At 44.3% G+C, this 242,500-nt stretch overlaps 4 protein-coding genes across 7 annotated transcripts in view; 2 read left to right on the top strand and 2 right to left on the bottom strand.

Moving 5' to 3' along the window:
* The first annotated feature begins 7,479 nt into the window (after positions 1 to 7,479).
* Positions 7,480 to 182,529, top strand: LOC139339950 (titin-like). The gene is given in 235 exon segments (XM_070975414.1): positions 7,480 to 7,570; positions 8,533 to 8,736; positions 9,478 to 9,765; positions 10,210 to 10,295; positions 10,684 to 10,904; positions 11,116 to 11,371; positions 13,569 to 13,838; positions 14,454 to 14,567; positions 15,452 to 15,706; positions 16,388 to 16,450; positions 16,538 to 16,796; positions 17,002 to 17,115; positions 17,256 to 17,463; positions 17,805 to 17,947; positions 18,707 to 18,852; positions 19,162 to 19,389; positions 19,531 to 19,772; positions 19,860 to 20,092; positions 20,184 to 20,348; positions 20,444 to 20,612; positions 21,250 to 22,946; positions 23,037 to 23,315; positions 23,932 to 24,198; positions 24,544 to 24,816; positions 24,908 to 25,171; positions 25,755 to 26,015; positions 26,136 to 26,396; positions 26,889 to 27,152; positions 27,283 to 27,543; positions 27,879 to 28,139; positions 28,893 to 29,153; positions 29,961 to 30,102; positions 30,217 to 30,385; positions 30,817 to 31,048; positions 31,596 to 31,880; positions 32,349 to 32,468; positions 32,602 to 32,766; positions 34,688 to 34,756; positions 34,877 to 34,888; positions 37,097 to 40,795; positions 41,405 to 41,683; positions 42,009 to 42,575; positions 42,804 to 43,085; positions 43,172 to 43,450; positions 43,553 to 43,834; positions 43,934 to 44,212; positions 44,294 to 44,581; positions 44,708 to 44,986; positions 45,081 to 45,362; positions 45,707 to 45,985; positions 46,382 to 46,660; positions 46,792 to 47,070; positions 47,170 to 47,457; positions 47,568 to 47,846; positions 47,934 to 48,215; positions 48,334 to 48,609; positions 48,708 to 48,986; positions 49,079 to 49,357; positions 49,453 to 49,740; positions 49,827 to 50,105; positions 50,376 to 50,657; positions 51,260 to 51,538; positions 51,626 to 51,907; positions 51,995 to 52,273; positions 52,393 to 52,680; positions 52,814 to 53,092; positions 53,179 to 53,460; positions 53,625 to 53,903; positions 54,908 to 55,198; positions 56,504 to 56,796; positions 57,154 to 57,268; positions 57,657 to 57,939; positions 58,099 to 58,279; positions 58,722 to 58,802; positions 59,527 to 59,837; positions 59,839 to 59,956; positions 60,071 to 60,386; positions 61,348 to 61,425; positions 61,514 to 61,540; positions 61,810 to 61,863; positions 64,929 to 65,168; positions 68,343 to 68,474; positions 68,912 to 69,004; positions 69,490 to 69,567; positions 72,050 to 72,895; positions 73,378 to 73,428; positions 74,338 to 74,736; positions 74,918 to 75,196; positions 75,863 to 76,132; positions 76,246 to 76,385; positions 76,669 to 76,795; positions 76,965 to 77,231; positions 77,357 to 77,623; positions 78,041 to 78,304; positions 78,611 to 78,750; positions 78,885 to 79,011; positions 79,559 to 79,825; positions 80,258 to 80,524; positions 80,702 to 80,968; positions 82,079 to 82,218; positions 82,732 to 82,858; positions 83,649 to 83,791; positions 85,271 to 85,394; positions 85,505 to 85,771; positions 86,129 to 86,226; positions 86,365 to 86,533; positions 86,741 to 87,010; positions 87,409 to 87,675; positions 87,777 to 88,055; positions 88,335 to 88,743; positions 89,325 to 89,449; positions 89,539 to 89,805; positions 90,238 to 90,507; positions 90,630 to 90,929; positions 91,011 to 91,313; positions 91,400 to 91,587; positions 91,753 to 91,867; positions 92,222 to 92,509; positions 92,794 to 92,945; positions 93,254 to 93,401; positions 93,601 to 93,778; positions 93,949 to 94,070; positions 94,391 to 94,678; positions 94,872 to 95,168; positions 95,286 to 95,472; positions 95,614 to 95,729; positions 96,483 to 96,782; positions 97,322 to 97,621; positions 99,164 to 99,269; positions 99,464 to 99,660; positions 99,804 to 100,112; positions 100,197 to 100,475; positions 100,708 to 101,007; positions 101,185 to 101,487; positions 101,580 to 101,770; positions 101,871 to 102,054; positions 102,263 to 102,565; positions 103,190 to 103,489; positions 104,423 to 104,541; positions 104,689 to 104,866; positions 105,159 to 105,443; positions 105,710 to 106,003; positions 106,148 to 106,447; positions 106,575 to 106,756; positions 107,350 to 107,479; positions 107,576 to 107,766; positions 108,267 to 108,696; positions 109,490 to 109,795; positions 110,161 to 110,342; positions 110,588 to 110,717; positions 110,880 to 111,031; positions 111,134 to 111,281; positions 112,014 to 112,179; positions 112,567 to 112,718; positions 112,999 to 113,295; positions 113,945 to 114,244; positions 115,220 to 115,534; positions 115,622 to 115,770; positions 115,869 to 116,019; positions 116,129 to 116,410; positions 116,506 to 116,808; positions 117,304 to 117,606; positions 118,160 to 118,441; positions 118,732 to 118,919; positions 119,073 to 119,184; positions 119,827 to 120,129; positions 120,492 to 120,800; positions 121,294 to 121,575; positions 121,765 to 122,064; positions 122,396 to 122,689; positions 122,799 to 125,768; positions 125,883 to 126,203; positions 126,347 to 126,631; positions 126,780 to 127,085; positions 127,199 to 127,326; positions 127,681 to 127,858; positions 128,140 to 128,415; positions 128,520 to 128,819; positions 128,928 to 129,230; positions 129,324 to 129,623; positions 129,740 to 130,027; positions 130,206 to 130,508; positions 130,756 to 131,058; positions 131,182 to 131,487; positions 132,891 to 133,178; positions 133,324 to 133,614; positions 133,702 to 133,989; positions 134,097 to 134,379; positions 134,475 to 134,782; positions 134,873 to 134,977; positions 135,163 to 135,360; positions 135,459 to 135,755; positions 135,874 to 136,461; positions 136,746 to 137,048; positions 137,163 to 143,809; positions 143,876 to 150,362; positions 150,420 to 153,643; positions 153,728 to 154,487; positions 154,611 to 154,907; positions 155,153 to 155,740; positions 155,858 to 156,160; positions 156,256 to 156,552; positions 156,648 to 156,935; positions 157,102 to 157,407; positions 157,664 to 157,966; positions 158,050 to 158,355; positions 158,489 to 160,252; positions 160,415 to 160,708; positions 160,932 to 161,216; positions 161,328 to 161,627; positions 161,744 to 163,810; positions 163,982 to 164,284; positions 164,389 to 164,694; positions 164,924 to 165,214; positions 165,332 to 165,631; positions 165,870 to 166,175; positions 166,369 to 166,671; positions 166,860 to 167,141; positions 167,411 to 168,004; positions 168,245 to 168,532; positions 168,720 to 169,019; positions 169,125 to 169,427; positions 169,583 to 169,885; positions 169,973 to 170,557; positions 170,653 to 170,955; positions 171,189 to 171,492; positions 171,627 to 172,195; positions 172,301 to 172,606; positions 172,727 to 173,332; positions 173,463 to 178,558; positions 178,679 to 178,835; positions 178,940 to 179,430; positions 179,559 to 179,712; positions 179,979 to 180,296; positions 181,182 to 182,529. Coding segments are annotated over 235 exon segments (91,137 nt in total). The 3' UTR covers positions 181,475 to 182,529.
* A 1,069-nt stretch (positions 182,530 to 183,598) lies between these two features.
* carf (calcium responsive transcription factor) lies at positions 183,599 to 192,302 on the bottom strand. 2 transcript variants are annotated; one of them, XM_070976369.1, is made up of 16 exons: positions 192,231 to 192,302; positions 191,344 to 191,430; positions 190,159 to 190,449; positions 189,981 to 190,080; positions 189,797 to 189,866; positions 189,468 to 189,546; positions 189,195 to 189,384; positions 187,898 to 188,012; positions 187,614 to 187,757; positions 187,392 to 187,536; positions 186,234 to 186,337; positions 185,980 to 186,121; positions 185,663 to 185,729; positions 185,228 to 185,316; positions 184,946 to 185,144; positions 183,599 to 184,402 (listed from the first exon to the last, which is right to left on the bottom strand). In XM_070976369.1, exons 2-16 carry the CDS (start codon positions 191,389 to 191,391, stop codon positions 184,320 to 184,322), a joined length of 1,866 nt encoding a protein of 621 aa, XP_070832470.1. In that variant the 5' UTR covers positions 191,392 to 191,430; positions 192,231 to 192,302; the 3' UTR covers positions 183,599 to 184,319. The 2 variants fall into 2 exon arrangements, with proteins under 2 accessions (XP_070832470.1, XP_070832471.1); XM_070976370.1 differs by having other exon boundaries at positions 189,468 to 189,543; positions 191,344 to 192,282.
* Positions 192,303 to 194,634: 2,332 nt separating this feature from the next.
* Positions 194,635 to 224,218, bottom strand: LOC139340512 (bone morphogenetic protein receptor type-2-like). 2 transcript variants are annotated; one of them, XM_070976368.1, is made up of 20 exons: positions 223,961 to 224,198; positions 220,611 to 220,773; positions 216,169 to 216,357; positions 215,876 to 216,085; positions 215,210 to 215,317; positions 214,941 to 215,035; positions 214,323 to 214,556; positions 213,240 to 213,354; positions 211,213 to 211,373; positions 210,964 to 211,111; positions 209,138 to 209,274; positions 208,580 to 208,688; positions 208,226 to 208,253; positions 207,890 to 208,088; positions 207,702 to 207,801; positions 207,170 to 207,249; positions 206,971 to 207,075; positions 201,956 to 202,162; positions 200,375 to 201,515; positions 194,635 to 199,280 (listed from the first exon to the last, which is right to left on the bottom strand). In XM_070976368.1, the coding sequence occupies exons 2-20, from the start codon at positions 220,681 to 220,683 to the stop codon at positions 198,958 to 198,960; spliced, it is 3,762 nt and encodes a 1,253-aa protein (XP_070832469.1). In that variant the 5' UTR covers positions 220,684 to 220,773; positions 223,961 to 224,198; the 3' UTR covers positions 194,635 to 198,957. The 2 variants fall into 2 exon arrangements, with proteins under 2 accessions (XP_070832469.1, XP_070832468.1); XM_070976367.1 differs by lacking the exon at positions 208,226 to 208,253 and having other exon boundaries at positions 208,552 to 208,688; positions 223,961 to 224,218.
* Positions 224,219 to 227,259: 3,041 nt separating this feature from the next.
* The window catches only part of mylka (myosin, light chain kinase a), a 47,822-nt gene continuing 32,581 nt past the window's right edge, over positions 227,260 to 242,500 (top strand). The window contains exons 1-9 of one of the 2 annotated variants that reach the window (XM_070976361.1): positions 227,260 to 227,347; positions 235,124 to 235,274; positions 237,097 to 237,304; positions 239,124 to 239,169; positions 239,761 to 239,926; positions 240,567 to 240,732; positions 240,845 to 240,866; positions 241,364 to 241,562; positions 242,343 to 242,419. In XM_070976361.1, the coding sequence (XP_070832462.1) occupies positions 235,128 to 235,274; positions 237,097 to 237,304; positions 239,124 to 239,169; positions 239,761 to 239,926; positions 240,567 to 240,732; positions 240,845 to 240,866; positions 241,364 to 241,562; positions 242,343 to 242,419 (1,031 nt within the window). In that variant the 5' untranslated portion in view covers positions 227,260 to 227,347; positions 235,124 to 235,127. The remainder of the gene's footprint in view (positions 227,348 to 235,123; positions 235,275 to 237,096; positions 237,305 to 239,123; positions 239,170 to 239,760; positions 239,927 to 240,566; positions 240,733 to 240,844; positions 240,867 to 241,363; positions 241,563 to 242,342; positions 242,420 to 242,500) is intronic. The other variant, XM_070976362.1, reaches the window with a different exon arrangement.

Genomic DNA, 242,500 nt, shown 5'->3' with positions numbered 1-242,500 from the left:
TTGATCTGTTTCTTCTCTGTGTTGATGATGTTGCGTTCAGCTCTTAAAGGGACAGGTCCGTCGTGTCTGTAGTGTGACATCATCGTTGAGACCTCTGTGTCTTGTTCACTTGCTGTAATGACGTTGAGCCGAGCGGAGACGGGCCTCACATCGCTCGAACCACTGCTGGCAGAAGGCATTCTGGGTAAATGCATCAGAAAGCTCTTCACTCATGTTGTTTGTTCAGCAGAAGGCATAAAATGCTTTTGTGGGTGTTTTTGAGAGGATTCGGAGCAGAGCTGAGACTCAAACGATCAATGTGTTCTCAAGTTTATGATCGCAGTTAAGACAATAAGACACATTCAATACAATTCAAAACGTGACTGATCCAAATGTACGTGTGAAAAGAAAAAGTGCCAGTCAGAGAAAATACTGAGAAACTAAAGCTGCATATCAATATTTTATTCATAGAAAATGCTTTAATTAGCATCTGATGCTACAACTGAGCACAATCACAACAAGTAAGAACAGAAAAGATTCAAAATGTTTTCTTCTGAACAAAAAGCAAACATGTCGTCACACACATTCATCTAAAAGTGTCTGATCAGGTTATGGAGAGCGAGGATCATATGAACTGATTGATTAATAATCTCAATCTGAAAACTGGCGGCCAAAACAATGAGATTCAGGCTGGCTGCCTCATCATCCTCGTCTTCTTCATCACAAATATTACTCAGCTATGACTGTGGAAGTATTGTCAGCAAAATGTACTCAAAGCTGAAACGCACAGTAGAAGTATGCATCCAGCAGTCAATGGCCAATGACTCTGGAAGCAGAAGTCTCAGAATCAGTTTGTTCTGGATTCCAGACTGTAGATCTGGACGGAGCATAAACCTGCGTCCTCTCTGGTGACCAGCAGGTCCCATTTAGAGCAGGACCTCCTGCGAGGACACGTCAGTAAATACACTGAAGTAAGATTAGGGAAGCACCTGAGGACAAACCATGTGTAGAGACTCACAGCTTAACTAAATGAACTTAACTAAATGAAATGTCCCAGAAAGGACATTTGGAGCAGCAAAGAAGAAGAGGACACAAAGGACACGATCCAGGAGGGTCTATCAGCAGAACCTGGACCATAATCATTTCAAAGGTCTTAAATGAAAATGTCTGTGAGGTCGTGTGTCTGTCTTCCACACAGCAGAGTTTCTGAGGAGGCGTCAGCCGCTTTCTTCTTCTGGTTTCAGATGCAGGTTTGCTTCACTGCATCTACTTTGACATCAAAACGTCATTTTTCAAGAACTCTTCATTATTCAGAGCTGACAGAGCTGTGTCCACTATCTGTCCACAGAGACATCTTCAAGCACTGCGGGTCAGTCTGGATGGTGGTGGAGGTCCGTCTGAAGAGGACGTCCAGAGTTTGGATGGACACATCAGGCCTGCTCGATGCTGAAAGTCCTCACACGTACCAATGAGTTGTACTGAAGGTTGCTGCAGCACCACAATCATGAAGATGAAGAAGAAGAAGAGAAGGAAGACGAAGGAGAAGGCACAACCACAGACGGGTTCTTGGTCTTCAGGGCCTGAAGCTTGATGTTGTGTTCAATCACTGAGGAGGGGTCAATCACTGGCCGTGTGACGTTTTCGTGCCGTTTGATTCGATTAAATGTCTCTGAGCTGAAGTCATCTGTCACAGATGAAGGAGTGGAGCTCCTCTCCCTCACCTCCTCTTCCTCCTCACTTTCCTCCTGTGGAGCAGATTCCTGCTGGATGGAAGGATGATGGATGATTGACAGCTGAGTGACTGTTACCAAACCCTGACGGAGCTGCCGGCGGCTTCCTGTGCAGAGCCGCAAACACGCCGATGGGCCGCCTGAAGAGTCCGAGTGCGACCAATCAGCCAGACGGTCCTTCAGTCGCTCGAGTGGAGGAGGAGGAAGAAGAAGAAGAGGAAGAAGAGGAAGAAGAAGAAGAAGAAGAGTGTAAACACAGTTTGTTCCTGTGTTGTAACACCGGCTGGGTGGGGGTGGGGTGGAGATTGACTGACAGGGACAGCCTCTGCCTCCTTTTGGTCAGCAGTTATTTAATGACTCCGTGGCCGTTGTCCCTGTCCCTGTCCCTGTCCAAAGTCTCCGCTCTTTATCTCATTTAACCAATCAGACGCTCAGATGTGAGTTTTTAACAATCCGCCGTCAGACGATCGCAGATTGAAGCAAATCTAAGCTGGATCGGCCGAGAATGAGTGACAGGGTGCAGGTTTCATAAATGGCTGCCATGTCCCATCATGCCCCCCCTGAGCCTCCCGCCGGCCAATAGGGAGCGTCGGTGGGGTGATGATGCAGGTTGTCCCCCCGGTATAAAGACCTAAACCACCATCTGGGCCCTCCTGAGCAGTTGGAGCATTCCCAGCCTCGCCTCGGGTGGAGGGATTGCGAGGAGGGAAAGCAAAACTACACGGCCTCTCACTGTGTAGTTTTGTTTTTGGGGGGGCTTTCAAGGCTCGACCGTTCTCATCTTGGATTTTTGTGGAAAACCTTTCTGGATAAGGAGACTCGTTTGAGTCCGCCGGGCTCCGTCCCATCAGTCTGAGGCACTCTTGTGGAAACAAGTGAGTAACGTCCACCTTGTGTCCCCTCATGTGCTGCATGGGCCGAATGTGCTGACTCATGTGGTTTATGGAGACCTGGATCAGGCCGGCGGGTCGGGAATCGGGTTTTGGGTGAACTCGCGTTGCCTTTTGGTGTTTTTGTGTTTGTTTGATATATTTCTGGGCTCAGCTGGAAGCAAACTGTGCAGTGATCTGAGGAAAGCCAAGAATAGCCGCTGATAGCATGAGAGCGGACCGTCAGCTGGGCGCCGATGGCTTTTTAAGGGAATCGGCAGCAGGGCTATCACTCGCACCTCCAGCTATGTGCCACATGGTGGCTGTCAATCAAAGTGCACAGGGTCAGGGCGGCATGGTCGGGGGGGTCGGTGTATTTTTGGCCACTGCCTTATGTGTCGCTCAGAGTCTCAGATCCTGATCAGCTGAGTTTATTCGGTTTGTTCCAACATGTTTGTGAGTTGGGGGTCAAAGTTGTTTGTGCTGATCGGTGATTGATCGATCAGAGTTGATCGGCTCAGTGCTGAAAGCTACAGAGACAAACTGACAAACTCAACAAATCAGCTGACGGCACTAAAAAAAACAGCAGCTGTCCTGAGGCGTTCAAAGACCACAGACAGTCAAAGGAATCAAGCAGAAATGCACTTCTTCTCACTGATCATCCGCTGCCTTTTATTTAAACAATGATTCAAGAAATAATTAAGTTCACACTTTTCTAAACTTTCCTTTTCCTCTTTAAGTTTCTGTCCTCAAACGCCTCACTCATGTTTTATCACGACGACACAAAGAAAAAAACCTTCTGTTTATGTTTTTCTTCGCATCAAACTTCTTTTCACATTTTATTTTTATTTTTGTGTGTCATTAATTCATGATTTCATGACTTCATCCATCCATTTGTCTCATTTTCATTTTTGCATTTTTTCTGTGTTTATTTTCTGTGTAAAATTTATCATGATGTCATATCAGGCTCTTCATCCAATCACAGGGCAGTCACACTGATGACATCATCAGCTCGTGTATTTTTTAAAAACAAATGAAAACCGTAAAAATCTGAAACAATGACAATTAGAGTTAATAATTAAGCTTCAGAAGAACTCGGCTGCAGTACTTAAAGGTACTAATACCACAGTGGAAAAACCTCTTATGTACTGCAGTTTACTGTTGTTCCTGTCAGGAGGAAACCTCGTATGTCCAGTCTCGTGTTTCCCTGTTCTCAGATCAGTGACGCAGTGATTTAACAAACACTCTTTTAAACTCTTGGATGATCGTTGGATGATTTAGCGTTTTTTGTTTGTTTGTTTGTTTGTTTGTTTTGGTGCCTGATTTAAAATTATTGAATAAATAGAGATAAAAAAAAAAAGTTTTTACAAATCTAGAAAATGAAGAAGAAAAAAAAAATCAAAGTTCAGGAGTAAACCTGCAGTACCAGCAGTACTGCAGTACTCATGCAGTAACACAGTCGATCAGTTTAGAAAATAATCAATCATTCACCTCAAACAAAAAGTGTCTGCAGAGATGCTCAGAGACATTAATTTAATTTTTTAATTAATGAATTGAATGAATTTTGAAATGAGTGTTCGAGTGAAAAATACACGAGTGTTAAATGAAAGCTGCTGCTGATGAGTTTTATTTATTCATGTCAAAGTCGGTTTCCATTCGTCACCTTTTTGACTTCCTGTCCTGGTCCGCTGAGAGCAGATGGATGACGGCTCTGTTAAAGAAACGTTCAGAGAGTTGATCAAACGTCGTCATGACAGCAGCATCGCGTGTCTGCCGTCGGCTCTTTTAAAGCTCTCATTGGTTGAACGCTGACGTCTCTAAATGTTTTGTCTTCAGCTGCTGAAATGGACTGATGCATAAGTACACGCACATATATCTGTGTTCAATATTCTGAAAATGAGAAGATGAAATGAATAAAACGTTCATGTGATTTGGATCCAAATTTTCCTAATGAAGTAAAAAAAAACAATCCAATAAAATCAGGAAATAACAGTGAAGATCTGAACATGAATCATGTGAATTTCAACATTTTCCACTGTTTTGTAACAATATTTTGGTTTAAAATACATTTTTGACTGTTGAATTTATGTTTTTTTATCTTTCTTTTATTCCATTTTCTGAAGCAGTAAATTAGTAATGAATTAATAAATGTGATGACTACAGACGACTTAAAGCAGCTTGACGTGTTCAGTTTAGAGTCAAACTGAAACAAACAGGATGGGAGGCCCCCAACCCCAACCCACCCCCCAGCACCATGTTTGACTGTAGAGGACACCTGAACACAAAGTGAATTAAAGCCTGATATCTCCTGAAAGATTCAGATTCATTGATCAGATTTATTGATCCCCTCAGAGAACATATATTGATATATATACAACAGACTGAACACGAGGCGTAAACGTCAGAGAAGTCAAGCAGCTTCGTGCTGACTGAAGTCGTCTGTGTTCATCATCTGTAAAGAATTTAAAGTGAATCACGTGAATTTCAACATTTTCCACATTTTCCATTTATTAATTCATTATTAATTTATCACCTCAAAAATGGAATAAAAGAAAGATAAAAAAAACATAAATTCAACAGTTCAACAGCTATCTATCTATCTATCTATCTATCTATCTATCTATCTATCTATCTATCTATCTATCTATCTATCTATCTATCTATCTATCTATCTATCTAAATGTTTTCATTGATGGAACACAAACAGACTTTTTGAATCTGGAGAATCTCTGAATTAATTATGACAATCAGAACAAAAACACTTTATTTATCAGACATTTCACAGAAAAACAAAACAACGAAACTCAAAGAAAAAGACTAAAGATACAAAAACACTTTTGTTTGATATTGATCGTTAAAATCAGTCAAGGCTGATTTAAACACGACAAACTTGACGTCAGATCAGACCTGATCAGGTCAGGCGGGATCGATGGAATCGACCGTGTGGATCTGTGGTTGGTCGCTCAGCAGCTGTCAGTAACGAGCTGATGCGGCGACGCCAGCTGAGGCTAAATGTGGCGCCTGAGACTGAAACCAGAATGCTGGGGGGGTCGCAGGAAGAGCCGAGTCCACGTTTGTACTGAGGTCACAGCAAGGTCACGTCAGGTGTTAGTTATTGATTATCTGAAGGTTCATTTCCATTCGCACTTTTTCTCTTCTTCTCTGCTCTGTTTTTCTTCTTCTCTGATCATTTTTTCCTCTTTGGAAATGATTTTCTGTTCGTCTGATGATTTTTCATCCAGAGTCGATTGTTCAGTTTCATCCTGCCGGTCGTTTGTGTTTCTTGTTTTTTTTTGGATCATATTTTATTTTATTTCTGTTAAACTCCTTCAGGCTTCACCTGCTGCAGAGGTGCTGGCCTCTTCTTCTTCTTTTTCTCCCCTCCTCCCCCTACTCCTCCTCCTTCTTCTTCTTTTTCTCCCCTCCTCCTCCTCCTCCTCCTCCTCCTCCCTCTTCTTCTTCTTTTTCTCCCCTCCTCCTCCTCCTCCTCCTCCCTCTTCTTCTTCTTTTTCTCCCCTCCTCCTCCTCCTCCTCCTCCCTCTTCTTCTTCTTTTTCTCCCCTCCTCCTCCTCATCCTCCTTCTTCTTCTTCTTTTTCTCCCCTCCTCCTCCTCCTCCTCCTCCTCATCCTCCTTCTTCTTCTTCTTTTTCTCCCCTCCTCCTCCTCCTCATCCTCCTTCTTCTTCTTCTTTTTCTCCTCCTCATCCTCCTTCTTCTTCTTCTTTTTCTCCTGCTCCTCCTTCTTCTTCTTCTTTTTCTCCTCCTCCTCCTCCTCCTCCTCCTCCTCCTCCTCCTTCTCCTCCTCCTTCTTCTTCTTCTTTTCCTCCTGCTCCTCCTTCTTCTTCTGCTGCTGATGATAATGACTCTAACATGCGGCTGACCTCCAGCTGCTGCTGTCCGTCAGCGTCCAACAAGCCCCGCCTCCTGACATTTATAGCTGTGTGCTTCTGAAACTCAAACCTCTGTGAAGCTGCTGGAGACACTCAGCACATTTTCCAGCTGCTTCCACATTTATACATCAATAAAAACATGAACCAAAAAAAACATTTGCATATTAGCGATTAGCTTGTTAGCTGAGGTGGTAAAGAAAAGATGGCCGACAGGAAGCCGGACACAATCATTCCTGCAAAGAGCAGAAACCTGAAGCTGCAGACAGAAAGCAGTGACTCAGGACACCAGCTGCACACGATGTCGACGTCGGTCAGGCCTGATTGGTCAGATCTGCTGCTCAGTGATCACATGACTGAATGAGCTTTAGCGGATGTTTGTTTGCTTGTTTAGATGCTTTCAGTCACGTGAAGAGTTTTTACATTGAAGCAGATGAGAAGCAGAAGTGATCTGAACCTCTCTGAGACTCGGAGCTGGTGGACCAGTGTGTCCGTCCCTGCAGGGTTTGGTCTACTTCCTGGGTAGCTTCAGTGAATATCATTGGATATCTGTGCTGTGCAGGAACTTCTGAACACCTCCTCGATTTAACCGAACACAAATAAAATTCTGAGTGCAGGTAAGAAACTAAACAGGCTGAAGGCTGAAGGCCGATCTTTGCCTCCTCTCTGTCCTCCAGACTAAACACGTCTCCAGTCATGTGACTGGTCCTGATCCATCGCCTCCATAGCTGAGCTTCAGTCATGTTCAGGCAGGTAAAACTACCTGGTTAGAGTTGAAGAAAGGGTCAAACAATCTAGCGCTGACTGCTGGTCGCCTCGATGACCCTTCACCCATCCATTGAATCTTTAACTGATGCCGTTGTTTGACACCTGAAAGGCAAAGTGCCAACAAAACTCGCTCCTCAGGTGCAGCTTACTCTCAGGTGGAGCTGAAGTCAGACCAGGACTGAGGAGCCGGTCCTGGTTTCAGACATCTGACGGCTCTGTTTCTGTTTCTCTGCAGGGTGCCGGCGCCATGTCAACACAAGCACCAACGTTCACGCAGCCGCTGCAGAGCGTCGTGGCACTGGAGGGTAGTGCCGCCACGTTCGAGGCTCAAGTTAGTGGTAAGAGAGTTTCACTGCTCACACTCGATCAGGGTAACGAGTACATTTACTCGAGTACCTTTTCAAGGTACTTGTACTTCTCGATTATTTCCCAGTCCTTCCACTACATCTCAGGGAAATACTGCAGTTTTTACTCCATACATTGATCTGATAACTTTGGTTAGTTTGCAGATTATTAAAGAAACACCGTCTCAGCCGGTGTGAGTGTCATTTACCTGTAGACAGGTGACGGCTGTTCAGCCAATGAGATGCAGTCACTGGGTCACGTTCAAAAGCTGCAGCTCATTTCTATGAAAATAAAATTCACCACAGTCGACGTTCAGTCATCTCTCTGTCGCGATGTGTTTAAGTGTTTTAAAATCTGCTGCAGGTGCATTCAGGGACCTCCTGACGTCCGAGATTTCAAAGTCAAGATCATTTTTACTGAAATAAAGACTGAAGTTATGTTTTTTAACACTCAACTGAGATTTTTTTTTTAGCCTAAAATTTGAAACTGAGATTTCTTCATTTTCTTTGAAATGTTTGACTTTTCTCACTTTTTTATTCTGTTTACAGTTAAAATACAGAGTTTTGACCTTTTTAAAAAAACAAATCTGGGGTTTAAATTCTGTTCTGAGATCTGTTTTATTTTCAACTAGTTTTTACTTTTTAGAGTAATCTGACATTTTTAATTCAAAGATTAAAACTTTATGTGAAATGTCTGATATTTTTCACATTTTCTGATGATGACTTCCCCCTTTCTTTTCCTAAATTCTTCATTTAAATATCACATTGTTGATGGCAAGTTTCAAACTTTTTCTTTAATCTCACCTTTCTGAGAATAATTAACAAACAAACAAAAAAACATTATATTTTGAACCAGTTTGAGCAGAAACCAGCTGATAGAAACCAGCTGTCCACCGTCACCTGTGTGCTCCTCTGGTGTCTCTGACAGCCGGCCGGTCTGGTTCTTTCCCCTCCAGGTTCTCCAGTTCCTGAGGTGAGCTGGTTCCGTGATGGCCAGGTTCTTTCCGCCGCCGCTCTACCCGGCGTTCAGATCTCGTTCAGCGATGGCCGCGCTGTTCTGAGGATCCCTGCTGTGACCGCCGCACACAGCGGAAGATTTTCCGTCAGAGCCACCAATGGCGCTGGACAAGCCACGAGCACCGCTGAACTCCTCGTTACAGGTGAGAGCAGCTTTGTGAAGCTTTGATGTCTGACTTCCGTCAATTTTAAATGGAAATTAAATTACCCTGAAGATGATTTATTTCAGGTATTTTGTGCAGTTTTAGGGGAATTGATCTGCATAGAAAAGAAGTTTTTATTGTCTGAAGACAGTGAAATGGTTTCATGAGTAACTTACAGTTTGACGGTTGGATTCAGTGCCATCTAGTGTTGGGCCACAGGTAACACCCCTCACCTGGTGGACTCTGTGAGGAGGAGCTACTCCCTCGTTCTGAGGTTCTGATTTTCAGGCCATTGTACACTAAAGAAAACAGAACCGTGAACATTAGAAAACATGTCTGCCCTCAGTCCTCCTCACGGACCTCTGGACGCTCCTTTGTGAAGCTCTCAGTGTAGAAGTTGAGCAGAGCTGCATCCTGAAGCTCGCTGTTAGCGATGAGAGCTAGCATGCTGATGTTAGCGCTGAGCTCAAAGCACTTTGTAATGATTCCACATGTGCATTTATTCACATTCATTCATTCATTGATCATTCATTCATTTTTAAGTACAAAACACGTGAATTTCATTTTCAACTGCAGTCAAACTGAAAATGTGGACAGGAGCAATCTGCTAAAACTGCAGTTTTAATCAGTTTGATGTTTTTTCTTTCACAATATGCATTCATAAGAGGTAGTACTGCAGTATGTACTGGCTGTTATGTGAGTCAATATAACAAGCGTGGCTTCTTGTTTCTCGGCCTTCAGCGGAAACGGCGCCTCCCGGCTTCCTTCAGAGACTGCAGAGCTCCACGGTGAGACAGGGCAGCCAGGTGAGGCTGGACGTCCGAGTCTCAGGTATCCCAACACCTGTGGTGAAGTTCTACAGAGAGGGAGCCGAGATCCAGAGCTCAGCCGACTTCAGGATCCTCCAGGAGGGAGACCTGCACAGTCTGCTGATCGCCGAGGCCTTCCCAGAGGATTCTGGGACATATTCTGTGACCGCTACCAACAGCAGCGGACGTGCCACCTCCACCGCTGAGCTGCTGGTTCAGGGTGAGGCCCTTTAAACACCACCACCTTTTTTTTTAGCGTGTTTGTGAAAAAGTGCTCAGAGTCAGATGATTCCAGTATCTTCTCACAGCGTCCAGTACAGACACTGTGTTAGCTTAGCTTACCATAAGAGGCAGGGGGAACTGCTAGCTCAGCTCTATCAAAAGAGAAATCCCCCCCAGAAAGGAAAACTACAGCTACAACAATGACGAAGCTAAAAGCCACCATGGTCCAGTGTTGTTCTCCCTGTTTGGAGATGTTTTAATGAATTCCCAAAAAACCAAACCACAGATTTTAGGTACTAATTTGCTCTCATTTGTTTGGTGGAGATCTTACGTCACGTACTGGAGTAGTGGCAGTAGTAGTAGTAGTAGTAGCAGTAGAAATACCTTGTGTCGTAACGTCATGCTAACGTCATGCTAACGTCATGCTAATGTCTGTGTTCAGGTGAAGAAGCTGTTCCAGCAAAGAAAACCAAGACAGTGATTTCAACCTCTGAGATTTCACAGACCCGACAGACCAGAGTGGAAAAGGTGGGAAAGACCCCAGAAACACTTCAGCGTCCCATTAATCTCATCGCATGTCATAATTTATCTTCACTTGTGATTTACTGTGATTCCGTCTCACCTCAGCGACTCTCCATTCATCTCAGTTTAGTAATTTCTTCTCGAACACAAACGTTTTAATCTCCTTCATGTCTCATCACTTTGTCTCATTCTGTCTCATCTGATCGAATCGTCTCTTTTCTCATTTAATCACATAATTTCATCTCATCCAACCTGATGTCATATAAATTAAATTAATCTCATTTTATTTTGTTTCATCTTGTCTCATTAACTGTCTCATATTTAAGTTCTCTCGTATTCTTCTTCATCCTCTCCTCTTCCTCTCCTCTCTTCCCTCCCTGTGCTCGGCCCTCAGAGGATGGAGGCCAGTTTCCAGGCCACCGCCATGATGGAGATGCAGGTGGAGGGCGCTGAGCTGACTCAGCAGCTGGCTCACAAGACTCCGCCCAGAGTTCCTCCCAAACCCACGTCCAAGTCCCCGACTCAGGCCTCGCTGGTCGCCAAGGTGACCGGAGGACGCCAGCAGTCGCCGTCGCCTGTCAGACACGTGAAGGCGCCCACGCCCACACCTGTCAGGTGGGTGGAGCCTGTAGTTGTTTGTGCTGGCTTTTAACTGAGAGTAGCAGCTGTCAGAGTTACAGTAGAGGTTTTCGTGGATGTGTTCGAGGTGGTAGACGGTTGCAGTAAGAATTCAGAGTGCGACCTTACGTCAGTGAGCGGGGTGATGGTGTTACTGGAGGTTGGCCATCCACAGGCCTGTAATGTGACCTCCCTCCCCCGTCTCCAGGCCTGTCTCTCCCACTTCAAGACTCTCAGTGTCCCCCATCAGGCCGGTCAAGTCCCCCATCACCGCACGCAAACAGGTGGCTGCCGGTGCCGACGTCCTGCCGCCCTGGAAGCAGGGAGACTACATGGCAGAGGCCAGTTACACCAGCATGACCAGTATGACCAGTACGACCAGCAGCACCGTCACCCAGCTGGGCCAGGAGCAGCGCTGGGAGCAGCAGGTTATCGGGGTCAAAGAGGTGAGAGAGGGGGCCAATGTGGGTGGGGGGTCCATACCACCACGTAGTTGTCAGCTAGTCCAGGGAGCAATCTGAGAAACCTGGAGGATGGATGGCGTCAGATCCACTTTTTAAAAGTGTTTTCTCACATTCACCCAAAGATCCCAAATGTTCTCTGTTCCAGAAGAAAAGCCGAACGTTAAAAAGGTTCAGCTGCAGTTTCCATCCATCCATCATGTCTTCTGTCTTTATGTGTCTTGTTTCCACGATAACTCGTCCTGTCTGTTTGTCAATCCTCCTCACTGAAACCAAACTGTTTCAAATGAGCCTGACCGACATTCAGAGGCAGCATGATGATGATGATGATGATGATGAAAACAGTATTGCAGTAAAATGACAAACGCCCAGAACAGAATCCTGCTGTCATCTCGACCAGCTTTATGTCTGGATTCACTCCTGAACGGCACGTTTTCACGTTTCCCACTCAGATCCTGTTTCTCATCATTCAGTTTATTTATTGTTGGCAGTGAAATCCTCACAGTAGCATCCTGAGCAGCAGGCCGACCTCAGACCCACCAGAAACCATTAAGACCAAGACGTCCACCTGTGGCATCCCACCTCTTGCTCACTGGCTGTAATACGCTGCGTGAAATGACAATTTAGAATTTGTGTTTCACAAATGACGTGTTTGAAACAAGCTTTGGTTTCAAAGGTTCAGTGAAGACCCAGAAAAGCTTCCTGTGATCGTCCAGATCGTCTTTTCCATTTCCTCCGTCTGAAATCAACGTGAAAGTTTTGTGTCAGTCGCTTTTACATTCTTGGTTTGTGGCCATAATGTCGGTCATTCAAATACAGGCAGCGATGAGGTCAACACAAGCCAGACGAGTATTTGGGAAAACAAGGTGGACAAGACGTGTTTTAATCCGTCAACATCTGTAAAGATCTGGCTTCTGTCTTTTATCACGAAGACTCAGCTGTTTTTGGATGGAGAACGCCTCCACCTCCATTCAGCTGAGGGCAGCTTCAGATTCCTTCAGCTGTTGTTGAGGACGAGTGGTGTCCCCATGATCTTAACAGAGGTGTCTGCCCAGCCTTCATCTGTCTCCAGTGGACACTGTTTTCCCAACATCTTTTTTGAGTTTTGGTGGTGGTTGACTTTTCTTTTACTTCTGCTCCAGTTGCTCTTTGTCGACTTTCTGCTGATTTCAGCGTTCTTGCATGTCAAACGATGAGCGTTTGTCGTCTTCATTGGATGATGTTTACTTGAATACGTTTACACGCACACTATTTCCTGTCCATCACGTTTCCACTGGCAAATTGAATTTACATATTAATTTAACATTTGTTTTACTGACTCACTTCATATAACGGACGATGAACCAAAATGTGGATCAGGGTTTCCATTTTCTAAACCCAGGATGATGTTCTGATCCACGGTCGAGCGTGAAATCCAGATGGTCTAGAAACTCGACAGTGATGATGGTGTGCGTGTGCACAAAGTCACTGAGTGGTGATTTGTGAAATGTTTGGTGTCTTTAACAGAGACAGGAAGATGTCAAGGGCTAAAATGTTTCAATCGATGATTAATTCATCACTTAGCTTAATTACACATTTTTGTGCTCAGTTCATTCTGTTCCCTCATTTTAATAATCGACACCTATGAATGACTTTAAATTGTGCCTTTAGAAACAGGCAGTCAGGACCTGGTTAATCTAGCTTAGCATAAAGACTGGAAGCAGCCTTGTACAAAGTTCATAACTACACCTGTCTGCATCTCTGAAGCTGAATGAACACCTTGGTAGGACATTAGCTAACGGAACATTGTGAGCTGGTTGAAAATCTGCGGCTACACCATTAATGTTCCAGGTGACATGATTGAGGACTAAATCTCTATGTGCTCTTGATAGCTTGAGGCTTGAGGCTAAAGTTAACGGGTCCCAGGGGCAAAGTCATGACCCCCACCAGCTGGTTATCCATGAAGAAGACACAGAAATAAAACAGATCAGTTATACCATTTCCATTTCATTTCATGGCGAACTGCTCCTTTAAATGCAGTCCTTCATAAGAGGGGCGATGACAAATGGAAAGAATTTGAAATGTGTATTAATTTGAGGGAACAAATAGCCAAAAGGACACATGGATATTTGTAGACATCCATCAGAGCACCTGCCTGTCTCTGTACGTCTGTCCTGCCATGGATGTCCTGAGATCTATGTGCTGCCGGTTGTGTCTCCAGGCTGAGGGAGGGAAAAGAGCTGGGGCGGTGGCCACAGTGGTGGCCGCCGTTGACCTGGCTCGGGTCCGTCAGCCTGTGCATGTCGAGGGCGGTCGAGCTGAAGAGGAGGAGGCTGTAGAGGCAGAGTTGAGGCAGCAGGCCGCCGCTGCCGCCGCCATGGCTGCCACTCAACAATATCAAGCGGGCTGGACAACGACAAGAGCGCAGGCCGGCCAAATGCTTACCACTGCTCAGGAGTTCACACCTGCACCGACCCTGCCGCTGCCTCAGGTTAGCTAGGCCTCCCGAGAAAAGGATTTGACCCAGTTAGCAGTTTCAAGGCTTTTTGTTTTATATATCCATGAATCTTTGAATCTGCACTGGCAAACAGTTTTTCATGTTTCCCAAAAATTCAAACAGTAATGAAATTCCTGTAATAACAATCCCAACAGTTAAATTATTGATCGTTCTTATAGGTTCAAATCTTTATTGTTGCTCTTACTGTCCCTTCTTGATAAATAGTCAGGTGGAAAAAGAACATGCATAGGTTTCATGATGATCATTTGGGATGAAAAAAAAAATACTTCAAACACTTCAGAGACAATGGTAGTTACTTATAGATGAAAAGGGACAATCACAAAAATGTCTTTCAGATGTCCTTGACGATAACATACATTACTATTGTAAAATTTCTTGAAAATTAGCAATATTATTTGCCAGTGCTTAAACATAGTTACTCTAAAAAGGTGAATATCTTGATAATGATGTCTTTTGTAATACATATAGGATAAAGTATTATTCAAAACATTTATATACGTGTATATATGTTTTGAATCATATGTGTATGTATACTGTCCAGCTCTTCCTGAGATTGTAACGCTCCTGTGACTCTGTTGGTTACTCCAGATTCAGAGAGCGACAGAAATCTCCTCCCATGTGGACACTGGTCTCACCTCGTCTCCAGTTCCACATTTCACAGTTTCTAAAGTTTCTGTCCCAAAACACGAGTCTAGCTCTGAGGTAAGAGAGCAACATCAGGCAAGCAGTAGACAATAACCTGCGTAGAAAGAGTCGAACAAAACACACAGAGAAAACGCAGACTGAGGAGAACCATACTTTAGTCAGTCATCCAACTTGTAATTAACCTTCACGAAGCTACACCCCCCTCAGTCACTTGAAAAACAAGCTGAGTTTTGCAGCCTTATGGCAAAGCTGGACAGAGCAGCTAACGTTATCTTAAACTTTGATAGCACCCAGGACCGAGTCCCACACAGTGGATGTTTCAGTCCGAACAGGACTTTTTCTACTGTAACTTGTAACCTCATTGATGATTAAGTTATCAGATAATGATATGCTAACTCCTGGTCTTGGATGTAATGCTAGTTTAGTACTAGGTTAGTAGGCAGTAAGCTAGTTAGCAGGGCAAGCTAACATTAGCAGCTTATGTTGTTTCTCCATTTCTACAGCTCCATGTACATGCTTTGACATGTGAAGACATTTAAACAGTGACACACCTGCTCTGACTCATTCCTGTTCTTAAAATGTGATTGAACAGGTGTGGTTTGGGGGAGGGGCTTAGCGAATGGTCATCTGGTTATTACTGCTTGCCTGAAATGCAAACTTGTTGTGAACTATAGTGTAGAAGTGGTAAAATCATGATAAAGTAACAAAATTAATCCACGTTTAACCCTGTTTTTCTTTATCCTGTTAATCAATAGACCTGCCCCAGAAACCACAGATTAATTTAGTTTTATCTACAATTCCCTCAATTTAACCCTGTTGTAGTTTTAATAAAACTAACATGCCATAGATGCCTCCCTGTTCTGCGGTAAACCGCAAACTGTTAAGTCAAATCAACATAATTTGTTGATGGTGTGGGTGTTCCTCCTCTTTGGGTCGGTCAGGTTTCCATCGCTGGCTCAGCAATCGCCACTCTGCAGAAAGAGTTGTCATCATCCTCCGCCACCACAAGAAAGATCATCAAGCCTGTCAAGTCTCCCAGTCCATCTGGTAGAATGGCAGGGACCAGAGAGACACCGGAGCCCATTCCTCCACCGTTCAAAGACCGCATTGAGAAATATCATTTTGGCACTGAGTTACAGACAGGGGTGGTATACTCGGGGGGCACGGAGAGAATATATAAGGACTGGCAAGCCCAGGTGTGTAATCTAATTTGGTGGGCTGGATCTGAACAGGACAAGAAAACCTGATGAGTAAATGAAGGTCAGATAGTTTCTATTCCAAACCAGCTATAATGAATTTATTTTTTGTCTGTCCAAGACAACTGGTCAAATTATCTTATCCACACAAGAAATATCAACTCTAAAGAGCATAATTTTCATATTTTCTGGAGTTTGAACCCTTTTGAAGTTAATGACCCTTTCAATCACAACACCAAAAATATTTTTAGCCTCACTGCTCATGAGGATGAATAATAGCTAAATAACAGACACCTTGTGTTTTCATATTGTGGGACAAAATGGATCTTGCAATCATTCAGAGCTGCTCTTTGACCTTCAGTCTTTTTTTTTTTTTTTTTTTTTTTTGGAGTCCGGTTTTCTTGATTTCTGTGAGAAACCAGGATTTAATATCTCTTTCAAAAAAGCTTTAACATGTCCGTTGATGCTACTGACAACCTCATTCTTGCCTCTTTAGTCCATCCAGCCTCCCCTCCATCTTTCCTTGCTGTGTCATCTTTTCTTTGTTGGATGTAAACATCAAGTTCAAAGTCGTGTCCTGTGTGTGTTTGCTATTTTGTGTCCATGTCATGGTTTTCCGAAATAGATGCATTTTTTTGTGTTACATTTTTGTGCTCTAACAAATCTCTGACTGCATGACAGGTGGTGGAGGCAGCAGCCGTACCTTCTGCAGGCGGCGGCGTGGTCCCGCCCACACTGGTGTCTGTAAGTGGTTTAGTTCTCCTCAAAACCCTCCAAGAAATCCATGCCTCTTTTTCAAGGTGCCATTTTCTAAAAGTGTTTTGTCTGCAGGGCTTGAAGAACACAAATGTGACGGAGGGTGAGTCAGTGACCTTGGAGTGCCAGATCAGCGGTCACCCCACACCTGTCATCATGTGGTTCAGAGAGGACTACAGGATTGAGAGCTCCATTGATTTCCAGATTAGCTATGAGAACGGAATCGCCCAGTTGGTGATCCGAGAGGCCTTCGCTGAAGACAGCGGACGCTTCACCTGTACCGCCACAAACGAAGCAGGAACCGTCAGCACCTCCTGCTACCTGCTCGTCCAGGGTCAGTTCTCTTGGTTTGCATCTCCGTCAAATGGGACGTTTTCAGTGTCCTCCTGAATATGCAGTTCTTGAGGTTCTCAGGGTCCCATTGTGGGGCCTCTTCTGTTTTTGGTTTATATTTTACCCTTCGCTAAACCCTTTCCCCCATTGTTAGTGTCATGAAATCTGTTACGCTGCTTGAGAGTAATCCCGTCTTCCTCCTCCAGTGTCTGAGGACATCGAGAGCAGAGAGGAGGTTGCTGTCGTTACTGAACATGTTGAAACTGCTGAGAAAATGTGAGTCGATCAAGCCTACAACATAGTGCACACTGACACACTTTGTCTATCTGGTCAACACTGATCAAAATCTAATTCAAGAGAAATTCTCTATGCTCTTTATTTTTGAATTGTTGAGATTTAAAGAAAGCCAGCAGTAGAGCTCCATCCTGCTAATCCTAAAATGAGATTTGTGTTTCTAGAGTAACCGAAGAAACTAAAGAGGAGACCATGTCTCAGGTGAGCGTGGCCGAGTCAGATACTGCTGCCACAGCTCCCTTCTTCATCAAAACCCCAACCATCCAGAAGCTGGTGGAAGGAGGAAGCATTGTGTTTGAATGCCAGGTCGGAGGAAGCCCCAAACCACACATCATCTGGAAGAAGAGTGGTGTACCACTCACGACTGGATACAGGTATGTAATAATTTAAAAACTACTGGTCAGGTTTTTACGGTCTGCAGAGGATGATGATTTGATTTATTAATGGATCTACAAATACATGAGCCTCTTAATGAGGACCCGGTGTACCTACTGTCCCTAACTGCAGCTTTAATGAGCACACTACCTTTATCTTGTGCCACCCTCAGGTCAAACTCGATATATGGTAATTCCATTTTTCTGGCAAGACTATGAGGAAAGATGAATCATCATAATGTCGTAATGATGTTTGTTCAGATTTTGCCTGTGATGTACAGCTTCTAAGCGGCACTAATCATTATTGATCATCACTAATCATCCCTTCCACTGTCCATTAGATACAAAGTTGCCTACAAGAAGGACACTGGAGAATGCAAGTTGGAGATCTCTATGACCTTTGCTGATGACGCTGGAGAATACTCTGTCTTTGCCAAGAATCAGCTTGGAGAGGTCTCAGCCTCCGCCAGTCTGCTGGAGGAAGGTACGTGAGCATCTGCATCAATAAAATCCAAACGTGCACAAAGATGTTTAAAGTAAGGGGGGTAGCCAACTCAATATACGGGTGTGATGACATGTATTTTTAGTGTTACAGTAACGATGACAACTACAACTGCTAGACTAGCAGCCATGTGCCACACACACACAAACACTACTTTCACATTTATACTCATATCAAAAACTGTTAGAAAGCTAAGATTCTTGTAAATCGATTAATACAAAACATTTCAAAATACAATCACAACATGAGGCTCAATAAACACCAACAGCAAACAGACAACCATTACTGATGCAAGATTGAGACGAACGATTACATCTCTCAGCAATCCACAGAATCATAACACTCCAACAAAAAATGGTCTGGTAACGTCAACGAAAATTACAGATATATTAACAGATATGACACGCAGTTTACTGCTTGTACTCAAAATGGATAAAGAACAGCTATTAATTAACTCTGGGTATGCCTTGGATGGGCATTTTAGTAAAACTTTTAGTGGACTGGTGTGGGGTTAAAATTATTATTGTTTCACCTAAGATTCTATGCAGCCACCACGAGGGGGTACTGCAGCCCCATCAGCAGCCCCCCCTCTAAGGAGGAATAAAAGGACATCAGACTGGAAGAAAAATTAAATATGTCTGCCAATAACTTAAGAACAAGAACTGCAAAGAGCTGGCCGTTCAGTCAATGAAACAAGATGCCTGAGCTCACGTAAGATCAAATGCTTTGTTTCATAAACAGAGGAATACGAAACCTACATGAAGAAACAGGAAGCAACCTTTAAGACTGAAGTGACAGCCGTGGTGCAGGAGCCCAAAGTGGGCGACGTTCCCCCTGTCGTCATTACAACAATGGAGCAGATGACCACCACCATTATCTCTGGACAGGTACAAGCATCATTAGACACGGTTGGAGTAGTTTTGGACAATGATAGTATGTCAGGGGAACATGGAACTTTACACGTCTATATGGCCAGATTAACCCACTAGGAGATCTTGAAGCAAACTTGACAGCCCCTACCACCAACAGAGGAAAGGACTGCTTTGCCACTCCTGGCACTCCTTTCAGATATTTGCTATCATCACTTTCTCATCATATCGTGCAATCAGGGGTGATTTGTTAGTTCAAACATTGGAAACCCTAAGTAAGCCAAGTTCAGACTTCTGACTGTTCATCTCATTTGATCTCATTTGTAGGAATTTCATCTTTCTGCCATTGAGCAGAGGATCATTCAAGAGATTGAACTCCGTATTATGACAATTACCTACAAAGAGATTGTAACAGAGGATGGAGAGTTGATGGTGACTGCCACCCCCACTGAAGCTGTGCAGCCCACCTTTGACACTCCTGTCAAAAACTACAGGATTATGGAAGGAATGGGCGTCACTTTCCACTGTAAGATGGCTGGAATGCCTCTCCCCAAGGTACTGATTTTTTTTTTTTTTTTTTTTAAGGAACAGGTTTCTGTTCAATAAATTGTCTTTGTTGAACTAAAATGAAAAACTCATATGAAAATTCATTGGAATTTGTATCCACAGTTCAAATCACATTTTGTTTGTTACTAGATTGCCTGGTTCAAAGATGGCCAGAGAATCAGGCCTGGCAACCGTTACCAGATGGAAGTTCTTCAGGATGGACGAGCCAGTCTGCGTGTGCCTGTGATTCTGCCAGAGGATGAGGGCGTGTACACTGCCCTTGCTACCAACATGAAAGGAAATGCTGTAAGTTCTGGGAAGCTCTATGTGGAGCCATCCGAAGTTGGAACACCTCAGAGATACACACCACAGCCAGCAATGCAGAGGATCAGGTACAGTCTAACTCAAAGGACTAAGATACACTTCTAAGGTGTAGAACTGTGGACGCGTGGGTAATGACGATTCTGCTTCTTTCTCAGGTCCACATCTCCTCGTTCACTGAGTCGCTCTCCAGGTCGTTCTCCGAGCCGTTCACCCGGACGCTCTCCTGCTCGCCGGCTTGATGAGACAGACGAGGCTCAGCTAGAGAGACTCTACAAGCCTGTGTTTGTCATGAAGCCTTCTTCATGTAAATGCTCTGAGGGGCAAACTGCCAGGTTTGACCTGAAAGTTGTTGGTAGACCGATGCCTGACACATACTGGTTCCACAACGGTTAGTGAAAATAGATCAATCTTGATTAAGTAGTTCTTCAGTAGCATTTGTTGACCTCACACTAATCAAAATCTGTATGTCACCTCCTCAGGACAACAAGTGATTAGCGACTACACCCACAAGATAGTGGTTAAAGAGGATGGTACACAGTCCCTGATCATTGTCCCAGCCATGCCACAGGACTCCGGAGAGTGGACAGTCGTCGCTCAGAATAGAGCTGGACGGTCGTCCATCTCCATCACTCTCACTGTTGATGGTAAGACTGCAGCTCACAGCAGCTTTTTGCACGAGCATGCTTATGAACATTTAATGACTTTAAGGTTTCTTGATGATCTCTTTTGTCTTCTTCAGCTAAAGAAACATTGGTGCGTCCCCAGTTCACAGAGAAACTGAAAAACATCAGTGTAAAGCAGGGCACTCTGGTTGAACTGGCTGTCAAAGCCATCGGAAATCCCCTGCCGGATATTGTCTGGCTGAAAAACAGTGACATTATCACACCACACAAGCACCCAAACATCAGGTATGTTTCATATTAGCTGTGTTATTAGCATTTATCAGTAGTCTCTTTGGCACTTGGAGTTCACAATAAACACATAGCACTGCTGGACTTATTTTGTATTTATATTCAGGTACAATGATGTTCAGATCTTTATAAGAATGACCAAATAAGCAAGCTAGCATTCATGACAGAATCACACAATACCAGCCTGTAGGAGAAGAACACTGTTTATACTCATTTTTTCCCCCATCCCTACCTGAAAATGTAACAATTCATCCAATATTTTGAAATTTGACTTTGATGAGTTTCTGTTATTTATATGTCTGTATGCATTATATGAAATACAAACAAGTGCAAATAAAACACAAAACAGACCTTTGGACCACCAAACTAGAAAGAACGTTTAAGTCTCTTTGGCTTGCATCTCTTTACAAGTCACAATACTTTGACTCTTTGTCCAGTTGGCACTGGGAAGGTAAGATTGGATCCGCTTGTGTGACCTTGTAAGGTGGAATCAGCTGTCTGCATCGTTATATGAACTACCATTGTTTGAAATTGTCAGACCAGTTCCAAAAAATTAGTCAACAACTATAATTTTTCATTGTAGTAAAAACAAAAATGCTAAAGATGCTCTAATATGACAAATCCTATATACCAGGGTTGAAGGAACCAGAGGAGAGGCCAAGTTCCAGATTCCCTCAGCAGCTGGCTCAGACAGCGCCTGGTACACAGCTACCGCCATCAACAAAGCTGGCAGAGACACCACTCGTTGCAGAGTCAATGTTGAGGTGGACTATGCTGAACCTGAACCAGAGAGGAAGATCATTATTCCCAAAGGAACCTACAAAGCCAAGGAGATCGCCCCTCCAGAGGTGGAGCCCCTTCATCTGCGATATGGTCAGGAGCAGTGGGAAGAGGGTGACCTTTATGACAAAGAGAAACAACAGAAACCACAGTTCAAGAAGAAGTTGACCTCTGTTCGCATGAAGCGTTTTGGTCCCGCTCATTTTGAGTGCAGACTGACTCCTATTGGTGACCCCACTATGGTAGTGGAGTGGCTGCATGACGGCAAACCTCTGGAAGCTGCTAACAGGTTGCGCATGGTCAATGAATTTGGTTACTGCAGCCTTGACTATGAAGTTGCTTATGCAAGAGACAGTGGTGTCATCACTTGCAGAGCTACTAACAAGTATGGAGTTGACCAGACCTCAGCTACCCTGGTTGTCAAGGATGAGAAGGGCCTCGTTGAGGAAACGCAGCTTCCTGAAGGCAGAAAGGGGGCACATCGAATTGATGAAATTGAACGCCTGGCTCATGAGGGAGGACCCTATGGAGTCACTGCTGAAGATGAAACTGAGAAAATGAAACCTGAAATTGTCCTTCTTCCTGAACCAGCCAGGGTTAGGGAAGGTGACACAGCACGATTCCGCTGTCGAGTGACTGGTTATCCAGCACCAAAAGTTAACTGGTACCTCAACGGACAACTTATCCGCAAAAGCAAAAGATACAGACTTCGGTATGATGGTATTTACTATCTGGAAATCACTGAAATCAAATCCTATGACTCAGGAGAGGTCAAAGTGGTGGCTGACAACAATCTGGGCTCAGCCGAGCACACTGTGAAGCTGGAGATTGAGCAGAAAGAGGACTTCAGAACTCACCTGCGTCGTGCTCCAGAGGCAAAGGCAGCTGAGGCTGCACCTGAACCTGGAAAAGTTCCATTTGAGGTGGTGAAGGCTGAGAAACCAGCGGAGGACTCTCAGCTAAAAGAAGTGGTCAAGCTCAAAAAGGCCCAGAGAATTGTCCATGAGAAAGCCACAGAGGAATCAGAGGAGCTGAGGGGCAAATTCAAGCGCAGGACAGAAGAAGGCTATTACGAGTCCATCACTGCAGTGGAGCTCAAGTCACGTAAGAGGGATGACTCCTATGAGGACCTGCTGAGGAAAACGAAGGAGGAGCTGCTCCACCGTGCCAAGGAGAAGGAGGAGGCTGAGAAAAAGAAGGAGGAGGAATCCCGCAAGGTTACAGCTAAAGCTTTAAAACCAGAAAGGGTCAAGCTCTCAGCCAGCATGGAAGCTCCTAAGATCCTGGAGCGTATTACCAGCCAGACAGTTGCACAGGGTGATGAAGTCAAGTTCAGAGTCAGAGTCACTGGCAGACCAGAACCTGTGTGCCAGTGGTTCAAGAATGGTGTTCAACTGGAGAAATCTGACCGTATTTACTGGTACTGGCCTGAGGATCATCTGTGTGAACTGGTGATCAGAAATGTCACAGCAGAGGATTCTGCTAGTGTCATGGTTAAAGCTTCAAACACTGCTGGAGAGACTTCAAGCCATGCTTTCCTGTTGGTGCAAGGTAATATGACACTGGATTTTCAACAGTTTACATGTTATTGTCCATTTGAATTGTGTAGTTTGTAACAAAGCTTTGTTATCATTTTTGCAGCAAAGCAAGTCATCACCTTCACACAGAAGCTGGAGGACATCAACGCAAAGGAGAAGGACACTATGGCTACCTTTGAGTGCGAAACCAATGAGCCTTTTGTCAAGGTCAAATGGCTTAAGAATAATGTGGAGATCTTCTCTGGAGACAAATACAGGATGCACTCTGACAGAAAGGTTCACTTCCTGTCTGTGCTGATGATTGACATGAGGGATGACGCAGAATTCACCTGCACGGTTATAGACGAGGACATCAGGACAAGTGCCAAACTCAATGTTGAAGGTGGGTTGGCCTCTGGCTACAGTCAAAGAGGACAGTCCCTAAACTTTATTTTTTCTTCAGAGATTTTTTTTTTCTTCTTTACTATATATCTGAGGACTGGTCCCTAGCTTTGAATTGGTCTTTTACACTCTGATGTTCAGTTACATAAAAGTTTAAAAACAATCTCAGCCACAGTTGAAAAATTTCCAGCTGTCCCTCTCATCATGCAGGAAGTATAAAATGTGTTGTTGTGTCGGAACAACTTTTCTATGTAGATGCCATTTTAGATATCTTATCTAAATAGCATCCAAAAATCTTGCAAATTAGCTGTGCTTAAATCTACAAAAGACAGATGCAGTAAGTGCACATATTATGAAAGAGATGCAGCATTGATATATAATTGCCAGATACAGCACTGACACATAATTGTCAGGTGCAGGGAAACGGTCTTTCTGAAGTAAAACTTGATCTGCTCCCCAATGCCTTTGCTAAGGTGTGCACAAGAAGTTTCTGGTATCAAGAAGTAAATACAATATGAGTTAACATGGGTTTCTTTCACCACTGTGTCCAAGTGTATGATTGACTTTTCACTGTAACTGGAGTCACTGATGTGCCATCTGTAATTTGTAATGAACAGGAGCTCCGCTGGAGATCCTGAAGCAGCTGGAGAGCACAGAGGTGCCTGAGACATACTCTGGAGAGTTTGAGTGTGTCGTGTCACGTGAGGACGCTGAGGGTAGCTGGTTCTTTGGAGAAAAGCTGCTTTCGCCCAGCAGTAAATATGTCATGTCCTCCCGCCGTGGAAGACACACTCTGTCCGTCAAAGACGTCAAGAAGGAGGATCAGGGAAAATATAGCTTCAAAGTGGGCGAGTTCAAGACAAGTGCCTCACTGAAGATGAAATGTGAGTTATGGAAGTAACAATAAGTTTTGTACATTTGTACTAAATATGGAAATTTTCTATGCAAAATTAGAAGAAAAATAAAAGATATGTAACGGGCCGATCGCCATGAATTTTAATATTCCTGCTCTTGCACAGATGAACCCTTTTCGGCATTTCATGTACTTTCTCGTAGCACACAAAGATACCTCATAATTGAAAAATCTAAAAATGGCTAAAGCTTTATTATGTTGTTCCATGCACCAATTTCATATATTGGGCTGTAAAGAATACTGCAGCCCCTAGAGAGCACTACTTTGACTTTTACTCTTTCTGTATCTAGTATCTAACATGTTTGTCTTGTTTCAGTGCGTCCAGTGACACTGATGCAGCCTCTGACCGACCTGACCGTCTGCGAGGGCGACATTGCTCAGATGGAGGTCAAGTTCTCCCAGGAGAACGTCGAAGGAAACTGGATGAAGAACGGACAGCCAGTCACAGCCTCAAACCGTGTCCACATTGTGATCGACAGACAGATCCACAAACTTCTGATTGAAGACACCAACAAGGATGACTTTGGAATGTACTCATTTGTGGTTCCCGCTCAGGCAATCTCAACCTCTGCAAAGCTGGTCATTCAGAGTAAGACACTTTAGATGCATGTTGTTTTTCTAACGGGTTTAGAACTCCAAAGTAAAATGCTACAAACAACAGATTTTATCTTGTTTTGCAGCAATTGGCGTCTTGGTCCCATTGAAGGACACTAGTGCTGTTGAGGGAACCAAGGCTGTCTTGGAGAGCAAGATCTCTGCTCAGGACGTCAGCTCAGTCAAATGGTACCATGGTGATAAGCTGCTAACGCCCAGCGACCGAATCCAGATGGTGGCAAAGGGAGCCAAGCAGCGTCTGGTCTTCAACAGGACCTACGCTTCCGATGAAGGACACTACAAACTGGTGGTTGGCCGAGCTGACACCAGCTGCAGATTTTCTGTTCAGAGTAAGTTGTATAAGGAAACATTGAATGAGGATTAAGCATGTGGTGACTTATGAAGACTGTTGGTCATAAACAAGACTGTTACTGAAATACTTTTGTTTTGTATGATTTGTACACACAGATGATATTTTTGTTTTGAGTTAGATGAGTAAACAAACAGAATGACATATCCCTTATTTCAATTAATTTTAGGTATAACTATCAAATATTCTTTAATGTCAAGGGAAATTATGGCACAACAATAAGTAGCAAAGTAAAACACAAACTCATCTTTGACCCGACTTGAAACTTCAGAAACAGACTTTCTGCCACATTCAAAACACATCAACCAAAATAGCTTTTTTTAAGTTGACCAATCAAAGACTCAGACCCATTCATGTAAAACATGACCAAGATCCATGCAGAACTACACTGACACCACTTCAGCTCCATCTGCTGGACACTTTAGTAATTACATTTTCTCTGACAGAGAGGGTCAATGTTGTCCAGTGACCAAAACAAAAGCAATTATTAGCATCTTTTGCTACGAATATGAAAGTTGACAAGCTGATCACTCGTTAAATGGTCCAACTCTTCATCTCAACAGCTGTCCAGATCGTGAAACCAATGAAGGACAAGGAGTGCTCCGAGTCTGAGAATGTCACATTTGAAGTCGAGGTTTCTCACCCAGGCATTGATGCCTTCTGGACCTTCAAGAGGCAGCCACTCAAGGCCAGTGCCAAGTACAAGATGGAATCAAAGAACAAGCTCCACACCCTGACTGTCATGAATGCAATGAAGGATGAAGAGGGCGAGTACATGTTTGCTGCTGGTGAGAAGATGTGCAGTGCTTCACTTACTGTAACAGGTAAGACTGTCAACATGTTTTGATTATTCAGCAGTCTCAGAGGTGGTGTCTATGGCAGGTTGACATTGTAGTGCTGACTGGACTAAGCATTGACTGACTGGAACTGTCTTCTGACCCCAGGTGGTGCTATCAAGAAGCCCCTACGCGATTTGGTAGTGGCCGACTCCCAGACGGCCGTGCTAGAGTGTGAAGTAGCCAACCCCTCTGCTGAGGGCAAGTGGCTGAAAGATGGCCAGCCTGTCGATTTCAATGAGAACACACTGAGTGAAGTGAATGGTGCCGTCAGACGCCTCGTCATTGTCATCACCAAAGCCACAGACATTGGAGAGTACACCTATCAGGTCGCCACCTCCATGACCTCAGCTACCCTGAAAGTCGAGGGTAGGTCAAGCTTTTATGAACGAAACAGACACATACAGAACACATGCTGTTTGAATTCTTTATAAAGGAGCCATTGAAGGACAAATATTCAATATATTGAAATTGAATTTCAAACTTATCAAATGACACTATGTCCAAGAAGTGAACCAAAGGAGCACAAATTCATTTCATCAGATCAATGTGACTGAAAACAAAACCCAGCTTTCTTTTGGATCTTCTGTTGACTAGCATGCTTACCAGCGAGATACATCATGCAAATGCAAATGCAAGGTGCATTTTTTTCTCTTTTGTGGTGGGCTAGCTGTTCGTCACAGCTCAGCTCATCACAAGCAAGGCCAGAAATTAATCTTGTCTTAAATGCACAAAGGTGGTAGGATTTGGTTTGCTGACAAATATCTGTCCATGGCAATGGCTACTTGCAAACCCCAGGTTGAGAGCAAATGATCTAAAACACACTAACAAATCCTGGATTAATAACATTTGTCTCCACAGCTGTGAAGATCAAGAAGACCCTGAAAAACCTGAACGTGGTCCAGACTCAGGACGCTGTGTTCAGCTTGGAGCTGACCCACAAGGACGTGAGAGGAGCACAGTGGATTAAGAACGGCGTCGAGATTCAGCCCAGCGATAAATGCGAGATCACGATTGAAGACACAGTTCACACCCTAAAGATCAAGAACTGCACCACACAGGATGAGTCTGTTTACTCTTTCAAACTCGGAAAACTGTCTGCAAATGCCAGGCTTAACGTTGAAAGTAAGCAACCAACAATTACATAAAAACAAGATCTCATATTTTTCCTTTGCTGAACATAAAAACCAAGGAATACCGTTCAAAAGAAAACAATTACAGAACAAATTCTAAAACTCTAAAACATTCCCCACAGCCATCAAGATCCTGAAGAAGCCAAAGGACGTGACGTCACTGTTGGGTGCAACAGCCGTATTTGAGGTGGGCATCTCCGAGGACGACATCCCTGTGAAGTGGACGCACAACAATGTGGAGCTAAAGCCGAACGAGCACTACACGATACTTTCGGAGAAGAAGACCCACAAACTGATCATCCACGATGTGGACAGCAGCAGAGAGGGAGAGTACACCGCTGTGGTGGGCCACCTCCAGTGCAGCGCTCGCCTCGTTGTTGAGTGTAAGTGTTAGCATAGCATGATACATTAGTAGTCTTTGAAAAAGTGTATGAAAATATCCAACAAGGATTAAATTAAACTGTGTTTAGGAAGGTTATGTTTACAAGAATCAGCAGCCAGTAAGTTTAGGGTTCAGTTTCAGGGGATGCTGACACAACTACCATGTTACTATGTATTACAAGGTGTGACATGCACAGGACTTTATATAGCGTTAAAGCAACAGTTTGTCAGCTAGCAGAGGCCAAAGCTAAAGACCAGTTTAATGTTATTTCTGTAAGGAGGGTTATCTCTTTGAGACAATACTGCAAACTATGTTGAGACTGACATTTCCCCTCAGCCCTGCGTGTCACTCGGCCCTTGAAGAGCGTGGCGGTCCCAGAGACCCAGGTGGCCACATTCGAGTGTGAGGTTTCTCACTTCAATGTGCCATCCACCTGGCTGAAAGACGGCGTGGAGATCGAGATGAGCGAGAAGTTCAGGATTGTGGTTCAGGGAAAACTCCACCAGCTGAAGATCATGAACACCAGCAAGGACGACTCTGCAGAGTACACCTTTGTCTGCGGGAATGACCGAGTGTCTGCAACGTTAACCGTTAACCGTAAGTTCATCCCCAAAGCTACTGTCACTGACAGCATCATGGCTGATTAACATATATGATTTTTTCATTAAAATAATCCATAAACACATTTAAAGCTGATCTAAGAACCTTCAGCTGATGATCGATTCTGTTGGTTATTCACAATGAAATAACAAACCCATAAAATGTCCTTAATTTACCTCGATCTAAATCAAGGTGTTTGATGTTAATTTGTCCATTCATTTGGAAAAACTAAACCCTTTAATAACACTTTAGTTTCAAAAGCCGTTTATTAATAAATTACATCAGTGTGTTACATCAACGGGTGTAAACTTTTTTTTTCTTACCTTCGAAATTAAAATGAAATTTAAAAACTGGCAATATGTGAAAATCCACTGATACACTCATTCATTCAGTCATTCAAATATCATTACTTTATCATTACACATGAGAATATTTCTTACATAAACCAAAACAACAATCTCAATAGCACTGTAAACTGATCATAAGTAGATTTTATAAAATGTTTCAAATTATTGTGCACACTAAAATCTTAAATTGTACTTATTTTGCATTTTCAAGGCAAATGAGGCGAGGACTGAAGGTTTGGATTTGGAATAAGGTGTTTTCTGTCTTCTCAGAGGCCAATTAAGGACTGTTTAAGGGGATTAAGGTCATTGTGTTTCATTGCATCAGCACTGCTCATCTGTACTTGTGTCTGGAAGGTGTATGAAAGTTTCAGTTAACTCACCATCAGTTTTGTTGTTTTTTCAGCCATCCTCATCACAACAATGCTGCAGAACTTGAACGCTCAGGAGAAAGACACTGTTACATTTGAGGTGGACGTCAACTATGAGGAAATCACGTACAAATGGCTGAAGAATGGCGTGGAGATACGGTCCACGGACAGATGCCAGGCTCGCTGCAAACAGCTCACTCACACTCTGAGCATCAGAAATGTTCACTTCGGTGACAGCGCCGAGTACACCTTCATGGCCGGCTCTGCAGTCACTACAGCAAAGCTTGATGTTGAGGGTAAGATTTACCTGTTTATTATTTTCCTTTTAGCTCCATTTTGGTCTCCACCACCTCCCAATAAAAATATCTGACTCTGTAGCTGCTAGAATTTCCACTATGTTCACCAGCTAGTCTCTGTCTGCTGTTTGCTGCTGAGGAGCTAGCGTAAAGTAGCTTTATCAGAGAAAACAAACCCGATATCAAGGAGCAATATGGCCACCCAAAATACTACAAAAACCACATAAAGGACCCCAAGAACTCTTCTAATGAGTACGAGTGCCCCCCCAAGAGGACCACTCAAATATCCTCATAGTTTCCTCAGTGACCTGTAGAACTTATCCAATAGATACTAGAGCAACAGAAAAGACCTATAGTATCTCCTTGATGACCACAACAGTCTACAGTCGACCAGAACCTTCCCAGTGATCAGTAGAAACTCCTAAAGGACCACGACAACCTTCCCAATGACCATGAGAACTTCCTTAATGACCTGCCCTATATGGAAGCAGTCATTATGTTTTAACAGTCATTCGTTCATTCGTGCTTTTCCCGGGGCACTGGGTTGATAAAAGCATAGTTGATTGTTGACCTTGAAGAAGGCTTGAGGGCCAAAACGCCATCCAAATAAAAGAGAAATGCTTATGGAGCCGGACTTTTGCCCTCCTCTCAAGCATTGAGATTGAACCATCCAGTCAGAAGACCCATGAAACTTGATTCTTTGTGAATTTGGAACCATGAGAAAACCGTCTTGACATTTGATGAGTCATTTGATTCAACATTAAGCTCAAACAATTCATTTATTTTTCTTTTTTTCTTCCACGGCAGCTCGTGTGGTTGAATTCACCAAACACCTGAAGGACCTGAAGATCACAGAGAAAAAGAGAGCAACGTTTGAGTGTGAAGTTTCTGAACCCAACATCCAGGTGATGTGGATGAAGGACGGTCAGGAGCTGGAGATGTCTGACAGGTACGGTTGCTCACACTCCTACCTCCTCTACCGATTGCACCAACATCATGAAAACAAATAAATGATGAAAATGTCTCAATCAACTTTCTGTGGTACTGTCTGTGGCTCCTGCAGATATAAAATGACCTCAGACAAGTTCGTGCACCGTCTGGTTTTGCCGTCAGTCCGCCTGTCTGATGCCGGGGAATACACCGCTGTGGCTGGATCAAGCATGTCCAAGGGCCACCTGGGAGTTGAGGGACGGGACGTCAAAATCTCAGAACCTGCTAGCAGGGACATCACTGTGAGTTCATATTGTTATCGATGTACGAATGCACTTTGAATTGTTTGAAGACACAGTTGAGTATTTCACTTTAAAATGAAAAAAACTGAATTAAAATGTCATTATTTTCTTACCATAAATCAATATTGTTTTAAGCATCTCTGAAGACTCTCATTCATCCAGATCATGGTACTTCTATGTTTTAAAAAGGCAAATGGGCTTGCTTGAGGTTCTAGAAGACGTTTTGTTAGTTTTATATTTGTTGATTTGTGTCATATTAGAACAACAGTTTGGTTTAAAATTTCACCATCATTGAGGAGCAAAAAAGTGCACTGCCAAAGGCTTGATCTGCTGAACACGTAGTGTCCTGACAGATTCATGCAGGCATTTAAACGACTGCAGACATCAGTGAATTCCTGGGAAATACTGGAATTCTTCGTCTGTTTTTGCAGGTTGTTGAGAAACAAAGAGCAACCTTTGAGTTTGAGGTGAATGAAGATGACGTGGAGGGTCACTGGATGAGGAACGGAGTGGAGATCCAGTTCTCAGTGGAGGAGAGGTTCAATTACGCCACCATAAGGAAGCTCCACCGCCTCACCATCTCTGAGACCTACAGGAGTGATGCAGGGGAGTACACCTTCTTAGCCGGCAAGAACAGGAGCACCATGAACCTCCACGTCAGACGTAAGAGACACCGTCAGCTTTGGCTTCTGTAGAACAAACAAAACACCATCAGTGCAGCTCTGCTTGTTTTCCTCAACACGAATATCACAAACAAACAAAATGAGTCCAATTTTTAGAATCTGTCATTACTTTCAAAGTAATGGTTATAAAGTCGGCAGTAAAAAGCGTTTCATACATTTACTTAAATTTCTTTATTATTAATGCAGTGACCCTTCTTAAACTTTCAGTTTCATTAATTCTTTGATGAAGTATTTAATTTTCTACTGGCAAGACAACACATGTTCAATTCTAGTCTTTCTCTTCTGTTTGTAGCAAAAAAGTGAAAAATCAAAGATCATTTAACCTTTGCTGTGGTTTGCTGCTGACAGCATGTGATTCTGAAACACTAGAACTGAGAATCAATTAATCAGAAAGCACAACACCTTTAATTTACTGCTTCATGGTAACTTAGCTTGAGCTTAGCTGACAAACGGAACATGGAGACATTTCTTCCCACTGCCACGTTTTCTGGTGTCCTGAAAAACTTGACTTACCTTTCTGTCCGCAGTGCCGGAGCCTCCTCAGATCGTCCGCCACATGCAGCCTCAGACCGCGACGTCGGGGAGATCAGTCCGCTTCTCAGTGCAGGTGAGCGGCATCCCTCAGCCTCAGGTGTCGTGGTACAAAGACTCCCAGGCTCTATCCACCAGCTACAAGTGCAAGTTCCTCCACGATGGAGACGAACACACGCTGCTGCTGCTGGAAGTCTTCCCCGAGGATGCCAGCGTCTACAGCTGCACCGCCAAGAACGACTACGGAGAGGAGACGAGCTCCGCCGCTCTGACCGTGGAAGGTACAGTGATCACAAGCTGGCCAGATGTTGGAACCGGTTTAGTTTTAGGACTGCTCTGGAGACCTCCTTTCCAGAGTTCAGCTGCTGCACTGTGCTTTGGTTGGTTGATCCGTTTTTTTCTGTTGTCACAGAGTTGAGACATTTTTGCATAATGATTTTCATTTAGAAACATAGACATCAAAAATCCTGATTCTGGTCAGTTTTAAACAAAAACTGAAGCGCGGAAAAAACAAATCATAGTTTGGCAGAGCCCAAAGTCGTCTTCATACATCACATCTTTGTGTCTTCATATTATTTATGTTGTCGAAAAAGATTCAGAGACAGATTCAGAGATGTGAAAAGAAGAAAAGCAGCAAACCTTCACACTGGAGGAACTGAAAGCAAATCATCCTCGTATGTAAACGTGATGAATAACCATTACCAATGCTGCCATTGATTATGCTTTTTGTCATGTCATCTGCCTTCCAGTTCCTGAAGTGGTGGAAGCTGTGGCTCGGGTCTCTGCTCCGGTCCTCACTGCTCCCATGCGGGACATCCTGGTCACAGAGGGACACCCTGCCCAGTTCCAGTGCAGCATCTCTGGGGAAGGTAGTGGCCACTCTCGCCTTCTCAGCACTTCAGATACTTGTCGACCATAAATCTGTAATAGGTGTCATCAGAAGTATTATGGTAAAAGACATTTGGCTCTGCTGATCCTGACTGTTGAATGCTTTGTCTCCAGATCTGCAGATTTCTTGGTTCTGTAATGACAGAGAGATCAGACAGTCAGATGTCTTCAAGATGTCTCATTATGGTGAAACCTGCCAGTTGGAGATTTCCAGAGTTCTCCCCAACCACGAAGGAGAGTACTCATGTGTTGCCACAAATTCGGCAGGAATGGTCACATGTGCTGCGACTTTGAATATCGACGGTGAGCAATTCAGACGTAAATGTGCCAATGACATGCACATAGATCTATTACTGTTAGACCAGAGTGTGCTGCATGTGTTTCAACAGTCAAACATATCTGCGAGCATGTCTTGAACTGGCGACGCTCTCATTTCAGCTCAAAATCTGAATCTTACATGTCGGTTTCCACTGAAACAATAAGAAAAATCCTCTTAAAGTGTGTTTGTAGAAACAAAATCTGACATTCTGTAAACCGGTTAACTACCAGATTCTGTTATTGAACCAAACAAGGTATGAATCTACTCACCGATTTGATCACGATTATTAATGTTTGCTTGATCAATCAGAACATTTCTGCTCATGAGTGCATCAGATGCTGTCCAGACAGAGGACGTCTCCTCCTTCACTCCAGTGCTTCAAACTCACTCACTTGTCAAATATAAAATGAAGCATCTATTGGCCGACGAAAGCTCCAACTTTTATTGAGCCAATAGAAGGCTGCACGCAAGTGGCAAGGTTTCAGGCATGTGTGCTCGGTACACTCGAGCCAGAGATCAACTGCTGCTGGTCGCACAAAGATTTTAGATGCCGGCATTTTGTAAAAACAGTCCATGCCAGAGTCAGATGAGAAAATGGACATCAGTTTAATCTGTGCCTCCAATCGTTCAGAACCAGCTGAGCACAAAGGCCTGAAGCACAATTGAAGAAAATCCACCACAGATTTATACATTTTCAGACAAAATATTCCCAAGAAAACATCACATGAGATGGCTGAAAGGCTGCCAAGCATAATTCTGGCTATTGATAATGATTTAACTCCTAAATCCCAAACGACAAACCAAAGTTACTAATGAACATTTTGTTTTGTTTTTTTAGCTTCGTTTACAAGACGGCTAATGTGAGCTGGCTGAAAATCATCGGTGAGATGGCTATCAGTTTAGTTTCAGTGTGTCCTCTACAAATTTGCTTATTTTCAGCCACAGTAATCACCAAAACCTTTCAAAGGTTCACCTGGTGGAAAGCCCATAGTCATTATGAATAATTGGGCCATGCTAAGCTAACATTAGCTAGCGAGGTAATATTGAGCATCATTTTAACAAACTATTTTAAGTACTTCTCTTCGCTAACAAGGTGACAGAGCTAACTTTATCTGATTGATACTGTTTAGCATAGCTAAACGATAAACATGTGGACTCCTCCATCACTGATGGACACTGATCTTCTCCGGTGACTCTGGCCTGGTACTGAAGCTCACTCAACAACATTGTTGCTATGCTACAATTCACAATCCATGTTTCACTTGATACCTAATTTTGTCAAACCGAGAGCCATAGCAAGAAGACTGGCTGACTCTTTCAGCTTTAATTAGTTTGTCTTAATTTTTCTTCAGATTAAGTATCTCTGTAGACGTGTCAGCAGGATCTTTGTGCAGGCAGCCCCAGTTTGGTAACAGTTTGCCAGCTCAGCCTTCAGAAAGTCTGCATTGTTTCTGTTTTCTGATATCCTCACAGGTGATAATCTTACACGTGTCTCACACGTGATGCATGACTGTCTTCTCTTCCTACGTCTTAACAGTAGGGATGTCTTATTCTGAGACATGAGTCTTTGTTTCAGCAGAATGCAGCATGATCAAAACCGATCTGCACTTTGGAAATCCAGCTTTCCGGGTTCCTCATGCTCAAGCACGGACATAATCCATAGCTGTTTTTTTATTTGAAATTTTTGCTCCGGTCAAGCTTGCATGATTGACAGCGGAAACCAGCCACTGTCCACTCCCTCACTGATCATGACTGATCCTCAACGCTCCACTCCAACTGCACTCTTGGCAAACAAGCTATGACACAAGTAGCCTGAAGAAGTCACCAGAATGATGTGTTGACCTAATTCTTCTACTCTTTCTTATTACCCAGATAAAAAAGCCTTAGCTAGTCTGTCGAGCACTGGGGATGAGACGAAGCTAAGTCAGAGTCTGGAGGCTCAGACAGAGAGTTTCACCTCTCTGTCGGTGGGACAAACAGCCCACAGTGTTGAGTTTACTGAGCTGGTCTCTGAGAGTACCTCCTTGTCTTGGAGGACGGTTGAGAGTCATATGGAGAGTGTAAGCTCAGTGGAGATGAGCAGCATTGACATCAAACTTTCAGCCAGCCCCAAACTGCTGATGGAAATGAACGACGTCTGGGTGAAAAGTGGTGAGATGGCCGAGTTCAGCTGCTCGTTCGATGGCCAGCCCTTCGCCAGGGTGATATGGGATCATAACGGCCAGAGTGTGGTGGACACGGAGCGCGTCAGGAGCTCTCAGATTGGGGGCCTGTTGTCCCTCGTCATCCAGGGTGTTGGTGTGGCGGATCAGGGTGTGTACCGCTGCACCGCCACTAACCCACACGGCCAGAACAGCTCCTCCGCCCAGCTCACTGTTGAAGGTGGTTAATCTTTATTTTTTTAATTAGTCTGTTTCTCCATCTGGTCCATCCAATCTCTCCACCTGCTCCTCCTGCTTCACCCTTCCTCTCATTATTTAATATTTCCTCTCAGTCTGTAACCTGTTAGAATGTAATAGAATAACAAGCGTTGTAGTCTAGTTTATTCTCTTCCTGCAGTTGCCAGCTTTGCTTCACTAACCTCATCCATACATCCATCTTACTAATCCCTTTAGTGTTTAGAGTCATGGCCTTATAAAGTCTGACCCCTAATTACTCTTCCTAACTTTATTCTCACCCAGCTAAAGAAGCAAATCTCAAAGCAGAAACCCCCATCCCTACCGATTCTGTGCGTAAAGTGTCTCAGACAGACAGGGAGACCCATAGAGATCCTCCTTACCAAGACAAGCAGGAGGCGGTGGAGAAGCCGGGACCATCGCCTCCATCTTCCCAGAGACCTTACAGCCTCATCAGCCACCTGTATTTCCCTGATGTTTTGCCTCATGACAAGCGAGGCCAACGCCTCTCCAGCTGCCCTGACTTCCTGATCAAACTCCCCCCTGAGCTGCTGATCACAAACAGAAACAGCGACTCCTTGTATTGCGTTATGAAGGGGGTTCCCACTCCGTTTGTCATGTGGCTTTACAACCGGTTGAATGTTGAAGATTCTGTGTCTTTCTCTCTGAAACACGACGGCCCCCTGTGCTGTCTAAATGTTAACAATGTGGGACCCGGACAAGGGGGCTCTTACACTTGCACAAATGTCAACTCAGCCGGGGATGCTGAGTGCAGCACAGTGATGAAAGGTTGGCATCTGCATGCTTTTGGTCCTTCTGCTCGCTTGGGCTTTGTTTGGCCCACCACTCATTCACACTGCTTTCCACCCACACAGCCAGCAGAGGCACACTTCTTCACATGGTGACGCACTTCTTCAACAAGGTTTTAACCACTGTGCTTAGGAGAGGTCTCTGACCTCTGTGTCCTGCTTTACTGACAACAACATCAAAAGAAATACAGAGAGACACTCATATCACTCAGCATTTTCCAAAAAGCCAGAGATGCTGCACACTAAAGCCCAAAAGGAAGCATGCAAGAAGTTCAGTTGAAAGAAAAAATGAATACAAACAGATAATATGGATGCACGACCTGTCACTGATTCTAACAGTCTTGCACCATATGAGACTTTATGCACAGTTTTGGGAATGTTTGTAATTTGTAAACGTTTGTGTCTTTTCAGTAACTGCAGTGGAGAAGGAACCAATGGTTCAGGCCCAGGAGGAACAGAAAGGTAAATACTGTTTGATGTCAACAGGGATACCTTTGGCCATGATGTAGACTTTTTTTTCCTTATGTCTTTACAAAGGTGTTATTTTGTTAGTATTCACTCTTCAGGAAAATCATGTTCAGTTTTTAGAAGTTGAATTTTATGTTTTAGAATGTTGTACTGATATTTTGGGATGTTTTCCAAAATTGATTCAATTTGCATTTCCTATTCTTTATGCTTTATCAAATCCGTAACTCAAGGTCCACTGATCAGTTTATAGAGCTGCTGCAGCTCTGTAACTCGTTAACTTCAGTCACGTGTTTATAGCATGAAGTGGTAAATGTCAGTGAAATCATAAAGCCTTTCTGTTTAATAGTGTTTGATGTCAGATATGAGTATGTTGTTGTTTTTTTCAATCCTGAAAGTGAACTGAAAACAAATGGTGTGTTTTGGAAATGGACAGAAGTGATGTAAAGAATCATCATTTGTAGTAATTTGGCTACAACAGTATGGTTGTTTGATTTACATTTCAGTCAACTATAACTCAACTGTAGATGCATATGTCACTGTGTTTTCAGTGTATTGTGATTGTATTGTGGTTGTACTATGTGCCTCACTTTACTTTAAACTGTCATTATTCAACTCAGCCTTCTCTAGCTCAACCATCGCAGAGGAAGCAGAAACCCAAGAGTCATACTACACTGGCCTAATGTTGCCAGATAAAACCAGAACACTTGAACTTTGGCCAGATTCTGAACACTACTACTCCAGCACTTTGGAGAAGAAAAAAGAAAAACCAGTTTTCCTTAGTGAACTTTCTCCAGCAGCTGTGACTGTCGGAGAAACTGCCACGTTTACTGTCGAAGTGTCCGGTTTCCCTAAACCCACCATTCAGTGGTTCCACAACAGCCATATCATAATGAGTTCGTCTGTGTATACATTCATTCATGACCGAGACAAGTATAGCTTGGTCATTAACAAAGTTCAACAGGAGCTTGAAGGAGAGTACTCCTGTACTGCCAGCAACAGACTTGGTCAGTCAACTTGCAATTCTTATTTGCATGTTGGGATGAAGGAGCCAGAAAGGGGGGAAAAAGTTGATGGGAGAATGTTTGCACCAACTGGCAAACCTCCAGAATTCATTAAAACTACAGAGTCTCTTCAGTTGTCTGAGGGCAGTCAGGCTTTCTTCAGGTATATTGTCACTGGAGATCCTCTCCCTGAGATCCAGTGGCTCAAAGGCAGCTTTCAGATTCAGCCAAGTGGGTTCTGTATCATTGTGAACAACCCAGATGGATCTGGCTTTATTAATGTTAAGAGTGTCAAACAAGAGCACAGTGGTGTCTACACCTGTAAGGCTTCCAACCAATATGGGGAAGCATCTTGTTCCGCAGAGCTGCTGGTTGTCAGGGAGAAAGTTCAGGAAGAGTACATGTTAATTAGGAAAACAAAAGGTTTGAAAATATCTTTGACTGAAGAAACTACAGAATCCAGATTATACCAGGAAAGAAATCTATCAGATCAGTTGATTTACACCATTAGCACTGAGGATCGGCAGATTATTCCAAGTGAGGAGGTGGGAACTCTCAAAGAGCTTGATATCTCTGCTGCAACCCTTCAGCGAGAGCAGCTTACCCACCAGGCAGCAGTGCTGCAGTCTCATGAAATACAGGAGAGCGTTTCTTTGGCTCCCACTCATCCACCCCAGGTCTCAGCTGTTCCTATGAAGCAGCTGCATATGGCAACTTTCTTATCTTCAGTCCAGGAGAGACAAAAGATGACAGAGCAGCACTCTGAACGGATTCTCAGCCCAGAGATTGTAGAACTCCAGTTAGCCAAAGAGCAGCCATTGAAAATCATTTCAGCCACATCTGAGGAGGTGTTGCCATTCACCACAATAAGTGCTGGGGCCTTGACAGACTGGGTCCCAGAGCATGAGAAGACCTTGACCGAACCCAGGCAGCTCATTAGTAGTCATCAAGTAGAGTCCATTCTGCCCATCCACGATGAAACATCATGCGTCACTCACAGGCCAGAGGAAGAGAGGAGTTTCAGAGTCACAGAGGGGCTTAAGATTTTATACTCCGCTCAGTCTACAGTGCGACTGCCAGTCACAGAGCGACACTCTGAGCCTCTGCCAGCCTTAGATGCAGCCACTGAACTCTTGTTTGAGAAAGAACAAGCTAAGCCAGTGTCAGCATCAGTGAGTGAAAGAGGAGTGACTTTATTCAAGGAGCAGAGATTTGAAATACATAGACCGGAGCAGAAGAGCATCTCCCCATGCAAAGACATGAACTATAAGTCGGCTGTAACTGCTGAAGAGAAATATGAACTCCAATGTGAACAGGCGGGACAGGTGGCAGGTATAGCATCTTTTGTGTGTCTGCAGCCTCAGCGAGAGGGAGAAAGACTCCTGAATCTGCAGGTTATCAGTGATCAGGATGTTTTACAGTCTGAGGGACGGTTCAGCAGCAAAAAGCCCTCTACAGAGCAGGCGGAAACAAGGAAGAGTCCAACTTTGTTGTATTCTGTGACCCAAGAAGAGCAAAGAACTGCAGTTTGCGAGGCAACTTCAGAGTTCTCAGCAAAGACTGATGTCATGTCTGTTCAACCAAAGAAAGAGTTACCACAAACAAAATACCTTCAGTCCATTCATTCTTTATCAGTTCTACCAAAAGAAGGCATACTTACCATTACCAAGCCTGATCAGCATGTGGCAGCACAGAAACAGGAAAAGGCTAGAAGGCATGCTGCTACATCAGAAGAGAGAATGGAGATCACAGCAGATTCTCATAAAGATATTGAGGTGTCCACGATCGGGGTTCAATCACAATTTCGAACTGAGCCCAGGCCTTCGAGTATCCTCACAGTCTCCTCCCAGCCCATGCAGCTGCCCAAGGAGATCCCTTTCATTACTGATTTGAAGCAGCAGCGAGCATTAGTCCAGAAAGAGGATCACTGGAATATCATGCATTCTTTGAACATCACAGACACTCAGACTCTGGAGGAGGGTCATACTGTTAGCCTCAAAACTGATGAGAAATTTAAGCCTAGGATGATAACTGAGCCTAAGATCTCCAAAAAAACTGTTTTTATAGAGGAGAAAGCAGCAGCCACTGAAAGCTGTACAATTTTAGAAGCTGCTCAACAAGACTTTGCAGTCCAGATCCAGGAGGGCCAGTCAGTCCGACAGTCTGTGTTGCTAGAAGAAAAGCAGGTCATTAAGGGAGAGCAGTCATGTGAAATACATAAATCTGAGGGCTCAGCTGTCAGCATCATGACACAACCTGAAGCAGTTCTGTCTGTTCATGAGTCTCAGGACACTCAGACTCTACCTAAAGAACTACATTTTTTCATTCAGATTCCCAAACCGTCAAGCTTGAATATACGACGTCAACTCAGAGATGCTCTTCAGTCTGCTGTGGCCAGTGACCAACCAGTGTTACTAGCCAACGTTGTAGGAAGGTTAGATGCAGTAGAAGTACAGGAGGTGAAGGTTCAGAAAGAGCCCAGACAGGCCACATACACATACCTGATCACAACACCATGTGCCCCCATGGAGATCACATTGTCTTTTGAAGGTACATACCCTCAGACAGCTGACTTCAGATCTGAACTCCAGGTAGCTCTGCATGCTATGGTTTTCCATGAGCCACAAAGTCTTTCATCAGAGCAACCAGGTACCATGCAGATTGACAAGCCTCAGAAAGCACTGCTCTGCTCAGAGCCCTCCAAAGAGATGTTGTTGTCTGTGGTGGACACTTTGATGGTTGCAGAGAGTGCAGTTGGGGTTCCTCCTGCTGCATCTCATTCTGCAGCCATCAGAACTGAAGCCATGGCTTCCTTCCAAAGCGCAGCTGTTCAGAGTCTGTCTGAAATCCATGAGGTGAGCAGGAAGACAGTCAGGTCAGAGAGGGATGGCACCACTGCTGAAGTTGCCATGACAGTGCCTGTTGATCAGGTTTCTGCTGAACGAGGAGTGGATATTTTTGCCCACAGTGAAACCAAAGAGGAGTTTCTTTCAGAGGCAGTCATGATCAGTGAGTCCTCCGATAGTCTGGTTGATTATCCTGTTGTCACAGATTGCCTGGAAGATGTTTGCATTGAGGAAAATGGCAAGGCCATTTTTACTGCCATCATAAAGTATGTCACCAAAGTCAACTGGTTTTTCAATGGCCAGTTGGTGAAATCTGGCAAAGAGTTCAAGTGTTCTAAAGACCATGACACATACATCCTAGTTATCGACCCAGTTTTCAAGGAGAAGCATCAAGGAGAGTATGTCTGTGAGGCTGAGAATGAAGCTGGAAAGACCACAACATCTTCAAGACTCACTGTGGTCTCAAGAGGTTTGATGATGGCAGTTCTTTGATATCATCATCAACTAACTTCACACATTGAATTTCCAATCAACCATAAGTCGAACTGCATGTGAACTTGGGACTATATTTATGAGTAGAAGTCCATGAAATCCTTTAAAAGTCTAAACTTAAAACATAAGGTCTATCATGGTTGATTTGGGTATTTTCCACACAAAACTAAATTTGGGGGTTTGAGGTTTTCACCAGACACCGGTGACACCCCCCTTTTCCTTCAAGCTTTCATTCCTTTTTCATTTATTTCTCCACAAGCTTATCATCACCATATCCATTCTCCTGTCCTCCCAAGGAATCACCTTTGAGTCCGTATCTGTACGCATTCATCAGTCCTCATTCCCGGTCCATTCCTCTTTGCATGCTTTCACTCCCTTTCTTATCACAGAATCCCTTTCATGACATCTTCAACCTACATCTAATACCATTTTCTTCCTCCACAGTCACAACAGAATAACTTTGTGTGTGTCACTTTTCCATCCCAGGATCACCACCTCCAGTACAAACATTCCTTTTTACTTCCGTTTCAAATGGTCTTGTTTATTTACTTTGTCTTGTTGTCTTTCTTTCTCTCCAAAACCACAGTGAAACCTGTGTTCAGGCACAGAATTGTCCCTATGGAGATCAACATCGGCAACGCTGCCAAGTTTGAATGTGAAACTGAGGATGCTCCGAATGTGAGCTTCAAGTGGTTCAAAGATGGCCACCAAATCAAAGAGGGTGATAAATACAGGATTATCAGTCGATTCAGCACTTCCTCTCTTGAACTTCTGAGTGCAACCAAGGACGATAGTGGTGAATACACCTGCAAGGCATCCAATCAGCATGGCAGTGATGAATGCTCCGCCTCTCTAAGTGTGACAGGTAAGAGTAATGCATGTTTCCTTCCTCTTCGCTGGTTGAGTTTGGCGCTGTTATTGGTGTTGAATGAAAGGTGAATCTTGTTCTAGTAGAGCTCTCTTTTCTACAAGGTGTTATTTCTCATGCTCTTCTTTGCTGGTCCTCCTTTGATAATCATTGGTGCCTGAAACTTTGTGTTTCATTCGCTTAATTTTGTAAAGTTTTTCTTGCTCTGCTGGTTTGGTTTTGTCAGATTGGCAGGTAAATTATTTGTTTGTTAATTTGTTAAGGTAAATTAACAGGGTATAACATTGCCACTAATGTGTTTCTCTTTTCTTAACTCTTATAGAGCTATTCCCTCCTGCCTTTATAACTAAACCTGACCCTCAGACTGTGTTTGTCGGAAAGAGGGTAATGATACAGTGTGTAATAACAGGATCTGCTCCACTGAATGTTGTCTGGCTCAAAGACAACCAGGCATTAACCAGAGTGCCTACAAACTACCAAACCTCTTGTGAAAACAATAAACACACTCTTTGCATAAACCAGCTTGACCCAGCTGACATGGGCCTTTATATGTGCAAGGTGTCAAATAACGTTGGGACAGCTGAGTGCAGCATGGAGCTGCTTGTTATCGATAAGCCCAACTTTGTAAAGCTCCTGGGTCCAACTGCCGCTGTGGTCGGAGCTCCTCTGCACCTTGAGTGTCAGGTGGATGAGGACACTGGAGTAACAGTCACCTGGACCAGAGATGGTAGAAAAGTCCACCAGTCTCCAGATTGTAAACTGTCTTTTGAGGATAAGACAGTTACTCTTGATATCCTAAAGACCACACTGAAAGATTGTGGAAATTATGTGTGCACAGTGACGAATGAAGCTGGGAGTGCAGTTTGCTCCACTTCAGTGAAGGTACAAGGTAAGAGCTATCTAGTTAACCTTCATGGCTACTGCAGCATTTGAAGCTGTTGCAAATCTGCAGTACTGAAAATTAAAAAACATAATTTGAATTACTTTAGATGGTAAGTGTAGCTCCATCTGATTTTTCCCCAAGTCTTAAATCTCTTCTCTTTCAGTGCTTGGTTGTTATTTTCAAATTACTTCTTTGACCTCATAATGGCTCTTTTTAACCACACACCTCTTCCAGAGCCACCAGTCTTTGTAAAGAGGCTGGAAGCCACCACAGTTTGGAAGCAAGGCAGCACTGCACGACTGCAGTGCGGTGTCAAAGGATCCCCCGAACTTCACACCAGCTGGTTCTTTAATAACAGTGAGCTGTCTGTTGGTGGCAGATATCATGTCAGTCTGAAGGATGGTGTCACTACTCTTGAGGTACAGGACGTCATGTTGAGTGACAGTGGAAACTACACCTGTGAGGTTCTCAATGAGTCTGGCTGTGAAAGCTGCAGCGCTAAAGTAACAGTAAAAGGTGTGTAAATGTTGGCAATTTTATTACAGAACCAGAATTAGTTAGTCAGATTAAGAACTTGTCTAACTTAAGTTGTTCCCCTTTAGAACCGCCATCTTTCAGAAAAGAATTACTCTCTGTAGAGGCAGTCAGAGGATCTGTAGCTGTATTGGAGTGTGAAATTGCAGGATCTGCGCCATTCGAGGTGACTTGGAAAAAGAATAAGAAACGCCTGTCCCCAGACAAGAAATACAGAATATTATCACAGGGATCCCTGACCTCTCTGGCGATCCACTCATTTGAGAGCGCTGACGCTGGTGAATATGAATGTGTCGTGTCAAATGAGGTTGGATCAGTAGCCTCAAAGTCAGTGGCGAAGCAGAGAGGTTAGTGATGTAAAAAAAAAAAAAAATACGGGACTTTAATTATAACTATAGTTGTACTTCTTTTAGCTGTTTATATAATTCTTACGAATACTGTTATTTCAGAACCACCTATGTTCTCAAAGAGGATTGACAGTGCTACAGCAGTGTTGGGGAATACAGTGAAGCTACAAGGAACCCTAAAAGGCTCAGCTCCCATCACTGTCAAATGGATGAAAGACTCTGAGCTGCTAAGAGATGATGATCCAAATGTCAGAATGACATTTGAGAACAACATCATTAGCATTTCCTTTTCATCTGTTGAGATCAAGCATGGTGGCAAGTATACTTGTCTCGCTGAAAATGAGGCTGGACAGCAGAAATGTGAAGCTGTTTTATCAGTTCAAGGTTAGAACCATAAATTCCTGTTTATTAGAAATATTTCCAATTTTCAGATTTAGATATATGCAGATGTTTTTAAATTCTAAAACCCATGTTGTATTACAGAACCTGCTAGGATCTTAGAGAAAGCAGCGTCCATCAGTGTGACTGCAGGAGATTCGGCAACATTGGGATGCACCATTTCCGGAAGCCCAGATCTCAAAGTGAAATGGTTTAAAGACAGCAAAGAAATGATCAGTGGCCGTAAATATAAAATGACGGTGAAGGAGAACACTGCCATCTTAAAGATTCTCACAGCAGATAAAGGCGACACTTCAGAGTACAAGATGGAGGTGTCCAATAAAGTTGGAAAAGATCAGTGCACCTGCTCAGTCACTGTTATAGGTTAGTTTTAGCCAAGAATACACTGTTAAGAACAACTTAAAGAATTTGCCCTTGATGACAGTTATATGTTACATTTCACAGATCGTGCAGTTCCACCATCCTTCACCAAAACTCTAAAGAAAGTGGATGGGAGTATTGGTAGTAATGTTACTTTGGAATGCAGAGTCTCCGGATCTCAGCCACTGGTTATTTCTTGGTACAAAGACAATAACGAAATCCACAGTGGTAACAAATATAAGCTTGATTACAGTGAGAGTACAGCCACTGTGACAATAACTGGCCTGGAGCAAAGAGATGGTGGAGTTTATACATGCCGGGCGTCTAATGATGCTGGAGAAAAAGAGACGAGTGGTACTTTGGCCGTCAGAGGTCAGAGAAGTTGAATTACTTTACCTTAAACCTGACATTCAACTGACATTTAGCAGACATTGTGAATGATACAAAGTTATAAGTAGGATTTCAATATGTATTCTTTGTCTTCTCAAATAAATCCAGAACCTCCAGTCTTCACAGTGAAACCTGAATCCCAGGATGCTTCACCGGGATCAAATGTTGTCATAAAATCAGCCTTTACAGGATCAGCTCCTCTGGTTGTTAAATGGTTCAGAGAGGAGAAAGAGATTTTCACTGGAGGAAAATGTTTCATAAAGAAAGAGGCCTCTTCAAGCTCCTTGGAGCTTCATTCCGTGAAACCAAGTGACTCCGCTAAATACACATGCCAAGTATCCAATGAGGCTGGGAAGGTGGATTGCACTGCAGTCCTGTTTGTTAAAGGTGCTGTTTCATTCTGTCTTTTAAAAGGGAGATTCACTGAGCTGTTGTTTTCTTTTCTTAATCTTTTCCTTTTACTGTTACTGTTAATTTACAGAAGCCCCAGCATTTACAATGAAGTTTGAACCTTCACAGCTGCTGAAAACTGGACAAACCCTGAAGTTGTCTTGCAAAGTGCAGGGCACCCCTGTTATTAGCATCACATGGTTTAAGAATGGCTCCGAAATCACTTCAGACGACAGACATACAATGTCCTTTGACAGCTCAATAGCAACTCTGGAGGTAGAGAACTGTTCTGTGGAGGACAGTGGAGATTATGTTTGCATGTGTTCCAGCGAGGCCGGCAGAGACCAGTGCAGCAGCTCAGTAACAGTGAAAGGTTGGTGTTTCCCATATGAACTTTAGACTGTTGGCATGAGGTCTGGTCCACATTGTTCTTCAGCATGTTCAGACCTGGGATTTGATTCCTCCTCTTAAAGAACTCATGTATTTTAGTTGCTGTTCAAGAGTTTTTTCCTGACATACTGCAGAGAATCAACGCACCTTCATTGGTCCTTTGAATTTTTAGATAACCAATGAGAGTGGAGAGTTTGTAATGTGAAGACTGAACAGTTAAATGAATTCTGTGGACCAAACTGGCCTCATGAGACTACACATACACATACTCATCAGCTCTTTATCGTCTTTATATATAACATTTCTTTTCTTATTTTTTTTTTGTAGAGCCTCCAGTTTTTGTGAGGCCTTTCAATTCTGCTGAGCTTGTAAAGGGATCTGACATTCTCTTGGAGGGAACCATTTCCGGTTCCCCTCCATTTGAAATGAGTTGCTTGCTCAATGATAAGCTGATCAGAATGGACAAAGGTCATAAGATCAGTGTTGAAAACGACAGAGTCACTCTTCAGATCTTGAACTGCGACACCAGAGATGCTGGGACATACCTCTGTACTGTTGCAAACGATGTTGGGGAGACATCTTGTTCTTGCCAAATTTCACTGAAAGGTTAGTCAAAGGACAGTGTCAAATACTGCCAACAAAGTTTATCTGTGCATGCTGCCAAATTGCCAATCAACGTTTATGCAAATTTCAGCAATTACATTTTGGGCATGTTGGAAAAATTCTGGCAGGGAAAAATGTGCAGATTCTTTTGTGATGACAAAAGTGTAATTAATTAGGGCACCATGACATTTTCTCCAAAGAGTATTTTGCCTGTCCTAAATATTTTTTGGTAAATTGGTACATTTTGGTTAGAAAGGTTGCTGCACTTGTTTTTCTTAATTTAGGCAGCCAGCTGAATGTTCGACCAGGAAGATATAAATTTGCAATGTGGGTCATCTGTGTTTGTGTAAATCTCTCTGCATACAGCCTGCAGTCTGACTTGTGGTCTTCTTTCACTAGAACCACCATCATTTGTTCAGAGAGTAGAGGATATGTCCTGTGTGGTGGGCTCTGAGATCTCTATGAAGTGCATGTTGTCTGGATCACTTCCCATGACTTTCTCTTGGATCAAGGATGGTCATGAGCTCACAGAAGATGAGCATGTTAAGATGTCCTCAGAAGTCAAAAGTGCCGTGTTGAATTTGAAAAATGCTCAGATATCACACGGTGGGAAATATGTCTGTGAGGCACAGAACAAAGCTGGAACTGAGAGATGTGCTGCTGTGCTCATAGTGACAGGTTTGTAGGATGTTTGTGACTTTTACCGTCTTAACTGTCGTTGCTTTTATGTCAAGCTTGACGTCTCATCTGTTGTATTAACACCTGTTAACTAGTAGCAGCTAACTCAGTTTTGGATCATGTTGTCTCAGAGCCAGCACATATTTTAGAACATACACAGTCCATCGACGTAACCCAGGGCGATCCGGCCAGGCTTGAATGCAGATTCTCAGGCACCAAACCGCTGACATTGAGATGGATGAAGACGAGAAAGGAGCTGACCTCAGGCCAGAGATACAGAATACAAAGCACAGACATCAGCTCTGTGCTCAAGATTTTTAAAACAGAAAAAAGCGATAGCGGTGAATACACCTTTGAGGTTTCAAACAGTGCTGCATGCAGTTCTTGTGAGGCAGCTGTTACTGTCTTAGGTCAGTTAATTGTAAAATTTAATATCTTTTATGAGATTTTCTTGTCTATTTTAAGGGTACAACATACTTGGCATTCTTTTTGCGCTTTGTCTGTAACAGATGAGATTATTAAGCCATCTTTCACGCGAGAACTGAAGGAGACAGAAGCTATCAAAGGATCATTTGCTCATCTGGAGTGCCTGTTGTCCGGCTCCCTGCCGATGACGATACAGTGGTACAAAGATGAGAAAGAGATCCAGACTGATGAGAAACACAAATGCACATTTTTCGAAAATGTTGCTTTCCTGGAAATTAGTCGTCTTGACATTAAAGACAGCAGCAGCTATACCTGCTTGGCTAGAAACGAGGCAGGATCTGCCCAGTGCTCTGCAGCTTTGTTTGTTAAAGGTTTGAACTCATCTTACATCCACAGTACTTTCTTGCATTTTAAGGCATAATCACATTGTATGTGTTGTGACTATGTTGTAATTTAAGTGTTGGGTTTTGTCCACCAACAGAACCACCAAGCATTCTTGAAAAGCCCAAATCCATGAATGTTTTGCCTGGGTCAAAAGTTAGGTTTAATGTTCATGTTTCTGGCACTCCACCGATGACCATCAAATGGTTTACAAACAGGAAAGAGATTTTATCCAGTGACTACTGCTCTGTGTTTAAAGACAACACCTCGAGCTCACTGGAGCTCTTCTTTGCCAAATCTTGTGATTCTGGTGACTATGTCTGCGAGGTACAGAATGACGTGGGCTCCAGGTCATGCCAAGCAACACTATTTGTAAAAGGTTAATATAAGTCTTTCATCTTGATCAGTTTTCTTTAACTTGGAGTGATCACCACACTTAATTAACTTTTGCATGAATTCTTTTCAGATCCTCCTTTTTTCATTGAAAAACCTGAAGGTGTATCAGTTGTAAGAGTAGGAGGCAGTAAGGTATTCAGGTGCGAGGTTGGTGGTACTCCCGAGATCTCTGTGCATTGGTTCAGAGATGGAACTCAGATTCACCAAAGTGTCAAATACAAGATGTCATTTTTCAACTCTGTGGCCACCTTAGAGATTTGTGAAGTTAGTGAAAATGACAGTGGGAATTACTTCTGCGAAGCCTGCAATGAAGCAGGCACAGAGAGTTGCACTGTCGAGCTGAAAGTCAAAGGTTGGTTTTCCTTTACATGTTTGCATCTTGTCAGTGTTTCAGTTTAAGTCAAGATGAAGTTAATTATTTTATCAAAAATACAAATCAAAGGTTAGTTTGATTTGCTTTGTTATTTCAGAGCCTCCTTTGTTTGTTGAAGAGTTGACATCTGTTGAAGTTGTGAAAGGTTCCACAGCAGTGTTTGCTTGCAAAGTGGCAGGAAATGCCCCATTCAATGTCACATGGACCAAAGATCAAAAGGAAATCAAATCCAGCCAAAAGTATATTATTGACGATAGTGAAAATGTGAGCATGAAAATCCAGGACTGTAAAGTGGAAGATGTTGGTACTTATCAGTGTGTGGTAGCCAATGAGGTTGGAAGTTGTTCTGGCTTCGCAACTTTGTCTCTGAAAGGTTGGTTTTACTGATGGTTGTGAATCACACTGACATAAATTAGGCATGCAGTACTAAATACTTTCTGATTTTGCAATGAAATGTTGTCTTTGTATTAGTTCCTCCAACATTTGTTAAGAAGATAGAAAATGTCTCCATTATTCTGGGAGATGTTGCAGTCTTTTGCTGCACCATGGAAGGTTCTCCGCCTCTCTCTGTACAATGGCAAAAGGATGAGAACTGGATCCCAGAGGATCCAAAGATTGAGAGAATGTTTGATAACAACATGGCCACTCTCAGGATTCCTGTATGTGAGGTGACTCACAGTGGGAAATACACCTGCCATGTCATAAACGAGTCTGGGCAGGACAAATGCGTCGCCACCCTTGTAGTGCGAGGTACCTCTGCTTCATGCTTGATTCTTCCTAATATTATAGCTCACTCTAACGGTATTAACAAGTGTACTCACCTCTTTTTCTTGGTGTTATAGCACCACCTACGATCCAAGAGAAGCCAGAGGTAGTCAGAGTGACTTGTGGGGATCCAGTCAGTCTTGAGTGCAGGGTAGCTGGGACTCCTCATATCAGTGTAAGATGGACCAAAGATGGAAAAGAGCTCCAGTCAAGCAGAAAACATTATCTCTTCCATGAGAACAACCTCAGTAGTCTGAACATACAGTCGACTCAGCTGGAAGACAGTGGAGAGTACCTGTTTGAAGCTACAAACTCTGTTGGGACCTGCAGTTCTAAAGTCATGCTGGTTGTTTTAGGTTTGTAAGATACTCATCAACTCTACAAATATTGTAAGTTGTAGAATTGCATTGTTTCTTTGATTATAATTATCTTTTAATATGATTTTAAACAGAAGAGGTGATGCCTCCGATGTTCATCAAGAAATTAAAAAATATTCAAGCAATTATGGGTTCAGTGGTTAACATGGAGTGCAAAGTGGCCAGTTCTCTTCCACTGTCAGTTGAATGGAGCAAAGGGAAGCAAAAGATCAGCAAGAGCTCCAGATATAAACTTCTGCACATTGAAAATACTGTCTCACTGGAATTAAAACTGACTGAGAGTGCTGATACAGGAGAATACTCCTGTAAAGTTACCAACAGAGCAGGCAGCTGTGTCTGCAGTGGAGTTCTTACAGCTAAAGGTTAGCATTCAAACTCAACCTTGTCGAATTTTTAACTCAAAGGCTTTTAGTCATGTATCATAATCATTTCTCTGTATGGATTTTAGTGCCACCAAGATTCGTAGCTGAGCCTCAGTCTCAGGCTGTTGTTCCAAAGTCTACTGTACTCTTCAGAAGTGTCTTTGAAGGAACACCTCCATTTATGGTGAAATGGTTCAAGGATGACATTGAACTCATCACTGGGCCATCATGTATGATTAGAGTGGAGAAATATTCCTCCTCTGTAGAGATCTACTCAGTTGAGACTCTGCAATCTGGGATTTATTCTTGCCTAGTTAGCAATGAAGCCGGCCTGGTGAAAAGTGCAGCAGAATTGTTGGTGAAAGGTTGGACTATTCTTTCTTTCGTCCATCACTACTCAATTAACTACATCTTTTTTTCTCCATTTTCACAGCTGATCTTTTTTCATTTTCATTATCTTTGCCTGGCCACTTTGCCATTTCTTTTCTTACCAGGAATATCTATGTTGTCTTCAGAGTCACCTGCCATCTGTTACAGCATCCAGTCACCTGTCCGCACCCTCCATACATCACACTGATGTTCAAGTGCTACTTTATGCTGACGATAGTAACTTGATATTCTTTTTGACTTTGCAGAACCCCCTCACTTTGTCCTGAAACTTCCTCCCACTACCTTTGTGAAGCAGTGTGAGGGACACCGTTTCGAGTGTAAAGTCACCAGCGCACACTCCCAGAATATGTGCTGGTACAAAAATGACCAAAAGATAACTGACGGGAACAACTATAAAATAATGTTTGTTGACTCGACTGCGTACCTCCAGCTGCACACCACAAGGTTTGAGGATAATGGAATCTACACCTGTGAGGCTCGTAACGATGCTGGCAGTGCAAGCTGCAGCACCGTTCTCACAGTCCAAGGTCAGCTATTGAATATCTGTTCAATCTTCAGTCTTGGCTAGACAATGTTATTTTGTGGATTTTTTTCCTTCTGAACTTGTGTAGCATGAAAAAGAAGGAATGAAATTCCCTTTTGATGACTTTGAGATTTCGTTGGACCTTTTATGAGTGCTTTTGTACCTTTGTGTGAAAACCTCAGCACGAAATCCAACGGCCCCACCTTCTGTGTTGGTCAAAAATCAGATTTTTGTCACCCAGTGTGTTGGATACTATGAGTCTGAGTATTTCCTCTTTTTTCAGAGATATATTTTCCCCTATTTTTGATGGAACGACCAACATTATACCCATAACTTACCTTTTCCATGTTAATGTCTCTGATCTCAATCTGATATGACCTTCCTTCCAGTCATAGCATGAACATATGTGGGTGTTTCCATTTTCTTAGTAAGGATTTTTGTTTTTCTGTCATCAACTGGATGGATTCCTCTGGCATGGACTGAACTGACGCATGACCCTCAAGAAGAATTTCTGTTTCATGAAACTGCAAGACTGAAGTGCTTGAAGTGAAGACTTGGTCATCCACAAGTGTTACTTCTGCTAACATATGTCGATGTGTTTTCCAGAGTCCCCATCCTTTATTAAAACTCCAAGCCCAGTAGAGGGCAGTAAAGGGAAAGATGCCAGCCTACAATGTGAGGTGCATGGCACTCCACCGTTCCAGATTAACTGGTACAAAGACAAAAGACCACTAAAGGAGAGCAGGAAATACAAGATGGTCAGTGAGGCCAGCTCTGCCACCCTTCACATCATTAAACTGGAACACGATGACGCTGGTCTTTACAAGTGCACGGTGTCAAACAGTGTAGGAACTGAATCCTGCCACACTACCATTAGCCTAAAAGGTTAGTACAGAGTCAGTGGTGTTTCCTCAAATCTTAGTCTTAGTGGGATTACCTCTCCTCACCTTTAATCTGTCCATCACTATCTAGAACCACCAGCTTTTATCAAGAAACTGGTCGACCAGTCGGTGAAAGTCCAACAGCAGCTGATACTTTCAGCTACAGTGACAGGCTCTGAGCCTTTGACTGTGTCCTGGGTTCAGGACAAGGATCATATTCTCAGAGATGGTGACAACAGGAAGATCACCTTTGAGAATAGTGTGGTCAACCTTGTAGTGCCCAAGGTTGACCCAAGCACAGCTGGTAAATACACCTGCCAGCTGAGGAATGACTCTGGAGTTGTGGAGTCTGTGTCCCAAGTGACTGTTCTAGGTTTGTAGAGCTCCAGACTTCTTTACATTACAGTCATTGAAAGCATGGGGATTTGTTTAGCTTAATATTTTCTTCCCTAATTTCTAGAACCAGCTTCTATTGTGGATAGCCCAGAGTCCTTGAACATCAAGTCAGGAGAAAATGCAGCTCTTGAAGTCACAGTATCTGGCTCACCAGAACTGAAAATTAAGTGGTTCAAGGATAACAAAGAGCTCTCTGCTGGATCCAAGTATCAGATGTCCTTCACAAAGAAGGTTGCTGCCCTGAAGATTCGGTCTGCTGATAAAGCAGATGCTGGAGAATACAAGCTAGAGGTTACAAACCATGTTGGTACAGCTTCATGCAAAACTAAGCTCTCTGTCTCAGGTTGGTGGCAATTATATACATGCCTTTTCACACTGCCCTATCATCTCATGAAATGTGTTATCTTTTTAATTAGCAGTTAATTCAGAAATGCTTAAAAACTTGTTGTTTTTTGACAATAGATAAACTTATTCCACCGAGTTTCATAAGGAAGCTGAGAGACACCCACCTTGTTGTGGGTAAGCCTGGTGAAATGGAGTGTAGGGTCACTGGCTCTGCTCCTTTAACAACTTCCTGGTTCCACAACGGCCAGGAGATCAAGAGTGGGCTAAACTATGACATTAGCTGCACTGACAATAACTGTAAACTGAGAGTTCCAACAATCAAGATGTCAGATTCTGGCAAATACACATGTAAAGCTGTAAATGCTGCAGGAGCCAGTGAGACGAGTGCTTCAATGAATGTGACAGGTCAGTAAATGTGAATAAGGCCGGCAACAGAACAAGCACAAGTACAAGTACAAGCTCAGGATCAAGGATCATGATCAGGATCTTTATGCAAAGATGATGACTATTTATAACACATCTATTTTTTATAACCCAGAACCTCCATCTTTTGTGGAAGCTCCTGAAGTGAAGGAAACATTACCCGGAAAAAACGTGTATTTCTTGGCTAAAGTGAAAGGGAGTACCCCCTTGAAAGTCAAATGGTTCAGGGGAGCTAAGGAAATGCAGCATGGAAGGGGCTGTGAGATCACCCTGAAGGACAATGTCACCACTTTGTTGCTTCACAGAGTCGAAAAGTCCCATGCAGGAGAGTACACCTGCCAGATCATTAATGATGCTGGGAAGGAAAGCTACCCAGTTTACCTTGTTGTTAAAGGTTTGTTAAAACAACATCCCTTTAAACCATCTGTGCACTTGTAAGAGTGAATTTAACGTAACTGATAATGGAATTACCTCTCTCAGAACCAGTCCACTTCATGAAGAAGCTGAGAGACATTTCCTCTGAAAAGGGCAAGCCTCTGAGGCTTGAGGTAACATTCGCTGGAACCCCCAGGGTAAATGTGACCTGGAAGAAGGATGGTGAACATATCTGGGCCTCACATCAGTACAATGTGATCACCACAGACACCTCCTGCATTCTGGAGGTTCTTAACTCTGACAGGATTGAGGCAGCCGGTAGATACTGTTGTGAAGTAGACAATGGAGTCGGAAGTGACAGATGTGATGCACAAGTCTCAATTCTAGGTAAAATTATCAGTGGGCATGTTTTTGTGCATTGTCTTCAGTTGTAATAATTAATGATCATTCTTTCATTTATTCAGATTTTCTTAAATCCATTCTTTAATTTATTCATCAAAAACTCAACATCTGGAGTTATGCTAAACCATCATAATCGTCTTTCACTTCAGAACGACCGTATTTTGTTGAAAAAATGGAGCCAGTGGAGGTAACTGTGGGTGATGCAGTTACCCTTGAATGCCGTATTGTGGGAACACCTGACATCTCCATCACTTGGTTTAAAGGTGATGGAAAGCTGCGAAAGTCCAGCACTTGCTCAATGGATTTCACAAATGGTGTGGCAACTTTGAAACTGATCAAAACATCTAAGTTTGATGATGGCGAATACATCTGCAAGGCAGAGAACCGAGTCGGTTCAGCCTCTGCCAGCTGTAACATGATGGTGAAAGGTGATGCTCTTTTCCATTCTTCTTTTGTCTTTTCTCATGAATCCTGCTGTGCATTGCATCAAATCGTCATTGTGTTCAACTGACTTGTTCAGTGACAAAACTTCTTTTCTGTTAATGGATCCTCTCCTTAGAATTGTCCCACATTGAAACAGTGACTGTGATACTCGGTTCCTTTTGTTTAAAGATTACCTTTGGTGAAATATGCAACTCTTGTCAAAAACACAATTGTAGCTTTCTCTTAATAGTGTTTTTGATACATTAATATTTCATGCATAGTAGAATTGACTTTGACATAGAGGCATGGCAACTTTACAATGGCACATTTCTAGCGTCCACATGGCTTTTCTCAGAACCACCACCAATGACATCTGCATCTTGGAAGTCCTCAACAGTGACAAAGGCCGTTGGAAGATACACATGTGAAATTTCTAATGTTGACGGAACTGATATCTGCCATGCTAATGTGAAACTAGGTAAACAACCTTAGCGACTCACCTCATCAGAGCAATTAAGAAACCATATAAAACATAGAAAGGAAAATGTACTTACGAAATTTCCAATGCCGGAGGAACTGAAGTCACTTCCCACATGTGGTTACCATTTCCTGTGGTCCTGTGCTTGTTGGTAACAGGAAGGAAATAGCATCTCAAAGGTCCTGGGTTACGTTATCGTTGTGTTTAGGGTTGGCTGGTCCAGTGATTGTTGGGTTCGGAAGGAAATTATTTTTTGTTCCTTGATAACATGTTTTCCATGTTGTGATGATTGGGTCAGATAAATATGTGTTTGCTTGAAAAAGTATTCATAGACAGGTAGAAGCTTATGTAGGATGAATATTCTGTATTTGTTTGCTTTTGTGTTGCAGGTGTTTTTATGTTATGTCTTACGTGCTGTGTCGCTCTGTCTTCTCTGCGACGCTGAAGGCCCAGTGGCCTGATGAATGATACTTGAATTTAAATTTCAAACCATTTTCACCTGATTTGCTTCACTTTCTCCCCCATTAACAGAGCGTAAAGTCCCTCCAAATTTCACCAAGAAGCCCTCAGAGTCCATGGTGGATTCTGTGGGTAAGACTGTGAAGATGGAGGGTCGGGTGTCTGGTTCCCAGCCACTGACCATCATCTGGTACAAGGATGACAATGAAATCTACGGCTCTGACAAATACGATGTCAGCTTCAAAAACAACATGGCTGTGCTGTGTATCAGAGACTGTTCCATCTCTGACAGCAGTGTGTACACCTGTGTGGCCTCCAATGAAGCTGGGAAATCTTCATGCCTGGTTTCTCTCACCATCACAGGTATGTGTGTCATTTTATCTCTATTTGACATTTTCAATCATGTATGTAAAACTGATGGTGATGAACATGATTATGCTTTATGTTTTGTAATGTGTTCCTTTAAAAGTGAAGAGATCATCATGTAAGATCTTTCCCCTGGGTGCAGTTATTCCACCTTAAACAGATCTGTGTCTCCAAAATTTGAATCAAAAACAGCAGGAACTCAGATCAGCCTGATAACATGGGCAATACATGCTATGCAAATAGAATGAATATGTGTTTATTATGTAAAATTCAGCTAAGTGCCCTCATGAAACAGGTGGTACTGGAAGCTTTGTGATGTAGTCACTACTTGGGGGGCCAGTTGATGATTACAGTTATATGATTGACAACATGCTAGCTAGCTGGTAACATGTTGTCAATAGCCAGTCAAAATAGCTCACCAAGCTTGCTGTCTTGTTTCCAATTAGCCAACTCGAACTGAGGAAGTTACCTAGCTTGCTGTTTGGAAAATGAGTTAAAATGTTGAATTTAAGGGACAATTACACCATCAACTCCTATCTGTCATCTGACTGCAGACCACGCTGACCATCTGTGGAGCAGTGTTCTGTACAAATTGATGGTGCCACAAAGCTTATATGATCTCCCAGTACAGAAGCAGCCAGATCTTGTGCAAGATTTCTACCAGTCTTTTGCTGAATATTTTAGCACGTTTCCTGAGGCTCAGGTCACTCAGATAATGGAATGTGGAGAAGTTAATAATGACACAGCTGCTGCATTTTTTCCTTTTTCTCCTACATTTCACCATTAGAAATGCTCTTGTGACCCCTTAGAGACAGTTAGAATTGATTTTTAGAGTTACATTTTTGTCCAGAGGGAGGCCATCTTGTCCACTGAGTTTTCCCCAGGAATCCTGGGAAGGCTGGATTAGATTGTTTAAGTGTTGGCTGTTGGTTTTTAGAAGTGTTCCCAGCTATCTCAGAGTTAGAGAGGTAAGCCAAGAGTTTTAAATGTCGAACTTCAGACGAACTAGAGGCAAAACAGAAACAACACATGATGCATAGTTTGTTTTGTGTTGTTGTTGTTTTAGTTTTGGGGTTTCCTTTTAGTCTGTTAAGGGAAAATTCTACAATTATTACAATAATTATTACAATTATTCTACAAGATAATGATGAGTTCTCGCAGGATTGAACACAAAGACTTCTTAGACTGATTTTCCTACAAAGGTCTCTGTGAAAATCTGCAGAAGAGGCTCCAATTTCCTGCCCATCAGGGTAATGTTTGAAAGCATTTCTAACTATCTGCCTCTTTCTCATCACTCCTCAGAAGCTAGCCAGGCCCCAAAATTTGACATCCCCCTGGAACCGGTGACGGTGAGCGAGGGGGAGAAGTTGAGCCTCAATTGCCACATTAGTGGCACTCCTCCACTGACCATCCAGTGGATGAAGGACAGGAGAGAGCTGAAATCCAGCGGAAACACCAGAATCACATTTGCTGGTGGGATGGCCTGTCTGGAGGTCAGCCCAGTCTCAAAGACTGATGCAGGGGATTACCTCTGCAAGGCCAGCAATGCTACCGGCAGTGACTTCTGCAAGTCCAGAGTCACTGTGAAAGGTAACATCACTGATCAGCCTGTGTGATAACTGTTGACTTCCTGTACTTTTTACACAAAAAAGAACATGAAATACTTTACAGATTGGGTGGTTTTCTACCCACCTGGGATACTTTCTGTATGATTGAGGTAGTGTTACCCTATGAAAAGTTTTCAGTCAGCTCAGCTGATAAAGGCCTTGTAAAAGTTTTCATCTGTTCAGACAAGTGAAGTCTTTTAGTTAGTGTAACATTATCTAAAAGACTTGGAAGAAACTGTAAAACTGGACTGCTTTTATAACAGTTAAACAGATTTTAGACTCTGGGCTACTTGGAGTGAGTCAAATGTGGCAACACCACACTCACCTCATGATTTCTTTCCTGACAAAGGAGCCAAGGCTGCCCCCACTGAGGCTGCCGCCCCAGCTGCAGCTGCTGTGGTCAAAAGACTTGACAACCTTTTCTTCATCGAGGAACCGAAAAACATTTCTGTCACAGAAAGTAAGTATACCGTTCATAGACGTCTGGACCCCAAGATGTTTGTCCTGAGGGCTTAGATTAACGCCACGAGAAAATGTATTTCCAGGTCAAAAAGGCTTGTCAGAACATTTCCAGGGAAACGACAGAAATGTAATGATTGATAGCCACTGGTTATGTACTGCTTGTAGATAATACAAGCGTGAAGAACAATTTTTTCTTCAATTCCATAACAGAAACAACAGAGGAAACAATTCAGGATCTGAACTATAGGGTCACGGAAGAAATATGTTTAGAAAAACTCAACGGCAGATTAGAATTTAAGGAGAATTTATGACACAACACAGCAGGTGAAAATTACATCAACTGAGAACTTCTACATGGAGTTTCGTGTTATTATTTGTCTTCACAGAGGGCACCGCAACCTTCATCGCCAAGATCGGAGGTGACCCAATCCCCAGCGTGAAATGGATGAAGGGCAAATGGAGGCAGATCACCCCCGGTGGTCGTATCTCCATTGAACACAAGGGCCAGGATGCCAAAATGGAGATCAGAGAGGTGACCAAGTCTGACTCCGGTGTCTACAGGTGTGTCGCCACCAACAAACATGGAGAGATTGAGTGCAGCGCTGAGATGGAGGTCACCAAAAAGGAGGAAATGGAAGAAATGGGAGACATTAGAACAAGGCTGAAGAAGTAAGATATGCAGAGTGTGCTGGACCTTTTCTTCATGCGTGGTTGATTGATTTATCAGAAAAGTGGACGTCCAGGACAGATTGATCGGATGTTTGTCACAGAGTCTGGTCTTGTTGACAAGGAGACGCTCTCTCTGATTGTATACTTGATATTTGTCAGGACTCCATCGAAGCAGAGTCCCAAGAAAGATGAAGAGATCGATATCGTGGAGTTGCTGAGAGGTCACGACCCCAAAGACTACGAGAGGATCCTGCGGGAGCACGGCATCCACGACTACCGGGCCATCCTCCAGGCCATTGAGTTCCTGAAGAGGGAGAAAGAGATGGAGACTGGAAGAGCGGTGAGGGAGATGATGGCAGCACTTTAGTCATGGTTTGGGTAGAATTCAAACATTCATGCCAGGAGTGAAGTCGTGCTTTGAAGCTACAGCTACTTGAAATATTTCCTAATATAATACTTATAATAATATAAGCTCTGTTGCAGCATTACAGACAGATTCATAGGTAAGAAAATAAAGAGGATGGATTTTGTTACCTTTAGACAGTGCTTCCAGTTTTATGCTAGCAGATTTCAGGCTGTGGCTTCATATTTACCATACTGACACGAGAGTGGCATCAATTTGAACATGTAACTCTCACCAGAAAGCAAATAAATGTTTAAGTATTTCTTTAAGCTATGAGTCATTCATTTCCCTCAGTGGAAAAGGGCTAAGAAAGAGCATCACTGATGGTGCTGTAGAGAGATTTACTAATTTGTCTTTGCTGTTGCCTTTCTCATCCCAGGAGGTGGAGCATGGTGGCCGGGTTGAGGAGGAGGACATGGCCCGACTTATCCAGCAACTGGAGGGACGCGTTGGCACAGAGGTACCAAAAAACACCCAACACACATCACTTTTACACTCCTCTGCAGCTTGCCGTAGGAAGGAGGCAGTCAGTCTGAATACCACACCACATGGCCAAAATGTGGACATGTGGACACAACCACATTCTTTGAGGGAAGGTTTTCAACAAGCTTTACAGTGGATACAAATCCATCAAAGCATCTCTGGGTCAGATGCAATCCCAGTTCTGCACATCAGAGCATCAGTAGTTAATACTGAAGTCAGGGACGAAAGAAGCCCAAATATATCCTCAGTCAAATTCTCTGCAGCTAAGTGTCAATCAAAGGGAAGGGAGGGCAGCTTTCTGTACCAAACGTGTCAGGTCTCTATTAAGGAAACCAAATGTGAGTTTAGGTAGTGTTGCTGCTTAATAATACAGAAATTTAAATGGTATTTCAGTGTATTTCTACAATGACTATGAAAAGAATAACGACCTATTCATGAAATATTTCAATTATATTTATATGAATGTATATAAATATCAAACATGTAAAACAAGCACATAAAACTACGTAAATATTCTACATGTGTATATTTGTAGACACATTGCTCTATAAATTCAGCCTGGTGTTTTTATTTGTGAAAACTTTGGGATCTCTGGAATTTAAAATGAAGTTTTGAACAAACTTTAAGCAAACAGTAAACATCTGTAAAGGTCAGCACATCGGACATTGACGACATAATTAAAAGAGCCTTTGAACCTTCAGCCCGTCTCTGTGATGGAGGACATCAGTGACCAAACGACCACTGAGAACCAGAGCGCCAGCTTTGAGTGCCAGATCCAAATCAACTACCCAGAGATCACTCTCACGTGGTACAAAGGCACCCAGAAACTGGACAACAGCGACAAGTACGACATCAGCAGCATAGGTGACCGCCATTGTCTGAAGATCAAGAACTGCCAGGCCAAAGATCAGGGCAACTACCGTGTGGTGTGTGGTCCTCACATCTCCAACGCCAAGCTCACCGTCACAGGTAAGATGTTACAGAGCATGTGAGCTTCCTCCCAGTCTGACGGACACCTGTCTGTACATCTGTGACGTGTCCTCGTCCTTTATTTCAATATCAGGAACAAAGACAGGTGAGCATTACGACTGCACACTAACAAAACTCAAACTGACCTCTTTGAACCTGCTGGTTGGTTTATGTGTTTATTTCTGTGGTTTGTGAGTTTCTGTTCTATGTTGTTGTTGTGTATTTCTCTCATATTTAACTAAGTTTAGTCAAACTGACTTAATCTCAATATAAAAGTCTTATATAAAAATAATAACATCAAATCTATAAAATAATAAAAGGTATAAACTAACATGAATCTAATATTGTGAAATCAGAATTAACTCTGATTGTCTGGTTTTAGCCGATCAAATTCAGTTCACTAAATGCATCAGAAGCATCGAGGTCAATGAACACCACTCTGCCACCTTTGAGTGCGAGTTGTCCTTCGACAACGCCACCGTCACATGGTACAAAGACTCATGGGAGCTTAAAGAGAGCCCAAAATATAACTTCAAGACTGAGGGCCGGCGACACTTTATGACCATCCACAACGTAACCCCAAAGGACGAAGGTGTGTTCAAAATGAATTTGAACTGTATGAGATATTTCCCGCTGATCCAGAAACACAAGTTTTTCTTTCAAGAAAATCATTTTCTATTCGTTTAACCTCTGAATATAAGATGAGAAAGCACAGAACGATTTTAGGGCTGCACAATACTGACAAACAAATACAATTTTTAATTATCATCGACTCGGCTAACTTGTGTTGTTTTATCTCCAAAAAGACTAAAAATACATTTTATAATGTGCAAATATGCAGTAATACAATGCCATCTGTGCAGTTTTCAATGATGACAAATGAAATGGGACTAAAAGGCCGGTCACACCAGCATTGAAAATGGTGACGTTTTGTGGTGAAATCAGTTTATTTCAGTGGAATCGATGTGATGAGCAGACTCAGTCACAGACATGAAGAAAACTGGTTGAAATCTTCTGTATCGTGTTCAACTTTGGTGAATTTGATATGTAAATTCACCCTTTTGACCAATGACAAAGCATCCTGACAGAGCTGAGCTTTGATCAGACGGAGAGCCAGAGAGCCCAGAACAGAGAAAGCTACTGTAGCTTAGCTTATTAGCTGTGTGTTGCTATCCAGTTTCATTGAAGCTGGTTGACACTCAGTGAGAACATCATGCTAACACAGCTGTTAATACACTGAGTCATCTTACCATCCTATTAGTGTCTGAGCTGGCAAAGTCTGTGCCTCTTCAGTAAAACTCTGTCCTCAATGAAATGAACGATCCAGTGCAGAGAAGCTCTGTGATGTGAACAATGTGTGTTACCATGTTCATGTTAGCAGTTAGCTTGCTAACTGTAGTTCACCAACTAAAGACCCGCTGATAACTTTTGTTGTTCCACTTTCTGGTGTGACCAGCACTTTTTAATGATTTATAAAGTGTCATCAAAAATTAACTTTACCTAAACAACATGACGTACTGTGATCAGCATTAATAATGTCTCCACTCCGTCAGGCGTTTACTCAGTGATCGCTCGTCTGGAGCCAATGGGAGAAGCTCGAAGCACAGCTGAGCTTTACCTGGCAGGCAAAGGTGTGTACGTCTTATCACGTAGCTAAAGATGCTAAAGTTGAATGGAGTCAGAAGTTACTATAACATTTTGTACCTTGTCCTTTCACAGAAGTTGAGTTAGGAAAGGTTCCTCTGGGTGAGTATTTTAAAACGCCAACATACCGCAAAGTGATGACAGTAACACTGAATGTGTCCTCAAATCAAAACCAATAAACCAAACCAAGGAACCACATTTTAGTTTCATTACAAGTGAAACTCAAAAGTTCCATATTTTATCATCAGATTCATGAAATTACAGTTTCATTATGAAATGGAAGAAATGTGAAGTTTTACTGTCACAACAGACTTTTTTATTCCCATTAATTCCAACATTAATTGAAGCTGTATTTATGGCTGAATCTTTAGATGTCCCAGACACGTCAGTTCATGTCCCAGAGGCAGCTTCAATGGTTGTCACAGGTGAGTCTGGGACAGCTTCTACCAAACAAACTGAACTTTGACTCTGTAACTCTGACTTCACTCAGCTTCTCTCATCCATAAATGTCTCTTTCTGCCAAAAGATTCCTCCACATTTTATCACTACGAAGAAAGAACAGAAGTAAAAGGTACAACGAGTAGTAAATCATGACTAACTATCATCACTTCCAACACTATTAATTCTTATTTTGCGTGAAGAAATGTGATTCACCAAGTTTGTGCATTAAACATTAAACCACCTAAAATTTTACCTTCATCATCATCATCATCATCATCATCATCTTTAACTCTCAACTTGAATAACTGTGTGATCATTTAGAACTTCATCATCATCACATGAAGCAGTCTGTCATAACACCTTAATTAATTCACTTGTCACTGGATGGAAACAAATGTACAGAAGAGGATTACGGCTGTGTGGATCAGTTAAGGTCTGAGATTAAACTCCAAAACCAACAGTGCAAAATTCAATGACAATAAGATTAGAATTCAAAATAAGAATTAGTCAGAGATTCAAGTCCAGACTAAAATCAAATTCAAAGATTTTGCTACAATTTTTTTTTTTTTTTTTTTAAATCAGAATTCTGAGAATAAAATGAATCTTAGATTATTAGTCTGATTCATGTTGGAGGGTTCTGACCTCAGTGTCATTATTCGCATGACAAGTTCTAAAATTAAGGTCTGAAATGTCACGAGTCTGACACTGAAGACTAGACTTTAGTTAAATTGAGTTTCAGAGCAGGTGAGCTTAATCCCAGAATCCTCTTCTGCACAAACCTAAACTCTGTCGCGACCAAACATCTGAGTGCAGATCTTAACTGCTGATTATCCTTCAATGATCTACTGTAGCTTTTGAACGTCTGACGGTTGAAGAGGAGGTGGTTTCTGCTCACTTCTCCTCCGTCACAGGTATCAGCTTTTTTCTGTGTTATTGAATAACTCCATCATTGTCAGACAAACCTTCATCTCCGTCTGTCTTTAAGCATCTTCTATGTTTCCACTGTGTCTGTTGTGTTTGTGCTGATGTCCTTTTGTCTCGGTTGTTTCTTCATTAATATTTATTTGCAGTTTATCCACTTTTTTCATCCTGAATCAGTTCAGATCATTAAAGAGTCAAGTTGATTTTTTTCTAAGTTCACTTTTTTTCTTCATCAGAAGAGAAAAGACCTGTTGAAGAAGTTGTTGAGAGGACTCAGGTGGAGATAAGAGAAGAAATCCCTCAAGGTATAGCTGCTTAGTTAAAAAGGCAAACCGGCTCTGGGCTGTTCCTTAAAGCTTGTGGCTGTAACGTAGCAACGTTGCTCAGAGCCGCCACTCTGCTGGCCGCCATGTTGGTTTGTCCACTTGGTTTAAACGTTAAATGCTTCAAACGCCAACAGCTGCTGCTTATAGGAGCTTTTCTGTCTCCAAAGCTGTAACTCTTGACCTGTGTTTGTCATAGATTACGGTTCGGTCTTGTCTGTCTTTTACTTTATCTTTTATTCCTCTCATTAATGTGTGTGGTTCGTGTTTTTTCCTCTCGTCCACTCGACTTACCTCTCTTTGCTCGTATTAAGCCTCATCAGAGTTTCTGTGCAGTAGATTAGAGAGCAGAGCTCGTGTAGTTTTAATGTCAACTTTCTCGATCTTTCAAGTTCCTGAGGCTTACAGGAGACCAGAGGAGAAACCCTCTGAGCCTGCAGCTCCACCTCCAGCTCCAGTCAAAGGTATCTGCAAGTACCTCTCCTTCTTCTTCTTCTTCTTCTTCTACCACTTCCTGTCTGTACCGCCATCATTTTCTCTTATTTATGTACATTTTGTCTTGGTTTTAGACCTTTCATGTTCAGTCTTCATTGATTTCTGTTTCTCTTAAAGACCATGTAATAAAAGAGTCTTGATGTTAGCATTTATCCTGATCAGAAAACTGAAATCCATGATATATTTTAAAGTACCTGAAACAAAGAAGCCACAGCCCGAGGTAACCATCGCTGCTCTGCCTCGGCGAGAGGAACGTCCAGCCCCAGAAGGTAACGTTTATTATGTTGTTGCTCATCATTTTTGTCTTTGATTGTGATCTTAGAGAGTCTTGATGGGCTCACATTCTTAATACTTAATGCAAAGTATTCGAAAAGGAGACTGAAATCTTCAAACTGCAGCAAAACATCTGTGAAACCACACAAAACATCTGCATGTAAATGTTAATCTCTTGAAATCTTTCCATTTATTTAAATGTCCTCTTCATTACAACATTTACAAGATTTGTAAATTGATGGGGGTTTTTTCTTGTTTTTTTTTTTCAGGTCTTGATTTTTTTTTATCTAAATATTTACAGACTTTTTCTTACAGTATTTTCAGATTTCTTTATCATCTTAAAATCTTAATTCTTGAGACATTATGTAAAACAAATGCAACACAAAAGACCAAGTTTTTTGTACATAGATCAGATAAACTAAAATAATTTCAGGATAATCAGGATATTTTTATTTTTTTCACATGAACATTTCTTATTTATAACATCAGTATTTATATATGCTATGTGTATATTTTCTATAAGACATTACTTTGAAAATCTACACCTCATTTACACAATTTTAGCATGAAATTCAGAAAGAGTCTGATGTTATACTTGGGTTGATCATAAAATCAGATGATCTCATTCAGTAATTAGATGTAATTCATTACATATAGGTTTGATATTTCTAACATCAGTATTGATATATGTAGTATACTTTTGTTTATATACAGTAATTCTTTTTAGAAATTAAAATCCAACTATCCTAACTTTAATATACTTCACCTGAAGATTTTCTCTTGAGTGCTGTGTAACCTCATGATGTCTGAAGTTATTCTGGAGTACTCAGAGTACTTTCAGCGCATAAAGAGCTTTGTATTCTTGGCTGTCCATCTGTCAGCTGATCAGTTATTTGTCAGTCTGTCTCATATACATATGTCTATGTATGTTTTGTGTGCTATGTGTGTGTGTGCTTTCCTTCTTTTACCCCTTAAACTCTTTAAGCTTTGTGTGCTCTGTGTTGACTCTGAGTTCTATTTCTCTGTTAACCTTGAAGAACCTTCAGTATACATCAAACCAGAACCTGAACAAGATAAAGAACTTGTTCCTGGAAAGGTCATTTCTGAACCTTATCGACCTGAACCTATAGCTGAGCCAAAAACGGTTCCTCCTGAGCCTAAACTGGCACCTCAGAAACCAACAGCACCTGAGCCAAAAGTGCCCAAAATTAAGCCTGAACCCAAAGCACTGAAAGTTGAACCTGAGAAGAAGACACCTGAAGCTCCTAAACAGAGAGGTAAAGTAACAAACAATCTGCATTCCTACTGATCAACTGAAAGACTTTGGTCATACAGTATATCTTTCTTGTTTCGTGTTTCTGTCATCTGCGACTTTAACTCTTTAACGTGTTTGAACATTGAATGCTCTAAGATGTTCTTCACTGCAAACCTCTTGAGCTTGATCTTTTAAAATTAACATGTTCTAATGTGCTAAGAGGATGTTTGGAGATATCTTTCCATATAATCCCTCTACAAACTAACTCTAGACATTAATGTCATAGCTGTGGTGTATCAGTATTAAAGCTCACACCTCTAGAATCTAGAATCACCTTATGATGAATAAAAATGGGAAACTTTTTGATGTTCTCCAAAGTTCCACCTGTACCCAAACCAGAGGAAGCTGTAGTTCAGCCAATTGCTGCCAAGATTATGCCACCAGCAACCAAAGGTATTAGAAAGACAGTGTCTTTTCCAATCTTTGAACTCTTTAATGTGTTTCATTACATATGATATACAGTATGTTATGTGAATGTGTTGTCTGTTTTATGTTCTCAAATTACGTCTCTGTATAGTTATCTTTGTGCTAAACACTTGTTAGAGTGGACTGTAATGTTGAAGTTTTGGTGGTTACCAGTTGATTACTGAACATATATATACATAATGTTCTTTCAAGCACCAGAACTACCAAAGCCTGAAGAACCTGTAGTTCACCCACCTGCAGCCAAGGTTACTCCCTCAACACTGGAAGCTCTTCCAGCTGAAGGTATTGGTCATTGGCTCTTAAAATCTTCAGTTGCTCTGCTTATTTTGCCCTGATATCCTCTTTTAGGCTTGGAATTCACTCGTTAAGAGTGTAATCTTTGTTAGGCTTAGTCATTACCTGCATGTTAAACAATACATAATGTTCTCTCAAGTGCAAGAAGTACCCAGACCAGAAGAACCCTCTGCAACCAAAGTCACTCCTCCCAAAGCTGAAGCTGTTCCAACTAAAGGTACTGCAAAGATGCTCTCAGGTCTTTTCTGTTGTGTTGTTTCTCATGTCTTAACTTTTTAAGACAAGTTTTATGAGTTTCTATTTTGAGCTGCTTTTAAGTATGACAGTGGAAGTGATCTTTCCAAAATATCTATGAATATCTTTGAGCATGGTGAGCACTCGTTAGAGTGTGACTTTTTCAAAATGTAGGTCACAAGATAATAATCTTATAATTAAATTTTCTTCAAAATTGTCTCAGAACCAAAGACATCTGAGGCTCCAACAAAACCACATCTGCTGGCAGATAAACCTGAGCCAGAAGAACCGAGGTTCATCTCTGATACAAAACCAGATGAACTGAAGATGGTTCCAGAAAAACCTAAGAAGGTTCTGGAAGAAACACAGAGGGTTCCTGAAGCACCAAAGAGTCTTCCAGAAACACCAAAGAAGGTTGTGGAAAAAACAAAGAGGGTTGTTGATGCCCCAAAGAAGGTTCCAGAAACACCAAAGATAGTTCCAGACACACCAAAGGAGGCTCCAGTAGCACACAAAATGGTTATAGAACCACCGGCAGAGCCAGAGAGAAGCCCAGAGGCTCCAAAATCAGCAACAGAGGAACCAAGGCTGCAGCGTCAAGCACCAACACCACCACAAGATTTGGAAACACTGAAACAAATTCCTCAGGCTAAAAAGCCTCAGCAACAAGGTAGATATGTCTGTAAATATACTTACTTACTCATCTTGATCTTTTAACTATTTGTTCCTTTATTCTGAGATACCATGAGCAAAGTTCTCAAAATTTTGTCCTGATGTCTTTTCTGTCATGTGTGTTGACTATTTACTACATCATACCAATGATCAAACAGTAAAACAGAGGGAGATACCACAGGAAACAACAGCACTAGCTAAACCACAGCTCAAGACGGGTACACCAGTCAAAGGTACGCTTAAATTTACAAATGTTGCTCAGGTAATTTTAGAAAATCAGCACAAACGTTCAGTAGTTTCCGATGTAGTAGTCTGATGAGTCGTATTTATTTGTTTCTGAAACCAGATGAGATTATTTCTTCAGGAATAGTATCACTTCAGCCTATGTCTCAAGAAACTCCACAGCAGAGAGGTAGTGATTCGTAACACCTATAGTTTATTTGTAAAATATATATCCATATATGCCACACTGATAAGTGTTTTGTGTCTTGATGGTTTTGTTCTTTTGCTGTTTTTCTTTTGGCCACCACTCTGTGGTGCAAATCTTCAGTCTTGGGTGATATCTTAAAAACTGCCCCAGTTCCCTTGAAGACTGAGCTGAAGAAAACAACAATAGTGCTTGAAGACAGCAGGGAGTCTTTTCTTCAAAGGGATCGTAGACAGGGGATGGTAGAAGAATTTGGACACAGAACATATGAAGGGGTAGTGGAGCTCAGGAAGTCAGTTGTGACTGAAGAAAGCCTTTTGATAAGGGAGATAAGACAACAAAAAGATGTCCATGAGGTTTCCAGATGGTACAGTGAAGATCAGCAGGTTAAGCCATTAGAGGAATCCGAGGCTGAAAAACTGGAGGACACTAAATCTCAGGATGAAGAACACTTTGAAGAAGACTCCACTAAAACCTCTGCTACATCTAAAGGACTCACTGTTATGCAGCAAGCTGATACTGATCAAGTGGAAGAAGTTACATCTGAGAGTTTCATACCTCAAAGAGAAACTGTTTCACCTCCAGAACAAGACTTACTCCAAATTATTCCCCAAGCTATTCTTACTTGTCCTATGACAGCTGTCCCTCCAGACCAAGAAGTGATAACACCAAAAAAGACGGGGTCTCCAAGGGAAGAAATCATGAAAACACCCAAAGCTGCTGGAAAAATGTATCTTGAGGACATTGTACCTCTGGAGAAACCAACTCCTGTGTCAGAAGAAGTGTCTTTTGAAAAACAAAGGGGCCCAGCTCCAGCTCAAATTCCTTCACTTGAGGAAGTAGTCTGTCTTGAGGAAGAAATTTCACCACCAAAAGAAACTGTTCTACCAACAAAGAAGACCTCAGCTGCAATTACCAGAGCAGTTGTTGCTCCAAAAGAAGACGTCCCCCCTGAAGACAGGAGTCTACCCACGAAACCTATTACTAAAGGCAAGGTTCCTCCAACTAAAAAATCTGAAGTTCCACCACAGAAGAAACCTCTTCCTCCTCCTCTTCAATCCAAGAAATCTGTTTCTCTGGCAGAAATAATACCCCCCATTGTGGACTCTTCTGAAGAAACCAGAACTAACACAGCCGAACCTCCACCAACAAGACAAGATGACAAGAAGGAAGAGAAGGGAACTCAGGAGATTGAGCAACAACCTCTTCAGAAAGGTACCCTTTCTTATTTGAGCTGCACAGGCTCATGATCGCTCTAAGATCAGTCCCTCTTTAAAGAGATTTAACATCTCATATTTGCTGTATTCACACACCTCTTCCAATATGGTCTTGAACAACAAGGAAGGATGGTATACTAATCTTCACATCATCAGAGTAAAGTCTGTTTGTCCATTATCTTTGTTACATATGTGTTTATGTCACTACTCTAGAAGCTACACCATGTCCAAGTAAGGGACCTTTCTTGGTGTCTCTATATCTTTCATGTTTTTCTTGCATGAGTTGACATTCTTTCATATCTCCAATCTTGTCACTCCTTCTTGTTGTCTGTGCTATTTGGAATAATTCATGTCAAAATCATCTTTTGTCATTGATTGTCTTGGTTGACTATGTTCTTTTCATGGTCGTGATCTTAACATCTTGTATTCCCAAAGTGTCTCCTCAAGAGGAGAAGAAACCATCTGAGCCAGTACCAAAGCCTTCACCTCCCCCTCCTGCTCCTGCACCCAAAGTTGCTCCTCGGGCAGGTAGCCTATTCAGTTTGTACTTTCCTCATCTTTGCTGGCTCATGAAGATTCAGCCATGTTGTTTTCTTTTTGTTTTTTTTACTTTTCTTGTTATGTTTTGATCAAACTTATTCTTTTCTTGGTCATGATCTTGGCATCTTATATTCCCAAAGTATCTCCTCCAGCGGAGAAGAAACCATCTGCACCAGCACCAAAGCCTTCACCTCCTCCACCTCCTTCTCCTGCAGAAAAAGTTGCTCCTCGGGCAGGTAGTTCCTCTTCACTTGGTTTTGTATGTTGTGAACTATATGTCTGTCTGTTTACTGTTTTACTTTCTTTGCTGGCTGATCAAAAGTTATCCTCATTGTTTTCTTTATCCCCAACCGCCCTTTATGCACAACTTGCCATCTACTGTGTGCCCAGTCTTATCTTGCATTGTTTCAGTGCAAGTGTCTGTCTTGACCATGTTATATTCTTGGTCGTGATCTTTAAAGTGTCTCCTCCAGAGGAGAAGAAACCATCTGAACCAGTACCAAAGCCTTCACCTCCTGCTGCTCCTGCAGCCAAAGTTGCTCCTACTCCAGGTAGTCCTTTCACTTTGTGTTTTGTGGTACTTACAAACACTGTCCTTTGTTTGTGTTGCCATGTTTTTGAAATTAGAAAACCTCCAAGTTGTCTGGTTGTATTTTTGTAACAGATGACTTATGTTTCTATTTTATGTATGTGCATTTGTCTTTGTTCTTGATATCTTTAATCTGTCCTCTGTTTGAATGCCTTGTCACTTTCACATTTTCTGTTTTCTTGGTCATGACCTTTGGTATTTTGTTCTTCTAAGTGTCTCCTCCAGAGGAAAAGAAACCATCTCCATCAACACCAAAGCCTCCTGCAGAAAAAATCGTTTCTCCTGCAGGTAGCTTCTTCTGTTTGTCATCCATGTTGTTCAACTCCCTGTTTGTCTTGCCTTAAAGAACCCTGTTGGTCTAAATTCTTTAATTTTTGTTTAAGCATATGCTAGTTGTTGCTTGTTAAACACATCTTTGCCAGTGATTTAATCAAGGTGGCATTCTTGTAGCTCAAGTTGCACCGGTGGAGAAGAAACCCTCTCCAACAGCCATAAAGGCTGAACCTTCTCCTGTATCACAGGAAATCTCCCCTGAAGGTAACATCTCTTCATCTTCCCTTTATGTTGTTCTCTTCCGTTTGTCTCCCACTTTGACAGATTTCTTGTGTCTTCATACTAAGCAGTCTGAGTTTTGATTGAAGAAATGCATTCACTGTCAAATTTTGTCTAATTCTGTTTGTCTGATGTTTGTGTAAGCTTTAATCAAATGTCCATTTCCAATCCAATCTGAGTCTTTCATATTAACAGCATCTCTTGAATGAGACCAAATAACCTCATTAGTGCTTTTTGTTGAGAATTCCTGGGCACCTAGATTTATTGTATTGTAGCTTGCACTTGCAATGATGGGAAATCACGCTGAACACCTGATAAAGTCATTGCATTCTTAGATTTTAGTGCAAATTATTCTGGAAGCACAAAATAAAGAAAACAAATGCATGCCACGCATTCTGAACATTAGCTTCTTTGACTTAGTATTTTATTCTAAAGCTATATTGTTCATACTTACACTGATCTTATTCACATTCTTGCAGACAAGGAACCAGTTTCAGCACCTGGACCAACGAAAGGTATACCACATACTATCATTATTACTCTTTATTTTAAAAGGACAGTAAATTAGTAATTGTCTCTTCAACTACAAAGATGTTTTTCATTTATATGTGTAAGTGGTGTCAGTCCTTCATGTTAGAAAAGTCAGATGACATGTTGAGTGTCATGTCTGTCTGTGAATGATGCAAAGGGTGTATTTACTGCCTCAACTACAGTGCCACCTCTTAAGAAAAAGTCTAAGATTCCTGTTCAGGAGGCAAAGACACCAGAATCCCCTAAGAAGAAGAGTAAATTCACCCAAATACCCAAAGAGAAGGAACCAGAACCAGAGGTCATTAAGCTGAGGAAGGTTCCAGTGAAACCTCCAGAGCCTGAGAAGCACGTCATAACTCACAAAGCTGAGGTGACGAGGCATCACGATGTAGAACTAATGGTTCATGGACTTCACAACAGGGAAGATCGAGAGATAGCAACACTCAAAAGAACTGAACAAGTCTTCACTGCAGAGGAGGAGATGATTCAGTTTGGCCATTTTGAGGAGGCTGAAAAGCTTGTAGTTATACAGAAAACAGAGAAAGAAGGATGGACTAGAACCCCAAAACCACAGGAAGAGGATGAATCTGAAGTGCCAAATGTAAATAAGAGGAAAATAACTAAACAGCCAAAGGCAGATGAGCAGAAAGAATCACTCAAACTAAAACCATTCGAAAAATCAGGGCATCCAGAAGGAGAATCGCAAAAGATCAAGCTTAAAAAGGTGCTAACTAAGCCCAGAGATCCTGAGGAGGAAGTCATAACTCAAAAAGTTGAGGTAATGAGGCATTATGACACAGAACTGACAGTTCAAAAGCTTTGGGACAGAGAAGATCGAGAGGCAACATTAGTTGCAACAAGTGAACAAGTCTTCATTGTAGCTGAAGGGGCAGTGGGTCATATGAAGGAACCTGAAACATTTGAAGCAGAAGATGAGAAATCAAGATGGATAAGAACCCCTAAAGCACCAAAAGATGAAGAACCTGAACCAGACTCAACTAAAAAGAAAATAAAGAAATTGCCAAAGAAAGAGGAGGATCAAGAAGTAGTTACACTGAAACCATTTGAAAAACCTCAGAAGCATGATACAGCAGAACCTCCAAAAACTAAGAAAGAAGGTGAAGCAAAGACAGACACTGAACACACTCCATTTAAGAGAGGTGAGACACCACAGAGAGATCAACCCACCACTGCTATAAAACACAGAAAAGATGAAGATGCTGCCCTGACTAGTCCAAAAGTAAGTCCTGATGACCAGAAGCAGATCCTGCAGAGGACAAAGATTGATCAAGTATCAAAAGATGAGGAACCTACAGCTACCACTAAGCCTTGCAGAAAACCTAGAATTATTTCCACACCAGACAAAGAGAAAGAGGACGTCTTGTTGAAGCCTTTCCCAAAAGTTAGAAAGCCTGAAGAAAAGCCAGATAAAGCATCTGAGGAAGAGAAGAATAAGTCTGTGGACACAGATGTACCCAGTCGAACTCCAAGAGATGAAACTTCTAAAGAGCTGAAGGAACAGCATGTAAGGAAAGTGCAAATTACTGAAACATCTAAAAAAGAGGATGGGGAACCTACGGAGAAAGAGGAGCGAGCTGTTCCACCTAAGAAACCCAGTCCATCAGGAAAGACAGAAGTGAACAAAGAGGTCCCACAAAAACAACCAGATACCTTAAAGAAAGGTGTTGAACTGAAAAAGACTCCTTTACCAAGAGTGGGTAAAGACAAGGTAGAAGAAGAAAAGTCACTCAAATCCATTGAGCAACTGAAGAAGGTTGAGATGAAAAAGACGCCATCACCAAAAATTGATAAGCCAGAACCCAAGGAACTGGGGCACATTCCCACTGAGAGGAAACCAAGTGCTGAAAAAGTCAAACAGATTCCCCAAGCTGTATCACCAAAAGACTCTACTGAAGCTGTAACACTCAAAAAGGTCCCAAAGAGGCTGTCACCAAAAGAGGCTTCAGAACCCGAGAAGCCAGGTAAAGGACGGGTCCCTCTTGTGAAGGAGGTTTCTCCTGGAGCTGTGCAGATGAAGAAGGTCCCAACTCAGCCAGAGGAGGAGGTGTTTGAAGAGGAGGCAGAAGAAATGGAAGGTGATGAAATAGAGGAAGCGTGGGGCTGGGAGCTGGTTCCTCCAGAGGACTGGGAAGGTGAAGGGGTGGATGGGGCGTTGGAGACTCCAGGCATCCCTGGCGCTAAACGAGGTGAGATGAAGGCAGATGTCCTCCTCATCTGATGACTCTGGAGCCCTCTCATCCATCTCAGATGGCTCATATAATCCTCATCACATTCTTTATTGATCACTTGATCCATTTGTCTTCATCCTGTCATTCATCTTGAGCTCATGTACTCATTTATCTGTCCATTCACCTTCCAACCACTGTGATGTTTTCATGTTGACCATCATATAATGTCTTCAAAGGTGTCATCCACATCAGTCATAAAGTGTTGATTGTTTGTCTTCATCAATGTGTTCTGCATTGTCTTCTGTCCATGTATGTCCCTCTGATCATCTTGTCATCCACTTCACTCCCTCTTTATCCTTCTCTCATGTGATGTGGACAAGAACGTATGTCTGATATAGTGTGTTTGCCGTTAGCATTGCACAAATCTTTATCTTGTTTCCTGCTGGAACAACAAGCCCTAACAAAGAGACTTAAAACTCATCTTCTTGTTTCTTGTCTAGATGGAAAACCAGCAGAGGAGCCACCAAAAGGCAGAGGCAGAGGATTTGGTGGTATGAATTCAACGAAATCAGTGCTTATGTGTACATTTGTGCTCTTTGTGCTGGATAATACCTGAAGCAATTTCACTCGCTCCTTTCACAATTTCTGTTAAATCTAAGTTGTTTTCTTGTCTTGTCCTGTCCAACGAAATCAAATGTTTGGTGTTAAGTCTTTAAACTGAACCCGAAAGGTTTGTGGTGATCAACAATAGTGCTGGGTATCGAACCACTACCTAATTGTCAAAATATGTCAAGTACCGAAAGATTTGAAATCTTCAAGTAGATATTAACAGATTTTCATCCAAATCTTTATTTTATCTTCATATCAAGTATTTTATTCTGGGAATTTCTTATAGCTGCTTGAGTTTGCATGTCATTAGAGAACTTTTAAAAAACAAGGTCTCACAAAACATACTGCTACCAAAACTCAGGTAGTAGTATCAAACAAATTTGAATGATACCCAGCCATAATCAACAACAGCCAATAGGAGCACTGCTTTTGGCTGACATCAACATATGGGTGTTAGTAGTAGGTTAAGACGTTGAATTTGTTGTGGCTTTAGCTTCCCAACTGCTGGAGATTGCAATATCTTTCTGTCTTTGAGTGTTGTATTTCTGGTTTGTTGTCTGTGGTCTTGTATTTTTGAGTTTTGGGGTTCTTCAAAGAATCCCGTTGGAAGCTCATTAAGAGTGACTGCATGATTCATTGTCTTAACAGAATCTTTTATTCTCTGCACCTTTAACACCAACTTGAAAAGAACTTGACTTAAAACAGAACTGTGTTAAATGTGAGATCATGTCGACTGAATCACATCTAATTCCTGGTTGGACAAAATCTTAAAGCATCCCATTTTCCAAAGTTGGGTTTTTCACTCACCATTATGTCTGAAACTTGATCAGTTTTTGTATCTGACGTTACAGCAAGACAAACCCCATCACCTGGGGATGGTGGCAGAGGTCGGGGCCTGAGGCCTGGTGGTAAAGGCCCATCACCACCAGAGGAGCCCTTTGGAGGATTCAAGCTGAAAGCCGTCCCCCTGAAGTTCATCAAAAAGCTTCAGGACATTGTGCTGCAGGAGGCCGAGTCTATTGGCTCGTCTGCTGTGTTTGAGTGTGAAGTCTCTCCCTCCACTGCCATCACTTCTTGGATGAAAGATGGCAGCAACCTCCGTGAGGGCCCCAAGCACAAATTCACCTCTGATGGCAAAGATCGCAAGTTGAACATTATCGATGTCCAACTGTCAGACACTGGTGAATACACCTGTGTGGCCAAGAATGCTGGCAAGGAAATAACGTGCACAGCCAAGCTCATTGTTGAAGGTAAATGAATGAGGGTCTTTTATGTAAACAAGACTGTAATAATATCAATTTTGACCTGCTTTGTTAGTTGAAAATAAGCTTTTTGTAAGCATCAAAAAGTACTCAAACTAAGAAGAATTTCAAATAAAAGGCAGCCTGCACTGAAAATACTGTTTTTTAATAACTTTATCTCTTTATGCAGAGCTGCCTGTAAAATGGCTGAAAGAACTGGAGCCAGAGACAACATGTATGAAAGGTCAGCCTATGTACCTGACCTGCGAGTTGAACAAAGAGAGAGATGTGGTCTGGAAGCGTAATGGCGCCATCCTGAAGAAACAGGCTGGAAAAGTAGCCATCAATGTCATTGGTATGCAGCACGCCGTGACCATCCAGAACGCTACAGATGACGATGCCGGTGAATACACATGTGAGGTAGACGGACAGGAGGACGTCAAGACTGCGACCAGCGTCAAAGTCATTGGTAAGCAGTCAGCAGCAGGTAGTAGAGATGAACTAAGATGGAAACATAATAATTTAAGAAGAAAAAAAAAAAAAAAAAAAGAATCATAAAAAATAAAAAGTCATCATCAGATGCTTCCAGGTCATTTAGAAGCAAGCATGTCCAGTGAGACCAGTTCCCGAAGATTCAGGTAACTTTGCAACCGATTCCAAGCTGAGGGAAAGATGTACTACACATGAAGGCCCTTTTCCCCAGTTTAGCTTCTACAGTGTCAATCATCATGTCCAGTTTCATAAACTTTCCATTAACCTGAAAATAAATTTAAAATGTTAAACTGTTGACCACATTGATGTTTGGCTTGTTCCGGTCATGTGTGAAAATATCACCAGCTTTACAACCGTACACAATCGCCATGATCAGCTCTGTTGTTCCATTTCATTTCATTGTTTTAGGTTAAAAATTGAATGGCTCACCTTTAAATTGGCCTGACTCAGTTAAAACTGGTTTACAGCAGGTTTCTGTTCTGCAGGACATGGAAGACATAATCACATTACAAACAAAACAAAACACTGTTTTTCAGACTTTAAGTCTCTTTTTAAATTGACTCTTTCACCTCAGAGATGTTTAACCAGGCTGTCTTTAAAACCTCAAGATGACTGTTTCAAATAACTGAAACTCTGTCCTCAGAAATCATTAAGGACTGGCTGGTGAAGCCTCTGAGAGACCAGCATGTGAAACCGAAGGCCAAGGCTTCATTCAAATGTGAGCTGTTCAAAGACACTCCCAACTGGAAGTGGTTTAAAGGAGACAACGAGCTCACTCCTTCTGACAAGGTGGAAATCATCAAAGATGGACAGGACATGACACTCACAATCAACAACTGCCAGCCTGACGACGTCTCAGATTACACCATTGAAGTTGAGGATCGCAGATACACGGCCAAACTCACACTTGGAGGTTGGTGTAACAAATCCTCCTTTGAAAATCTTGAGGATTGTGTCCAAAAAGATGAAGTATGTGTTTTAGTGTGTGCAGCTTTTCCTGTTAACTGTGTCTGCGTGTTGTTTCAGAGCGTGAGGCTGAGATCCTGAAGCCCCTCTCCAGCATGGAGGTGGTCGAGAAGGAGGAGGCCAACTTCGACACTGAAATATCGGAGGAGGACGTGGCCGGTGAATGGAAGCTGAGGGGCCAGGTGTTGGTGAGAACTCCGGTAAGATTATTAAAAACACCTGATATTACTCGCTATAAGAAATGTGGACTTAGCTACTGCACAACTACATGAATGAAATGGACAGTTACCAGGTTGGACCTCAAAGATGTTTGACAGGAACATGAAATTTTTCTGGAAAATTCAGCTGCAGAATGAAACTCTAATGCAATTAAGAGCTTATTTTGTCAAACAGAAATAAAGGGTTTCCTACGCAAACATGTTGGTCATGTAGTTTTGGTGTTGACTCTAAAACTCAAGTATATGCCTGTTCTTTGGTTTTCAGACATGCGACATTAAAACTGAAGGCAGGAAACGTTTCCTCACATTGAAAAACGTCCAGCTGGATCAGGCTGGTGAAGTGTCGTACCAGGCTCTGAACGCCATCACCAGCGCCATGCTGACCGTCAAAGGTACAAACCTCTCAAAAAACAAATATGCTTTGTTCTTTGTTGTCTGTTGCAAGCTGCTGCATTTGTCAGTCTCTGAAAACGGAGGGATTTCAAACGTGGAACTTGGTAAGAAAGTGACGGCTGTGTTTTTGCTTTTGTGAATAACTGCCGGATTATTCGCACCTCGCAGAAATCGAGATGGGCTTTGTTGACCCGCTGAAGGACGTTTCTGTGCCTGAAAAGAAACAGGCCAAGTTTGAATGCACCATCACCAAAGAGGTGTCAAAGGTCATGTGGTTCAAGGGGATGGAGATCGTCACCCCGAGCCCTAAATATGAAATAATCGATGACGGAAAGAAACACATGCTGATCATAAACAGCTGTGAGTTTGACGATGAGGCCCAGTACACAATCGAAGTACTGGGCCAGAAATCGAGCGCTCAGCTAATAGTGGAAGGTAAGTGGCAGGCAGACGGCCATCGCTTCCTGTTTCCTGTGTGCTGTCATTCGATGTTTGTGGCTTGAAAGTGTCCGATGGCAACAAACCCCCCTGTTTGTGTGCACTGACCTGATGTATTGCAGGCATGAGACTCAGATTTGTGAAGCAGCTTCAGGACCAAACAGTGAAAGAAGGTAAAACAGTTCACTTTGAGCTCGAGCTGACGCACGAGAACGTGCCGGTGGTTTGGTACCGAAACGATGTCAAACTCCACGTGAGCCGAACGGTGCTTGCGCATGTGGAAGGAAAGAAACACGCTCTAGAAATGAGGACGGTGTCTCTAGATGATACCTGCCAGGTTAAGGCAGAGGCCAAAGGGATTTTCTCCACGGCAAAACTGACAGTCATAGGTAACAACACTCTTTCCTCACTGTGTCCTATTCTCACCATGTGTTGGACAGCAGATATCAGGCAGAAATACGTTGTATTGATCTCATTACAGCTGCTTCATTTTCATGTGTTTATGCAGTTACAAGCATTCTTGATTTAAATTAATGAGCAAATTTCTGACTTTTGACCAATACTTTTTCTGATTGGCTTCCTTTTCTCCTCTCGCTTGTCTGATCGTCTCTTTTTTTTTTTACCAAACTTATTTCTTGTCATAGAAATGGACAAAACTTTGAAAATAAAACCCAAGTTGTGATAAACTAGAATCATCCTTTATTTGCAGTAGAATGAAAGATGTTGATATCTGCTGTTGGAGGAACTGCTCAGTGTTGGTTACACAGGTAAACACATGACTAAACAATTATTGTTCTCTGTTCCAGAGGGCGACGCCATCTTCGTGACAAAGCTGCAGGACTACACGGCCACAGAGAAAGACGAGGTGACTCTGGACTGTGAACTGAGCAAAGACGTCCCTGTCATTTGGTATCACAGCGAGAAGGAGATTGTCGCCTCCAAGATGGTGGTCATGAGGTCGGAGGGCACTCACAGGTCTTTGGTCCTGAAGAAAGTGGAGCAGAGCGATCAAGGCAAATACGTATGTGACTGTGGAACAGACAAGACGTCAGCCAACCTCAGCGTTGAAGGTAAACGTGGTGAAGCATTCAGTGTCATAAATGTTGTAAAGAAATATCTTCCCTTCTCCTGAACACACGTAAAACATGAAAGGCAAAACATCCACAACTTTCTCATTTTAGTCACAAACTGTTTTTATGAGTTGTTTTTTTTTTAACATTAAACAATGTTAGATAAATATGACATATTCACAGGTCAGCAAGAAACAAATTCTGATTTTCTGAAATATTTTCATTACAGCTGATGTTGGTTTGTGCCTCATTATGTAAATGTTTTAATTGTTTTTTTCTTCTTTCCTTGAATTTTCAACCCACCAGCTCGTGACATCAAGGTGGTTCGGCCGATTTATGGCGTGGAGCTCTTTGATGGAGAGACAGCTCGTTTCGAGGTGGAGATCTCTGAGGATGACGTCCACGGCCAGTGGAAGCTGAACGGAGAAGTCCTCAGTCCGTCCTCTGTGAGCGCCTCAACTGTTTTACTGGACATTTCCTCTTGTTTTGTCTTCATGTCACTGTGTAACAAGAACTCCACATCTAAACCAGTACAGGCTCTTCTCAGTGATTGATTGCTGTTTGTGACATGATTTGACAGGATGTTGACATCATCGAGGAGGGAGGCAAACACACGCTGATCCTTTACAACTGTAAAGTGGCCATGACGGGCGAGGTGGCGTACACTGCCGCAAACGCCAAGTGTTCCGCCAACCTGAAGGTCAAAGGTAAACCAACAGTAAAGTTACTTCACCTTCCATCCTCACGTTCTCTTTGAAAGAACTCAAAACAGTTCACCATTATTTGGGAACGCATTAAATTTGGGTCAGGAATCAAAAAATAAATCCTGAATAATTTAAAATGCAAGTAAATTTGAGAAAATGCACTTTTCTCTCATAAAATGAGCTAGTTCAACCGCTCGGGTCGAATGTAATGACACCTCAGCCTCAGCAGCCACTTTACAAATACATGACAGGCAAAGCACAGGGTAAAACACCTATGGTAAATATCTGCTCAGCTCTCTTAAAACATCAGCATTTTTCCCAGATGACTGACAAATTGTTGTCATCAAACGAGAGAAGTACTTTACAGAGTGTCTATTCCAAGTTTTCTTTTTTTAAAAGCTTTATTTGATGTTTTTGCCTGTCCAAGGCGCCGTAGAACAGAACCCCACATCCTGGTCGTCGTTGCACTGACAACAAATCCTCTGAACAGTGTAGAACTTTGGTTTGAACTTTGGTGCCAGTAAAAACCTGTCTTCGTGTTTTTCTTCAGAACTTCCACTGAACTTCCTCACATCGCTGACTGACGTTCAGGTGTACGAGAAGGACGAGGCGAGGTTCGAGGTCGAGTTGTCGAGACCCCCGAAGACTTTCCGCTGGCTGAAAGGCTCTCAGGAGCTCCAGAGCGACGAGAAGTACGAGCTGATCCAGGAGGCAAACATGTACGTTCTGTTGATCCGATCGGCCGCCTACGAAGACGAGGCAAAGTACATGTTTGAGGCAGAGGACAAGAGGACGACCAGCAAACTTGTTATTCAAGGTAACAAGGTTTTTATTCAAAGACTTTTGGGCTACATTCATTCATTTCATTTCATTCATTAAATGTAAGAATCTTCAGTGATTTATCAAGTCAAAACGCAGCTTTTATAACAACATGCAACATTTTCTATTTGCTCAAAGTGTCTTTTTAAGTTTGTATTAAACTTTTGCAGCTTTTACCCAAAATGGTTTATATCTGAATTGTATTGTTTTTACACAAATATACAGCTTTGTCCTTTAATTATTGCATCTAGTTTTGAGGCTTTTAGCAGAAATCTGGAGAATTTAATCAAACTTTCTGTTTCTTTCTTTATACTTTCTGTCATTCAGTTGTTTTACACGTTTTACAAATAGAAACCATGAAATCGAATCTAACTTTGGAATATGTTGTTATTTTAGAATACATTCTCAAACAGGTGTTTTTCTGCGGCAGGTATTCGCTTGGAGTTTGTCAAACCAATAAAAGATGTGACGGTAAAGGAGCGTGAAACAGCCGAGTTCAGCGTCGAACTCTCCCATGACAAGATCTCTGTGGCCTGGTACAAAAACGATGTCCGTCTGCATCCGAGCAAGGTGGTCCACATGTCGGATCAGGGAAAGATCCATACACTGGCCTTCAAGGAGGTCACCATCGACGACACGTCCATGATCAAAGTGGAGGCCATGGACAAGACCGTGACTGCCATGCTCACAGTCATTGGTCAGTGTCACTTCTCAGTAGCTGCAAACCTGTTTAGCTTGTGTCATATGTTTAAATGTCATTCATACCGTATGAATTAAAAGGTTCAGACATTTTCTAGATGTAATTTGGTTGGTAAGAATGTTCAAGATAATTAGTGGAAGAACAGAACAGAACAAAGGTCTGGTTTGTCTGCAGAGGGCGACCTGTATTTCACCACCAAGCTGCAGAACTATACAGCCGTGGAGAAGGATGAGGTGAAGCTGGTATGTGAACTCAGCAAGGCTGTCGCCGACGTCAAATGGTTCAAAAATGGGAACGAGATCACTCCCTCCAAAAACATTGCCATCAGCACCGATGGCAAGAAGCGCATTCTGACAGTCAGGAAGGCGGAGAAGGCCAACATTGGAGAGTACACCTGCGACTGTGGCTCCGATAAAACTACAGCCAACCTCAACATTGAAGGTAATACGATACAGACAAATAGGAGATGATGGCATCAAGGGAACATTTAATGAGGAGAATGATGGAGAGCAGCTTGCTTGGATTTTACCCTGGTAGTAGTTGAGCCAAAGAGAGTAAAAATATTCATATTGCCAAAAAACACAACTTTGCCTCAATGGGTTTCAGTTTAGAACACATTCAGCAAGATCAATCCGTACAAAATAAAAACTTAGCATTAGCGGCATTCTGAATTGTCTGTCCAACAGGAACATATTTAACCAAATATTAGCTGAAACCTTCACAATGATCAGAACACATAATAAGGTCATGCATTTGCCAAGAGTTGCTGTTATTCAAGCAGGAAGTTAAGTGACATCCAGTTTTTTGATGTGATCGTCTGCCATTTGAAGCAGTGTATCATCAGCGTAGAGGTGGAAATTAATTGTACTGAAGCACTGTGAACGTACGTTTAGTTGTTTGTGCGTAAAGAATACTCTTTACTCCTCTTCCTGTCTGGGATAATGCAGTAATCTGGTCTGAATGAAACAAAGCTGGATCAGCGTCTCAGCATCAGACAAAGACTTTCAAACTTTCAGACATCACGCAGTTGCCGATGGTTACTGATACATGATCAAACTGATGAATGTGTTGCACTGATCAGCATCACAGCGTTTCAGATATAGAAATATGGAGTTTGATGACATCCAGTTTTTGGTGAGATCATTTCTTGTAAAGCAGATTTCATTAGAATGTACTTCATTCTGCCTGTAATTTGGCCCAGATGTGAAATTGTACTGAGGCACAATCAAAACTCTTTTAGCTGTTTCCAGTTTTGAGTTTCGTTCATATCAAATTGAAGTGCACACACACTGAAGAGCAGAGGATTCAGAGCAAAGCCCTGAACTACGCAGAGTTTTACAGCAGAAGTGTAGATGTAGTGTTACCAAAGAAAACATTCTGTGTTATTTCAGTAAAACTTAAGCACGACTCCTCCAGGACCCTCAGGCCACTTAGCACCTTCAGTTCCAAGGCTGATTGGTTTCTTCATAATTCTGCTGTAATGGACAGCCCCCCTCTAGGGGGCATGAGCAGCACTCGCTGAGTCTTTCTCCTGGTCTTCCTCCACTGCAGAGCGAGACATCAAGGTGGTCCGTCCACTGTACAGCGTTGAGGTCACAGAGACAGAAACAGCCAAGTTTGAGACAGAGATTTCGGAGGAGGATGTTCATGGAAACTGGAAGCTGAAGGGAGAAGCTCTCCATCAGTGTCCTGTGAGTCTGCTTTCATGTAACTACGTGACAAAGAGGGTATACAGTAACATGACCTTCAGACATGGAGGGTAACTGAAGGTATTTTCAGGTACTTCTACTTTGAATGTTTCTATCTCAGGTGTTATTATTCTATGACATGTATTTGACGGCTGTAGCTACTCTTCAGATTAAGATAGTACAGGTGAAGGAAATGAAATGCATGATGTGAAAGCTTGCTTTCCCATTAGCACATCAGTAATAATATTCACATTTTCTGATGCTGTTTTTAATTTTTACACTCAAAGTACATTATGTGGCTAATACCGTTGAATTCTTTACTTCCCATTGGATAGTTAGGCCACCAGGGTACTCCACTCACATACTCTTACTTCAGTCTAATTCTGAAAGCAGGAGCTTGTCATGGAGTACTTCAGAGGTGGAGTATTGTTTGTTTGACTGAAGGAATTCTCTCAGTACTTCTTCCACCACTGAGGAGTTTCGAGCTTTGAAGGAAATGTGCTCGCTGTCTTTCAGGATGTTGAGATCAAGGAGGAAGGAACCAAACACATGCTGATCCTCTATAATGTCCGTATGGACATGGCGGGAGCCGTCGACTTCTCAGCGGCCAATGCCAAATCCAACGCTCAGCTCCGAGTGAAAGGTGAGCGTACGCCATTGTGTGATTCGATGTCCAAGCTGGTTCCAGCTCGGTCAGATCTTTGATCTAGAAGAAGAAGAACATACTTTTTATTAGACTTTTTATCAGACTCAAACAAACATTTAGACAAAAATGGCCAAACACATTTTCATAAATATTAGAAGTTTCTGTTTGATTTTTTTTTTTTACACTGTTTAATAAATCTTTAGACACACTAGTTTTATTTTTTGATTAATTAATTTTGCTGTTTGTTTTTTACACTCTTAAGATTTTTTAAAAAATGCTGCAGATTAATAAATAAAATATTGATAATTTTAAAGTTCTAAAGCTGTTATTAAATTGTGACAAAAGGCTTTCTGTGTTGTATTTACCAGGTAAAAACTCGAGATGATCAAAGTGTTTTTTCCATTTTTTGCTCCACATTGAACTCCTCATTACGTCGGAGCAGATCTCTGATCTGCACCTTTAAACTGAATGAATTATAGATAGAATCATATTTTAATATCTCAGTTGATTTAAATGAAGTAAATCAGAAGCAGCAACAAAAGCAGAAATAAGACAAACCACTTTCTGTTGTCCAGTGTCTCTGTCAGTCTTCAGCCAATCAGATCCTGAGTTTTTTTTAGATGCTTTAGACTTTATCTTCAGTGAGAGGCCACTCTCTGATTGGAGGACCAGTAACACGACTCTCTGCTGTTTCACGAACTCAGATCAGCTCAGGACGTCCACCAGTCATACAGATGCATGCTGGTCCATTTCACCATGTCTTCTTTTTCTTCTTCCTCGTCCTCAGCTCGGTCCATCGGGCTGCTGCGGCCTCTGAAGGACGCCTCGGTGACAGCCGGAGAGACGGCGACCTTTGAGTGCGAGCTGTCGTACGAGGGCATTGCGGTGGAGTGGTTCCTGGGAGGACAGAAGCTGGAGGCCAGTGACCGGGTGAGCCGAATCACAACAAAACCTTTAGAGGAAAAAGTCCTTGTTTCTGAGACAAGTTCGGTTTACTGTCTTACTTACTACTTTACTAACTTATTAGATTTCAGCCCTAAATGATATTCAGTGACATTTGATCCTGTTTCCAGATTTCAACCAGCAGGAAGAGAAAAGAATCATTCAGTGAACTCACTGAAAATCAGCATCCGAGTGATTCACTGTTGATTCTTGGTATTTTTCAATATTTCCTTCAACAAAAACTGATCACACACTGTACAAAAATCTCTTTTTTTCTCTCTTGAATCAAGTGAAAATAATCAACCTTTTTCCAGAATCAGTGAGCAGCACTGTCTCATGGAGAACACTGAATGTGGAGATCAAAGCCAGTTTGTTTTACTCGTGCACACCCTTTTAAAGGAACTAAAATTGACTTTTCAGTTCACAGAGACTGAAAATCTGCTTCATCTTTCTTTTACACTTCACACACTGTAAAAAACGAATCAGTTGAATCATTTGGTCTGTTACATTTTGATTCTCATTCTTGTTGTTAAAATAACAGTAAGAACGGTTTCTATAAAAACAACAAAAACCATTTGTTTTCTGGTTTCTAAGAAAAGCAGCTCTGGAAAGCTCAACACGAATTCCACGTGAACATGCTGTTTTTTACAGTGTTGAAGCTCCACACTCTTGGCTGCGGTTAAAAATAATCCGAGATACCAGCTGCTGTTATCTTTAACACAGAGACTGTGCCACCACCTTATATGTAGAAGATCCAGGGTTAGCATTAGCATGTTAGCATTAGGCTGCAAACATTTGAGTGATGAGCGCCTGAGAACTGAGTCTCAATACGTTTTCCAAACTTTGACTTTGTGGCTAATTCAGTCATGGCAGTTTTGGGATTAATAAAGTTTTTATTTTATTTAAAACATCTTAAATACTGAAGATTTGAACTTGAACTGACAGTTTTCTGGGACTGTAAGGAAAAAGTTGAATAACTGAAAATAATTAAAATAGTAAGTGTCAACTAAAATTTCTAATGAAAGTCAACTTGTGTTTATAGAAATAAGTGTCAATATGTTGTTATGTTGAAAACTGGGGAAGAAAATTCAAGAACAGTTTTATTAACTGTTTAACAGTTTTATTATTACTGTCGACATTAAACCAAACAGGCTGGAGCGTAAACTGAAAACAGTCAAACATTGACTACAACGACGCTTCTCACCAACTCATTTTGCTCTAAAATAAAACCCAGAGAATGTTGTTGAAAATCATTTTCAATAAATTAATTGATTATCAGAATTTTAGCTATAAATGATAAATGATAGCTGATAAATAGTCTATTGATTAGCACAGAAAAGCTGCTTCCAAAAGAAATGGGCTCGTCTCAAGTGTTTAAGAGAAACAATACATTTTTACATCATTAAATTATTGTTGATTAAATTAAATCATTAAGCTGAAGGTTGTTCTTTCTTTCTGTCTCTGAAGGTGAAAACTCGGGTGGCGGGAAGAGTTCACACTCTGACTGTCAGAGACGTGAAGCTGCTGGAGGCCGGCGAGGTCAAACTGACGGCCAAAGAATTCCAGACTCAGGCTCAGCTCATCGTCGGAGGTCAGATACTCAAACGCACCACAGGCAGCGAATGCATCGCTCCAGCGTCAGACTGGAGATTGGTGTTTTTCTGGTTAATACCTGACAAAATGTCTGTGATTTGTGTTTAGAGCCGCCAGTAGAGTTCACAAAGCCTCTGGAGGACCAGACGGTGGAGGAGGAAGCTACCGCCACGCTGGAGTGTGAAGTGTCCAGAGAGAATGCAGAGGTACGCTGGTTCAGAGAGGCACAGGAAATCAGAAAGACCAAGAAGTACGACATGATCGTCGACGGGCGCAAGAGAGCACTGGTCATCCACGGCTGCTCTCCAGACGACACAAAGATGTACACGTGTGATGCCAAACAGTTCAAGACTTCCTGTTTCCTGGAGGTTACACGTAAGGACAAACTTTAACCAGTCCTCTCTTTTATTTTACAGTTATTATCACATTATTAGAATAAAGAAGCATAATCTGTGATTCATTCAGCTGGGATCAATTTAAAATGTATGGATGTATGTAAATATAATAATAGGATATTAATTTTTTACTGACTAAATCATAGTTAACGAATTTCTCCCAGATTTCAGTCTCGATAATTTTCACACTGATGTTGTGTTCCTCCATGAATGGTCTTCCATACATCTGGAATCAAACGGCATCAAACTGGCCAGAATCGACCATTTTAAAATGATTTTAAATGTGTTGGACTGAACATTGAAGTGTGTCGTAACAGCGCCGTCTGTGTGTCCACAGCGCCTCACGTGGAGATCACAAAGCCTCTGCAGGACGTGGAGGTCAGAGAGAAAGAATCTGCTAAGTTTGAATGTGAAGTGTCCCGCGAGTCTGCAAAGGTGAGACCTGATGACCGTCCTCGCAAACACACAAATAAAGTTCTTTTTAAAATTTCCAGGCGTCGGTTTACGAAATGATCAACCTGATGATCGATGACAGAACATCGTCACAGTAAACTGACTGATGCTTTCCTTCAGGTTCGCTGGTTCAAGGATGGCAGCGAGATCAGGAAAGGAAAGAAGTATGAGATCATTGCTAAGGGAGTCCAGAGGATCCTCATCGTCCACAAGTCCGTGTTCGATGATGAGGCTGAATACGAATGTGACGCCAGGACCTCCAAGACATCCGGCATGCTCACTGTCATTGGTGAGGAACAAATATTGAAAGAATTGTAGAAATGAGCCCAATCGCAAAATTACAAACTTTCTGGTATCAAGCTGCCAACTGTGAAAGAACTATGGAATGAGTCCTGAGCAGGCAGCAGAGACTGCGTGACATTGATTCATTACTCAGGCCACATTTAACCCCATCTGGTCCACATTAACCCTTCTGCTGTTGTGTGTTTGGTCACAGAGGAGGCAGCCAGGTTCACCAAGAACCTGTCCAACGTAGAGGGAACGGAGACAGACAGCGTGAAGATGATCTGCGAGGTGTCGAAGGCCAGCTCCGAGGTCACATGGTACCGAGGAGACGAGGAGCTGCCGGAGGGCGGGCGCTACGAGCAGGTCATGGATGGACGCAAGAGGATCCTGATCATCCAGGACCTGAGAATGGAGGATGCCGGAGAGTACAACTGCAGGCTGAGTCCCGCTGTCAAGACGTCTGCCATGCTCAAAATCAACGGTGAGGGAAGAGGAAAAATGATAAGTTGATGTTACTTCATGATGTGATGACATGTTTCCTGTTGAAGGAGGATGTTTGGCTGCAATATGTTACAGTGAGGAATCAACTCCGAATGTAAACAAATGAGCCATCAGAGAGCAGCAAGTACAGATACAGTGAGACGTTTGTCCTCTGTCATGTTGACTTAGCTCCTCAGCAAACAAAGATAATAATAGATATTATTAGCTTAAAGATTCGAAACAGGTCTTGTTAAGGTAAGATAGGAATTTATTGATCCCACGTTATATGATTGAGGGCATCATGAGCTCACCACAGTTTCTGGGAATGTCATGAAACATGAACACTTACCTTAATCTTCTTCTTCTTCTTCTTCTTCTTCTTCTTCTTCTTCTTCGCAGAACTTGCAGCTGAGTTCATCGCCCGTCCTCAGAACCAGGAGGCGGTGGAAGGCGAGAAGGCTGAGTTCACCTGCTCCGTCTCCAAAGACACCTATGAGGTGAAATGGTTCAGAGGTGACAAGGAGATCGAAGCCGGGGACAAATACACCATCATCAGCGAAGGAAAGAGACGAGCTCTTATTGTGAAAAACTGTGAGCTGAAGGATGAGGGAGGCTACGTTGCCCACATCGGCAGCGTAAAAGCCTCGGCCGATCTGTATGTGATTGGTAAGACTTTTATTTGGTATATATGGTATTTACTTTTTCCACATCTTGATTTAATTATTTCAGAGAAAGTTCAGTTTGAACAAGTTTGTCTCTTATTTCAGAAAAACTGAGGATCATCACGCCAATCAAAGACACAGAGGTGAAGGAGGGAAGTGAGATCGTGTTCAACTGCGAGACAAACACAGAAGGAGCAAAGGCCAAGTGGCTGAAGAACGAGGAGACCATATTCGAGAGCAGCAAGTACATGATGGCTCAGAGGGACAACGTCTTCTCTCTGAGGATCAGAGATGCCCAGAAGGCTGATGAGGCCAGCTACACCATCAGCCTGACCAATCAGAGAGCAGAGCAAGCCAAGTGCACTGCCAGCGCTAAAGTTGCAGGTACATAACAGGACAGTTAATGTTTTTTTATTGTGTTCCAGTTCAGAAGATAAAAACAGATTTCAGATTTCTCTTAATGACTTTTAAATGTTGCTAAATGGATGCAAAATGGTCACAGGTGACATGGCTTTCTGTGGCATGAATGGTGAATTATTGCTAACTATAAGGGGTACCTGTTCATGTTTCTGTGCCCAACGTCAGATTGTTTCATGAGCAAATGTACATTTAAAAAAAGAAAATCAACATTATTCTCTGTGTTTTCACTCTGTGTCTCCACAGAGGAGAAGCTGAAATTCCTGGATCCCATCGAGGACATCGAGACTCAGGAGAAGAAGACCATCAGCTTCATTTGTAAGGTGAACCGGCCCGAGGTGACCGTGAGGTGGATGAAGGCCGGCCAGGAGGTGACGCTCAGCAAACGCATCGTCTACAGAGCCGACAGCCTCAAACACACCCTGACCATCAAGGAATGCGTGATGGAAGACGAGGGCGAGTACACGGCCGTGGTTGGAGACGACAAATGCGCGGCTGAACTGATCATCAGCGAGGCGCCGACGGACTTCACGGCACAGCTAAAAGACCAGACCATCACTGAGTTTGAGGACGCCGAGTTCACCTGCAAGCTGAGCAAGGAGAAGGCTGTGGTGAAGTGGTACAGGAATGGACGAGAGATCAGAGAAGGACCCAGGTATCACAGATCAACTTCATAGAAACTTTGGTCTATAATGGAATTCACACAGGCCATATATATATATATATATATATATACACACACACACACACACACACACACACATATATATGCTGTATATACATTCATCTCAACACACCTAAATACAACAAAAACACAGGCCAGGATACAGAACATGAATTACAAACACTATTTCTTGTCTCGTTTTACATTTATGGATTATTCAGGAGTCAAAGATCAGCAATTATTTTATTTGATCTTTAATAAAACAATATTACCCCAACGTTAATACCAACAAAAAGAAATGAAAAGAGAATGACATGCTGGTCAGAGTTAACAGAAGGACGGAAAGCCACCAGGGCCAAACAAAATGCAGACCTGTCAGAACTGAAGGTGTCTCCAACACAAAGCAAAATTCTAAACTAAATCAAACAGAATCAAAGAAAACAGGGCCTCTAGATCCACCACTTCAAAAAAAAACTGTGAATAACACATTATAGTCAGATGCACATTATGACCAGCAGGGGGAGGATATTCTCTTATGTTTCGTGAACATTGTTATTGTATGTGTCTCACAGATATCACATGGAAAAAGAAGGCAAGATGTGCAGACTGATCATCAAGGAGTGCAGACCTGATGATGAATGTGAATACGCCTGTGGTGTGGATGAGAGGAGGACCAGAGCCAGGCTCTTTGTTGAAGGTAAACTCTTAAAATCTCTTCATCTTGACTGAGGTGAACATTTCTCTTTGGAATCGTTACCTATGACATGTTTGGTTTTTTTCCTACAGAGACCCCAGTGGAAATCATCAGACCTCCTCAGGACATGTTCGAACCTCCAGGCTCAGACATCGTGTTTGAGGTGGAGCTCAACAAGGACAGAGTGGAGGTGAAGTGGATGAGGAACAACATGATCATCGTCCAGGGAGACAAATACCAGATGATCAGTGAGGGTAAAATCCACAGACTGCAGGTCTGTGAGATCAGACCTCGAGACCAGGGAGAGTACAGGATTGTGGCCAAAGACAAGGATGCCAGAGCCAAGCTGGAGCTGGCAGGTGAGTAAGCACTGAGATACTCATCATACGAACTGACCCTGTGATGGACTCGTGAATGAAGACGGAACTAAGTGACATGAAGAACACAAAAAAGCTTGGAATCAGAAGCCCGGTTGAAATGTATTTCAAGTGAAAAATGGCAAAACCTTCCTCACAATATCTCAAAATCATATGATATCATTGATAAGTACGATTCATTTCGCCAATAACAACTAAAATGCACACAGAAGTTTGAGATGTGTGGAAGCAGCAGTTGCTCCCATTCTGGAATAAAAATACTTAGAAGAATAGAGAAATTATAAGAAAAATAGAAAATAAAGAAAATAAGTACATAAAAATATGTGCATCATATTACAGTGTATAACAACAGTGTAAATAGTAATGCCGACTGATGAAAAAGCTCTTCTAATGAATCCTCTCATCTCTCTTCAGCTGCTCCAAAGATTAAAACTACTGACCAGAATCTGGTGACGGATGCCGGTAAGCCCTTCCTCATGAGCGTGCCCTACGATGCCTACCCTCGCGCCGATGCTGAATGGTTCTTCGAGGGCACCAGCCTGCCTGTCCAGAATATTGACACCTCCATCGACAAGACTGAGTACCGCCTTAAGGGCCCTACAAAGGAGGACCAGGGTCGGTACAAGGTGGCAATCAAGAACAAGCATGGCACGGGAGAGGCATTCATTAACCTGGATGTGATTGGTGAGTCTATGAATTAAATCTTTTACGGGTGATTGGATAGCTGCTAGCTCCTGCATCAGAAATATGGCTGTGGATGTCAGAGGAGTTTGTAAATGTCATATTGTTTTTTGTTTTTTTTTCAGATGTCCCTGGACCCGTCAAGAATCTGAGAGTGGTCGACACCGCTGATGGTGAGGTCAGTTTGGCCTGGGAGGAACCTGAGAGTGATGGCGGAAGCAAGATTGTTGCATATGTGGTGGAGAGGCGCGATGTGAAGCGTAAGACCTGGACACTGGCTACAGACCGGGCTGATACTCCAGAGTACTGCGTCAGTGGCCTCCAGAAGGATTCCATGTACCTGTTCAGAGTCTGTGCCCGAAACCGCGTCGGCAGCGGACCCATCGTTGCCACTGAGGATGCTGTCCAGGCCAAGAACAAATTTGGTAAGAAACAACTTATCATACATTCACACACAATCTACAGGCTTCAGTCCAATCAATCCTTCATGGTTTTTCTACCATCAGATGTTCCCGATGCACCGGAGAATGTTGCAGTTGGCACAGTGAACAAGTTCGGTGCTACTGTCATCTGGGAGCCCCCCAAGTTTGATGGCGGCTCAGAGATCACCGCCTATGTGATCGAGCTCCGCGACAGAACTTCCGTGAAGTGGGAGGCGGCCATGGTCTGTGGTGCCAACGATCGCTCAGCTGCGCTGAATGATGTGGTTGAGAACAAGGAGTACATCTTCAGAGTCCGAGCCGAGAACAAAGCTGGCATTGGCAGGCCCAGTGCTGCCACCAACCCCGTCAAAATAATGGATCCCATCGGTGAGTTCAAACCAGCCAATCACATGTTTATTTGATCTCTTGCTTGTAAAAAACATCAATCAAATTTCTTTGTGTTGTGACTGCAGAGAGACCAAGCCCGCCTCTGAACCCTAACTTCAGTGACCAAATCAAGACGGCCGTCACATTAACCTGGGAGACGCCCAGCAGCAACGGCGGCAGCATGATCACCGGCTACATCATCGAGAAATGTGATGACGGCGCTGACAAGTGGTTCCGCTGCAACGCCAGACTGTGTCCTGACCTTTCCTACCGGGTATGCAGCCTTTTCCTGACAGATTTTATTGTCTTGTTCTTCTATTTTCACTTTTATTTACTCAGTTTATTTGGTGTGTGTGTTTTATGAAGCTCTATCTTTCAGCTGTGAATATTTACTGGTTCACCAGAGCTGAGTTTGTTTTTATTGTCTTGTTCTCTTTAGGTGACTGGTCTGAAACCCGGTCAGAAGTACCTCTACAGAATTTGTGCTGAGAACGCAGCAGGTGTCTCCGATCCAGCTGAAAACATTGGACCATTGCTCGCAGATGACCCTCATGGTACGAGATAAATAGAATCAACACCAGAACAAAAGTAAAATTAATGTACTGGGATTTAAACACTGTTCATCTGTGAATAATTCAACTAAATCCTAAGTGAAAGAATTTTTGTCTAATTTTTCTATAGTTAAAATCACAAAGTCCTTCCCCGGAAACTTTCTAGGAAATTATTAAAAAATATGGACCCATGCATTAACCTTTTTGTTCAAAACTGACAATAAACTAGAATTTAGGAAGTTTCTGTGATTCCTGACTGAAGCACTGAAGTCATCCAGTAGATGGCAGTATAACTCCTCTCTGGCACTATTAAAACTTCTCTCTAAATGACGAGGAAACTTTTTTCTCTCCTGGCAGTTGGTCCAACCTTTGACCTGAGTGCTTTCAGGAATGGCCTGGAAGTCATTGTCCCTCAGCCTCTCACCATCAGAGTCCCCATCACCGGATACCCAACTCCCGTCGCCAAGTGGACATTTGGAGAGAAGGAGCTGACCACCACAGACGAGCGCAACGCCATGGTGACGAAGCCCACGTACACGGAGCTGACAGTAACGCCAAGCGTCCGTCCGGATAAGGGCACCTACATCCTGCAGCTGGAGAATGACGTTTCATCTGTCTCTGGAGAGATCGAAGTCAATGTCATCGGTAACAACGATTTCTCTGAAGTTCAAAACATAAATTTCACAAAAATATGAACATCCATTATGTTAATGCTTATACTGCGTTTATTTTAATGATAAGTAGACTGGTTTTGGAACGGAAACATTTGTCTATCAAAGACCCTGGAAACTAAATTCCTCTCGTATAGTAAATTAGCAACCTTGGGGGTGTATCCCACCAATCATCCTATGCATGCTGGGCAATACCATTTACAAGTTTTTTTGTTGTTTTTTTCATGCATTTATTGTTCGGTGCCTTTATTTTCTCAGCATGCCCCAGTGCTCCTAAGGACTTCAAGGTGGCTGAGGTAACCCGACACCATGTCCACCTGATGTGGGAAGCTCCAGAGCATGATGGAGGAAGTCCAGTCACCTACTACCAGATCGAAAAGAGGGAAGTGTCCCGCAAGACCTGGGCCAAGGTACATCTGAGTGTTTACAGCAGCAGAATCTTTTCAATGCAGGCCTTTAAAAGCTTAAACAGTGTTCAGAAAGAACAAAAAGTGAACTCTGGTTTGAATTCACTTTTGGTAGTACACAGTTTTCTTGAAAGGAAAGTAATAACACTGTGGGAGATCATGTTAAGATCTGTAAACATTTACCATTGATTTTATTTGATCAACGCAGGCACAAAACAATAATCACGATTGCTCTTTTGGTTAAAGTTGACATAATTTGTCACTAAGGTGTGATGCATCCATTCCTCATTCTTTAAATGATGCTTTTCCAGGTGGCTACCGGCGTCCTGGACCTGGAGCATACAGTAACAGATGTGATAGAAGGAAAGGAGTATCTGTTCAGCGTCACTGCCTGCAACAAATGTGGACCCGGAGAGCCAGCATATATTGATGAACCCGTCAACATCTCCTCTCCTGCCAGTAAGTATTTATTCTGACAAACTGAAATTGATTAGTTCACAGTGTAGCTAGCTTTATCTGATTAGAGCTAAAAACAAAGGAGTGCGTTTCTTTTGTTTCTGAGAAAATTTGATTTTGTAGATTTGAGGTTTTCACCAGACACAAAGAATTTTACAGATATCCAGACTCTCATCTACATTATGTTTTTTTTTCCCCACAGCTGTACCTGATCCTCCTGAAAACCTAAAGTGGCGTGATAAGAGTGCCAAGGGCATCTTCCTCTCCTGGGAGCCTCCAAAGTACGACGGCGGTGCCCCAATCAAAGGCTACATTGTCGACAAGTGTCAGCGTGGCACTGATAAGTGGGAACCCTGCAGTGACTCCATTCCTGAAATGAAGTAAGACTTCACAGTTTGTCAGTGAAAATGGTGTTTATGAAACTTTGTGGTGATTGCTACAAAAGCTGAGTGTATCCATGCGTAGCGGTTTTCTTGGGGCCATTTTAGATGTGTGCTGTTCTATATTTGGGACAATTATTTATAATACTGCATATGTTTTGTGCTTACAGGTTCCAGGTGACTGGCTTGATTGAGGGCCAGTGGTACGCCTACAGAGTCAGAGCTGTGAACAAACTGGGAGCCAGCCGACCATGCCGAGCCACAGATGAGATCCAGGCCATCGATGCCAGAGGTAGACCTGCTCGTGCTCCTTCTAATCCCTCCAGACTGTATCTTCATCCTATCCTGTGTCAGTGGGACCAGGACAGGATGGGCAAAAGCATCACGTAGAAAGATCTCTCTCAATTGTGGAGAAGTGAAATCGGAATGGATCAGAAGTAGCAGTAATTGGATTGGGAGTACAAGTAATGGCATTGGGAGCAGGAGTTATTTAGAGAAAGAGTGATGGGAATTATTTACTTACAGTACTTTTCTGCCCAGGATGTGGAGTCTATGCAAATCCTTTCCTCATGTTTTTTTCTCTCTGGACTATTCTTTAATAAATTCCAACAGAGCCTCCAGAGATCCAACTAGATGTGAAGCTGCTGGCTGGTCTGACTGCCAGGGCTGGTACAAAGATCGAGCTTCCGGCTGATGTCAAAGGAAAGCCAGATCCCCGGGTGAAATGGACGAAGGCTGACTTGGTCTTACGAGCAGATGACCACATTTCCATTGACACCCAGCCAGGACACTCCAAGCTGTCCATTGCCAACACTACTCGAGGAGACACCGCCACCTACATCATCGAGGCAGTCAACGCCTGTGGACGCGCCACCGCCACCATTGATGTCAACATTCTTGGTACAGATGTTGTCATGTAATAGAGCAGAAGACACATGTATAAAATAATACAAATATAAAATAAAACTGACCAGAAAGAAAGTTATCAATAACAAATTCATTTTGTCAAACTTGAATTTCTTGAAATGTCTCTAAATGGTCTGCTCCTGAAACCAAGAACCATCATTTTCATTTTTTATCTCCTCCTCTTTAGATAAACCCGGTCCTCCAGCTGCCTTCGACATCTCCGAGATCACCAATGAGTCATGCTGCCTGGCATGGAACCCTCCCAGGGATGACGGCGGCTCGCCAATCACCAACTACATTGTGGAGAGTCGGCAGACCGACAAAGAGGAGTGGGTGAAGCTGTCAGCCACAGTGAAACACACCACTTTCAAGGCTTGCAAGCTCATGGCTATGAAGGAGTACATCTTCAGGGTCAGCGCTGAGAACCAGTATGGCATTGGCGAGCCTGCAGAGCACACACCAATCATTGCAAAGTATTCCTTTGGTATGTGTTTTTTTACACTTGTTAACTATCATTAATGGTGCCTTTTGAAGACTTGATGTGCCAGTGGTAACATATAAATATCCAATAACTGATCACAAAATTTTCATTCTGTTTCAGATCCTCCTGGTCCTCCAACCAGAGTCACTCCTTCTGATGTTGCCAAGGACGCTGTGACTCTGACCTGGTTCGAGCCAGATGAGGATGGTGGCAGTCCCATCACTGGATACTGGGTTGAGAAGTTTGATCCAGAGAGCGACAAGTGGATCAGATGCAACAAACTGCCCATTAAGGACACAACTTTCAGGTAAATAATTACAGGTGTCAAGTAACAGGAATTAGAATGAAAATTCACCAGCCAACATGGTGCAAGATATTTATGTGTAAATTATGTATGTAAAAAATAATGGATGATATATTTTCTAAACTTGGTTCCATGTGGGTGCAGAGTGAAGGGACTCCCCACCAAGAAGAAGTACAGCTTCCGTGTTCTAGCTGAGAATCTGGCTGGACCTGGAAAACCGAGTGCAGAGACCGATCCCATCCTCATCAAAGATCCCATCGGTATGTCACATGTCAATCAGTGCTCTTACTCTACTGAGGTTCAGTCAAAAACTGATGTAACAATGTGTTTTATAGTTTTTTGTATTGTCTTATCAAGATTACAGTTTCATTGCTTTTATACCATAACAGCTGCATCAAATTGTGAAAAACTTGGATTGTTCTTTCAGTAGCAAATTAAGCTCAATTATTTCATCAGCAAGATACTGGAAAAGATCGTTTCAGTCCATATTAATGCCTTAACACTCTGGAGGAATTTCAGTCAGGCTTTAAGAAACCACATCAGAACTCAAAGGGATGCAGCCTTGTCCATTACACCCCAAAGCTCTGGGACAAACTACCTACAAATATCAGGGAAGCAGCTGGCTGCATAATTTTAAAAGAAAGCCAAAAACTTCTCTTTTCACTTTAGCCTTTAACTAGCAATGACTTCCTGATGCAGGCCTGAAACTTTATTGTGCTGCTACTGTTCAGTGGGTTGTATTCTTCATCCTATTTTACATTCATTTTCTATTGCTTTTTTAGATTAATTCTGTCTTTCTATGTGACGTGCTTGCTGCGTGTGTTTTCTTTGTTGTAAAGCGCTTTGAGTTGTGTTTGTTGTGTGAAAGGTGTTAGACGATAATTTATTGGTTAATCTTATTGTTGTTGTTGTTGTTGTTGTTGTTGTCGTCGTCATTAAGAGTAATTGGATCAGGAATAAGAGTAATGCAGAGAGTCACTGGATGATTATTAAATAACCACACTCTTCTTCAGATCCTCCATGGGCACCTGGTAAACCTGTCATCAGGGACATTGCCAAGACCTCAGCTCTGCTGGCATGGACCAGACCAGAGCACGATGGCGGGGCAAAGATTGAAGGCTACATCATTGAGTTCCAGAAGACTGGAAGCGAGGAGTGGATCCGCATTGCAGAGGACATTCCTCAGACTGAGCACCAGCTGCAGGGCTTGATGGAGAAGCAGGAGTACTCATTCCGGGTCAAGGCCGTCAACAAAGCTGGCGAGAGTGAACCCAGCGAGCCCAGCGAACCTGTGGTCTGCAAGGAGAGACTTTGTAAGTCCAACTTTGGGGCAGTCGGAGGGTGGGCAGCGCAGCAGGTTGTGTCTGAAAGGACTGTAGTCTTTGAAAAACTCCTGTTTTTCTTATGATAACTATGTGTCCTTGAGTTTATCCAGTGGGCCAACTTGCAAACATTCTGATAAATTATTAGCTAATTAACTTAAGTTAGCTTGAGTTAAAGTTGTTAAAATGTAAAGTTGAAGGCTTTATTTTGCCCTGACAGCATTTTTTTTAAAGTTTATCCAAAGAGCTTTTCAATAATTTTTTTAATTAAAAATACCTCTTCTTCTAGTTCCTCTGAAACTTATACTGTATCTCAACAAGCAACACTGAAAAAGCAGAAGAAAAAATTACCATTCTTGCAACGAGACCAGTGCATAAACCTCTCTGAAACAAAGGGAAAGGCACCCACTCCCCTTCATCCACTTTGTGGTGTTTGGATTTCAAGAATTCATTTTCTACGCTGAAATACTACACAATTAGATAAACGCTACCTGCCTTTCATTCACTTTTTTCTGTTTTCCATTCAACAGACCCTCCATCTGCACCTCAGTGGCTAGAGGTGACAAACATCACCAAGATCAATGCCGATCTGAAGTGGCAGGCTCCCAGCAGTGACGGAGGCTCGCCCATCACCAACTACATAGTAGAGAAGAGGGACGTGAGGCGGAAGACCTGGCAGGCTGTGGACACCACTGTCAAAGAGCTGAAGTACACAGTCTCTCCTCTTAACGAAGGATCACTCTATGTATTCCGTGTTGCTGCCGAGAATGCCGTGGGAATGGGAGAATTCTGCGAGCTGGAGGACGCTGTACTTGCAAAAGACACATTCAGTACGTTCTTAACAGTTATCACCACCATCATCATCATTATCTGTCTTTTAAAATATAGGCAGTGTGGATTTTCATTTAGTCCTAAGTTAAAACTTGAGTTCAGTCAGTTTAGCTTGAACAGAAATGTTGCAACATATTTGTAAACAAATACTGATGAACTTTGATTTGATGTGCATAGTCCTGCACCCACATAATGATTCCAGGTGATTTTGGTGAGCTGCTGAGAGCTCTAATGACACCATGTGGACTAAATTTCCCTTGGACAACATTTCAATCTGTGAAAATATATGTCAAAAACTAATGTCTGGATTTCAAGGAAATCTGCTCTCCACAGGATGAGCGGCCTTCATATTTTAACAACCCCATAACTTTCCTCTTGCACCACCCTCTGGAATATCTTTAGCTTCATTTGTGAAATATATATCATCTAGTGCTGTCAATCAATTCTAATATTTAATCGCGATTAATCTCATGAATGTCATAGTTATCTATCTATCTTTTATCTATTCTAAATGTCCCTTGAATTATCATTTTAATGCTGTTATCAACATGGAAAAGTGGATAGGCTTGCTTTGTGTTTTATTTCACACTAACATTCTCACTTTGAACACAATTTAACACTTGATTTACTTCACTTAAACACTTTAACAGATGACAAAAAAATAAATACTTGGTTACAAAAAAGCCCCTTCAACAGCCCTTTCTAAGGGATCAAAACAGGGAGATACAAGATAAAGTTAAGTGCACATCAATGTAAACTAGGACTGAAACTGAGCTGAAACTTTCCTTTCTTAAGTTTCCTTTGAACATAACAGCATCCACATGTCTCTGTGGAAAGCCATCCATTGTTGACTGGTTGTGACGAGGAGGTGGCGGAGGATTTGCATTTGCCGTGTGTTTGGCCATCAAGTGGTGTTTCAGACTGGATGTGCTGCGGTGAAAATTCAGTTCACACTGACAATACACACAGTCGACCCATCTGGCAACTTTTTGAAACTAAACTTTCCATTCAGAATCTTGTTCGCATCCAATTCGGCGTTTAGCGCTTGACATCCACACAAACTGGTAGCCTACTCCTTTACAGCTAGCGAGCAGGCAAGACCAAACGCATGCGTAGGGCATGCCTATTGTATTGTTTCCAGTTTACAATCAGATCCTGTAGTTTTTCTTACGTTACGAGCAGTGGCCACAGCTTATAAAAAACTACAAGTTCACTAGGTCACAAAGAGCATTAATCTCGCGATAAAAACATGACGCCGTTAAAATTGAATTGCATTAACGCATTAATAACGCAATATTTTTGACAGCACTAATATCATCACAATAATGTTTGTTCTGTGGTAGTCAGTGGTTAGCAGCCCATTTCAAACAGAGATCAATTTTTAAGTCCTGATGTCAGAAAGGCCTAGTGGATAGTATCGGGACTTTAGATGATCAGTGTTATATGTTCTTCATTTCAAGACTGTTAATAGGGCTGCAAAGGAAAGAAGCTACAGACAACCAATCTAGTATAAGCATTAAAGTTTGTCATGTTCTTTGCAGCAACTCCTGGACCTCCTTATGCCCTGACAGTGGTCGAGGTCACCAAGAGACACGTGGAGCTGAAATGGGAAGCTCCCAAGAGCAATGGTGGACGACCCATAACCAAGTAAGGCTACAAACTGCTGTAAAATTAGTATAGATTGCTATAAGACAAGATATATTATAAATGAGATGAGACCCACCCTAACAGAAAAGAGAGGGTGGTGAACAACCCTAGAAACATAGCTCAGGTCGGCCTCTATGCTGTTCTTTATGCCAAATACAGTTGGACTATTAAACAAGACAACTTTTGCTTCTCAGGTATGTGATTGAGAAGAAAGAGAAGCTGGGAACTCGCTGGCTGAAGTGCTGTAAGACTCCAGACAAACAGACCCAGTTCAAGGTGATAGACGTGGATGAAGGGTCTGAGGTGCAGTTCCAGGTCAGAGCCGAGAATGAGGCTGGAGTTGGAGACCCAAGCGAACCCACTGAGATCCTCACCATCGAAGATCCAACCAGTAAGAGACATCATTATAGCAAACACAGATCTATGGATTTGTTCTTGTGGTATTTTGCTAATGAATGTAGATCATTTTTAAATCTGTACAATACAGTCAGGAAGAAACCATTTCAGATGGTTGACACATCTTTCTCTCCCCAGGCACTCCATCTCCTCCTCTAGAAGTGACCATCCCTGACGCCAGCAGGGAGCACATCAACGTCACCTGGAAGCCTCCAGCCAAAGACGGTGGCTGTCCGATCACAGGCTATCATGTGGAGGTGGCTGAGGCCCGCCCTGAGTTGAAGTGGCTGAGGGTCAACAACAGACCCATCAAGGAGCTGACATTTAAGATCGATGACGGAATTAAACCAGAGAAAAAGTACGTCATCAGGGTCCGTGCCATCAACTCTGTTGGCGTGAGCGATCCATCCGAGATCTCCGACAAAGTCTTCACCAAGGATCCCGACTGTAAGCACTGACAGAATTTAAGCGATGTGCAACCAAAACACTGATAATCTACCCTAAATAATAATCTTTTCCTCTGGTCCCAAGGTGCTCCAACCATTGATTTGGAGGCACAGGACGTAGTTGTGATCGAGGGTGAGAAGCTGCACCTGAACATCCCCTACAGGGCTATTCCGACACCGAAGATGGTTTGGCAGAAGGACACAGTGGAGTGTAAGGCTGATGACCGGCTCTCCATGACTGTGGAGATGAACAGCGCTCACTTGGAGCTGCTCAAGTGCACACGTGCTGACGCTGGTGCCTATGTCATCACCCTGGAGAACAGTCTGGGAGCTGCCACTGGGACTGTCAATGTCAAAGTCATTGGTAGGATGCCCTTCATATAGCTGTGCTTGAGAAATAAAACACTGTTCTTAATTCATATGTCACTGACCTTGTGCAATTCAGTAAAACTGTCTTTTTATAAACCAGTCCAAAAGTTGGTTTCCCAACACAGAATTTCAATTAAATTGTCATATTTTATTTTAGTCTTTCACTGGAAACAGACAAGCAACAGTCATCCTCTGACACATTTTTGCTTTCCACCTGAACCCTGCAGGACTCCCCGGTCAGTGTAAAGACATCACCTCCAGTGACGCCACCAAGAACTCCTGCAAGATCAGCTGGGAGGCTCCGGAGGACGATGGTGGCACCCCAATCATTAGCTACACCCTGGAGCGGCGTGAGGCCTCCAAGAAGACCTACATGCCTGTGATGACAGGAGAGAATATCATGACCTGCACTGTCAAAGACCTTTATGTCAACTGTGAATACTACTTCAGAGTGAAGGCTGTCAACAAGGTTGGAGCCGGGGAATATCTGGAGCTACGCAACCCTGTCATCACAGAGGAAGTCAAACGTAAGTCATGTTTTTTACCCAATAAACAAAAGCAAAATGAGTGTACCTCCTTAACCTGTCAATAAAAAGATAAAACATGGTACATATACTCTAGGGTTATGTTAAACCTAGTGGTCTTGGCTATGAATACCGTTCAGACATTTACTGTCTGTTATTAACATAACAATAACTCCACAGAGAAACCAGACCCACCAATCCAGGTCGAGGCTCACGATCCAACATCCAAGTCCATCACCGTCACTTGGAAGGCTCCGGACAACGATGGTGGCTGTCCCATCCAGGGTTACATCTTGGAGAAGATCGAAAAGGATGGTGACCGCTATGAGAGGGTCACCCCGAGCCTTGTCCCTGGTTTCTCCTATGTGGTAACAGGCCTGAAGGAAAACATGGAGTACCAGTTCAGGGTTCGAGCCGAGAATGCTGCCGGAGTCAGTGAGCCATCCCGCAGCACACAGCCCATCAAGGCTGCCGACCCCATGGGTATGAAACACTATGAACACTTTCAGATAATTTATTTACCAGGGGAAAGCATCAGACCTGCCTAAATTCCATAACTCATCTTCCATTTTCAGAAAAACCAACGGTCAACCTGCATGCACGTGTGCAGTCTGGTGTGTGCATTAAGAAGGGCGAGGAGATCAGAATTGAGGCCTTCATCTCTGGCTCCCCGTATCCTAAGGTAACCTGGCTGAGGAACAATGAGGATGTCACCAAAGAGCCAACCAAAAAGGTTGTCCCTGTGGTCAAGAAGAAAAAGACCAAGGCCAAGGTTTGTGTCCTTAGAGAGATCAAAGAGTTCTGACCATTTCAATGTATTTCCATAAATTCTTTGAGGAATCAATTGCTAATTTGTTACCTTCAAGGTTCCGGAACCAGAGGAGGAGTTTGTGACTCCCCTGCGTGAGCGTCTGGGTCTGGATCAGACGAAGAAGGGTCAGTCCATGGTGATGATCCGTGATGCTGTCAGAGCCGACCATGGAAACTTCACCATCCAGGTGGAGAATACTCATGGTGTTGCCACTGCCTCCTGTGTTGTCAATGTCCTTGGTAAGACAGAAGTTTATTTTTTATGAGTTTCTATCCTGATAACTGAACCATAGTCCTCAGTATGTTTTAATCAGTTGAATTATGGTTGAAATCGGTCATCAGTTAAACAGAAATCGGTCATCAGTTAAACAGAAATATTTTTAGAAAATGTAACCTAAACTTTAATCCTCCTGAGATTCAACTTTGATCTGACTCTGCTCGGCCACAGATAAACCCGGCGCACCAATCAACTTCACTTTTGACGAGATCAGGAACACCTCGGTCATCTGTAACTGGGAGCCTCCCGAGGATGATGGCGGCAGTGAGATCCTGAGCTACATCCTGGAGAAGAAGGACAACAAGAACGATGAGATCGGCTGGATCACCATCACATCAACCCTGAAGGGCACCAGCTTCCCTGTCACCAAACTCATCGAAGGGAAGGAGTACATCTTCAGAGTCACTGCTGAGAACAAGTTCGGCTGTGGGCCGCCTTGTATTTCTGACCCACTGGTTGCCAAAAACCAGTTTGGTGAGTAAAGAACAGAAAATATACTTTAGAATGAATGAAAACTGAACGCGCATATTTTGTAGATTTTAACAATAATCCTATGAAAAGAAATAAATTATGCACACATTTCTTATTTTTTTTATGCACAAATTTCTTACCACAAATCGCCAATTTTCAATTTTACTTGAATACTTTTTAATTAATTAAGAATGTGTAAACTTGTTAATGTAACTTATATCATTCATCTCCTATCATTTGAAGAAATTCTTCCGATAGATTATTCTAATTAAACTTGTACATTATAATAATTTATTTCAATTACTAATGGTTCATTCAATAATAAAATCTCCCAAAATAATTTATGAAAAATAATTATAAAAATCTGTCTTTTTTTGTCACCAGATGTCTCATGAATGAAGAGATAATTAAATATTACGTATTAAATATTTTGTAAATTTTGTTAATGAAAATGTTTCTTTTTTTATATTCTCTTATATTTTTTATAAACTTTTTTTCTGATTGTTAATAATTGTTTTATGTAATAAAATTCCCAAATTAATTATTGACTTGACACCTGGTGGTTATATCAAGAATGGCGCATTGAGACCCATATCTTCTTCCCGTTTCCTCACCCCCCAACCCCAGATCCTCCAGACGCTCCCAATACCCCTAGAGTCCACGAGGTGACGGCGAGTAGCGCCCACATCTCCTGGCATGAGCCGAAGGATAACGGCAGCCCGATCTTGGGCTACTGGATCGAGAGAAAGGAGGTGAACAGCAAACACTGGACCCGAGTCAACCGCGCCCTCCTCAACTCTCTGGAGGTGAAGGTCTCTGGCCTGATGGAGGGACTCACCTACATCTTCAGAGTGTGTGCAGAGAACCTGGCCGGGCCCGGGCCCTTCAGTGAGCCTACTGATCGCATTGTTGCCATGGATGCCATCCGTAAGTTTACTCTCTGTGATCATAAAAATGTCATTTATTCTTGTTTGATTGCCTTCTCTGCAGGAACCCATTGGTTTGGGTTTCAGTGGATTCATCATTGCTTCTGACTGAAAATAGAGAGGATGGATTTCATTGTCTTTGATCAGTCATTTTAAGGCTCCCCTAACATCAGATCAATAAGATTATCCAAAATGCTGGAATGCAGGTGTCAAATGCGTTATTACCAAAATATTTATGAAATGGTGCGTTAAATTGAATAATTAATAATTTACAATACAGATTATTAATTAAAAAATATTAAATAGAATAATAAACTGCCACAATGTAATCACAACTTCAAAGTTTGATTTCAGTCCTTCCTGGCAGCTGTTGCTTTCATTTATTTCTAGTTCACTCAGTTAGCTGAAGTCAGTTGTATAGCGTACTTAAATAACTAAAAAGCTGCCTCGAGGGAAGCTGAACACCAAAGTATTCAGTGGCATTGCAAGGGTCTCTTGGGGCTCCAAGCAAGAAATCCCTGGGGCCCCCACCTCACCCATGCATGCTGCAAAAGTTTGGTTTTTGCACACCTAAATGCACAATTTCCGGGACATTTGAGATGAATACTGAAAAATAGATTAGTGGTCGTCAAAGTGAGGTCCAGGGACATCTGTTGGTCCCTGGACCTCACTTTGACGACCACTAATCTACTTTTTTTTTTTTTTAGAAAGCGCAGGCCTATCAATAATCATTGTTGTAAATGAGTGGCCAGCGCCCCCCTAGTGGTCAGGGGCTCCAAGCAACTGCCTGGCTTGCCTGTCCGCAAGCCCCGCCCCTGGATGTATTCATAGAGGAAGTATAGTACATGAAGAAGTCAATCAAATATTGTCCTGTTGATCTATGTCTAATAATTTCCACAGAAAAATTAACTGTCATTGTCACCCCCCTACTTAGTGCCTCCTGGCCCCCCCACCCCCTGGATTGTCGACACTGGTAAGGACTTTGTCATCGTGGCCTGGAAGCCCCCTCTATTCAATGGCGGAGGAGACATCCTGGGATACCATCTCGAGAAGGTATGGAAAATTAATACAGTATCCTGACCAAATTCAAGGACTCAAATTTACTTAACTGATGTATATGCATTTAAAATGTCTTTTCTTTCCAAGTCTTTGACCTGAATCTGTGACATTAATGTCCAATGTCCAAATGTCTGATCACAGGTTCTGGCTGGAGAGAAGGATTGGACTCGCAGCACAGAGTACAGGTGTAAAGAGCTGACGTACACTGTGACCGGTCTGACTGAGGGAGCAGATTATTACATCCGTGTCATCGCCATCAATGACGCCGGTCCTGGAGCTCCCGGTGTGACCGAACCCGTCACCGTCAAAGAGCCTGAAGGTACGGATAGTTTTATTATTGGACAGGGAACAACAACATGCCAATTTACCTTTTGGCGTTAAGAAAAGATGAATGTTCAGTTGTTTTATAATTGCGTCAAAAAACGAGTTAAAAATTAAATTTCCACTTTGTGTGCTGCTGCTTCACAGTAAAATCTGTCCACTCAGGAGAATCATTTGAGGCTTTTACTGTGAAGTAGCTGCAGGAAGTGTTATGACCATAAGAAACATGTTCTCAATTTAATACATTTCATCCACTGAGGCTGACTCGTCTCACTATCCGTGTCCTTCAGAAACTCCCACTGTGGACTTTGATGCCTCTGTGAAGAATGGTGTGATCATCAAGGCCGGCGAGCCACTGAAGCTTCCTGCTGTAGTGACTGGCCGACCCCAGCCCGAAGTCAAATGGACCAAAGACGAAGCCGATATTGACAAGGAGCGGATGATTGTGGAGACGGAGGGCAAGAACAGCACTCTGTTTATCAAGAAGGCAGTGAGGGCAGATCACGGGAAGTACCAGATCTCTGGTACCAACAGCAGCGGCACGAAGACTGCTGAGACCAGAGTGGACGTTATGGGTCAGTGATGAATGAATACACAACAGCATCAACGCTTCACAGTAAAAGTCTAGTGGATCCCAAACATATAACCTCTCAAGCATTTGGGGTTCACTCCGTTTTCTGAAAAATGTTCCATTCATACATGTAGCTTGTACTGAAAAAAATACTTTTTAGAGTATTGAATTTATACAAACTTTTACATTCTAAGATTATCCAAGGTACCACTAATAGGAAAATGTCTGAGACCCCATATCTGACATCTTTACTTGCCTGTGTTTCCATAGACGTCCCCGGACCAGTGGTAGACCTTAAGACAGTCATGGTGACCAAGAAGAACATCACCCTCACCTGGTCTGACCCCGTGGACAACGGAGGCAGCGACATCATTGGCTACGAGGTGCTGAGGAAGGACGCCAAGATGAAACTCTTCCGCCAGCCCATTGAGACAGCGTCCTGCAAGTGCGACATTCAGGGCCTGCTGGCTGGTGAGGAGTACGACTTCAGGGTCATTGCCAGGAACAAGTACGGTGACGGAGCTCCAGCTGACCTGGGACCTATCCTGGCCGAGGATCCCAAAGGTAAATCGACCAAAATTTGACTGACTTTGTACGTCAGATGACATTTTTCTGACAAAATATAGCAAAGAAATAGCTTTGAAGATTTATGACTCCAAGTGGCCTTTTGAAACATTTGTCAATTGTCACTCCTCCATAATGTTCCAGGTACTCCATCTGCTCCCGAAAAGCTGCACTACACTGACAGAAGCAAGACCACCATCACCCTGGCTTGGCAACCACCTCGCACTGACGGTGGCAGCCCCATCAGAGGCTACTATGTTGAGAAGATGAGGTCCGACAGCAATGAGTTTGATGTGGCAAACCGGAAGATCTTCACGGAGTGTTGCGGGACCATTGAGAACCTGTCAGAGAACCAAGAGTACCAGTTCCGCGTCAAAGCCGTGAACGAGGTTGGGGACGGAGATCCATCCAAGCCTATCAACGCCAAGATCCAGGACGATGAAAGTACAAAACTCACTTTTGAAATCTTAATGATAAAGAGAAACTTGATTTTGGGAAATACTCAGTATTAAAAGTTTAGATTGAAACACGCCAAACAAAAAAAAATTGACAAATGTTTGTTTGTCCACAGTTGCTCCAGTTATTACCATCCTGAAGTTCTTTAAGAGAAACGCCATCATTGTGAAGAAAGGCTCCGCCATTGACATCCCAGCGGAGGTGAAGGGACTTCCTCTGCCAACACTCCAATGGATGAAGAACGACGTGGTGATCGAGAAGCCTGATGAAGAAAAGATGACAATGGAGACTGAGGAGGTGAGTGTTCCTGGATTTCATTCACTCTGCATGGATTATGTTTGAGAATGAGCTCTTTGCCATTAAAACCTTTATTCCAACAAAGTCTGGTAAAACAAATAAAGTAAAACAAATAAAACCAGTATCAGTCATTCACAATCCAACTGTGTTTACTGAAAACAGTTTTCTGAAGTGTTCCTAAATCCATGTATTAAGCTCCTTTATACAATCATGTGTTCACAAAGTGGTAAACATCGCTCCACCCTAGCTCATGACTGAATGACTGAGTCTTTCCAGGATGCCCCTTTCATACCCATGTTGGAAACATGTTGCTGCATCAAATTCAGAATAAGCAGATATTTACAAAAATCAGTGAAGCCGATAAGCTGAAACATGTCTTATGTCAGAGAGCATGAGCAAGTTATGACATTCTCTTTTATTGATGTTTCACACAGCGTACCTGCTTCTTTGGAATCGGGGATGTATATTAATTTGATCTTTTAAAGTGTGTTTCGATTTCCGTGTTTCGAAGTTGCAATGATTGTGAAGAACATTGAAGCTACTGCCTTGTGTCTGATATTGTGCTTTATAAATAAATCAATTTGCGTCGTCAGGTGGACCGGACAACTATGAAGACTAAAATTGCCATCCCAGAAACCGTCAGGCAGGACAAGGGCAACTACAAGCTGGTGGCTGAAAACTGCTACGGCAAAGCAAAGCATGTCATTGGAGTCGAGATCCTTGGTAGGAAAATCTCCATAAAACAAGATCTTACATGTTTAGAAGTTCTTATCATCTCTGCATATTTAGCACGACAGTAACCTGACCCTGCGTTTTCAGACCGCCCCCTTCCTCCGAGGAACATCGTTGTCTCAGACATCAAGGCAGACTCATGCTACCTCACCTGGGATGCTCCGGAGGACAACGGAGGCAGCGAGATCACCAACTATATTGTGGAGCGAAGGGACGCCAGCAAGAAGAAGTCTGACTTTGAGGTTCTCACCATCAACCTCATAGACAGGAGATACGGGGTGAGTCATGACTGCAGAGCATGAAAATTAATCTGCTGCGATCCACTGATGCTAATTTAAAAAGAAGCAAATACTTGATCATCATGTAAGAGGTGATCTTCAATCTGACTCAGCCTTCAGTTGGTTCAAATGAAGAAATTACAATTAATTGTTGAGCTTGGAAGCTTTAATTATTTAGTCAGGTTACTGCAGAATGTACAAAGATGTGCAATTTTTTTTACAGAGAAGCAGCAAACAATTCAAAGTATGTGAAAAACAAACTTCCAGTTAGAAATTAATATCTAATATTTTACAAGTAATTAGTATTAAAACTTTTTCCAGAAAATTTCCTAGAAATTATTTGAAAATGATTATGAATTTACAGACCCAGAAAACCGAGCATTACAAAAACTGTATCAATCAAAGGATCATATCTTTCTAATGTTGTGCTCTCATCTCATATTTGATGCTTTAAAACCTTAACAAAAAATAAGATGAGTGTTCCTGTTCTGCTCCTTCAGGTCTACAAGCTGAACTTGAACGGTATCTACCAGTTCAGGATCAAAGCTGAGAACAAGTATGGCACCAGTGATGGCTGCGATTCAGAGAAAGTTCAGCTCAGGGATCCATTTGGCCTCCCCGGACCTCCACGCAACCCCAAAATAATTGCCAATACGGCAACCACCATGACCCTGACCTGGGATCCGCCTCTGGACAATGGTGGCTCAACTATCCAGGGATACTGGCTGGAGAAGCGGGAGCGCGGCGCTGTGTACTGGGGTCGCGTCAACCGAGCTCCAGTCACCAAGCCGGCAGTGAAGGGTCTGCAGTACACTGTGCTGAAGCTCATCGAAGGAACTGAGTACCAGTTCAGAATTGCAGCCAGCAACGCTGCAGGAGTTGGGCCGCCCTGCGAGGCCTCTGAGTGTCGCTTTGCTGTGGATCCATGTAGTGAGTGTTAACTTCCAGAAAACCTGTTACAGGTTTCATCAATCAGTTGAAAGTTTGCACTTTACACCTTTGATAATTAACAGAATCAGATACACTGTCAATCACACTGACTCACTTTACTGACCAGGTTTCAGTCCTCAGACCTTCATCAGGTGAAATTTCTTCATGAATTAGATCAGTGTTCAGAGTTCTGATCTGGAACACCTGAAGAATTTTGTAGTCAACTCGCACTGACAACTTTCTTTGTGTGACACCAGATTTTACACTTCTCGGCAGATTGTTGAAGTTTGCCCCTTAAGTAAGCCCCTTAAAGAAAAGTTGGATTTGTGATTCTGGTAAATGAAACTGACTTCCCTTGTTATGCTATAAGACACAAGACAACATTTCTTCCTACTTTGCTTCATGTTTGTGGTGTTTTGGTAAGACAGGGTCTGATGTAAATATCAGCAGCCAGGTGATGCCATCCATTTCGTACATCTACTTTAACTGAAATGATTTCATGGATGAATGACTTGAACCTTGTCAAAGATTAGCCCAGCCAGCTCCTGAACCAGAACCAAAAGGCACAGAGAGGCAGCCTTTGTTATTTATGCCCCAAAACTCTGGAACAGCCTCCCTGAAGGTCTGAAGGGGTCTAAGTCTGTTGATGCCTTGAAACAAAAGCTTAAAACACAGCTCTTTAACATCATTTTCTCCTGAAGTGTCTTGTCTTTCTTATTGAACTGTGCTATGTAAATAAAGTTTATTATTATTATTAAGATTGACCTTTCACCCCCCTCTGCTCCTCTCTCAGACCCTCCCAGCCTACCTGGAGCCCCTGAGGTTAAAGACAAGACCAAGAGCAGCATCACACTCACCTGGAGCCCGCCAGACAAAGACGGCGGCAGCCCCATCAAGGGTTACATCATTGAGGTCCATGAGGAGGGCTCTCCTGATTGGAGGAGGGTGAACCCTGCTGAAAAACTCCATCCATCCACTGAAATCACCGTCCCTGACCTGAAAGAGGGCAAGAAGTGCAAGTTCAGGATCTATGCCGTGAATGCCGCTGGAAACTCAGAGCCTGCCAAAACGGCCGACATCCTGGTTCAGGACATCCTGAGTAAGAGACACATCTGTTGTCCAGTAATGTTCATCAGGAGCTGCTCATACTGCTCTACTGCTGATTACAGCAGTTGGTGACAGAGGCTGCTGTCTGATTCTCTTTTTTCTTTCTTATTGAACATCACTCAAAAAGTAAAAATTCAGATTGGATCCTGATACTGATCAGTATTGTGACATTGTATATTCTAGTAATGAATTTATGTAACATATGTAGTAATGTTTATATTATACTAATCATTAATTAATTGAATATTTGTTCTGTCATTAGATCTCAGGTCTCTCTTGTGTCTCTCAGCAAAGTGGAACACAGGTGATTTTTAATGAACAAATAGTTTAAAAAGTTGTTTGCTTGTTCGTCTCCAGTCGAGCCGATGGTCACTCTGAATGTGAATGCTCATGACCTGCTGAACTGCAGAGCAGGAACGAGCATCAGGATTCCCGCCACCATCACTGGACGACCCATTCCGAAAGTCACCTGGACCTTTGATGGAACCGCCGAGACTGAGAAGAAGAACGAGCTTCATACGCTGCCTGTCGACTCAGAGGTCAGAACACTCTTTACTGTGTTTACAGATATAAATGTACATATATACTTTACACACATTGATCTGACCTTTGGTTTGAAAAACATCCAAACAGGGGCATCTTTGATTCAAGTTATTCAGTTTTTGTAGTGTGAATTTTGACTTTGTTGACTCATCAGAGCTGTGGTGAAACTTTACAAACTAAAAATAAAAACCAAAATATATCAAATTGTGACTTCTGGCATTATGCTGGTGGTTTCTATCAGATTCACTCCACCGACACGACCTCGATGGTCATGATCCCGGACAGCAAACTGAACCACAGCGGCCGATACATCATCAATGCCGAGAGTCCTGCCGGACACAAGGTGGTCAAAGTCAGAGTCAACGTGCTCGGTACGTAATGATTCAACCTTCAGAGATTTATATGCACAGTGAAAACCTTCACAGTGTGCTGTATTCCCGACGATGTGTGTGATGAAGAACAAAAAGTACAAGAGATTAAAAATCAGGTAGGTGAGTCTTCTCCTCATTAATTTTTGGTTTGTGGACCCACAGACCTGCCTGGACCTCCAAGAGACTTTAAGATCAGCGATGTGACGAGGGGAACTTGCCGACTCACCTGGAAACCTCCAGAGTGCGATGGAGGAGAAAGAGTGAAGAGCTACTTCATTGAGAAGAAGACCGTGGAGGGCAAAGCCTGGACCAAAGTACGAGTCCAGCTGCAGCTTTCACAGCTCATTTCCCCGTATAAGCAGGATAATGCACTGTGAACAGACATGTAAAGTCTGACTCTGATCTTGTTCTTCAAGGTGAACCCGGCCTGTGCTGCTCAGTCTCTCGTGGTTCCAGACCTGATCCATGGTCAGGAGTACCTGTTCCGCATCCGGGCTGAGAACCGCTTTGGGTTCAGCCCGTTTGTCGAGACCATTCAGAGCACCAAAGCCAGAGACCCGATCCGTATGTCTGCGCTCTCTCTTATTACTTAATACTGTTTCATGATGGTTTAGCTGCTGCAGTTCAGAAATGAACAAATATTTATTCAGTTTTTATCATACTGAACACAAATCCCGCACTTTCATTAATCCAGTAGTGTGTCACACAGTGGAATGTAACTAATAACATTTACTCAACTACTAAGGTACAATTTTGAAGTACCTGATTTTTTCCATTTTATGCTGCTTCATACTCTACTTTCATTATTGATACTAATTACCTTCATCTGATAACAATTGTGTACTTTTACTCCGAACATTAACTGAGCAGTATTTCACCACAGAGCTTCTGCTACTTGTACTGATGTAAAGGATCTGAATAGTTCTTTGCCACTGTACAAGAGTGTAAATCACCTTTCTTAACTCAACAAACAGCTGAGCCTCGGCCTTCTGTTTCCTGTTTGCGTTATTGATGATGATAAATGCATCTACAACTGATTTAAAACAAACCCAAGAGGTTTTACAATCTGACTTTAACGCTCCACAAACTGTTGGTCAAGAAATATCAGATACAATGGTCCTTAGTACTAGAACCTCAAATGAAACATTTGGGTTTATGGATCAATACTGAACTCACATATCCACATATTTTAAAGAAAATTCATTTTCGGACTCTTTTGGAAACAATTAAAGATCTGAAGGTTGATTCTGACATAACAAATTAGACAAAATTATAATAAACTCCACAACTCTGCAGATCCTCCCGATCCCCCAACGAGGCTGAAGATCCAGAGCGTGAGGAAGGGCAACGTGACTTTGACCTGGAAGGCTCCAAAGAACGATGGTGGTTCACCTGTTACCCACTACAGCGTCGATCTCCTCTGCTGGGATGCCAGCGGTGCCCAGAAGGAGTCCTGGAGGAGGTAACCCATCACCCCAGAGGTCTACATGGGTCCACTTGGTTCCTATGAACTGAGACCTAACCTGGGAACAGAGCCAGGCCAGGTCCAAATTCTGTTCAGGGTGATTAGGTTAGGCGTCTGTTTGGGTCCCTGTGGATCTACAGAGTTCGGGTCTATTTATCCTCGACTCTGTTTTGGACCAGATCAACTGTCCTCGGGTCCATAAAGCTCCACTTTACCAGCAACTATTTTGCTGACCGTCTACACGTCATGAATTTGATGACTAGTCACTGACTGGTCAAAATGCTGCCTCCATCAGACACATTTCTGTCTACAAACAGAAAATTACATTAAATTTCCATTCACCAGGCCTGCAGCTAAACTGTTTGCCTTTACTGCGACCTTCAGGTGTAATAGGAGAGATGTGGACACTACCAGGTTCAAGGTGGAGGACCTAACCGAGGGAGATGAGTATGAGTTCAGAGTGGTGGCCTACAATGAGGCCGGAGCCAGCCGACCTTCATCTACGGCTGGACCCATCGTCATCCAGGACCAGACATGTAAGACTTTTTTTTTTGTTAAGGCATTAATCTGCAGCATTGTATGCATAACATTATGATGGCTAAACCGCCCATCTTGACCAGGTTTGATCAATAACCTTTGATCAAGTGCTCCTGATCACAGTTCTTGATTTGTTCAACCACAGCATCTGCTCTGTTCAATTAATTTCAGCCTGCGTTCTTCTCTAGAAAGACAGAAGAAGCTTAAATCTTCAAAGAAAAAGAAAAAAATTTAAAGAATATGGCATCATCTTCTTATAAGCCTTATTTTCTGCTGCAGGTGCTCCGTCCATTGAACTGAAGGAGTTCATGGAGGTTGAGCAGGGCTCCGACATCAGCATCGTGGCGAAGATCCGTGGCTGTCCATTCCCCACTCTCACCTGGTACAAGGCTCCACCTCACAAGTCCGACAACAAGGTGGAGGTTCAGTACGACGAGCACATCAACAAGATTGTGTCTGACGACAGCTGCACGTTGCTCATCCAGCAGGGCAAACGTTTCGACACCGGCCTCTACACATTGGTGGCCTCCAACAGTCTCGGCAAGGCCTCCATGGAGATGAGGCTCAACGTGCTCGGTACAAACAAAACCAACACAACTACCACAGCTGAAAACTATTTTCTGGTTTTACTGACTGAAATGCTCTCAGGTGCTCTCTGGAAAAAAGTGAGAAATCACCTCTTTCCTGTTTTTTTTTTTTTTATTTCTGTCACTTTATTTTATTTTTTATTTTCTACCCTGATAATACACCTGTTCCACTTACGCTTATTGATGTTGCACTGCTAGTTCTTATTGCACAATTTATACTCATAGTTATTTATTTTTTATTTGAATATCTCCTCACTCGGATAAAAATTCTTTTTTCAAGACTGTCCTGGATAATACAGGTGACAATAACACACACTTAACAGTGACTAACAATATCAAGCAGGCAACAAACAATACGTCACAATCAGAACTCAACAAGGAAAATACAAAATTCTGAAAACATGAATAAAATTGTGAAAAAGAATCTTAACACCTCTTATGACACCTGCAATTGAATCAGCCAGGATGGAACATTTACAGAAATGTCTGTTGATATGTGTTGTTCCTGTAACTTTCATCTGTATAAATCAGAAGTAAAGATCCCTGTAAAGACAACCTATCTGAACCATCTATCACAGTGACCGACACTGATTCTCAGAAAGATTTCCGTTGTATAAACTTGTTGTTGTTGTTTTCAGGCCGGCCTGGTCCTCCCTCCGCTCCCATTAAGTTCGAGGAAATCGGAGCCCAGAGGATTACGCTATCCTGGCTGCCGCCGAAGGATGACGGTGGCTCCAAAGTCACAAACTACGTCATCTGGAGGCGTGTTGCCAACAGGAAGACCTGGGTGCCTGTCACCAATGAGCCCAAAGACCGGATCTGGACAGTGGAGAACCTGATGGAAGGACATGAGTATGTGTTCCGGATCATGGCCCAGAACAAATACGGAGTTGGAGAGCCACTGGACAGCGAGCCCGAAGTCGCCCGAGACCTCTACAGTGAGTCAAAGTTTAAAAAAGATTCTGATTTTCAGACCAGAACAACAAGAATAAAATTAAATACTTCAGTCTGTCTACTGATCCGGCACAGTGATTATGTTATCATTTCAATGGCAAGCTTAATTTAATCTTTGTTTTTTGTCTTTGAGATCTTTGATAAGAAAGACAAAGTTTAGATGAATTATGATGCGAAAATGTCTTAACACAATTCACAAAAAAACAGAAATGAATATAATAAAAGTGAAATAAATCAGAGAAATTATATTAAAAAGCTAGAAATGTTAAATAAATGTTTACTGTAAGTTACAATATGATTATAGGTATAGAGGTATAAGTACAGGTATACATTAGTATGAATACAATAATAATAATAATAAATACAATATAAGTAATACTATATCAATGTATATTAAAAAAACATACTCTGATACAGCAGTCAATCTACAATAATAAGAATTGTAGCAAATTATATTGTAATTTAAGAAATATAGGGCAATTTAATGTACTGTTATTACTGCTTCTACTCTTAAAGTAATTGTAATAATAGTAATCGAGGACAAAGTGCAGTGCAGGTGGATTGATCAAACAACCAACACATTTACACGTTTGTTTGTTTGTTTTTAGGCTTTTTTCATCAAAAAGTCTAAATAAATACTTTATCTGAAGGTCTGCTGACTAATGAAAAACTGGAAAAATTCAATGTAGCAACATTGGTCATTATGAACAAATATAACCAGAGGTATTAAAGAGACGGATGCTGAGGTGTAAACAGTGTGGAAACTTCTATGACTATGTTGTCTCATGAATATATCATCATATATCGCCTAACACTAACTGATCTACTGACTCACTTCTTTAATACTGTGCTCCAGTGTTCTGGACGCTGCTAACTAGCCCAACAGTAAACTACAGTTGTATTGATTCAACACGAATATTTCAGTCCTCTAACCTTCAATCCTTTCCGTCCTACTGCAGCCGTCCCTGGTCAGTGTGAGAAGCCAACGGTTACCAACGTCACCATGGACTCTATGACCGTTAACTGGGAGGAGCCTGAGGACGACGGAGGCACCCCAATCACCGGCTACTGGCTAGAGCGGAAAGAGACAACGGGTAAACGCTGGGCACGTGTCACCCGCGATCCCATTCGTCCCATGGGCCTGGGCGAATCATTCGTGGTGAGTGGACTTATTGAGGGTTCCCAGTACCTGTTCAGAGTCTCTGCCATCAACGCTGCAGGACCTGGACTTGCCAGTGCTTCCACAGACCCCATCTTCGCCAGAGACCCCATCTGTAAGAGACACACTGAAATCACACAAGTTATGACTGTTATAACTACACAGATCAGGATGGTAACCACCTGTTTGTCTCCTCCTGTAGCCCCACCCTCTCCTCCAACCCCAAAGGTTTCTGATTGGACGAAGTCCACAGTGGACCTTGAATGGATCCCTCCTCTGAAGGATGGAGGCTCCAAGATCCTCGGCTACTGGGTGGAGTATAAGGAGGAGGGCACCGAGGCCTGGGTCAAGGTGAGAGGAAATCAGTCATCATGTCTTTCTGTCATCATGGTTCAAGGCTAGTTTAGATCCCTGCTTAAGACAAAACTGAGAAACTCTGTGTTTTTCAGGCCAAGGAGACCGAAATCCGTGGCACCCGGTTTGTGATCACCGGTCTGAAGACTGGTGGTCAGTACAAATTCAGGGTGATTGCCTTCAACGTTGCTGGTAATGGTGAGCCAGGAGAAGTCCCAGAGGTGCTTGAAGTCAACGACAGAACCAGTGAGTCCATGGTTCTCTCAACAATGTGACCTTACGAATTTAAATCTGTGGGGCATTTATCCAGTTTGGTTGGAACAGCAGACTGTAACATTGAGTATCTTCCCCCCAGTTGCTCCTGAAGTCGACCTGGATGCCTCAGTGAAGGAGAGGATGGTGGTCCATGCCGGCGGTGTGATCCGTATCATCGCCTACGTGTCTGGCCAGCCATCCCCGGAGGTCACCTGGAGCAGAGATGGAGCTGCTCTGCCTCCTGAGGCTAAAGTGGAGACGACAGCCATCAGCTCGTCCCTGGTCATTAAACCCTGCGCAAGGAGGCACCTTGGTGTCTACACGCTGACTGCTAAGAATGCTGGAGGGGAGAAGAAGAAGAACGTCACTGTGGAAGTTCTGGGTAAAATATTGTTTTCATGTCAAAATGAGACAGCATCATAAAACTTCTCAACATTTTAATGTTTTTAATTAAAAACTGGTTGTGTCCTCGCTCAGATGTCCCTGGGCCTGTTGGCATCCCCTTCACCGCCGAGAATCTGAGCAGTGAGTCCTGCAAGCTCAACTGGTTCTTCCCCGAGAACGACGGTGGTTCCCCCATCAGTAACTACATCATCGAGAAACGCGAGGCTGAACGCAAGGCCTGGACCTCACTGTCATTCACTGCCAGCAGACAAAATGCTGTGGCTCGTGGGCTAACCACCGGAAAGTCCTACTTCTTCAGAGTGGCTGCCGAGAATGCTATCGGCATTGGACCCTTTGTGGAGACTGCAGCTGAGTTAATCGTCAAGGAACCAATGAGTGAGTTTAATTAAACATGGAAACCACTGGTCTCTAAATGTTACATAATTACTGTAAAGATGAGAGGATTCTGAGGCCACAAACAAAAAGTTCTGTGATCATCTCAGAAGAAATTGTGAAATTAAATCCAGATTTTTTTTAAGTCAGGACTGAGAATAAGGTCAAAACTATACTCAACAAAAAACTTTGGGATGTGATGAATTTAAATGTCCAATTTTTAAGATTTTTTTAAAAAGATTTTTTAAGATTTTTGAGAAGAGTCATAATTTTAACTAAAGTCAGAGTTCCAAGAGTAAAGTCAGGATTTTGGAATTTTAAATGTGACCCTAATCTTTTTCTGTAATAGTGCTGGTCATGAAAAAATTGACATTATCCAACATTTAATTTTGCAGACAGCAGAATTAAATCTGAACAGGAAATGACAAAAACACAAATCACTGAACGTTTTCCCACCTTCAGATATAAAAACCATCTGTGTATTTGTGCTCCCCTCAGGTGTGCCTGACCGCCCCGAGGAGCTCGAGGTCACCAAGGTCACCAAGGATTTGATCAGCATCACCTGGAAGGCGCCCAAGTTTGATGGAGGTTCAGAGATCACCATGTATATCCTGGAGGCACGTATGATCGGCAAAGACAAGTTCACCAGACTGACAAAAGAGAAGCTAATGGAGAGGAAGTACACCTTTGATGGCCTGAGGGAGGGTGACACATATGAGTTCAGGGTCATCGCTGTCAATGAGGTTGGACCTGGCAAACCTTCATTTTGCACCAAACCAATCACCTGCAAGGATGAACTGGGTGAGGACTTATAATTAACAAGACCATCTGATTTGTAAGTTTTAAGCAGTTTTAGAGTGGCTGACAGCAAGTAGTTTCAGTGTCAATTTTGGATAATTAGCTATGAAAATGTACTTGTACTTGTATTGCTGATCAGTTCGTCAGACAAAGGTACTTAAAGATGCAACAAAATCACAGCTTTAGATGAGGAATATCAGGGAACCTACAGTAGACTCCTGTGAGACACCACAACTATTATGCATCATATCAATTCTTCATTCATTTATATTCACAAATTGCATAAATAATTAGAGGCATTTTAAAATCAATCCATATACAACATAACGTGATAATTTAACAGGCGTTTCAAAACTTGATATTATACCAAAAGCAGATTCATTATCATTCAAAGCATCATGATTTAGTAGAATAGTAGTCATAAAAACTTATTATTATATTATACTACTGTATGTATAAGAACATATATGTATGTTTAAAAAATGATCAGGGAAACAACAGAGATTTGTCAGTGAATCATTTCGTTTCACTTTGTCTTCATTTTGTGTTTTTACAGAGCCACCAACCATCGAGCTGGACTTCCGTGATAAGATAATCATCCGTGTGGGTGAGAGCTGCCTGCTGCAGGGCCGTTACACCGGCAAACCTTCTCCATCCATTGCGTGGTACCGAGATGATGAGGAGCTGAAGGCTGACAAACACATTATGTTCAAGAACACACTGACCACCATGTCGCTCGGCCTGATGAAGGCACAGCGCGAGCACAGTGGCAGATACATGGTGGTGGTGGAAAACAGTACTGGATCCAGGAAGGGAGTCTGCAACCTCACGGTTGTTGGTATGTAGGTGGAACTCATGAAGAAAACTGAGGCTGACACAAGCTATTATCATCAGCAAAAAAGGAATAGAAATATACATGAAGATGCAACAGCTAAATGATTGATTTAAATGAATAATAGAAGGGATCTCAAAATAGACCCCAGTGGGACACCACGAGTGATGTGCAATCCATGTACATTTAAAAATTGGTTGTAGCTTGAAACAGACTGAAGTCTGACCCAAGTCAAAGCTACAAAACTTCAGTCATTTCTGAATAATGCAGAGAGTTTGTTCCTTTCTGTCCTGCAGACCGTCCAACTCCTCCTATTGGCCCAGTGGTCTTTGAGGAGGTGCACAGGGAGTACATGGTAATCTCCTGGAAACCTCCTCTTGACAGTGGTGGCGTTGATGTGTCCAACTACATCATTGAGAAAAGAGACACCAACAGAGACATGTGGACCACAGTGACATCTGCCACCACCAAGACCATATGCAAGGTGGGTCCCAATGGGTTGTCGACCAAAATCCATTCAGCTGTTGTGTTACTTTAATCCTCATCAGGATCATCAGGAGTCCAAAATGTGTAACCCAGAAAGGCCTTGAACTCTGTAAAATACAGAGATGTTCATGTGTTGTTGTTTTTCTTTCAGATCCCCAAGCTAATGGAGGGCAGGGAGTACATCATGAGGATCTCTGCTGAGAACATGTATGGCATCAGTGACCCTCTGGAGTCCGAGGAAATGAGAGCCAAAGATCTCTTCAGTATGTTCTGCTCAAACACAGTTACTTTTTCCACATTTCAGTTCTGCTACATTCTTTTAAGGAAATTAAATTTTCATTAAATACATTTTCATTTTGTTGTATTTTATATATGTTCATTGGGCCAAAATTCCCTTGGACAAAAAGTAGCCAAACCTGAGAGTCATGACTTAAAGTAATACACTAATACACAGTAATAATACTATTACAATAGTACTGTAATATACAGTAATAAACACTTTTTTATTTTTGCACAGTACCTTAAATCTTGGTCCTTTTTTAAAGTCTTTAATCTATGTCTTTTTAAACACTTTCTATTTTTACCATATTTTGATGCGCTATTATGACATTGTAGCACTCAATAAAGGTGGTCAGGATGGTACACAGTTTTAATCAATAATGTTTATTTATTAACCAAAATCTAAACTTTTGCATTAAGTCTCTGAGCTATAGACTTAGATTGAAATGAAATTTTAAAAATTATTTTAAAAATCAAATTAAAATTGCCCAAATAAATATCAAGATTTTTCCTCAAAATGACAAAGCAGTGGAAAGACTACACTTTTATAATTATTCTGTCTGCACTGGATATGGTTCCTAAAAAGGGCTCCAATAACCCAGCTTTACCTCTGCGGCCCCCTGCAGGAGTCCCAGAGGCCCCTGAGATGCCAACAGTCAGAGAGGTGTATGCCACCAATGTTCTGGTGCTGTGGAACCGGCCTCGCGATGGCGGAAAGCCCATCACCAACTACATCCTGGAAAAGAAGGAGCTCACAGCCAAGAGGTGGTCCAGAGTCACTAGAGAGCCGCTGTACCCGGCCACTCAGTACCGAGTCCAGGACCTGGTTGAGGGCTGCGAGTACGAGTTCAGAGTGACAGCTGAGAACGAGTTGGGAACTGGAGATCCCAGCGTACCCTCCAAACCCATCCTTGCAAAAGACCCCATTGGTTAGTGCAACACGAACTGGCAGAAAATATTTTTATCCTTTATTTTTGTATTTATTATTGTAGACTATGGTCACATTTATTTTATTTTACATTCTACTGTATACTGTATTTCCAAATTACCATTTTATATTTCCTTGTGCAAAGCCTTGCTGAGGTTATGAGGTCCATATGTTCAGTTAAGATATTTATACATATATATATATAGAACTACAATAGTATATAAAAATATATAGTGCTAAAGACATTTGATTACTCTCAGAGAGAAGTATTGCCTGTCTTTTCTACCAACGTTGACATGTTGACACATTTAATTTTTTTCTACATAGTTAACAGTCTGATACTCTGATATTTTCTCCTCACAGTGTGTCCTAGCCCTCCAGTCACCCCTGAGGCCTATGATAAGACCAAAGACTCAGTCAGCCTGAAGTGGAAGTTGCCCCGCCATGATGGAAAAGGTCGGATTTTCGGCTACCTTGTTGAGTACCAGAAGCCAGGAGCTGTGGAGTGGATTCCAGCCAATGAGACCCCAGAGCAGTGCCCCAACCTCCACTATGTGGTGACAGGCCTGACCGATGGACAGGAGTATAATTTCAGGATCTTCACCGTTAATGCTGCCGGCAAATCTGACCCTGCCCACGTCAAACAGACCATCAAAGTCCATGACAGACTGGGTAAAGGATTCATTTATAGCTCCTCTTTAGTTTTTATATATTATATATGGAATCAGATTTTTCTGCACAAATATATATTTCAGTTTAGTTCATCATTATCAGATTAGAGAAAAAAAAATCCAAAACATCTTTAACTCTGTTGATACTGTGTTAACTAGATGATATACAAATATGTTAGCCATGTCTGTAAAGCCACAAAAATAAATTTTATGGACTAGCTAGTAGCAGTCTGGTTGCAAACAAAATTTCACCAAATTTGTTTATGATCGGTGTTATTGTAAATTAAATGAATTTCCACAGTATCTATTAAAACCATTTGTTTAATATTGCTTTGTTTTTAATGCGTAGATTTTTTTACCTGGGAAAAAAATTAATTACACTAGCGCGTATACAATAATAGTGTTTGGGTTTGTTAGTTTTGGCCAGTTATGCATTACACTTTCTACACATGCTGTACTAACTTCAGTAAACATATTCCCATTTCCCTCCACAGAGGAGCCAGAGTTGCTGCTGGATGCCAACATGGCACGTGACCACCTGGCCATGCTGGGCACTGACATCACCTTGAGCGCCACCATTAAGGGTGTACCGACACCCACTGTCAGCTGGAAGAAGAATGATGGTGACATTCCTTCTCACATTACTGTTGCTGTCACAGCCACTGGCAGCAAAGTCTTCATTCCAAAGTCGGTCCGCGCAGACTCTGGCAACTACACTATCACAGTGGAGAACGCTGCTGGAAAGAAATCAGCAACCGTTGCCGTACTTGTCCTGAGTAAGTGAAACATCCACCGACAAATTTGGGTTTTGGTTTGTCTTGAACAAAATGATTCCTAAAAATTGATTTACTGCGTGTCCACATTCCTATACAGAGGTATGTCTTTTTTCATTCCATGACATGTCATGTTTGAATTTAGAATATATGTGTGTAAATTTGACTCTAATCCACTCTTGTTTCCACCAGACAAGCCTTCTCCTCCTAAAGACCTGGTGGTCTCCGAGGTGACCAGTGAATCTGCCTATCTGACCTGGAAATGTCCCGAGGACAATGGCGGTGCTGTCATCTCCCACTACGTTGTGGAGAAGAAGGACGTGGCTGCCGAGCAGTGGGTACCTGTCTCTGCAGCCAATAAGAAATTGAGTCTGATGGCCATGTACCTGATGGAAGGAATCCAGTACCTGTTCAGAGTGGCTGCTGAGAACCAGTTCGGCAGGAGCGACTATGTGATGACCAAGACACCTATCAAGGCTATTGATCCTCTCTGTGAGTAAAAGTTATAAATATGTTGTTTAATTTTGCTTTGAAAAATAACCATGATTTTTTTTATCTTTTTGTGTCATCCAAATCCTGAAAGCTTTGCTCTCTTTGTATATCTGCTTTCATAGAACATGGGTGCATTGTTTGCTTTTCACATTGTCATGAAATAAATTTTACACAACAAAAAACCAACCAAAGCTAAAAATTCTGGGAGTGCAAGCCAGATCCTTGTGAGAGTTCCATCTCATCTCCAAAAAATGTTCAGTAAATTTGAAAGTCTAAAATACAAAATCCATGAATGATCAGCAATTAATTGTTCTTCACGGGCACCTTTCAGATCCTCCTGGCCCACCCAAGAACCTACACCACACTGACGCAGACAAAACAGAGGTGTGGTTGGCATGGGAGTGGCCCGATCGCACTGGCGGAAGTGAAATCACCGGCTTCATCGTGGAGCACCAGGAAGAGGGCCAGACTGACTGGGTTACCTTCAAGACAGTCAGCAACAACCACACCCACGTCACTGGTCTGGTGGAGGGCAAGACCTACCGCTTCAGGGTCAAGGCTCAGAATGCCATTGGCGTGAGCCGTCCTGACACCAGTGTCCCTGTCACTTGCCAGGAGAAGACATGTAAGAAACGTGATTCTCACGGAGTTGTGTCTTCTTGCGAATGCTGTTCCTGCTCTCATTTAGAGATCCTAAAACATTCTAAAGTTGTTGCTGTTTTGTTCTCTTTCAGTGCCACCGACTATTGAAGTTGATGTGAAGCTTATCGAGGGTCTTGTTGTCAAATCTGGCAGTACTATTGTCCTTCCAGCCAAGATGACAGGAATCCCCATTCCCACCGCCAAATGGATGACTGATGGCAAGGAGATCACATCTGAGGGCCGCTATCACATTGAGTCTGCTGGATCCTCCACTATCCTCAGTATCCCTGAGTGCCAGAGAGCAGATACCGGAGAGTACGTCCTCACTGTGGCCAATCCTGCAGGTAGCAAGACCGTTGCCTTGCATGTCACTGTGCTGGATATTCCAGGTCCACCCATTGGACCTATAAACATCTTGGAGGTCACCCCTGATTACATGATGATCCAATGGAGGACACCCAAAGATGATGGTGGCACACCCATCACCAACTATGTGGTAGAAAAGAAGGATGTGAAGAAGCCATGGGAGCCCTGGTCTGTCGTTAGCTCCAGTGGCACCAGCACCAAGGCCAAGGTGTCAAGGTTGGAGAAGGGCCGTGAGTACATTGTCCGTGTCCGTGCAGAAAACAAAATTGGCATCAGTACAGGGCTTGAGAGTCCTCCCACTATTGCCAAGCACATGTTCAACCCTCCCGGACCACCAGGGCTACCAGAGTGCTCTGATATCACAGAGAATGCTGTGACAGTGGAATGGACCCTGCCTGACTATGATGGAGGTAGCCCCATTAGTGGCTATGTGGTCGAACGCAGAGAAATGACAGGAAAGTGGATCCGTGTCAATAAAACTCCTGTATTGGACCTCAGATACAGAGTCTCAGGCCTGTTTGAAGGTAACAGCTATGAGTTTAGAGTGTTTGCGGAGAACGTTGCTGGTATCAGCGAGCCATCTCCCACCTCAGACCCTATCAAGGCCACTCGCGCCATCACCAAACCCGGACCCCCTAGCAATCCGAAACTGAAGGACTGGAGTAAGTCCTATGCTGACATCTGCTGGACCAAGCCTACAAGAGATGGAGGTAGTCCCATCCTGGGCTATGTGGTTGAGGCTCAGAAGTCAGGAACTGCTCAGTGGAACAGAATCAACAAGGACCTCATCAAAATGTGTGCCTACAGAGTGCCAGGCCTCCTTGAAGGAATGGAGTACAGGTTTCGCATCAGAGCCACCAACAAGGTTGGAGACAGTGAACCCAGGGAGCTTGCTGAAACTGTCTTAGCAAAAGACATTCTTGTGCCCCCTGAGGTAGTTGTTGATGTGTCCTGCCGTGACTCTCTGACTGTCAGGGCAGGTCAGATCATAAGTTTGATTACCAGGGTAAAGGGCAGACCAGATCCAGAGATCACATGGACGAAGGACGCCAGAGCCGTGTCCCGCGACAAGCGTACTGAGATTAACAACAACTACCCTCTGTGTGAACTGGTCATTAGTGATGCAGTCAGGTCAGACTATGGTAAATATGCCATTGTGGCCAAGAACAGTAGTGGTCAGGCACAGGCCACCATTCTTGTCAATGTCCTGGACACACCAGGAGTTTGTCAGAATCTGAAAGTAGCATATGTGACCAAGAACTCCTGCATGGTGTCTTGGGAGAACCCTGAGGACAACGGAGGCACTGAGATCACTCAGTACATTATTGAGTGCCGTCAACCCAGCCAGAGAGGGTGGACGGTGGTCTCCAGCGACTGCACCAAACGCCTGCTAAAGGCCCCTCTTACTGAGGGCTGCGAGTACTTCTTCCGTGTTAGTGCAGAGAACAAGATTGGCGCTGGTCCACCCACTGAGACCAAGACACCTGTGCTGGCAGTTGATCCCATTGAGAAACCTGGTGAACCCATTGACTTCCACATCTCTGAGATTGGCAAGACCTTCTGTTTCCTCAAGTGGAAGAAGCCAGACTATGATGGTGGTAGCCGTAACCTTGGTTATCATGTTGAAAAAAAGCCAAAGGAGGCTGAGGAGTGGGAGAGGCTTCACAAGGGTGCCATCAAAGAGACTTACTTCATGGCTGACAGGTGCATTGAAAACCAGATCTACCAGTTCAGAGTTCAGACTAAGAATGAAGGAGGTGAGAGCAACTGGGTGACCACAGCTGAAGTCTTGGTTAAGGAACAGCTTGTGGAGCCTGAAATCAAAATTAAACTGGATGGAACACTTGTGGTCAAGGCAGGAGACTCCATTCCTATAGAAGCAACAATTAAGGGCAAACCCCAGCCTGATGTCAAATGGACCAAAGACGAGAGCACAGAGGAGATAAAGAAGAGCCCCAGGCTTCAGATTGAAACTGGTTCTGACTTCTCAAAGCTGCTGCTCACTGGCGCCAGGCGCACGGACAGTGGCAAATATATCATTACTGCCTCCAACAACGCAGGAACCTGCTCTGCTCATGCTAAGGTCAACGTCCTGGACAGACCCGGACCCATCAGGGATCTAAAGGTGTCTGGTATCACCATTGACAGGTGCCATCTGGCCTGGGAAGTCCCGGAAGATGATGGTGGCTGTGATATCTACAACTACATTATTGAGAAATGTGAGACCAAAAGGGGAGTTTGGTCAGTCCATTCCAATGCTGTCATTACCAATAGTGCTAAAGTCACACGCCTTATTGAGGGTAATGAATATATCTTTAGAGTTCGTGCTGAGAATAAGATGGGGCCTGGTCCTGCAGTGCAGAGTGAAGCCATTGTTGCAGGCACCCAGTTCAATGTACCTGACGCTCCTGAGGCACCAGAGGTAACCAAGATCACTAAGGAGGAGATGACCGTGCAGTGGTCAGAGCCAGAGAGAGATGGTGGAAAGCCAATCACAGGTTATCTGTTGGAGAAGAGGGAAGAGCATGCCATTAGGTGGTCTCCTGTCAACAAGGATCCAATCCCTGCAACTCGTTTCACAGTCACTGGACTCCTGCCTCTCCATGACTACCAGTACAGAGTAAAGGCTGTCAATGAAATTGGCATAGGCAACCCAAGCAAGCCTTCACGTGCCATCACTGCCAAGGACACAGTTGGTATGTAACTAGTAATAATGTTTTCATTGTGTTTAACATCTTTAACAGTTAACAAATGTATCTCATGGTGGGATCTATGGTTTCATTGTCACACATGTCAATGTTTCCTTGCAGAGCCTCCTGCATCTCCTACCAACTTGAAGGTCATAGACAGCACCAAATCCTCTGTCACTCTGGCCTGGACCAAGCCTGTATCAGATGGTGGCGCTCCAATCATTGGCTACGTTGTGGAGATGAGGGCACAGGGAAGCGCCAAGAAAGGAGATGATGGTTGGAAGAGGTGCAATGTGGCAGCTCAGCTGGTTGTGTGCGAGTTCACAGTCTCAAGTCTGGATGAGAAGCTTGTGTATGAATTCAGAGTGTCAGCTCAGAACCAGGTGGGCATGAGCTTGCCATGTGACCTGGAGGGTGCTGTGATCCCCAAAGAGATTCTAGGTAGGACTTGATTGAATATTATTTGCTTTTATCATAACTAGGTAGCTTAAGAGTAGTCCCACATGACAACATGAGGGAGGAACCAGAGATTAACATTAAGATATGTAATTGCAAGATGACATCTGCACTGTTCCTTCCAACAGAGGCACCAGAGATTGACTTGGACGCCAACCTGAAACAGGGATTGACAGTGAGAGCTGGCTGTCCCATCAGACTATGTGCCACCATCAGAGGTAGACCACCTCCTAAAGTCACTTGGAGGAGGATGGGCATTGACAATGTCGTCAGGAAGGGAAAAGTCGACATCATTGACACCATGACCTTCCTGGTCATCCCTGATAGCACCCGTGATGACTCTGGCAAATACTGCCTGACTCTACAGAGTCCTGCTGGAGAGAAGGCTGTGTTTGTCAATGTTAAGGTTCTGGGTAAGTCTTTGGTTTTTTATAACGCTACATACAAATGTAACTTTTTAACTAAGTTTCAGCCAACAATCAGTTCTTACTTTCATCAAAATGCCATTTTTCAGTTAAATTGGGAAAAAACACCCTAATATAATGTGTTTTTTTCGGGCAGACACTCCGGGACCTGTGATGAATCTGGAAGCTACCGACATCAAACAGACATCAGCCATGCTGTCCTGGAGTCCTCCAGAGAATGATGGTGGCAGTGAGGTCACTCACTATATCGTTGAGAAGCGTGAAATTGATCGCAAGACTTGGGCAACTGTCAAGGCTGAAGTTGAGAAGGATAAAATTCCCTTCAAAGTCAGCGGTCTGATACCAGGCACTGAGTACTACTTCAGAGTCACAGCTATCAATGAGTATGGTCCTGGAGTTCATAGAGTGTCACCCACTTCCTACCTAGCCTCCGATCCTGTCAGTACGTATTGTTTCTTAGACACTCAGTGTGGTTACAGCTGTGCTCAGTTGTCTCTTTTATTTTCATCAGTCATTTGGAACATTTAAGCAGACCCGTATGTTTTCCTTTTTAAGGCAAGCCTGATCCTTGTGAGAAAATCGAGGTTCTGGAGATAACTAAGAACAGCGCCACAGTCGGTTGGGTGAAGCCTGCAAGGGATGGTGGTGCCAAGATCGATGGTTACATAATTGAATACATTGAGGTCAAACCTCCTCCAGAACCTCCAGCACCTGTGGAGGTTTGTCATGTGATCAAACTGACTCTTCTCTGACTGCTTTAATCAATTGTTGATTTAATTTTTGAAAATCATGCACTTTGCTCCGGTATTGCACTATAAGAATGCTTTAAATAAAATTATGATGTGCTAAAAGAAAACATAGCCTCACTGCCATTTTACACATATATGCTCTTACATATAATTGTAATTCAAGCTTCTTATTGAGTTAATTTGAGATGTATGAGTCATTAATCTACAAACCTTAATTTGCCACAGGTTCCAGAGGGAGAGGAAGCTCCTCCACCACCTCCACCACCTCCAGTGGTACAGGAAGAAGAGGAGGTAGAACCTGAAAAGGAAGTATGGAATACCTACACTACAGTGAAAGGTTTAACAATCAGCATCAGTGGCCTGAAGGAGGGCAAGAGGTACAAGTTCAGAGTGGCTGCCAAGAACATCATGGGCATGAGCTTGTTCACCGAGACCAGGCAGCCAGTCGAGATCAAGGAACAGATGTGTAAGTTATTACACCAGATTAGTAAGGGATGATTAAGAAGTAGTTTTTAGCCATTATCCCATGATAGGACAACAGTTAAATGATCTATTTTTCAGTTATCTCAGGATCAGAATGTAATTTGTTGTATTATTTTGAAATAACAATTACTGGTGAACCAGTAACATGTAGTACAGTAAGATCCAGAGGTAACACTGTATGAAAATGTAATTTGCTGGTCTCAAGGCTGCTCTCAGTTTCCCTAGATAATCTCCTCAATCTAATTCCTTTTTTGTCACCTGCAGTGGAGCCAAAGATTGTCATGCCAGAGACAGTGAGCGCCAGAGCTGGTGCCAAACTCAGAGTGGAAGCACTGGTGTCTGGAAAACCCGCGCCAAGCTGCAAGTGGATGCGTGGTGAGGATGCAGTGGTCCCATCCAGCCGTCTGGCTGTGCACCAGTCCGGCAACCTGTGTGTCCTGATCATCAAAGATGTGTCAAGGACTGACAGCGGAGAATACAGCCTAGTGGCCGAGAACAGCTCTGCAAAGGTGGTGGAGACCCTGAAGATTGTAATCAGAGGTCAGTATTACTCCTAATAAGGTAATTAGAGGACATCAAGATAGTTTTGAAGATTGTGGGATGATAGAGATTTTTCATGTTTAAAATCTGACTGTGTGTTTTAGACATCCCGGGTCCTCCTGAGGGCCCTGTGGAGATCAGCGACATTGACTCCGATGCCTGCTCCCTGTCCTGGAACAAACCGCTGGAGGATGGAGGCAGCAATATCACCAACTACGTGGTGGAAAAATGTGATGTCAGTAGAGGTGACTGGGTGACGGCTGTCTCTTCCAGCCTGAAAACGAGTTGCAGGCTTGGGAAACTCATTCCCGGGAAGGAGTATGTGTTCCGTATCCGTGCTGAGAACCGCTTCGGCGTGTCAGACCCCATTCAGTCTGACAGGATGGTTGCTAAGTTCCCCTTTGGTAAGTTTAACATAAATATTTCCTTGATTAGTTTTAGATGTAAGTGTGGATCTAAAATTATCAGATTTCATAATTACAGGCAGTATCAATTTTGCGTTTTGTCACCAGATGTTCCTAGTGAGCCCCTTAACTGCCGCATCAACAAGACCAACAAGGACTGTATGTTTGTGGCCTGGGATAAGCCTGAGAGTGATGGCGGAAGTCCCATCACAGGTTACTATATAGAGCGTAAGGAAAGGAATAGCTTGCTGTGGGTGAAGGCAAATGACACTGTCGTCCGCACCACTGAGTACCCCTGCGCCGGCCTGATCGAGGGCCTGGAATACACTTTCAGAGTGTCCGCCATCAACCGTGCTGGCCAGGGCAAACCAAGCATGAAGACTGACTTTATCACCGCCCGAACACCTGTTGGTAAGTTTTCAGGCAACACCTATGCAGCAAGCTTTATTTTATTAATCTGATTTTGTTTCCTCACCTTGGCTCATTTGTCTTTTTGTGTCACAGACACTCCAGGTAAACCTGAGGTCCTGGACATGACTAAGAACTCTGTCACCCTGGTTTGGACCCGTCCCAAGAATGATGGTGGTAGCAAGATCATTGGCTATTACGTTGAAGCCATGCGAGTGCCAGGAGACATTTGGATACGCTGCAACACCAGCAGCCAGAACGTACCAAGGGAGGAGTATACAGTGACTGGTCTGGAAAGAGACCTGCAGTACCAGTTCAGAGTCATTGCCAAAACAGCTGTCAACATCAGCAAACCCTCTGAGCCCACAGACCCTATCCTGGTCTGTGCTGAGAATGGTGAGAGGTTTTCATTTAACATTTTAAGATAACAGCTTGTGAGATTGACAAATGAAACAAAATAAGCATCCCTCACTGAGATTCATAACACTACTTTATCTCATCTTTACAAACAGTTCCTCCAAGGCTGGAGCTTAGTGCCAGGATGCAGAAGGGTTTGAAGGTGAAGGCCAGAACCACAATCCTTCTGGAGGCTGAGGTGTTTGGTAAGCCTATGCCCAGAGTGACCTGGAAGAGAGATGATGATAGCCTAAAGTCAGGTGAAGGCCAGGTCATCACCCAGCAGAGGCATCACATCCAGCTGGAGATGACAGCAGTCACTAAGGAACACACAGGAACCTACACCATCTTGGCCGAGAACGCCAGCGGGTCCAAGTCAGCCGAAGTCCAGGTCAATGTCCTGGGTGAGTACTTTCATTAATTCTTTAGGGAGTCAGTCAAAAACTCTAGCAAGATACAAGTTGGGAATTTTTCAGTCCATAAATTATATTCACATTAAATTTTGCATGATGTGCACACAACTTCCCCAATTAACATGGTTTGCTCAATGGACTGATATTCCATTATTTTGGGTCTCCTCAGATGTGCCTGGCCCTCCTGCTAGTGCCAAATACATAGAAGTGTTCGCCACGAATATCAAGATGTCCTGGGAGCCTCCTCTGAAGGATGGTGGCGCCCCTGTCAGCAACTACATTGTGGACAAGCGTGAGACCAGCAGAGCCAACTGGGCCCAGGTCTCTGCCAAGATCAAGGGCGATGTCCTTGAGTTGAACGTGGAGAAATTGATCGAAGGTCATGAGTACCAGTTCAGAATCCGTGCTGAGAACATGTGGGGAGTTGGAGACCCACTCATCACCAACCCTGTCATCGCCAAGAACCCATTCAGTGAGTCATCACCAGCATTTCCTCTGGATTCATACATATACATAACAACATCAATGTTAGTGAAAAACTGTAGCAAAGTGTGCTGGGTCTAAAACTTTGACCAAAGACAACCAGAAGGTATATCAGAGCAGCTTATTTACTTACCTTCTCTCAATATATCTTTTCACAAAGAGTCATCATTTGGTTGCTTATTTGAAATCAATTTTTTATATCTAAACTAAAACCTAAATTCTGGTGTGACTTCCAGCTGTGCCTGGCCCCTGTGAAGCCCCAGTGATTACTAACGTGACCAAGGATCGTATGACTGTGAGCTGGAAGGAGCCTGCAGATGATGGAAAATCCACTATACTGGGATACATGCTGGAAAAGAAAGAGACCAAGGAGATAAACTGGACAAAGGTGAACAGGAAGCCCATGACAGAGAGGACCCTGGACATTACAGGCCTCTCAGAAGGAGCCGAGTATGAGTTCAGAGTCAGTGCCGTCAACGTGGCAGGGCTTGGCAAACCCAGTGAACCCTCTGCTGGTACAACTGCAAAGAATCCTATCAGTGAGTCTCATGACCCCTAAGCTTTGCATAGTACTCTCTTAATGAAACAATACATGTGCCATTATTCACGGAAATCAAAGACTCGGCATATAATCTAACCTGGGCTAATGTGCTTTTCCCCAGCTCCTCCTGGACCTGTTGTGAATCCCAGTGTGACAGACACCACCCACAGCACTATCAGTCTCATCTGGGCCACTCCCGCCAGTGACGGTGGAAGCCCTGTCATTGGATACTTGGTTGAGTGCAAGAGGACAGACACCAGAGACTGGATCCGCTGCAACGTCCCCAGGAACCTGCAGGAGACCAACTACGTCATCCAGAACCTCATTGATAAGACTGAGTACCAGTGCCGCATTACTGCTGTCAACAAAGTTGGCTTCGGCGAGCCAGTTGAAGTACCTGGCAAGCATGTTGCCAAGGACATCATTGGTAAATATGATTTTAATTTGATGACAGTGGGCAGAGGGAAATATCATTGACATAACAAAGTATACAAGTTATAACCTGGGTTTTTCAGTAATTTAAAAGGGACTCAAAGCTGGAAATGTGTAGCTTAGATAGATAGACAACCTGTCAACATTGGGAGCGATGCTCCTCCCTTAGCCATCCCATCGCCATTACCATTGTCCACATACCCTTTACATTTACAAGGGAATGCTAAAATCACCATTACTCTTCCCATTTGGTAAGATACTTGCACAAACTTTTAGCATTTAGCACGTTCATCCATCTTGTTCTTGTACTTCATCTTATTGTTTTATTGGCAGGTGCTGTTCTCATCATGAGATGTTACAGCTAATGTTCTGGACAAACTGCAACCTGCATTAATGGAGGTCATTTTAGCAAACACATCAAACAGGCCCAACAAGCTTCCTGTCAGCATTATAGCAACCTCTTTCTTGTTTAGAAAGGTTACAAATACAAGAGATTTATGGGGAAAATATTTTCATGGGAGGACAGCAGGAGAGAAGGTTGACATGTCAGACCAAATAAGACCTAAACAAGATCCAGAAACACCGCCGCCTTCTCCGGTCCAACTCATTTAAGATGGACTGAGGTGAAGTTGAAAATTGTCCTCTGGTCTGAGTCAAAATTTAATTCTTTTTGGAAATCATGAATGCCACGTCGATGGTGTGGGGGGGGCATTAGTGCACATGGCATGGCTAACCTGCGCATCTGTGAAGGCTCCATTAATGCTGAACCATACATACGCATTTTGAAGTGACAAATGCTGCCAAGTAGATGATATCTTTTATCAGGGAAGGCTTTGCTTACTTCAAAAAGACAGTGCCAAACCAGATTCTGCACATATTTCAACAGTATGGCTCTGTACTAAAACAGTCCGGCTGCTAAACTCGCTGCCTGCAGTCCCGACTGTCACCATTGAAAATGTTTGGAGCATTATAACAGTTGTCTCCTAAGTTCCCAAATGCTTACAGAGTCTTTGTCAAAAGAAGAGGTGATGCAACAGTTTGAAATGTGATGTTGAGGTCAAATTTTAAATGAGGACACAATTTTCAAAAAACAATGAAATTTCTCATTTTCAACATTCGATATGTTGTCTTTGTGGTATTTTCAACTGAAGTGTTTTTGCAAATAATCATGTTCTGTTTCTGTTTACATTTTACAGTGTAATCTGCCAACTGTTTTGGAAATGTTGTACATTCCTTAGTAAAACATTGCTTTTTATCAATGTTTTTTATTTTAAGACGACACTAAATGAGCAGAATTTTGATACATTTTTCTGTACAACATTTGGCCTTTGCAGCTGTAGTAGTACAACAATAAAACTCACTCAAAGCTAAAGCTATCCTCTGCCTGCATTCATACAGTTGCTCCTGAGGCAGAGCTGAGTGCAGAGCTGAAGGAGGGTCTGGAGCTGCAGGCAGGTGCCACCATGAGGCTCCAAGCCATCATCAAGGGCCGTCCCACTCCAAAGATCACTTGGGCAAAGATGAACACGAACATTAAGGACCGCCAGGGCATTGTCATCAAATCCACCAACACTGACACTTTGGTGATGGTGGAGAAAGTCAACAGATATGATGCTGGCAAATACATTCTGAGCCTGGACAGCTTGGCTGGCATGAAGATGTACACCATTATTGTCAAGGTTCTTGGTGAGTGAAGGACTGTTATCTCAGTTTGTTTGCATTGACTGTACACTAGAGGCTGACTGACTGAGACCAGCAGGAGTATGTAAAATTTTGGGTTTATATGCATATTTGAAGAGCCGCTGTTATAAGTGTTGTTGTATCTCACCAGATACCCCCGGACCACCAGTCAACCTGATGGTGAAGGAAACATCCAAAGACAGTGCTTCTATCTACTGGGATGCTCCTCTGATTGATGGTGGCTATGAAGTCACCCACTACATTGTGGAGAAGCGTGACACTGAGAGGAAGGCCTGGTCTATCGTATCCAACAACTGCACCAAGACATCATTCAAGGTGCCAGATCTGGATGCCGGGAGGTCCTACTGCTTCCGTGTATCAGCAGTTAACCAGCTCGGTGCTGGAGAGTGTTGTGAGACAGCTGACTCAGTCAGAGCAACAGGTGGGTTTGATAACAGAATTTGTGCTTTGCCTTCTTTTGTTTTTTGTTGTAATATCATACTCATTACACTCATTTTTATTTTTCCAGAGGAGCCTGGGCCTGTCATGGACTTCAAGACCCTGCTAGTCACCAAAGACTCTTGTACTCTAAGCTGGAAGAAACCCCTCACCGATGGTGGTAGTCGCATCATCTGCTACGTGCTGGAGGTTCTCAATGGTGATGACAAGTACAAGGAGCTAATGAGGTCAAAAAACATGCAGTACAGTGCTAAGGATCTGGTGGAGGGCAGAGAGTACACCTACAGAGTCAAGGCTGTGAATGACTCAGGAGAGAGCTCTGCCAAGGAGCTGACGGTGGTTGCCAAGGACCAGATCAGTAAGTGACTGTCCATACTTCTAAAATTTACCAGCAAAGATATATTTAATAAAGTGTGTGAAGTGTTCAAAGCAGAGTTTTAAAACATTAATTCCTTTCCTCTGCAGTTCATCCTAGCTGTGACTTGAGGGAGCTGCCCAACATGTGCTACATTGCCAAGGAGGGCAGCACTGTGCGCCTGAAGATCCCGATCATTGGCAAACCCACGCCCAAGGTCTCCTGGAAGAAGGGAGAAGATGAAGATCTGACAGACACTGGCAGAGTGTGTGCAGAGTCTTCTTCAGTCAACACCACTCTCTTGATCAGGGACTGCCAGAGGAGTGATGCTTCTAAATACACCATCACCCTCAGGAACAGCGCTGGAAGCAAAGAGTCCACAATTTTCATAAGGTAGGATTCAAACTGTGCCAGGGCATGCAATGTCAGAGAATGTCATACAAAGAGTACCAAAGGTACAAGATTTGAATCCCTGTGTCTCCATTCAGGGTGGTGGGTAAACCTGGCATCCCTGTTGGACCCATTAAGTTCAAAGATGTTACTGCCGATGGTGCTACACTGAAGTGGGGTGCTCCTAAGGATGACGGGGGCTCAGAGATTACAAACTACATCCTGGAAAAGAGGGACTCAATCACCAACATGTGGGTGACTGTGTCCTCCACTGTGGAGACCAACACCATGAGGGTAACTGGCCTCCATGAGGGCACAGAGTACACCTTCAGGGTCTGTGCTGAGAACAAGTATGGTGCTGGAGAGGGACTCAAATCTGAACCCATCATTGCTAAACATCCATTCAGTAAGTGACTGGTATTCATATGTTTTTAAGGCTGAATGTTAAATGTTAAGTGACTTCTTCTCACTATACAATATCACCGTTTTCCAACAGATGTTCCCGATGCTCCTCCTCCACCTCAGATCATGAGCATGCGCCATGACTCTGCTTACCTTGCCTGGTCTGACCCCAGAAAGACTGGAGGATCTCCCATCACAGGTGCAGTGAGCTTGGACACCTGACCTACCTACTGCAAACATCTGTTATTTTGACTTATTTTATTAGACATACATGTTTTCTTTGCCTCTTCTTTCTTCTGCACTTTAGTTGATGTCTATATGATGTGCATGTGGTGTGTGACCTTAATACAGATTTTGTTTTTCACTGTTTGGTACTACATTCAGGCTACCATGTTGAGTTCAAGGAGAGGAACAGTATGTTGTGGAAGAGGGCGAGCCCAACCGCGTTAAAAATGAAGGAACACAAGGTAACTGGACTGACTGAAGGTCTGGAGTACGAGTTCAGAGTAATGGCAATCAACCTGGCTGGCATCGGCAAACCAAGCCCTGCCACCGATCCACATGTGGCCCTGGATCCCATTGGTAAGTGTAAAAAGTGTGAGACTAACAAGTATGAAAAATACAAATTTTGTAAAATATGCAAAAAAGGATTTATATTTGTTTAATATCTGTATTATTAGATGCCCCTGGTAAACCTGATGTGATCAGCATCACCAGAAGCACCGTGACCCTCCAGTGGACAGAGCCACAGTTCGATGGTGGCCACAGACTAACTGGCTATATTGTTGAGAAGCGTGATCTGCCTTCTAAAATCTGGGTGAAGGCCAACAATGTAAACGTTGTGGAGCCTGCATTCACTGTAACCAACCTGCAAGAGGGCTGCAAATATGAATTCAGAATCAGGGCAAAGAATTCCGCTGGTGCTCTCAGTCCGCCCTCCGAGCAGACAGATACCATTATCTGCAGAGATGAATATGGTGAGATATAAAACCACCATTAAAATGTTGTCTCACTCACGTCTTTGTATACATTCAGTGATGGCAGTGATCTTGCATAATGCATGATAAATTAAGTTTTTCCTATTTTATCCAACAGCTGCACCAACCATTACTATCGACACTCAAGTGAAGGAGGGTCTGACCGTCCGAGCTGGGGATACTATTGTCATCACTGCTACAAGCATTTTAGGCAAACCTGCGCCAACCTCATGCTGGTCAAAAGGAGGGAAGTATTTTAAACCCTCTGATCTTGTTGATATTGAGACCACTGCAACTTCATCTACTCTGTCCATCAAGTATGCCAGTAGGAAGGACACTGGAGACTACGTCATCACTGCCAGCAACCCCTTTGGTGTAAAGGAGGAAACTGTCAAGGTCACAGTTCTGGATGCTCCTGGTACTCCTGGACCAATTGAATGCAGTGGGGTCTCCTCTGAAAAGGTCACTCTTATCTGGACAGCTCCCACTGAGGATGGAGGCTCTCCTGTTAAGTATTACACCCTGGAGAAAAGAGAGACCAGCCGTTTGCTCTGGACTGTACTGGAAGAGAAGGTCATCAACTGTCACTATGTGGCCAACAAGCTCATTCAGGGCAATGAGTACTTCTTCAGAGTCTCTGCTGTTAACCAATATGGTGTCAGTGAGCCATCTCACTCAGAGGCAGTCAAGATGGTTGACAGATTCGGTATGTATAATTACTTTATGTTCCTTAATGCATCTTAGATACTACATTTGTGCGTATTTTTTTTAAAGGTATTCTAAGAAAACAGAAAATGCAAGTAAGTATTCAGTAATGTGTTGGAGAGCAATAATGATGACACACACTCAAAAACCAATGTCACAGCATAAGGTACAATTTGGGGCTCTGTATCTTGCCCAAAGAGGTCATGAGCTAACTTGTGATGTGATTTGGCACCATATGAACAAAACTGAATTGTAACTGAAATTTATTTCTGTCTATTCACATAGGTCCTCCTGGTCCACCATCTAAACCAGAGGTTGAGAAAGTTGATGGACATTCAGCCACTGTGACCTGGAGAAGACCAGCTGAGGATGGAGGAAGTGACATCATAGGTTACTGTGTTGAAAAGAAGGAGAAAAAGGGTATGAGATGGGTCAGGGCATCCAAAAAATCAATTTCTGAGCTCAGCTATGAAGTCACTGGTCTCACCGAGGGCATCGAGTATGAGTTCCGTGTTCTTGCTGAGAATAGAGCTGGCTTTGGAGAGCCAAGTGAGCCATCTATGCCTGTCAGAACAATAGTTGTTGCCTGTAAGTAAAAAGGAGCATTCAATTATTCATATGTTAAGACACACATGGAATTTCCTGCTTTTACAATTATATTTAGTTTTAAAAAACACTAACCTCTTATTTTATGTCTGGTAGATGTACCTGGACCTCCAGTCAACCCAAGAGTCACAGACACAACAAAGACCACTGCCACTCTAAACTGGGGAAAACCTCTTGATAATGGTGGACTTGAAGTTACTGGATATGTAATAGAGCACAAGAAAGAAGGAACAGAGGAATGGATTAAGGACACCCCTTCTTCTCCACTTAGGATCACAGAGTTTGTTGTTCCCAAACTAGAAACTGGAGCAAAATACCATTTCAGAATTAGTGCAGTGAACGCTAAGGGAGCAGGTGAACCTGCTGAAACTCAGGAACTGGTTGAAATTGTGGAGCGTGCAGCTGAACCTGATTTGGAGCTGGATGTTGAGCTGAGACGAACCCTTGTCATCAGGGCTGGCTGCTCCATTCGCCTCTTTGTGCCAATCAAGGGACGCCCTACACCTACAGTCACATGGACCAAGGAGGGTGGCCCTGTTTCGCGTGCAGTCATTGACAGCACAGAGTCATTTACAATGCTGATCATCCCTGAGAGTTCAAGGATTGATGCAGGCAAATATGAGCTTACTCTCGAAAACTCTACTGGAAAAAAGAGTGCCTCTATACATGTGAGAGTTCTGGATTCACCTGGGCCTCCACTTAATCTAAAACCAGTCAAGATTGACAAGGAAAGCATTTCTCTTCAGTGGGAGATACCTCTCATTGATGGCGGAGCCAAGATCACAAACTACATCATTGAGAAGAGAGAATCAACTCGGAAAGCTTTTGCTACAGCTATTACGAACTGCCCAACCACTTCAGTCAGGATTGGTGACCTGGGTGAAGGCTGTGAGTACTATTTCAGAGTGTCTGCCGAGAACGAGTATGGTATTGGTGAGGCAGTTGAAACTGCTGACCCAATCCGTGCATCCCAGACACCAACTCCTCCAGAGAGTATTATTCCTACTGATATCACCAAGAATTCTGTGAGCCTGGCTTGGACTAAACCCAAACATGATGGTGGAAGCAGAATTACAGGATATGTCCTTGAGGCCCAGAAAAAGGGAACTGATCAGTGGGCACATGTAACAACAGTCAAGGCCATGGATTTCACAGTGAAAAATCTCAATGAGAATGAGGAGTATGTTTTCCGTGTAATGGCCGTCAACCACTCCGGTAGAAGCGCTCCACGTGAGAGCAAACCCATTGTTGTCAAGGATTCTACTTCCTTGCCTGAATTTGACCTCCGTGGCATATGTCAGAAGACTGTTATTGCCAAGGCAGGAGATGACATCAAGGTTGAAATTCCAGTTATAGGACGTCCTAGACCAACTGTTTCTTGGCAAAAGGATGGCACAGCCCTGAAGCTCACACAGAGAACCAATGTAGAAACTACTGCTGCTACTGTTATCCTCAGCATCAGTGAATGCACCAGAGCTGACAGTGGTGTATATACAATGACAGGAAAGAACATTGCTGGTTCTGTGACAGACAACATCACCGTTAAAGTACATGATGTACCAGGACCACCCAAGGGACCTGTTAAGATTGTGGAGATATCTCGAACCTACTGCATCTTTGCATGGGAAACTCCTGAGAATGACGGAGGTGTTCCAATCAATAATTACGTGGTTGAGATCAGAGACACCACTTCCCAAACATGGACAGAGCTGTCTTCCACTGTCATCCGTACCATGTTCAAAGCCATTCGTTTGACCACTGGATCTGAGTATCAGTTCAGAGTAAAGGCTAAGAACAGATATGGTGTTGGACCACCCATCACATCAGAGTCAGTGGTGGCTGCTTATCCATTCAAAGTACCTGGACCTCCTGGTACTCCAGGTGTTGTTGCATTTACCAAGGACTCAATAACAATTGGCTGGAATGAGCCTGTGTCTGATGGGGGAAATGAAGTCATTGGTTATCACGTTGAGAGGAAAGAAAGAAGCAGCATCATGTGGTATAAGATCAGCAAGGGTCTTGTGAAAGGAAACATCTTTAAATCCACTGGTCTGGAAGATGGCGTAGCCTATGAGTTCCGCGTCATGGCTGAAAACATGGCTGGAGTAGGTAAGTCCAGCAAGGCCTCAGAAGCAATACTAGCCTTGGACCCTGTTGACCCACCAGGTCAGCCTGTGCCAATATTTGTCAACAAGAATGTTATCACTATTCAGTGGACAAAGCCTGAGTACGACGGTGGATTCAAAATCACAGGCTACACAGTGGAGAAGAGAGAACTGCCTACTGGTCGTTGGATCAGAGCCAACTTCACCAACATCATTGAGACGACATTTACTGTCAGTGGACTCACTCAAGATGCCTCATATGAGTTCCGTGTCATAGCCAGAAACTCAGCAGGTGCAGTTAGTGTGCCTTCTGAACCCTCAGACCCAATTACCTGCAGAGATGACATTATTGAGCCACGCATTATGGTTGATGCCATTTTTAAGGACGTTGTTCTACTGAAGGCGGGAGAGTCCTTCAAACTTGATGCTGACATTGCTGGTCAACCTACACCATCTATGGTTTGGACCAAGAATGGAAAAGATGTTGAGAACACAATGAAACTGGATGTAAAATTCACAGAACTGACAACAACTCTGACCAACAAGGACTCTGTCAGATCAGATGGAGGAGAATTTGTTTTGACTGCCACTAATATTGGTGGATTTGCAAAGCACATCTTTAATGTTAAGGTGCTCGACAGACCGGGACCACCAGTTGGACCTCTTAAGGTGTCTAATGTCACGGCTGACAACTGTATGCTCACGTGGGCTCCACCGGCAGATGATGGTGGTGCCAAGATTGAAGGATATGTGATTGAGAAGCGTGAGTCAAGCAGATTGGTTTGGACCAATGTAGTTTCAGACCTTCAAGTTACACAATACAAGGTGACCAAGCTGCTCAAAGGAAATGAATACATCTTCAGAGTTATGGCAGTAAACAAATATGGGCTTGGTGAATCTCTTGATTCTGAACCCACTATTGCAGACAACCCATACGTGGTTCCAGATCCTCCAGAGAATCCTGAGGTGACAGCAATCACTAAGGATTCAATGGTTCTTATGTGGCAAGCACCTAAGAGTGACGGTGGAACTCCCATCACCAACTACAATATTGAAAGGAAAGACAGAATAGGCCTCCGCTGGGTCAAATGCAACAAGAGGAAGGTCAAAGATCTACAATTCAAGGCAACAGGCCTTGTTGTTGGACATGAATATGAATTTAGAATAATTGCTGAAAATGCTGCTGGAGTGAGTGCACCAAGTGTCACTAGTCCATTCTACAAGGCCACTGATGGACTGTACAAGCCAGGGGCTCCATGTAACCCCAGAATTTTGGACACAACCAAATCCTCAATTACTGTTGCCTGGAACAAACCTGCATATGATGGTGGCTCTGAAATCACTGGGTATATCATTGAGACCTGCGTCCCATGTGAAAAGGAGGAAGAGGAGGAATGGACCATTGTGACACCGAAAGAAGGGCTCCTTGCCACCTCCTTCACCATTATTAACTTGAAGGAGAACAATGAGTACAAGATAAACATCTCTGCTGTCAACAGTGAAGGAGTTGGAGAGGCAGCATTGATACCTGGCAATCCCAAGGCAGAGGACAGGCTGCTTCCACCTGAGATGGATTTAGATGCTGAGCTCCGCAAAGTTGTCACTCTTAGAGCTTGCTGCTCACTTAGACTGTTTGTGCCTATCAGAGGCAGACCAGCTCCTCAGGCTAAATGGACCAAAGGAGATGGTGAGCGTATTGAGAGGGCAACCATTGACAGCACAACATCATACACCTCGCTTGTAATTGAAAATGTCAACAGATTTGACAGTGGAAAGTATAATCTTACAATTGACAACAGTTCTGGCTCCAAGACTGTTACAGTCCAAGTCAGGGTGCTTGATACACCAAGTGCCCCACAGAATCTTAAGATCATTGCTGTAACAAAGGAAGCTGTCACTTTGACTTGGGATCCACCACTGAATGATGGAGGAGTTAAGATTAAAAATTATATCGTTGAAAAACGTGAATCCACAAGGAAAGCATATGCCACAGTCAATGCTAACTGCCATCACACCACCTTCACAGTCGACCAGCTCCTGGAAGGATGCAACTACTATTTCAGAGTTTTGGCTGAGAATGAATATGGCATTGGCATGCCCATTGAGACTGGTGAATCAGTTAAAGTGTCTGAGAAACCACAGCCACCTGGCAAAATAACTCTTAAGGATGTTACTAAAACCAGTGTCACCCTCTCTTGGGAGAGGCCAGAGCATGATGGCGGCAGCAGAGTTGGTTGTTATGTTGTTGAGATCCAACCTAAGGGTGTTGATAAGTGGACCCAAGCTGTGATTGTAAAGGAAACAGAAGCTACTATTAGCGGACTTAATGCAGGTGAAGAATACATGTTCCGTGTAGCAGCAAGAAATGAGAAGGGAACAAGTGACCCACGTCAAATTGGTGTGCCTGTGATTGTCAAAGATCTTGTGATTGCACCTGTTGCCAAAATGCTGTTCAACACATTCAGTGTGTTGGCAGGAGAAGACCTGACAGTAGAGGTTCCATATGTTGCACGTCCCAAAGCAGCTGTCTCCTGGGTAAAAGATGGTCAGCCTCTGAAGAGAACTACCAGGGTAAATTTTGGTGCGACAGACACAATGCTGAACCTCAGCATAAAAGAAGCTACTAAAGATGATGTTGGGCAGTACCATATTACTCTCAGCAACACAGCAGGAGAGACAACAGCAGACATTAGTATCGTTGTTCTGGACAAACCTGGTCAGCCCGGTGGTCCAGTTAAGGTGGAAGAGGTCACATCTGACAGTGTAACCATCTCCTGGAACCCACCAGAGTATGATGGTGGGTGCACCATTAAAAACTACATTGTGGAAAAGAGAGACACATCCACAACTAACTGGATGGTTGTATCTCCTAACCTTGCAAGGACCAAAATCAAGGCAGGCAGGTTGAAGACTGGCTCTGAATATCAGTTTAGAATCACAGCAGAAAACAGATATGGAAAAGGCCCAGCTCTTCTATCAGAGTGTATTGTGGCTCAATACCCATACAAGCTCCCAGGACCTCCAGGAACACCTTCCATTGCAGCCTGCACCAAGGACAGCATGGTGATTGCCTGGAATGAACCTGTGAATGATGGTGGAAGCACCATCTTGGGCTACCATCTTGAACGCAAAGAGAGAAACAGCATCCTGTGGGTAAAACTTAACAAGTCTCTTATTACTGACCAAACCTTCAAAACCAGTGGTTTGGAACCAGGAATGGAGTATGAATACAGAGTTTATGCTGAAAACATTGTTGGAATAGGCAAAGTCAGCAAAGTGTCTGAGGGACATGTTGCAAGAGATCCTTGCGATCCCCCTGGCACCCCAGAGGCAACAAAGATCACTAAGGATTCTGTCACCATTGTTTGGACCAAGCCTGAGTATGATGGTGGTGCCAAGGTTACAGGCTACATTGTGGAAAAGAAGGAGCTTCCTGAAGGACGCTGGCTGAAGGCTAACTTCACTAATGTAATTGAGACAGAGTATGTTGCAACTGGACTTGTGCAGGACAATCAGTATGAGTTCCGGGTCATTGCCAGAAATGCTGCTGGTGTTTTCAGTATTCCCTCTTACAGCACTGGTCCTATCACTGCCAGGGATGAGATTGAACCACCACACATCAGCATAGACCCAGAGTACACACAGACTATTGTAGTTAATTCTGGAGACAACTTCAAGATTGATGGAGATGTTCATGGTAAACCATTGCCCTCTATCCACTGGATAAAGGGAGAGCAGGAACTGAGCAACACGATTCATAGAGAGATTAAGAACACACCCACCAAAGCTTGCATATCTGTCAAGGAAGCTAAACTTTCCGATGGAGGCCAGTACACTCTGCTGTTGAAAAATCCAGGCGGAGAAAAGGCTGTACAGGTCAATGTAGTTGTTTTAGATAAACCTGAAGAACCACAGGGACCTCTTATTGTTACAGGAATAACCAAAGACCGATGCTGCCTTGCATGGAAACCACCACTACAAGATGGTGGCAGCAAGATCTCTCATTATATTGTGGAGAGGAGAGAAACAAGCAGACTAGTTTGGACTGTTGTTGATCCAAAAGTGGAAAATATTTGCTTAAAGGTTACTAAGCTCCTGGAAGGAAATGAGTACATCTTCAGAGTCCATGCTGTCAATCACTTTGGAGTGGGTGCACCACTTGAGTCTGCTGCTGTCCTAATCAAAGATCCATATGTGCCCCCTGGAACACCCAAGAGCTTGGAAGTTTCAGACATTAAAAAGTACTCAATGGTGCTTACCTGGGAGGCTCCGTCTGAAGACGGTGGAAGTCCCATCACTGGCTACATAATTGAGAAACATGACAAAGAAGGCATAAGATGGATCAGGTGCAATAGACAAACAGTCACTGACTTGACTTTCAAGGTCACTGGACTCCTAGAAAGCCACAGTTACGAATTCAGAGTTGCAGCTGAGAATGCTGTTGGTGTTGGTGAGCCAAGCCTCCCAACTGTCTTCTACAAAGCCCTTGATCCCATCTTCAGGCCTGGTCCACCACACAATCCAAGAGTTACTGACACAACAAAAACATCAGTATTCTTGTCTTGGGGCAAGCCTGTCTGTGATGGAGGCTGTGAGATTCAGGGATACATTGTAGAGTGCTGCACTACCACAGAACCAGCAGTGCCAGCTGAGGCCCCCACTGAAGACCCAGCTGCAGCAGCTGCCACAGATGCTCCTACAGAGGAATGGATAATGTGCACACCACCAACAGGGGTCAAAAAGACCAAGTTTGAAGTTCCAAACTTGAAGGAAAACCAGGCATACAAGTTTAGAGTATGTGCTGTTAATAAAGTTGGAGTTGGCGAGCATGCTGATGTCTTCGGAGCTGTTGTTGCCCAGGACAAGGCAGAAGAGCCAGACCTTGACATTGACCCTGAACTGAGAAAGATTGTGGCCATTAAAGCTGGAGCATCCCTTAGACTATTTATTCCCATCAAAGGAAGGCCCAGTCCTACTGTAAAGTGGGACAAAGATGAAGCTGCACTTAAAGAAACTGCTCAAGTTGAGGTGACCAGTAGTTACACATCGCTTGTAATTGACAAAATGAGCAGAAATGACAGTGGAAAATACACTGTCACTGTAGGGAACTCCAGTGGAACCAAATCTGCATTTGTTGTTGTCCGTGTTCTTGATACACCTAGTGCTCCTGTTAACCTAAAAGTGAAAGAAATTACAAACCAGTCAGTGACACTAGCATGGGAACCACCTCTGTTGGATGGTGGGTCCAAGATCAAGAACTATATTGTTGAAAAGAGAGAAAGCACGCGCAAAACATATGCTGCTGTTGTGACAAATTGTCATGCTCTTTCATGGAAGATTGAGCCACTCCAGGAAGGTTGCAGTTACTACTTCCGAGTGCTTGCTGAGAATGCACATGGTGTTGGCCTGCCTGCAGCAACTGTTGACCCTCTTAAGGTCTCAGAGGTGCCCCAGTCTCCAAAGAACCTGACTGTTACAGACCAAACTAAAACAAGTATCTCTTTGGCCTGGGAGAAGCCAGAGTATGATGGGGGTAGTAGAGTCATGCAGTACCTACTCGAGGTGCAGCTTAAGGGCCAGGATAAGTGGTCTGGTGTTAACACATTTAAAACAATGGAAGCTACTGTTTCCAATCTGAACCCAGGAGAGGAGTATTTGTTTAGAGTAACAGCAATCAACGATAAGGGAAAGAGTGACCCCAAAGTCCTTGCTGGACCAGTGATGGCAAAGGACTTAGTCTTTGAGCCAGATGTACGACCAGCATTCAGCAACTACAGTGTCAATGTGGGTAAAGACCTGAATGTTGACATTCCCATCTTCGGTCGCCCTAAACCAACAGTCTCATGGACTAAAGATGGAGCTCCTTTGAAGTTCACTACCAGAGTTAACATTCTCAACACACCAACACATACGACACTGAGCATTAAGGAGGCAGCAGGTGATGATGGTGGCATGTACAGTATAAATGTTGCTAATTCAGCTGGAAAGAAGGACACAACCGTTGAAGTAATTGTACTTGACAAGCCTGGCCCTCCATCCGGCCCTGTGAGGTTCGATGAAATCACAACACAGAGTGTCACTATTTCATGGGACCCACCAAAACACAATGGTGGCTGCCAGATTTCAAATTACGTCATACAGAAGAGAGATACTACTACAACAACATGGGAAAATATCAGCATAAACTGTGCCAGAACCACCATCAAAGTGCCTAGACTCAAGACTGGAGCTGAGTACCAGTTCAGGATCATTGCTCAGAACCGCTATGGCAAGAGCCATGGCCTGGATTCATCTGCAGTGGTCGCTCAGTACCCATACAGAGAGCCAGGCCCACCAGGCACTCCTTTCATCTCCTCTCTCTCCAGGGACCACCAGATTGTTGAGTGGCACGAGCCTGTCACAGATGGAGGAAGCTCTGTTCTTGGCTACCATCTTGAAAGGAAAGAGAGAAATAGTATTCTCTGGGTCAAAATCAACAAGACACTTATTCATGAGACTAGTTTCAAGAGTCATCCACTGGATGAGGGTGTTGAATATGAATACAGGGTTTATGCTGAAAATATTGTTGGCATTGGCAGGTGCAGTAAGGTCTCAGAGGGCTGTGTTGCCCGTGACCCATGTGATCCTCCTGGTACACCAGAGGCCATCCATGTGACCAAAGATACAATTATCCTTCAGTGGACTAAACCAGAGTATGATGGTGGTAGTAATATAACTGGCTATACTGTGGAGAAGCGTGATCTGCCAGAGGGCAGGTGGGTAAGGGCAAACTTCACTAATGTGATTGAGACCCAGTTCACTGTCACTGGTCTGACTGAAAATGCACAGTATGACTTTAGAGTCATTGCTAAAAATGCTGTTGGCACCATCAGTAAGCCGTCCTACAACAGTGGACCAATCACTGCCAGTGATAAGGTTGAGGCACCCAAATTCTCCATTGACCCTGCATTCACCAAGGTCATTATCATCAATGCCGGAGAGACGTTCAAGCTAGATGCTGATGTCCGTGGCAAGCCACTGCCTACAATCAAGTGGTTCAAGGATGAAAAACCAATTGAGAATACACTCAGACTAGAGATCAAAAACACAGAACACCACGCAATGATTGTGATTAAGGACTGTGTTAGAATTGATGGTGGAATTTACACACTCCAGCTGACAAATGTGGCCGGCAGTGAAACTGTTCCATTCAATGTTGTGGTCCTGGACAGGCCCAGCCCATGTGAAGGACCCCTCCACATCACTGGAGTAGCAGAAGATAGATGCACACTGGTATGGCGAGCCCCTCTACATGATGGAGGTAGTCCTATTAAACACTACATCATAGAGAGAAGGGAGACCAGCCGTCTAGCTTGGACTGTTGTTTCTAACAGCTGTGACACCACATGCTACAAAGTCACCAACTTATTGGAAGGCAATGAGTACATGTTCCGTGTAATGGCAGTTAACAGTTACGGTGTCAGTGAGCCACTGCAGTCTGGCGGCATGATCATGAAAACTCCATTTGTTCCTCCTGGTCCACCTCACATTGAGGATGTATCCAACATTGCCCATGATGGCATGACGATCACTTGGTCAGCCCCTGAGACTCATGGCGGTAGTGAGATTACCAATTACATCATTGAAAAGAAGGACAGAAATGGAATCAAATGGACCCGATGCAACAGACAGAAGGTCACTGACCTCTCCTTTAGAGTTACAGGCCTAACAACTGGCCATGAATATGAGTTCAGAGTGGCTGCTGAGAATGTAGTTGGAGTGGGGGAGCCAAGCCTTCCAAGTTCATACTATAAGGCCTGTGATCCCAAGTACAAACCTGGTGCCCCAGCATATGTGAATGTGATTGACTCCACAAACAGTTCTATTACAGTGTCATGGGGTAAGCCTCTGTCTGATGGTGGCAGCACCATTCAAGGATACATTGTTGAAGTCTGCAAGGCTGAAGAGGAGGAATGGGCCATGGTTACTCCCCCCACTGGTCTGCGTGTAAACAAATATGAAATTACTAAACTTGCTGAGGGTCTGGAGTACAAGATCCGGGTTTGTGCTCTGAACAAACTAGGAGTTGGTGAACCAGCATCTCTCTCTGGAACAGCTAAGCCAGAGGAAAGGGTCGACCCACCAGAGATCCACCTTGACTCTGAGCTGAGGAAAGGCATCACTGTGAAAGCTGGTGGATCTGTTAGAATCCATATTCCATTCAAGGGTAGGCCAACACCTGAGATTAAGTGGACTAAGGATGAGGGAGACCTGACTGAGAAGGTGGTGGTTGAGAAAGCTCTCAACTTCGCTCAGCTTTCCATTGACTCGTGTGACAGGGGTGACTCAGGAAAATACACCCTAAGCCTGACAAACAGCAGTGGCTCTGTGTCTGAGTTTGTTGCTGTTAAAATCCTGGATACACCTGGGGCCCCACAGAACCTTGTGGTTAAAGATGTCAAAAAGGATTCTATCACTCTTGTATGGGATGCCCCACTGATTGATGGAGGTTCCAAAATCAAGAACTACGTAATTGACAAACGTGAATCAACCAGAAAAGCTTATGCAAATGTGTCCACAAAATGCACCAAGACAACATTCAAAGTTGAGAATCTGATCGAGGGCGCTATGTACTACTTCAGAGTCATGGCTGAGAATGAATATGGAATTGGCCAGGCCATTGAAACAAAGACGGCTTCCAAGGCTTCTGAGGTACCACTGCCTGTTGGAAAAGTCTTACTCACCGATGTTACCAAGACCAGTGCCACTCTGACCTGGGAGAAACCTGAGCATGATGGAGGCAGTAGAATTGGTGGCTACCTAATTGAGATGCAGCCCAAGGGTACAGACAAGTGGGGAGTTGCAGGAAATCCAAAGATATGTGAGGGCACTGTCACAGGCCTCACAGGTGGAACAGAATACCTTTTCCGCATTATTGCTTATAATGAGAAAGGTAAGAGTGAGCCAAAGGCACTTGCTGCCCCAGTTATTGCCAGTGACATGACAGTGGAGCCAAGCATAAACATGCAATTCAACACATACAGTGTATTAGCTGGAAAAGACCTCAAATTGGAGTTCCTTGTGCTTGGCAGGCCCAAACCTAAGGTCACTTGGACCAGGGATGGTCAGCCTTTGAAGGTGACATCCAGGGTCAATGTGGTAAACACTCCAACGACAACTGGAATTCAAATTACTGAGGCATGCAAGGATGATTTTGGCAAGTATTCCATTACAGCAACTAATACTGCCGGCACAGTCACTGAGGATGTGGCTGTCATTATCCTTGACAAGCCTGGACCACCGACAGGGCCAGTCAAGATTGTTGAAGTGAGCAACACATTTGTTCATCTCTCCTGGGAGCCCCCGTCATACACAGGTGGATGCCAGGTAAAGAACTATATAGTGGAGAAGAGAGACACCACCACCACAACATGGCAGTCAGTCACCACACAGCTTGCCAGAACTGCTATCAAGGTCACCAAGCTCAAGACTGGTGCTGAATATCAGTTCAGAATCATAGCTGAAAACAGGTATGGAAAGGGTGTGCCTCTTGACTCTAAGGCCATTGTTGTACAATACCCATACAGACCACCAGGGCCTCCAGGAACTCCATATGTCAAATTTGCAACAAAGGAAATGATGATCATTGAATGGAATGAGCCAGTCAATGATGGTGGAAGTACAGTTATTGGTTACCATCTAGAAAGCAAAGAGAGAAGCAGCATACTGTGGAACAAGTTGAACAAGACTCTCATCACTGATACTCAGTTCAAGATCAGTAATCTTGAGGAGGGTATTGGTTATGAATTCAGAGTCTATGCTGAAAATATTGTTGGTATTGGTAGATGCAGTAAAGTCTCTGAGTCCTTTGTTGCTCGTGATCCATGTGACCCTCCTGGTGCTCCCGAAGCTGTATCTATTTCTAAGAACCTTATTAAGATTCAATGGACCAAGCCTCAGTATGATGGTGGCAGCAAAGTGAATGGATATATTGTGGAAAGGAAGGATCTTTGCTCCCCTGATGGGCGCTGGGTAAGAGCTAACTTCACAAATATAATTGAGACGGAGTATATTGTCACTAGTCTGACAGAGAATGAGCAATATGAATTCAGGGTTATTGCCAGAAATGCAGCCGGAGTCTTCAGTGAGCCATCTGACAGCTCTGGACCTATTACTGCTACTGATGAAATTGAGCCACCAAGGGCCTCAATGGATCCTAAATACAAAGATGTCATTGTTGTCAGTGCTGGAGAACATTTGCTTCTTGATGCAGACATCTATGGAAAACCAATACCGGATGTTGTCTGGCTAAAAGAGGGCAAGGAAATGGACAAAGCCCTGCGCATCGAAGTGAAAACTACACAGAAACGTGCAGCCATAACTATCAAAGATGTAACCAAGCTTGACAGTGGCCACTATGGCCTCGTCCTGAAAAATCTAGGTGGTACAAAAACCTTCCCTATCACTGTCAAAGTCCTTGATAAACCAGGTCCACCTACTGGACCCATGAAGGTGACAGGAATCATGGCTGACAGGTGCATCCTTTCCTGGTCTGAGCCAACTCTGGATGGTGGGGCTAGTATCACTCACTATGTCTTGGAGAAGAGAGAGACAAGCAGATTGTCCTGGACAGTGGCTGCACCAAATGTAAAGGGTCTGTACAATAAACTAAGGAATTTGCTCCCCGGAAATGAATACATTTTCAGAGTCAGGGCAGTCAACAAATATGGTGTTGGTGATTATCTTGAAAGTGAACCTATCATTGCACGTAATCCTTACAAGCCACCTAGTGCTCCTGGAACTCCAGAAGCAAGTCAGATCACAAAAGACTCTATGGTTCTGTCATGGACCGCTCCAGAACAGACTGGTGGTGCTGACATTGATGGTTACCACCTTGAAAAACGTGACAAAGATAGTGCAAGGTGGACAAAATGCAACAGACAAAAGCTGGCTGACACTCACTTCAAGGTCACAGGCCTAATGACAGACCACTTCTATGAGTTCCGTGTTGCTGCTGAGAATCAGGCTGGAATAGGAGACCTCAGTGAACTGTCCCTATTCTACAGAGCATGTGATGCCACAAGACCACCTGGACCTCCACACCATCCAAAGGTGACAGACTACACAAAGTCTTCTGTGTCTCTGTCCTGGGGCAAACCTGACTTTGATGGTGGTGCCTACATCAAGGGATACATTGTCGAAATGAGGGAGTATACACCTGTGCCCGAATTGACGGAGGAGGCAGAAGTAGCACCAACAGTCGAGATACCAGCTGAAAAAGAATGGACTATGTGCACTCCACCCACTGGTATTCAAGCCACTAAACTCACTATCACAGACTTGAAGGAGGGTGGAGAGTACCAGTTCCGTGTCTGTGCTATCAATTCTGAGGGAGTGGGGGAGGCTGCTAATGTCCACAGCACTGTGGTTACTTCTGACAGGATAGAAGCACCAGAGATAGAGTTAGATGCTGAGCTCAGAAAGGTGGTATCTGTTCGTGCTGGTGGAACTCTGCGTCTGTTTGTCACTATCAGGGGAAGGCCCGAGCCTGCTGTGAAATGGGAAAAGGTTGAAGGCACACTAACAGAACGTGCTGCGATTGACACTTCCAGTTCATACACCATGCTTGTAATTGACAATGTTAACCGCTTTGACAGTGGCAAATATTCACTAACACTGGAGAATAGCAGTGGTGCAAAATCTGCTACTGTTGCAGTGAGAATTTTGGATACACCAAGTGCACCACAAAACTTTGCTATAAAGGAGCTCAAGAAGGACTCAGTCACTCTCGCCTGGGACACTCCACTCACTGATGGTGGTTCTAAAATTACAAACTACATTGTAGAGAAGAGAGAGTCTGTCAGGAAGGCCTATACTACTGTCACCAGCAACTGCACGGTCAACTCATTCAAGATTGAAGACCTGCCTGAGGGTGGCATTTTCTTGTTCAGAGTCTATGCTGTTAATGAATATGGCCAAGGACAGATGGTTGAAACCAAAGAAGTCAAAGTGTCTGAGGTACCTCTGCCACCAAGCAAAGTCACCCTTGTAGATTTGACAAAGAACAGTGTGTCACTGGCATGGGACAAACCTGCTCATGATGGAGGCAGCAAGGTAATGTGCTATAATGTAGAGTTCAAGCCTAAAAGTGGAGATAAATGGGGCACAGCATGCACAGTTAAGGTACTTGAAGCGACTATTCCTAATCTGACCCCCAATGAAGCCTATTTATTCAGAGTTGTTGCAATCAATGAAAAAGGAAAGAGTGAACCAAAGGATCTTGGCTTACCTGTGGTTGCAAAGGATGTTGCAATTGAACCATCCACCAACTTACTATTTACCACATACAGTGTGAAGGCTGGAGGTGACCTCACTCTTGAGGTTCCAGTAAGAGGCAGGCCAAAGCCTGTTGTATCCTGGAAGAAGGATAGCCTTCCTTTGAAGCAAACATCATCAGTGACCATCTTAAACACTGCAACCTCATCCAAAGTTATCATCAAAGAGGCTAGCAGAGAACATGTTGGCAAGTATGAGATCACTCTGGCTAACACAGCAGGAACTGTCACAGCAGATATTGGAGTTGTTGTCCTTGATAAACCAGGTCCACCTAAAGGTATCAAGGTAGACGCTGTGACCTCAGACAGCATCACATTGTCTTGGTCTCCACCAGAGTATGATGGTGGCTGCTCCATCAGTAACTATATTGTGGAGAAAAGAGATACAAACACACAGGAATGGCAGATGGTAGCAAGTAATGTTGCCAGAACATCTTTCAAGGCTTGCCGCCTAACACATGGGGCAGAGTACCAATTCCGTATCTATGCAGTCAACCGTTATGGAAAGAGTACATATCTGGATTCACCTGGAATCACTGCTCAGTATAACTTCAAACAACCTGGACCTCCTTCCACACCCATAGTGAAGCTGGCCACTAAGTCTTATATGTTGGTGACTTGGAATGAACCAGTCAATGACGGAGGTAGTCCTGTTGTAGGCTATCATCTGGAGAGGAAAGAGCGTTCTAGCATTCTCTGGACAAAGATGAACAGAGGAATGATCAAAGATACAGAATACAAAGTCAATGGAATTGAAGAGGGGATGATATATGAATACCGTGTCTACGCTGAAAATATTGCTGGTATTGGTAAATGTAGCAAGGCCTGTGAAGGTGTAGCAGCCAGAGATCCATGTGACCCTCCAGGCACACCTGTGGTCACTGCTGTTACCAGAACATCTGTCTCCTTGTCTTGGGATAAACCAGAGTATGATGGTGGAGCCAAGGTTTCTGGCTACATCATTGAGCGCAGAGACCTTCCTGAAGGACGCTGGACAAGATGCAACTTCACCAATGTGCCTGAGACTCACTATGATGTGACAGGCCTTACAGAGAGCAGCCAGTATGACTTCCGTGTCATTGCTAAGAATGCAGCTGGACTGTTCAGTGAACCATCTGACAACACTGGCCCCATTACAGTCAAGGATGATGTGGATCCACCACGCATCATGATGGATGTCAAGTACAGAGAGACAGTTTTTGTGAAAGCAGGAGAAGCTCTGAAGATTAATGCTGATCTTGCTGGACGTCCAGCCCCTGTTATTTCCTGGACCAAGGATGGCAAAGAAATTGAGCTGAGAGCCAGAATCCAGATTGTTTCTACAGATACCAGCACTTTCATCATTGTGAAGGATTGCATCAGAAGAGATTCCGGACAGTATGCCCTGACACTACAGAATATTGTTGGAAAAGTTACCATGCCAATAAATTGTGTGATTCTAGATAAGCCAGGACCCTCAGCAGGACCTCTGCAGATCACAGGTCTCACAGCTGAGGAGTGCACTCTGTCATGGGGCCCTCCCCAGGAGACTGGTGGTGCTGACATTACACATTATGTCATTGAGAAGCGTGAGACCAGCCGCTTGGCATGGACACTGGTGAAGGGAGACATTACAAAAACATACCTCAAAGTCACAGGACTTCTCAAGGGCAATGAATATATCTTCAGGGTTTTGGCTGTCAACAAACATGGACTTGGTGAAGCTCTGGAGAGTGATGCTGTAAAGATTACAGATCCATACACTTTTGCCACTGCTCCAACTAGTGTTGACGTCACTGATATATCTGGAGATTCAATGACCCTTACCTGGTGCAAACCAGTCGGCGATGGAGGCAGTCCCATCACTGGATATGTGATTGAGCGCCGTGAGAAGACAGGTATGCGTTGGGTTCGTGTGAACAGAGATCCAGTTGTTGAATGTACCACAGTAGCAAACAAACTGCGCAAAGGCTGTGAGTATGACTTCAGAGTCTTTGCCGAAAATGCTGCTGGTCCAAGTCCTCCAAGTGAACCCTCTGCAACATTCAGAGCAGTAGATCCTCTGGTTGTTCCTTCACGCCCAACCAAGCCAAAGATTGTCAGTTCATCCAAGGACAGCGTGTCCATTGCCTGGAAACCACCAAAAGATGATGGTGGTACTGCTATCCTTGGATACAGTGTAGAATACAGAGATTACATTCATGTACCAGAGCCAGAGGTTGAGGGAGAAGAGGAAGAATATGAGGAGGAGGAGGAAGAGGAGGTAGAGGAATCCCCTGAAGAACTAGCACGATGGATTGAAGTTATACCTATTACCAAGAGCTTGGAGTTCACAATCACTGGACTAAAGACAGATGCAGAATATGAATTCTGTGTCAAGGCAGTAAACAAAGTTGGTAGCAGTGTGCGTAGCCCATATTCAGATGCAGCTGCAGCACTGGACAGAACTGCACAGCCATCATTTGATGTTGACCTTGAGATGCGTAAAGTACATATTGTTAAGCATGGTACAGCATTTACTCTCAATGTACCATTCAAGGGAAAACCTGTGCCATCAGTGGCATGGGCAAAGGAAGGTGTTGATCTGAAGGTCAGAGGAACCATTGACTCAACAGAATCCAGTACTTCACTGACAATTGACAAGTCTACTAGAAATGACTCTGGAGAGTACTGCGTAACTATTGAATCACCACTGGGAAAAACAACATTGCCCATGGTTGTCAAGGTGCTTGACTCTCCTGGACCCCCTGTCAATGTTATAGTTTCAGCAGTGACCAGGGATTCTGCAACCCTCACCTGGGAAGCTCCAGAGAATGATGGCGGTGACCCAGTGAAGGCCTACCATGTTGAAAAACGTGAGGCCAGCAAGAAGGCCTGGGTGTCTGTGACCAGCAACTGCCACACAATGACTTACAAGGTGGAAGACTTGCAGGAGGGAGCCATCTATTACTTCAGAGTTATTGGAGAAAATGAGCATGGAGTTGGAGTACCTCAAGAAGCCAAGGGTGGAACAAAAATTACAGGTAACATATGAACTGGCAGTTTTTAAATGCAATAGCTGTGAAGTTGATTTTATATAATCATTATCATTTTGATAAAATGCACAATAAACTGTGCACAATAAAATGTCCGACTGTCTATTACAGAGGTACCAAGTCCGCCCATGAAACTTGGAGTTGCAAATGTTACCAAGGACAGCATTACAATTGCCTGGACAAGACCTGAATATGATGGCGGTAGCAGAGTCACTGGTTATGTTATTGATGCCGTGGAGAAGGGACAGACCAAATGGGTGAAGTGTGCCACTGTGAGGACCATGATGCACACCATCAAGAGCCTGAGGGAGGGTGCTGAGTATTTCTTCAGAGTCCGGGCTGAGAACCATGCTGGACTCAGTGAACCAAAGGAGATGATTGTACCTGTTATTGTCAAGGAAATACATGGTATTATCTCTGGGTTTACTTCTGCATTGTGATATTAGTAATGTAATTCGTATTCAGTTTTTATTGTCCCTATGAAAAAGGATTCCATCCATAAATAATATGATTTAATATATTCTGCTGATATCTTTTAATATTATCAGTAATGCAACTTAACATCACGTAATAGATAATGTAAAACAATAATTAAAAACATTCAACATTAAGGTGATATTACTTATCTCATTGCTGTCTTATTTTTTCAACAGAGGCTCCAGAGTTTGACCTGAAGAACTACCCCAAGAATACAGTTTATGTGAGAGCGGGATCCAACCTAACCTTTGAGATTCCTCTTACTGGCAAGCCCATGCCTAAAGTGACTATGTCCAAGAACAATGTTGTTATCAAAGGATCCAAGAGGCTGCTAACAGAAGTAACTCCAGACAGTTTAATCATCACCTTAAATGAGAGTATTTCCAGTGATGCTGGCAAGTATGAAGTCACCGCCTCAAATGTAGGAGGCACCACCAAGATCTTCATTATTTTTGTTGTGCTGGACAGACCTGGACCTCCTGTTGGTCCAGTCGAGATTGGAGAGGTTGGAGAGACCACAGTATGTCTGAAATGGACTCCCCCAGAGTATGATGGTGGCAGTCCTGTTACCAACTACATTGTTCTGAAACGTGAAACTAGTACTCCTACCTGGGCAGAAGTGTCAACTAGCATTGCCAGAAGCTCAATCAAGGTGACTAAGTTGACCAAGGGAGAGGAGTATCAGTTCAGAATCAAGGCTGAGAATCGTTATGGTGTCAGCGACCACATTGACAGCAAGCCAGTCATGATAAAGCTTCCATACAGTAAGTTGATAAACTGATATACTATGTGGAGGAAAATAATCTTTTTGTTCTAACAGTAATTTTGTATCATGCATTATGAATCACTCTGAATACCAATATGAATGCTGTCCATTACAGCCATCCCTGGACCTCCATCCACACCATGGCTTGGCTTTGTATCTAGAGAGAGCCTGACAGTTTGCTGGAATGAACCCGTCAACGATGGTGGAAACCCTGTAATTGGATATCATCTCCAGATGAAAGAGAGGAGCAGCATCCTCTGGCAGAAGGTCAATAAGACAGCAATCTCAGGAAACCAGTGGCGTGTCACGAACATCTGCCCTGGCCTCATCTATGAATTCAAAGTGGCAGCTGAAAATGCTGCCGGTATTGGAAAGATGAGCAAGACTTCTGAAGAGGTGCTTGCCATTGATGCCTGTGGTAAGTATTTCTAATTGTCTCCATTTATAAGGGGATCCACAGCCTCTTTCCTGTTGTTTAATTAAAATAACATTTTTGTCATTTTAATATTACAGAGCCCCCTGCAAATGTCCGTATCACAGAAGTCACCAAGAACTCAGTCAGCCTGGCCTGGCAGAGGCCTCCTTATGATGGTGGCAGCAAGATTACCGGCTACAGTGTGGAGAGGAGGGAAGCTGCCAGTGGCAGATGGGTGAAGGCCAACTTCACAAACATCATTGAACTGGGTTTCATTGTATCTGGACTGAACCAGGATGAGTCTTATGAGTTCAGAGTGTATGCCAAGAATGCTGTTGGGTCTGTCAGTAACCCGTCTCTCATTGCTGGCCCAGTCACTTGTGTCGATGCATGTGGTGAGTTTTTGGATTTATATCTATGGTGACATTTTTTGTTTGCTTTTATTGGATTTTGTACTACTTTACTTATATTACCATATTGTGTCCCACAGGTGCCCCAGCCATTGACCTTCCTCCAGAGTATCTGGATGTGGTTCAGTACAAGGCTGGCACTTCAGTTAAGCTTAGAGTCGGAATCATTGCCAAGCCTCTGCCAAACATCGAGTGGCTCAAGGATGGAAAAGAGCTGGTTGCAACCTCTACCATGTCTGTTGAAAACACAACTGACTCTTCTGCTGTTCTGATCAAGGATGCAGCTCGCATTCACACAGGCTCATATGAGATCAGGATCAAGAACGTTCTCGGCTCAGCATCTGCAACCATCAGGCTCGAAATCTTAGGTATTTAAAAATTCTTGCCCCACCCCTTCATACTTTCATAATTCTAAATTCCAGATCAGTTTGACTGGAGATACTCTTGTTTACTATAATCTTCCACCACTATTTAATGTTCATATGCTCTTCCTTGTTTTCTTTCTTTTTTTCTTTTTTTTTTACCTCTACTTAGACAAATCTGGACCCCCAGCTGGCATCATTAACTTCAACTCCATCACAGCAGACAAGATCATCTTTAGTTGGCAGCCTGTGCCTGAGTCTGACCAGGGAGGTTCCAAGGTGACCCACTACATTGTTGAGAGGCGTGAAACCAGTCGAGTGGTCTGGTCAACAGTTTCAGACAAGCAAGAGCAGACACACATAACCATTGGCAAACTGCTGCGCGGAAATGAGTATGTGTTCCGTGTAATGGGTGTTAATAAGTATGGAATTGGAGAGCCACTGGAGTCTGAGCCTGTCATCACTAAGAATGCCTTTGGTAGGTTTTGGGCTGTAGAGTGTTGTGACTATAATTATTCATGTGAATACATTTTTTTTTCTTGTTTAGGTAATACCAATATAATTACTCTGCAACAATCATCCCTTGTATTTATTATTTATTTATTATATTATATTATTATTATGATTTTAATAAATTCTTTGCTTTCATTAGAAAAAAATTAACATCAAAATCAAAATTGTTTTTCATATTATCATTTGCATTTTCTTAAATTGTTTGTTATAAATTTCTACAGTAACTCCTGGGCAGCCTCGTACTCCTGAGGTAAATACCATAACCAAGTCCACCATGGTGGTAGAATGGGACAAACCAGGTGTAGACGGAGGTAGCGCCGTGACAGGCTACTACCTGGAGAGACGCGACAAGAAGAGCTTGCGCTGGATCAGAGTTTACAAAGACCCTGTCACTGATATCAAACAGACCGTCTATCATCTGACAGAAGGAAATGAATACCAATATCGCATCTGTGCCATTAACAAGGCTGGAGAGGGACCATTCTCTGATGTATCAGACTACTACAAGGCTGCTGACCCAGTTGGTAAGTTCTCTAACATTCACAGATTTCAAACATAAAGAAGATAATCTTACACCCCCATCTAACAAAATACATTTTATGTACAGATCCACCAGATGAGCCTTGCAAGCTGAAGGTGGTGGACTCCACCAAGACGTCCATTACATTGGGCTGGTCCAAGCCAGAATGGGATGGAGGCAGTGAGGTCACGAGCTACATAGTGGAGAAGCTTGTTGAGGGAGAGCAAGAATGGGCTATGATTACCTCAAAGGGAGAGGTCAAGACAACAGAGTATACAGTTCACAACTTAAAACCAGATGTCAATTACTTCTTCAGAGTCTCTGCTGTCAACTGTGCTGGCCATGGAGAGCCTCTGGAGATGACTGAGCCTGTGCAGGCTAAAGACATCCTGGGTAAATTAATTGCTGATATTAAAAATGTGAAGCGTGTTCAATTTAAAACATGTATGTTTTGTTTTATGTTGCTAACATATGGCAGTCCCTGTGTGACCTTGAATATTTATATATTTATTCATGATTTTCACAGAGGAGGCCCAGATTGACTCAGATGTGGCCATGAGAACTCACTACATTGTGAAAGCTGGCAAGGATGTGGAGCTGACTGTTCCTCTGAAGGGCAGACCCGCTCCCACTGCTTCATGGAGCAAGGGAGAAGAATGCATCGATCGTGATCCTAAATATGAGTTCCACCACTCAGATACTACCACAGTCCTTGTTATGCGTGAGGTCACCAGGCTTGAAACTGGAAAGTACACAGTAAAGATAGAGAATGGTGTGGGAGAGCCCAAGACATTGACCCTGTCTGTGAAAGTCCAGGATACTCCAGCTCAGTGCAGGAATCTGGTCCTGAAGGACGTGACTCGTGGAAAGGTTACCCTATGCTGGGAGCCTCCACTCCTTGACGGTGGTGCTGAGATCACAAACTACATTGTGGAGAAGAGAGACTCCTCCAAGAGATCCTATTCTGCCGTAACAAGTAAATGCACAGACACCACATATACCATTGAAGATCTCTCCGAGAAGACATCCTTCTTCTTCCGGGTGTTAGCAGAGAATGAGAACGGTGTTGGTGATTCGTGTGAAACACTTGAGTCTGTGAAGGCTACAGAGACTCCAGGACCAGTCAAAGAGGTTTCTATGAAGGATTCATCCAAGACTTCTGTCACTCTGCAGTGGCTGAAGCCTGATTATGATGGCGGCAGCATCATCTCTGACTACATCATTGAGAAGAAGCTCAAGGACGAGGAATGGTCATTGGGAGGAACCAGCAGACAGTGTGAGTTTGAGGTCAAGAAACTCAAGGAGCACTCAGACGTGTTCTTCAGAGTTGCTGCCAGAAATGAGAAGGGGCAGGGTGACTTTGTTGAGATTGGGCCTATCAAGGTCATTGACTACATTATAACCCCTGAGGCAAACCTTGCAGAGTACCCAGATGGCAGCATAAGTGTTCGCCTGGGTCACAATGTGCACATCGAGCTGCCATACAAGGGTAAACCAAAACCATCTGTTCTGTGGCTGAAGGATAACCTACCTCTAAAGGAGAGTGACCAAGTCCGCTTTAAGAAGACAGAAAACAAAGCCACTTTAATGATTAAGAATGTGAAAAAGGAGAATGAAGGTAAATACACCCTGACCCTTGACAATAAGGTCAACAGAAGATCCTTCCACATCCATGTCATCACACTTGGACCACCATCAAAACCTGTTGGACCCATCCGCCTGGATGAAGTTAGAGCTGAGAGCATCATGATCTCCTGGGATGAACCTAATGACGATGGTGGTGGAAATATCACCTGCTATACTGTGGAGAAGCGTGACACCTCCCAGCCTGACTGGAAGATGGCCTGCTCCAGTGTACAGGATACTCAGTTCAAGGTCCCTAACCTGATCAAGGGTGCCCAGTACCAGTTCAGAGTGTGTGCTGAGAACAGATATGGTGTCAGCGAGCCTCTGGTCTCCCAGATGGTCATTGCAAAGCACCAGTTCAGGCCTCCAGGCCCACCAGGCAAGCCTGTCGTGTACAATGTTACCAACGATGGAATGACCATCCAGTGGGAGCAGCCCATCTATGATGGTGGTACCCCCATCCAGGGTTTCCATGTTGAGAAGAAGGAAAAGAACAGCATCATGTGGCAAAAGGTGAACACTGTGGTGATCAAAGAAACAGACTACAGGATCCTGGAACTCATTGAAGGTCTTGAGTATTCCTTCAGAGTCTACGCCCAGAATGATGCTGGCTTCAGTCGAATGAGTGATGAGAGCAAGCCAACTATGGCTGTTAGTCCTGTTGGTGAGTGCTGATTTGGACAAATACATTGCATATTGGAACTGTAATGAGCTTAACAAAATAATTTCCTGCTCTAAAACTGGAATAACATGCAGTTAGAATGAAACCACTTAAGTGGTTAAGTCAAACGAGAATAAGTTAAAAGATGTATCTCATGTCTTTCAGATCCTCCTGGACAGCCTGACTACACTGATGTGACTAGCGACTCAGTGACACTGAAATGGGAGGCACCCAAACGTGATGGTGGTAGCAAGATTGCTGGCTACAACATTGAGAAACGTCAAGGACATGGCCGCTGGTTCAAGGCCAACTTGACTGATGTACATGAGTGCCAGTACACTGTCACTGGGTTGGCAATGAATGAGCGATATGAGTTCAGAGTGATTGCCAGAAATGCCATTGGTGTTGTCAGTCCCCCTTCCAACTCCTCTGGCTTGATAGCGGTCAGAAGTGAGAACGGTGAGTAATGGCAGGAGGCAAATGACAAGAGGGTTTTAATATTGAACCTCAGGACAAATGGGTAAATAATGTAGCAGATTTGTTGCCCTTTACTAAGTGATCACTGACTAAAAGCAATAGGCAGTGTAAACCATATCTCTCAGATCATCTTTCTGGAAAATCTTTAAAGCTCAGTATAGCAGTAAAGCTTCTCAAAACTAATATCTCTGTTTCTCAAAACCAGCTTCTCCAAATATTGAGTTTGGCCCAGAGTACTTCGAGGGTTTGACAGTCAAGGCAGGAGACAACATCAGGCTGAAGGTGACCATTACTGGACGACCTGTTCCCAAGGTTGTCTGGTACAGAGATGGTGTGGAGATTACCAAAAAGATGATGGACATTATCAACATAGCTGGATCAAGCACCCTATTTGTCAGGGACGCTGATCGTACACACCGTGGCCTCTACACTGTGGAGGCTACCAATGGATCTGGAAGCAAGAAAGAGAACATCCTTGTTCAAGTCCAAGGTACACAGTTTTGGCCTTTTTCTGTTTATATGATAGTGTAGCTGTTTATGCTACTGTATTTATTTATTTATTCATATTCTAACTTAAATCTCACCCACCTGCATGATACAGACACACCTGGGGAGCCAGTAGGACCTATCACTTTCAGCCACATTTCAGAGGGCAAGTGCACTCTGTCTTGGAACCCGCCAGAGAATGATGGCTGCTCTGAGATTACACATTTCATCATTGAGAAGCGTGAGACCTCCAAGATCTCATGGGCCTTGGTGTCTGATGAATGTAAAGAGTGCACTTTCAATGCAACAAAGCTCATCAAGACCAATGAGTACCAGTTCAGAGTCTCTGCTGTTAACAAGTTTGGAGTTGGCAGACCTTTGGAATCTAGCCCTGTCATTGCACAGCTCCAATACAGTAAGTGGACAATTGGAAAAGCTCTTTCTTTTTGCAGAAAAAAATAATATATATACATATATATATATAGTGCCAATGCAGACGTAGCGCTTACCTATCAAAATTGTTCTCCTCAGCTACTCCTGATGCTCCAGGTACTCCTGATGCTACTGAGGTGACAGGAGAGAGCATCACCCTGTCCTGGACTCCTCCAACATCTGACGGTGGAAACCCCATTCAGTATTACATCCTGGAGAAACGAGAAAAGAAGACTGTCCGTTTCTACAAGGTGATTACCAAGAAGCCCATTATTGAATGTGCTCACAAGGTGCTCCACCTGACAGAGGATATGGAATATGAGTTCCGTGTGATGGCTGTGAACGACGCTGGTGTTGGAGCTCCAAGCAACATTTCTATGTCTATCAAAGCTGCTGAGCCAAAGGATATCCCTTGTGCTCCATCTGTGATCTGTGTGTCAGACTCCACCAACACCTCCATCAGCCTGGAATGGACCAAGCCTGTGGATGATGGAGGCATGGACATCCTGGGCTACATTATTGAGATGGTGAAGGGAGAGGAGACAGAATGGAAGAGAGTAAATGACCAACTGGTTGAAGAAACAAATTATGTGGTAATGGGTCTACAGACAGGAGCTGAGTACAAGTTCCGAGTAGCAGCTGTCAATCACGTAGGTAGAGGTGAGGACAGGGAGATGTCAGAGCCTGCTCAGGCTGTAGACAGGCTAACACCACCACAGGTGGATATTGATGCCACGTTCAAGCAGACACACATTGTCAAGGCTGGAGGTTCAGTGTGCCTGGGTATCTACTTCAGAGGAAAGCCAATTCCCACTGCCACCTGGGTGAAGGAAGAAGGACAGCTGGGTGTCATGTCAGAGATCACAACTACAGATGGCTACACTTCTCTGTGTATTGAAAACTGCTCAAGAAATGATACAGGCAAATACACTGTTAACCTGGAGAACGCTAGTGGCAGCAAGGCCATTACATTCACTGTAAAGGTGCTGGACACTCCTGGACCTCCTCAGGCTGTTGTCTTCAAGGAGGTATCCAGAGGCTCTGTGACACTTACCTGGGAGCCTCCTTTAAACGATGGTGGAGCCCGACTCCATCACTATGTTGTTGAGAGACGTGAGGCTAGCCGTCGCACTTGGCAGGAGTCTGGTGGCAAGTGCACGCAGCATATCCTGAAGATCCAGGACCTGCTGGAAGGAGTGCCATACTTCTTCAGGGTCTCAGCCGAGAACCAGCATGGGATGGGTGAGGCGTTTGAGCTGACTGAACCTGTCATTGCTACTGCAGAGCCAGCATCTCCAAAGAGACTGAACATCCTGGACACCACAGATAACTCTGTGTCACTGGGGTGGCTGAAACCAGAGCATGATGGTGGTAGCCGCATCCAATGTTATGTCATTGAAGCTAAGCCAAAGGGTACAGACAAATGGATGGTGGTTGGCCACACCAAGAATCTCACCTATGTGATTGAAAAGCTCAACAAGGGTGATGAGTATGACTTCCGTGTGATGGCTAAGAATGAATCCGGCTACAGCAAGCCAAGGGAAACAATAGCTCCTGTACTTGTCAAAGAGCCTCACATTGAACCTGCTGCTGACCTCAGCGAGATCACCAACCAGCTAGTCACAAGCAGGTCGGGCAGTACCTTCACCATTGACATTCCCATCAGTGGTAGACCTTCTCCTAAGGTCACTTGGAAGCTGGAGGAAATGAGGCTGAAGAACTCAGACAGGGTATGCATCAAAGTAGCTAAAGACAGAACCAGCATCTCAGTTAAGGAGGCCATGAGAGGAGATGGTGGTAAATACTACCTGACTCTGGAAAATGTGGCAGGAACCAGGACCTTCACTATTGAAGTTAATGTCATAGGTAGACCCAGTCCTCCAACCGGACCCATTGAAATCTCATCCATCACCTCTGAGTCCTGTGTACTTGACTGGCAACCACCAGAGGATGATGGTGGCACTGATATCACAAATTACATTGTAGAGAAGCGCGAATCTGGCTCCACTGCCTGGCAGCTGATCAACTCCAGTGTAAAACGCACATCTCTGCACGTCAGTCACCTGACCAAGTACATGCAGTACACATTCAGGGTCTCTGCCGAGAATAGATTTGGTGTCAGCAAGCACACCGAGTCTGAGACTATTGTTGCAGAGCATCCTTTCAGTAAGTACTACTTAGTTTTCAACCTATTCACTAATTTAACTTGAATAACAAAGAACAGAAGTCTTTAAGCGTTTCATAGACTGTTAATGTATGTGAAAATGTCTTCTACTAAATCAAGCTAGAACTCAGTTGAATATACTCAACCACAAAATCTAATTTTTTTTATCACAGCACCTCCTGGCCCACCAACAAAGCCTTCAGTCTTCAATATCTCTGCTAACACAATGACCATTAAATGGGAGGAGCCATATCATGATGGCGGAAGCAAGGTGACTGGCTACTGGATTGAGAAGAAGGAGAGGAATAATATTCTGTGGGTGAGAGAGAACAAGATCCCTTGCTTTGAGTGCTATTACAAGGTGGAGGGTCTGGTTGAAGGCCTGGAATACCAGTTCCGGGTTTATGCCATGAACAGTGCTGGGCTGAGCAAAGCCAGTGAGGCCTCCAAGGGAGCAGTTGCTCAAAACCCAGTTGGTGAGTTTTAACACATTGTAGGATCACCGTATATAGTGACTTTTTAGTTAATACTCTTTAGTTAATACTCAACATGTCTGATGGAATTTTGATGTGTCTTTTAGATCCACCAAGTAAGCCAGAAGTCACAAATGTTACAAGAACCACTGTCTCCCTCAAATGGTCAGCTCCACTGAATGACGGTGGCAGTCCCATTGCAGGCTATATTATTGAGCGTAAGCCATACACTTTGGCCGGTGAGGGCCGCTGGCTCAAGTGCAACTACACTAATGTTACAGACACTTTCTACACTGTTACTGCCTTGGGAGAGGGGGAGCCTTATGAGTTCAGAGTCATTGCCAAGAATGCCAACCAGGTCTTCAGCAAACCATCAGAGTCCACGGGCTCTGTGCAGTGCAAGACCGACTTCGGTAAGATCTGTATCTGTAATTGTGATACAATATCACAGATAAAGCACATTTTCACACTCACATTTTGACTTTAACGATTCTTAAATAAATTTATGACTGTGAGATGAAACTGTCTCCTTTTTACTCTATATTTTAATTTGTTTCGGTGTGTATACAGAATATTACAGTCCCAGCAAAGGAGCCTTATCAATAAATTGTTTGAGAACCATGTTTCTTTTTTCACCAACAGAACCTCCAAAAGCCCAGCTGGATAGTAAACTCCTCTCTGAAACAGTGATGGTCAGAGCTGGTTCAGACCTGGTTCTAGATGCTGCAGTGGGAGGCAGGCCTGACCCCAAGGCTTCCTGGTCCAAGGGCAACAAGGAGCTGGAGTTGTGTGAAAAGTACCACCTGCAGTACACCCCCACCAGGGCCATGGCCATCATCAAGTTCTGTGACAGAGATGACACAGGAAAGTACATCCTCACGGTCAGGAACGTAAGCGGAACCAAGACTGCTGAGGTCAACGTCAAAGTGCTTGGTAAGTGAGAGTGTTTTGTTTTTAAAGCATTTCGAGCAGTTTCATCCATTACAGATTATGTTTGAAGTATTAATTTGTCATGGTTATCCAAAGTGAATTTTTGTTTTGTTTTTCCAGATACCCCCGGAGTATGTGAAGGCAACATTGAGATCAGCAAGATCACAGAGGAGTCATGCACACTGAGCTGGAAGCCTCCTCTCGAGGACGGCGGCGACGAGGTCTCCCACTACATCGTAGAGAGGCGTGACACCAACAGGCTCAACTGGGTCATCATGCACGCGGAGTGCAAGGAGTTGACCTGCAACATCACCAGGTTGTTCAAGAACACAGAGTACCTGTTCAGAGTCCAGGGAGTCAACAAGTATGGAGCTGGAGTCCGCCTCCAGTCAGAGCCCATGGTTGCTAGAAACACTTTCAGTAAGTGCAACAGTCCAATCATTGTAAAATACACTTTTAAAATGTAAAATTCCAAAAACCTCAAAGGCCAGACAAATCCTGCTCTTCTATTGTTAAGCAAGGATCACAGTAACATGAAAGCAAGACAAATCTGCGCAGGAGCCCTGAAACCATACCTGGTTGCAAACTATTAGATTAAAAAATAAAACAAGTTAAATCCTCACAACCTCTAACCCTGAATTACCTTCCTTTTCTCCAGCGGTGCCAACTCCTCCTGGTGCTCCAGAGATCCTTGCGTCAGGAAAGGACTTTGCCACAATTGAGTGGCTAAAACCAGAGAGCGATGGTGGCAGCCCATTAATCCACTACCTGGTGGAGAGGCGGGAGAGAAAGAGTGCCCGCTGGGTGAAGGTGAACAGGGATGGAACTCATCTGGACACCACAATGAAGGTGTCCGGTTTGACTGAAGGCAACATCTACCAGTTCAGAGTGACAGCCATCAACAAAGCTGGAGAGAGTGAAGCCAGTGAGGTTTCTCTGTATGTTGTCTGCAGAGTGCCAACATGTAAGTCTGGTTTGTTCAAGTCTAAATGCTTAACATTAGATGCAACTGAAGATCTGAGTGCAGATCTTAAATGTATAAATCTAATATCTCTGGATCTATCTTTTAACATGATTATTGGATAACCATGTCCCTGAAGACTGTAGAAATCCTTGATAAATCTGTTGATGTTCAATTCTGTACTGTCTCCTCTCAGGCACCCCTGCTCCTCCTTCTATCCCACGTATCACTGACACCCACGCTGACAGCATCAGCCTGGCCTGGTCCCGCCCTGTGGAGGACGGAGGAGCTGATGTGATTGGCTACATCCTAGAGATGCAGGAAGCTGGAGCAGAAGAATGGAAGAAGGCCCATGAAAAGACCCTTCGTGGTACAGAGTATGTAGTGACTGGACTTTCTGCAAGCAAGAAGTACTGCTTCAGAGTGGCTGGCATCAACATCAATGGTACAGGAGACTTCAGTGAACCATGTCCTGAGACTGAGCCAGTGGAGAGAATTGGTACGTCTTCTGGAAAAGCATGAAGTGATTGCAAATATAGAAAGTGTATTAAGTCATTTATTTGACAGAGACAGTAGAGAGATGTCCCTTTTTATTGCTGATTAAAAAGTAACTAGTAATGTAACTATTATGTCTTTCACGATCTGGTAACAAGCCATACATGTATATTATCCCTTTTTCTCACACAGAAACTCCTGACTTTGAGCTCCACGATGACCTGAAGAAGACCATCTGCCTGCGTGCAGGTGGCTCTCTCCGCCTGTTCGTAAAAGTCACTGGTCGTCCTATTCCTGCCCTTACTTGGAGTAAGCCTGGTGTTGAACTCCACAACAGAGGATTCATTGAAGTCACCAACACGTCCACCACACTCATCATCGATAAGGTCCACCGGTATGATGCTGGCAAATACACACTGGTGGCTGAGAACTCAGCTGGGAAACAAGAAGTGAGCATTCTGGTCAAGGTGTATGGTAAGTTGATGAAAATGACAAAAATGAGAATTGAATTGAACTGTGAGATCCTGTGTAGGGCAATACTAATATTTTTTTGGAAAGTGACTTGTACTGGACCATTTATTTTCCATTGATTTTTTTTATTTCTTTGTTTATTTGTTTAAAATAAACAAACAAATAAAAAAAATCAATTTCTCAATTCAATTCAATTATCATTTATTTTCAATTTTTTTTTATGTGATATAGTTGGGACTGTTATTTTGAACAAAATGTATTTGCATTGTTAGATACTCCTGGACCAACTGGACCAATGAAGATCAAAGAGCTGACCAAGGAGTCTGTTACCATTTTTTGGGAAGCCCCAACTGTGGATGGGGGTGCTCCTGTCAACAACTACATTATTGAAAGGCGTGAGGCCTCTATGAGAGCCTACAAAACTGTCACCTCCAAGTGCAGTAAGACATCCTTCAAGATCGATGGCCTGATAGAGGGTATGCTTTACTACTTCCGGGTCCTCCCCGAGAACATCTATGGTATCGGTGAGCCCTGCGAGACTCCCGATGTCATCCTGGTTTGTGAGGTGCCTCTGCCACCACACAAACTAGAGGTGATCGACATCACCAAGAGCACTGTCACCTTGGGCTGGGAGAAACCCGAGCATGATGGTGGCAGCAGACTGACAGGCTACATCATTGAAGCCTGTAGGTTCGGCACTGACAAGTGGATGAAGGTGGCCACACTGAAGACCACAGACTTTGAGCATACCATTGAGAAGCTGAATGAGAGTGAGCAGTACGTGTTCAGAATCAGAGCAATCAACAGCAGAGGAGCCAGTGAGCCCAAAGAACTTGTTACTGCTGTCACTGTACAAGAACAGAGAGGTAAAAAACACAAAAAAATCTGCTTCCTGCAGTCATATGTGTTTTTTAAGCCATTTTAGGCAAAAACATGTAAATGGTTTGAGGGAGTTAAAATTAATAACAGGTTGCTTTTCTGAAATCTTTATAGGTTGGAGATTTTCTGCCCAGCTGTAACATTTAGTCTGACATCACATCTCAGTCCACAAATTTCCCAACTGTTGATGTAATTAGAATTTTTGTATCTTTCGTTTTCATTTCTAGTAATGCCCATGGTGGACTTCTCCAGTATTCCTCATAAGGTTGTCAATGTTCTGGCTGGCAAGACTTTGGAGCTGGACCTGCCCATCATCGGCAGGCCTCCTCCCATCTGCTCATGGTACTTCAATGATAACAAGATGAAAATCACAGACCGTGTCAAGATCAAGAGCACTGGCAAGTTCTCCAAACTGACCATGTCTGACACCACCATCAACGACACTGGTGACTACACCCTGGAGGTGAAGAACGCTGTTGGTGTAATCACCGAGGTCATCAAGGTCATCATCCTCTGTAAGAAACCATTTGTCATTTGATTTAATTATTTATTGCCAATGTGTAGCAGAAGCAGGTTACAATAAAGAAAAGATTAATTTCTAAATTGACAACATTACAGGCAATCAAATCACTTTATTAACTTTTACCTTTTAGCCAATGAAGTTGCGTGCGATGAGTAATTTTGTTAACACCCTTTCGCCAGCTAAACCTGATGAACCAAAGGGACCCATCAGATTTGATGAGATTGATGCCACCACCGTCACCTGTAGCTGGGATCCTCCAGTCAGAGACGGCGGAGCCCCTATCAGTGGCTACGCGGTGGAGCAGCGTGATGCTCACAGACCTGGTTGGGTGCCTGTCAGTGACTCTGTTAGCCGACCAACCTTCAAGTTCGAGAACCTGATTGAGGGAGATGAATATGTCTTCCGTGCAGCTGCCATTAATCGCTACGGCACTGGAGAATTCCTGCAGTCTGAGATTGTCACCTGTAGGAGCATGAACAGTAAGACTTCTGTTTTTTTTATAATATTACACAGTTAGTCAATGTTACTATACAAACAGAATTATGGCAACAGAAGTATAGTAACGTGGTTCCCCTCCACTACAGGTGTACCTGGACCTCCTGGCCGTCCAACTGTCTTCGATGTGTCTCGTGATGGCATGACTGTGGCCTGGAATCCACCAGATGAAGATGGCGGCCTTGAAGTTTCTGGCTACATTATTGAGCGCAAAGAAGTCAGGTCTGACAGATGGGTGCGTGCCAACAAGAACCCCATCACCATGACCAGATACAGGTCGACAGAGTTGATAGAGGGCCTGGAATACGAACACAGAATCACTGCCATCAACGCCAGAGGATTGAGCAAGCCAAGTCTGCCATCCAAACCAGCAGTGGCAACAGATCCCATTGGTAAGAGAACTTTATTATATATATGATTTTTAGATAGATAGAAACTAAGAATTCATGGTTACAGTGGGTGGCATTGAAAGTCTTAAAGGAGCAAGTACAGGCTCATTTTTGAAGCACTGGCTAGAAATACTGACATGCTTCACTTCCCCTCTCAGATCCACCTGGCTGCCCTCAGAACCCAAGGATCACCGATACCACCAAGTCCTCTGTGTCACTGGCTTGGAGTCCTCCCGACGATGAGGGAGACGCAAGGGTGGACGGTTACTTGATTGAGAGGCAGAAGGTGGGCACCATGGCCTGGATCAAGTGCAACACCACACCATCTCTAATCTGCGAGTACACATTGACTAACATGCAACAAGGAGAGGAATTAAAATTCCGTGTGATGGCCTGTAATGCTGGTGGCTCTGGAGAGCCTGCTGAAGTGCCTGGAACTGTCACTGTGACTGAGATGCTTGGTAAGGACACAAAGTTTACATTAATTATATCTTCCCTAAGATAATGTGTATGTTTATAATTATTATGGAATAACCATTGTTCTCTAGAATCCCCTGACTATGAGCTGGAGCTCAAGCACAAAGATGTCTACGTGGTCCGCCAGGGAGGAGTGGTTAGACTCTCTGTACCCATCAAGGGTAAACCTCAACCAGCCTGCAAGTGGTCAAAGGATGGCAGTGCAGTTTCCGCTAAGGCCATGATTGCATCCACAGAGGACGTCAGCGAGCTGGTAATCAAGGGAGCTGAGAGGAGTGACTCTGGTGTGTACAACCTCCTGCTGGAGAATAAGGTCGGCAAGAAAAAAGCCCAAATCAAGGTGAAAGTCATTGGCCGCCCAAGTGCTCCAGAGGGACCAATGGTCTTTGAGGAGATCCAGGCCAACTCTGTCAAGCTGTCCTGGAAGGTGCCCACTGACGATGGTGGCTCAGAGATCCTGGGTTACATTGTAGAAAGACGTGAGGCAGCCAGAAACGCCTGGTACACTGTAGACTCTAGAGTGACTGACACTCAGCTGGTTGTCAAGGGCTTGAAGGAGGGGACAGAGTATCACTTCAAGGTCACGGCTGAAAATTCCTTTGGCATCAGCTCTTCTCTGAAGTCTGAGCAGCCGTTGGTGCCCAAGACTCCTCTCTGTAAGTACTTCTCTTTTTCAGTCTTGTGTCTTTGAATAGCATGGCAACAGACATTCAGTAATGTCTCAGAAAATAATCTGTGTTTTTCAAACCAGGTCCTCCCGAGCCCTCAAGCACCCCACCAGAGATCATGGACATCACGAAGAGCTCTGTGGCATTGGCTTGGTCCAGACCAAAGGATGATGGTGGTTCTGCCATCACTGGCTACTTTGTTGAGTACAAGGTGGTGTCAGCTGAGATGTGGTCCCGCCACCAGACCAAGATCTCCTCCACCATGTTTACTCTGCCCGGACTTACCCCTGATGCAGATTACCAGTTCCGCATTGTTGCTATTAACGACATTGGCGAGAGCGATGCTGGTCCTGTGTCTGACCCAGTCACATGCAAGGATCCATTCGGTGAGTATTCTCTCCTAATGAAATGTAATTACTGATAATTAATAACATTGTAATTATAATTGTTGGTGGAATTTTCAGCTTTGGACAATCAGATGTGAAATCTCACCAATTAATCACAGTTTTACAGACAACTACCAGAATGAATAAAAATTATGATTCTGTGGTTATTGTGTCAGTAAGTCACAAAAAAACTGTTAATTAAGCTAATTAGTTTTTTCTTACTTCCTTTCCAGACAAGCCAAGCCAACCAGGAGAGATTGACACAGTGAACGTGACAAACAACTTCATCACCATTCGCTGGCAAGCTCCAGAGTGTGATGGTGGAAAGGAGGTTCTGGGCTACTGGGTGGAGTACAGGAAGTCCATCGAGAGCTCCTGGAAGAAGTGCAACAAGCAAAGGCTAAAGGAAACAGAGATAACCGTGCCTGGACTGGCTGAGGCCACAGAGTACGAGTTTAGAGTGTTTGCTGAAAATGAGACAGGAATGAGTAGACCTCGTAGGACTGCCACCTGTATTAAGACCAAACTGAGTGGTGAGTACACTGAAATACACTGTAAGAAAATTATTTGTAGGCATTTAGCCAACTTTCTTGCCAAGAGTGACTTCAATGTGAAACATTACTAATACATTTCCTAAATATACCATTGTGTTTTGTATATACAGTTGAAAGTAAACCAAGCCTGAGAAAGGAAATGGATGAGGTAACTGCCAAGCTTGGCCAGCCTGCTGTCATGAAGTGCCAGATTATTGGCAGACCTGTCCCTGACATTAAATGGTATCATGCTGGCAAGGAGATTGTTGAGTCCCGCAAGTACGAGATGAGCTCTGACGGCCGCAACCACTCCCTGTCCATTATGACCGATCAGCAGGAGGATGAGGGAGAGTACATCTGCAAGGCTTTCAATGATGCCGGAGAAATCGAGACCACAGGTATCCTGGTGTTGGAGGCTGCTTCATCCTTCCATCCTGATTACCCTCTGAAGGAAACATACTATGCTGGCCTGGGAACTACTCTGCGCATCCATGCCGTCTACATTGGCCGTCCTCAGCCAAAGATTATGTGGCTACATGGGACAAAGACCCTGGAAAACACAGAGGACATCAGCATTGAGAACACTGAGCACTACACACACCTGATCATCAAGAATGTGCAACGCAGAGTCCACGGAGGCAAATACAGGATCAGACTGCACAACCACTTTGGCAGGGCTGACACAGCATTCAATGTTGAAATTTATGGTATGTTCATGTAAATTTATTACAGTGACTGCAACAAAGAATGCATTTTTAAAAGTGGTATCATTAGATTTATGATTAATATCAAACAAATCTCTCTATTTACAGACAAACCTGACATGCCTCAGGGTCCCATTGTGTTGGATGCTCTCCTGAAGAACTCCGTCATCATCAGCTGGAAGCCTCCTAAGGACGATGGAGGTTGCATGATCACCAACTACATTGTAGAGAAGCGTGAGGACAAGGAGGACACTGAGTGGGAACTTGTGTCATCATCTATTAATGGCATATCTTGCCGTGTGCCAAACCTCATTGATAGTGCTGGATACTTCTTCCGTGTGTACGCCCAGAATCGCTATGGCAACAGTGAACCACTGGAGCTCACTTCACCTATCCTTATCAAGAGCCAGCTGGGTAAATTTAATCCAATATCAATTGATGTTTTCAAATAATCCATAAATTAATATCTATCACTCAGGTACACTGTGCAAAAGAACTGACAATGATCTCTGATAAATATATTCCTGTCTACAGAGAAACCATCACCACCTCTGTTGCCAGTTGTTTCTGGAATCACCAAAGACTCTTGTGTGGTTTCCTGGAAGCCTCCACTAAGTGATGGCGGCTCCAAGATAAAGAGCTATTGCCTTGAGAAGAAACACAAGAAGGACAAGAAGGAATGGAGTGAATGGACTCCAGTGACCACAGACGAGATCAAGCAGACAGTGTTCTCTGTCAAGCGTCTGACCGAGGGCATTGAGTACATCTTCCGTGTGAAGTGTGAGAACCTCGGAGGACAGAGTGACTACAGCGAGGAAACTGCTCCCATTGTTCCAGCCACAGCTGTTGAGATCCGGGCTCCTGCCTTCAAAGAAGAGCTGAGGAACATGAGTGTCAAGCACAAGAGCAATGCTACCCTTGTCTGCAAGATAACAGGACAGCCCAAGCCTGTGATTAAATGGTTTAGACGAGGAAAGGAAATACACTCTGATGGAAAGAAGATCAAGATCCAGGAGTTCAAGGGAGGTTATCACCAGCTGGTCATCACTGAGGCTGATGAGGAAGACTCCACTGTCTACCAAATCAGGGCCACCAACCAGGGAGGCTCCATTTGTGCTACAGTCTCTCTGGATGTTGAAAGTAAGCTAAGAGATTCCCAGTTCCTACAAATATGCCACTTCTGTACTGCACTGAATAAATCATTTAAAAGTAATCCGATTTTTTAATTCAAATAAAAAATGACATCTCACCATATTTCTCTCATTTCTAGTCCCTGCCAAGATCCATCTGCCAAAGAACCTGAAGGACAAGGAAGCCATCCCTGCCCTGCGTGGAGAAGTCGTCAATATTAAGATTCCTTTCGGTGGAAAACCAGATCCTGTCATCACATGGCAGAAGGGACAAGATCTTATTGACAGCAATGGCCACTACCAGGTCATTGTCACCAGATCATTCACTTCTTTGGTCTTCCCCAATGGAGTGGAGAAGAAAGATGCTGGTTTCTACATTGTCTGTGCCAAGAACAGATTTGGCATTGACCAGCAGACAGTTGAGTTGGATGTAGCCGACGTGCCTGATCCTCCACGTGGTGTCAAAGCCAGTGGTGTCTCTAGAGACTCAGTCACACTGAACTGGGTGGCCCCAGCAAATGATGGTGGCAGCAAGGTCATCAGCTACATCATTGAGAAGTGCCCCACCACGGCTGAGAGGTGGCAACGTGTTGCCCAATCCCGTGACACCCATTACACTGTTATCAATCTGTTTGGGGGAACCAGCTATCAGTTCAGAGTTATTGCTGAGAACAAGTTTGGACAGAGTGCTCCATCTGAGACCAGTGGACCTGTCATGACCAAGGAGGACAAATCAAGAGTTCTGCTCTATGATAGGGAGGTTGATGATACTGGACATGTACCCAGGGGCAAGGCTCAACACTCCGATGCAAAGAATCTGCACAACAAATATGCCATTGCAGAGGAACTGGGTAGAGGCCAGTTTGGCATTGTTCACCGCTGTGTTGACATAAGCTCTGAGAAGACCTACATGGCTAAATTTGTCAAAGTAAGAGGTGCTGATCAAGCAATAGTTAAGAAGGAAATCACAACACTGAATCTGGCCAAACACACTAACTACCTCCTACTCCACGAGTCTTTCGACAGTCCTGAGGAGCTGGTGATGATCTATGACTTCATCTCTGGTGTTGACATCTTTGAGCGCCTCAACACAGCTGAGTTTGAGCTTAATGAGCGTGAAGTTGTCAATTACATCAGGCAGATCTGCTCAGCTCTTGACTTCCTGCATGGTCAGAGCTATGGACACTTTGATATCAGACCTGAGAACATTGTCTACACAACTAGAACCAGCTCTAATGTCAAGATTATTGAGTTGGGCCAGTCCAGACACCTGACTCCTGGAGAACAAATCAAGATTCAGTATACCACTGCAGAGTACGCTGCCCCTGAGATCCACCAATGTGACATGGTCAGCAGTGTCACTGATATGTGGTCAGTTGGTGTCCTTGCCTATGTTCTCCTCAGTGGACTTAATCCATTCACAGCAGAAACCAACCAACAAATGATTGACAACATATCCAATGCAGCCTACAGCTATGATGACGAGTCCTTCAAGCAGGTCAGTGTTGAGGCATTAGACTTCACAGACCGCCTAATGACAAAGGAGCGGAAGCACCGAATGACTGCTGCTGAGGCCCTGGCACATCCTTGGCTGACCAAGCCTACAGAGGAGATCAGTGCCAGAGCAATCCCAACTAGCAGGCATAAGAGATACTATCAGACAATGGTGAGGAAAGAGTGGAGCACAGTGGTTTCTGCAGCCCGTGTGGCCAGTGGTGGCTCCATCAGGTCCCAGCGTGGTGTCTTTGTCGCCAAGGTGAAGATTGCTCCATTTGAAAACGGTCCTGTTGGAGGACAGATTGGCCATGCTGTGGTGAATGAGGGAGACGATGTGAAATTCACCTGTAACATTGACAACTATGATAGCACAACTGAAGTGACATGGTACTGTGGAGTCAGGCAACTTGAAGCTGGTGACAAATATGAAATTGAATATGAGGATGGTTTAGCTGTAATCACCATCAACAAAGTAACAAGAGCAGATGATGGCACTTACAGATGCAAGATTGTGAATGAGTATGGTGAGGACAGTGCCTATGCAGAACTGTTTATCAACAGTGTGAGATCTTACCGCGACTTCTTCACCACCCGTGTGATCAAGAAAACAAAGCGCAGAGTTGACACTGCCAGAATGCTTCAAAAGCCTCCTGAGTTCACCCTTCCTCTGGTTAAACGTACAGCCTACATTGGTGAAGATGTGCGCTTTGGCGTCACCATCACTGTTCACCCTGAGCCTCGTGTCATCTGGCACAAATCTGGACAGAAGCTCATCCCTGGGCATGATGACAGGAAATACACCTTCATCAGTGACAAGGGCCTGTACCAGCTGATTATCCACAACCTTGAGGAAACAGATGATGCTGAGTACAGTGTTGTGGCCCGTAACAGGTATGGCGATGACAGCTGCAAGGCTCGTCTTACCGTTGTTCCTCGACCTAAACCAGCAGACCTCACTCTGAGACCCATGTTCAAACGTCTGCTTGCAAATGTTGAGTGTAAGGAAGGCCAGAACGTACGCTTTGAGATTAGAGTGTCAGGCCACCCCACACTGAAGTGGGAGAAGGATGGCATGCCCTTAGCATTTGGACCATCTATTGAGGTTGTCCATGAGGGTTTGGATTATTTCATCCTTCATGTTAGAGACACTCTCCCTGAGGACTCTGGTGTGTACAGAGTTACTGCAACCAACACTGCGGGATCTGCCAGCTGCCAGGCAACACTCAAAGTAGAACGTGTCACTCATGTAAAGAAGGAATATGAGACCAGTGAAAAGAAAAAGGAAAAAGTAGGTGGAAAGGAAGAATTGGACAAAAAGGTGAGACTGTCTCAGATTTTGTCTGACACTGTTGTTGTAGCTCTACCACCTGCAGCAGTACAAGCTGTCAGGGAAGCAGCCACCATGTTCAAACCTGCTGTTACCACTAAGAAGGGTGAGAAGACTGAAGCTGAGATACAGAAAGAAAAAGAGGAGAGGAAAAAGCGGGCAGACGAGAAGAGGCTGCGTATGCCATATGTCGTCCCCACTCCTCGTGTCATTAACCCAGCTGTTCTTGAGGAGGATGTGGAAATAAAACATTTCAGGCCACTCTCTGATATGAAATGGTACAAGAAGCTGCGGGATCAGTATGAGTTCCCTGAGCCCATGGAGAAAATTCAGCAGAAGAGGATGAAGCGCATTCGCCTCTCCAGGTGGGAGCAGTTTTACGAGGTACCTATCAGGATCAAGGACCAGTATAAACCTAAGTGGCGCATTTCATCCATGACTCAGGATGACTTGGAGACTGTGAGGCCTGCAAGGCACCGCACTCCTTCTCCTGAGATGGAGGCCTATCATCGGATCAGAAGGAGATCCCTGGGTGACCTGTCAGATGAGGAGCTGCTGCTGCCTGTGAATGAGTACTTGTCAATGAAGAGAACTGAGGAGGAGAGGCTTCGTCTGGAGCAAGAGCTGGAGCTTGGCTACTCTGCTTCTCCACCTAGCCTTAGCCCAGTTCGCTTTGAGCTGTCTGCCCTGCGTCCCCCCTCTCCTAGAAGAGTCTACAGTGATGATGAAGAGGGAGAAGACGTCCATAGATATGACTCCTACAGAATTCCATCTAAATATGAGGCTGGTCCAAGTTTTGTTGACCTACGCCAGCGTCACGACAAAGTCACATACAAAGCTCCACGACAGAAGCAGAGGGTGTATGAAGAGAGAGAAGATCAGGACCTGCTGCGTCCACACACAACTGCTCAGAGAATCTCCTCTTACAAGAGTGAACTCAAACGTATGGACTTTGAGGAGAAGACTCGGACCTCGAAAAAGGAAACAACTGTCACTGTTGCAACAATCTCTGAGGGCGTTGAATCTGAACACCTGACAAGTTTTACCTCAGAATATATTCCTAGACCAGTCAAGAAGCTCCCAATGCCTGAACCTGAGAGATCTCCCACCCGAGGAAAAGCTGTCAAGACCGAAGTGACCCTTCCAAAAGTTGACTTTGCATCCAGATATGAGGAGAAGAAGCAGGCTCTCAGATCAGAGAGAAGATCAGTGGAGAGGAAGGTTGAGGTGGTGACACAGGTTCCCTTCAGCCTTGACCACGCCCCACGTATCACCATCAGGATGAGATCTCATCGTGTACCCTATGGCTCCAGCACAAGGTTCACACTGAATGTCCAGGCTAAACCAGAGCCTGAGGTCAAGTGGTTCCACAATGGGAAAGAGATTCACCAGAGTAGCAAATTTCACATGACCAACATCAGTGGGGTTCTGACTCTCCAGATCATCAACTGCGTGACTGAAAATTCTGGCACTTACCGTGTGGTCTGCAGGAACGTCAAAGGAGAGACTTCTGACTATGCTACACTGGATGTAGCAGGAGCCGAATACGCTGCCTTCTCTTCACTCCGCAAAGATGAAGAGCCTCCATCCTCCCATCTGCCTGAGATGACCAGAACAGAGGTGTATCATGTCTCCTCCTCTAAAACAACAGTGCAGGAAACTGTGACTGAAACTGTGAAAGAGTCCACCACTGTTGTTGAGAAGCCAAGGGAGAAGCCCAGTGTTCCTGCCAAAATCCTGACCAAGCCACAGTCCCTAACTGTAGAGGAGGGAGATCTTGTCAGGTTTGAGTGTGATGTGGATGGCGAGCCAGCACCTTCTATCACCTGGCTGCATGAAGGAGGAGTTGTTGGTCCCTCTGCCCGTCACCACATTGTCTCTACTCAGTACAACTCCCACTTTGAGATATCTGCTGTTGAGATGTCGGACGAAGGCAGCTACTCTGTTAAGGTGGAAAATGCTGGAGGCGAACAAGAGGCCCATTTCACTCTGACCATCCGCAAGTCTGAGTCCAAGGAGAAGGTAGTAGCCCCTGCCAGAGTCACCTCTCCAGAGGCCAAGTCCCCTCTTGCCAAGTCTCCAGAACCAGTCAGATCTCCTCAGAGAGTCAAATCTCCTGAGCCAATCAAGTCACCTCAGAGAGTCAAGTCTCCAGTCTCGCCAAAATCCCCAACACCAAAATCCCCAACACCAAAGTCACCAACCCCCAAATCTCCAACTCCATCTGAGAAGGAACGAGTGACTTCATCAATTAAGTCAGCAAAGAGAGTGATGTCACCAACTCTTGAAAAGAAGCCGTCCTTCTCTGCCGGGCTGAGGGATGTCACTGCAGACTCTGACTCTATTGTCAGGCTCTCAGTGAAGGTGACAGGAGAGCCCAAACCAGAAATCTCATGGATGAAGGACAGAAAGGTAACTATTCAAAAAAAAAGTATTCAAATACTTTAATTATTCTACTTTTCATATTAATCCTTCACAGACAAAAAAGAATGGAAAACGTGACATTTATTTATTTATGTTCCTGATTGACAGGCTCTGAGTCAGGGTGGAAAATATGAAATATTTGAGGAGCATGGCTCAGCTTATCTCGAGATCTATGAAGTGGGGATTTCTGATAGCGGGATGTACAAGTGTACTGCTACCAACAGTGCTGGAGCAGTGTCCACAACGTGCACAGTCACAGTGCAAGGTAAGGCCCATTAGCAGGTGCTTGAGGTCGTCCTTCATTAACATGCAGCTACAAACATTAAAACTGTTTCCTTCCATAAATTCTTACATTTATTTCTGTTCTAGGCTCCAAAAGCTTGAAAACAAAAGCTGAAATCTCTGAGGAAGTCATGAAAAAGGAAATGCTCCATGAGGAGGTCCTGTCCTCTATGAAAAAGGTCAAGTCCTCCTGCAGCCAGATGTCTGTTACAGAGGGCCAGTCTCTGACTCTGAAGGCCAACATCCCTGGGGCCTCTGGCATCAGGTGGAGTTTTAATGGGGTGGAACTGGCCAACTCAGAGCAGTACAGATATGGAGTGTCTGGAAATGACCAGACCCTGACCATAAGGTCGGTCAGTCAGTGCGAGCAGGGGATCATCACATGTCAAGCTCAAACAGAGCATGGCCTGGTCCGGTGTGAGTTTGATACCGTGGTCACAGCCAAGCACTCAGATGCACCCCACTTCCTGTTGCAGCCCAGGTCCCAGAATGTGAATGAGGGACAAAATGTCAAATTCACATGTGAAATTGCAGGAGAACCTTCCCCTGACGTGGAGTGGTTGAAAGACAATATGATTGTAAGTAGTTCTCTTTAGAAAGTTATTTGACAAAATGTTCGATGCAGTGGCTTTCAAACTATTTTAAAGGTAATTTAACAATAGAAATCTGTGCAGCTGACACAATACTACCCTGTCTCTGTCTGCAGATATCTGTCTCATCAAACATTAGACTGAACCGCTCTAAGAATGTGTTCACTCTGGAGATATGTGAAGCCACCGTTGCAGACAGTGGGAAGTACACAGTAAAAGCCAAAAATCAGTTTGGACAGTGCTCTGCAACATCCTCCCTCAACGTCTTCAGTAAGTTCCCGCTGTGTTTGAACAAAACACAATTAGACGCACTGAGACACAGTGCGTTTAATTGGCTCTGATACTAAAGCTTGTGATGAAAATGAGACTTTGATTGCACCAGAACAAACGTCTTTAAACTAATTCAACTTTCAAACACAGACATGGAAATCTAAGGCATTCGGGCAACCCAGCTTACCATCAGTATATGCATACAGTGTATTGTACTTGTGCACATTTTGATGTGAGCCATGTGCTTGTCATTTGCATCCTCTCAGCTCTTGTTGAAGAACCAGCAAAAATGATTATTATGGAGCAAAGAGTTTCTACTGATGCTGCTGCCAGCATGCAGAAAAGTTTATCTGCTTCGTCAGTTCGTATGGAGGCTTCCATGCAGGCTGGCAGTTACAGCAGCAGCTCCCGCTCTGCTGCGACCGCATATTCATTTGAGAGCACGTCTGCAACTAGCATGTCTGCCATGATGGCTGAGTCAATGGTTTCCATGAGCTCCAGCAGCCACATGAAGGAAATGTCTGCTCACTCGCATGTTGAGTCCTCCTCCTCACTGCGGGCCCTCACTGCAGGGGTTAAAAGAGGTGAGATGCATCTTACACGTTGCCTGAATCTGTAACTTAAACTCAGAATAACAGTAAGTGTGTAATGATTGGTCTGAGCATCTCTGTGAATGAAGACAAATATGGTGTGAGATGAAATCCTGCTTGATAAAAGACAATACACTGTTCCTCACATGTAATCTTCAGGTGCTGCGCCTTCTGTGTGTGAATTCATATGTACGTCGCTTTGGATAAAAGCGTTGCTAAATGACTAATTGTAATTGAAATGAAAGAAGCTATCGTATTAGCACCATCAAATCACTCTAATCCTCTACAGTACCGCTTCACAAAAGGTGCAGCATGGTCTACAGTCTGTCATCAGACAAACGTCTACTGTACAAAGGCTCGACGAGACTCACTTGGAACCGTTGTTTTGCGGTTTTCCGCTGGCAAACGTTATGGATAGCACCTCGTACCTGGTACTTTTTCTGGCTCTGATGTAGGATTTTTCAAACTCGCCTTTCTCTCAGCAGTCTTTTGGCCTTCAGCCTTTTCTGAAACAAAGTTGGCCTCCTTGCTGTGACAAACAGCCACAACACCATCCCTTCAATATCCTCCATTGTTCCCATGTTTGTCATATTGAAGATGATGTCACACAGTGTCACTAAGAGTCGCGCCTACACCATGGCGTTACTGTCAGCAGTGGAAAATTAAAGGAGAAAAGCTCCTTGTACCAAAAGTGAGCCGAGCGAAGTGGAGCTGTACCATGCAGGAGAAACCGGAGGCTTTAGGGACCAGTGCAGCTAATTATTTTCAAATATGAGGCAAAAGGTGTTAGAAAGACAGTAACTGATGTCAAACCTTATTTCTGTGACTATACTCAGATGTCAGACCTTCGTCACCGACCTCCTTCTTCCTCATTAACAGGCGTTCCACCAAAGATTGAAGCTCTTCCGCAGAATGTCAGCGCCGAGCCGGGGAAGCCCCTCACTTTGGCGGGGGTATTCTCTGGAGACCCCATACCCTCCGTCCAGTGGGTTCACTCGGGGCGGACCCTCCCCAATGGGGACGATCGGTACCATGTGGAGAACACCGCCGACCTATCCACCCTCGTGATCTCTGCAGTGAAGGAGGGCGACGCCGGAGCGTACACCCTCCGCCTGTCCAACGAGCTCGGCTCCGACACTGCAACCGTCAACGTCCACATTCGGTCAATGTAAAAAGAAAAAGAAAAAAGAAAAAAAAAAGTTAATTTATATCCCCTGTTCCCCTCATCCAGAACCTTTTTATTTAGTGAATTAGCAACAATATTACTTGATAAAGATCTGGATTTCTGTTCTTGTAAATATGAACTATTTTTGTACCAAACTTGACATTAATTTATGCCAAACTAGACTAAAGTCTAAAGTTGTTATAAAATGTGCCATATTGGACAATTATGACTTAGGATTTTTGAACCACTTTTCTGTGACATGTACATAATGTATATAGCCGAATTTAACGGTTATGGGAAATGTATGCATTGTTATTTATGACAATAATATTAACTGAAACAAAAGAACAAATGTGGTTTAACAGGAGAAAGTTTCACCAGGAACGAATACCCTGTTAAACTGAGAAACTAAACTCTGTGCCTCAACGATTCGTTGAAGTCTTAAGATTGCCTCAGCAGGTAGAGAGGCTCCCTGTTGACGTTATAAACACAAACAGAAAGACTAAGTTATTGTTTTGGACACGCCTCTGTGCGTGACATATTACAGTTTCCTATGAGTTGTACCATGAGTGTAAGACCCTGAGTGCTGTTTGCATCACCCTCATGGAAGCAGCATGAACGGCCTTGTGCTCAGACTGACTGTGTCATACCACCATGATTCGATGACCAGCTCAGAGTGCGAGCGGCCTGCACGCTGAGCCTTAGATCATTTTAATAGAGCGCTGTTTCTGGCACAGGACGGCCGCACTGGCTTCTCAAAGCGTAACATCTCCTGGCCACTAATGAACAGGAAGCCGGAGGCGGCTCTGCTGTGCAGAAGCAGCGCCGCTCTTGGAGGACAGTTAGCTAACGTGTTCGTGTGTTTGAGTGCGAGTGTTTGTAGCTTTTAGTCTTTTCACCTTGTCATAAGTCAGGGCCTCGTTCCTGCACCGCAGGGACTCCATCACCTGTGGAGAGAGAAAAGCAGACGGGGTTTCCTGCACTTTGATTTAATTGATCTGTTGATGTAGAAATATATTCATCCTCCTCGAGTTTGATGCATTACTGATTTAATAAAGCATGATTTCAGCACTGCTCACATGTTCCCTCCTGGTTCTTGTGTCTGTTGTTTCCTGCTCTCACTTGTTACTGTAGTAAGTACTTCACGTCAGAGGGGAATCTTGTACTTTTTACTCAGAACATTGTTCCTATAGAATGCAAATGATGAGCTGATAAATGACAAGCCATTGTTAAAGGTGTCACTTTACCTGTCGATCCATTGTCAGGCATGAAAGCACTCGACCGCACGTACTGTGTTTTCTGCTGTGATTACCGTCATTAGCTTCAGTCGGTCTTCACATACAAGGAACTGGTCTTGATCAATCCCCAGCCAGAGCCGTACGTTAATATGTACATACATGCTGCTGGAGTGTCACGTTTCATCTGTGGTTCATATGAGAGCTGCGACAAACAGCCAATCACGTTCCACATCAAACATCCACCTTGAGATTATCCACCAATAACGTGTTTCACCTGTTCAGGTGTGTGCTGTGTACAGTATTCTGTACTATACTGTACTGTATACTGTACACAGTACTGTAACATCTCAGTGGTACAGTACCGTGTACAGTATACAGTACAGTATTCTGTACTACACTGTACTGTATGTTTCTCAGAACTGTCAAAGTGTCAAAAGCAGTGTTAGCTGTTAGCTAACTGCTGCTTAGCTGAGGCCTGTTTGTGGCTCGTTGGTGTTCAGTTTCTTCTAAGTATTTTCAGGTGTGTGTGTGAGTATTTCCAGTTATCCAGTGTGTTTTGTATTTTGAAAGCACGTGTTTTCCCAGTTGTACCCTGAGATTTCATTCATGAACCGAGTGTCTTATGTATGAAGTAGTGTGTTGCAGAATTGAAGCTAAAGTGAAAGCAGCACTTTGTTTAGTGTTTGGTTACACTGTGTTGAAGCTAAAGTAAGAAAAACTTACAACAAGTTTTGTTACTTTGGTCGAAGCATGTGTCATTAGTGTTCAAGCAACGGGCAAAAACTGTAATACACAGGAAGTGTAAAATCAGTGGTGGAAGAAGTACTCAGATCTTTGACCTCAGTAAAAGTAACAGAACCACAGTGAAGAAATACTCTGCTACAAGTAAAAGTCCAGCATTCAAACTTTTACTTTAGTAAAAGTACAAAAGTGTCAGCATCAAAATGTACCTACAGCACAAAAACTGAAAGTACTCACTATGCAGGAAAACGTGTATTCCATTGCTTTGAATCATCTTATCAACAACATTACATCATAATTTATTGATTGATTTATTGAGGAGTGGAAACACTCAGGTAAAGTACTTCGACACACTGTGCTGTGGGAGTCGCTCTTCGCCCCACAATGACACTCGGACTGATGGACGCCATCACTCTGACAGAACGAACGTAGTGATCGATGCACAATATACGTGAAAACTGACTGAAAACAAACTCAAGCTCAGTCGCTGCTGTCTGTCCGGCCGGCCGCAAAGCAGACTGACAGACGGACAGCTGGAACACAGTAAACAGAGAAAACACATGTAAAACACTGATTTTCTGTGGCATCATTATGAGTTTTATTGAGCTTGAAGGAGAACAAGGCTTCATGCTGTGGTCTCATTTCCAGCTAGTATGTTCAAATACGTTCATCTGCAGGCATCTATGCACAAAACCATATTCAGGTGGACATGAAAGCCTTCGACTTCAGCGAGTTCACACTTGTATTACTCAGTTCCAGGAACATTTCCAGTGAGTCTGACAGTGTTACCTTCCAAAGATCCAGATCAGCTCTCAGTTCACTCTGGGGGAGTGTTTCAGGCTCATTTTACAGGAAACAGCAGAGTAAAATGTGTCAGCATGAACCAGGTGAGTCCTGCAACTCCCTCATCTTCATCTCCTCCTCTTCCTGTTTCACCTCCACCTGAAGCAGAGAAGCTGACAGCGATACAGTTTGTTACTTTATGTGACTGACGGAAAACTAGACTAAAATAATTGACTGTTAGCAAACCACGAGCCTCAAACAGCCTGATCAACACATCTGTCAGCTGGGGTCTTTTCTTCGTCTTTAAAAACAAAAACACAAGTGAAGTCGAGGTTTCAAGGTCCAACGTGGAGGAACTACGACAGAAATGTTCATATTATATTCATACTGTGTTCATCAATGTTTAATCACCTGATAATAAGAACTGTTGAGTTTCTGTTAGCTTAGCATGAGTCCTTATAAATACAGAGGGAGCAGCTCCACCATGCTGCACTGCCATGTTTCTGGTATGGTATCATGACCTGGGACCTGTTAGCGTTAGCCTCAATCTGTTAGCATGAGATCATGACCTGTGACCTGCTAGCGTTAGCCTCAAACTATTAGCATGAGATCATGACCTGTGACCTGCTAGCGTTAGCCTCAATCTGTTAGCATGAGATCATGACCTGTGACCTGCTAGCGTTAGCCTCAAACTGTTAGCATGAGATCACCCTCACTGCTGGCAGCAGAGTCATTGATCTGCAGCTGTATGTTCTCTTCGTTCTGTGGAACCACATGCTGGCCTCCTCCACTGAGCTGCTGCCCCTCATCCAGCACCTCCTCTGGGCCCGATGCCACCACCGAGTCCCCACCAGGAGTCTGGAGGAAGGAAGACGGGGGGAGGGGGGAGAGAGGAGGAGGAGGCTGGAGGATTCCCTGTAAAAACAAACACATTTTATAATGGGAGCAAACGTCTTCCTGTGACCTGATTAGTGGTTATTGATCAGTGTTTTTCTGACCTGCAGCTGAGCAAAGATCTTGGGCTGCAGAGAAGAGAGAGAACTGAAAAGCTGAACAGCTTCAGGAGACAAAGAGTCGCTGCCGTCCACTGCAGACAAAGACATGAGGGTCAGACACAGGACAGCTGTCCACTGCACCATTAATGGTTAGTGTGCTGCATCCATCTGTTCACACTGTCAGGAGTCAAGTCTGCGTTCGTTCACGTCACGATGAGAGCGGATCACAGTGTTTGTGTCAGCAGGTAACGTTCGCGAAGGAAGTCTGACGTGTTTTAAAGTGTGCCTGTGAATGTGTGTTTGAACTCTTAAGTGAGAAATTTATTGTATTATCTTTATTTTAACTAACTGACTTTATCTTGATGATGTTAGTGATGTTTGAGAGGACAGAGTGCAGGTAGATTCAGGTGTGTGTGTTTGCATGTGTGTGCATGTTACCTTCAGCAGCAGGAGTCAGTGTCAGTGTGACCGTCTCAATCAGAGGGTCACTGCTCACTTCTGTCCACTAGAGGGAGACACACTCACTTCAGAGCACAGACACACTTTGACCTTCTTCACACACAACTGATCCCTGACCTGTTTTATTTAGAGGTGCTTCACGTCCTGATCTAAAGAAGTCAAACCGGGTTCAGATGACACAATTTCAGCCTGATAACAGCTGGACCGACAGCCTTTTTACTCCCACAGCTAATCATAGCGGACGATAACAGATGCCTCATCTGAAGGACTCATGAGTGTGTGAGTGTGTGTGAGACCTCAGCAGAGCTGCTGCTCAGCCCCAGGGCCTTCTGGGACTCGTGGATGTGGTTTTTGATGTCGTTGACGGTGGGGAAGTATCTCAGGTTGTGTCTCTCTGGAAGGCCGTCACATTTAAAGAGTTCCTTCTCCACGAAATGCCTGCGACACACACATAACACACACAACACAGAATACACAACACACACGTCCACATGTGTGCCGGTCAGAGGGCGGGGCCAGGTGTTCAGCTCTGCTCAGGTGTGATTCCTACCTGAGCTGTTTGCGGACGCTGTAAACCTGATGATGACCTGCTGCCACCAGCTGCCAGATCCTCTCAGCCACCCGCGGGTGGAGGCGAGACGGGATGACTCCGTCCTGATGGGGAGGGAACTATTAGCATGCAGGTAACAGAGAGCTGCTAACCACAAACTGCCATCATTATCAATGAAAACAATCAATCATCAGATGTTCAGGCAGACAGATGGACAGACTGGACACGTTTCCTTCCACCACGGGTTCGGACTTCTGGATCCTCTTCAATGACCCTGAGGATTCTCTCAAAAACTTCTAAAACCTCCTCAAGGACTCCTGGAACCTGCACAAGGACCTCTAGAATTTTAAAGGATCCCCGTAACGTCCTTCAAAACTATTTAAATTTCCTCATGGACGCAAACGTCTCCTAAGGACCTTAACCTACTCATGTACTGCTGGATCCTCCTCAAGGGCCCCCAAAACTCCTTCAGCAACTCCCTCAAAGACTCCAAAACCTTCTCAAAAACTCTTGGAATCTCCCCAATGAGTGCTGGAGGATTCCTGAAGGATTCCTTGACCCTTCGTAAAGAATCCTGGAACCAGAACCTCCACAGGAACTCCTTGAATGTTCTCTAGGACCTCATACGTTGCTCCAGTGACTAACTACCTCAAGGACTACTAGAACATTCTGTAGGACTCCTTAAACCACCTCAAGGACTCTCCAGTGGATTCTTCAAACACAGATTAACCCTTTAAACCCTAAGACTATGTCTGGATGCCTGAACTGTTTCTTTTGTTTCGGCTGTAGAATTGTATCCTGTATCAGCAGAAAGCTCTCGCTCTCTGCTTTCATGAACGTTTGAATTTTTCCAATAGCATCAACAGTCCAGGAGTTACAGAGGAGGAGGAGGTAAAGAGAAGCACGCATGCAAAACAGGACCCTTTTCAAAGGGTTAACCCCCTCAAGGACCACTGTGTCCTCTACAAGGACCCTGGGACCACCATTCTTATAAGCTCTTCAAGGAACTCTCAATGATTTTTAACCTTCTCAAGGACCCCCTGAACCTCCTCAAAGGTTTAGAAAAGCACGTGACTCCTTAAACTTCCTCAAGAAGTCCTGGACTCTGTTCAGGGACTTTCTAGAAACATCTAAACTCTCAGCACTGCTATCTCCTACCTGCTCTGCTTCCTCCTCCATCTCCTCCTCCTCCTCCTCTGGCTGGGTGGGGGGAGGGGGGAGGTCAGGGGGAGGCAGGGGGAGGGGGGGCGTGTCCACGGTGTGATACAGGTGTGCTCTCTCTGTGGGGAGCTGCAGGTAAAACCTAGCGAGACAGAAGCAGGTTAACATGCTGACGTGTGTCTGGCTGCGGAGTTCAAGCTGCAGGTGTTCATGTTGCACCTGATGACCCCCCCGGTCTCCAGGTTCTGGCTCTTCAGACTCTGAAAGGCCTTCTCCTGCTCCTGTCTCACCGTCTTCCTGTCTGCCGTCGGCTCCGAGGGGACTCTGACCTCTGGGAACTTTCGAACTTTCTTTATGTAGATCCTGAAACAGACAACGGTCACTGTGCAACCTTCACGGTTCAGAGGCCGGGACACCTGAGGAGTATTTGTACAGTGTGTGTGTGTGTGTGTGTGTGTGTGTGTGTGTGTGTGTGTGTGTGTGTGTGTGTGTGTGTGGTTTACCTGGCGGGACAGGTAGCTTTGTATGAGAGCTCAGCCGTTTGTTCAGAGCTCTTGTTGGACTGCAGTCCTTTCCTGCGAGGTCCGAACTGACACTCCATGACGATCGCTCTGCTGCCTGAAACACAGCGAGCTACTTGATTCACACTCACAAGTCTTTTATTTTACACAACATCTAAAGCTTCGTCCTCCCTCACTGACTTCTCTACATCTTTTCATGTGTTCATTGTGTCTTTATGTCTGTCTTCTTCCCTGATTGGTCCTCCCTTTCTGTCCTCTCTTTCTCGCAGTTCTTCTTGTGGTTTACAGCCTGCAGATGGGTTAGTGGTCCTTGTGTTTGTCTCGTTATGCTACAGGAAACATTTATGTTAGTCTTAAACGCGTGCTTTTAAAGTCCTGAACGAACTCTGCATGCTCAAGTACTGTAGTAGTACTGTCTATTGAGGTATTCTTACTTTTAGTACTTGTAGTTCTACTCCACTATATTTATCTGTTAGCTTCAGTTACTCTTCAGAGTCCTTCCTGTCCAGTGAAAAGCTCGTATCTCCAGATGTGTTGATGTTGAGTGTTTGTGCTGAAGTGAAGGATGAAGAGTTCCTTCATGTCTTCTTCAGCTCAGTAAACTCTTTAAAAGCCTCTTGGATCAGCTGAAAAAGCTTCGTCACAAAGCTGAAAACAGCCTGTTTTTTCTTTTTGGAGATACGAGGTTCTCACAGGACGCCGCGCTGCAAACATGTGATGATCTTCTAGAATCTGAAGCATTGATGAAGATTAAAGCAGCAACAGGAGATAAAGGAGTTCAATGAGCTGAAACATCTGCAGCAGGAACATGAACGAACACATGAACGAACACATGAATGAACACATGAACGAACACATGAACGAACACATGAGCGCAGCAGGAACGTGAATCCACAGACAGCAGAGAGAAACACAAACACACACAGCAACACTTCACTTGTACACCACCAGGTTAAGTACTGTAAATACTGTAAGTACATGTTGCTGATAATAATAATAATAATAATAATAATAATAATAATAATAATAATGATAATTCATTTTACTTAAAAGCGCCTTTCTGGACACTCAAGCACACTTTACAAGATAAAACAAGAAGAGTGAAACAACAACAAGAGCTAAACACAGATGAGAGCTGAAAACTGGACGGTGCAATCAGAGAATGCTTTCTGGAACAGGTGGCCTTTGAGTCTGGATTTGAAGTGAGGAAGAGTAATAGTACTTATAGTACTTATATAGTACAAATGAACATCAGAGAAATGACTGGAGCTGTGCTGACCTGTATTGACGAATGGGATGCCGTCATAGGGGACGTACTGGGACTTCCACATTAGTCTGGTTGCCGGTTTGTCCACAGATGGAGACTGACGAGTCCCAAAGACGCAACCAGTCTGCTGTTTATGGAGCAACAGGATGGCCTCCAACTCTGCCTCTGAACAGCAGAAACCTCTGTAGGAATCCCCCAACTTCTACTGACAGCAGAGGAGAAGGTCGGCCATGTTTGATACATTCATAACAAACAAACACGTAGAGACCATCTGTTCAGACTAACCTGAGCGTTACGCAGTCTCAGGGCCCAGCCGGGGGCGCCGGAGGGCAGCGGCTTCATCCGAGTGGAAACATCCAGACTGCTGAAAGCAGCACACACTGTTACCTCACACACTGACACACACTCTCCAATAATGACTAAACTCCTTGTTTCCACTTTCAGGCATCACATGACTTTGCTGCATCCAATCATCTACAGACCACAGGTGAGCAGTTTCACCAGAGAGCCATGAAAATACATCTGCTGAACACACACCAGCACTTCCTGAATGAAATGGATTGTGGGAAACGGAGGCTGGTGAAGGAGGCGGAGTCTGAAAAGAGTCAACCAACCTGGCAGCTGCTGTCTGCTTGCTGCTGCTGGAGTCTGTTACCATGGTTACTGGGATGTTGACAACAGCACCTACAAACAGACAAACACAAATCCATATTTAGCAACTTTAACTGACATCACAAAGGTCTGATGACATCATCATCCTCCCCTCCAATCAGAATGCCTCCAGTACAGCTCCTGTACCTGCTGGGCTACTAGAGATCACAGCCAGCCGGGACCCTGAGAGCTGATTGGATGGGACGACTAACACCTCTCTGCCCTCTGACTGGCCCGTCACGATCAGCTGACAAGAAACACGGAAAAAATCCTTGAATTTTAAAAAATAATGTAAAAAAACTGAGCTAAATCAAAGAACACTCACCACGCGCTCGGCAGACGGCGTCTGACCTCGCTGCTCCATGATGAGCAGCTGACTGTGACACGTCGACGAGGGTGGAGCCAGTACCTGTGATGTCATCCAAGTGTCAGCAGCTGGATCAGAGGGGGTGGAGCCAGCTGCAGGAGGAGGAGGACGGTTTGTTTCTGTGGTCACAATGACTGCCGATGATTGGCAGGGACAGTCAGCTGGAGGGGCGGGGCTTAGAGCAGCATCTGTTTCAGGTGAGACAGGAGAGGAGGCGGGGCCAAGCTGCTTTGATCCACGTTCTGCAGACTGGAGTGAAAAGTCAAAAGCTAGTCTATCCACAAAAAAAAAGTCAGAGACAAGTTTAATTACTGGTTCATATAATTAAGATTAAGTGATGTCACACGAAGCAAATTAACATAAAGTGTTCAGTAAACATGTGACAGCTTTACTTTCATGAGGTGTTTTCACTGAAACCAAAAAAAACCAAAGCTGACACTTTGCAAACGGAAAAGAGAAACAGATGGTCTGTATGTTGTCTTTAGCCTAGCTTAGCACAAAGACTGGAAGCAGAGGGAAACTGTTAGCCTCACTCCATCAAAGCCCAAAATCGACCGCGTGTTTCCCCCAAAACTCCTGCTGGTGCTTTTATTGATCAGTGGAAAGAGACGACTGAGTCAGATTCAGACGGGGAGTTTTGGTGGATTCAGCGTCACGTGAGAAGGCAGATACGCGTTTCATTTATTAAAGGCTTCCACTCTTCATGTGTGGGATTTTAAAGCACTTTGGAAAATGCTGCCTGGTCTGCTGATGACTCCTGACCTGCCCGACATCGTCTTTGGAAATCCAGTTTCATTTTATGGTAAAATGAGCTGAAAACACTGGAAAAAACACATCTACTGTCTAAAAGCTGACGATAAACAGTGTGCGAGTTATATTACGTTCTAGTAAAGGAATGAAACAAGCAAAAACAGAGGTTCCACTTTGTATGTGAAGCTCCAGACCGTGGCCTCAGTATTTTCTCAATCATACTTCAATTTAATTCTTACTTAATTTTCTCCACATGTGAACAGCAAAGTCGAATCACATCACGCATCACTTCATTTCCTGCCAACATGAACCTGGAGCGCCTCCTGAGGCGGTCCAACAATCCACACCTGAACCCAGACTTGACCTTTGAGTACTGGCATCAGTCTGTCTCACCTGTTCAGGGTCGCAACTGCTGACGTCACTGTGGGTTCTTGTCTCCATGGTAACTGCCCCAGACTCACCTGTGAGACATCTCCTTCACTGACAACACAAAGCACATGATTTTCATTCTTGTCCACAAAAATCATTTAGAGTACATACGAGGCTGATTTAAATCCCCAAAAATATCAACTCATAACATCGAATAACTGAGAAACGGCGTGCGAGCCAAGTGTCAGGTCTCCAGGTGAACAATAAAATCCACTTCAATGAAACAGTTTAAAGGTGAGCATGAACATCAGCCGTCTGTCCTCAGATAAAACTGATTTTCATCAGCAGAATTAAGACTGAATACATAAAATGAGCTCTCCACTCCATCTTATCCTCTGACGGCTCCTACAAGCTCACACTGTTAACGAGTGAATGAATTAGTCCAGAAGAAAATATGTATTTAACAATTGTTTGGGGGCAGACAACGATTTGACCCACTAAGTTAACCCTGTAAAGTCACAGCAGACTGAAAGTAGAGAATCACTCTCAAACTCATTATTTCATGAAAATGTTCAATACATTTATGCTTTTTGTCAATTATTGTATCAGAGAAAGTGATGCTTTAATCTCCGCCATTAAAAACCGCTTTAAATCTGAGAGAGTGATCTTAAAATCGACCACTGAACGTTTCAAATGTTTGACAGAAACTAGTTTGATCTTTATTCCACCATGACTGCTGATGAGTTAGCATGAAGCTAACAGTGACCCGGATGCCGCCGTCCGTGTAAGAGTGAGCGGTTAGCTTCACGTTGGCAGCGGTGAGCTTCTCTCCGCGCTGCCGCAGAACAGACGACACTGAGCGGACTGAAAGCTTTATACGAGCGAGGAAAATGAAAACGAGTCTACTCGACCTCGTCTTCAGTCTGTCGCCTCCCTCCGCTTCCGCTCACCACCACACGATCGCTTTTTTCCCAACAGGACTTGAACGTCTGCTGTTTCGACCCTAACAGGACACCGTCGTTTGGGAATAGTTGTTTTAAATGGTCAGATCCACTGGGGGGCGCTGTGGTCGCTTAAACTAAACACAACCCGGACACCTCAAACTCAATTTACAAATCCATCTGTTTAAACCTTTTCCTGCCTCCGAATGTGCACGCTATGAATGATGATGACAAAATAACCTAAAATGAATTGAAAACATCCACTCTTCAATTCTCTTACTTTAAAAGTTCAGACACAGTAATGTGCAAAGAATGTCAGACCTAACTCCATGAAAACAATCTCAAATGGACAGAGTTGAAAGATTAAAATCTAAAACATGTTATAAACAGGACTGCTCACAGTACTTTATACCGAGTACTGTTTAAAGATGTTTAGGTCACATCATACTCACATTTTCATAAAATGTTCATGAACTGGAACGAGCTCAATCACCAGCACCAGAAATAATCACACACCAAACTCCTTATTAAAAAAGCGAGTTTAAAAGTGAATGTAACCTGGTATGTAGTACTGTAAGAGGATAAAATGGAAAGGATCCATTCCTGAATTGGCTCGTGCTCAATACCTAATTTACAGTTGTACTTAAGAACATCTGTCCAAACAACATTTAATAATCTGACACTTAAATATTTTTCTAATTGACCCTCAGATAAACATTCCTCACAGAAAATACTGAAAAAAAAAGGAGTAATAGATGGGAAGGGTCCACTCTTTTACACAGTAAGTCTCTCACAGCAGTACCTCATATTTAGTGATGTTTAAAAGACTGTCACACCAAACTCCATTTAAAAAATCTCACATTTTCACATCTTCCCGCCCTGCATATGCACCTTCTAGATAACCATAACAGTGTCGAGACGATTATGAATAAGAAGGACCCACTATTCAATTTGGCCATTGGCGTAATTTTCGGGGGATGTAATCGAAACCAGCCAACCCTCCCTCCCCCATGATCCTCTGATGGAAAGTATTTATTTTAAGAAGATACAATACATTGTCGATTATTTTATGCAATTCAATAAGAAAATAAAGAACAATAAAAATTAAATTTTAATCTGACCCCCCTCCCCTGCAGAAAACTTGGTTGCGCCTAACCCAGACTCGCCTCTTGCTGTCCTCCACCTGTGGTACCGATAGATGTCCCGCGGGGTGGAGTCATAACAGCTCAGCGAGAGCGGAAGTGAAGAGAGCGGCGAAAGGTCAACCAACAACTTTAAATTGTTGGCGGGTCACCAAGTAAAAAAAGGAAAGCGTGTGTCCAAAAGGAGGTATGCTGCTGTAACGCACAAACACTCATAAGTCAAATATCTCTGGTTTTGTTAGCTGTTGAACTGTTAGCTAACGTTAGCTGTTTGGTAGTTTGCTAGCTTATGGCTAATATGAGGTAAGTTAGCTAACAGGGGAGGACGGTTTGAATGGGTCAGGATTTAAGATTAAGGCATTAAATACTGTTTCCATGTGGCAAACAGTAGAAGGCTGGACTTAAATTCAGTGGAGGATAATGCTGGAATCCAAAATGTCTGCATTAGAAATAGGTTCCTTTATTGCAGTTTATGATTTTATGGTGGGCTGCACGGTGGAGCAGCAGGTAGTGCGCCTCACAGCAAGAAGGCTGCCGGTTCGATTCCCGGGTCGGGCGGGGCCTTTCTGTGTGAAGTTTGCATGTTGTTCCTGTGCATGCGTGGTTCTCTCCGGCTTCCTCCCACAGACCAAAAACATGCTCATTAGGTTAATTGATGACTGTAAATTGTCCGTAGGTGTGAGTGTGAGCGTGAATGTTTGTTTGTCGTTGCATGTGGCCCTGCATTCGGCTGGCGACCGGCTCAGGGTGTACCCCGCCTCCCGCCCATTGTAGCTGGGATAGGCTCCAGCCCCCCGCAACCCCGAAAGGGATAGGCGGTATAGATAATGGATGGATGGATTTTATGGTGTTTGGTCTTTCTTAACTGGGAAGAAATCTCACCCCCTGCCATGTTTAACCCAAAGTTACACCCTTGAATTTGACACGTCTTGTGTGTTTTAAAACCTACAAATACTATTTCTACAGAGACGCAGTACCAAGGAATATCTTTAGTTCAAAGTACTGTCTAAAGCATGTGTTCGTACTATATTGCATTTTATTGCGTCAGTCTTCTAACAGTCCCACAATTTTACGTAAAACTGTTATTGTTATTTTTATAATACGATAATTACTGCTACAACCATGACAAAAAACTACTACGTCTACTTTCTAATTTACCATAAATTACACAGTAAGCAGCGCACTAGACAGTTCAGCAGAAAACTTGAGTCGTGTAAATAAAAGGCGTTGAAGTGATGAATCCTCTGCACTTTATTCAATGAAAAACTTAAGATTGTGATGTTTTTAGGATGTTTATCGTGTATGGATTAACAACATGAAACACTTTGTATGATCCACCAAAACTGACCAATTATCTGAAGGACTGTTCAACATGCTTTGTGTGAGTACTGTGTGTTAACCGTAAGGACTGTTACCTTTGAGCTTGCAGAATACAACACTAACAGTATACAGCAGTGGTAATTGGTCCCATATCAAAGTATAGGTGTAATAATGTATACAGAGTATTTACACTATTGGAAGGTTGAAACGATCATACATGAATACACATGGATAACCAAAGACATACACTATATATTTGACAACAGACAGGGAAATGCAAATATCCCAGAATAATCAGGAACCAGAGGGATACAGCAGTTAAACTGGAGTGAAATATCAGGTCTTTTATCAACAATATACACTTCTAGCCGTGGCAGAGACTCTGCATCCTGCATCTGTACTGCATGTGTACTGTCTAAAGTATTATACAGTAACTAGGATATGATCAGGCTGAGTTTATGTTTATGAGCTTCTGACAGCTAAAGACACATCAGAAATAACGTTTTAGTGATTTGATATTTCATGCAAGAGGCTAAATGTAGTAACAGATGACATGTAGGCATAGATTCTATTCACTGAGCATTATGATTACTATAAACTACAGTAAATGACTTTAAAGGGATAACCCACCAGTGTATGATGTTCTCTGGCACATTGTCAGTTCAGTGTTTGCATCACCAACACAAAAGTTCACCCTGAACTGACTCTATCTGTCTTCATTCTGAACCAGTCCGCAGAGAAATAAATGTGTGCTCACAGTCAAGACACAAGAAACGCTAGAAGACATGTGACTGTATATAAAGTGAAAGCAAAGATAGGTGTGGATGCAAATCTGCCTGAATTGAGGCAAAAAGCCATCAGAGCTGAAAATGTTTCCACTTCAGTTAAAAAATCACACTTATTCCAAAGCTGTGACTCAGCGACAATGGAGGAAAATGTCAAAAAACGTCTGATAATGAGATTTGAGGTGAACACAAAAGGGACTCCATAAAACTTTGGCTAGTCCGTGTGATCAGAGGGGCAACACTGTTTAGCTGGACATATTTTCTAGTCATGATGGTCAATCAGGTGAGTCAGCAGTAAAAGTAAAAGTCTAAAAATCATCTCTGTTTGAAAGTACAGTTAGGGGTGAGGTGTCCTGTAGGTTTAGTCTTGGAGTTAAGGCAAAGATTAGGTTGATAAACAACTTTTTCGGTTATGGATTTGTTAGCTTATCCAAAAAGAAGGTACACAGCACTGTGTGTGAATTTCATATCAAGTTTTTAGGGAGTCCCTAACGCAAACACGCTCGTTGTACTTTGCAAGTTAAAATCTGTGATGTCATATATTGACTGTTTGGCGTGAATGAAGACTACAAAAACACTCTGGCAGGCTAAATTCACCTGAATGATGTGAGGTGAAAGTTATTCTACGTTCAGTCTGAACACACATGAAGTTCTCCAATCATTCTGAGATAATGTGAAGCCTAAATAGTGAGACACTTCATAAAGCAGAGCAAGCTAAACCAGGGCTAGCTAAACCAGGGTAAGCTAAACAGCTAGCTAAACAAAAACTAGCTAACAACCAGGCCCACATTCTGTGTGTGGGAACTAATTGTTTGACCTATTGAATAAAGTTCATTGAGGTTATTCTTGGTTGCAGAAAATAGTTAGCATCCTGGTACTGGTGTATAGCATTCTGCTTTTACAGTTAGCCTCCTGAACTAGTGTACAGTTAGCTCTGGGCCAGATCGCGTCAGCCTTCACAAATTTCATGTAAAATGAATAATTCCCAGGACACATCCATATGTACACATACCTAAAAACGTAGAAACAGTACAAAATACAAAAACAACAAAAAAGAAATACATTTTTGAAGGCATCTTAAAATGCAAGTAAGTATGACAATATGTGGTTGTTTACAGTGTGGTTAGGAAGAGGACAGAGAAAACTACATTATTTAAACCTTAATACCTTAATAAGAAAAGCTATTCTGAAATTTACAGAAAACAACTAAAGTGCATGAGGTTTACAAGACGTTAAAAACTTAAAGGAGCTGTTACGGGTGTGATAACCATTTGTTTAATCGGTCCACTTTCTTTAGTTTGACAAATGTCACCACAAACTCTACTCAGAAAATCTGACAATGAAAGCATTTTCTACTACAGCTACTACCACTAAATGCACATACCTTGTAAATAATAAAATATAAATTGTATGGATCCATTTTTCAAATAGTCTCTCTCATGCACTGACCATCACTTGCTTACATTTAGTCTAAACTTAAAGTACTAATTTCCAGCATCTAAAACACCTGCTGGATGGCAAAAACATTGGACCAACTTATACTGTGATATGCTAAAATAAAGTGCTGCAGATCACTTATAAACTGAATTTACTAGACCAGCTGTGCATGTTGGCAACCCCAAGTGTCAAGAGGTAAGAACTGCTGCTTTCGAGAGCTGGATTACAATGAGAACAGAAAAGTCCACAGCAGAGCATCTTTAATTCAACATTTGAGTTACTTTCTTACATAACAATTGTTAGACCATCAGATCAGCATTTAGTCTGAAGCTCTGTCCCTAATCTGCAATCAAAATCCCATTAACTGTGGGTGGACTGGGGACTAACACAATACAACATGTAAATAAGACAGCTTTGGAGTTGTTCAAAGGCCTATTTTGTCCACTGGATCAAATCTGTTCTTCACCTTCTGTCTTCTGTCAGTTCAGCAGGTTTTCCTCTCATCTTTCTTGATCTGCTCATCTTTAAATAACATGAAAAATGTGAGCGCCCCGTTTTACATTAGTGTTGTATGGGTACCTGAGGAGGTTGTACGTGGCCAAAGTCACACAGGTCACAAGGCTGATGGTTTGATGAACTCGGGAGCAACGTGGCTTATTTCTCCTTCCGTTTCTTCTCCTATCTCCAAATGTTGTTTTGCTTTCCGACTTCCTTCGTCCTTCCAACTCTAACACAGCCCGTCACAGCAGACCTCATAAGGAAGTTGAGACTACTTCATAAAAGAAAGTGCAAATTAGAAGAATAAAGATCCTCCAACAAGAATGCTTTTGTCAATCTGTTGATAAATCTGAGCCAAAGACATTTTCAACAGGAAGAGGCATCATAAGCTGACTGCATAGCAAGGATAAAGGTTCAAAGCAAAAATGCTTCTTCAAAACATACAAAACACTGTAAGACACAAGAAACACAAACACAACGAAGAATTTACTAGAATAGTGTCACTCATATTATTGGAATTGCACGAGGTCTCCTTCATATGATTTGCTAGTTCTCTAAATAATGCTAACTTTGTTTAAAGTGCTTAAAAAAATATGACTAAGAACTTGACTCAATCCTTTCCGGTCACACAATTAGCCACTGGATGCTTCTACTAGCCACAAGATGAGTCATAGCAGCAGCCCAAATATCAACCAGAAAGGATCTTCCTTAGCTTCACTATTAACTTAAAGACATTTTGAAGCCTTGGTCATTTTCAGTCCTTATGTAGGATCAAGGCCATATTCACAAGCAACTGACCATGTCCACTATCCACAAGACTAGTTGCAACAGGGACAGACAAGAAGCAAGGAAATCCCCTCAGTTCACCAGCAGGACAATACAATACAGGACAAAATTTTGGAGTCTGAAGGCCACGTCTACGAGCCACAGGTGAGCCTGTGGACCAAAGTCTACCAGAAACAAACTTCCTTCACAAAATCACCAACAGAGATTGTTCAGCTCCTGGGCAATATTGTTACTGAGGTACCAAGGCCACACCCAGTAATAACTGACCACAACCACAAGCCTTGTCACACTCATTGAGAGGTTAGAATCCCCACACTTTACCACCAACACAAGTACATTTTGAACATCATGGGCATTTGCGCTACACAGGCAGGGTCAAAGCTGAAAGTCCAATGTCAACTTGTCACAGAACTGAGCCAATCGGCAACAATCCCTCAAAAAGAGTCCAGCTGAATCAAGACAGGATGTAACAAGAAATCCGAATCCCAACTCTCTGTTCTGAAATTTCATAAACAGTTCCTGTAATCTGTTTGATTTCATGTTTTGTGACTTCTGTTCAAAAACTCTGCTGCGGGTCATTTCCTGTGCCTCTCATTTCGTGTTATGTCAGTTCAGTGCTGGGGACGCTGATGCAGCAGACAGTAACCTCCATTTTCCACAACAAAAGAGAAGGAAGACAAAGAAGTGAAAAATGAATCTGATCTGAAAAGAAAACGTAATTAAGCAATTTTAGAAGCAGGTCATTCCATCGGGCTCGGAGGTTGTGGTTGCTGTGGCTCCACCTCCAACCAAAAAGACAGCCATGCTGGATTTTGACTGGTTGATTTTGGGGATGCCAGTATTTCCTGCTCCATGAGGACCAGAAGTGAAATGGGCCTGGCTGTTGCTACTACCACTGTTGTTGAACTCTAAGTCCAGGTCAAGAGCTGTATCCGTGGAAACGACCCACGAGGCTGGACGCCATTTTTTCAGGGTGTATGGAGTCTTGACACGACGTTTTATTTTCTCTCCTGAAACGCTCAGACTGCCATTCTCTATCAGAGAAACATCATCTGAGGGGAAGAGAAGAGGAAAAAAAGCATTAGAAAATGGATGCCTGTATTCATACCTTTTGATAATTAAAACTACAGGTACATTGTATGAGCAGTGTCAAAACCATAATGTTTTAGGAGCTTGTACTGTTTCACACTCTATGCCACTGAATGCAAACTTAGTATTATAACTTTATGGTACTTATGCCCTCTTTGAAGTGGAGCCAAACTCAGACGTTTAAATTAATTTGGGTGTCCTTTCTATGTGCTGTCAGACGGTGGCATCGTCACTACTTGCAGGGCTAGCTGGTGTGCTACTGTGGCTGCAAAGGTAAGCAGTAACATGAGGGCTTGCTGGGAATAACTAGCTATCTGCAATAGTCCCTAAATGGCTTGGTTGCTAATTTATATTTGTATAATCAAATCTCACAGCCGTCTGCAGACCATGCTGCATCTCTTTTGTGAGCAGATTAGACTGCTAGACTTTAACATCTGCAATTGGCACAAATTTGCTTTTCATTGTATGGATCTGTACAGATAGAATGTGCTTCTGCATGGGACTGCACTGATCAAGTACCATTGGTACTTGTAACATTTTTTGGTTTATCCATCCACCAAATTGGTCCAGAGCAAGACATCTGGGCCTTTCCACAAGTTTGACAAGAAAACTGACATGGATATTCATGGTCCAGGCAGGATCATTCCTAATGATGATTCCTCTAGAACAGGTGAAATTTTTCCTTAAACACAAGGGAAGACTTCCTGAGAAGACTGAAATGAGCTGGACTACACTCTCCCATGACCACCGTCTTCCATTGAAGCACTGCTAAAAGGGTCTTCACCAGCAGTATCACTGTCACATATGGTAACTGCAGTTTTAAAGACCGTCAGACCCTTCAGTGAATTGTGAGGACAGCTGAGAGGATCACATGAGATAAATGGAAAAAATAGGGAGCAGCATTTCTTTCCTACAAACAACATCTTTGACCTTGACTAATCTTTGAATTGGAGTTCAACACTTAAAATTTTGAACCTAGTATTTTGACCCCTGTTCAACTGAAGGAATAGCACTGTGCTAGAAAACAAAAGTAATTCAGCATCTAATCTTGGCTTACCTGATGAGATGCACGATGAAGACAGATCCAGGGAACAAGGACGCTCAGGCCTCTTGACTTTGGCCAGTCTCATCTGGGTCTGCAACAGATGTGGAGTTTGTGGATCTAAGGCTGGACTATGGGGAGCTGCAACTTCTGGGGTTGCAGCATCTGCAAGAGCTGCGGTTTCTAAATCTTGAGAATCCAAAGCTGTAGTTTGCCGGACAGGATTTTCTGATGCTGGGACCTCCAAAGGTGAAGCTTTTCGAATCACTACTGGAGCTTCTGGATCTGAGGGTTTTGGAACTTGAATTTCTGGATCTCTGCACTCTGGGACCAGTGCAGAGGCAATAGAATGGTCCAGATCAGCCTTTGGGCCTCTGGTAGATTTAGTGGTTGATACTGGCTCTGCAAAAGGGGCTCTCAGGACACATGGGCCTGGACCTGAGCCTTGACCTCTATCTTGGTCAGTGCAAGGGTCCTGTAGTGTTTGGGCATGGCCCAATGTAGTGCTTCCTGCTGGAGCAGAAAGCAGAATTTTATTTTCCAGATTTGAAACTGAAGCATTAGCAGGGGACCCACTGATCAGCTGACTTGCCAGGTGTGGCTCAGATTTAGTACTGTTGATGCCCCTTCCCTCACTGACCTCTGAACCAATCATCCTTTCATGTTCAACCTGTAAACCCTGGATCTTGACATCTGACCCCAACGCCAGCTTATTGTTGTTGTTGTTGGAGTTTGAGCCTCGCCCCGACAGGATGTTTCCAGGTCGTGACTGATGATGATGATGATGAAGATGAGGAATGGGTTCACTCTCACCAGGTGGCTGTTCCCTTCTCAGCAGTGGTTCATGCTCATCAGGACTGGAGTTGAGCAGGTTCATACAGTTGTCCTCTCCTCCGACTATGCCTCTCTCCATCTTGTCGTCATCCTCCAGCTGCGGCCCTGCCAAATTGGTTCGACCACCTCCTATAATTCCATTCGTCACCAGGGTGGGGGCACCTGCACTGTAGCCATTGGCGACAACCATTATTGGGTGGACTCTGGGCCCAGTTGCAGCACTGCCTCTCATGCTGGTGTTGTTAGTCACGGTGGTAACCAGGTGGGGCTCTTCAGCCGTGGCAACTGTTACCGTGTTCATTTTAGCAACACCTGTTTCCACCTGTAATACAGCACATTCTGGATTAGTTATGCAAGTAAACTCACAATTTCATAATAATCTTCTGCTTCAGTAATACACAATGAAGACTTGAACTTGATCAATTGGTTCGTTAACAGGATGAGCCAATGTAACCCCTTGACTCACCAAATTTTAGGCTACAGGTGGCTGTATAGTAGCTTGATCTTGTTTCACAACTGTATTTGACAACCCATGCTAAAGACCCCATGCTTGAAAATCAGAATATCAGAATAACATCTTCAAGGTACGTAACCTGTTGAGATTTCGTTGGACGAGAAATATTCCATAATTCTTTTGAGTCTTGATTCACATTAGTGATCTGAACCTGTTTGAAATGTCTGGATAAGGTGAATATGTCTATAGAAAGTAAGTGATTGGTAACTGGTGGTTTAATTAGATTTCGGATGGAGGACCAGTCTAACCTGTCTATGGTTTGACTTCAGCTTTCCCATCTTAAGTCGACAAGAAGCTGAGGAGGTCTCCTTGGTTTTGGGGAGAAGGTGGAGGCTGGTGGGCCTCTGGAGCAGGTTCTGCTGTTTAGGGAGGGGATGGATAGAGGAGGAGGGAGAGGGATCAACCCCACCAACAGCCCCCAGGTCACCCTGAGGAGTCAACGCTGACTTGCTTACCTAGATGAACCACAGGAACAGATTCTTGGTTACTACATACATTCAGTTTTGCCCTGTTTCCTTAGCTGAAAACCACCATCCTGATAGAGAAAATGAAACCCTCCTCAAGCCCACTTGATGTCCTCCCAACCACCCTGTTTTTAAAGGTTTTTACTTGTATTGGTCCCAGTATTGTTAACATTTTAAATGGCTCTCTTTTAACAGGATGTGTACCCAGCTATTTTAAACATGCTATACTTCACCCCCTGCTTAAAAAAACAAACCTAGACCCATCCTTGCCAGAGAACTATAGACCTATATCAAAACTTCCTTTCATCTCCAAAGTCTTAGAAAAGGTTGTTGAAAAACAGCTACTTCAGGTTCTTGAATAGGCAGTGGATGGCAAAAAACTTTCTTCAGCTAAATGATGATAAGACTGAGGTCATGATCTTCGCCCCTGATAAATGTCAGGTCCCTATTAAAGAGAAACTTGATGCCCTATGCCTTTCTACCTGCTCCAACATGCGAAACCTTGGTGTAATTTTCGACCAGTCAATGAGCTTTGATGCTCATATTAAGGCCCTGACTAGCTAAATAGTAAAATATAATATAATATAGTATAATAGCTAAATTACGGTCCGTTGTCTCAATAAATGATTTGGAGAAGTTAATTCATGCCTTTATTTCCTCGCATTTAGACTACTGTAACTCCCTTTTTACCTGCCTCAACAGATCCTCAATTCACCGTCAAAGTGCTGGTTCAAAGTGCTGCTGCCAGGCTTTTAACCCGGTCTAGTAAAGGGTCTCACATTACCCCTATTTTAACAGGACTGCAGTGGCTACCAGTCAAATTTAGAATTCAATTTAAAATCATAGTGCTTACTTACAGAGCCCTACACGGCCAGGCTCCAAAATATATCAGTAACTGCACCCTTACAACTCGGGCCGAGCATTAAGATCATCTAATGTGGGTCTGCTAAGTGTTCCTCGGACTAATTTCAAAACTCGTGGTGATCGTACTTTTGAGTGTGCAGCTCCAAAATTCTGGAACAGCCTTCCAGCTAAGTTGCGTTGTATTGATTCTGTGGGGAGCTTTAAAAAACAATTAAAATCCCACTTATTCAGACAGGCATTTGGATAAACTCTGACATTTTACATCTTTCTTAATGCTTCTTGTATGACTGTATATTTTCAGATTCAGATTCAGAGTTCCTTTATTGATCCCCGAGGGGAAATTGTTTTTTGTAGCAGTGCTCCATACAAAATAGAATTATAGATTAGAATAAAATTAGAAAGAAAGAACGAGAAGGAATATATATATATAAAGGCAATATTAAAAAAAGAGTATTAATACTAAGGATATATGTAAATAAGAAATGTACAGCACAATAAAATAAAATGTACAGCAATAAAACAAATATATATACATATACATGCGGATGTGCAAAAATTGAAGTAGGATGTGCAAAATTGAAATGGAAAATATATATTAGAATTACTATATATAGTGAATATTGAATGTGCAAAATTGAATTAGATGTGCAGAAACTGAAATTGGAAAATATACAACAGAACAGACAGTGAAAGTCCAAGGGCCATTCAGAGGGAGGAGTTGTGTAGGTTGATGGCCACAGGCAGGAATGATTTCCTGTAGCGTTCAGTCCTTAGTTTTGGTTGTATGAGTCTTTCACTGAACGAACTCCTGTGTCTGGCCAGTACATCATGAAGGGGGTGTGAGACGTTGTCCATGATAGTCCTTAGCTTATTCAGCGTCCTCCTCTCTGACACCACCGTCAGAGAGTCACACTCCATCCCCACAACGTCACTGGCCTTGATCAGTTTGTTGAGTCTGTTGCGTCCACTGTCCTCAGCCTGCTGCCCCAGCATGCAACAGCATAGAGAATAGCACTTGCCACCACAGACTCATTAAAAATCCTGAGCATAGTCCGGCAGATGTTGAAGGACCTCAGTTGCCTCAGGAAATAGAGACGACTCTGGCCCTTCCTGTAGAGAGCGTCAGTGTTCTTTGCCCAGTCCAGTTTATTGTCCATGTGTACCCCCAGGTACTTATAATCCTCCACAATGTCCACACCAACCCACTGGATGGAAACAGGGGTCACCGGTGTCTTGGCTCTCCTCAGGTCCACTACCAGTTCCTTAATCTTTGCCACATTTAGTTGCAGATGATTCTGCTCACACCATGTGACAAAGTTGTCCACAGCAGCCCTGTACTCATCCTCATCGCCCTCACTGATACATCCAACTATCGCAGAGTCATCAGAAAACTTCTGAAGGTGGCAGGTCTCTGTGCAGTAGCTGAAGTCTGTGGTGTAGAGGGTGAAGAGGAAGGGAGAGAGGACAGTCCCCTGAGGGGCCCCAGTGCTGCTGACCACTCTGTCTGACACACAGTGTTGCAGGCACACATACTGTGGTCTGCCAGTCAGGTAGTCCACAATCCACGACACTAGGGGGGCGTCCGCCTGCATCGCTGTCAGCTTGTCACCCAGTGGAGCTGGACGAATGGTGTTGAATGCACTGGAGAAGTCAAAAAACATGACTCTCACAGTGCTCGCCGGCTTGTCCAGGTGGGCGTAGACACAGTTGAGCAGGTAGATGATGGCGTCCTCAACTCCAAGTCGGGGCTGATATACGAACTGGAGGGGGTCCAACAGTGGCGTGACCAGGGGCCGGAGCTGCTCCAGGACGAGTCTCTCCAGAGTCTTCATAATGTGGGAGGTCAGTGCCGCAGGTCTGTAGTCCTTTGAGTCCCTGGGCCGTGATGTCTTTGGCACAGGAATGAGGCACAACGTCTTCACAGCATGGGGACTCTCTGGAGACTCAGGCTCAAGCTGAAGACATGGTGAATAACTCCACACAGCTGGGGGGCACAGGCTTTGAGCACCCGGGGGCCGACACCATCAGGGCCTGGAGCTTTGTTAGAGTGGAGTCTCATCAGCTGTCTTCTCACCTGGTCAGCAGTGAAGCACACTGTGGAGGTGACAGGTGGGGGAGGTGTGGTGTAATCCTCAAGTTGGTGAGTGAGGATAGCCTGGCAGTCTGAGGAGGTGTGAAGAGGGCTCACACAGGAAGATGGGGGGTGTGAGAAGGAGGAGCGGGGGGGGGGGGGGGGGGGGGGATGATGATGGTTGTCCAGGACAGACAGCAGAGGAGTCAGAGGGAGGATGAGCCAGGCCTGAAGTGTCAAATCTATTAAAATATAGATTCAGTTCATTGGCCCTGTCAACGCTGCCTTCAACTCCTCTGCTGCTTGTCCCAAAGCCAGTAATGGTCCTCATACCACTCCAGACCTCTCTCAAATTGTTCTGCTGGAGTTTCCACTCCAGCTTCCACCTGTATTTCTTCTTAGCCTGCTTGATTTTCACCTTCAGTTCCTTCTGTATCGTTCTCACCTCCTCCCTGTCACCAGCTCTGAAAGCCCTCTTCTTCTGATTGATGATGTCTTTGATGTCCTTTGTCACCCACGGCTTGTTGTTTGGATAACAATGGACAGTCCTGGCTGGGACAGTGGAGTCCACACAGAAAGTGATATAGTCCGTGATGCACTCTGTGATCCCGTCAATGTCCTCCCCATGTGGCTCACAGAGTGCCTGCCAGTCTGTCACCTCAAAACAGCCCTGCAGTGTCTCATATGTCACCTGAGATAGCGATGAATGCACTCGGGTGTTGTTTGCAGCTTGGCCATGGTGGAGTGAATGACGTCACATGCCGCCGTCGGGTTGGCAGAGGGGGGGATGTAAACAGCAACGATGATGGCATGTGCAAACTCCCTGGGCAAATAATATGGCCTGAGTCCAGCAGCCAACAGTTCAATGTCCGGGCAACAAATACGTTCCTTGATGGTAATATGATCAGGATTACACCAACGGTTGTTGACTAGAACAGCGAGCCCCCCTCCTTTATGCTTACCGCTCTGGGTGCAATCCCGGTCGGCCCGAACAGTCTGAAAGCCACTGATGGAAACGTTGTCGTCAGGTATGTCCTGATGCAGCCATGTTTCCAAAAAACTGACTGCACTCCCGGTACTGCCTTTGACTCCTGGCGAGTGCTGTTAGCTTGTCTGCCTTGTTTGCCCATGATGAGAGAGGGGAGACGCGGCTTATACCTCCTCTTCTTGATAAGCCTCTGTTGTCTCGACCCAGCTCGTTTCCTCCGCTGTTTCTGTCCTCCCCTGCATCCTCTGTGTGTTTTTCTCCTGATTTCAGCGGGGATCTCTGTTGTTCTGGCCGACAAGCCAGCCAGCCTCAGCGTGATCAGCTGATCCCTGGTGTAAACAATGCACTGCACATCGGTGCTGTGTCCCAATGAGAGTAGTAGTTTTAAAGTGAAAAAACAAACCAGAAGCCAGCATATTTGGAGAGGGCACAGCTTCAAAATGACGGTCATAAAGTTGCAGATACTAATAATAAAGAATAGAGCAAAAGAATTGTGAAACTAAGAAAAAGAAACAGGAGCGACTGCGACAGGCTGCACGCACGGTCGGCGCATGCGCACTTCTCTTTATGTATGTATGTATTTTATATTATTCATTTACTTATTTTGTGGTGCTGTATATGATTGAATGTATACATGACGTATACATATTTGATTTTAATGTTGTGTAACTGTAAAGCACTTTGTGACCGGTGTCTGTGAAAAGTGCTATACAAATAAACTTTGCTTGCTTGCTTGCTTGCTTGCTTCAGTAGCAGCTACATAAGCTATTCAGTGATGTATTAGAAGTACTGAATCTCTGTAGCAAGTATCTTCAATAATAGTAATACCTCATTGATGTCTATCAACAGTAATTGTGCCTCAGCAGTTTGTAGTACCTGATGGTAAAGCAGGTTGGTTGTTTGTTGCTCTGTTGAACCAAACTGTTTCTGTGACTGTTCCAGCAAGTTTTCATCAGAACTTTCAATCAAGTTCTTATCAACCTGTAGAGACAGACACAGATGTTAAAACCATACCAGTCTGAAACTAGCTCATAGGGAGAAACTGCAAAAATAAGAACAAATTAAAACTAAAAACCTCTTTGGGATCAAGTTTGGTGGCCTCCAAGTCTTCTTCAGTCAGCTGCAGGCAGACTGGGACACTGGAACCAGCACCACCTAGAGGACAGCAGGGACAATTACAGCACTTACATTACAGACATGTCCACAACAGTTCACATAAATGTCAAAATGCTAATTACTTGCCAAATGTCTATCTGCTGGCTTTATTCAGATTACTAAAATTTTAATGTCTGCATTAAAATGGCACATCTAATTTCTGTCCAATGGTGACAAGGGTTAGGTTTGAGTTTCTGTTAAAATCATGTTTCAAAGGCTGAGGAGACAGGACATTGGTATGAATGGAACGCTTGAAGAAAGTATCAGTCAGGTTTCAAGATTTTCTAAATGCATTAGTTTAGTATTCGGGTGAGGGGTGCCGGTGGGTGGTATGGGTAGCTGTTTTAAGTCAAACTGAAATAAAAAATGATATATCCTTTCTTCTTTGCATTTGTAATGCGTTTTCTTCCACACCAGTATTAACGTGTGTTCAGAGACTGTGTATGACTTACCGGTGTGTTCAGACTCAGAGATGCTGCAGAGGGTGGTGGCAGGTGTCTGGGCAGTGGTGGCCGGCATGCTGCTGTCTGAACTGGATGACCAAGCCTGACTCTGACAGACCGATAGAGAGAGAGAGAGAGAGAGAGGAATGAACATCACAAAGAAACGCTTTTTAATCTCTCACTCGTTGGCCTTTTACCTGTGCCTGCTGCCGTTCGTAGTTGATGGAGTTTCTGTTCTTTTCAGCACCTTCAGCTCCACTCGTGGTCATCTTGACAACTGATGCTGGGTGGCTGTCTCCCTGGAGATTCTTGACCACGCCCACCTGCAGATCCTCAATGTAGGAAGAAGAAGAAGAGCCCTGAACCTGAGGAGGCCAGCAGCCGTGAGACAGATTCCTGAGAGAGAGACAGAAATCAGGGTCAGTCCTTTAGTTCCTGTGTATATACCTGTGGTTGTGTATTGCAGTGTGTATACCTGTGGTTGTGTATTGCAGTGTGTATACCTGTGGTTGTGTATTGCAGTGTGTGTTTACCTGTGGTTGTGTATTGCAGTGTGTATACCTGTGGTTGTGTACTGCAGTGTGTGTATTCTTGTGGTTGTGTATTGCAGTGTGTGTATACCTGTGGTTGTGTACTGCAGTGTGTGTATACCTGTGGTTGTGTATTGCAGTGTGTGTATACCTGTGGTTGTGTACTGCATTGTGTGTATACCTGTGGTTGTGTATTGCAGTGTGTGTATACCCGTGGTCGTGTATTGCACTGAGTGTATACCTGTGGTTGTGTACTGCATTGTGTGTATACCTGTGGTTGTGTACTGCAGTGTATGTATACCTGTGGTCGTGTATTGCATTGTGTATACCTATGGTTGTGTACTGCAGTGTGTGTACTCAGCAGTGTGAGTTCAGACAGTCTCTCCTCTGCACACTGAGCTGTGAGTCGAGCTTCGGCGTCCTGATCCCAGCAGTCCTCCATCGTCTCCTTCAATGAACGCAATGCCTAAACACATACAGAATTACACAAAGTCAGCAATGGAGTACTACTGCCATGGACCACCTGTATACTTATGTACTACAGCCCAAAATGAGTAAATTCACTGCACTTTTTCTGAAAGATTACAGTGCAATGTGCATAGTAATTTTCATTTTGCTTTAGCACAATAAATTCAGAGATAGGAGAAAGGAATATTCTTTAATTAACCAGACACTACACAAACATTCTGGGGAACATTATTTTAATCATTTTTCTAACAGACTAATTTTTCAGTCAGCTCTATCTGGTTTTTACCTGTTGGTCGGCTGCATCACTGCACATAAAGAAAAAAATAGACCAGCTGTGTTAAAATAAGATGAGCAGTGCGATGCACGGCTTCCATGGTCAGTGTAGCAGCTCTGCTACAGCCGGTGTGTAATGCAGTCTATGCCCCATGTACTGACTGTAATACTAACCAGGCTGTTCTCCTTCCAGGCTTCAGGGAATCTGGGTCTGAATTTCTCTCTGGCAACAAGGATCTGCATTTCCTCAAAGCTTGGATGATTCCCCAGCTCTGCCTGGAATGCCAGCTGGTACTCTGGTACTGCTTCACCTGAACACACATACACATCAGCTACATTATGCTATCACAGGTCCTGCTATTATCTGTAGAGCGTAGTCTGTTAGCATGGTATCATGACCTGAGACCTGTTAGCTTTAGCTTCAGTCTGTTAGCATGGTATCATGACCTGGGACCTGTTAGCTTTAGCTTCAGTCTTTAGAATGGTATCATGACCTGGGACCTGTTAGCTTTAGCCTCAGTCTGTTAGCATGGTATCATGACCTGAGACCTGTTAGCTTTAGCTTCAGTCTGTTAGCATGGTATCATGACCTGGGACCTGTTAGCTTTAGCCTCAGTCTGTTAGCATGATATCATGACCTGGGACCTGTTAGCTTTAGCTTCAGTCTGTTAGCATGGTATCATGACCTGAGACCTGTTATTTTTAGCTTCAGTCTGTTAGAATGGTATCATGACCTGGGACCTGTTAGCTTTATCTTCAGTCTGTTAGAATGGTATCATGACCTGGGACCTGTTAGCTTTAGCTTCAGTCTTTAGAATGGTATCATGACCTGGGACCTGTTAGCTTTAGCCTCAGTCTGTTAGCATGATATCATGACCTGGGACCTGTTAGCTTTAGCTTCAGTCTGTTAGCATGGTATCATGACCTGGGACCTGTTAGCTTTAGCTTCAGTCTGTTAGCATGGTATCATGACCTGGGACCTGTTAGCTTTAGCTTCAGTCTGTTAGCATGATATTATGACCTGGGACCTGTTAGCTTTAGCTTCAGTCTGTTAGCATGATATTATGAGGGACCACCAGAGGGCAGCAATGACAAGCATTCCTCCCTGTCAGCTCTTTTATCTATTCATTTAGTAAACAAGATAAATAAGACATTAAAGGCATCTATACATAAATAACACAACGATAGGGAGAAATGCATAAAAAGGAAAACCCCAAAAACTAAACTAAAACCAAGAGAAACAAGGTGAGTCATTAAATTTGGTTTATTTAACAGTGGAACAGGACTTAATGGGACAGGAGACTGGTCCACAGCCTGGGAGCAGAAAAAGCTCAGCCACCTTCAGTTCAGAGGTCAGAATGAGGAGCTAAGAGGGGTGGTGGGAGCTCCGGCACTTCAATGTTCGCCATTAGGCTGTTCAGGAAATGCATACGACCAAACAGCAGACAGGAGCTGTACCTGTACCTACACAAGTGGCACCAGAGCCCGTCGTGGTGTTCAGGAGGCACAAAGCTAAACTGCTGGCAGCAGACAGGAAATGACTGAAATGAGAAGCAGCACTGAAGCCACCAACGTCATTGATAAGAAAACAATGAGATCGACAGAAGATAGAAGAAGAGCTGAGTCAGAGAGACACTGACCGACATGCCCGGTCTCTGTCTGTCCTCTGTCCTTTATTTGTTCAGCTTTGTTGTCCTTCGCTGTTTTGTCTGTTCGTACAGACTCATTGTGTGTTTGCATGTTGGCCAATACTGATTCTGATTCATCCTTTCACTTTGGATGAAGAGCTTTGACTTGTATCAGAGTATTTTCATGTGGTTTTATTGGTACTTTTACCTCAGTAACATATGTGAGTGCTGCTTCCACTTGGCCACCGTCTCCTTTATATCAGATCTGACATGTTTATATGTCATGAAAACTTCTTTCACGTACGATTTGACTCACTGTTATTTGTGTTATATGTACACTGTGAAGTATGTTTGCTGCATGTGTTGTGTCACCTGGGAACAGGTGTGAGCACCTCCTGAAGCTCTCCCAGTAGAGCAGACCCAGAGCGTAAACATCGACCTGCTTCAGAGCCGCCTCGCAGTCCCTGAGGTTCAGAGCTCCACCCAGAACCTCCGGAGCCATGTACCGCACCGTCCCCACCTGCAAACGCACACAGAAACACTTCCATCTCATCACCATCATCATCATCATCATCATCATCATCATCACCTCTCCGCCTCCCCACGGTCACATGACCTGACCTCAGATATGGCCATGGTGTCGTCGTCTCCGGGGCAACAGGGTCGGATTCCCGTCAGCCTCATGGACAGACCGAAGTCGGCGAGGACGCAGGACAGATCGGCTCGGACTAAAACGTTCCTGCTGGTCACGTCTCTGTGGGCCACCGCTGGTTTGTACTGGTCTGAGTGGAGACAGAGGACACGCTGGTCTGGATCTGTCACAGAATCATCAGCTTCATTTCTTTAATAAGTTTTCATGTTTGATCACCAGCAGAACTGATCTGTCTTCTTTCCAGACAGAAACAAGGGAAGAAACAACAAGGACACAATTATCTTCCAGAGAGGATCAATAAAATTCACCTCAGTCGATAACTGAGCCAACGAGGCCATGCGACTGAACATAAAGTCAATTCAAAGACGTGGATGCAGATGAAGTCCAGACTCCAGCATGTTCTGCGTTCTACTCCACATAACGAGATGTTCATCTCATGATGTCAATGTGGTGAAAACTGTGTTTCAGTGATGTTTCTGCTCTCCTTCATTTAGCAGCTCGTCAGCTGGATTCAGTGTGACTACAGAGGAAATCAAGGATGCTGATTGGGGGAATGAGAGGACAACCAATCAGCTGCAGCGAAGATGTGATGCACATTTCAATGCCAGGTGAGCAATTTCGTTAAGCAGTGATCTTCACTGAGTCACCGCTGATCAGCAGCTTTAATGAGGAACAGCTGATCTACTGTTAGCAGCAACAAACTCCAACAATCCCTGACAGCCTGGAACTGACTACAGTCCTCTGAGGAACCACCAGGGGGAGCCGTCCCACGTGAAGCTGGACTTCCTGCTGAGGTATAATGAGCAGCAGTCATCATGAGCAGTGAGTCACTTTGGCCTTCAGCATGTTTGACATTCAGCAGCGTCATTACAGCAGATTTAAACAGGAACAGAGTCAGCAGCTGGGACACCAGACCAGTCCAGTCCAGTCCAGTTCAAATGACCCTGAAACCAAAGTAAACTGGCAGCTGTTCCTGATCCATGTGGACTTCATGGTTTTAGACACTTTTCAAAGGAAACACTGTGAACTTTAACCCCCAGCCGTCAGTGCTGCTGACATCGAGTAACAGACGCCTGAAGAAGAGTTTTACTTACACCTGAATATCTTTTATAAATACTTTATCTGAGATGTATTAGCTGCAAAACACAGTGGACCCACACCGTGAAGCCTTACGCGAGTCCAAGTGCAGTAAAAAGTGAATATTTTCATGTTTTCTTTGACGGCGCATCCAGATGTCTTCCTATATATTTATCAACATAAATACATTTGGCCAGATAGATTTATATTTGAGGTATTTATACCTTTATTTGGGCAGTATTTATCACTTCAAACTGTGATTTCTCTGTCCTTTAAACTCGGCTGTGATTTGCTCCATCTCCACATGGATGAGGAGAAAGAGCCACTTCAGCTCAACTCAGACTGTGACTGGCCGCTCTGGTTGATTGGTCAAATGAAGTGTCATGTGACACCAGAGACTCCACAGAGGAACTGGAGACAAGATGGCGTCTGTCTGTTTCCAGAAGTTCTAACGGTTAAAACAGAGAAGCATCGTCTGCTGATGTGAAGGAGAAAACATCTTTCTGTGGATTATCTTCATGTTCTGGACTAAATGTCTTCACTGCAGTGGATCTCCTGGACCTTTGTGGACACTTCAGACCGGCTGTTCAGAGTATTTTCGATCTGTGGATCACTGAGACGTCAGCGGTGAGTGTGTTTTAAAAATGGCTGTTTGTCCGCTGTCGGTGTTTATTGATCCTCCTGTGGTGATTGGATCTATTAGTGGTTTGAATCCTTCGATTCATGACAATCTGGGCTTTCTAACGGTGTTTAATGAGAATAAATGTGAAGAACAATAAGAGCTAACTTCTGCTTCGTCCCACCAACATGTGGATTCATCCGCTGCTGAAAATAGTCCCAGCAGCTGCTCTGTGTCCAGTCTGTCTGACAGAAAGTGCAGCGATGGGAGCACAGAGTGAAACAAAAAAGATGGGGATACCTCCTCTGCAGAGCTCAGTGTGCAGGAAGGCCAGTCCTCTGGTGACGCCGTGAGTCATCCTGCAGCAGGTGGACCAGTCCACAGTGTGGACAGACAGGTAGCGGGACAGGCAGCCCTGAGAGAGACAGACAGACTTGTTTCCTTCTTGTTTGGCACCAGAGGACGATGTAAGTTTGCTCATTGACACTGAAGAAGTAAAACATGTCAAAGTGTTCATTCTGTGAAATGAATGAATGTGTGTTTGGTGACATCCTGGATCTGACTCAGGATCAGTTTGAACTGAAGTCTGTGTCCAGAGTGTCTTAAAGTCCTGTCTTTATTTACTAATGAGTGGACGTCTCATCCTGTTGAAGTGATTCTGCTGCGTCCCCCTGGACAGACTCATTGATGTCAAACTGAGGTCAAGTCCTGAGTACGCACATTGATATTTGATGACTTGTCCGTCAACTCGCTGTCTTACCCATCATGCACTGCAAGGCCTGATCTCCTGCTCTCCATAGAAATGGATGCTAGATACTGTCTGTGTGTGTGTGTGTGTGTGTGTGTGTGTGTGTGTGTGTGTGTGTGTGTGTGTGTGTGTGTGTGTGTGTGTGTGTATACAAACATTTAAGATAGTAATTACTGTCTGACTGCACGTGGGGGGGTTATAAACAAAAAGATAAAAAAAGGTTAGAATTGTTTATGTATAAGTTTGTGAATTAGTGTGTGTGTGTGTGTGTGTGTGTGTGTGTGTGTGTGTGTGTGTGTGTGTGTGTGTGTGTGTGTGTGTGTGTGTGTCTCACTGCCTCCAGACAGGAAGTAGGAGTGAAGGCGCCATCTTCAGCACAATAACATCACTAATGGACCTTCAGACTGTGGGACCACCCTGACGTCTGCTGCCCCCTACAGGCTGCTCAGTTCTTTACAGCCACAATAAGAACAAACACCCTCCTGATTGAGCTAAAAATGTAGATTTTGAATCATATTTCAGAAAAGATTTATCTGTTAGTCTCTCAAACTAGTTTTTGCAGAAGTTATGCTAGCTTGACTGCAAGGCGACAGCTGACATGCACATGAGCCCTGGTTGGTTATTCAGCATCTTACATGTGGGTAGAACTCCAGGAGGATCAGGAACTCTGGTCGTCCATCGGCCGTCGTCCTCTCGTCGGCGGTCAGGAAGCGAGCGATGTTGTCGTGTTGCTGCAGCAGCGGCAGGCAGTAGATGGATCGCTCGTTGGCAAAGTTCTGCCGATTGGCTGAAGTGAAGAGTTTCACAGCCACGCAGCGCTCGTTAAGACAGCCGCGAAACACTGTGCCGTAACGACCCCGGCCAATCAGCTGCCAGGAGGAAGGAGAGGGTGTGAGAGACAAGCAGAGAGACGGCCTCGTGGAGTTCCTCAGGGACATCCTTTTACAAAAACAGGTACAAGGATGTTAAATATCCACATTAACTCTGAATTCAACTGGTCGCTCGGTCTCCATGGCCCCGCCGCTTCTTAAAGGGACAGTCCACCAACGTTTCATTTCCTCAGTCAAACTACGAGCGTGAAGACACTTCTGATCATGAGCCTTGTCAAGATGATGTCATGATGTCCTCAGGGTTTGGGATGTGGACACTGGCAATGTTTTTTAGCGTGTGTGTGTGTGTGTGTGTGTGTGTGTGTGTGTGTGTGTGTGTGTGTGTGTGTGTGTGTGTGTGTGTGTGTGTGTGTGTGTGTGTACCTCCAGTAGTTTCAGAGTATCCAGGTCGACGGCAGCGTCTGTGTTTGCTGCCTCCATCACGTCCAGAGCCGACAGACTGTGTTTCTTCTTCTTCCCTTAAATAAAACACACACACACACACACACACACACACACACACACACAGAGTTTGTATTCATGATCATTATTAAAATTATTATTAATATCATTACTGTCCTGTGTGTGTGTGTGTGTGTGTGTGTGTGTGTGTGTGTGTGTGTGTGTGTGTGTGTGTGTGTGTGTGTGAGCACCTCTCATCATTCGGTATCCCAGGAACAATGCTGTGATGACAATGGCTGCTATGGCAACGGTTACCAGGGCGACGAGCGCCGTCTCCTCCCGCCGCATTGGCTGGTGAGCTGTGGGGTGATGATGACATGCGTGTTGGGTGAACACAAGGCTGAACGCCCACCGAGATGTGCAGTGATCCAATCACTCGAGCCGCCGGTCTGTGACCTCGTGTCATCTGTAGCGTAGATGCTAACGCGTCCTGTCGCGTCCCGACAAAGAGTAACAGGAACAAATGTGGTGGTTGTTTTGTTTACACCGCACCAATGCTCGAAAACAACGGAGAGCTGATGAACGTGGAGTACTTCCTGCTCACCTGCACGTTTCACAACTTCATGTCTCCACAGCTGGACGAGCTCCTACAGGTAGACTAACCATGGACATGGTCCTGTTTTCTTAGCTAGCTGTTAGCTTGAGTGAAACAAACATGGCAACACGTGCTAACTGTTTGACCGTCTCGTGGAAGTGACGCAGGCCTTAACGAAACCTCTAAAAGTACAAAGTGTTAGCATCAAAATACAACGCTGAGTCCAGGGGACGCTGCATCAGAGCCTCGTTTTGATCTGTGTCGCTAAGGACGCGGCTCGTCTGATGTCATGTGATTGGTCAGCACCGAGCGACCCCCTCACCTGTCTGTCCGTTGTCCCGCCCATCTGTCTTCATCGCCCTGAGGGCAGGGGTGTGGGCGGTGGGCGGGGCCTCGGTGAAGTTGGCGTTGCAGAGGTCTTGGCTGCAGCAGCAGAACCTGTAGCTGCCGTTCTGTATCTGAGAGGGTGTCGCTGTTACCAGGCAACGGTCGCCACGGCACTCCTGCTGGTTGCCAGTGTGGGTCCAGCAACCTGGACGACAGACGAAGACATTTGGTTTGAACCAGACCTTCACACTCAGTGTGTGTGTGTGTGTGCGTGCGTGCGTGTCTCACCTTGCTTGACCAGGTGTATTTCCCCGTCTGCTCTCTTTTCCCACAATCCATAGCAGCGGGAGCCACGGCTGCAGCGAATCGTGCCGTTGTCTCGCACCGCTCCTTGCAGCTCATTGGTCGGTCCCCCATGAGGCTCTGAACCCTCCAGGTGGTCCGTGAAGGCGCACTCTGTGTCCTCCAGCTGAAGCCCTGCAGGTGTGTTTCAGGTGACACACAGACGACGTGAACTGAGCGAGCGTGGAGCGTGTGGACGATCAACATTTAACTCTGGACGCTGGTCAAAGGGTCTCACTGTCTCACTGTCCGTCACCACGTCAACAGTCCTGGTCCTTATGAGACCAGTCCTGGCTGTGACGTCTCGACTGGAGACACAAAGGTTGGATGTGTCTCATTGTGTTCATTGAGTTCACTGATCAGTTACTGAACCTTTAATGTCCATCAGATCAGAACGTCCATGTCTTCAAACATGTCCATGTCTGATTATCTAACAGCGTAACGCACAAAGACACCTGGACCTACCTGCTTAAATAAAGGCTGAATCAGAAAAGATGACATGAGACTTTGAGAAGCTCAGAAATGGAAGCAGAGACTCAGATTTCAGGAGATTTCTCTGATCCTGATCAGTCCTGAACGAGGTCCCAGTAAGGTCAGCACACACACCAGCCTCACTGCCTCGATGAAGAGTCATGTTGTAGAGAGGAAGAGCAGCAGAGTGACAGCGCTGCCTCAGGCTGCTGATGTCCTGCTATCAGACCTCTATTAGTCCAATGTCCCCACATCGCATCTAAAGACCTTCTCACGTGTCTCAGGCTGCTGGAGTTTGATGGAGTCTGAAGGAAGGTGACCTGCAGCGTGTCTGCGTCAAAAACGTCCTGAAGACGAAGGTTCAGGACATTTGTTTTGGAACAAATAAGGAAAATTCACCAATTCAGTGAAAGCAGAGTGAAAAAAGCCTGAAGGCAGGCAAATAGTACAGTACACGGAAAAAAGTACTACAAGTATTCAAAGTACTGCATGCAGTAAAGTGTCCCCTGTGTCTGCTGTCCTCTTGTCTCTGGTCTCTGTAGATCATGGTGTCTCCTCGTTCATGTCTCAGCAGGACGTTCCTGTTGGAGTTGGTCGAGGTGGAGCTCATTTTAAACTAATGATTCTTTTCATTCTGGATCACTCTGCTGATCATTTCCTCCATTGATCCATTGATCAATCGTTTGGTCTACCGAACTTCCTGTTGAACTATTTCAGCTCACATGCTAACGCTAACATGCGACTCAGCTGGGAATATGCTCAGACTGGTTAGTCAACCTTTCACTGACTGTTCCTCATGTCAGGAGGAGGAAATGCTGTTTGAGCTAGCTAGCTTGTTAGCAGTCAGTTAGCTTGCTATCAGGGTAGCGGCTGTGTTAGCGTCTGAAGCCGGTCTCTGTTGTGGAGCAGTTTAAAGAGGCGCTTCAACATGGTGACACACAGCTAATGAGTGGCGACAGCTTCCTCCATTTGGACTCCAGCAGTTAACATCAAACCAGTTTGTACAAACTAGCTGAGTCACTTACTGAGAGATCTGAGCTTTCATGTTGCCATAGTAACAGCAGCTGCTGCTCAGCCCACGTCTCGGTTTGATGAACGACAACAAAGCAGCGTCAACGCCAAAGTGTGTCAGCAGCAGAGTAGCACGCTGACAGAGCTGCTGAGCTGTGATCAATACCAGCTGTTCAACGATGCGTTCACATGAAAACACATTCCCTCATCAGCCGGTGTCTGAGATCAGCCTAACACCAGACCAGCAGACCAGCAGGCACACCGGACCAGCAGACACCAAACAAGCAGACACACTGGACCAGCAGACACACCAGACAGCAGACACCAGACCAGCAGACACCAAACAAGCAGACACACCAGACCAGCAGACACACCAGACAGCAGACACCAAACAAGCAGACACACCAGACCAGCAGACACACCAGACAGCAGACATACCGGACCAGCAGACACCAAACAAGCAGACACACCAGACAGCAGACACCAAACAAGCAGACACACCAGACAGCAGACATACCGGACCAGCAGACACCAAACAAGCAGACACACCAGACCAGCACACACACCGGACCAGCAGACACCAAACCAGCACACACACCAGACCAGCAGACACACCGGACCAGCAGACACCAGACCAGCAGACACACCAGACAGCAAACACCAGACCAGCAGACACACCAGCCAGCAGACACCAGACCAGCAGACACACCAGAACCAAACACCAGACCAGCAGACACACTGGACCCGCAGACATCAAACAAGCAGACACACTGGACCAGCAGACACCAGACCAGCACACACATCAGACCAGCAGACACACCAGACAGCAGACACATCGGACCAGCAGACACCAGACCAGCAGACACCAAACCAGCAGACACACCAGACCAGCAGGCACACTGGACCAGCAGACACCAGACAGCAGACCAGGGCCATCCACCACATCCGTCAAAGACCAGAACGTCTCTGAGCAGACGCTGTGGGGGCTGGACCTGTGATTGTTTAATATTTTCACTTTCTTACTAAATAATTTTTGTGAGTCTCTGTCAGCACAAACAGACTCCTAAAAACTTGTGGATACTTGGATACCGAACGAGAAAAAGCTCTCAGTGCTCAACACCAAACCAGCAGCTCAACTACCAACGAGTGAGTCGTGATCTCTACTAAAACTCCTCTTCAGGATCCAGGAAGGAAACAAAGACTCAGTTTGAGACTCAATACAGCAGTTGGTCAATGAACATGAACCCAGGACTCGCCTCCTGTGTCTAACTGTAGTCCAGGAGCTGAGAGGTTTGATGGAGGTCCGCGGGTAGAGAGGCTGGAGCTGGAGGACGAGCCCTGAATGCAGCACAGTTATCGGCCCTGATCTGGTGGTGCTCAGCAGCTGCTAACACAGACCTCAGAGTCAGTCTGTCAGTACAGGCTACTTAGCTAACTGATGTTAGCATGAGGCTAACACTCGTTAAGTTTTCTCATTACTAAACTGAAACGACTTACAGCTCAAAAACTGGTTCTTTCAGTTAGATGTTACTAAACAGTTAGCAGGTGTAACTGTTAGCTAACTGAACCAAGCTAACGTTTAGAGACGTGTGTACGCAGATGCTACGACAGCCGCTGCTGTTCGCTGTTCATGTGTCGTGTTGGTCGATGGAAGCTGCGCCTGTTAAAATCACAATAACTCAAGTTTCAACCAGTTTGTCAAGGACTCACCTCAGGACGATAATAAAACTAACCTACAATAATCTTAAGACTGATTCTGGCTGAAAAATAGAACTTTCAGCAACTGTTCAATGGACAGCAGTTTCCTAGCAACAGATTTACACAGTTTTGATTGGTGGAGACGTTTCAGTTTTAATGTCGTCCCCTGCTTCAGAAAATGAGGAAGGACTGAAAGTGAGTGAGAGCTCAGGACGGACTGAAGGACTGAAGGATCCAGGAGGATCCAGGAGGATCCAGGAGGATCCAGGAGGATCCAGGAGGATCCAGGAGGATCCAGGACTCCTGCAGACCTGAACCTCCTGCACAGCTCTGTAAGAGGGGGGTCAGTGTCACCTCACAGGAATCTGACTGACCCCTCCCAGACTGAGCTGGAGCCAGGAGGAGTCTCAGTGTTTAGTCTACTCTGAACACACACACACACACACACACATACACTCTCCTTCCTCTCATTGTGCGTGTGTGTGTGTGTCTTATCAACCACATCACAACGAAAACACAAAAACTGATGCAGACTGGCTGACGGCAGTGTGTGTGTGTGTGTGTGTGTGTGTGTGTGTGTGTGTGTGTGTGTGTGTGTGTGTGTGTGTCATGAGTTAATTGCAGGAACCTTCATGAACAAACAGGAACGTGAGCTGAGTGGAGTCGCTGATAATCTTAATGTGACATTGGTAGAAAACTGTTTGCTGTGTTGTTAAATTTGGTTTGAGTGTCGACCAATCACAGTTCATGTTTCATATTTTTATAGTCTTAACTTTGTGCAGGGGGTGAAACTCTGATTCTTAAAGTCTGCACTCTGTAAAAGTTAGACCACCACCAATAATCAATAATCAGTCTGTGTTCACCTCCTTCATCCAGTCATGTGTTCACAGTCAGCCTGTTTACCTGTGGAATGATCCAATCAGGTGTTTCTGGAGCGTTCCATCTTTCAGTTTGTGAAACTGTCGTTGCATCAGATTCACAATAAGAGATATTTACAGAAATCAATGAAGCTGATCAGCTCAAACATTCAGCATACTGACTCTGAGCTGTTCTCAGGTCAGTTTGTGTCAGAGAGGATCAGATCAGCTGATCACATTCTGATTATTGATGATTCACACAGTCCCAGCTTCTGTGACTGCTAAGCTAAGCTAAGCTAACGCTGTGTCCTGTAAGACGTGAGGACGTGACCTGACGCTGTGTGAACTGACCGGTGGCGGCAGGAAGCAGCAGGACACACAGACACACTGCGAACGCCGACGAAGCTCCACGCACAGCCGCCATGTTGGATCCGCCTCACAGGTCTGAGTCCACGTAGACGTCACACACACCCCAGGACACGGGCCAGCATCACTGATCCTGGGTCAGATTATCCTGAAAGAAACGAGACAAGAGGTTCAGTCAGATTCTAAGAGCTTAACGATGTGACTGGACGAGCAGGCCCACAGACCAGCAGACCCACAGACCACCAGACCCACAGACCACCAGACCAGCAGGCCCACAGACCAGCAGACCCACAGACCACCAGACCCACAGACCACCAGACCAGCAGGCCCACAGACCAGCAGACCCACAGACCACCAGACCAGCAGGCCCACAGACCACCAGACCCACAGACCACCAGACCAGCAGGCCCACAGACCACCAGACCACCAGACCCACAGACCACCAGACCAGCAGACCACCAGACCCACAGACCACCAGACCAGCAGGCCCACAGACCAGCAGACCCACAGACCACCAGACCACCAGACCCACAGACCACCAGACCAGCAGGCCCACAGACCACCAGACCCACAGACCACCAGACCAGCAGGCCCACAGACCAGCAGGCCCACAGACCACCAGACCAGCAGGCCCACAGACCACCAGACCAGCAGGCCCACAGACCACCAGACCCACAGACCAGCAGACCAGCAGGCCCACAGACCACCAGACCACCAGACCCACAGACCACCAGACCAGCAGACCACCAGACCCACAGACCACCAGACCAGCAGGCCCACAGACCAGCAGACCCACAGACCACCAGACCACCAGACCCACAGACCACCAGACCCACAGACCACCAGACCAGCAGGCCCACAGACCAGCAGACCCACAGACCAGCAGACCAGCAGGCCCACAGACCACCAGACCCACAGACCACCAGACCAGCAGGCCCACAGACCACCAGACCCACAGACCACCAGACCAGCAGGCCCACAGACCACCAGACCCACAGACCCACAGACCAGCAGACCAGCAGGCCCACAGACCAGCAGACCCACAGACCCACAGACCAGCAGACCAGCAGGCCCACAGACCACCAGACCACCAGGCCCACAGACCACCAGACCCACAGACCACCAGACCCACAGACCACCAGACCAGCAGGCCCACAGACCAGCAGACCCACAGACCCCCAGACCAGCAGGCCCACAGACCACCAGACCAGCAGGCCCACAGACCACCAGACCCACAGACCACCAGACCAGCAGACCCACAGACCCCCAGACCAGCAGACCAGCAGGCCCACAGACCACCAGACCCACAGACCACCAGACCAGCAGACCAGCAGACCAGCAGGCCCACAGACCACCAGACCCACAGACCAGCAGACCAGCAGGCCCACAGACCACCAGACCAGCAGGCCCACAGACCACCAGACCAGCAGGCCCACAGACCAGCAGGCCCACAGACCAGCAGACCCACAGACCACCAGACCACCAGACCCACAGACCACCAGACCCACAGACCACCAGACCAGCAGGCCCACAGACCAGCAGACCCACAGACCAGCAGACCAGCAGGCCCACAGACCACCAGACCCACAGACCACCAGACCAGCAGGCCCACAGACCACCAGACCCACAGACCACCAGACCAGCAGGCCCACAGACCACCAGACCCACAGACCAGCAGACCAGCAGGCCCACAGACCAGCAGACCCACAGACCCACAGACCCACAGACCCACAGACCACCAGACCAGCAGACCAGCAGGCCCACAGACCACCAGACCAGCAGGCCCACAGACCAGCAGACCCACAGACCACCAGACCAGCAGGCCCACAGACCACCAGACCAGCAGGCCCACAGACCAGCAGACCCACAGACCCCCAGACCAGCAGGCCCACAGACCACCAGACCCACAGACCACTAGACCACCAGACCACCAGACCACCAGACCACCAGACCAGCAGGCCCACAGACCACCAGACCCACAGACCACCAGACCAGCAGGCCCACAGACCAGCAGACCCACAGACCCCCAGACCAGCAGACTAGCAGGCCCACAGACCACCAGACCCACAGACCACCGGGCCCACAGACCACCGGGCCCACAGACCACCGGGCCCACAGACCACCAGACCCACAGACCACCGGGCCCACAGACCACCGGGCCCACAGACCAGCAGGCCCACAGACCAGCAGGCCCACAGACCACCAGACCCACAGACCACCGGGCCCACAGACCACCGGGCCCACAGACCACCGGGCCCACAGACCAGCAGACCACCGGGCCCACAGACCACCGGGCCCACAGACCACCGGGCCCACAGACCAGCAGGCCCACAGACCACATGCAGTGGTCTCTGCTCATTAGCTCGTTTGTGTCCTGTCTGGCGTGTCTGCTGTGAGTATTACTGTAATATTTCTGCAGGATACTGTGTCTTAGATGTAGTACTGACGTGCTGATGAGGTAACGACAGATAGACTCGTTCCATTTATTGATCTATTGGTTGATTCCCCCGTCGTTCTGTCTGAACATCAGCTGGCTGCAGGCCGTACTCTGAAACTGTAATACTGATATATTTAGTAATGGGATTCATATTTTCAAATATTTTGATAGTAAAAGCACGGTGTCTTTATGTTCTCATGTATTTTATACCTCAAACTGTAACTGTGATGATGTCAGAGTACTGGACTAAACATTGATCAGCGGTGAGTTTATTCTCAGAGCAGAAGAGCTTCATGCTTTGACTTCTACGATTACTGTACTGAGCAGGAAGTATTGGTGGTATTAATACTCTTTATGGCGTACTGTGCCTCAGTCGTGTTCTAATGAAACATTTCAAACCAATAATCACGTCGTATTGATCGGCTGACCTCACTGTGTTTTATAATGTTCATGTCTGTGTGACCTTCATCATCCATCTGTGCCTCAGGAACGCACCTGTACTACACCTGCATTGTCATCACACACACACACACACACACACACACACACACACACACACACACACACACACACACACACACACACACACACACACACACGGTACAACATCACAGATGACACGTGTGTGTGCTGTCACTGATCATATTCCAGCCTGTTATTGATCACCTGTGAAGTGTGTCCGCAGGTAAATTTCACGGCAGAGCAGCTGAGGATGGAAGGGAGTGGCACACGCACACACGCACGCACACACACACACGCACATGCATCGGTCATCACACGACTACACGTTAACGGTGTGTGTGTGTGTGTGTGTGTGTGTGTGTGTGTGTGTGTGTGTGTGTGTGTGTGTGTGTGTGTGTGTGTGTGTGTGTGTGTGTGAGATAAAAACCGTTCTTACCGGGGAGGAAGACTCCGGCCGGCTCCGCAGGGGATGAAGCAGCCTGTCTGTCTGTCTTTCTGTCTGTCTTTCTGTATTCCGGGTCTGTTGTGATCCGGCTCGGTCCGGTTCGGTTGAGCCTGGTCTGGACTCTCTTCCTCGGGACTGATCCGGATCCAGCAGCAGGTTCGTTCAGCAGAATCAGAAAATCCGCAGAAATGAAGCTGCGCTCCGTTTCTCTGCGGCCACATCAGACTGTGAAGCGACTGAGACCACAGCAGCCTGAGCTTCCGGGTCGGCCTTCAAAATAAGAGCCCCTTTCAATACTCGTAGTACATTTTCCCGATTATTTTAACCTACTTCTCTGAAGTCACATTTCCAGTTGAACAGAGTGAGGGTAGTACTTTTACTTCAACGATATCTTCATTTAATTTCAGGACGTTCAGGTTTTTCTAAGACGACCGCAAATCTCTTCATTTGTTCACCAGGTGAGGGGGTTTCAGGTTAAATGACTCTGCTCTTTTACTTTGAAGGCAACTGTACTCCATTTCCTCTTTCCTGTCTGAAGAGAGAGGGAGAGAGAGACATAGAGAGACGGACAGAGAGACAGAAGGACAACTGAGAGACTCAGGAGAGAGTTCAGATTCTCGTCCAGCAGGGACTCATTATCTCAGCTGCGTCCTTTCAGAAAGACGGACAATATGTCAGCTGTGCAGTGAGAGACAAAGACACAGAGACGGTGGAGCAACATCCGTCTTCTTTATTTCTCCTTTCTGTCCGTGTGTCCTGTTGTTGGAGGACCGTTGGAGGTGTAACAGGAAGTCATCAGATGTCCCTGCTGACCCTGAACCTCCAGCGTCTTTAAAGCAGCTGTTTGACAGTTTCATGTCCTGAAGATGATGAATTCATGTCTGCAAACACACGTCTTCACATTATCGAAGAAGCCAGCAGAGACGGTGATGAAGACAAACTTCAGCCTTCAGGTTTCAGTGCAGAAGAGCTCTTAAAGAAAAAATGTTCTGGTTCAACCGAATGAGTCATCAGTGACCTCGAGCTAAACTGGTGAAAATAAGCTCTCAGCTCTCGTCCTCTCGTCCTCTCAGACCTCAGTTTGATACGATTGTCCACCAAGACCATATCTGAGTCAATGGTCTTGAACAGTCGGCCGGTCTTTGACTGAGTGTTAATCTGGTTTCAAACAAACATCAAAGTGTGACATCAGTCTTGGAGATCATGTGTCTGACGAACATGACGTTTGTTTGAGGTTGCAGGGAGCTGATTGGTCCATTACTGTTGTCACTCTACATGCTGCCACTGGGTGGCGTCATTACAGAGCACAAAGTGTGTTTCTATGCAGATGACAGATGACTGAACGTCTGTGCTGAACCAGATGATGCTGCAGCTACAGACTCCATCACTGACCGTCTGTTAATCAATAAATCAATGGATGAGAAAGAATCTCTTGAGACAAAGTGAAATCCTTCTAGTCTGCCTGAAACAAAGACAGAAATGCTGTTTGATAATCTGAGATTAACTCTCTGGATTAACTCTGAGCTTTCAGTCTTGGTGTTCTTCAAGATTCTGATCAGCAAGGTGACCAAAACGTCGTGTTTCACCTGAGAAACAGCTGGACGACCATTTCTGAACCAACAGGTGCTGAAAAACTCATTCATGCCTTTAATTCAAGCCGACTCGATGACTGTGATGCTCGATTTACTGACCTCCAGGAGAAAAACACTGCAGCTCCACTATGAACCAGAACCAGCAGCAGAGACCACATGAGTCCAGTTTCAGCTGCTCTGCACTGACTTCCTGGAACATTCAGGACTAGTTTTAAGGTCCTCCTCCTCGTAAACAAAGCTCTGCGTGGACTGGGACCAGAACTCTGTGATCACCTGCTGGTTTACTGATTTTCTTTCAGCTCAAAGACTCAAAGCTGTAGAACAAACAACCTTCAGACATCAGGAAGAAACTCGCTGAATATTTTCAAAATAAAGCTGAAAACTGATCTCTGGCCTCCTGGTAGACCTGAAACTTTGAGCTTCACCTCGTGATTATTCGCTGCACGTCTTTATAAATGTTGTATTTAATTGATTTTACGCTTTCTTTGAAATCTGTTTTGATCTGATTGCTGTTATTCTGTGCTTTTATTTTCCATCTCATGTTCTGATTCTCTTTGTTTTCATTCTCATTCTGTCTGATTTTTTAAGTTATTATCATGTTGGCTTTACTCTCCATCTCATTGGACATGATCTCTGTTCAGCCTGAGTTTTTATCTGAAGCACTTTGAGCTGTAATTCTTTATGAAAGACGCCAAAAAATGAAGTTTAGTATGATTTTTATTGTCGTCGTCGTCATCAGCCGTCATCTTCAGCATCTTTGAGCTCACGTTGTTGTGTGAGGATCAACAACAACAACAACATACAACAACATGCTGATTATCAGACAGATCAGACCTTTGGTCGTCATGACACTGACACCATGTCCACAGACCAGAAGCAGAACTTCATCATCATCATCATCATCATCATCAACTTTTGTCTCCATCATGTGAGCCTCTGGCTGAGGGTGCCCCCTGCTGGTGAGGCCTAGGTAAGACGACAAGATCTTTACTGAAACACCAAGAGAAGAAGGTTCAGGCCTGGATCCTTTTGGACCAGGTTTAGGACTGGATCCTTTAGGACCAGGTTTAGGACTGGATCCTTTAGGACCACGAGGACAAGATTCTGTTTGTTCAGAAGAAAAACAAGTTTTCTTCTCCGGACAGAGAAAACGTCACGATTAGAAAAGAAGACCAGAAGATTTAAACACATTCAGTGATCAGAGGGAGGAAGACTTTATGTTCTTCTTCCTCAGAGCAACGTGTGTGTGTGTGTGTGTGTGTGTGTGTGTGTGTGTGTGTGTTTAAACTCATCAGCTGATCATCACAAACGTCTGCATCAGCATTTAAATTCAGTGTCTTCAGTTTTTTGTCTGTGCTGATTCGGTCCTGCTGCTGCTCCAACATCTTATCTTATCTTATCTTATCTTATCTTATCTTATCTTATCTTATCTTATCTTATCTTATCTTATCTTATCTTATCTTATCTCGTCAGGCAGCCTCGGGGGGCCTGGGGGGGCCCTGCAGTCGGTGGGTCCGGCCCTGTCCGCGTCCTCCTGTTGCAGCTCTGCTTTCAGTCACAGACGCAGTTTGCAGCTCAGCGCTGGAGAGGAAATCAGACTGAGGAAGAGGAGGAAGAGGAGAAGTTAAACTGAAAACCAGCAGCAGCAGCAGCAGCAGGAGGAGGAGGAGGAGGAGGAGGAGGAGGCCCGCTGATGAATGTGCTGATTCTTGCGCCGTGCCGCCGCGCAGCACAGAGCCTCCTCAGTTCGTGTTTTCTTCGTGTTCAGACTCGGAGCGTCACGTCAGTAAGTGTTTCTTCCTCCTCTTTTCATTCATCTTCATCAGTTTTCTGCTCGTTTGCTACGTCCGCGCGCGCGTTTTCCTCACTTTGACCGTTTGCTTCATGTCGACTTTTTAAAAAGAGACCAAGAAAAAGTGTGAGGAGGAGGAGTCAGTCATCAGCTGATCAGCTAATCAATGACTTTAACGGCAATCAATGACTGACCGATCCCGAGACAGAGAGGACAGGAGATAAGATAAGTTAAGATCAGATAAGATAAGACTTAGACATCTGACGCAGGGACTTGTTACAAACAGCGAGAATTTTAAAAAAGTTGTTTTTTAATTATTGATCATTTCAGTTCTTTTATTGATTTGTCTCCAGTGTGGAACTGAAAGACTTCATACTTTCACCCTTAAAAACGCAGTAATACTCATATTAAGAAGAAAAGCAGAAAAGTTTTTATGGTTTCAGAGCGACATGAATGAACATGAAAAACCTTCCTGAAGCTTCAGTTTATCCAAAGTTTCCTCTGGAACATGTTTGACGATGAAGATGATGATGATGATGATGACTGTTTATTCAGCAGAGTCTGACTGTTGTTTGGTTGTTAAACAAACAGACAATAAAAAACATGATGGGTCCCTTCATTGATCTCTGTGGATCAATACGTTTGATGGGCCAGACAGCAGAGGAGCACCAGTGTCTGAACTGGGACTGGACTGGAAGGATGTGGGAAACAGTCTGTCAGGATGTTTATGAAACGCTCGGCTGACGTGAAGGAATCTCCTCCGATCAAAAGATCCAACCTGGACATGAACCCTGGTGCATGCTGGGAACTTTACCTTTGAAGTTTCTTCTGGACAGAAAGTCTGAAATGTCTCCTTCAAGCTGCGTCTTTAATGTGTCTCATTTGATTATCCCGTCTTTGCTTCCTGTTTTATTTTGAAAAGCTGCTTTCCAAAAGGTACAGATGTATTTTTGTGTCATTTAGATCAGATACAGATACTTTGTGAGTGTCTGAAGTCTGTCCACAGACAGAGAGACATCTGTCCACTGACAGACAGACATCCACTCGCAGGCAGACAGACAGGCAGACAGACAGACAGACAGACAGACAGACAGACAGACAGACAGACAGACAGACGTCTGTCTGTCACACCAGCTGCTCCACGTCCAAACAGGCAGGAGAACAATCAGCAGTTATTCAAATATTAGAGCAGAGCTGGAGGAAGTATTCACAGTCTTTACTACAGTAAAAGTACTAATACCACACTGTACTCTGCTAAAGGTAAACGTCCTGCAGTGAAAATGTTGGAAAAGTATGCGAGTATAATAAGTAATAAGTAGGGAGTGCAGTAAAGTGTCTCCTGTGCCTGTTGTCCTCTTGTCTCTGGTCTCAGGTCTTAGATCCTTCATGTCTCAGCAGGACGTTCCTGTTGGTTGAATTGGAGCTCATTTTAAACTAGTGATTATTTTCATTCTGGATCAATCTGCTGATCATTTCCTCCATCGATCGATCGATTGATCGATCGTTTGCTTTGGAAACGTTGTGAAAACAGTGAGAGATGTGGTCTCAAAGTGACGCCTTCACCATGTTTGTTTGGTTCCTATGATTACAAACACATTGAGATGATTGAGAGGAAAAGCAGCCAATCAGACGTCTGAGAAGATCAAACATCACATGATTCCACAGCAGAGATCAATAAACCATTAAAACAACAGATGATCAATCATTTTCTGTCAATACACTCATTGATTAATGGACTATTAGTTTCAGCTGTTCTTGTTAGCTTTAGCCTCATACTGTTAGCGTGAGATCTTGACTGGGACCTGTTAGCTTTAGCCTCATACTGTTAGCGTGAGATCTTGACTGGGACCTGTTAGCTTTAGCTTCATACTGTTAGCGTGAGATCATGACTGGGACCTGTTAGCTTTAGCCTCATACTGTTAGCGTGAGATCATGACTGGGACCTGTTAGCTTTAGCCTCATACTGTTAGCGTGAGATCATGACTGGGACCTGTTAGCTTTAGCCTCATACTGTTAGCGTGAGATCATGACTGGGACCTGTTAGCTTTAGCCTCATACTGTTAGCGTTAGATCATGACTGGGACCTGTTAGCTTTAGCCTCATACTGTTAGCGTGAGATCATGACTGGGACCTGTTAGCTTTAGCCTCATACTGTTAGCGTGAGATCATGACTGGGACCTGTTAGCTTTAGCCTCATACTGTTAGCGTGAGATCATGACTGGGACCTGTTAGCTTTAGCCTCATACTGTTAGCGTGAGATCATGACTGGGACCTGTTAGCTTTAGCCTCATACTGTTAGCGTGAGATCTTGACTGGGACCTGTTAGCTTTAGCCTCATACTGTTAGCGTGAGATCATGACTGGGACCTGTTAGCTTTAGCCTCATACTGTTAGCGTGAGATCATGACTGGGACCTGTTAGCTTTAGCCTCATACTGTTAGCGTGAGATCATGACTGGGACCTGTTAGCTTTAGCCTCATACTGTTAGCGTGAGATCATGACTGGGACCTGTTAGCTTTAGCCTCATACTGTTAGCGTGAGATCTTGACTGGGACCTGTTAGCTTTAGCCTCATACTGTTAGCGTGAGATCATGACTGGGACCTGTTAGCTTTAGCCTCATACTGTTAGCGTGAGATCTTGACTGGGACCTGTTAGCTTTAGCTTCATACTGTTAGCGTGAGATCATGACTGGGACCTGTTAGCTTTAGCCTCATACTGTTAGCGTGAGATCATGACTGGGACCTGTTAGCTTTAGCCTCATACTGTTAGCGTGAGATCATGACTGGGACCTGTTAGCTTTAGCCTCATACTGTTAGCGTGAGATCATGACTGGGACCTGTTAGCTTTAGCCTCATACTGTTAGCGTGAGATCTTGACTGGGACCTGTTAGCTTTAGCTTCATACTGTTAGCGTGAGATCATGACTGGGACCTGTTAGCTTTAGCCTCATACTGTTAGCGTGAGATCTTGACTGGGACCTGTTAGCTTTAGCCTCATACTGTTAGCGTGAGATCTTGACTGGGACCTGTTAGCTTTAGCCTCATACTGTTAGCGTGAGATCTTGACTGGGACCTGTTAGCTTTAGCCTCATACTGTTAGCGTGAGATCTTGACTGGGACCTGTTAGCTTGAGCTGTTAGTTGAAGGCCAAACTTAAACTCTCAGAGAAACATGAAGTTTTTCCTCCTGATAATCTGTTAATGACAAGCACAGATGGACGAGAGAGCTTCACTGACCTTCTCTCTCTCTCTCTCTCTCTCTCTCTCTCTCTCTCTCTCTCTCTCTCATGCTGAGTTTTGGCTCAATGATGAAGCTGCTGTGTCAGTGTGTGTGTGTGTGTCTGTGTCAGTGTGTGTGTGTGTTATTGTTTGTGTGTGTATGTCTGTCTCTCTGTGTGTCTCTCTGTGTGTCTCTCTGTGTGTCTCTGTGTGTCTCTCTGTGTGTCTCTCTGTGTGTCTCTGTCTCTCTGTGTGTCTCTCTGTGTGTCTCTCTGTGTGTCTCTGTCTCTCTGTGTGTCTCTGTGTGTCTCTCTGTGTGTCTCTGTCTCTCTGTGTGTCTCTCTGTGTGTCTCTGTCTCTCTGTGTGTCTCTCTGTGTGTCTCTGTCTCTCTGTGTGTCTCTCTGTGTGTCTCTGTGTGTCTCTGTCTCTCTGTGTGTCTCTCTGTGTGTCTCTGTGTCTCACTGTGTGTCTCTGTCTCTCTGTGTGTCTCTCTGTGTGTCTCTGTGTCTCACTGTGTGTCTCTGTGTGTCTCTCTGTGTCTCTGTGTGTGTCTCTGCGTGTCTCTGTCTCTCTGTCTCTCTCTGTGTGTCTCTCTGTGTGTCTCTGTGTGTCTGTGTCTCTCTCTCTGTGTCTCTGTGTCTCTGTGTGTGTCTCTGTGTGTCTCTGTGTGTCTCTGTGTGCGTGCAGACTGGACACCCTGTGTCCTCTCAGACTCTCAGCTCTGGTTTCTGTGTTGTTCGTCTCTTATCTGTCTCTGTGTGTCTCTGTGTGTCTCTGTGTGTCTGTGTCTCTCTCTGTGTGTGTCTCTGTGTGTCTCTGTGTGTCTCTGTGTGCGTGCAGACTGGACACCCTGTGTCCTCTCAGACTCTCAGCTCTGGTTTCTGTGTTGTTCGTCTCTTATCTGTCTCTGTGTGTCTCTCTGTGTGTCTCTGTGTGTCTGTGTCTCTCTCTCTGTGTGTCTCTGTGTCTCACTGTGTGTCTCTGTGTGTCTCTGCGTGTCTCTGTCTCTCTGTCTCTCTCTGTGTGTCTCTGTGTGTCTGTGTCTCTCTCTCTGTGTCTCTGTGTCTCTGTGTGTGTCTGTGTGTGTCTCTGTGTGTCTCTGTGTGCGTGCAGACTGGACACCCTGCGTCCTCTCAGACTCTCAGCTCTGGTTTCTGTGTTGTTCGTCTCTTATCTGTCTCTGTGTGTCTCTCTGTGTGTCTCTGTGTGTCTGTGTCTCTCTCTCTGTGTGTCTCTGTGTGTCTCTGTGTGTCTCTGTGTGCGTGCAGACTGGACACCCTGTGTCCTCTCAGACTCTCAGCTCTGGTTTCTGTGTTGTTCGTCTCTTATCTGTGTCTCTGTGTGACATTGCGTCAGTCGAAACTGTTTATTGATCTTCTATCAGCTCTCTTCTTCTTCCTGTTTCCTGGTTCAGCTGCATCCACAGAGTTACTGGCAGTACACTAACAAGTACTCAGCTGTTCGTACCACAGAGGAGAAATAAGTACAAGTACACAGACTGTCTTGAAGAAGTCTTGAAGAAGTTCTTGTATGCTGAACACCGATTGGCTGCTTTTCCTTCCTCTGAGCTCCGGCTCATCTCCAGCCACCTCCGCTGGCTCAGGTCATGTGATGCAGCTGTCCATCGTGCTGGTTCAGGGTGCTTTGACCCCCACACCGTCACACCTCCACCTCCTGCTGCTTCACAGTGGAGCCGCACATACCATCCAATCACCTTCTCTGTGTCTCGTGAAGACACAGCATCAGACTAGAGTCTAGGTCTCTTCTTGTCTTTCGTCCAGTCCTTGAGGTTCTTGGTTGGAGCAGGTCTCTTCTTCTTGCTGGTCTCTCTCAGTCGTGGTTTCTTAGCAGCAGCTGGACCATGAGGGCCTGATTCACTCAGTCTGCTCCATCACTGGATGTTGAGATGTTTCTGCTGTTAACTGCTGATTTCTGAGGCCGGTAACTGTGATGAGCTTCAGCTCTGCAGCAGGGGGACCTCTGGGTCTTCTGTCCTGGATCTGTCGTCATGACAACATTCATAGGTCTTGAAACTTGTCTTTAGTAATGATGGACTGTGGATACAGAGGTCAAAGGAGGCTTAGTGCTTCTGAAGTCTGTCAATGTTCAACTGGAGGTGGTTCAGTCTGCACCACCCAACAAACTCCTCCACCACCACCTGTTGTCCACTGATACAAACCACAATGGCAGAATCACCAGAGACCTCCTGCAGGTGACATGATGGTGACATCAGTGTGTACCACATAATAAACAGTAAGAGAAGGAACGCATGGACAGCGCTAATGTCAGTTAGCTATTTAGCATTAGCTTGTGTTAAAGGTTCTGTCTGGTTAAAATATTTCACATCAGCGTCTGTGTCAGTGTTAGCTTGTCCATCAGGCTAACACCAGTTAAACACACCTGAAAGTACAAGAAAAGATATCAAGCTAGTTTTTTGTATTAGCTTCTAACTTCTCCCTGACAAAACAGTGTGCTGTAGCTAATGTTAGCATGCTAACACTCTAAGCTAAGATGGTGGCCATGGCTCTGGCCTACAAACCTTCACATGCTCCATCAGCTGTGGCTAATGAACTTTGACATTTTGGTCTAAATGTTGGTGGGGGCAGGATTAGCGTTAGCATTATCAGAGGACTGCAGCAGTTTTTGGATGCAGACTGCTGAGGCCTGTTTGACTGTAAAAATGTGGCAGGACATTTGTTTTTATATAAAGAGAAAATGTCTGGAAATCATCAGCGATGGGACAGAAACACGCTGCAGTTTCAGCACGAATGTGGACTTAATAGGAAGCAAAGGTCGACTGTAAGATAAAAATGGTATTTAAAAAGAGAAAAGACAAGTGTGTTTAGTAGCTATTAGAGACTTTAAAGCCATTTAAGGCAGCTGGAAAATGTTTGCGTGTATTAGCAGCATATTTTCAGTGTGACAGCAGGCGATTCTGTTTGTTCTGAAAACATTCAGCCTGAACCGTCTGGTGGTCCAACACACATCCAGCCGAAACAACGTGAAGTCGAACAGCCTGAAGTAACTGACGGCTGGCGGCGCGCTCGTCCTGAGCAAACACCCTGACACCGCCACAAAACATCACCTTCCCCATAGACCTCCATCATAAGAGGGATGAGACAACTTTCATTTGTTCACATTCTGGCATGTTGGCCAAAGAAGCTGTTAGCAGTTAGCAGCTCCTGTTAGCCGTTGGCAGCTCCTGTTAGCAGTTAGCCGTTAGCAGCTCCTGTTGGCGGTTAGCCGTTAGCAGCTCCTGTCGGCGGTTAGCCGTTAGCAGCTCCTGTTGGCGGTTAGCCGTTAGCAGCTCCTGTTGGCGGTTAGCCGCTAGCAGGGTTAGCGGTCCTAACATGGATGTGCAGACAGCTCTCACTGCGACGCTGAAGAAAAGTAAAACCAGGACGATTCTTCTAACGAGCGTCTTGTTTCTCTGAGTTCTAACTGGAGTTATGGACGTTTGTTTTTCCTGTTCCTGCCTGTGATCCTGAAGCACCGAGGCTGAGCTGGGATCAGTCTGCAGACTCCAGAAGTCGAGCTGGAGGCCTCTGCGCCTCGGTGTGGGGCCTCCTGTCTGCCTGGGTCGGGGTGGTCTCGGGTGGCGCTCCCTAGTCATGGTCCAGGGGCCCTCTCGGTGTGGACGGCCCCCTAAGGTGGCTTATTCCCTGCCTTGTCCGTATGGATAAATAAATAAATTGAAAATTGAATATGTGTGTGCGGGTGTGTGTGCGTACGTGCGTGTCTGTTAGTCTCTATATGTCTCTATGTGTTTATGGGGGTGGGAGGGCTGGCTTTTCTTTTTGCTGTTTTTAGCCTCTGAGGCACTTTGTGTTGCTTGGAAGTATGAAAAGTGCCTTATAAATAAAGCTTGATTTGATGATTTGAGAAAACAAAGACGATCAGTGAAGTGAAAGTCATCACTTAAAACATGAAGCGTTTCCTTATAAGGTCAAAGATGGAGCCAGTCACATGTGATCTCACACACACACACACACACACACACACACACACAATGTTTTTATCTTCATGTCTTTGATGTGTTCATCCCTCATCACACACACACACACACACACACACACACACACACACACACACACACACACACACACACTCATCCAGTTTTTCTTGGAATTGGAAAAAGGCGTGAATCTCGTCGTTTTCCTGCATCATCGTCCTTAAAGTCATGATGTTTTGCACTTTTCAGAATGATCAGGACTGTTTGAATCAGACAGTTTGTTGGATGTCAACAGTTTATTCCTCGTGGATCAACTAGGATTTCAATTGGCTTAGCATCGTAACCAATGAGTGACGGGCAGCTGGTCAGTGAACGCTGCTCAGACTCAGACGCCGTCCGGCTGAACACGGCGCAGCCAAACTCTGATGGATCGTTATACCAGAGACTCGTGACAGCCAGGTGTGACAGAGCTAGTGATCTGTTTATTGATCGGCGGTCTGACGGCGAGCTCAACCATCGGTCTGTGAGACGACAGCCGGATGTTTACATGTTGTTACTCATCGGTGTATTTTCATGTTGATGTGTGTTTCCTGTCCGACAGCGCGATGAGTGACATCCAGTTAGCTTCAGCGTCCTCCACCGGCTCCCAGGTGACAGCATGCAGTTCCCGTGGCATCGAGCCTCCGGCGTTCATCCTCCCTCCCCGCAACGCCCGGGTGGTGCTGGGTGGAGACGCCCGACTGGAGGGGAAGGTGAGACGCTCCGTTCCTCCATCATCAGTCTGTCAGTCCACATCACGAGGTCTTTAAGTCCAAAAGGTTCATCTTGTGGGAGCAGGAGCGTCATCAGGACGGCTCCGACCAGCGTCTCAGCCGTTAGAGTAGACGTGGAACGTTTGGACCGAACCAAAGGTCTGACAGAGGTCACAGACAGCAGGACGGTTTGTCCTCTGGAGCCTTGTTTCAGTCGGTCCTCCTTTCATTCTGATTTATATTAGATGGCAGAACGTAAACGTAACACAGCTGCAAGGAAGCTGAGTTCAGCCTGAAAGCATCACCACGACACAGATGGTGAGCGAGTGAAGCCAGGTTTAATCACTTCATACTGAACTATGGACGCACAGCAGCACAGGAGACGAAAGAGGGACAAGAGACAGGAGAGGAGACAAGACAAGAGAGGGGCAAGGGAGGAAACAAGGGAGGAGACAAGAGAGGAAGCAAGAGAGGAGACAAGAGAGGAAACAAGAGAGGAAACAAGAGAGGAAGCAAGGCAGGAAACAAGAGAGGAGACAAGAGAGGAAGCAAGGGAGGAGACAAGAGAGGAAGCAAGGGAGGAGACATGAGAGGAAACAAGAGAGGAAGCAAGGCAGGAAACAAGAGAGGAGACAAGAGAGGAAGCAAGGGAGGAGACATGAGAGGAAACAAGGGAGGAGACAAGAGAGGAAGCAAGGGAGGAGACATGAGAGGAAACAAGGGAGGAAACAAGGGAGGAGACAAGAGAGGGGCAAGGGAGGAAACAAGGGAGGAGACAAGAGAGGAAACAAGAGAGGAAGCAAGGGAGGAGACATGAGAGGAAACAAGGGAGGAGACAAGAGAGGAAGCAAGGGAGGAGACATGAGAGGAAACAAGAGAGGAAGCAAGAGAGGAAGCAAGGCAGGAAACAAGAGAGGAGACAAGAGAGGAAGCAAGGGAGGAGACAAGAGAGGAAACAAGGGAGGAGGATGTGAGAAGAGAGGGATTAGATCTTGTGACCGGCTGCATCCTGCTGAGAAGAAGTCATCCAGACACATCAGCACTGATTGTTTCTGTCTGCTCTTCCTGTTCAGTCCGGGTTCAGTTCTGGTTCAGTTCTGGTTCAGTTCTGGTTCAGTTCTGGTTCAGCTCAGCCAGTTAAAACATGTTTCTGCTTCAGATTTTGAGAAGAGCGTCGCTAATCCCACAGCACTTGAACGCACCGGCAGAGCATCAGTTTACAGCTCAGAGGCAAAACATAGAGATTGATGGAGCTGCAAAGCCTCATGGGAGTCGAGCACAAAGTCATCACACATCTGCACGCCACATGTTGCACAGACACACACACAGGCACACACTCACGCACACACTTATTTCAAACGTTCCTTCCTGACATTTAATTAATAATGTTTCACCACATCATGTGAACTTTATTAGCCATGCTAGCTGCGTGTCTCTGTCGATGCTAATGTCGCTCAGTCCTTCACCGCTTCGGTCCAGACACGATGAGTTGTTGGATGAGTGTCCAGGATGAACTGTAATCACTTTGATGATCCTCATTTCCACCAGCCTCAGCTGAACTGTGTGTTTACTGCTAATTAGCTAATGTTAGCATACCCACACACTAAAGCTGATGTTAGCATTTCGCTCAAAGCACCACTTTAAATGCAGCCTCAGAGCCGCTAGCATGGCTGGACACTACGAGTCTCGTGTCTTACTCGACTGCAAAGTCAAACAGGGTCCATCTCCGTCAGCCAATCAGACGAGAGTAGAGTCCCCATACAAGACGTGTCTCTTCCAGCCACTGTCAGGACCGTTCACACCTGTGACCTCTGTTTTTCAGGTGCGTGGTCATCCTGAGCCTCAGGTCACATGGTACAGAGAGGGGAGGCCTGTGATTGGTGGAGAGCGCTGTGTCGTGAATCAAGGTGGGCGGGGCACCTTCAGCCTGGTGGTGGGCGGGGTCAGAGAGGAGGACTTTGGCCGTTACACCTGTCAGGCCACCAATCAGGCTGGGAGCCGGCAGGTCACCGTAGAGATTCTTCTGGAAGGTGCGAATACCTGCAATTTGACTTGTGCTTCTAATACTACCTGAATACCTCTGTTAATACTACAACTGATACTCCTAATACCATGTAATGCTAGGATTTCTCCATGTACTCCTCATGCCAGGACTACTATCACTAATACTACGACTAGTACTACTGAGTATTTTGTTCGACAGTAAGAATAAAAATGCCCCAATATGTCTAAAAATAGATTTTATAAAATTAATTAAGGATTGAACCATAATCAGCATCACACCAGTTTAAATCACTGGAACCAGTCAAGGCATCATTAAGTGGTGATTGTTAGCTAAGGCTAGCTGAGAACGTTTAAGCCACATTTATTAACCTTTCAGCTAAAGCTAGCACACAACGCGCTAACCAACAGCCCGTTAGCCTGAAGCTACGCAGCATTCAGCAGCTGAAAGTCACACAATGGTGGACTATGCAAGCGCTGATGTGTCTGTTTCAGAGCCAATGAAGTCTGAGCCATTTGTTTTCCACCCAGCAGCAACGGTAAGTATGACGAGACGATCACAGATCAATATGCTGTCATCTGTGCAGCTCCGTCCTGGACAAGGCCCAGGAAAATAAACCAGGAGACCTACCAGGAAATAAAGAAATGTCCTGCAGTAACCTCAAACCTGCAGCTGTGGAGAGACAGAACGCCGGCACACTTTCTCTCATTCGCGCTGTCGAGAGCAAAATCACTGAAAAAACACTCGACGCTTTAGCTCAGCGAGCTACAAGACGGACAACTTCAACGCAGGAAAGAACCAAAGCTGCGACTTTAAAACCGACGCTTCGCTGACGTCACGTCACGTTCGCTCAGGACAGACACAGTGTCTGTCCATAAGACGACGCTAATGACTGCTGACTTAGCTGCTAATGCTAACGTGACAGCTGCTAACGCGTCTGGCTCAGACACAAATACTAATGAAGAGTGTTTTAGCTCATCAGCAGAGAAGAAATATTTCAGACGAGCTTTTGTCTCTCGTTGATTCTCTGAGTTTGTTTTTGATGACGCTTAAATTATTTTTTTGTTCAGAAACAGATTCTTCTTCTTTGAATGTTGATGCTGTTCATCATTAAAACTGCAGCTTTCCAAACATGAGCTCAGAGACGCGTGTGTGTGTGTGTGTGTGTGTGTGTGTGTGTGTGTGTGTGTGTGTGTGTGTGTGTGTGTGTGTGTGTGTGTGTGTGTGTGTGTGTGTGTGTGTGTGCATGTGTGTTTTACTGCGTCGTAAACAGCTGGACGCCAGCTTCCTGTATTAAACCCCAGCAGAGTCTCCTCACACTCGAGTCCTCAGCAGCTCTGTGTTTTGGACATTTGCTTCATTCAGTTTCAGACTCACTTCAAACCAACAAACCAAAAGTCCTCATGGACGTCCTCAACCTTTGACTCGTCCATCAGAGTCTGATGGACGTCCTCAACCTTTGACTTGTCTGAAAACATTTCACTCAGATTCATTTATGTGAATGTTGTGTGTGTGTGTGTGTGTGTGTGTCTGTGTGTGTGTGTGTGTGTGTGTGTGTGTGTGTGTGTGTGTGTGTGTGTGTGTGTGTGTGTGTGTGTGTGTGTGTGTGTGGTCTCTGTCTCTGTCTCTGACTGTCTCTGTCTGTCTGTGTCTCTGGCGGTCTTTGTGCTGCCTCAGGCTGTGACCTCTGACCTCTGAACAGTCTTTGATTCTGTTTTGTCTTATTTTGATCTTCTCTTTGTTTCTCTGTGTCTTCTTAGTGTCTCTCGTTGTCTCTTATTGTCTCTTAATGTCTTTAGTGACGCTTCTGCTGTTTCTCTGATGCTCTCGTGTTTTTCCACCTGCAGAGCATTCTGGGAAGACGTTCGGCCTCCCGTCCTCCATCAAAGCAGGGTGAGCTCCACTCCTTCCTGCCGTCCTCCCTCAGCTCCGTCTCTCTGTCTCTGGGGAGTGGTGGCTATAAATGAGGAGTCGTAGCTCCTCAGAGCTCTGGAGCAGGTTCAGACTCAGGTTAACTTTTCAAAATAAGAGCACCGTATTGAAAACAAGGCACCGAGGTCACATTCATGTGGGTTCCTGCTCCTGAGGCATTCTGGTTAATGAGACAGTGGACAAAACAGACACCTGTATTAACCTTTCAGGACGTGGTGGCTCACCTGTCCTCAACAGCAACTGTGCTTCATGTCTTCACCTGTCTGTCTCTCTTCTGTCCTGTCTGTCTCTCATAGCTGACCTATCAAAACTGAAGGCTGAAAAAGACCTAAAAAGTAAAAGTTTAAACACTGAGGAGTGAAGGTGAAGACATTTACAGAACAAGTCAAACAGAAGAGACTGAGGGGGACACAGTCGTCTTAAGTCCTCACTTTAGCGATGCGTCCCATCACTGAAGATGTATATACACACCCTCACCTGTCATTCAGGAAGTGGCTGACGGTGACGGACTACTGACTCCTGCTCATAGAACTCCATTTCCCATAATTCCAGGTGTCGCTCTGCCCTCCCAGCGACTGAGAACAGGCCCAGGATCTGGGGAGAGAGTCCGCCGAAGTTCGTCACTAAACCGAGCCGAGTGTTCGCCAAGCTGGGGCAGACCGGGAAGTTCTCGGCCAAAGCCACGGGACGGCCGCAGCCCCAGGTCACATGGTACAAGGTCAGAGCAGCTTAACCCAGACCTTTGTGATCACGCAGCCATACTGTCGCTCCATCAAACAGGTGTCTGCCCTGCGGGCCAATGAGCAGCTTCTCAGTTACATCACAGCTCAGGACAGGAAGTGACCTGACATCCAGCAGACCATCAGACCTTTGAGACGTTCAGCCATGTAGAGCTGAGCGTCATCAGCGTAGCAGCAAACACTGAATCCATAGCTGATGGTGAGACAGGAGAGGACTGAGTCCTTAGGGACACTTCACAGCAGACAACACAGACCTCATGTTATTATAGGAAACACACGGTGTCCTTTCAGACAGGTGAGACTTAAAGCGCCTGAGAACCAGACCAGACACCACAGTGATGGTCTCTGGTCTGAAGCTGCTCTGAGATCCATGAACAGACCTTTGAGGTCACGTTCTCTAACACAGACAGCAATGACAGCGTCTGCTGGACCAGAGGACCTGACATGGTTAATGATGTGCTATTGGACAGGCATGTCCTACTCAGGCTGCCGTACTGAGGTCAGAGGAGGTAGGAGGAGGAGCTGGAAGACGCCACTGTGGAGAAGGACTGCTTTGCTTAAGAGAGACAGACTCTCTCTGACTCTCTGTCCGTCTGTCTGTCCGTCTGTCTCTCTCAGGGGGAGGCGGAGATTCAGTCTTCTGGGCGGGTCAGTATTTATGAGCGCTCGGGTCTGTACTTCCTGGAGATACAGGAAGTGTGTGTGGAGGATGCAGGAAGTTACACGTGTTTGGTCACCAACAGCGCCGGAACAGCAACAGCCACCGCCGTCCTCAACGTCCAGGGTGAGACGACCAATCACGTTAAAGAGTTTTTCCATCAGGTCTTCTGAAAAGCTGCTAAGACAGAATAACGGACATTTAAGAGTCAATATTTCTGTCCTGTTTGTCCCCTCAGGTGTTCCTGAGGACTCCTCCAGGTGTGTCACTCGTTCACCTGCCTCACAGCGTCTCCAAGATGTCGACATCAAACTCATTTGCTCCATAGATACAAATGTTTGACGGTATTGTTCAAAGGAAACAGCCGCTCTGAGTTTCTTTAGCTCCAAACACCACAGACAGCCAAAGACTGACAGGTGACACACCTGAAACATACAGCTCACCTGTTGTCCATATTTACAGACTCACTTTGTGGTTTCATCCCTCTAAACTAAGACCTTTAACCTGTCTGTCTGACAGGTGTCACTATCGGCGTCTTAAATGCAGAGCAGGTGAATCCATCAGCGATCAGAGATCAATGACAGGAAGTCTGTCCGTCTGAGAGTGTGACAGACTAACAGACGTCCCAAAAACAATTCAATGAATAGAAATCACTCGTACAAGCAGTGAAGTAATCAGATTACTCACAGAAACATGTAAAAGAGACTGAAGCATCAGACAGAGATCGAAATGTTGACACAGATTCTTCCTCCTGCAGGACCGAGGACACAAAAACCAGCAACCTGACCGTGGACAGAGCCGCTCGCAGTGCTCCCAGTGCTCCCAGTGCTCCCAGCTCCCAGGCAGAGCAGGAGCAGCAGAGCCTCCTGCCTCAGCCTGGACAGGCCGCCTCCTGGAGGGGCAGAGCTCCTGTGCAGCTCCCTCTGGTGGCTGAGAGGAAAAGTGCAGCTGCTCCGGTCAGAGTGACTTCAGTATTCATTTGTTAAGTTTTGTTATTTGTCTGGAAGCAGCTGTGAAACAGTATCAATAACTAATAATCAATAGCTGAGATTCAGTAAACAGGAGTTTGACTGATGATATTAACAAAGAGCCACAGAAACTGATGCTGTGCTTCAGGTCAAGGTCTGTCCTCACATCTGAAGGACACCTGATCAGTAACACCTGGACAGATTTTTCTCACTGAAGTGTTAGCATCTGGTAGCATCTGTTAACGTCTATTAGCATTTGGTAGTGTCTGTCAGATCTGTTAGCGTCTGTGAGCATTTGTTAGTGTCTGGTAGCATCTGTTAGCAACTCTTAGCAACTGTTAGCATCTGGTAGCGTCTGTTAGATCTGTTAGCATCTGTTAGCATCTGTGAGCATTTGTTAGCATCTGGTAGCAGCTGTTAAAATCTGTTAGTATCTTGTAGCGTCTGTTAGCGTCTGTTAGTGTCTGTTAACATCTATGCACGCCTGTTAGATCTGGTTGCATCTTATAGCGTCTGGTAGCATCTGTTAGCATCTGGTAGCGTCCTCTTCTCCTGAGACCGAAGCAAATTACCCATAAAAGAAGCAGCTTGATTGATTTTGTACCTCTGTGGCAGAATCTCACTTTTACAGAGAGAAAGTACCCATATTCACTAAACCACGCCCACTTTTGATTGATTGACTTACACGAATGTCTATCAACTGCAAACACATGACAGATAACAAAGATGCTCAGACTTGTGTCTCTCTGTCTGTCTTTCTGTCTGCAGGTCCAGTCAGTCTTCTGTCCAGTTCCAGTTCACTCCAGTTCAGTCCAGCAGCCAACCAGCGGCTCAGACAGCAGCAGGTCCGTATTTGTCTGCATCCCATCCTTACACCAAGGAAATAGCTTGCTAGCTAGCTAATTGTGTCCAATTTCTGGTTTTAT

The sequence above is a fragment of the Chaetodon trifascialis genome, chromosome 12 (assembly GCF_039877785.1).
Source record: "Chaetodon trifascialis isolate fChaTrf1 chromosome 12, fChaTrf1.hap1, whole genome shotgun sequence".
Classification (NCBI taxonomy): Eukaryota; Metazoa; Chordata; class Actinopteri; order Chaetodontiformes; family Chaetodontidae; genus Chaetodon; species Chaetodon trifascialis.
Note: the sequence above shows the minus strand (reverse complement) of the source record. Positions and strands in the feature narration are given on the sequence as shown.

Coding starts and splice junctions, on each gene's coding strand:
- carf (XM_070976369.1), bottom strand. CDS start 191,391: ATGGAGACAAGAACCCACAGTGACGTCAGCAGTTGCGACCCTGAACAG. Junction 186,338..187,391: donor TGGAGGAGGAAGCAGAGCAG/GTAGGAGATAGC, acceptor CCTCCCCATCAG/GACGGAGTCATCCCGTCTCG. Junction 185,317..185,662: donor ACTGACTCCTGCTGCTGAAG/GTAACATGCACA, acceptor CTTTGTCTGCAG/TGGACGGCAGCGACTCTTTG.
- LOC139340512 (XM_070976367.1), bottom strand. CDS start 220,683: ATGGCGGCTGTGCGTGGAGCTTCGTCGGCGTTCGCAGTGTGTCTGTGT. Junction 207,802..207,889: donor ACGAACGGCAGCAGGCACAG/GTAAAAGGCCAA, acceptor TCGGTCTGTCAG/AGTCAGGCTTGGTCATCCAG. Junction 207,250..207,701: donor CTCTGAGTCTGAACACACCG/GTAAGTCATACA, acceptor GCTGTCCTCTAG/GTGGTGCTGGTTCCAGTGTC.